At 41.1% G+C, this 288,358-nt stretch overlaps 16 protein-coding genes and 1 pseudogene across 19 annotated transcripts; 6 read left to right on the top strand and 11 right to left on the bottom strand.

The window, feature by feature from the left end:
- Nucleotides 1–17,896: 17,896 nt before the first annotated feature.
- On the bottom strand, nucleotides 17,897–23,709 carry LOC139460786 (sodium-dependent dopamine transporter-like). The gene is made up of 7 exons (XM_071242259.1): nucleotides 23,664–23,709; nucleotides 23,036–23,148; nucleotides 22,217–22,345; nucleotides 21,114–21,213; nucleotides 20,684–20,784; nucleotides 18,613–18,783; nucleotides 17,897–17,986 (listed from the first exon to the last, which is right to left on the bottom strand). The coding sequence occupies exons 1-7, from the start codon at nucleotides 23,707–23,709 to the stop codon at nucleotides 17,897–17,899; spliced, it is 750 nt and encodes a 249-aa protein (XP_071098360.1).
- Nucleotides 23,710–25,693: 1,984 nt separating this feature from the next.
- LOC139460402 (uncharacterized protein F54H12.2-like) lies at nucleotides 25,694–27,361 on the bottom strand. The gene is made up of 2 exons (XM_071241897.1): nucleotides 27,175–27,361; nucleotides 25,694–27,063 (listed from the first exon to the last, which is right to left on the bottom strand). Exons 1-2 carry the CDS (start codon nucleotides 27,359–27,361, stop codon nucleotides 25,694–25,696), a joined length of 1,557 nt encoding a protein of 518 aa, XP_071097998.1.
- Nucleotides 27,362–34,295: 6,934 nt separating this feature from the next.
- Nucleotides 34,296–35,315, bottom strand: LOC139460892 (sodium- and chloride-dependent creatine transporter 1-like). Its single transcript, XM_071242367.1, has 3 exons — nucleotides 35,274–35,315; nucleotides 34,580–34,714; nucleotides 34,296–34,403 (listed from the first exon to the last, which is right to left on the bottom strand). Exons 1-3 carry the CDS (start codon nucleotides 35,313–35,315, stop codon nucleotides 34,296–34,298), a joined length of 285 nt encoding a protein of 94 aa, XP_071098468.1.
- A 769-nt stretch (nucleotides 35,316–36,084) lies between these two features.
- LOC139460400 (sodium-dependent noradrenaline transporter-like) lies at nucleotides 36,085–39,364 on the bottom strand. Its single transcript, XM_071241896.1, has 4 exons — nucleotides 39,325–39,364; nucleotides 38,317–38,430; nucleotides 37,550–37,681; nucleotides 36,085–36,416 (listed from the first exon to the last, which is right to left on the bottom strand). The coding sequence occupies exons 1-4, from the start codon at nucleotides 39,362–39,364 to the stop codon at nucleotides 36,085–36,087; spliced, it is 618 nt and encodes a 205-aa protein (XP_071097997.1).
- A 24,730-nt stretch (nucleotides 39,365–64,094) lies between these two features.
- On the bottom strand, nucleotides 64,095–69,910 carry LOC139460785 (sodium-dependent dopamine transporter-like). Its single transcript, XM_071242258.1, has 7 exons — nucleotides 69,865–69,910; nucleotides 69,237–69,349; nucleotides 68,417–68,545; nucleotides 67,314–67,413; nucleotides 66,884–66,984; nucleotides 64,811–64,981; nucleotides 64,095–64,184 (listed from the first exon to the last, which is right to left on the bottom strand). Exons 1-7 carry the CDS (start codon nucleotides 69,908–69,910, stop codon nucleotides 64,095–64,097), a joined length of 750 nt encoding a protein of 249 aa, XP_071098359.1.
- Nucleotides 69,911–71,908: 1,998 nt separating this feature from the next.
- LOC139460399 (uncharacterized protein F54H12.2-like) lies at nucleotides 71,909–72,784 on the bottom strand. The gene has a single exon (XM_071241895.1). It carries the CDS (start codon nucleotides 72,782–72,784, stop codon nucleotides 71,909–71,911), a length of 876 nt encoding a protein of 291 aa, XP_071097996.1.
- A 3,762-nt stretch (nucleotides 72,785–76,546) lies between these two features.
- On the bottom strand, nucleotides 76,547–77,542 carry LOC139460398 (uncharacterized). Its single transcript, XM_071241894.1, has one exon. The coding sequence runs from the start codon at nucleotides 77,540–77,542 to the stop codon at nucleotides 76,547–76,549; it is 996 nt and encodes a 331-aa protein (XP_071097995.1).
- Nucleotides 77,543–80,675: 3,133 nt separating this feature from the next.
- LOC139460894 (sodium- and chloride-dependent creatine transporter 1-like) lies at nucleotides 80,676–81,695 on the bottom strand. Its single transcript, XM_071242369.1, has 3 exons — nucleotides 81,654–81,695; nucleotides 80,960–81,094; nucleotides 80,676–80,783 (listed from the first exon to the last, which is right to left on the bottom strand). The coding sequence occupies exons 1-3, from the start codon at nucleotides 81,693–81,695 to the stop codon at nucleotides 80,676–80,678; spliced, it is 285 nt and encodes a 94-aa protein (XP_071098470.1).
- A 769-nt stretch (nucleotides 81,696–82,464) lies between these two features.
- LOC139460397 (sodium-dependent noradrenaline transporter-like) lies at nucleotides 82,465–85,733 on the bottom strand. The gene is made up of 4 exons (XM_071241893.1): nucleotides 85,694–85,733; nucleotides 84,686–84,799; nucleotides 83,930–84,061; nucleotides 82,465–82,796 (listed from the first exon to the last, which is right to left on the bottom strand). The coding sequence occupies exons 1-4, from the start codon at nucleotides 85,731–85,733 to the stop codon at nucleotides 82,465–82,467; spliced, it is 618 nt and encodes a 205-aa protein (XP_071097994.1).
- A 19,744-nt stretch (nucleotides 85,734–105,477) lies between these two features.
- Nucleotides 105,478–112,842, top strand: LOC139460784 (solute carrier family 25 member 44-like). Of its 3 annotated transcripts, none has more exons than XM_071242257.1 (4): nucleotides 105,478–105,507; nucleotides 108,542–109,364; nucleotides 110,078–110,205; nucleotides 111,937–112,842. In XM_071242257.1, exons 2-4 carry the CDS (start codon nucleotides 108,692–108,694, stop codon nucleotides 112,123–112,125), a joined length of 990 nt encoding a protein of 329 aa, XP_071098358.1. In that variant the 5' UTR covers nucleotides 105,478–105,507; nucleotides 108,542–108,691; the 3' UTR covers nucleotides 112,126–112,842. The 3 variants fall into 3 exon arrangements, with proteins under 3 accessions (XP_071098358.1, XP_071098357.1, XP_071098355.1); XM_071242256.1 differs by having other exon boundaries at nucleotides 105,484–105,651; XM_071242254.1 differs by having other exon boundaries at nucleotides 105,484–105,651; nucleotides 108,539–109,364.
- A 15,087-nt stretch (nucleotides 112,843–127,929) lies between these two features.
- On the bottom strand, nucleotides 127,930–165,018 carry LOC139461219 (CDC42 small effector protein 2-like). 2 transcript variants are annotated; one of them, XM_071242825.1, is made up of 5 exons: nucleotides 164,912–165,018; nucleotides 147,935–148,121; nucleotides 139,172–139,273; nucleotides 138,306–138,417; nucleotides 127,930–136,968 (listed from the first exon to the last, which is right to left on the bottom strand). In XM_071242825.1, the coding sequence occupies exons 2-4, from the start codon at nucleotides 147,989–147,991 to the stop codon at nucleotides 138,307–138,309; spliced, it is 270 nt and encodes an 89-aa protein (XP_071098926.1). In that variant the 5' UTR covers nucleotides 147,992–148,121; nucleotides 164,912–165,018; the 3' UTR covers nucleotides 127,930–136,968; nucleotide 138,306. The 2 variants fall into 2 exon arrangements, with proteins under 2 accessions (XP_071098926.1, XP_071098927.1); XM_071242826.1 differs by having other exon boundaries at nucleotides 147,935–148,118.
- A 2,435-nt stretch (nucleotides 165,019–167,453) lies between these two features.
- LOC139461218 (thioredoxin domain-containing protein-like) lies at nucleotides 167,454–193,080 on the top strand. The gene is made up of 9 exons (XM_071242824.1): nucleotides 167,454–167,777; nucleotides 168,872–168,949; nucleotides 176,321–176,434; nucleotides 178,670–178,811; nucleotides 180,240–180,293; nucleotides 180,766–180,861; nucleotides 182,214–182,339; nucleotides 182,720–182,756; nucleotides 192,110–193,080. The coding sequence occupies exons 1-9, from the start codon at nucleotides 167,603–167,605 to the stop codon at nucleotides 192,242–192,244; spliced, it is 957 nt and encodes a 318-aa protein (XP_071098925.1). The 5' UTR covers nucleotides 167,454–167,602; the 3' UTR covers nucleotides 192,245–193,080.
- Nucleotides 193,081–203,245: 10,165 nt separating this feature from the next.
- Nucleotides 203,246–213,326, bottom strand: LOC139460783 (histone H4-like). The gene is made up of 2 exons (XM_071242253.1): nucleotides 213,268–213,326; nucleotides 203,246–203,646 (listed from the first exon to the last, which is right to left on the bottom strand). The coding sequence occupies exon 2, from the start codon at nucleotides 203,624–203,626 to the stop codon at nucleotides 203,312–203,314; it is 315 nt and encodes a 104-aa protein (XP_071098354.1). The 5' UTR covers nucleotides 203,627–203,646; nucleotides 213,268–213,326; the 3' UTR covers nucleotides 203,246–203,311.
- A 2,390-nt stretch (nucleotides 213,327–215,716) lies between these two features.
- On the top strand, nucleotides 215,717–226,493 carry LOC139460782 (CBP80/20-dependent translation initiation factor-like). The gene is made up of 6 exons (XM_071242252.1): nucleotides 215,717–215,806; nucleotides 218,698–218,721; nucleotides 220,338–220,701; nucleotides 222,402–222,601; nucleotides 224,732–224,823; nucleotides 225,853–226,493. Exons 1-6 carry the CDS (start codon nucleotides 215,723–215,725, stop codon nucleotides 225,986–225,988), a joined length of 900 nt encoding a protein of 299 aa, XP_071098353.1. The 5' UTR covers nucleotides 215,717–215,722; the 3' UTR covers nucleotides 225,989–226,493.
- A 12,301-nt stretch (nucleotides 226,494–238,794) lies between these two features.
- Nucleotides 238,795–239,697, top strand: LOC139460780 (protein trapped in endoderm-1-like). The gene has a single exon (XM_071242251.1). It carries the CDS (start codon nucleotides 238,795–238,797, stop codon nucleotides 239,695–239,697), a length of 903 nt encoding a protein of 300 aa, XP_071098352.1.
- Nucleotides 239,698–248,879: 9,182 nt separating this feature from the next.
- On the top strand, nucleotides 248,880–249,781 carry LOC139460779 (protein trapped in endoderm-1-like; annotated as a pseudogene).
- Nucleotides 249,782–262,129: 12,348 nt separating this feature from the next.
- Nucleotides 262,130–262,507, top strand: LOC139460396 (complement C1q tumor necrosis factor-related protein 5-like). The gene has a single exon (XM_071241892.1). It carries the CDS (start codon nucleotides 262,130–262,132, stop codon nucleotides 262,505–262,507), a length of 378 nt encoding a protein of 125 aa, XP_071097993.1.
- The last annotated feature ends 25,851 nt before the right edge of the window (nucleotides 262,508–288,358 follow it).

Below are 288,358 nucleotides of genomic sequence, written 5' to 3'. Positions count from 1 at the left end.
TTGAATTGTTTTTAAGGAAAGTTAGAGAAAGTTCCACTTTGAAGCTGAACAACTTCAGTAGTCTTGTTATTATAAAACAATTTTGACTATTCCAAAATCATGAAAGGTGCAATCTTGACATGCTTAAGTCTTGTTTTTTTATCATTGCGTATCGAGATACGTATCGTATCGTGAGCAGAATATCGAGATGCGTATCGTATCGTGACCTTCCTGTATCGTTGCAGCCCTAGCATACATCGTGCAGCATTTGTCAGATGAGACGTGAAACTAGTTTTCGTAACTGAATCCACTATTTTTTTTTAAATGTAATATGATTTAAGACTTTCAAAAAATTATAAATTTAATTATATTTTGCATTATACACAAATGCTGATGTGTATCTTAGACATCTTATCTTTGAAAATAAAAAGAAATTGCTTTTCATCAGCACGATTTTACAACATTCAAACTTGGTAGGGGTCACATGGTTGAAAATTCATTTCTTATCCATTCTTTGTTGAACCAATTTTTTTTTACACAAAATTAACCACAAACAGGTTACGTTTCACAGACTTTTGCAGGAATGAGTGATGGTTAAATAGGTACATTCAAACAAAACAACACAGTTTTTTTAATTTTCCCAATGCATAATACATCAAAATATTTTTCTTTTGTCTCTCGGTTTACTACTCAAAAAGTTGAGGACGACCCGCTTCTTACATATTACTATGTCATGCTGTAGTAATGGGCAATAATCGGGTAGTCCTTAACCTTTTTAGTGGCATATTAAGTGCCTTGCGACAAGACATATCTACAAAGTTATTGTTATTTGTTTTGCAGTGACAATTAGGTTATTGTTTAAGGTCTGTGGACCCGCTTGTGAGGTACAATACTCACAAATCACTCAGCGCGTAGCAGCAGGCGTTCCTCCCTGCTAGTGTTGTATCAATGCATTATTTCCCAAACGTGAATAACACTGTTTCATCACCGTTCCTCAGAAGTCTCAAATGTCACCTTGCACGTGAAGACCAAGTGCCTATTTATTCACATAAGGACTTCCACATCCCAAGTAAGACCCTTGCGCTGCCGCTATGTGTACTATCCAATGAGAACATTGCGCAACACAAGCGCAAGCTGTTACAATAACCAGCTATATTTTATTGTTTGATTCATAACACAGCAGGCAGCACCGTCTGGTACCATTTAAAGCCCTGACTCTGGGCAGAAAAGTTCAACTGCAAACTCCCTCATGTATCAAATCCTCGAAATTTGAAACTAAAATTTGATCTATGTACGATATTTCCCAATTGTCGTTGTACATTAATAAATACAAACGCCAAAAATAATGACTTATATCATAACAAATCCGAAAAATACGCGAAATGCAAACCAAAGTTTGAGCAAACCACACCTGGCAAATTTATACGAGTATGGGGCACTTTCTGGGGCACCGAAAAATCGTCGAAGTTTGAAGCCGGAAATACACATGTATATGTGATAAGACAACATTATCAAGCGCTTTCATTTCTTATTTCGAACTGTCAATCGTTTTGTAACGTTAGTCTGTATCCAAATTTAATGTTAACGGAAAAAAGGTGAGACAAATATAAACTCAACAACCAAGTTCCTGTGACACCAATATTTTAGTGTATTTTTCAAATAAGTAAAGTTTGGTTTTCAATATTGTAGTACATGTTTGGAATCAAGTCACAAAAACGCAACTGCTACAGAAAAACATGCATTCCATGCAAAAGTTGACTTTTATGCAAGCCCCGTGCATGTCACTACCCAAGAATGAGTATAAAAACATGTGCGTTAATGGGATTCCATATGCATTGTTTAGCATCGTGCTAACCACAACCACTCAGAAAAACAACAAAAGTACGCAATTATTCAACATTACGAAATTCCACGCCTGTGCGAAAATGAGCGTCTGCGAGCCATTGGTATGCTCGAAGCAGGATCGAGTCAACGTTGCAAGATAATTTAACGTCCACAGAAACACCCTTTGGAGTTTATGGCAACGTTGGCAACAGACGAATGCAGTCAGAGACAATCCTCGGAGTGGCAGGCCACGCGTAACCAATAATCGACAAGACAACTGGATTCGAACAACACACCTACGAAATCGATTCCAGCCAGCAACAGTGACTGCAAGAAGCATCCCTGGCCTTCGATGAATATCCTCACAAACCGTACGTCGCCGCCTCAGATGTGAAGGGATTGTCCTCAGAAGACCCGCCAGACGTCCCATTTTGAAAGGAAACCAAGCACGTCTACAGTGGTGCAGACAGCGTCTACGCTGGACGGCCAAGCAGTAGGGACAAGTTCTATTCACTGACAAGTCTCGTTTTCACCTTTCACGGATTCGAGTGTACCGACGTCGAGCTGAACATTACGTCAATCATTGTGTCATGGAAGAATATCGATTTGGGGGCGGCAGCATTATGGTATAGGGTTGGATTACAGAGAGACAGAGGACCCGTTAGATAGTGGTAGAGGGAAATCTCAATGGACAGCGCTACCGGGACGAGACCATCGACCCTGTTGTTCTACCGTTTTTGCGTTGTCATGGCCCAGCCATTATCTTTCAACATGACAACGCCCGGCCTCATATTGCTCGACTTGTTCAGGAATCTCTTCAACAAAACAACATGAATATCATCCCCTGGCCGGCTCGCTCCCCTGATCTCTCAGCAATCGAGCACATGTGGGATGAGCTGGATTGGCACCTTCCACGCCAAACACGTGTTCCACAGACACTCCAGGAACTTCAAAACATGCTCCAGCAGATATGGACAGTAATCCCACAGGACTTTGTGCGACGCCTGGTCCATTCCATGAGACGACGATGTGTTGCTTGCATCGCAACCAGAGGTGAACACACACGCTATTGATTTGTAAATTGACATTTTGGCATGGTCATGTTTTTTATTAAATCACGCATTTTCTGAAGTCAGTATGGCAAATCAAACCATTCGAACACTTACAGGAGTCTTTTATCTGTTGCAACCCGAAATTTGGTAAAAGACATAACTTTGTATCAAATCTTATTCAATCTCACAGGAACTTTTGTTGTTCAATATAGGTATAATGGGTCGCGAAGACGCAGCTTAAAAATCGACCATGGTTCAAAATCACGAATGCTTTCAAAATTCACTTGTGTTTCCTTGTGCCTTTTCTGACAAACAACAACCGAATTCGTGAATCCAGCATTCTTGTATCGACACCAGCGGTATGTCAAGACTGACTAAGAATGATAGAAACCAGGCTTTATGATCTTATTTGCCGATGACGGTGTACTTAACTCGTCCTCTGTTCGGGGCTTTCAGGGGCAGCTAGACGTTTCAGATACATAGCGTTTGACATGGGGATTGTGTGTAAATCTTGATAAATCAAATGTTGCACGTATTTAGAAATAGAGGGATAATAACTTATTACTTATTATTATGGACAGTGGATAATGTGAAGATTAAGACGGTAACGTAACATAAATTTCTTGACATTACGCACCACGTATTACGCACTACGCATTACGCATTACGGGCACATGGAAACATTTCTTTAAATTAAGTATAAAGTATTCTGTATGCATCACGGACTACCCATCATCGTTTTGGAATGCTCGCTTGAGCGTTCTTGACATTACACACTACGCATTATGCATTACGCATTACGGAAACTTGGAAACATTTCTTTAAAATAAGTAAACAGTATTCTGTACGCATCACAGACTACGCATCATGGGCTAAAGCCACAGGGAATCTTAGCTTTACTCGGTCATTGCTACATGTACCATAAATGTAAAGTTCGTAAAGGACTATGAGAGTTAAATAATGATGATGCTTTATGTAAAATATGTAAAGTGCCCGAAGATGAAAATCATATTTTGTATCACTGTGTCTTACATAACAGCATAAGGAATGTGTTACTACCAAAAAGATAGGACAATATGTATCACAACATTAGATCTATTTGTTCAATTTGTAATTCAGATTCTCTTATTAAACTTGCCATATATATCATATGTGTATTTACGAGTTATGTCCCTTCTATGTGCCGCCTATTGACCAATCAGATTCCAACTCTCATATCACTTGCATTTGTTTCACACAAAATGGCGTCGCCCAGTGATGAAGATATGATCGATAATCAAGGTTTTAAGACCGAACCAAAGCAGGTTTTACCTCTCAAAGTGTATCAAGTCGCTTGAGCAAACTTATGAAAACATAAAGAGATTTGGAAAATACCTGTCGATGCCTAGTTGACAGTAAACAAGCTTTGCAAATCCTGCAATCGACCGAAAATTGCAGGACAGTCGCCATGTTTCGTGCATACCAAATGTCGATTTCGTTACACGAATTTTGATTGGACCATGCATGGACTCGTCAGGCCAGCCAAAACTCAGAAATTCCCGCCAAGTTCGTTAAAGGTGGAAACTCAACTTTAGTGTCAGTTAAATTCCATTCCTCTTGTCTTCAGAAACAACAGGACAAATAAAGCTAAAACTGGCTATGCTTGTTTCGACAGAGGTTGACACCTGCATTGTTCGAATCTTATATTATTGGCCATAATTCAATCATTGTCGTTCAAAGTGTTACAAAATTTGGTACATGTGTAGTAAGTAGTGGCACCACAACAGTCACATTTGAAAATTTGGCAATTACTTGACCATTTTGGAACAATCCAGACAATAAACCAATGATCGTGGGTTCGAATCCCTATTGGTCCCGATTGGACGTTAAAACCAATGCTCTCTGTAAACGTACCGTAACGTACCGAAATGTCGCCCTACAGTACTTAAAGAAAGAAGATGTTATCAATAAAATGTGTCTACTTTGACATGAGTTGATGATCAGATAAGAATAAACTCACGCATGCTTGAAATTGTACCGAATTTCTACCGTACATATACGTACCGCACCAGTGAACCGGTAAGACAAAGTTATGCCACACATGTTTTACTGCATATTGACATATTCAAAGAATGCGTTAATTAGTACATTATGATTGTAATGGAGCGTGTATAATACTGCCTTCGGCAGTTAATTGAGCTTATTAAAATATTATTGTTTGATCATTGAACAGGTGAGTACTGTTTAACGTTGTTCATTTTTTTTGGTTAAACGCCTTGCCGCCAAATGCTTACGGGAGGTCGACAGATGGTGGTGGCAGCAAGGCAACTTTACGTCATTATGCCATTGCGATGTTGTTTGTTGTTTGTTGTTTAACGGCGCACTCAGCAATATTCCAGCTACACGTATGCTATTGCGACGAAGTCCTAAACCTGCTGACGATCTTCGAAATACACAGCAATAAGTATGCATTTTTAGTTTGTTTGTTTGTCTGTTTGTTGTTTAACGCCGCACAATGCAAACTTTGTGACGGCAGTCTGTAAATAATCGAGTTCGGACCAGACAATCCAGTGATTAACATTATGAACATCGATCCACGCAATTGGGATACGATGATATGCATCAACCAAGTCAGCGAGCCTGACCACCCGATCCCGTTAGTCGCCTCTTACGACAAGCCTAGTCGCCTTTTACGGCAAGCATGGGTTGCTGAAGACCTATATTCCATCCTGGATCTTAACGGGTCAAGCATGGGTTGCTGAAGACCTGTATTCCATCCTGGATCTTAACTGGACGAAGTTCGAGTGGTCTAACATTCCCCAACGTGTGATTATGCTGTCGTTGTGTCCATGAGCAGGAGGTGTTCTGTGGTACTTGTCCATTGTAGTCTAGTTCCTGACTCTTCATATATGACGACGGCCTCCTTGGTCTAGTGGCAGAGCATCCGCCTGGATTGCGGAAGGTCCGCGGTTAGATCCCGTCCGCGTTTTACCAAAATACGTTTAAATATGGTACTTCTTGTTACCCTGCCTGGCGCTCGGCATTAAGTAGCTAAACAAGGACTGTTCATCGTGGAGTCAATATACTGTGTCTCAATCAATCAATCAATCAATCAATCAATCAATCAATCAATCAATCAATCTTTATTTCAGCCTATAGTACATATACACATACAGTAGCAATTACATATATCGTAACTAAATATCACATCTATAATGCAGAGGATCTGATGTTCATTGCATGGTATATATACATTGCGAGATATTTTGTGACTGTTTCATTTTGAAATGAAATGACATGAGGACATACAATTTCTCTATTCTAGGATTCAGATAAAAATATGTATGTATGTATTCTTTTCTGATATTTGCATACAATGGACAGACTGGGGAAAAAATGGTATTCATCTTCTATCTCTTGGCAAGTACTATATTTACACAATCTGTTTCCCTTTGATATCGCTAAATGTCTACCCTTTTCTATTTCTATTTCTAGAACTACATCAGAAACGGGATAGTGATGTTCGAAGTTTCTTAACATTTATATCCAAAAGATATTTTTCAGTAAGAATGAATAATTTAAAACAGGTGTAATGCTTCAACTTATTGTGTAAACCTAGTGAAGAGTTCCACTTTTGAAAATACATTTCTTTTAGCCTTTGTCTTAAATTATATACGAAACGATCAGGTACTGTTACATTTTACTCTCTCCAAATGTAATCATACCCGCAAGATTGGAGTATCTATTTGATTAGGGCCAGTTATTTTTACCTCTGTTATCGTAAAGAATCATCATGTTATAGAATTTCTTTTGGGAATCTGGTACTTGACATTTTTTCCATTATTTTTTTACTTTTATGTAACTATATATATACATTGGGTATCTCCTACATTCCCCGTAAACTGTAACATTTGGAGTGTTGGAATTTACTCCTCAAAATATTTTGTGTCTCGGTTGGGTATTCATGTTAAACTGCGGCATGGTATCTTAGTGGTATGGCACTAAAATCTGCATTAGCCCGGACTGGTACAAGCAGACACACACGCATACACACTCGTGCATGCACATCGCTATATAACTGCAATAATCATTGACGCGAGTTCTCACCCCACATAACCTCACCTCACCTCGCCTCGCCTCGCCTCGCCTGACCTCACCTCACCTCACCTAGCCTCACCTAGCCTCGCCTCACCTCACCTCACCTCACCTCACCTCACCTAGCCTCGCCTCGCCTCGCCTCACCTCACCTAGCCTCGCCTCACCTCACCTCACATCACCTCGCCTAGCCTCGCCTCGCCTCACCTCGCCTCACCTCACCTAGCCTCGCCTAGCCTCACCTCACCTCACCTCACCTCGCCTCGCCTCACCTCGCCTCACCTCACCTCACATCACCTCGCCTAGCCTAGCCTCGCCTCACCTCGCCTCACCTCACCTCACCTAGCCTCGCCTCGCCTCACCTCGCTTCACCTCACCTCACCTCACCTCACCTCACCTCGCCTAGCCTCACCTCACCTAGCCTCACCTCACCTCACCTCACCTAGCATCGCCTCACCTCACCTCACCTCACCTAGCATCGCCTCACCTCACCTCGCCTAGCCTCACCTCACCTAGCCTCACCTCACCTCACCTCACCTAGCATCGCCTCACCTCACCTCACCTCACCTAGCATCGCCTCACCTCACCTCACATCACATCACATCACCTAGCCTCACCTAGCCTCGCCTCGCCTCGCCTCACCTCACCTCACCTCGCCTCGCCTCACCTCACCTCACATCACATCACCTCACCTAGCCTCATCTAGCCTCGCCTCGCCTCACCTCACCTCATATCACATCACCTAGCCTCACCTCGCCTCGCCTCGCCTCGCCTCGCCTCACCTCACCTAGCCTCGCCTCGCCTCACCTCACCTCACCTCACCTCACCTAGCCTCGCCTCACCTCACCTCACCTAGCCTCACAACGCCTCGCCTCGCCTCACCTCACCTCACCTAGCCTCGCCTCGCCTCGCCTCACCTCACCTCACCTAGCCTCGCCTCGCCTCAGCTAGCCTCACCTCGCCTCGCCTCACATCACCAAAGAAATTTGGGGCAGGGCGTAACCACAATATATACTACCCACATAAAGTAAGGGAACTAATGATTTGAGTGTAGCTATCGTTGAGTTGTATATTTGCAATGTCTAATAACGATGAAATTTCACATATCAAGCACGATCAACTCGTGATACACGTGCACACAAACGCCAAGGTGTGTGCGCCTGAAGGGAAACTCACAATTACTAATGCAGTTGAGCTGACACATGCTGTAAAATGCCCCCGTGACAGTATCTCAATGAACTGATAAAATGGCGAATTGTTGGTACGATATAGGGCAGGGCAACGGGGCTAGGGGAGGAAGTCGTCAATATCCTATCTACCCTTAAAAACCGGCTCTACGGACACCGTCTGAACGCAAGGCATTCGGGAAGGGTGTGACTTAACAGCTGTCGTAGGCGGCACTGATTGTGGTGGGCTAGGCAACACCAGGGACGGGCTGTACGTCAAGGGTGTCACACCACGTTTACAGAAGAATCAGGGTTTTGCCGTGAATTCACAGATAGCAAAAAACGTTGTTCGTATTGGGGCGGTAGTGTCACAAATGACCGCTGATTCGTATTTTTGAATGGACATTTGACTGCCAGCCACGTGTTGACGAAAGTGTGCGCCCTGTCCTTGTTCCATTCACAAGAATTATCGGCAGCAATTTTGAAATTCAAGATGACAATGCCAGACCATAATGTGCCAAGGTCGTCACCAATTATCTCCGATCAGAAGGCATACGGACATTGGACTGGCCCCTGATGTCGCCAATGGAGCATCTGTCGGGTGTTCTCGGGTGGAGTGTGTACAAGCCAGCCCCTGTCAACGTGGCCAAGGTTGGGCTTGCTCTTCAGGGGGAATGCCGGGCAATGCTAAGGGCACCATACGCTATTTAATTAACAGTATGACATTAAGGTGTCGTGCATGTATCGCCCAACATGGTGGACAAACCAGATGTTGATCTTCCACCAGGTATTGATTGATCTACACGCTCGAAATTAATTTTAATTTAAAACTTCACTTTGAAATTATGATCAAATTGATATTTTCGTCATTGCACCTTCGCTCTCATTTCATTAGTTCCCTTTTTTGTTCCTATTTTATGTTGGTTGAGATGCTGGCTGGTAAGCACGAATATTCGAGCTGTCATGAAACACTAATTTAATAAGATGAGAACTGTGGTAGAATAAATTGAATTGACAGATGCACTTGTTCCATATTCAGGAGAATCACACGCGTTGATATCAGCTGTGATAGGTGTCCCGTGAAGATTCTGAGTCAGAATTTGTCTACAGCAACCCATACTTGTCGTAAGAGGCGACTAATGGGATCAGGTGGTCAGACTCGCTGTCTTGGTTGATACATGTTATTGTAACCTAAATACGCAGATCGCTGCTCATGATGTCAATGAAGGATGTGTCCGATCCAAAGACCGTTGCCTTTCGTACATTTGCGCCAAAACACTCTGGCCACAGTAACATCTTGCCACAAACTTATACTTCTTTTCTCAATCAGATCGTAACGATGTCATTGTGAAAATGTAACCTGGCACACGTAAAAGACTGATTATACATGTATAGATCAGCACGAACAATGTAGTTTAATATATATTCCATTGTCATAATTCCATAGTTGTTTAACGCCACACTCAGCAATATTCCAGCTACATAACGGCGGTCTGTAAATAATCGAGTCTGGACCACCTGTGTCGACTATATATCAGGAATATGTGTTCAAATACCATGCATTTATTGAAGTTAGGTGGTTGTCTAGATACGTTGCATCTGTGATTGTACTCTACAACTTCACTGTATGTTTTGATGTTGGTTTGTTTGTTGTTTAACGCCACACTCAGCAATATTCCAGCTATACGACGGCGGTCGGTAAATATTTGAGTCTGTACCAGACAATCCAGTAGTTGACATCATGGGCATCGATCTATGAAATTGATATCGATGACATGCATAAACGAAGTCAGCAAGCCTGGCCACCCGATCCCGTTAGTCGCCTCTACCGGCAAGCATGTGTGGCTGAAGATGTATTCTACTTTTCATGATATACAATATGCTTCCATCGCTACATGGCTGGGATATTGCTGACGCGACGTTAAATGTTAACTTATTCATTTTGTTCAACTGTACCTGTATATAAAATAATACCTTGAGATTGAAAACCTGTTTTATTTTCATCAAACGCCATTAGCGTTACAGTTCTTAACTTATTAACACACGATTGTAGTTGGTCGTCTCAAAACTATAATATTTAGTGAGCAACAATGTAGCATCACATTCTGATTGTTTCAAAGATAAAGATAAGGCAATAAAGCACATTCCACCCAAAAGAGTTAAATAAGTAAGTGATTTGTAAAATATATTTTTGCGAGATTCATACATACGTGAGGTAAGTTGGTTGGTTTGTTGTTTAACGCCGCACTCAGCATTATTCAAGCTATATGACGACGGTCTGTAAATAATCGAGTCTGGACCAGACAATCCAGTGATTAATATCATGATCATCGATCCACGCAATTGGGATCGATGACATGCATCGACCAAGTCGGCGAACCTGACCACCCGATCCCGTTAGTCGCCTCTTACGACAAGCATAGTCACCTTTTACGGCAAGGATGGGTTGCTGAAGACCTATTCCACCCTGGAATCTTTTTGGGTCTATATACGTGAGGAAGTGCGTCATTTTCCTTTTTAGCTATTCCACTGTTAATCTTTAGTGAGATATGTTTAAGTCTAGGAGAACAAGCCTTGATGGTGACGTCCCTCAACTTCCATCAATGAAGATTCAATCAAGGACACAGAAACCAAAGACTGACAGATAGACGTACAACCATTGCTGAACTTCAGGAAGACACAGGTATAAGCCATGGATCCACAGAAACTTTTATTCATGAACATTTGGGCGACATTTTGTTCATTTGCTTGGTTTACAGATGCGTCGCTCTTTCAAAATCCAAATGTTGAAAAAAAATAAAAATAAATATTACTCATTTTTTTATTACCGTCGATCTTTACTTTAAACAATGCATAAAAAAGGTTCAAACAAAAAATGAATTTCATTTCCTCCGCGAGTGTAAAGCAAAGGAAAGTCACTCTGATATTTCTGGCTGTGATCCTTCTCTAATTTTGTCGAAACGCAAAGCGCAGTGATGAACAGTTTCACTCTTTCAACACCGCAGGCCTGTAGACTGTCTAATCATCATACACGAGGACGGTACCAATGCTGTAATTTGATTGGCTGCATTAGGTCACGTGCTTAAATTTGACCAATCACGAACCTTGTAGCAGATTTCGGCAAGAAAGCATAACTAGAAACCAATTTTTATCCAATGAAATCGGCTGTTACAGCTGAAAAGCCTCCAGTGGATGTTACTATTATCATTATGTCGGTGAAACAATATAAGCTTGTTATTCAAACGAAGCTTCGAAAACGGAGGTTTTTCCTCATGTTAGTGTGCGGACAGCCACTATTATTGGGAATTCTACCATGATATTGATGAATGCGTTCTATAGAAGTCAAGTCAAGGGCTCTCGCAAAAATTAATAGACGGCATAGCATCAAATATGGTAGTTTGATATCGGATGTTTTGGGCGTTCTAGGCTGCAAACCTGACTGCTTTCGATGATGACATTAAAAGATTTAACGAAGGCATATCTTTTGCATACAAATGAAATGTTCATGAAACTGTTAGGGAAATGTTCTATGGTGGCCAGAATCGGAACAATTTAAGCTATTTGTTCATTGAAACAAACGACAATTAAAGTAAAATATAACATTATACAAATTGTGTGAATTTTTTTATTCATGACAACATGTTGTTTACAAACCTTTTTGTGATCGATATGCTTTGCAATCTCCGTCAACCACCACAGTTAGAATTTGGCAGGAGGGGATTTGAAAGTCCATCAGAAAACACTCCCCTTCGAAAGTCCACAAAAACACCATGCAGATACTGAGATAGGCCCTACCTCGTGTCAAAATGTCCGACTCGTCTGCAGCCTAAAAAGTGGCTGTTCAGTCATACTCAGTTCCATTGGTAATCATATTGTACCAGCAGGCTCGATCATTCCCAGTAAATCTACAGTTAATGTTGAACCACATCATAGATCGGGGTTGTCATCTTGCCTCATTTAACTAGCAACGGAGAATGTAAACACAAGATTGTCAGCCATTGACAGCTGCGAGATGTGTGTAACCGTGATGTAGGTCAAGTTCTGCCACATCCAAGTTCGGGGTGGAAAGCCATTTATTTTGATGTTATTATTGTTTACTGGGGGTAATTGCAAACTAACTAATAACACTTACACATGTTGAATGTAAAACAGAATGTTAATTCAAAAAGTTTGTTGTAGAAATATATTCGTTTAGCAGTTTAAACCTTTTCCTACAACCTGTCACCCCTACAATAGAATTTATGGCATGTTCGATTTCCAAATAATTACCTCTCTCGCAAAATTGCAAGAATTGACAGTCAGTCCACAGTGTACAACAGTGTACAACAGGTTGGTAGAAATTAAAACATCTGTTTTTGGACTAAGTTTGGAGAGTTAATTGTCAACTTCTTTTGAAATGCTATGTGTTTTGAGCACATATTTTGAACTATTTTAGTAATAATTGTTTCAAATATAACAACTACCTGTGACCACTTTTTGGAATGTTCTAAGATTGCTGATTTGTGTAACTGTGTTGTTACGCGTTGCAAGAGAGCACCGTTTTCAAAGCGTTGTTGCCATCATGGTAGAATGGATATGAACCTACTGTGTTTTGAAATTTGATGTAGTCCCACTCCAAATTATAATAAAGAGGTATCTACTCTACAGTGGGACTACATCAAATTTCAAAACACAGTAGGATTATCTCCAAATTGGGTGATGACAGATACTATTTGTAATTCTTTTTGAAATAATTTTCCGAATACGAAAACAATAAAGTTGATTTTATTAAATCTTACATTTCCCGAAAATCGTTAAATTTTCGCTAACTTGGTCCTTAATCTGAACGTTATGAATGTGTTAGCTTACATCTTTTTAAAATTTAATTAAGTTGTAAATAAATTCTTTAAATAATGACATAACTTTCATATTCATAAACAGTAGGATCAATTAGACCCTTCAAATGGTGTATAGCCAAACATGTAGTAGCAAAGATGTTTAACAAGCAAATAATTTCCTTGATAAATGTTGCTCTTCATCTTTCACACAAGAGTCTCTGGGAACTTGGGTGTCACAGCAGTAAAATCTTCTGGTTAACTGGTGTTAATTAACGCCCATGCTGCCAAAGTGGCGGCGTCTTTCATGCATTTCACCCATAACATGAATATTGTTATGTTGCAATTTGTCCACAAGCTGTGTATCAGGGTTATTATAAAATGTTCTTTTGAAATTTAGTTGCTTTACTTGTACTTGCAGATCAAGATGTTACTTCTGTCAAGCGCTTCACTTTCAAGAAACAAGATGGTAGAATAGAACAAAGCAACAGGTACTTGCTTAGTTTTGCTTCATGTACTGTGCCAAAATCGATATTATTTATTTTATTTTATTTATTTTAATATTGGAGTGGGGGTGTTATACCTGTCAAAAGTTTGGACATGGTTCCAAATCTTGCCATAATGCTCCACATTGTCACCGTTGTAGTGAGGATCACCAAGGCTCCGAATGCAGTAAAGATTCTAAATGCGTAAATTGCGATCTATCATCTTCAAAGTCACAACCTGAAGTTATCCAACCAGCTGTTGATGATGATACATATGTTGAATTGTCAAAAAAACAAAAAAGGCGTCAAAATCGGCGACAACAATCTCAAATCCCCTCTACCGTAGAGGTTTGTAACTTCTTTGACCCTCTGGAGATGGAAGTGACGTCATCTTCAGAACTCAGAAATAGGAGTCCATCCTCCTCACGTACACGTGAAAGATCCGCTATAGAACCTCCATGAGCCAAATTTCTCCAAATTTAATTCAGTGGAACTGCAGAGGACTTTGGAACAATGTTAATGAAGCACAATTATTAGCACAAGATTTTCAACTGTGAGCATTTAGTTTACAAGAAACATATCTTAAACAAAATGATAAATTTGAAATTCATCAGAATATTTCTTATCATTCTTTTTCACCACCGGGTGATAAAGCCACTGGGCACCGCCCCGTTCCTCTAAACTGCAGCCATTGGGCTGTTGCTGTTCGTCTCACTTTACAAATAACCCTTCACACTTTGTTCCTTGTATATTTCTCCATCTTCAAATCTTCAGGATTTATTTGACCAACTTCCTGAGCCCTGTATCATCATGGGTGATCTTAATGGAAATAACCCTCTATGGGGAAGTTCTGTTACCAACAATAAAGGGAAACTAATTGAAGACTTCATTTCAAATAGTAATTTATGCATATTCAATTATGGCTCGAACGCTTATTTCCATCCTGCAACCGTAACATACTCTGCATTATATCTGTCAAACACAGATTCAAATATATACAATGAATTTGAATGGTCAGTTCATGATGACCTTCATGATGGCAGTGACCATTTTCCGACAGTAATTACAGCTATTAATCCAGCCAGTGATCCACCTATAACATGATGGAATATTTCCAAGGCGGTTTTCCTAAAAAACGAAGTACAATTGACCATTTGGTTCGTTTTGAATCATTTGTTAAAAATGCTTTTGTAAATAAACAACAAGCTGTATCTATCCTTTTTTTAATCTTGAAAAAGCTTATGATACCACTTTGAAGCATGGCATTTTAAAAGATTTACATGACTTTGGTTTAAGAGGCTGCTTGCCTCAATTTGTAGCGCAGTTTTTAACAGACAGACAATTTCAAGTTCGTGTTGGATCAACCCTGTCTAATCTCTAAAATCAGGATTAGGAGGTTCCACAGGGCAGTATTTTGTCTCACATTGTTTAGTATAAAAATAAATAGTTTATTTAAAGTATTAAATGACTCAATTGATGGATCATTGTTTGTGGATGACGTTTATATTTCATGTCGTTGTAAAAATATGCGTACCATTGAAAGACAATTCCAGTTGTGTCTTCATAAAATTCATAAATGGTGTCTTGAGAATGGATATAACTTTTCACAGACAAAGACAAATAGTATACATTTCTGTCGGAAATATAAACCCCATACAGACCCAGAGCTCTTTTCTGATGGCACTCCAATTAAGGTTGTAAAATAAGCCAAAATTTGATCTTCGACCACCATTTGACATTTTTTGCCACATATTAAATATTTAAAGACAAAATGCCTGAAGGCCCTATATTTGTTAAAAGTCGTCTCGAATTCTAAGTGGGGAGGGGATCAGACAACTCTCCTTCACTTATATAGATCATTAATCCGCTCTAAGTTGGACGATGGCTCCATTGTGTATGCTGGAGCTTGCAAGAGTAATTTAAAAAAGCTAGATGTAATCCATCATCAAGGACTTAGACTCTGCCTTGGTGCTTTTCCTGTTGACGGCCTCTATGTCAAGGTTGATGAACCCTCTTTGAAACAACGCGGTATTAAGTTATCTCTTCAATATATCTCTAAATTACACTCAAACCCTTCATATCCTGCCTATAACTCATCCCCGTTTTTCATCCCCTATATGAAGAACGGTTTCAGAGAAAACCAAAGCTGACTCCCTCACTTGGAATTTTATGTTATTAATGCTGATATAGATTTAGATATTATCTCTCCTTGCCGACTTTTGTCTTCTCCCTGGCAGTTGGTGAGGCCAGAAGTAGACATATCCCTCACACGTTATATAAAATTTGAAACTAATCAACTGGTGTATCAACAGGAATATTTGCAATTAAGAAATAAATACGACCCTCACCGTTCAATCATTACTGATGGATCCAAGGATGCTCTATTTTCACAGGGTGCACGGGTGGCCCAGTCGTCTAAGGCGCTGCAATTCGCTGTGCGGAGTTGCCTCCCTTGGGCACGCCAGAAACCTATGATTGTGATTGAATCCCGGTTCGCCCCGATTATTTTTCTACGTTTGTCATCACTATACCCATGCTCGTAGGTTTCACCGAAGTGGTAAACGTCTGAGACTTGCATCACTTCGGGCTTTCCTCCCACATTAAGCTGACACGCCATGGTATAACTTGAATACTGTTAAAAGCGGCGTTAAACCCAACTCACTCACTCTATTTTTACAGCAGATGCCAATGAAATCCTCACAGCCTCAGTATTAAAATTAAAAAAACTTTTTTTCATCTTTTCTGATTCTTTATCTTGTTTATAAATCACAAAAAAGTCTGTTCTAATCATCCAATTATTTTAGGTATTTTAAAACTTTAAAATGATCTTTCAACTGGCCAATACGACATTTTTTTGTTGGTTGCCCAGTCATGTTGACATAAAAGGCAACATGATGGCTGATGCTTCTGCACTCAACAAATCTGAGACACCACTTCTATTTCTTTACACTGATTATAAACCTGTGATCAGATGTTACATCCGAGATCTTATGCACAAGAAGTGGGACACCCAAGTAGGTATCAATAAATTACATCAAATTAAGCCAACTGTCGGTTACACCTACTTGGATTGTCAGTCCAAATCTGAAGAGGTCATTTTACGACGATGTCGTATTGACATTCAAGATATACACACACATATCTATTAAAAGGTGAAGATCCTCCATTTTGTATCCCTTTTGATGAGAGAATCAGTCAAGCACATACTGCTTCACTAAATTGATTTTGACATTACAAGGGATCAATATTTCAAAGTTTCATCCATAAAGGATCTTTTTATTGATCTAAGTTCTCTTTTAATCATAGGTTTTTTAAAGAAATAGAATTAATTGATAAATGTTGATGTACATAGATATTTTTTACGAAATGGTACTATAATTATTAACCTAGATTGTTTGTAGCTGTGCCCTCGAAGGGGGTTGAATTAGTATAAAATTACAGCATTATCATAATTACAATATTACGGCTTCATTGTATCAGCAATATTAAAGCTTCGTCGTGTCGTAAAAATTAGAGCGTTATCAAATTTACAATATTACATCTTCATCGTGACAAAATTAAAGTTACATCATGTGACAAAAATCACAGCTTAATCATGTGACAAAATCACAGCTTAATCATGTGACAAAAATCACAGCTTAATCATGTGACAAAATCACAGCTAAATCATGTGACAAAATTACAGCATTATCATAATTACAATATTACAGATTCATTGAATCAGCAATATTACAGCTTCGTCATGTCAGCAAAATTACAGGTTTATCATATTTACAATATTACAGCTCCTTCAAACACTACAGCATTATCATGTGATAAAATCACACATTCAACAATTGACCAAATCACACCTTCATCACGTGAAAATAATCACAGCTTCATCACGTGACAAAATCACAGCTACATTATGGGACAAAATCACAGCTTCATCACGTGACTAAATCACAGCTATATTATGGGACAAAATCACAGCTTCATCACGTGACAAAATCACAGCTTCATCACGTGACAAAATCACAGCTATATTATGGGACAAAACCACAGCTTCATCACGTGACAAAATCACAGCTATATTATGGGACAAAATCACAGCTTCATCACGTGACAAAATCACAGCTTCATCACGTGACAAAATCACAGCTTCATCACATGACAAAATCACAGCTATATCATGGGACAAAATCACAGCTTCATCACGTGACAAAATCACAGCTTCAGCAAATTTGAGCAGTTCGTACTCAGAAACTTCCCTTGTGTTAAGAAACCAATCTGCATATTCTGAACAAGGATCCCATATGTTGAGAGAAGGAAAATACTACAAATCAAAATGTATCTTCGTTCCCAAAACCACCCAAAAAGCAAATAGAAGAAAGAATAGTCCATTGTACGATTCCGACTATATCATACACAGCTTTTTGAAAGCGTTACTAAGGCCTTGAGTGTTGTAACTCTGCTCTTTGAGCGAGAGAGGCATGACACTCTTTTACTACAGTTAATATTGTCTATAACGCCTGAGTCAGGGTTTCTTGCTCTCTGTCGTCCATTGCTAGATCATCTTTGTTGTCTTGTGGAATGAATGCTTTGGCCAATCTCTGGATAAAAGTTGGTAAACAAAAAGTTCGTAATTCAATATGTGCATGCATGATTTTATTTCAAGTATAGTTCAAGTATTGAACTTTCTCACATATAAGGTATTCGTTGTTTTGGAGGGTGTAACATTGAACATTAGAAGACATTGAACATCGCAAAATCAGCATTCAGCCACAAAATACAAAATACAAAACACAAAACACAGTGAGTTTGTTGTTTAACGCCGCACTCAAAAATATTCTAGCTATATGACGGCGGTCTGTAAATAATCAAGTCTGGACCAGACAATCCAGTGATTGACAACATGAGCATCGATCCACGCAATCGGGATACGATGACATGCATCAACCAAGTCAGCGAGCCTGACCACCCGATCCCCTTAGTCGCCTCTTTCTACAAACATGGGTTGCTGAAGACCAAATCTAACCCGAGGTATTCTTTTTTTATAGTATACAGCCGGACATATAGTCGAAATAGTCGAAATATAGAACAGATCCTTTCAGCACTTTATGTCATGGAAAACATAAAAGAGTAAGTTTGTTGCCCCTCTTTCTCTTTTGGCCAACTTTGGGTTGTTGTTTTATCGCAAATGAAATGGGTTTTTTCTCTGATAACTTGAAAATGTTACCTGCTTGACTGATGTCCCATCTGACTTCCAAACAGAGTAGACCATCCAACCTGGGGTCGGTAGAACTATGGCTACAGATATAAGCCAGCCAATCACAGTTGCCCATTCAGGATAGAAGTAGTCACCATATTTTGGAGGACGGTACACGTAGAAGGCGTATACTAGTATAGTCTGGAAACGATTTTTTAATAAGTCCTTTATACTATTTTCACAAGCACAGCCCATCACATAAACTTCAATAAATGCCGAACAAGATGGGATATTTCGCGAACGAGCTAAATGATTCAGAGATTGTCGTTCGTGAAGGTTGTAGTTCCTCGCAAAAGTTATTCTCTACATTAACTTGTAGACGAGCAATATATATACATCTATTACATGATGATACAATAAATGAATGTTTGCAGCGGTTAAAAGATCTATAAGTGATGTTGCGTTGACATATTTAGCCCCTGTCTTGTAAAACACAACACAGTAAAGTACAAAATGCATGTCTTGTGTCATTACAAGGGATAGACAGGGATGATCCTCACCTCCTTTCAACAATTAGTCACGTGGATTACGAGAATGGCCAATCGTAGAATGGGCTTCTCAAATCTGGACTGAAAACCTAAGTAGGTGAAACCAATAGTTGGTTTAATTTTAGGACCGACATGGGTTCGATGTGTGAAGCCCATTTCTGGTGTCCCCGCCGTGATATTGCTGAAATATTGCTAAAAGCGGCGTGAATGACCATAGATTAAAACGGACAAATGCACCAGGTGAGGTGAGGTGAAATGGGGTTTAACGTCGCGTCCAAGATTATTGCACTTTTAAAACGACGTGCATGTACGTATGTGTGTTTGTGTGGCTGCTTGTACTTGTCCGTACTGATGCCGATTTATAGTGCTAGCCAACTGAGATACCATGCCGCAGTTTAACATGAATACCCCAATCAGACACAGTATACTGTCTCCGAGCCGACCATTCCTTGTTTTAGCCTCTTAATGCAGAGCGCCAGACAGGGTAACGACAGACCAATACACTAGGCTTATAGGTAAGCACAAACATAACTGAAAACACGTGGAATATGCATGATCTCTCAGTGGACAATACCCTACGAGGGGACAGCAATTTACACTCTCATTCAAATTGCTTTGTAATATCATGTATTTGCATGAATGTTTGCAGCGGTTAAAAGATCCGTAAGTGAGGTTGCGTTGACATATTTAGCTCCTGTCTTGTAAAACACAACACAGTCGAGTATATAATGCATGTCTTGTGTCATCACAAGGGATAGACATTGATGATCCTCACCTTTCAGCAATTAGTCATGTGGATTACGAGAATGGCCAATCGTAGAATGGGCTTCTCAAATCTGGACGTAAAACCTAAGTAGGTGAAACCAATAGTTGGTTTAATTTGAGGGTCGATTTGGGGTCGATGTGTGAAGCCCATTTCTGGTGTCCCCCGCCGTGATATTGCTGAAATATTGCTAAAAGCGGCGTAAATTCATACTCACTCACTCACTAATTTTAGGAATTGTAATATCTTTTTGGGTGTCCTTTTTGTTTGCTTTAGATCTCTGATGTAAGAACTTACAACAGGCTTGAAATCTCTATATGGAATAAGAAAGAAAAAAGCGTACATATGTTAACTCTACAATGTCAATTCAATGAAGACATATAGTCGCGATATGGCTGAGATATAGCCGTCGCGACGTTACATTTGCACTCCCATATTGTTGTCAACCTACTGTTCTGATGGCATAATGTTTTCACTTGTGACGTCAAGAACAGTAATTGTGTAACAAAATCGTAATGGGTCCAGGCGACGTCATATTTCTACTGACCAGTCAGCATTAGGAAGCACCAAGATGGGAGTGGATACTTGAACGTGGAACGCCATTGTTGTCAGGCAAGTAATCTGATGATGTAATGTGTTTTACTTTGTGACATCATAGACACTGATCGTAATGGGGGAACGTGACGTCATATAGCTTCAACTGACCATTCACAATCAGGAATCTCTAATGTGGGTTATTATAGGAAAGTCATGACAGTCGGTCAAGAAGGAAATAGTTGTAACGCCTCACCATCAGCAGGCCAGGAGTGATGTACTTTATAAGGAACGTCAACCATCTGGGAATAGTTTTACCATACATCTCCACTGTGCACATGTCAAGTCTGATCACACCTGTAACGAAGATCTAGACAATGTTATAGACAAGACAATAGGCACATGGATTAAACGAGTGCGCCGGGTGACAGGTGTTGTCATTAGATTTTTGTTTCTTTTGGCAGACGTTGTTTTAATAAACATACAGTAGTTATGCCGCTGATGTCCTCTGTAACATATTTTGGTCACGTGTTACTTTAGGTCTGCCAGCCTATCGGTATTGCACCATTGCTTCCTTTAATGACATTCTTGAAGTTTTGAAATATGTTTTGAAATATGAATTTTACGAAACTCGTTTCATCTATCATTTCTGGAAAAAGTAGTGATTGGTTTCAAGAAGGTCTTACCAACCACCCAGGCCAGTACCAGACACTCCACCACCCCAAACAACATCACGGGAGGGACAGCAGAGTACCAGTCTACGAGGGTCAAGAGGTAGATACCACCCTGCGAGGAGAACGTATACACGATACCAATGGAGAACGATGAAGATAAAGGTATGCATGTGTACATGCAAGATATATTTCAGCTGAATAAGAGATTCAGTTACAAACGTTTGATCGGGGTTACAAGTCAAAGCCTTGGTAAAGCTTTTAAAAGGTTTCATTCAGACATTTGGAGAACGTTTCGAAATCTGACGCATCTGTGACCAAAATGTCCGATGCAGTTCCCGTGTGAAGACTTGAAGTGACTTTGCATGCGTGTGCGGCGGGCGCCACCAGTTGGACAGAATACGCTCACCTGGTGTCATCACTATTTGATACGGATTAAGAATAGCTTATTATATGTCGGAATTGTACAACAGACTCGTCTTCTTAGCATTGTAGAGAGGTTTTGTCACTTTTATTTAATTAATTAAACGTAATTGGTTATTATGTAACAATGCACCAACGAAAATCAACGTTGGTAAAAGATTATACAAGTTTCCCGTACGAATTTGTTGCACAAGATACTATGTAATGTGGGTAACCCTTCAAGATTCGTGGTGATGAGAGTATACACCATTCATACACATATGTATTTAACAGGGACTGGTTTATAAGTGGGCGAGCGAGTCCAAATTTGATGCTCCGTTTTATCAGCCACAAAGCGACAACAGTAAGGTAAATAGGAATATAAACACATTGGATAGATAAATATATATCATATTTTTTAAAGAAATGTCAAATACGCTAGTCGCATGTTATGTAAACAATATTCATGGTTTATGAAAAAGACCGACTTCTTAAAGAACTTTAAAAATGCATAGATTATCCGAACCATTGTGGCAATAAATTTCATAAGTATCGAAATCATCGCTGTTAGTATGATCAAATTGACTTTACACGGTTGCTGCTGAAGATATCAAGTCATGTGGGTGATCTCCCTTAATGGGTTGTGCTAAAAATAGCTCATACACATTATGCGCATGATCATAGCCTTATTATAAGTGACTAGTGAAAAGGAATACCTGTGTAGTGTACGGGAGAGTCAGAAGGAAAGAGGGAATAAAGACGAGAAGAAGAAGCAGCCACCGGTGTCTGGTCAGCTTAGGGAACTGGTCAGAAAGTGTCTCCGACAGTATCTCCAAACTCGGCATCTGTGAAACAACAAGAACCTCGACAACTGACCGTTTCATAACTGTAAATACGCAACAAATATGTAGATATATATATTGTTCCCTGTTCCCTGTTCCCTGCCAGCAGATAAATAATTTATCATTAATCATTTACTTCCATTTTAGATTCATTTCTCCTAAGCCCAAGTCATTCAAAGAATATTTATGTTTACCACCGGTTTAAGTCGCATTTTAGATTGATGACTAACATTGCGTGCAATCGCCAACAGCTGGAGTGATGGTATAAATCATGCTAGGGCACGGTGCAGGAAGCAGAAGTCCCACCGTCCAGAGTATGGTTGCGAAGTTTGGTTACTGGCGATCTATAGCCCATTTCTGTATTGTGCTGTTAAATGATATCTTATACTTTTACATGGTCTCAAACTAGTTCCAAATAACATCTTCGATAATCTAGTTATTGTACTGTCCTTCGATGACAGGATTTAGTAAATCTAACTCTATATGTTATAACTGTATAATTTTGCCTCGTCACAAAATGGCCGAAATATTCCCGATGTGACGTTACATTTTAACTCACTCACTCAGTAAATTGAATTGTTTTGTTTGTAATCTGTTTTCTTGAAAACGATCTTATATTTATATATTTCTGTATCAAGGTATATCCGTATGGATCAGGGCCAAGACAATATATTCTATAATAGTTCTTTTTACCGTTGTATCAAGGCCCAACGTCATCATCATCACAAAGACCAGCACCGACCACAACTGGGGCAAAGGGAGATAAGTCACTGCTTCCGGTAACACTGAGAATGCCAGATTAAGACCTAAAAACGAGTTGAGAGAGAATGAGTTGGTTGTATTATCATATTACAATCCTCCTACACTGAAATTCAACACACAATGTAAACAGGTTTAAGTGCTGTCTCGTGAACATCTGGGTTAGTATTGATCTTCAACAACCGTAGTCCGTGATGCGTACAGAATACCTTTTACTTAATTTGAAAAAATGTTTCCATGTGTCCGTAATGCCTTATGCGTAGAGACGCGTGAACATTCCGGGGATAGAATAGGTCTTCAGCAACCCAGCTTGCCGTTAAAGGTGACTATGCTTGTTGTAAGAGGCGAATAACGGAATCGGGTGGTCAGACTCGCTGACATGATTCATGCATGTCATCGTAATCGAATTGCACTGATCGATGTTCATCAATATCAATCACTGGATTGTCTTGTCCAGATTTCATTATTTACCGACCGACGTCACATGGATGGAATATTACAGAGTGCGGCGATAAACAAAAAAACAAAAAAACAAAATGCTACATAATTAACAGAAACAAACCTGATGACTGGAAGTCGTCCATGTCGACCCCGGTCACGTAAGCCATGTGCCCCAACACCGTGAAGATAGACAGTCCACAGAAGATGGTGATCAGAGGGTCCACGATGCAAGCGATCAGAGCCACTCTGGTAAAAAGATGTCGGTATACTGTGACATGAATCTGCTCTTTTGTCATACTGCTTCTTTTCCCACGGTCGTAACGGCACTGTAGCTCACCTGGATATGTAGTCAACAGCTTAAAATATCAAATAAAGACATTTTAAAAATATTATATATAAATATATGAATACATAAATAAACTAACACTATAATGGAATGTGTTTCTTTGTTGTTTTACCCCGCTTTGCCAATACACACCCCTCACCCCAACTCAACCACGTGTCGACTCCGGTTAAGAATAGGACCCCAGGGAGGGAGAGAGAGAGAGAGAGAGAGAGAGAGAGAGAGAGAGAGAGAGAGAGAGAGAGAGAGAGAGAGAGAGAGAGAGAGAGAGAGAGAGAGAGAGAGAGAGAGAGAGAGAGAGAGAGAGTTGAGTTGGATGTCTTTGTCTGTGGGTGGGGGTGGGGGGTAGGTGTGGGTAGGGGTGCAGACTGGTACAGATAAACCGTCGATATACATATTTATATACATATTGCGAGAGTAGTTGTCTACATCAGTGGAGAACCGCCTCAGGATTATGGAACCGCCTCAGGATTATGGAACCAAGATGGCGGCACATCCGTTTCCGGTCACGTGACCTGCGCAGTGCATGATGGGTACCTGCACGTGCCTCCAAGAGGGCGGCACTTCCGTTTCCGGTGGCGCACGCCTCCAAGAGGGCGTTGCCTCCGTTTCCGGGAGAAGGAGGGGGAAACCCGGAGAAGCGCCCGTAAAAGGTGAACGGGATCGACATTGAAAGAAGCGCGTCAAAAATCGTTTGTTGTTGTTGTTGTTGTTCTAAACATAGACGGGGTGGCGGTGGTGAAGGGAGGGAGGGAGGGTGGTGGTGGTGGAGGGAGGGAGGGAGGAGACGGGTTCATGGTGTGGGTTGGAGGGTCGTCAAAGCAAAGGAGGATAGTTGTCTTTTGGGTGAGATGGCGATCCTGTTTTGTTTTTCTTCATCCTACAGACCACACAACACGACTATGGGTTCAACTTTTTTTAATCCCCCGCTCATATGAACCAACACAACAAAACAAAAGTCACAGGATTAGGGGCGTCCCTGTGACTTTTGTGAACATGAACGTATGTACACGTATGTGAACGTATGTGAACGTATGTACAGTTTGAAAAAAAAGAACTTTTGCCACTTTGATAGTGAACGTATGTACATTCCTAAAACGCAGTGAACGTATGTACACTCCTCAATCAGGAATGTTGACAGTCAGGTGATCGTAGGTTCAGTGAACAAGTGTCAGGTCAATAAGGGCAGAAAGGTTGATTCTTTTGATGTAGGGTACGCGTCTGGGCACTCAGTCGAAAGGCAGGCATCTCATCCACAGGAACGGAGGTAGACACTTTGGTATGAAACCATGCTAATACCGTGGCATCATTCTTGGTGGTGTCCTTCCAGTCCAACGTATCTAACACTTGATTAAAAGTCCACCCACGCACGCGATAGGTCAGCATGTAGAGACAGTACACGCCACACAACGTGCTGTATCCATGTTGTAAGGGGCGTGTATTCCATCGTTGTTGAATCTGACCCATGCGATTCAAAGTCTCTTTAAACAGGGGTAATGAATACAGTCCATGGCTATCCATCATTTCCACGGATCCAGGAGCTGGACGATAGATGCTCACCCAGTGTGTGCCAGGTTGATCGCTTAAATCCGTGTTGATCACGTAGGCTTTGGGGTAAAAGGGGTCATCCTGTTGCCATCCCAGTCTGGCAAAGTCATCTCTGGCCAGGGTGCCCCGGTAGATGGCATGAAGTGGTTCGTCATCGCCACGAGGGCTTTATAAATCCAAGGTGCTCAACCCGAGTGGTTCATCCATGGTTCCTTGTAGGAGGAGAAAAAGTGTGGCATGACCGTCTGTCGCTGCTCTTTTTATACCATCATCGCATTCCGGAAACGATCTATTTCCAGAACATTTTCGTATTCCTCATAGCAGATGAGGGTGGCTGGGTCCTCGAGAGCTTGGCCAAACTGGATTTCCAAAGCCAGCTTGCCAGTGTGTCGAGGGTAGTTGATGCTTTCATCAGCGCCAAGGTCTGGGGTGAGATCCACCACCCACAAGGTGTAACCTTGAGTAAAGGCCTTGGGAGTCAGTTCGCAGGTCTCAGGTCGCCATAGCTGCCCCGTATTTCGGAACAGATTCATGTAGACTTGTTTCAAATTGGCGCTGTTGTTGCTGAAGTCGCTTTTCATTTCCGTGCCATGGACTTCCTGGCCGTTGACTTTGAGCTTCATCATGGTGACATGATTGTGTTTGAAGTTGTACGGATTCTTCTCTTTGCTTCCTACGTAGGCACTATTGTTCACCAGTCCCAGGACCACGCGTTTTGGTAATTGGCCACCGATGAGGTGATCCTTGTGAAAGTCCCTACCGCCTCTCGGGATGTCATGGGCAGTCACATGCACACGTGAAAGGGGATACTTGGCAGTCACCTCAGCGTTCAGACTGGACACGTGTGTTTCTCGGACAGCAGGATCGATGTTGAGCTGACGGACATAGAATTCGGCTTTGGTCAGCGCTAGTTTGTAGGCACCATCAGCAGCACACATGAAGAAGAACTCATCGGGACGACGTAGCAATTCCAGTTTCATAGGGACACCATCCAGCAGATAACGGTCTTGAAGAAACAGGTCACAGTGTAGACGGCCTGTAAGTTCCACTTCTTTGGTGGGTACGATAAGATCGCGTCGCGTTCTGACACCTGTGTTTCTTGTGTTCGCATCTGCATCAGGATTGAAGACGTCCATTTTACCAGCATCGTCGGTGAACCATCCAGGACATAGAAGGTGAGATGTTTTGGCTCCTGTACCATAACTCAGAAGGGTTTCCAAGTAGGCTCTGTAAGGGTAAGTGCCCATGGAGGGTGTGATCTCCAACTGATTGTGTCCTACTTGCAGCCGCACTTCGCGAAACAGGGAATGCATCACATTGTTGACTGTCGATACGGGGTTATCCGCTAGAACGGTATCCGTGCCATCATCTTTCGTCACTCGTAGACATACTCTCAGGTAGCACTGTTTCAAATCAATGTAAGCGTTCACGGGATTGGAAATCTTAAACTGGAGTGGTCCTGCTACAGAGGGTGGTGCCAAGGGACAATAGCGAATCCACTGACCCTCTTGCACAGAGGTGGACACAGGGGGTATAGTAAAGAGATCCAACTGGGCCTTTGAACATTCGCAAGCATCTCGGCGCATCATGATGATGGATGTTTCACCCTTTTCTCTGCCTTGAAGGACGTCTGGTCAGGTTGAAAGTCTGATGAGGACTGACCTTTAAACCGTTTTTCTTTTTCTTTTTCTTTTACGCTGGTGGTGGGTGGTGGTGGTGGTGGTGGTTGGCACGACTTTACGGCTTTTAGGGGGTCTCGGCTCCTCACGTTCCTCCAAGACATCCATCAGGGCTGCTGTGCCGCGATGTTTCAAACTCTCTGACCATTTGCGTTTGCCTCCAACCACATCACTCACCAACCCAGGCAGGATCTTTTTACCCATCTTGAGCACCAATGTTCCGGCAGATTTAAGGAAAGGCAACGCCATCTTCAAGATACCTCCAAGACCACTGCCACGTTGATGATAACGTCCTTTGTATACTTTGATACCACTCCCACGCTGGCCAAACTGTCCTCGATTCATCTGGTGTGCCATTGCGTGTCCCAACATGTTGTTTTCTGCGTTAGTAGCGGCGTCTGAAGTGAAGGGTCACGATGGCTTTCCCCATTTGAAATGTCACGGGTCGCCCTGTGTCGTCCATGATATAGAGTTTAATACCGTCAAAGGAACCATGACGCAACCCAAGGTAGTGAATGTGCTGAGGGCTTTTAATCACCACACTCTCTTGCATCATCTTCTTTGACACAGGCACGTAGATCAGCAAGGGAGCCATCGTATTGCCCACAATTTGATCTTCGACCAGGTTGGGGTAAATGTACACAGTATCAAATCCTGACAGACGATGTGCTTTTGTGTCACCTGTGATTTCCACATAGCCACCGGTCATGGGAGTAGCCCCCACTTGCCAATGGGCCGAGGCAGTCAAGGGAACGGCCGTCTCTGTGTAGGTTTTATAGTCCTCCTCACCGAGGAGCGGTAGTTGAACAAATCCGAGCATTCTCGAGAGTGGACTTGGCATGATCACTTCCGTGGAATAGAGTGGTCCACCTGTATTTCCCATGAGAGGATGATTGATTGCTACTTCTTGAGGGGCTTGCAATCACACCTTTCCATCTTCAAGCATGTCAAATCGAAGACTATCTGCGGGATACTTGACATCAATGACAAACCGTCTTCCATCACTTTGGACGCTGTCTGAGGGCTGTTCTTTCAAGACATCCGTAATATGTTCCTGAATCAAACGGTTGAGGGTTTTCACCAAATCTTCAGATGAATAGACGCCTTTCTCGATAGGAATCTTCTTGCTTTCATAATGGACGACACCATACTGTGGCTGTGGTATAGCGCTCCCCGCGCTTTCATACACAAGGGTGTCTTTTTTCAGTTTGAGGTTCAGCGCAAACCAGTCAAAGGGTGGGGCGACGTTGTACCATGTCATCGGAAAGTGAACTTCGCTGACGCCCACCTCCCACTGTTGACGGTCCAGATGCAGAGGATAAGGCAACTTGATTTCATACGCATTGACGGTGTTGTTTGGATAGATGTCCATGGAGGCATCACTGGGCAGGGTCATGTAAAAGTCTTGTTTCGAAAAAAAGGTGACAGCCATGATGACGTGAGTTAGGGTAGAAAACTCTGGGTGGATGAGGTATCAAGTTGAAGTCTTCTGGTGGACGGGGTCGTCGTGGGTATGCCTGGTGAGGCGGCCAAGGTGGGTGGTGCAAGTATGTATCCCAAACAACTGGAGAGCAGGGCTGTCCACAACTGTTTCTCTCTGTGATCCAAGGCCAACTGTACCATGCTCATGATGATCACGCCATATATCACAATGATCTGAGCAAAAAACACGACTTCACTGCGGGGTAACGTCATGCCAAAACAACACCAAGGTGAGTGTCGGCGCTGTTGATGACGAGGTGCAGCAGCAAGGGGTGGTTCATCGGTACCCACGGATGCTGAGAGGCTTCTCTGCAGAGGTGATGACGGTGGTGGTGGTGGTGGCGGTTCTGTCATCGCGTGTGTCCACCCTCTGAATGAGTCTGAGAGACAGCATGCTCCCTATTTTATCTGTAAATGATCTGCAGGGATCCACGAATTAAAACTGGCAGGGTAACCAGTCCATTTCACCAAGACCTCTTCTTGACCCTGTTTCGGTCCTGGACGTCTTTTTAGCATGCGATCCACGGCATACACATTGTCTGTTTTCAAGATGGGTTGTAATTCTTCAGGGTAAAAAGTTCCTTGGAGGACTTCACCATGATCATCTTTGATCCGATACACAGGTGGTATTCTCCCTGTCACCAACCGGTCCACCGTAAACAGTTCGGTGGTCCAATTGGGGAGATAACCTTTCTCAAAGGTGCCTTTGGTTTTGTTCAGACGTACACGGGTGCCCGGCAGTAAAAGAGAGGGGGATCTTGTCTTGGGGGACGACAGTCTTTGAGCTGTTATTTTCTTTTTGCGCTGAAGCCGTTGTTGTTGTTTTTCCTCCATGTAGTCTAACACCCGAATTTCTGACAGGGGATCTCCTGGGAGGACGTCCACAGGTCGCTGGCCAATGGTTGTACGACTTGATCAACTGGGGTAAGACTTTCAAATAGTGTCTGGTCCCATGCTGTGTAAAGTATCGCCACATTTTATTTTTCAGAGTCCTTTGAAACCGTTCCACCACGGCTGCTTTCGTTTCAGGATTTTGACTGGTGTAGAAATGAATGCCATGTTTCGTCATGAGAGCCTGGAAAGGACGGTTGACAAATTCTCTGCCTTTGTCTGTTTGCAATTGAGGAGGGAGTCGATCTTTGGCTTGTTGCATCAGCAAGGTTTGAAAACCCTCTGTCAAAGCAGAACTGCTCTTGGCCTTCAGGGGTTGCACCCATGCCATCTTTGAAAACACATCGATCACGCACAGCAGATATTTGAATCCTTCGTTGTCGTCTTGAAAGGCAATCATGTCACTCAAGTCTGCTTGCCACAGTTCATCGACCCCTCCCACACGATAGTGGTCTCTGGGAAAGGAGCGTCTGGCTGGTTTGTGCAAGGTGTAGGTACTTTTGGTTTGCAACCAACGCTTGATTTGACTTTGCGATGGCTTGGTTTTCTTCTTGCTTTTACTGGTTCTTGCATCTTGAGCGTGGATGCGTGCTGCTTTCCACAAAGGTCGCCAGCCTCCAAAACTTGCAGGAAGTTCAGGATGAAAGTAGGTTTTTTCCAACCAGGCCGTCCAAAGGGAAGTAGGAAATCCTTTGTTTTGTTTCCCTGCAGCAGCAGCAGAGGGAAGAATGCTCTGTCGCGTCTTGGTCTGTCGCTTCATTTCTCTCAGACTGATGCCATCTCCTACATGAATGGCCTTTTTATAGAGAAGGGGAGAGATTTTTTTTTTTTTCTTAGGTGGTGCTAAAGGGTATCCATGAACCTCGCCTGTTGATGACTCTGTCCTGTTTGGTATCAGATGGAGGTGGAGTCATCAACCATGGGATTGACATCACATCTTTTTCTTCCTCCACTGTTGGATCCACTTGCCACGAAGGAGGTGGGGGTGGCATCTCATCTTCTTCTTCTTCTTCTTCTTCTTCTTCCGCTTGTGGATCCAGCTGCCGCCTCCTTCTTCTTCTTCTTCTCTCTTTGTGACTTTGCGGGGAGAACGTGGGGAGGGAGAACTGGGTTATGGGTGTTTCTGGTGTGGCATGAGGATGGTGTTGCTGCTGCTGCTGCTTCTGCATCCATTGCCATCGTTGAGGATTTCCAATTATTTCATGAGGGACATGACTGTTGGCCAAATGGTGACTCAAAATGGTCCAACCTGCAGGTCCCTCTTTGGTTTTCCGGTGACGCACTAAATCGTTGATCAAGTCCACCATGTGTGTGCCAGGGACAGGTTTCCCTTCCACGGTCAGGGTTCCCTCTGGAGTCCAACTCAAGTCGGGATTGTTTTGAATCCTTGTCATCAAATTCATGGCTTTACTGGACATGGCTTTAGGAACACTCATGACCACTTCGTCTATCACTTGTTGAGGAGGGGCAGGTCTACCTGTGGTGTCCATTGTTGATGGTGATGACGGTGGTAGTGGTGGTGTCACTTTGGGTTGTAGTGGTTTGATGGTGTTGTTGTTGCTGTTGTGGTTGTTGTTGTGCTGTTGGCGCTGTAACTCTAGCATGTGTTGCAACAGTTGGTTGTATTCTTGTTCCCGCATGTGAAAAGGCTGCTGTGACCTCTGCATCAACGCGTCCATCTCTTCCAAATTTTGGAGACGTTTCTTTTGCAAGAGAGGGGTATGAAGTGTCTGACGATGACGTTGTTTGGTGGCTTGTAGACTTTGCCATGTGTCTTCAGACACCAACACCATCTTGCGTGTGTACTTCATGGTGGCACACCACACACTGATCCCAACCTTCCTGGTGTCAGACCATTTATTACTTTCCTCCAAACAAAGAGGCTAGGGCAGAACCAATAAGAGGTATGAGTCCTCCTAATAATCCTCCTCCATGTTGAAGAAGTTTACGTTTCTTGCTTAGAGGTACTTGTTTTTTCATGAGCGTATTCAAGACTTTACCGTGTCGTTGCAAGTTTTGACGTTGCGTCGTGGTCATGGGAATATTGCCTGCATACAAGTTCACCACACATTCACAAAGGGCACGGATGAGATCAGTAGGAGCATGTTTGAGAATGGCTTTGCGCATCGCTGGAGCGGCAGCACACAAATGACACAGAGCGTGTTTCTGTTTCCTGAGGCACTGAGACATCTTTCTTGCATGGAGGTGTTAGCCTGAATGAGTCACCTGATCTGCAGCTTCTCTCTTTTATCAGGCAGTGGCAGGAGGGAGTTGCAACTGTTGATCTGACTTCTTGGACTTTCTTTGGGTCCGCATGTGCACCAATCGTCTGAGAGCATCAGCTTGATATGCTTTCATGACATTTTCATGAGCCTTTACTTTTGGCTTAGTAGTCATCGTTGTTTTTGTTGTAGGTCGGTGGCGTCTGGTGTTACCCTGTTTGAGGAGTGGTGCTTGAAGATAATTTTGCCATTGCAACAGAATGCGTGTCAAGACCCCTGCAAGTGTTCCACTACCACTGCGTTGCATCAGGTAGTCAAGACGTTCATCCATAGGCAGACGTGGATTGACAATTTTAGTCAGGGTATCATTATGTCTCTGCAACCACGTCTTATGTTGAGCTTTCAATGGGATGTGTCCTGCTCTCAGGTTCCGCACGACAATCGCAAACCACTGCAAAAGACGATTTCTTCCTTTGACGGCAAGGGTTGTCGCATCCCTTGTCGGAAAAATAGACTGTCTCTTGTCTTTTTTCTTCCTTTGTGGGGTGTCCTGCTGTCGCACATATTTGTGAAATACAGAGGTCACAAGTCCCTGTAGCGATGAGGGGGAGACCATACTGTCATAGACATCATTCACCATCTCTTTGTCTTTGTTCTTTCAGTTTGTAGGATGAACCTGTTTCCGTCTCTGCCCCATGATGGAAGTAGGTCAACTGAAGGAAGGTCTGAGGGTTCACCTCCTTTTATGAAAGTCTCTTCATCTCATAGGATCGGCACATACACGAGGGGTAATTCGGATCTCGAAAACAGGCGGGCGCGTACGCGATGGTCTTGCAACATGGTGGGCTTCAAGTCCAAGAACAGGTAAGTGTAAGGCTCTCGGGTAGCGTCTTCATAGGCTTCACGCAGAAAAGGAACTTTGCCTGGAAACACCTGGCGAGCCAGACTGTCGATCTGCGATGCATCTCTCGGATTTTTAAAGAGGACCATGTAGTGAGCATTCAGATTGATGGTGCGATGTTGCGGCGATTGAGCAAACAAGTTCTGAGTGAGATACAGCACAGATGTGTTTCGGTGATGATTTTTCTTGGTGAACCATCGCAGTACTTCGGTTTCTTCTTCTTTTGTATTGTCCCCCAGCAAATCATCGATGACCAGCCAATGTGGGGCCACCCCTTTTTCGGGCAAGGCACGATCCGCTTGTTTCATGCTGTGGACAAACTCAAGAGCGACCCCTAAGTGGTCTGCCATCTCTTCCAGTTCATGATGAAGCGGTTGCCATTCGCTGTACACCCACACGATGCGATGGGGTGATGTATCCAACACCTCGGGGTGATGCATCTGCTCCATACATGATTTCACAAAGGAACTTTTTCCTGATCCCGTGGGTCCCGCAATGAACATCGTAAAAGGATGCCGTAGGGTCAAAGGGCTGGTCATGACCTCTTCATCATCATGTGATGCCATCCTGTGTTCTGGCTGACTGACACCAGGCAACTGATCCTTTCAAGCATGACCTTTCTCTTTTATCTGTTATTTTTTTCTTCCTATCTCTCCCATGACCCATACAATTTCTTATGAAAAAAAGAAACACAACGGTCGGTCCGATTTAGAAAACCAGGGGCTCAGACCAACTGTCGGAAAGAACCCATCAGCACGATGCGTTTTCGACCAATCAGGAAGCAGGGTGTCAGTGCCTCTCCTATAAAAAGAGCGAAGCCACGCACACCGTCACAGTCGAGCACTGAAGGAGAGATCAACCATGTCGTCTCGATGCAACTGTCTGACGTGCCAGACCAACAGTCAACAATGCCAGCGGAGGATGAAAGTCTATTCGTGGACAATAGTGGGTTACCCACGGGGTGAATCGGAGACGATCCTATCGCAGAGCCCACACTGGTTTAAGAACAAGTCTGAGGCTATGTCAGCATTACAACAAACTATTCAACGCAGAATTGACATACCCGACTGTTGGGGTGGTCCGTATTATTATCTAGTATCGAGATCAAGGAAAGTAATGTAATCAAGGAGACAACCCTTGTCCAGCTTGTTTCCAGTTTGTTTTCCAACGGCCCTTTTCAGGGCCACCCATCTCTCCTGAAAGACAACTTTCCTCCTTTGCTTTGACGACTCTCCAAACCAAACCATGAACCCGTCTCCTCCTCCTTTCCAACAACAACAAACGATTTTTGACGCGCTTCTTTCAATGTCGATCCCGTTCACCTTTTACGGGCGCTTCTCCGGGTTTCCCCCTTCTTCTCCCGGAAACGGAGGCAACCCCCTCTTGGAGGCGTGTGCCACCGGAAACTGAAGTGCCGCCCTCTTGGATACGCACGCCACCGGAAACGGAAGCGCCGCCATCTTGGAGGCGCATGCCACCGGAAACGGAAGTGACGCTATCTTGGAGGCACGCGCAGGTACCCATCATGCACTGCGCAGGTCACGTGACCGGAAACGGATGTGCCGCCATCTTGGTTCCATAATCCTGAGGCGGTTCCATAATCCTGAGGACGTTCTCCACTGATGTCGACAACTACTTGCGAGTGCTGGTCAAATATAACAAAAATGACACAGGTCTATTTAAATACTCACCTGTAGCAGTTGCTGTTCGGCTGGTTGTGACTGGACACTGTATTCGCAATCCCCTTACTGGTCCCCATGGAATGAAGAGCGTAACCACAGGCCTCGATCCACATCTGTCGAGAAGATGAAGCACAATGCATACGTCCTGATATATCTGTAATATTGCTAAGTTTGTGGATAAACAAAACACTAACAACAACAAAGAACACTGAAAACGTCTCACATATATAAAAAAAGTTGAAACTAGTAACTTATTACGTCGTTGTTGAAAATAAAGTTCTAAACCTACTGTGGGGCTTTTCAGCTTTCCAAAGTCCGGCTTGATCATGTACAGAAGTCCGTCTAGTGCCCCTGGCAACAGGGACCCACGGATGAGTATGACGGTACACAGGATAAGGGGTAACATAAATGTCACGTACACAATCTGAAAGTGAAATATAGCTTTTTTTAATCAAATTCAATTAAGAATTTGTATATCGCATTTTCCAATTAAATACTGCTAAAATGCCCTTGGACCATGACTGATCTTGTCACAGGCTCTCTTGAAGAGACATATGTCGAGTGTCTTTTTGAAATTGCCAGATTTTCTGTGTCTCTGATATTTTGTGGCAGATTGTTGCATAGCAATGGGCCAGCATGTTGAAATGACCAATCGCCATATGTTTTGGCAAATGACTTTCATAATTTTCCTTTCTACATTTCTGCATGTAGTTCCCTTGATCACTATTAGATTCGATATGTCCCAACTTTCTAACTCATCATGCGAAAAGCCTTTTACTACATCAGGTGTCATTAGCATAATCCTGGAAACATTAGTTTTCTGACAAACCATTTCAAGGAAAGTGATCAATTAACAAATAAACTGAATTCAAATTAACGTAAATTATTTATTGAAAAAATATACTTCCTTAAAAACGCCAATGAAGGTTAAGAATAAATGGAAAATGAATACGGTGTATTTCCGATCAATTGTTTAAAAGTACCTTCCCCGTCACTCGAATTCCTCTGAGCAGCATGAAATACATGGCTACATAGGTCAAGGCCAGACATCCAAACAGTGGCCACCGTATGGAACCTGCATCGTCGAGACCATTCGAGATTTCCAGTGCATTAAATCTGTAACAGATATGTTCAATATCGACATGTCCAGTGCATTAAATCTGTAACAGATATGTTCAATATCGACATGTCCAGTGCATTAAATCTGTAACAGATATGTTCAATATCGACATGTCCAGTGCATTAAATCTGTAACAGATATGTTCAATATCGACATGTTCAGTGCATTAAATCTGTAAAAGATATGTTCAATATCAACATGTCCAGAGCCTTAAACCTGTAACGGATATGTTCAATATCAACATGTCCAGTGCATTAAACCTGTAACAGATATGTTCAATATCAACATGTTCATTGCATTAAACCTGTAACAGATATGTTCAATAATTATTAACAAAACGTATTTGATCAGGGGAAAACAGCTAACTGCAGTTGTTACAGGCCAGTAGGGATTCAGAGTTGGAATACAACATTAGCAACCTAGGCGAATAAGTGGATCATTTTTAACCAAACATAGCAAAATATAATATATAAACCAGATTTGCTATGTGACCAAAATTGATTTCTTCCTTACCCACGCAATCTATCATAGTATCTTAGAAACAGTTTTGTTTTCTTAAAGGTTAAGTCGATATTGCATAAAACCAGTTCAAAAATAACTGGTTGAGTATTTTTGCCGAAAGATATGCAAATTGTTTGTAAAATCAGAGAGTGCGTTTGGTGCAGTGCGGGATGTCACCAAGGCTTAACTATTGTGTTAACCTGCCTCCAGAATTCTTCAGTGGCACTCGCAACACTGACGCCATCAGTGGATCCATTCAGGTGACCCGACCGTGTCGTGTTAATGGCAGCTTGCAGTGGAACCGTGCCATTCACTGTGGTGTTCATCCCTTGGTGCCCATACAGCGTCGACTCCACGCAGCTGGGCGTGTTCCAGGGGTTGCCACAGGTGGACCAGGGCAGGGGGTTGAAGAAGGAGTTGAAGAAGTAGTAGAGATACCAGGAGAAGTACATGGACGTGTACATGGCGTACACCCACGACACCAACGCCGACCCAAAACCCAGACCTGATCGAATGACACAGATTATCGATGACGGATCGACTATATATTTTCATCTGGGATGTTGAGACAGAATAGGTTTGCAATACGTATTGATCGATTAAACATCGATCTACACAACTGAGATACGATGACATGCATCAACAAATTCAGCAAGCCTGACCACCCGTTCCCGTCAGTCGCCTCTTACAAGCATAGTCGCCTTTTACGACAAGCATGGGTTGCTGAAGTCCTTTTCTACCCCTGATCTTCACGGTGTTTCATAGAGTGTGATCATCATTAAGGCAGAAATTTAGATGCAAAAATTGGTATATGGTATTTACAAAATATACGTTATTAAATTAGAGTGAGAGAGTGAGTAAGGTTTTACACTGCTTTTAGCAATATTCCAGCAATATCACGGCGAAAAACACAGAAATTGGCTCCACACTTTGTACCCATTTCGGGAATCGAACCCGGGTCTTCGGCGTGGCGAGCGAACGCTTTAACCACTAGGCTACCCGACCGCCCCTATTAAATTAGAATACTTTTGTACCGACTGTATATGTTTTACTTTTATCACCTTCATTCAGCATACGATGTGACACCAATTGTGAGACTGACTGAAAAGCTTTACATTTCCGTGCAGTGAAGTGTAGTTGTTGATCCCAAGAGGCGAGACCAAATTTGTCAATTTGTTTTGGAATTAAAATTACATATGGCTTATTTTTGATACCTGGAACACACATGAAACCCTTATTGGACTACAACACCAACACAAAATGTCATGTCAATCAAATCCCATTACATTCAAATCTCAGTGTACCTAACGCTGCACAAAGATCTGTGCACACCCATTACGTTTAAAAGTAAAAAAATGTAACACGTTTAGAGGATATGTTATGCAAAACTTCGAAACAGAAAAGTAATATAATTATTACTTAAGGCCATCTACCTCAAGTCCCTTCCGACAACAACATACACAAACACAAAATGCTCATTTTTCCACCTAAAACGCTTCACGATGTTCACCTATTACTTCCTTCTCGCAGACCACAAAATTAGTAACATAAAAAAAGTGAAAACTACCGGTAAATAAAACTGAGTGCATCTTAATTTACTCGAAATATATTTATATAAAATCATCAAAATGTAAATACCTTTCATTGCTGGACAAAATTTCCACACCTCAACAGGACCCCTCTGGTAGTACTGCCCGATGACGACCTCCAGGAAGTATAGCGGGAGAGAACAGAGACCCACAAACACCAGGTAGGGAATCAGGAAGGCTCCTGAGGAAAGGACCACATTCATCTGTGTGTGAGTAGGACTTTCCCACGCTTTTAAGGATTACTGTGAGTGGGGAATTGAACCTCCAACTTGGGAGTGATGAGCGAAGGCTTTATCTTATAAGCCACCAAATGTCTCATTTGATAACAAGAATATTCAGAATACAGTTAATGACGGTTATTACGAACTAAAAGGGACCACTGGTTTTAGTTCGTTACATCCGTCAGTTCGTTTTAAACGTAGTTTACTGTATATATGCAGGTTTCAAACGGGTAGGCTACATGCAAGTTTCATTTCAAAATTTTCCATCTTGCAATTTTACCCACAAGAGATTTGAAAATTAATTTGAATAAGGATATAGTACAGATGTCGTCTTTCAAAAGCATGATTGTATATTTCTTGTTTATATTCATCTCGGAAATTATGAAAATGGATGTTACTTTCAGCTTAATGCTGAGATATTTATGACAAATATTCGTCACACAATACAGCTGTCACAAGACTCCAATAAGCATTGAACGCCTTGCTTTCTTTTCTGTGGATGCATGGTTGCAACTTCAAAATTTAAGGTGTATATCCTGTTGGTGTTGTCATTCATCCTGTGACACATGCATGCGTGTTGATCCTGTATACATACCTCCGCCATTCCTTGCACAGAGATAAGGGAACTTGAGCAGAGTTCCCTCCCCTACACTGTATCCCAACAAGGTGATGATGCCATCCACTCGATGGCCCCACGTCTCTCTTTTGTCTGCAAGCATTATATGCATCACATCTTTAGAGAGCACCTGCTTCTTTGTCTCGTGTGGTGTCAGCGAGTTTCGTTTAAATCTGTTTCTTTATGCATATGAATCGGAATGTCTGATCGGAGTGGCAAAATGGAAACATGCGAAGTTCAATTCATGCTTCAGGTATATGAATGACTGATATCTTTCAAAAATTATCAAGTAGCACGTTTCCTTCCACTGACTTAGGGGGGCACGGGTGGCCCAGTCGTTTAAGGCGGCGCGATCTGCTGTGCAGAGTTGCGTCCCTTGGGCACGCCAGAAACCTATGATTGTGGGTTCGAATCCCGGTTCGCCCCGATTATGTTTCTAGGTTTGTCAGCACCATACCCGTGCTCGTGGGTTTCATCGAAGTGGTAAACGTCTTAGACCTGCATCACTTTGGGCTTTCCTCCCACATTTAGCTGACACGCCGCGATATAACTGGAATACTGTTAAAAGCGGCGTTAAACCCAACTCACTCACTAACTCCACTGACTTAGGCAACTGAACGTGAAATTAAAGAGGCCATTGGAACCGCCTCATCAGTTCCATGATTAAAATTTAGTGATATGCATACAGATTCAGAGTGACTAATTATTCACAAGACTGTGAGGGAGCAACCATTTCAGTTTCAGGAAAGGATTTGGGTACGTGATCAGCTTTTGTTTTCTAAATGTTTAGGAGCTTGGTCATGTTTTGCAAAATAAATGTGATCATTATTTTAGAAGAATAAAAGTAATGAACTGAATTCTTTTTACTCTTTAATGTACTCTTCGGATGAGTTGTCTTTTGCTTTCAGTAGACATCCGTCGATGTCGATATAACAAGTTTGACAGAGGTCAGATACAAGGTATTGACTTCAGTTCTAGTTCACATACCTTTGACAATAGTCACCTTTTCTTGGTCTCTGTTGGACATGTTGGAATCTTGTGGGTTTTGCCTGTAGAATAATTTGTCAAGATGTATTATCTCACAATTGTATTCATGGTCATATGAAGAAGGACACTATTTTCCAGATACATCTATAGTTTCACGTCGGAGTGAGCACTGATCAAGCTATATGACTGCGGCCGGAAAATAATCGGTTCTAGACAAGACAAGTCAATGTTTGATATTTTGAGCAACGTTCCCGATAATTTAATTCCCTCTTGGGGGCACGGGTGGCCCAGTCGTCTAAGGCACCGCGATTCGCTGTGCAGTGTTGCGTCCCTTGGGCACGCCAGAAACCTATGATTGTGTGTTCGAATCCCGGTTCGCCCCGATTATGTTCCTAGGTTTTGTCAGCACCATACCCGTGGGTTGCAACGAAGTGGTAAACGTCTGAGACCTGCATCACTTCGGGCTTTCCTCCCACATTAAGCTGACACGCCGTGGTATAACTGGAATACTGTTAAAAGTGGCGTTAAACCCAACTCACTCACTCACTCACTAATCTCCTCTTACGGCACGCATTGTTTATTGTGGACGTCTTCTAACCCGGAATCCTCACGAAGCCCATATCTAAATTAATAAAGCTGCAAAACTCTTCCCATTGTCATAGGAAATCTAAACCAAAAGAAGTGGCGAGTGTACGATTCTATCTGAAGCACTTTTTTTTATTCTATATAAAACAAATTGTAATGATTCTAGGTGTTCATGATAAGGTGCGCATATCCCGCCCCACCGGTGGCACGCGACCCGTGAGGATCCGGGGTAGAAGAGGTCTTCAGCAACCCATGCTTGTCGTAAGAGGCGACTAACGGAATCGGGTGGTCAGACTCGCTGATTTGGTTGATGCATGTCATCATATCCCAATTGCGTGGATCGAAGCTCATGATGTCGTGATATGTGTTAAAATATTTCTTATAATTGTTAAATAATACAATTGGTGTAAGAAGTATATTTATTAAATATTTTATTCTAGAAGACATATATTGTTTCACAAACATTAGTAAATATCTTCTTTGATAGGCATTTAGAAGTTGGAGTACTAAGTAAGGATAAGAATTTATGGATGAACAACTTCTTTATTACAATTAAGAGCTTGGTCTGTAAGGACTGATTGGAGGTAGTTTTGATGTTTAGTGATAGCATCCAGGGTGAAGGACTTGGTCTTGCGATGGTGGCGTATCCGTTCTATGACTAGGTGTTGCGAGGCTTTCTGGAGGATGGCGCGTGCTGCTGGTGTGTCGACAGGGCTTCTTAGCTGTAGGCCTTTAGGCACGAGTTTGTTGTCTCTGCATCGCATCAAGAACGTAAGGTGGTTGGAAGAATGGATGTACTTGTTCTCAAGGTTGTTGAGTCGGTTGATGGTTGAGATTGCCACGTCTCCATTAAAACGACTAATAACTTCTTTTATCATATAATGGGTAGGTTTCTCGGCAGGATAAAGCCAAAGGATAAAAACGATATCCGTTGGGGTCATATGCGGATAGAGATGCAAATATCAAAGGTCAAGTAGGGACAACTTTCACTGTTTATAAACAAACATGGCGTCGCCCTCGTCATTCGACGATCGAGTCAGAATTAACCATTGGGAATCTGGATAAACTACAGAGATAATTGCTTTCATTATCCAAAGAAAAGTCTAACATACTGAAAATCAGTGTCTAACTGTGACGTAGCTAAGGCATTTTATAAGTTTTGGCAACTTTGGAGATATAAATTCCGACACAATTTTGCGAGGCCTAGCCAAGCGGGATCAGTAGCCATATCTGTGCTTGTAGACCTCTGCGGCTTGAACCTTTCTCCACAAATTAGAATAGTTAGATTTGGCCGAACTATGTTTGAATTGTTACCTTGTTTCGTTTTGTCGCTGTGTGTACATCTGACTACACTTCTTAACGTTATGACAGGACAGATCGACTGTCAACAACGTCTGACCGTTGCCGTGACGTCTCATAGACTAGGGTTAGAGTAGCTTTCCTTTGACAAAGGGCAGTTACTCTAGCAGACAGACCGATCGATTGCCACGAAAGGCAATTAAAAAGAAGGATTGTTGTTTTGCGTATATTTGCTTCGCCACTGTATAAGAAAGAGATTTCAGTTGGAACTATATTGGCTACTGTCACTGTCCGACTGACACATCACTTACCCTTTGACGTAATAAATATAAATGCGCGCATTCCAGGAAAACTCGCAATGTTTCGGTAATGATTTTGAGAGAGGGAAAGCGATTTTGAAGCACAGAATTAAAGAATGACATTATATGATAAAGAGGTTATCACGCTGGTGTGTTTGGGGATGGTAAATATCCTGTATTAGGAATAAACACTATGTATTTAGCTCGCCAAGGCTCCAAAAACACAATGTTTATTCCTAATGCAGGATATTTACCATCCCCAAACACACTCGCTTGATAACCTCTATTGATAGACTTTAGAAGTTAAGAGCTCTTAATTGTAATAGAGAAGTTGTTCATCCACAAATTCTTATCCTTACCTTAATTAGTAAATATGTACAAAGATGGGTCGCAAAGCATCACCCATTCTCGATTGTTTTGCACCCCAAACAAAATAGATGGTAGACCCCAAGCGTGGCTGGCTGCATTGATTTGACAGATTAGGAAGTGATGAAATCAGGCGTTTATCGACCGATCAGTTTAATTCATACTTACCAGTCAGCAACCCCATCTGAAGCCCAGCTAATGAGCCCGGCTGCGTGTCAAGGCTCTTTGTAAACACTGCCTGTTTCGCCACATATCTAGTTTTATCACGTGAAATTGTAATTTACTGTTTAGTATTATTGACAGCGAGCAATACCGTCATGTGTTCACACTGTAGATGAGGAAACAAGAAATCCGCGAGATTTAAATTAGTTTTACCTATTGGAATAGCGTATATGCTACATATAAACAATAAACGACTCGTGGTCGTTGTTTATCGTGCAATAACACGCTTCGAGTGGTTTATTGTCCCTGAAGTGTACTATAAACGACCACGAGTCGTTTTTTATATGAGATATCAGGTGAGGTCGCGTCCAAGATTATTGCACTTACATAGCGACGTGCATGCACCCTTAACCCCTTAATGCCGAGCGCCAGACAGGGTAACAACAAGTACCATTTTGTAACGTCTTTTGGTATGACGAGGCCGGGGATCGAACTCCGGGCCTCCCGCTCTCCGCGGAGACAGTCATATGATATATCAACATTATGTACATACTCTTTAAGGATGTTCATAAGATTTACAAGTTTTAAAAATATTCATGTTTAAATAAATGATGTCTCCTTCAATACAATCCGATCGCGGCAATGTCGGACAAGACCTTTTTTATGAACAGGTGGGTTACATTTAACACTATAAAGAGAAAATGTGCCAAATGGGTGCAACGCGTATATCTGCGTTGCCTAGGTACATTAAGGAGGACAACTCACTACCCCCTCAAAAATAGCATCATTCAATTTACGACGTCATCAAGTTCCGAGCGTATGATCGAATCTCCAGAAATGACGTCATGATAGAATAAGGTTCTATTGTAAAATAAACTACGCCTCGTCCTACATTGTTCTGTTGCATTTATCGCATAACTATCTTATTTACACACATGCAGCAAGCTATGCTGGTCCAAAATGGATTGGGTGGTCGGGATTTGTGACTTGGTTGATTGTATGTCATCGTATCCCAATAGCAATCTTCTGTCGTTGCGTCACACATAAAGAATATTACCACAGACAAACGTGTGCAGGAATGTTAAGTTTTCCAAATGAGCTGTTAGATAAGGCTACAATTCCATTGAGGAGTGTACTGTAATGCCAGGTGAGCGTATCCTGCCCCATCGGTAATATCCTCACAAACACATGCAAAGTCAGGTCAAGTGTTCACCTGAGTGAGTGAGTGAGTTTGATTTTACGCCGCTTTTAGCAATATTCCAGCAATATCACGGCGGGAGGGGTGGGGGGGTGACACCAGAAATGTCCTTCACACATTGTACCCATGTCGGGATTCGAACCCGGGTCTTCGGCGTGACGAGCGAACGCTTTAACCACTAGGCTACCCGACCGCCCCTGTGTTCACCTGAACAAACACGAGTCAAAACAGGGAATCGAACTGAACATCATTTTGGTGACAGATGTCGTAACCGAGACTGTTGCTGTAATGCAAGGAGTCACAACCAATGGTTTGTTTGTTTGTGTGTTTCTTGCTTAACGCCGCACTCTGCAATATTCCAGCTATATGACGGCGGTCTGTAAATAATCGAGTCTGGACCAGACAATCCAGTGATTGACATCATGAGCATCGATCCATGCAATTGGGCATCAACCAAGTCAGCGAACCTGACCACCCGACAAGCATAGTGTCCTTTTACGACAAGCATGGGTTACTGAAGACCCATTCTACCCCAGATCTTCAAGGGTCTTTTGGAGACGGTGTGGAGAGAGGTATTATCCAGGCTGGTATCACATACGACAGAATGGATCTGATGAAGATGAAGGGTTCTCAACCGGAATCAACGTATTGGGCAGACCAATACACAAGTGCTTTTTCCGAGAGAAGGATTTGAGTGAGTGTGGTTTAACGCCGCTTTTAGCAATATTCCAGCAATATCACAGCGGGGACACCAGAAATGGGCTTCACACATTGTACCCATGTCGGGAATCGAACCCGGGTCTTCGGCGTGACAAGTGAACGCTTTAACCACTAGGCTACCCGACCGTCCCAAGAAGGCTTTGAAACAGATCCAGGCTTCTTTACGGATACACATAGATAATGTTTTGTTCCCACCCCAACTGGACACCTAACCCTTAGTGAAACTTTGAATACTTAGGGTTGCAACTGCAACCCCTATTGTAAACAGGTGAACACTAAGCCTTGCATCCGCAACTGTCCACTAGTGCCACTGTAACACTAGGCGTTGATATTGCAACCGCTTGTGGTAACTAGTGAACACAAATGGATGATGCTGTGCATACATTAAGGGTGCAACGATCCACCGATATTCCGATGCATCGCGATACTTGACCCACGATACGATATACGATAAACGTAGGCCCATTTATCGATACGTCACGATACGGAACGCAAATCTCAAGTACAGCGTTTCCCCGCTATTGTGCCTTTCAATAAATCGCTAACTTGGTTATAGCGCGCGGTAACGCATGGCTCCCAGAAACGTACTTACATTTTTAATAAGCTCAGTTTTTACACCGATAGATGTTTTTCCCCATCCCAAAAGACATTATCAGCTGATCCCCGCAAGCACATAACAATGGAAATACCTGTCAGCAAATCCGAACTGAAGCACGCAATTCAATACCATTATCATACTTTCTTGTTATTAAAACGTGTTCATTGTATATCTGGACTTGGGTTTGTAATATATTTTAATAGTTTTTTTCCAAATTTCATTTAATATTGTTTTCAATAAGTTATGTGAAATCGTGTGTGAAGAGATACAGCAACCACAGTCAGATTACCGCTTTTGACGCATTGAAACGAACTTCAGTTGCTATAGAATGGATACATATATTAAAAATGCCATACTTTGACTCGTTAAATGTCATATTTGTGGCAATTTGGCTAATATATGTCAACATGAACGTTTTCGCAATCGAAATACATGTAGCACGGGAAGTGCCTAGGGTGACTGGTCAAATTGTTCCATGCGTAAAAATATCCTGCAACAGCAATCACCAGTACCAAAATGCTACACTTGTGGTTCTTAAAATTTTAAATATATATATAATAAAAGCTGCAACTAAGGTAACACGCTATTGGAATATATTATTCCTGATAAAACAATAATTTCGGATACAATTTCTTCGACCATTGCATGAAAATTCTTTGACGTTGTATCACTGGTGGAGCACATTAATTATTTTCTGGTGTTTGAACTTTGAATTGTTTTTAAGGAAAGTTAGAGAAAGTTCCACTTTGAAGCTGAACAACTTCAGTAGTCTTGTTATTATAAAACAATTTTGACTATTCCAAAATCATGAAAGGTGCAATCTTGACATGCTTAAGTCTTGTTTTTTTATCATTGCGTATCGAGATACGTATCGTATCGTGAGCAGAATATCGAGATGCGTATCGTATCGTGACCTTCCTGTATCGTTGCAGCCCTAGCATACATCGTGCAGCATTTGTCAGATGAGACGTGAAACTAGTTTTCGTAACTGAATCCACTATTTTTTTTTAAATGTAATATGATTTAAGACTTTCAAAAAATTATAAATTTAATTATATTTTGCATTATACACAAATGCTGATGTGTATCTTAGACATCTTATCTTTGAAAATAAAAAGAAATTGCTTTTCATCAGCACGATTTTACAACATTCAAACTTGGTAGGGGTCACATGGTTGAAAATTCATTTCTTATCCATTCTTTGTTGAACCAATTTTTTTTTACACAAAATTAACCACAAACAGGTTACGTTTCACAGACTTTTGCAGGAATGAGTGATGGTTAAATAGGTACATTCAAACAAAACAACACATTTTTTTTAATTTTCCCAATGCATAATACATCAAAATATTTTTCTTTTGTCTCTCGGTTTACTACTCAAAAAGTTGAGGACGACCCGCTTCTTACATATTACTATGTCATGCTGTAGTAATGGGCAATAATCGGGTAGTCCTTAACCTTTTTAGTGGCATATTAAGTGCCTTGCGACAAGACATATCTACAAAGTTATTGTTATTTGTTTTGCAGTGACAATTAGGTTATTGTTTAAGGTCTGTGGACCCGCTTGTGAGGTACAATACTCACAAATCACTCAGCGCGTAGCAGCAGGCGTTCCTCCCTGCTAGTGTTGTATCAATGCATTATTTCCCAAACGTGAATAACACTGTTTCATCACCGTTCCTCAGAAGTCTCAAATGTCACCTTGCACGTGAAGACCAAGTGCCTATTTATTCACATAAGGACTTCCACATCCCAAATAAGACCCTTGCGCTGCCGCTATGTGTACTATCCAATGAGAACATTGCGCAACACAAGCGCAAGCTGTTACAATAACCAGCTATATTTTATTGTTTGATTCATAACACAGCAGGCAGCACCGTCTGGTACCATTTAAAGCCCTGACTCTGGGCAGAAAAGGTCAACTGCAAACTCCCTCATGTATCAAATCCTCGAAATTTGAAACTAAAATTTGATCTATGTACGATATTTCCCAATTGTCGTTGTACATTAATAAATACAAACGCCAAAAATAATGACTTATATCATAACAAATCCGAAAAATACGCGAAATGCAAACCAAAGTTTGAGCAAACCACACCTGGCACATTTATACGAGTATGGGGCACTTTCTGGGGCACCGAAAAATCGTCGAAGTTTGAAGCCGGAAATACACATGTATATGTGATAAGACAACATTATCAAGCGCTTTCATTTCTTATTTCGAACTGTCAATCGTTTTGTAACGTTAGTCTGTATCCAAATTTAATGTTAACGGAAAAAAGGTGAGACAAATATAAACTCAACAACCAAGTTCCTGTGACACCAATATTTTAGTGTATTTTTCAAATAAGTAAAGTTTGGTTTTCAATATTGTAGTACATGTTTGGAATCAAGTCACAAAAACGCAACTGCTACAGAAAAACATGCATTCCATGCAAAAGTTGACTTTTATGCAAGCCCCGTGCATTTCACTACCCAAGAATGAGTATAAAAACATGTGCGTTAATGGGATTCCATATGCATTGTTTAGCATCGTGCTAACCACAACCACTCAGAAAAACAACAAAAGTACGCAATTATTCAACATTACGAAATTCCACGCCTGTGCGAAAATGAGCGTCTGCGAGCCATTGGTATGCTCGAAGCAGGATCGAGTCAACGTTGCAAGATAATTTAACGTCCACAGAAACACCCTTTGGAGTTTATGGCAACGTTGGCAACAGACGAATGCAGTCAGAGACAATCCTCGGAGTGGCAGGCCACGCGTAACCAATAATCGACAAGACAACTGGATTCGAACAACACACCTACGAAATCGATTCCAGCCAGCAACAGTGACTGCAAGAAGCATCCCTGGCCTTCGATGAATATCTTCACAAACCGTACGTCGCCGCCTCAGATGTGAAGGGATTGTCCTCAGAAGACCCGCCAGACGTCCCATTTTGAAAGGAAACCAAGCACGTCTACAGTGGTGCAGACAGCGTCTACGCTGGACGGCCAAGCAGTGGGGACAAGTTGTATTCACTGACAAGTCTCGTTTTCACCTTTCACGGATTCGAGTGTACCGACGTCGAGCTGAACATTACGTCAATCATTGTGTCATGGAAGAATATCGATTTGGGGGCGGCAGCATTATGGTATAGGGTTGGATTACAGAGAGACAGAGGACCCGTTAGATAGTGGTAGAGGGAAATCTCAATGGACAGCGCTACCGCGACGAGATCATCGACCCTGTTGTTCTACCGTTTTTGCGTTGTCATGGCCCAGGCATTACCTTTCAACATGACAACGCCCGGCCTCATATTGCTCGACTTGTTCAGGAATCTCTTCAACAAAACAACATGAATATCATCCCCTGGCCGGCTCGCTCCCCTGATCTCTCAGCAATCGAGCACATGTGGGATGAGCTGGATTGGCACCTTCCACGCCAAACACGTGTTCCACAGACACTCCAGGAACTTCAAAACATGCTCCAGCAGATATGGACAGTAATCCCACAGGACTTTGTGCGACGCCTGGTCCATTCCATGAGACGACGATGTGTTGCTTGCATCGCAACCAGAGGTGAACACACACGCTATTGATTTGTAAATTGACATTTTGGCATGGTCATGTTTTTTATTAAATCACGCATTTTCTGAAGTCAGTATGGCAAATCAAACCATTCGAACACTTACAGGAGTCTTTTATCTGTTGCAACCCGACATTTGGTAAAAGACATAACTTTGTATCAAATCTTATTCAATCTCACAGGAACTTTTGTTGTTCAATATAGGTATAATGGGTCGCGAAGACGCAGCTTAAAAATCGACCATGGTTCAAAATCACCAATGCTTTCAAAATTCACTTGTGTTTCCTTGTGCCTTTTCTGACAACAACCGAATTCGTGAATCCAGCATTCTTGTATCGACACCAGCGGTATGTCAAGACTGACTAAGAATGATAGAAACCAGGCTTTATGATCTTATTTGCCGATGACGGTGTACTTAACTCGTCCTCTGTTCGGGGCTTTCAGGGGCAGCTAGACGTTTCAGATACATAGCGTTTGACATGGGGATTGTGTGTAAATCTTGATAAATCAAATGTTGCACGTATTTAGAAATAGAGGGATAATAACTTATTACTTATTATTATGGACAGTGGATAATGTGAAGATTAAGACGGTAACGTACCATAAATTTCTTGACATTACGCACCACGTATTACGCACTACGCATTACGCATTACGGACACATGGAAACATTTCTTTAAATTAAGTATAAAGTATTCTGTATGCATCACGGACTACGCATCATCGTTTTGGAATGCTCGCTTGAGCGTTCTTGACATTACACACTACGCATTATGCATTACGCATTACGGAAACTTGGAAACATTTCTTTAAATTAAGTAAACAGTATTCTGTACGCATCACAGACTACGCATCATGGGCTAAAGCCACAGGGAATCTTAGCTTTACTCGGTCATTGCTACATGTACCATAAATGTAAAGTTCGTAAAGGACTATGAGAGTTAAATAATGATGATGCTTTATGTAAAATATGTAAAGTGCCCGAAGATGAAAATCATATTTTGTATCACTGTGTCTTACATAACAGCATAAGGAATGTGTTACTACCAAAAAGATAGGACAATATGTATCACAACATTAGATCTATTTGTTCAATTTGTAATTCAGATTCTCTTATTAAACTTGCCATATATATCATATGTGTATTTACGAGTTATGTCCCTTCTATGTGCCGCCTATTGACCAATCAGATTCCAACTCTCATATCACTTGCATTTGTTTCACACAAAATGGCGTCGCCCAGTGATGAAGATATGATCGATAATCAAGGTTTTAAGACCGAACCAAAGCAGGTTTTACCTCTCAAAGTGTATCAAGTCGCTTGAGCAAACTTATGAAAACATGAAGAGATTTGGAAAATACCTGTCGATGCCTAGTTGACAGTAAACAAGCTTTGCAAATCCTGCAATCGACCGAAAATTGCAGGACAGTCGCCATGTTGCGTGCATACCAAATGTCGATTTCGTTACACGAATTTTGATTGGACCATGCATGGACTCGTCAGGCCAGCCAAAACTCAGAAATTCCCGCCAAGTTCGTTAAAGGTGGAAACTCAACTTTAGTGTCAGTTAAATTCCATTCCTCTTGTCTTCAGAAACAACAGGACAAATAAAGCTAAAACTGGCTATGCTTGTTTCGACAGAGGTTGACACCTGCATTGTTCGAATCTTATATTATTGGCCATAATTCAATCATTGTCGTTCAAAGTGTTACAAAATTTGGTACATGTGTAGTAAGTAGTGGCACCACAACAGTCACATTTGAAAATTTGGCAATTACTTGACCATTTTGGAACAATCCAGACACTAAACCAATGATCGTGGGTTCGAATCCCTAGTGGTCCCGATTGGACGTTAAAACCAATGCTCTCTGTAAACGTACCGTAACGTACCGAAATGTCGCCTTTACAGTACTTAAAGAAAGAAGATGTTATCAATAAAATGTGTCTACTTTGACATGAGTTGATGATCAGATAAGAATAAACTCACGCATGCTTGAAATTGTACCGAATTTCTACCGTATATATACGTACCGCACCAGTGAAACGGTAAGACAAAGTTATGCCACACATGTTTTACTGCATATTGACATATTCAAAGAATGCGTTAATTAGTACATTATGATTGTAATGGAGCGTGTATAATACTGCCTTCGGCAGTTAATTGAGCTTATTAAAATATTATTGTTTGATCATTGAACAGGTGAGTACTGTTTAACGTTGTTCATTTTTGTTGGTTAAACGCCGCACACAGCATTATTCCAGCTATATGACGGCGGTCTGTAAATGATCGAGTCCAGACCACACAATACAGTAATTGACATACTAAACATCGATCCACTAAATTCGGAAACGATGACATGCATCAACCAAGTCAGCGTTTCTGATCACACGATCCTGTTAGTCTCCTCTTACAAGCATAGTCGCCTTTTACGGCAAACATGGGTTGCTGAACACCTATTCTACCGAGTATCTTAACGGGTTACGTTGCTTTTGAATATTATTCCAGTTTTATGACGGCGTGTCATCTCGAAATGGGAGGTCTCAGACGATTCTCATCAACTTCCAGTTTTAACCTGGAATGACCAAGACGTCTGTACCGACGCCTCCATGAACGTCTTGCCGCCAAATGCTTACGGGAGGTCGACAGATGGTGGTGGCAGCAAGGCAACTTTACGTCATTATGCCATTGCGATGTTGTTTGTTGTTTGTTGTTTAACGGCGCACTCAGCAATATTCCAGCTACACGTATGCTATTGCGACGAAGTCCTAAACCTGCTGACGATCTTCGAAATAGACAGCAATAAGTATGCTTTTTTAGTTTGTCTGTTTGTCTGTTTGTTGTTTAACGCCGCACAATGCCAACTTTGTGACGGCCGTCTGTAAATAATCGAGTTCGGACCAGACAATCCAGTGATTAACATTATGAACATCGATCCACGCAATTGGGATACGATGATATGCATCAACCAAGTCAGCGAGCCTGACCACCCGATCCCGTTAGTCGCCTCTTACGACAAGCCTAGTCGCCTTTTACGGCAAGCATGGGTTGCTGAAGACCTATATTCCATCCTTGATCTTAACGGGTCAAGCATGGGTTGCTGAAGACCTGTATTCCATCCTGGATCTTAACTGGACGAAGTTCGAGTGGTCTAACATTCCCCAACGTGTGATTATGCTGTCGTTGTGTCCATGAGCAGGAGGTGTTCTGTGGTACTTGTCCATTGTAGTCTAGTTCCTGACTCTTCATATATGACGACGGCCTCCTTGGTCTAGTGGCAGAGCATCCGCCTGGATTGCGGAAGGTCCGCGGTTAGATCCCGTCCGCGTTTTACCAAAATACGTTTAAATATGGTACTTTTTGTTACCCTGCCTGGCGCTCGGCATTAAGTAGATAAACAAGGACTGTTCATCGTGGAGTCAGTATACTGTGTCTCAATCAATCAATCAATCAATCAATCAATCAATCAATCTTTATTTCAGCCTATAGTACATATACACATACAGTAGCAATTACATATATCGTAACTAAATATCACATCTATAATGCAGAGGATCTGATGTTCATTGCATGGTATATATACATTGCGAGACATTTTGTGACTGTTTCATTTTGAAATGAAATGACATGAGGACATACAATTTCTCTATTCTAGGATTCAGATAAAAATATGTATGTATGTATTCTTTTCTGATATTTGCATACAATGGACAGACTAGGGAAAAAATGGTATTCATCTTCTATCTCTTGGCAAGTACTATATTTACACAATCTGTTTCCCTTTGATATCGCTAAATGTCTACCCTTTTCTATTTCTATTTCTAGAACTACATCAGAAACGGGATAGTGATGTTCGAAGTTTGTTAACATTTATATCCAAAAGATATTTTTCAGTAAGAATGAATAATTTAAAACAGGTGTAATGCTTCAACTTATTGTGTAAACCTAGTGAAGAGTTCCACTTTTGAAAATACATTTCTTTTAGCCTTTGTCTTAAATTATATACGAAACGATCAGGTACTGTTACATTTTACTCTCTCCAAATGTAATCATACCCGCAAGATTGGAGTATCTATTTGATTAGGGCCAGTTATTTTTACCTCTGTTATCGTAGAGAATCATCATGTTATAGAATTTCTTTTGGGAATCTGGTACTTGACATTTTTTCAATTATTTTTTTACTTTTATGTAACTATATATATACATTGGGTATCTCCTACATTCCCCGTAAACTGTAACATTTGGAGTGTTGGAATTTACTCCTCAAAATATTTTGTGTCTCGGTTGGGTATTCATGTTAAACTGCGGCATGGTATCTTAGTGGTATGGCACTAAAATCTGCATTAGCCCGGACTGGTACAAGCAGACACACACGCATACACACTCGTGCATGCACATCGCTATATAACTGCAATAATCATTGACGCGAGTTCTCACCCCACCTAACCTCACCTCACCTCGCCTCGCCTCGCCTCGCCTGACCTCACCTCACCTCACCTAGCCTCACCTAGCCTCGCCTCACCTCACCTCACCTCACCTCACCTCACCTAGCCTCGCCTCGCCTCACCTCACCTAGCCTCGCCTCACCTCACCTCACATCACCTCGCCTAGCCTCGCCTCGCCTCACCTGGCCTCACCTCACCTTGCCTCGCCTAGCCTCACCTCACCTCACCTCACCTCGCCTCACCTCACCTCGCCTCACCTCACCTCACATCACCTCGCTTAGCCTAGCCTCGCCTCACCTCACCTCACCTAGCCTCGCCTCGCCTCACCTCACCTCACCTCACCTAGCCTCGCCTAGCCTCACCTCACCTCACCTCACCTCGCCTAGCCTCACCTCACCTAGCCTCACCTCACCTCACCTAGCATCGCCTCACCTCACCTCACCTCACCTAGCATCGCCTCACCTCACCTCACATCACATCACCTAGCCTCACCTAGCCTCGGCTCGCTTCACCTCACCTCACCTAGCCTCGCCTCACCTCACCTCACCTCATATCACATCACCTAGCCTCACTTCGCCTCGCCTCGCCTCCCCAAGCCTCACCTCACCTCACCTAGCCTCGCCTAGCCTCATCTCGCCTTGCCTCACCTCCCTTAGCCTCACCTCACCTCACCTAGCCTCGCCTAGCCTCACCTCACCTCACCTCACCTCACCTCACCTCAGTTCACTCACCCAGCCTCGCCTCACCTCATCTCACCTCACCTAGCCTCGCCTAGCCTCACCTAGCCTCGCCTCACCTCACCTCACCTCACATCAATCACCTCACCTAGCCTCGCCTCGCCTCGCCTCGCCTCGCACCACCCCACCTAGGCTCGCCTCACCTCACCTCATCTCACATCACCTCACCTAGCCTTGCCTCGCCTCGCCTCACCTCACCTAGCCTCGCCTCACCTCACCTCACCTCACCTCAGTTCAACTAGCCTCACCTCACCTCACCTAGCCTCGCCTCATCTCACCAGAGTTCACCTCACCTAGCCTCGCCTCACCTCACCTCACCTCACCTCACCTCACCTCACCTCACCTAGCCTCGCCTCGCCTCGCCTCGCCTCGCCTCGCCTCACCTCACCTAGCCTCGCCTCACCTCACCTCACCTCGCTTCACCTCACCTAGCCTCACCTCACCTCACCTCACCTAGCATCGCCTCACCTCACCTCACCTAGCATCGCCTCACCTCACATCACATCACATCACATCACCTAGCCTCACCTAGCCTCGCCTCGCCTCACCTCACCTCATATCACATCACCTAGCCTCACCTCGCCTCGCCTCGCCTCGCCTCACCTCACCTAGCCTCGCCTCGCCTCACCTCACCGCACCTCACCTAGCCTCGCCTCACCTCACCTCACCTCACCTAGCCTCACAACGCCTCGCCTCGCCTCACCTCACCTCACCTAGCCTCGCCTCGCCTCACCTCACCTCACCTAGCCTCGACTCGCCTCACCTAGCCTCACCTCGCCTCGCCTCACATCACCAAAGAAATTTGGGGCAGGGCGTAACCACAATATATACTACCCACATAAAGTAAGGGAACTAATGATTTGAGTGTAGCTATCGTTGAGTTGTATATTTGCAATGTCTAATAACGATGAAATTTCACATATCAAGCACGATCAACTCGTGATACACGTGCACACAAACGCCAAGGTGTGTGCGCCTGAAGGGAAACTCACAATTACTAATGCAGTTGAGCTGACACATGCTGTAAAATGCCCCCGTGACAGTATCTCAATGAACTGATAAAATGGCGAATTGTTGGTACGATATAGGGCAGGGCGACGGGGCTAGGGGAGGAGGTCGTCAATATCCCATCTACCCTTAAAAACCGGCTCTACGGACACCGTCTGAACGCAAGGCATTCGGGAAGGGTGTGACTTAACAGCTGTCGTAGGCGGCACTGATTGTGGTGGGCTAGGCAACACCAGGGACGGGCTGTACGTCAAGGGTGTCACGCCACGTTTACAGAAGAATCAGGGTTTTGCCGTGAATTCACAGATGGCAAAAAACGTTGTTCGTATTGGGGCGGTAGTGTCACAAATGACCGCTGATTCGTATTTTTGAATGGACATTTGACTGCCAGCCACGTGTTGACGAAAGTGTGCGCCCTGTCCTTGTTCCATTCACAAGAATTATCGGCAGCAATTTTGAAATTCAAGATGACAATGCCAGACCATAATGTGCCAAGGTCGTCACCAATTATCTCCGATCAGAAGGCATACGGACATTGGACTGGCCCCTGATGTCGCCAATGGAGCATCTGTCGGGTGTTCTCAGGTGGAGTGTGTACAAGCCAGCCCCTGTCAACGTGGCCAAGGTTGGGCTTGCTCTTCAGGGGGAATGCCGGGCAATGCTAAGGGCACCATACGCTATTTAATTAACAGTATGACATTAAGGTGTCGTGCATGTATCGCCCAACATGGTGGACAAACCAGATGTTGATCTTCCACCAGGTATTGATTGATCTACACGCTCGAAATTAATTTTAATTTAAAACTTCACTTTGAAATTATGATCAAATTGATATTTTCGTCATTGCACCTTCGCTCTCATTTCATTAGCTCCCTTTTTTGTTCCTATTTTATGTTGGTTGAGATGCTGGCTGGTAAGCACGAATATTCGAGCTGTCATGAAACACTAATTTAATAAGATGAGAACTGTGGTAGAATAAATTGAATTGACAGATGCACTTGTTCCATATTCAGGAGAATCACACGCGTTGATATCAGCTGTGATAGGTGTCCCGTGAAGATTCTGAGTCAGACTTTGTCTACAGCAACCCATACTTGTCGTAAGAGGCGACTAATGGGATCAGGTGGTCAGACTCGCTGTCTTGGTTGATACATGTTATTGTAACCTAAATACGCAGATCGCTGCTCATGATGTCAATGAAGGATGTGTCCGATCCACAGACCGTTGCCTTTCGTACATTTGCGCCAAAACACTCTGGCCACAGTAACATCTTGCCACAAACTTATACTTCTTTTCTCAATCAGATCGTAACGATGTCATTGTGAAAATGTAACCTGGCACACGTAAAAGACTGATTATACATGTATAGATCAGCACGAACAATGTAGTTTAATATATATTCCATTGTCATAATTCCATAGTTGTTTAACGCCACACTCAGCAATATTCCAGCTACATAACGGCGGTCTGTAAATAATCGAGTCTGGACCACCTGTGTCGACTATATATCAGGAATATGTGTTCAAATACCATGCATTTATTGAAGTTAGGTGGTTGTCTAGATACGTTGCATCTGTGATTGTACTCTACAACTTCACTGTATGTTTTGATGTTGGTTTGTTTGTTGTTTAACGCCACACTCAGCAATATTCCAGCTATACGACGGCGGTCGGTAAATATTTGAGTCTGTACCAGACAATCCAGTAGTTGACATCATGGGCATCGATCTATGAAATTGATATCGATGACATGCATAAACGAAGTCACCAAGCCTGGCCACCCGATCCCGTTAGTCGCCTCTACCGGCAAGCATGTGTGGCTGAAGATGTATTCTACTTTTCATGATATACAATATGCTTCCATCGCTACATGGCTGGGATATTGCTGACGCGACGTTAAATGTTAACTTATTCGTTTTGTTCAACTGTACCTGTATATAAAATAATACCTTGAGATTGAAAACCTGTTTTATTTTCATCAAACGCCATTAGCGTTACAGTTCTTAACTTATTAACACACGATTGTAGTTGGGCGTCTCAAAACTATAATATTTAGTGAGCAACAATGTAGCATCACATTCTGATTGTTTCAAAGATAAAGATAAGGCAATAAAGCACATTCCACCCAAAAGAGTTAAATAAGTAAGTGATTTGTAAAATATATTTTTGCGAGATTCATACATACGTGAGGTTGGTTGGTTGGTTTGTTGTTTAACGCCGCACTCAGCATTATTCAAGCTATATGACGACGGTCTGTAAATAATCGAGTCTGGACCAGACAATCCAGTGATTAATATCATGATCATCGATCCACGCAATTGGGATCGATGACATGCATCGACCAAGTCGGCGAACCTGACCACCCGATCCCGTTAGTCGCCTCTTACGACAAGCATAGTCACCTTTTACGGCAAGCATGGGTTGCTGAAGACCTATTCCACCCTGGAATCTTTTTGGGTCTATATACGTGAGGAAGTGCGTCATTTTCCTTTTTAGCTATTCCACTGTTAATCTTTAGTGAGATATGTTTAAGTCTAGGAGAACAAGCCTTGATGGTGACGTCCCTCAACTTCCATCAATGAAGATTCAATCAAGGACACAGAAACCAAAGACTGACAGATAGACGTACAACCATTGCTGAACTTCAGGAAGACACAGGTATAAGCCATGGATCCACAGAAACTTTTATTCATGAACATTTAGGCGACATTTTGTTCATTTGCTTGGTTTACAGATGCGTCGCTCTTTCAAAATCCAAATGTTGAAAAAAAATAAAAATAAATATTACTCATTTTTTTATTACCGTCGATCTTTACTTTAAACAATGCATAAAAAAGGTTCAAACAAAAAATGAATTTCATTTCCTCCGCGAGTGTAAAGCAAAGGAAAGTCACTCTGATATTTCTTGCTGTGATCCTTCTCTAATTTCGTCGAAACGCATGAACGCAAAGCGCAGTGGTGACCAGTTTCACTCTTTCAACACCGCAGGCCTGTAGACTGTCTAATCATCATACACGAGGACGGTACCAATGCTGTAATTTGATTGGCTGCATTAGGTCACGTGCTTAAATTTGACCAATCACGAACCTTGTAGCAGATTTCGGCAAGAAAGCATAACTAGAAACCAATTTTTATCCAATGAAATCGGCTGTTACAGCTGAAAAGCCTCCAGGTGATGTTACTATTATCATTATGTCGGTGAAACAATATAAGCTTGTTATTCAAACGAAGCTTCGAAAACGGAGGTTTTTCCTCATGTTAGTGTGCGGACAGCCACTATTATTGGGAATTCTACCATGATATTGATGAATGCGTTCTATAGAAGTCAAGTCAAGGGCTCTCGCAAAAATTAATAGACGGCATAGCATCAAATATGGTAGTTTGATATCGGATGTTTTGGGCGTTCTAGGCTGCAAACCTGACTGCTTTCGATGATGACATTAAAAGATTTAACGAAGGCATATCTTTTGCATACAAATGAAATGTTCATGAAACTGTTAGGGAAATGTTCTATGGTGGCCAGAATCGGAACAATTTAAGCTATTTGTTCATTGAAACAAACGACAATGAAAGTAAAATATAACATTATACAAATTGTGTGAATTTTTTTATTCATGACAACATGTTGTTTACAAACCTTTTTGTGATCGATATGCTTTGCAATCTCCGTCAACCACCACAGTTAGAATTTGGCAGGAGGGGATTTGAAAGTCCATCAGAAAACACTCCCCTTCGGAAGTCCACAAAAACACCATGCAGATACTGAGATAGGCCCTACCTCGTGTCAAAATGTCCGACTCGTCTGCAGCCTAAAAAGTGGCTGTTCAGTCATACTCAGTTCCATTGGTAATCATATTGTACCAGCAGGCTCGATCATTCGCAGTAAATCTACAGTTAATGTTGAACCACATCATAGATCGGGGTTGTCATCTTGCCTCATTTAACTAGCAACGGAGAATGTAAACACAAGATTGTCAGCCATTGACAGCTGCGAGATGTGTGTAACCGTGATGTAGGTCAAGTTCTGCCACATCCAAGTTCGGGGTGGAGAGCCATTTATTTTGATGTTATTATTGTTTACTGGGGGTTATTGCAAACTAACTAATAACACTTACACATGTTGAATGTAAAACAGAATGTTAATTCAAAAAGTTTTTTGTAGAAATATATTCGTTTAGCAGTTTAAACCTTTTCCTACAACCTGTCACCCCTACAATAGAATTTATGGCATGTTCGATTTCCAAATAATTACCTCTCTCGCAAAATTGCAAGAATTGACAGTCAGTCCACAGTGTACAACAGTGTACAACAGGTTGGTAGAAATTAAAACATCTGTTTTTGGACTAAGTTTGGAGAGTTAATTGTCAACTTCTTTTGAAATGCTATGTGTTTTGAGCACATATTTTGAACTATTTTAGTAATAATTGTTTCAAATATAACAACTACCTGTGACCACTTTTTGGAATGTTCTAAGATTGCTGATTTGTGTAACTGTGTTGTTACGCGTTGCAAGAGAGCACCGTTTTCAAAGCGTTGTTGCCATCATGGTAGAATGGATATGAACCTACTGTGTTTTGAAATTTGATGTAGTCCCACTCCAAATTATAATAAAGAGGTATCTACTCTACAGTGGGACTACATCAAATTTCAAAACACAGTAGGATTATCTCCAAATTGGGTGATGACAGATACTATTTGTAATTCTTTTTGAAATAATTTTCCGAATACGAAAACAATAAAGTTGATTTTATTAAATCTTACATTTCCCGAAAATCGTTAAATTTTCACTAACTTGGTCCTTAATCTGAACGTTATGAATGTGTTAGCTTACATCTTTTTAAAATTTAATTAAGTTGTAAATAAATTCTTTAAATAATGACATAACTTTCATATTCATAAACAGTAGGATCAATTAGACCCTTCAAATGGTGTATAGCCAAACATGTAGTAGCAAAGATGTTTAACAAGCAAATAATTTCCTTGATAAATGTTGGTCTTCATCTTTCACACAAGAGTCTCTGGGAACTTGGTGTCACAGCAGTAAAATCTTCTGGTTAACTGGTGTTAATTAACGCCCATGCTGCCAAAGTGGCGGCGTCTTTCATGCATTTCACCCATAACATGAATATTGTTATGTTGCAATTTGTGCACAAGCTGTGTATCAGGGTTATTATAAAATGTTCTTTTGAAATTTAGTTGCTTTACTTGTACTTACAGATCAAGATGTTACTTCTGTCAAGCGCTTCACTTTCAAGAAACAAGATGGTAGAATAGAACAAAGCAACAGGTACTTGCTTAGTTTTGCTTCATGTACTGTGCCAAAATCGATATTATTTATTTTATTTTATTTATTTTAATATTGGAGTGGGGGTGTTATACCTGTCAAAAGTTTGGACATGGTTCCAAATCTTGCCATAATGCTCCACATTGTCACCGTTGTAGTGAGGATCACCAAGGCTCCGAATGCAGTAAAGATTCTAAATGCGTAAATTGCGATCTATCATCTTCAAAGTCACACCCTGAAGTTATCCAACCAGCTGTTGATGATGATACATATGTTGAATTGTCAAAAAAACAAAAAAGGCGTCAAAATCGGCGACAACAATCTCAAATCCCCTCTACTGTAGAGGTTTGTAACTTCTTTGACCCTCTGGAGATGGAAGTGACGTCATCTTCAGAACTCAGAAATAGGAGTCCATCCTCCTCACGTACACGTGAAAGATCCGCTATAGAACCTCCATGAGCCAAATTTCTCCAAATTTAATTCAGTGGAACTGCAGAGGACTTTGGAACAATGTTAATGAAGCACAATTATTAGCACAAGATTTTCAACTGTGAGCATTTAGTTTACAAGAAACATATCTTAAACAAAATGATAAATTTGAAATGCATCAGAATATTTCTTATCATTCTTTTTCACCACCGGGTGATAAAGCCACTGGGCACCGCCCCGTTTCTCTAAACTGCAGCCATTGGGCTGTTGCTGTTCGTCTCACTTTACAAATAACCCTTCACACTTTGTTCCTTGTATATTTCTCCATCTTCAAATCTTCAGGATTTATTTGACCAACTTCCTGAGCCCTGTATCATCATGGGTGATCTTAATGGAAATAACCCTCTATGGGGAAGTTCTGTTACCAACAATAAAGGGAAACTAATTGAAGACTTCATTTCAAATAGTAATTTAGGCATATTCAATTATGGCTCGAACGCTTATTTCCATCCTGCAACCGTAACATACTCTGCATTATATCTGTCAAACACAGATTCAAATATATACAATGAATTTGAATGGTCAGTTCATGATGACCTTCATGATGGCAGTGACCATTTTCCGACAGTAATTACAGCTATTAATCCCACCAGTGATCCACCTATAACATGATGGAATATTTCCAAGGCGGTTTTCCTAAAAAACGAAGTACAATTGACCATTTGGTTCGTTTTGAATCATTTGTTAAAAATGCTTATGTAAATAAACAACAAGCTGTATCTATCCTTTTTTTAATCTTGAAAAAGCTTATGATACCACTTTGAAGCATGGCATTTTAAAAGATTTACATGACTTTGGTTTAAGAGGCTGCTTGCCTCAATTTGTAGCGCAGTTTTTAACAGACAGACAATTTCAAGTTCGTGTTGGATCAACCCTGTCTAATCTCTAAAATCAGGATTAGGAGGTTCCACAGGGCAGTATTTTGTCTCACATTGTTTAGTATAAAAATAAATAGTTTATTTAAAGTATTAAATGACTCAATTGATGGATCATTGTTTGTGGATGACGTTTATATTTCATGTCGTTGTAAAAATATGCGTACCATTGAAAGACAATTCCAGTTGTGTCTTCATAAAATTCATAAATGGTGTCTTGAGAATGGATATAACTTTTCACAGACAAAGACAAATAGTATACATTTCTGTCGGAAATATAAACCCCATACAGACCCAGAGCTCTTTTCTGATGGCACTCCAATTAAGGTTGTAAAATAAGCCAAAATTTGATCTTCGACCACCATTTGACATTTTTTGCCACATATTAAATATTTAAAGACAAAATGCCTGAAGGCCCTATATTTGTTAAAAGTCGTCTCGAATTCTAAGTGGGGAGGGGATCAGACAACTCTCCTTCACTTATATAGATCATTAATCCGCTCTAAGTTGGACGATGGCTCCATTGTGTATGCTGGAGCTTGCAAGAGTAATTTAAAAAAGCTAGATGTAATCCACCATCAAGGACTTAGACTCTGCCTTGGTGCTTTTCCTGTTGACGGCCTCTATGTCAAGGTTGATGAACCCTCTTTGAAACAACGCGGTATTAAGTTATCTCTTCAATATATCTCTAAATTACACTCAAACCCTTCATATCCTGCCTATAACTCATCCCCGTTTTTCATCCCCTATATGAAGAACGGTTTCAGAGAAAACCAAAGCTGACTCCCTCACTTGGAATTTTATGTTATTAATGCTGATATAGATTTAGATATTATCTCTCCTTGCCGACTTTTGTCTTCTCCCTGGCAGTTGGTGAGGCCAGAAGTAGACATATCCCTCACACGTTATATAAAATTTGAAACTAATCAACTGGTGTATCAACAGGAATATTTGCAATTAAGAAATAAATACGACCCTCACCGTTCAATCATTACTGATGGATCCAAGGATGCTCTATTTTCACAGGGTGCACGGGTGGCCCAGTCGTCTAAGGCGCTGCGATTCGCTGTGCGGAGTTGCCTCCCTTGGGCACGCCAGAAACCTATGATTGTGATTGAATCCCGGTTCGCCCCGATTATGTTTCTACGTTTGTCATCACCATACCCGTGCTCGTAGGTTTCACCGAAGTGGTAAACGTCTGAGACTTGCATCACTTCGGGCTTTCCTCCCACATTAAGCTGACACGCCATGGTATAACTTGAATACTGTTAAAAGCGGCGTTAAACCCAACTCACTCACTCTATTTTTACAGCGGATGCCAATGAAATCCTCACAGCCTCAGTATTAAAATTAAAAAAACTTTTTTTCATCTTTTCTGATTCTTTATCTTGTTTATAAATCACAAAAATGTCTGTTCTAATCATCCAATTATTTTAGGTATTTTAAAACTTTAAAATGATCTTTCAACTGGCCAATACGACATTTTTTTGTTGGTTGCCCAGTCATGTTGACATAAAAGGCAACATGATGGCTGATGCTTCTGCACTCAACAAATCTGAGACACCACTTCTATTTCTATACACTGATTATAAACCTGTGATCAGATGTTACATCCGAGATCTTATGCACAAGAAGTGGGACACCCAAGTAGGTATCAATAAATTACATCAAATTAAGCCAACTGTCGGTTACACCTACTTGGATTGTCAGTCCAGATCTGAAGAGGTCATTTTACGACGATGTCGTATTGACATTCAAGATATATACACACATATCTATTAAAAGGTGAAGATCCTCCATTTTGTATCCCTTTTGATGAGAGAATCAGTCAAGCACATACTGCTTCACTAAATTGATTTTGACATTACAAGGGATCAATATTTCAAAGTTTCATCCATAAAGGATCTTTTTATTGATCTAAGTTCTCTTTTAATCATAGGTTTTTTAAAGAAATAGAATTAATTGATAAATGTTGATGTACATAGATATTTTTTTACGAAATGGTAGTATAATTATTAACCTAGATTGTTTGTAGCTGTGCCCTCGAAGGGGGTTGAATTAGTATAAAATTACAGCATTATCATAATTACAATATTACGGCTTCATTGTATCAGCAATATTAAAGCTTCGTCGTGTCGTAAAAATTAGAGCGTTATCAAATTTACAATATTACATCTTCATCGTGACAAAATTAAAGTTACATCATGTGACAAAAATCACAGCTTAATCATGTGACAAAATCACAGCTTAATCATGTGACAAAAATCACAGCTTAATCATGTGACAAAATCACAGCTAAATCATGTGACAAAATTACAGCATTATCATAATTACAATATTACAGATTCATTGAATCAGCAATATTACAGCTTCGTCATGTCAGCAAAATTACAGGTTTATCATATTTACAATATTACAGCTCCTTCAAACACTACAGCATTATCATGTGATAAAATCACACATTCAACAATTGACCAAATCACACCTTCATCACGTGAAAATAATCACAGCTTCATCACGTGACAAAATCACAGCTACATTATGGGACAAAATCACAGCTTCATCACGTGACTAAATCACAGCTATATTATGGGACAAAATCACAGCTTCATCACGTGACAAAATCACAGCTTCATCACGTGACAAAATCACAGCTATATTATGGGACAAAACCACAGCTTCATCACGTGACAAAATCACAGCTATATTATGGGACAAAATCACAGCTTCATCACGTGACAAAATCACAGCTTCATCACGTGACAAAATCACAGCTTCATCACGTGACAAAATCACAGCTATATCATGGGACAAAATCACAGCTTCATCACGTGACAAAATCACAGCTTCAGCAAATTTGAGCAGTTCGTACTCAGAAACTTCCCTTGTGTTAAGAAACCAATCTGCATATTCTGAACAAGGATCCCATATGTTGAGAGAAGGAAAATACTACAAATCAAAACGTATCTTCGTTCCCAAAACCACCCAAAAAGCAAATAGAAGAAAGAATAGTCCATTGTACGATTCCGACTATATCATACACAGCTTTTTGAAAGCGTTACTAAGGCCTTGAGTCTTGTAACTCTGCTCTTTGAGCGAGAGAGGCATGACACTCTTTTACTACAGTTAATATTGTCTATAACGCCTGAGTCAGGGTTTCTTGCTCTCTGTCGTCCATTGCTAGATCATCTTTGATGTCTTGTGGAATGAATGCTCTGGCCAATCTCTGGATAAAAGTTGGTAAACAAAAAGTTCGTAATTCAATATGTGCATGCATGATTTTATTTCAAGTATAGTTCAAGTATTGAACTTTCTCACATATAAGGTATTCGTTGTTTTGGAGGGTGTAACATTGAACATTAGAAGACATTGAACATCGCAAAATCAGCATTCAGCCACAAAATACCAAATACAAAACACAAAACACAGTGAGTTTGTTGTTTAACGCCGCACTCAAAAATATTCTAGTTATATGACGGCGGTCTGTAAATAATCAAGTCTGGACCAGACAATCCAGTGATTGACAACATGAGCATCGATCCACGCAATCGGGATACGATGACATGAATCAACCAAGTCAGCGAGCCTGACCACCCGATCCCCTTAGTCGCCTCTTTCTACAAACATGGGTTGCTGAAGACCAAATCTAACCCGAGGTATTCTTTTTTTATAGTATACAGCCGGACATATAGTCGAAATAGTCGAAATATAGAACAGATCCTTTCAGCACTTTATGTCATGGAAAACATAAAAGAGTAAGTTTGTTGCCCCTCTTTCTCTTTTGGCCAACTTTGGGTTGTTGTTTTATCGCAAATGAAATGGGTTTTTTCTCCGATAACTTGAAAATGTTACCTGCTTGACTGATGTCCCATCTGACTTCCAAACAGAGTAGACCATCCAACCTGGGGTCGGTAGAACTAAGGCTACAGATATAAGCCAGCCAATCACAGTTGCCCATTCAGGATAGAAGTAGTCACCATATTTTGGAGGACGGTACACGTAGAAGGCGTATACTAGTATAGTCTGGAAACGATTTTTTAATAAGTCCTTTATACTATTCTCACAAGCACAGCCCATCACATAAACTTCAATAAATGCCGAACAAGATGGGATATTTCGCGAACGAGCTAAATGATTCAGAGATTGTCGTTCGTGAAGGTTGTAGTTCCTCGCAAAAGTTATTCTCTACATTAACTTGTAGACGAGCAATATATATACATCTATTACATGATGATACAATAAATGAATGTTTGCAGCGGTTAAAAGATCTATAAGTGATGTTGCGTTGACATATTTAGCCCCTGTCTTGTAAAACACAACACAGTAAAGTACAAAATGCATGTCTTGTGTCATTACAAGGGATAGACATTGATGATCCTCACCTCCTTTCAACAATTAGTCACGTGGATTACGAGAATGGCCAATCGTAGAATGGGCTTCTCAAATCTGGACTGAAAACCTAAGTAGGTGAAACCAATAGTTGGTTTAATTTTAGGACCGACATGGGTTCGATGTGTGAAGCCCATTTCTGGTGTCCCCCGCCGTGATATTGCTGAAATATTGCTAAAAGCGGCGTGAATGACCATAGATTAAAACGGACAAATGCACCAGGTGAGGTGAGGTGAAATGGGGTTTAACGTCGCGTCCAAGATTATTGCACTTTTATAACGACGTGCATGTACGTATGTGTGTTTGTGTGGCTGCTTGTACTTGTCCGTACTGATGCCGATTTATAGTGCTAGCCAACTGAGATACCATGCCGCAGTTTAACATGAATACCCCAATCAGACACAGTATACTGTCTCCGAGCCGACCAGTCCTTGTTTTAGCCCCTTAATGCAGAGCGCCAGACAGGGTAACGACAGACCAATACACTAGGCTTACTAGGTAAGTACAAACATAACTGAAAACACGTGGAATATGCATGATCTCTCAGTGGACAATACCCTACGAGGGGACAGCAATTTACACTCTCATTCAAATTGCTTTGAAATATCATGTATTTGCATGAATGTTTGCAGCGGTTAAAAGATCCGTAAGTGAGGTTGCGTTGACATATTTAGCTCCTGTCTTGTAAAACACAACACAGTCGAGTATATAATGCATGTCTTGTGTCATCACAAGGGATATACAGGGATGATCCTCACCTTTCAGCAATTAGTCATGTGGATTACGAGAATGGCCAATCGTAGAATGGGCTTCTCAAATTTGGACGTAAAACCTAAGTAGGTGAAACCAATAGTTGGTTTAATTTGAGGGTCGATTTGGGGTCGATGTGTGAAGCCCATTTCTGGTGTCCCCCGCCGTGATATTGCTGAAATATTGCTAAAAGCGGCGTAAATTCATACTCACTCACTCACTAATTTTAGGAATTGTAATATCTTTTTGGGTGTCCTTTTTGTTTGCTTTAGATCTCTGATGTAAGAACTTACAACAGGCTTGAAATCTCTATATGGAATAAGAAAGAAAAAAGCGTACATATGTTAACTCTACAATGTCAATTCAATGAAGACATATAGTCGCGATATGGCTGAGATATAGCTGTCGCGACGTTACATTTGCACTCCCATATTGTTGTCAACCTACTGTTCTGATGGCATAATGTTTTCACTTGTGACGTCAAGAACAGTAATTGTGTAACAAAATCGTAATGGGTCCAGGCGACGTCATATTTCTACTGACCAGTCAGCACTAAGAAGCACCAAGATGGGAGTGGATACTTGAACGTGGAACGCCATTGTTGTCAGGCAAGTAATCTGATGATGTAATGTGTTTTACTTTGTGACATCATAGACACTGATCGTAATGGGGGAACGTGACGTCATATAGCTTCAACTGACCATTCACAATCAGGAATCTCTAATGTGGGTTATTATAGGAAAGTCATGACAGTCGGTCAAGAAGGAAATAGTTGTAACGCCTCACCATCAGCAGGCCAGGAGTGATGTACTTTATAAGGAACGTCAACCATCTGGGAATAGTTTTACCATACATCTCCACTGTGCACATGTCAAGTCTGATCACACCTGTAACGAAGATCTAGACAATGTTATAGACAAGACAATAGGCACATGGATTAAACGAGTGCGCCGGGTGACAGGTGTTGTCATTAGATTTTTGTTTCTTTTGGCAGACGTTGTTTTAATAAACATACAGTAGTTATGCCGCTGATGTCCTCTGTAACATATTTTGGTCACGTGTTACTTTAGGTCTGCCAGCCTATCGGTATTGCACCATTGCTTCCTTTAATGACATTCTTGAAGTTTTGAAATATGTTTTGAAATATGAATTTTACGAAACTCGTTTCATCTATCATTTCTGGAAAAAGTAGTGATTGGTTTCAAGAAGGTCTTACCAACCACCCAGGCCAGTACCAGACACTCCACCACCCCAAACAACATCACGGGAGGGACAGCAGAGTACCAGTCTACGAGGGTCAAGAGGTAGATACCACCCTGCGAGGAGAACGTATACACGATACCAATGGAGAACGATGAAGATAAAGGTATGCATGTGTACATGCAAGATATATTTCAGCTGAATAAGAGATTCAGTTACAAACGTTTGATCGGGGTTACAAGTCAAAGCCTTGGTAAAGCTTTTAAAAGGTTTCATTCAGACATTTGGAGAACGTTTCGAAATCTGACGCATCTGTGACCAAAATGTCCGATGCAGTTCCCGTGTGAAGACTTGAAGTGACTTTGCATGCGTGTGCGGCGGGCGCCACCAGTTGGACAGAATACGCTCACCTGGTGTCATCACTATTTGATAGGGATTAAGAATAGCTTATTATATGTCGGAATTGTACAACAGACTCGTCTTCTTAGCATTGTAGAGAGGTTTTGTCACTTTTATTTAATTAATTAAACGTAATTGGTTATTATGTAACAATGCACCAACGAAAACCAACGTTGGTAAAAGATTATACAAGTTTCCCGTACGACTTTGTTGCACAAGATACTATGTAATGTGGGTAACCCTTCAAGATTCGTGGTGATGAGAGTATACACCATTCATACACATATGTATTTAACAGGGACTGGTTTATAAGTGGGCGAGCGAGTCCAAATTTGATGCTCCGTTTTATCAGCCACAAAGCGACAACAGTAAGGTAAATAGGAATATAAACACATTGGATAGATAAATATATAACATATTTTTTAAAGAAATGTCAACTACGCTAGTCGCATGTTATGTAAACAATATTCACGGTTTATGAAAAAGACCGACTTCTTAAAGAACTTTAAAAATGCATAGATTATCCGAACCATTGTGGCAATAAATTTCATAAGTATCGAAATCATCGCTGTAAGTATGATCAAATTGGCTTTACAAGTTTGCTGCTGAAGATATCAAGTCATGTGGGTGATCTCCCTTAATGGGTTGAGCTAAAAATAGCTCATACACATTATGCGCATGATCATAGCCTTATTATAAGGGACTAGTGAAAAGGAATACCTGTGTAGTGTACGGGAGAGTCAGAAGGAAAGAGGGAATAAAGACGAGAAGAAGAAGCAGCCACCGGTGTCTGGTCAGCTTAGGGAACTGGTCAGAAAGTGTCTCCGACAGTATCTCCAAACTCGGCATCTGTGAAACAACAAGAACCTCGACAATTGACCATTTCATAACTGTAAATACGCAACAAATATATAGCTATATAGATTGTTCCCTGTTCCCTGTTCCCTGCCAGCAGATAAATAATTTATCATTAATCATTTACTTCCATTTTAGATTCATTTCTCCTAAGCCCAAGTCATTCAAAGAATATTTATGTTTACCACCGTTTTAAGTCGCATTTTAGATTGATGACTAACATTGCGTGCAATCGCCAACAGCTGGAGTGATGGTATAAATCATGCTAAGGCACGGTGCAGGAAGCAGAAGTCCCACCGTCCAGAGTATGGTTGCGCAGTTTGGTTACTGGCGATCTATAGCCCATTTCTGTATTGTGCTGTTAAATGATATCTTATACTTTTACATGGTCTCAAACTAGTTCCAAATAACATCTTCGATAATCTAGTTATTTTTACTGTCCTTCGATGACAGGATTTAGTAAATCTAACTCTATATGTTATTACTGTATAACTTTGCCTCGTCACAAAATGGCCGAAATATTCCCGATGTGACGTTACATTTTAACTCACTCACTCAGTAAATTGAATTGTTTTGTTTGTAATCTGTTTTCTTGAAAACGATCTTATATTTATATATTTCTGTATCAAGGTATATCCGTATGGATCAGGGCCAAGACAATATATTCTATAATAGTTCTTTTTACCGTTGTATCAAGGCCCAACGTCATCATCATCACAAAGACCAGCACCGACCACAACTGGGGCAAAGGGAGATAAGTCACTGCTTCCGGTAACACTGAGAATGCCAGATTAAGACCTAAAAACGAGTTGAGAGAGAATGAGTTGGTTGTATTATCATATTACAATCCTCCTACACTGAAATTCAACACACAATGTAAACAGGTTTAAGTGCTGTCTCGTGAACATCTGGGTTAGTATTGATCTTCAACAACCGTAGTCCGTGATGCGTACAGAATACCTTTTACTTAATTTGAAAAAATGTTTCCATGTGTCCGTAATGCCTTATGCGTAGAGACGCGTGAACATTCCGGGGATAGAATAGGTCTTCAGCAACCCAGCTTGCCGTTAAAGGTGACTATGCTTGTTGTAAGAGGCGAATAACGGAATCGGGTGGTCAGACTCGCTGACATGATTCATGCATGTCATCGTAATCGAATTGCACTGATCGATGTTCATCAATATCAATCACTGGATTGTCTTGTCCAGATTTCATTATTTACCGACCGACGTCACATGGATGGAATATTACAGAGTGCGGCGATAAACAAAAAAACAAAAAAACAAAATGCTACATAATTAACAGAAACAAACCTGATGACTGGAAGTCGTCCATGTCGACCCCGGTCACGTAAGCCATGTGCCCCAACACCGTGAAGATAGACAGTCCACAGAAGATGGTGATCAGTGGGTCCACGATGCAAGCGATCAGAGCCACTCTGGTAAAAAGATGTCGGTATACTGTGACATGAATCTGCTCTTTTGTCATACTGCTTCTTTTCCCACGGTAGTAACGGCACTGTAGCTCACCTGGATATGTAGTCAACAGCTTAAAATATCAAATAAAGACATTTTAAAAATATTATATATAAATATATGAATACATAAATAAACTAACACTATAATGGAATGTGTTTCTTTGTTGTTTTACCCCGCTTTGCCAATACACACCCCTCACCCCAACTCAACCACGTGTCGACTCCGGTTAAGAATAGGACCCCAGAGAGAGAGAGAGAGAGAGAGAGAGAGAGAGAGAGAGAGAGAGAGAGTTGGGTGTCTTTGTCTGTGGGTGGGGGTGGGGGGTAGGTGTGGGTAGGGGTGCAGACTGGTACAGATAAACCGTCGATATACATATTTATATACATATTGCGAGAGTAGTTGTCTACATCAGTGGAGAACCGCCTCAGGATTATGGAACCGCCTCAGGATCATGGAACCAAGATGGCGGCACATCCGTTTCCGGTCACGTGACCTGCGCAGTGCATGATGGGTACCTGCGCGTGCCTCCAAGATAGCGTCACTTCCGTTTCCGGTGGCGTGCGCCTCCAAGATGGCGGTGCTTCCGTTTCCGGTGGCGTGCGCATCCAAGAGGGCGGCACTTCCGTTTCCGGTGGCGCACGCCTCCAAGAGGGCGTTGCCTCCGTTTCCGAGAGAAGGAGGGGGAAACCCGGAGAAGCGCCCGTAAAAGGTGAACGTGATCGACATTGAAAGAAGCGCGTCAAAAATCGTTTGTAGTTGTTGTTGTTGTTGTTCTACACATAGACGGGGTGGCGGTGGTGAAGGGAGGGAGGGAGGGTGGTGGTGGTGAAGGGAGGGAGGGAGGGAGGGAGGGAGGAGACGGGTTCATGGTGTGGGTTGGAGGGTCGTCAAAGCAAAGGAGGATAGTTGTCTTTTGGGTGAGATGGCGATCCTGTTTTGTTTTTCTTCATCCTACAGACCACACAACACGACTATGGGTTCAACTTTTTTTAATCCCCCGCTCATATGAACCAACACAACAAAACAAAAGTCACAGGATTAGGGGCGTCCCTGTGACTTTTGTGAACATGAACGTATGTACACGTATGTGAACGTATGTGAACGTATGTACAGTTTGAAAAAAAAGAACTTTTGCCACTTTGATAGTGAACGTATGTACATTCCTAAAACGCAGTGAACGTATGTACACTCCTCAATCAGGAATGTTGACAGTCAGGTGATCGTAGGTTCAGTGAACAAGTGTCAGTTCAATAAGGGCAGAAAGGTTGATTCTTTTGATGTAGGGTACGCGTCTGGGCACTCAGTCGAAAGGCAGGCATCTCATCCACAGGAACGGAGGTAGACACTTTGGTATGAAACCATGCTAATACCGTGGCATCATTCTTGCTGGTGTCCTTCCAGTCCAACGTATCTAACACTTGATTAAAAGTCCACCCACGCACGGGATAGGTCAGCATGTAGAGACAGTACACCCCACACAACGTGCTGTATCCATGTTGTTAGGGGCGTGTATTCCATCGTTGTTGAATCTGACCCATGCGATTCAAAGTCTCTTTAAACAGGGGTAATGAATACAGTCCATAGCTATCCATCATTTCCACGGATCCAGGAGCTGGACGATAGATGCTCACCCAGTGTGTGCCAGGTTGATCGCTTAAATCCGTGTTGATCACGTAGGCTTTGGGGTAAAAGGGGTCATCCTGTTGCCATCCCAGTCTGGCAAAGTCATCTCTGGCCAGGGTGCCCCGGTAGATGGCATGAAGTGGTTCGTCATCAGCCACGAGGGCTTCTAAATCCAAGGTGCTCAACCCGAGTGGTTCATCCATGGTTCCTTGTAGGAGGAGAAAAAGTGTGGCATGACCGTCTGTCGCTGCTCTTTTTATACCATCATCGCATTCCGGAAACGATCTATTTCCAGAACATTTTCGTATTCCTCATAGCAGATGAGGGTGGCTGGGTCCTCGAGAGCTTGGCCAAACTGGATTTCCAAAGCCAGCTTGCCAGTGTGTCGAGGGTAGTTGATGCTTTCATCAGCGCCAAGGTCTGGGGTGAGATCCACCACCCACAAGGTGTAACCTTGAGTAAAGGCCTTGGGAGTCAGTTCGCAGGTCTCAGGTCGCCATAGCTGCCCCGTATTTCGGAACAGATTCATGTAGACTTGTTTCAAATTGGCGCTGTTGTTGCTGAAGTCGCTTTTCATTTCCGTGCCATGGACTTCCTGGCCGTTGACTTTGAGCTTCATCATGGTGACATGATTGTGTTTGAAGTTGTACGGATTCTTCTCTTTGATTCCTACGTAGGCACTATTGTTCACCAGTCCCAGGACCACGCGTTTTGGTAATTGGCCACCGATGAGGTGATCCTTGTGAAAGTCCCTACCGCCTCTCGGGATGTCATGGGCAGTCACATGCACACGTGAAAGGGGATACTTGGCAGTCACCCCAGCATTCAGACTGGACACATGTGTTTCTCGGACAGCAGGATCGATGTTGAGCTGACGGACATAGAATTCGGCTTTGGTCAGCGCTAGTTTGTAGGCACCATCAGCAGCACACATGAAGAAGAACTCATCGGGACTTCGTAGCAATTCCAGTTTCATAGGGACACCATCCAGCAGATAACGGTCTTGAAGAAACAGGTCACAGTGTAGACGGCCTGTAAGTTCCACTTCTTTGGTGGGTACGATAAGATCGCGTCGCGTTCTGACACCTGTGTTTCTTGTGTTCGCATCTGCATCAGGATTGAAGACGTCCATTTTACCAGCATCGTCGGTGAACCATCAAGGACATAGAAGGTGAGATGTTTTGGCTCCTGTACCATAACTCAGAAGGGTTTCCAAGTAGGCTCTGTAAGGGTAAGTGCCCATGGAGGGTGTGATCTCCAACTGATTGTGTCCTACTTGCAGCCGCACTTCGCGAAACAGGGAATGCATCACATTGTTGACTGTCGATACGGGGTTATCCGCTAGAACGGTATCCGTGCCATCATCTTTCGTCACTCGTAGACATACTCTCAGGTAGCACTGTTTCAAATCAATGTAAGCGTTCACAGGATTGGAAATGTTAAACTGGAGTGGTCCTGCTACAGAGGGTGGTGCAAAGGGACAATAGCGAATCCACTGACCCTCTTGCACAGAGGTGGACACAGGGGGTATAGTAAAGAGATCCAACTGGGCCTTTGAACATTCGCAAGCATCTCGGCGCATCATGATGATGGATGTTTCACCCTTTTCTCTGCCTTGAAGGACGTCTGGTCAGGTTGAAAGTCTGATGAGGACTGACCTTTAAACCGTTTTTCTTTTTCTTTTACGCTGGTGGTGGGTGGTGGTGGTGGTGGTGGTGGTTGGGACGACTTTACGGCTTTTAGGGGGTCTCGGCTCCTCACGTTCCTCCAAGACATCCATCAGGGCTGCTGTGCCGCGATGTTTCAAACTCTCTGACCATTTGCGTTTGCCTCCAACCACATCACTCACCAACCCAGGCAGGATCTTTTTACCCATCTTGAGCACCGATGTTCCGGCAGATTTAAGGAAAGGCAACGCCATCTTCAAGATACCTCCAAGACCACTGCCACGTTGATGATAACGTCCTTTGTATACTTTGATACCACTCCCACGCTGGCCAAACTGTCCTCGATTCATCTGGTGTGCCATTGCGTGTCCCAACATGTTGTTTTCTGCGTTAGTAGCGGCGTCTGAAGTGAAGTGTCACGATGGCTTTCCCCATTTGAAATGTCACGGGTCGCCCTGTGTCGTCCATGATATAGAGTTTAATACCGTCAAAGGAACCATGACGCAACCCAAGGTAGTGAATGTGCTGAGGGCTTTTAATCACCACACTCTCTTGCATCATCTTCTTTGACACAGGCACGTAGATCAGCAAGGGAGCCATCGTATTGCCCACAATTTGATCTTCGACCAGGTTGGTGTAAATGTACACAGTATCAAATCCTGACAGACGATGTGCTTTTGTGTCACCTGTGATTTCCACATAGCCACCGGGATGGGAGTAGCCCCCACTTGCCAATGGGCCGAGGCAGTCAAGGGAACGGCCGTCTCTGTGTAGGTTTTATAGTCCTCCTCACCGAGGAGCGGTAGTTGAACAAATCCGAGCATTCTCGAGAGTGGACTTGGCATGATCACTTCCGTGGAATAGAGTGGTCCACGAGTATTTCCCATGAGAGGATGATTGATTGCTACTTCTTGAGGGGCTTGCAATCACACCTTTCCATCTTCAAGCATGTCAAATCGAAGACTATCTGCGGGATACTTGACATCAATGACAAACCGTCTTCCATCACTTTGGACGCTGTCTGAGGGCTGTTCTTTCAAGACATCCGTAATATGTTCCTGAATCAAACGGTTGAGGGTTTTCACCAAATCTTCAGATGAATAGACGCCTTTCTCGATAGGAATCTTCTTGCTTTCATAATGGACGACACCATACTGTGGCTGTGGTATAGCGCTCCCCGCGCTTTCATACACAAGGGTGTCTTTTTTCAGTTTGAGGTTCAGCGCAAACCAGTCAAAGGGTGGGGCGACGTTGTACCATGTCATCGGAAAGTGAACTTCGCTGACGCCCACCTCCCACTGTTGACGGTCCAGATGCAGAGGATAAGGCAACTTTATTTCATACGCATTGACGGTGTTGTTTGGATAGATGTCCATGGAGGCATCACTGGGCAGGGTCATGTAAAAGTCTTGTTTCGAAAAAAAGGTGACAGCCATGATGACGTGAGTTAGGGTAGAAAACTCTGGGTGGATGAGGTATCAAGTTGAAGTCTTCTGGTGGACGGGGTCGTCGTGGGTATGCCTGGTGAGGCGGCCAAGGTGGGTGGTGCAAGTATGTATCCCAAACAACTGGAAAGCAGGGCTGTCCACAACTGTTTCTCTCCGTGATCCAAGGCCAACTGTACCATGCTCATGATGATCACGCCATATATCACAATGATCTGAGCAAAAAACACGACTTCACTACGGGGTAACGTCATGCCCAAACAACACCAAGGTGAGTGTCGGCGCTGTTGATGACGAGGTGCAGCAGCAAGGGGTGGTTCATCGGTACCCACGGATGCTGAGAGGCTTCTCTGCAGAGGTGATGACGGTGGTGGTGGTGGTGGCGGTTCTGTCATCGCGTGTGTCCACCCTCTGAATGAGTCTGAGAGACAGCATGCTCCTTATTTTATCTGTAAATGATCTGCAGGGATCCACGAATTAAAACTGGCAGGGTAACCAGTCCATTTCACCAAGACCTCTTCTTGACCCTGTTTTGGTCCTGGACGTCTTTTTAGCATGCGATCCACGGCATACACATCGTCTGTTTTCAAGATGGGTTGTAATTCTTCAGGGTAAAAAGTTCCTTGGAGGACTTCACCATGATCATCTTTGATCCGATACACAGGTGGTATTCTCCCTGTCACCAACCGGTCCACCGTAAACAGTTCGGTGGTCCAATTGGGGAGATAACCTTTCTCAAAGGTGCCTTTGGTTTTGTTCAGACGTACACGGGTGCCCGGCAGTAAAAGAGAGGGGGATCTTGTCTTGGGGGACGACAGTCTTTGAGCTGTTATTTTCTTTTTGCGCTGAAGCCGTTGTTGTTGTTTTTCCTCCATGTAGTCTAACACCCAAATTTCTGACAGGGGATCTCCTGGGAGGACGTCCACAGGTCGCTGGCCAATGGTCCGATGCACACGACGGTTGTACGACTTGATCAACTGGGGTAAGACTTTCAAATAGTGTCTGGTCCCATGCTGTGTAAAGTATCGCCACATTTTATTTTTCAGAGTCCTTTGAAACCGTTCCACCACGGCTGCTTTCGTTTCAGGATTTTGACTGGTGTAGAAATGAATGCCATGTTTCGTCATGAGAGCCTGGAAAGGACGGTTGACAAATTCTCTGCCTTTGTCTGTTTGCAATTGAGGAGGGAGTCGATCTTTGGCTTGTTGCATCAGCAAGGTTTGAAAACCCTCTGTCAAAGCAGAACTGCTCTTGGCCTTCAGGGGTTGCACCCATGCCATCTTTGAAAACACATCGATCACGCACAGCAGATATTTGAATCCTTCGTTGTCGTCTTGAAAGGCAATCATGTCACTCAAGTCTGCTTGCCACAGTTCATCGACCCCTCCCACACGATAGTGGTCTCTGGGAAAGGAGCGTCTGGCTGGTTTGTGCAAGGTGTAGGTACTTTTGGTTTGCAACCAACGCTTGATTTGACTTTGCGATGGCTTGGTTTTCTTCTTGCTTTTACTGGTTCTTGCATCTTGAGCGTGGATGCGTGCTGCTTTCCACAAAGGTCGCCAGCCTCCAAAACTTGCAGGATGTTCAGGATGAAAGTAGGTTTTTTCCAACCAGGCCGTCCAAAGGGAAGTAGGAAATCCTTTGTTTTGTTTCCCTGCAGCAGCAGCAGAGGGAAGAATGCTCTGTCGCGTCTTGGTCTGTCGCTTCATTTCTCTCAGACTGATGCCACTTCCTACATGAATGGCCTTTTTATAGAGAAGGGGAGAGATTTTTTTTTTTTTCTTAGGTGGTGCTAAAGGGTATCCATGAACCTCGCCTGTTGATGACTCTGTCCTGTTTGGTATCAGATGGAGGTGGAGTCATCAACCATGGGATTGACATCACATCTTTTTCTTCCTCCACTGTTGGATCCACTTGCCACGAAGGAGGTGGGGGTGGCATCTCATCTTCTTCTTCTTCTTCTTCTTCTTCTTCTTCTTCTTCTTCTTCTTCCGCTTGTGGATCCAGCTGCCGCCTCCTTCTTCTTCTTCTTCTCTCTTTGTGACTTTGCGGGGAGAACGTGGGGAGGGAGAACTGGGTTATGGGTGTTTCTGGTGTGGCATGAGGATGGTGTTGCTGCTGCTGCTGCTTCTGCATCCATTGCCATCGTTGAGGATTTCCAATTATTTCATGAGGGACATGACTGTTGGCCAAATGGTGACTCAAAATGGTCCAACCTGCAGGTCCCTCTTTGGTTTTCCGGTGACGCACTAAATCGTTGATCAAGTCCACCATGTGTGTGCCAGGGACAGGTTTCCCTTCCACGGTCAGGGTTCCCTCTGGAGCCCAACTCAAGTCGGGATTGTTTTGAATCCTTGTCATCAAATTCATGGCTTTACTGGACATGGCTTTAGGAACACTCATGACCACTTCGTCTATCACTTGTTGAGGAGGGGCAGGTCTACCTGTGGTGTCCATTGTTGATGGTGATGACGGTGGTAGTGGTGGTGTCACTTTGGGTTGTAGTGGTTTGATGGTGTTGCTGTTGTGGTTGTGGTTGTTGTTGTGCTGTTGGCGCTGCAACTCTAGCATGTGTTGCAACAGTTGGTTGTATTCTTGTTCCCGCATGTGAAAAGGCTGCTGTGACCTCTGCATCAACGCGTCCATCTCTTCCAAATTTTGGAGACGTTTCTTTTCCAAGAGAGGGGTATGAAGTGTCTGACGATGACGTTGTTTGGTGGCTTGTAGACTTTGCCATGTGTCTTCAGACACCAACACCATCTTGCGTGCGTACTTCATGGTGGCACACCACACACTGATCCCAACCTTCCTGGTGTCAGACCATTTATTACTTTCCTCCAAACAAAGAGGCTAGGGCAGAACCAATAAGAGGTATGAGTCCTCCTAATAATCCTCCTCCATGTTGAAGAAGTTTACGTTTCTTGCTTAGAGGTACTTGTTTTTTCATGAGCGTATTCAAGACTTTACCGTGTCGTTGCAAGTTTTGACGTTGCGTCGTGGTCATGGGAATATTGCCTGCATACAAGTTCACCACACATTCACAAAGGGCACGGATGAGATCAGTAGGAGCATGTTTGAGAATGGCTTTGCGCATCGCTGGAGCGGCAGCACACAAATGACACAGAGCGTGTTTCTGTTTCCTGAGGCACTGAGACATCTTTCTTGCATGGAGGTGTTAGCCTGAATGAGTCACCTATCTGCAGCTTCTCTCTTTTATCAGGCAGTGGCAGGAGGGAGTTGCAACTGTTGATCTGACTTCTTGGACTTTCTTTGGGTCCGCATGTGCACCAATCGTCTGAGAGCATCAGCTTGATATGCTTTCATGACATTTTCATGAGCCTTTACTTTTGGCTTAGTAGTCATCGTTGTTTTTGTTGTAGGTCGGTGGCGTCTGGTGTTACCCTGTTTGAGGAGTGGTGCTTGAAGATAATTTTGCCATTGCAACAGAATGCGTGTCAAGACCCCTGCAAGTGTTCCACTACCACTGCGTTGCATCAGGTAGTCAAGACGTTCATCCATAGGCAGACGTGGATTGACAATTTTAGTCAGGGTATCATTATGTCTCTGCAACCACGTCTTATGTTGAGCTTTCAATGGGATGTGTCCTGCTCTCAGGTTCCGCACGACAATCGCAAACCACTGCAAAAGACGATTTCTTCCTTTGACGGCAAGGGTTGTCGCATCCCTTGTCGGAAAAATAGACTGTCTCTTGTCTTTTTTCTTCCTTTGTGGGGTGTCCTGCTGCCGCACATATTTGTGAAATACAGAGGTCACAAGTCCCTGTAGCGATGAGGGGGAGACCATACTGTCATAGACATCATTCACCATCTCTTTGTCTTTGTTCTTTCCCTTTGTAGGATGAACCTGTTTCCGTCTCTGCCCCATGATGGAAGTAGGTCAACTGAAGGAAGGTCTGAGGGTTCACCTCCTTTTATGAAAGTCTCTTCATCTCATAGGATCAGCACATACACGAGGGGTAATTCGGATCTCGAAAACAGGCGGGCGCGTACGCGATGGTCTTGCAACGTGGTGGGCTTCAAGTCCAAGAACAGGTAAGTGTAAGGCTCTCGGGTAGCGTCTTCATAGGCTTCACGCAGAAAAGGAACTTTGCCTGGAAACACCTGGCGAGCCAGACTGTCGATCTGCGATGCATCTCTCGGATTTTTAAAGAGGACCATGTAGTGAGCATTCAGATTGATGGTGCGATGTTGCGGCGATTGAGCAAACAAGTTCTGAGTGAGATATAGCACAGATGTGTTTCGGTGATGACTTTTCTTGGTGAACCATCGCAGTACTTCGGTTTCTTCTTCTTTTGTATTGTCCCCCAGCAAATCATCGATGACCAGCCAACGTGGGGCCACCCCTTTTTCGGGCAAGGCACGATCCGCTTGTTTCATGCTGTGGACAAACTCAAGAGCGACCCCTAAGTGGTCTGCAATCTCTTCCAGTTCATGATGAAGCGGTTGCCATTCGCTGTACACCCACACGATGCGATGGGGTGATGTATCCAACACCTCGGGGTGATGCATCTGCTCCATACATGATTTCACAAAGGAACTTTTTCCTGATCCCGTGGGTCCCGCAATGAACATCGTAAAAGGATGCCGTAGGGTCAAAGGGCTGGTCATGACCTCTTCATCATCATGTGATGCCATCCTGTGTTCTGGCTGACTGACACCAGGCAACTGATCCTTTCAAGCATGACCTTTCTCTTTTATCTGTTATTTTTTTCTTCCTATCTCTCCCATGACCCATACAATTTCTTATGAAAAAAAGAAACACAACGGTCGGTCCGATTTAGAAAACCAGGGGCTCAGACCAACTGTCGGAAAGAACCCATCAGCACGATGCGTTTTCGACCAATCAGGAAGCAGGGTGTCAGTGCCTCTCCTATAAAAAGAGCGAAGCCACGCACACCGTCACAGTCGAGCACTGAAGGAGAGATCAACCATGTCGTCTCGATGCAACTGTCTGACGTGCCAGACCAACAGTCAACAATGCCAGCGGAGGATGAAAGTCTATTCGTGGACAATAGTGGGTTACCCACGGGGTGAATCGGAGACGATCCTATCGCAGAGCCCACACTGGTTTAAGAACAAGTCTGAGGCTATGTCAGCATTACAACAAACTATTCAACGCAGAATTGACATACCCGACTGTTGGGGTGGTCCGTATTATTATCTAGTATCGAGATCAAGGAAAGTAATGTAATCAAGGAGACAACCCTTGTCCAGCTTGTTTCCAGTTTGTTTTCCAACGGCCCTTTTCAGGGCCACCCATCTCTCCTGAAAGACAACTTTCCTCCTTTGCTTTGACAACTCTCCAAACCAAACCATGAACCCGTCTCCTCCTCCTTTCCTCCCTCCCTCCCTCCCTCCCTCCCTCCCTCCCTCCCTTCACCACCACCACCACCACCACCACCCTCCCTCCCTCCCTTAACCACCGCCACCCCGTCTATGTTTAAAACAACAACAACAACAACAACAACAACAACAACAACAACAAACGATTTTTGACGCGCTTCTTTCAATGTCGATCCCGTTCACCTTTTACGGGCGCTTCTCCGGGTTTCCCCCTCCTTCTCCCGGAAACGGAGGCAACCCCCTCTTGGAGGCGTGTGCCACCGGAAACTGAAGTGCCGCCCTCTTGGATACGCACGCCACCGGAAACGGAAGCGCCGCCATCTTGGAGGCGCATGCCACCGGAAACGGAAGTGACGCTATCTTGGAGGCACGCGCAGGTACCCATCATGCACTGCGCAGGTAACGTGACCGGAAACGGATGTGCCGCCATCTTGGTTCCATAATCCTGAGGCAGTTCCATAATCCTGAGGCGGTTCTCCACTGATGTCGACAACTACTTGCGAGTGCTGGTCAAATATAACAAAAATCACACAGGTCTATTTAAATACTCACCTGTAGCAGTTGCTGTTCGGCTGGTTGTGACTGGACACTGTATTCGCAATCCCCTTACTGGTCCCCATGGAATGAAGAGCGTAACCACAGGCCTCGATCCACATCTGTGGAGAAGATGAAGCACAATGCATACGTCCTGATATATCTGTAATATTGCTAAGTTTGTGGATAAACAAAACACTAACAACAACAAAGAACACTGAAAACGTCTCACATATATAAAAAAAGTTGAAACTAGTAACTTATTACATCGTTGTTGAAAATAAAGTTCTAAACCTACTGTGGGGCTTTTCAGCTTTCCAAAGTCCGGCTTGATCATGTACAGAAGTCCGTCTAGTGCCCCTGGCAACAGGGACCCACGGATGAGTATGACGGTACACAGGATAAGGGGTAACATAAATGTCACGTACACAATCTGAAAGTGAAATATAGCTTTTTTTAATCAAATTCAATTAAGAATTTGTATATCGCATTTTCCAATTAAATACTGCTAAAATGCCTTTGGACCATGACTGATCTTGTCACAGGCTCTCTTGAAGAGACATATGTCGAGTGTCTTTTTGAAATTGTCAGATTTTCTGTGTCTCTGATATTTTGTGGCAGATTGTTGCATAGCAATGGGCCAGCATGTTGAAATGACCAATCGCCATATGTTTTGGCAAATGACTTTCATAATTTTCCTTTCTACATTTCTGCATGTAGTTCCCTTGATCACTATTAGATTCGATATGTCCCAACTTTCTAACTCATCATGCGAAAAGCCTTTTACTACATCAGGTGTCATTAGCATAATCCTGGAAACATTAGTTTTCTGACAAACCATTTCAAGGAAAGTGATCAATTAACAAATAAACTGAATTCAAATTAACGTAAATTATTTATTGAAAAAATATACTTCCTTAAAAACGCCAATGAAGGTTAAGAATAAATGGAAAATGAATACGGTGTATTTCCGATCAATTGTTTAAAAGTACCTTCCCCGTCACTCGAATTCCTCTGAGCAGCATGAAATACATGGCTACATAGGTCAAGGCCAGACATCCAAACAGTGGCCACCGTATGGAACCTGCATCGTCGAGACCATTCGAGATTTCCAGTGCATTAAATCTGTAACAGATATGTTCAATATCGACATGTCCAGTGCATTAAATCTGTAACAGATATGTTCAATATCGACATGTCCAGTGCATTAAATCTGTAACAGATATGTTCAATATCGACATGTCCAGTGCATTAAATCTGTAACAGATATGTTCAATATCGACATGTTCAGTGCATTAAATCTGTAAAAGATATGTTCAATATCAACATGTCCAGAGCCTTAAACCTGTAACGGATATGTTCAATATCAACATGTCCAGTGCATTAAACCTGTAACAGATATGTTCAATATCAACATGTTCAGTGCATTAAACCTGTAACAGATATGTTCAATAATTATTAACAAAACGTATTTGATCAGGGGAAAACAGCTAACTGCAGTTGTTACAGGCCAGTAGGGATTCAGAGTTGGAATACAACATTAGCAACCTAGGCGAATAAGTGGATCATTTTTAACCAAACATAGCAAAATATAATATATAAACCAGATTTGCTATGTGACCAAAATTGATTTCTTCCTTACCCACGCAATCTATCATAGTATCTTAGAAACAGTTTTGTTTTCTTAAAGGTTAAGTCGATATTGCATAAAACCAGTTCAAAAATAACTGGTTGAGTATTTTTGCCGAAAGATATGCAAATTGTTTGTAAAATCAGAGAGTGCGTTTGGTGCAGTGCGGGATGTCACCAAGGCTTAACTATTGTGTTAACCTGCCTCCAGAATTCTTCAGTGGCACTCGCAACACTGACGCCATCAGTGGATCCATTCAGGTGACCCGACCGTGTCGTGTTAATGGCAGCTTGCAGTGGAACCGTGCCATTCACTGTGGTGTTCATCCCTTGGTGCCCATACAGCGTCGACTCCACGCAGCTGGGCGTGTTCCAGGGGTTGCCACAGGTGGACCAGGGCAGGGGGTTGAAGAAGGAGTTGAAGAAGTAGTAGAGATACCAGGAGAAGTACATGGACGTGTACATGGCGTACACCCACGACACCAACGCCGACCCAAAACCCAGACCTGATCGAATGACACAGATTATCGATGACGGATCGACTATATATTTTCATCTGGGATGTTGAGACAGAATAGGTTTGCAATACGTATTGATCGATTAAACATCGATCTACACAACTGAGATACGATGACATGCATCAACAAATTCAGCAAGCCTGACCACCCGTTCCCGTCAGTCGCCTCTTACAAGCATAGTCGCCTTTTACGACAAGAATGGGTTGCTGAAGTCCTTTGCTACCCCTGATCTTCACGGTGTTTCATAGAGTGTGATCATCATTAAGGCAGAAATTTAGATACAAAAATTGGTATATGGTATTTACAAAATATACGTTATTAAATTAGAGTGAGAGAGTGAGTAAGGTTTTACACTGCTTTTAGCAATATTCCAGCAATATCACGGCGAAAAACACAGAAATTGGCTCCACACTTTGTACCCATTTCGGGAATCGAACCCGGGTCTTCGGCGTGGCGAGCGAACGCTTTAACCACTAGGCTACCCGACCGCCCCTATTAAATTAGAATACTTTTGTACCGACTGTACATGTTTTACTTTTATCACCTTTATTCAGCATATGATGTGACACCAATTGTGAGACTGACTGAAAAGCTTTACATTTCCGTGCAGTGAAGTGTAGTTGTTGATCCCAAGAGGCGAGACCAAATTTGTCAATTTGTTTTGGAATTAAAATTACATATGGCTTATTTTTGATACCTGGAACACACATGAAACCCTTATTGGACTACAACACCAACACAAAATGTCATGTCAATCAAATCCCATTACATTCAAATCTCAGTGTACCTAACGCTGCACAAAGATCTGTGCACACCCATTACGTTTAAAAGTAAAAAAATGTAACACGTTTAGAGGATATGTTATGCAAAACTTCGAAACAGAAAAGTAATATAATTATTACTTAAGGCCATCTACCTCAAGTCCCTTCCGACAACAACATACACAAACACAAAATGCTCATTTTTCCACCTAAAACGCTTCACGATGTTCACCTATTACTTCCTTCTCGCAGACAAAAAAATTAGTAACATAAAAAAAGTGAAAACTACCGGTAAATAAAACTGAGTGCATCTTAATTTACTCGAAATATATTTATATAAAATCATCAAAATGTAAATACCTTTCATTGCTGGACAAAATTTCCACACCTCAACAGGACCCCTCTGGTAGTACTGCCCGATGACGACCTCCAGGAAGTATAGCGGGAGAGAACAGAGACCCACAAACACCAGGTAGGGAATCAGGAAGGCTCCTGAGGAAAGGACCACATTCATCTGTGTGTGAGTAGGACTTTCCCACGCTTTTAAGGATTACTGTGAGTGGGGAATTGAACCTCCAACTTGGGAGTGATGAGCGAAGGCTTTATCTTATAAGCCACCAAATGTCTCATTTGATAACAAGAATATTCAGAATACAGTTAATGACGGTTATTACGAACTAAAAGGGACCACTGGTTTTAGTTCGTTACATCCGTCAGTTCGTTTTAAACGTAGTTTACTGTATATATGCAGGTTTCATTCGGGTAAGTTTCATTTCAAAATTTTCCATCTTGCAATTTTACCCACAAGAGATTTGAAAATTAATTTGAATAAGGATATAGGACAGATGTCGTCTTTCAAAAGCATGATTGTATATTTCTTGTTTATATTCATCTCGGAAATTATGAAAATGGATGTTACTTTCAGCTTAATGCTGAGATATTTATGACAAATATTCGTCACACAATACAGCTGTCACAAGACTCCAATAAGCATTGAACGCCTTGCTTTCTTTTCTGTGGATGCATGGTTGCAACTTCAAAATTTAAGGTGTATATCCTGTTGGTGTTGTCATTCATCCTGTGACACATGCATGCGTGTTGATCCTGTATACATACCTCCGCCATTCCTTGCACAGAGATAAGGGAACTTGAGCAGAGTTCCCTCCCCTACACTGTATCCCAACAAGGTGATGATGCCATCCACTCGATGGCCCCACGTCTCTCTTTTGTCTGCAAGCATTATATGCATCACATCTTTAGAGAGCACCTGCTTCTTTGTCTCGTGTGGTGTCAGCGAGTTTCGTTTAAATCTGTTTCTTTATGCATATGAATCGGAATGTCTGATCGGAGTGGCAAAATGGAAACATGCGAAGTTCAATTCATGCTTCAGGTATATGAATGACTGATATCTTTCAAAAATTATCAAGTAGCACGTTTCCTTCCACTGACTTAGGGGGGCACGGGTGGCCCAGTCGTCTAAGGTGGCGCGATCTGCTGTGCAGAGTTGCGTCCCTTGGGCACGCCAGAAACCTATGATTGTGGGTTCGAATCCCGGTTCGCCCCGATTATGTTTCTAGGTTTGTCAGCACCATACCCGTGCTCGTGGGTTTCATCGAAGTGGTAAACGTCTTAGACCTGCATCACTTTGGGCTTTCCTCCCACATTTAGCTGACACGCCGCGATATAACTGGAATACTGTTAAAAGCGGCGTTAAACCCAACTCACTCACTAACTCCACTGACTTAGGCAACTGAACGTGAAATTAAAGAGGCCATTGGAACCGCCTCATCAGTTCCATGATTAAAATTTAGTGATATGCATACAGATTCAGAGTGACTAATTATTCACAAGACTGTGAGGGAGCAACCATTTCAGTTTCAGGAAAGGATTTGGGTACGTGATCAGCTTTTGTTTTCTAAATGTTTAGGAGCTTGGTCATGTTTTGCAAAATAAATGTGATCATTATTTTAGAAGAATAAAAGTAATGAACTGAATTCTTTTTACTCTTTAATGTACTCTTCGGATGAGTTGTCTTTTGCTTTCAGTAGACATCCGTCGATGTCGATATAACAAGTTTGACAGAGGTCAGATACAAGGTATTGACTTCAGTTCTAGTTCACATACCTTTGACAACAGTCACCTTTTCTTGGTCTCTGTTGGACATGTTGGAATCTTGTGGGTTTTGCCTGTAGAATAATTTGTCAAGATGTATTATCGAACAATTGTATTCCTGGTCATATGAAGAAGGACACTATTTTCCAGATACATCTATAGTTTCACGTCGGAGTGAGCACTGATCAAGCTATATGACTGCGGCCGGAAAATAATCGGTTCTAGACAAGACAAGTCAATGTTTGATATTTTGAGCAACGTTCCCGATAATTTAATTCCCTCTTGGGGGCACGGGTGGCCCAGTCGTCTAAGGCACCGCGATTCGCTGTGCAGTGTTGCGTCCCTTGGGCACGCCAGAAACCTATGATTGTGTGTTCGAATCCCGGTTCGCCCCGATTATGTTCCTAGGTTTTGTCAGCACCATACCCGTGGGTTGCAACGAAGTGGTAAACGTCTGAGACCTGCATCACTTCGGGCTTTCCTCCCACATTAAGCTGACACGCCGTGGTATAACTGGAATACTGTTAAAAGTGGCGTTAAACCCAACTCACTCACTCACTCACTAATCTCCTCTTACGGCACGCATTGTTTATTGTGGACGTCTTCTAACCCGGAATCCTCACGAAGCCCATATCTAAATTAATAAAGCTGCAAAACTCTTCCCATTGTCATAGGAAATCTAAACCAAAAGAAGTGGCGAGTGTACGATTCTATCTGAAGCACTTTTTTTTATTCTATATAAAACAAATTGTAATGATTCTAGGTGTTCATGATAAGGTGCGCATATCCCGCCCCACCGGTGGCACGCGATCCGTGAGGATCCGGGGTAGAAGTGGTCTTCAGCAACCCATGCTTGTCGTAAGAGGCGACTAACGGAATCGGGTGGTCAGACTCGCTGATTTGGTTGATGCATGTCATCATATCCCAATTGCGTGGATCGAAGCTCATGATGTCGTGATATGTGTTAAAATATTTCTTATAATTGTTAAATAATACATTTGGTGTAAGAAGTATATTTATTAAATATTTTATTCTAGAAGACATATATTGTTTCACAAACATTAGTAAATATCTTCTTTGATAGGCATTTAGAAGTTGGAGTACTAAGTAAGGATAAGAATTTATGGATGAACAACTTCTTTATTACAATTAAGAGCTTGGTCTGTAAGGACTGATTGGAGGTAGTTTTGATGTTTAGTGATAGCATCCAGGGTGAAGGACTTGGTCTTGCGATGGTGGCGTATCCGTTCTATGACTAGGTGTTGCGAGGCTTTCTGGAGGATGGCGCGTGCTGCTGGTGTGTCGACAGGGCTTCTTAGCTGTAGGCCTTTAGGCACGAGTTTGTTGTCTCTGCATCGCATCAAGAACGTAAGGTGGTTGGAAGAATGGATGTACTTGTTCTCAAGGTTGTTGAGTCGGTTGATGGTTGAGATTGCCACGTCTCCATTAAAACGACTAATAACTTCTTTTATCATATAATGGGTAGGTTTCTCGGCAGGATAAAGCCAACGGATAAAAACGATATCCGTTGGGGTCATATGCGGATAGAGATGCAAATATCAAAGGTCAAGTAGGGACAACTTTCACTGTTTATAAACAAACATGGCGTCGCCCTCGTCATTCGGCGATCGAGTCAGAATTAACCATTGGGAATCTGGATAAACTACAGAGATAATTGCTTTCATTATCCAAAGAACAGTCTAACATACTGAAAATCAGTGTCTAACTGTGACGTAGCTAAGGCATTTTATAAGTTTTGGCAACTTTGGAGATATAAATTCCGACACAATTTTGCGAGGCCTAGCCAAGCGGGATCAGTAGCCATATCTGTGCTTGTAGACCTCTGCGGCTTGAACCTTTCTCCACAAATTAGAATAGTTAGATTTGGCCGAACTATGTTTGAATTGTTACCTTGTTTCGTTTTGTCGCTGTGTGTACATCTGACTACACTTCTTAACGTTATGACAGGACAGATCGACTGTCAACAACGTCTGACCGTTGCCGTGACGTCTCATAGACTAGGGTTAGAGTAGCTTTCCTTTGACAAAGGGCAGTTATTCTAGCAGACAGACCGATCGATTGCCACGAAAGGCAATTAAAAAGAAGGATTGTTGTTTTGCGTATATTTTGCTTCGCCACTGTATAAGAAAGAGATTTCAGTTGGAACTATATTGGCTACTGTCACTGTCCGACTGACACATCACTTACCCTGTGACGTAATAAATATAAATGCGCGCATTCCAGGAAAACTCGCAATGTTTCGGTAATGTTTTTGAGAGAGGGAAAGCGATTTTGAAGCACAGAATTAAAGAATGACATTATATCATAAAGAGGTTATCACGCTTGTGTGTTTGGGAATGGTAAATATCCTGCATTAGGAATAAACATTGTATTTTGCGAGCTTTGGCGAGATAGACATTTAGAAGTTGGAGTACTTTAGAAGTTAAGAGCTCTTAATTGTAATAGAGAAGTTGTTCATCCACAAATTCTTATCCTTACCTTAATTAGTAAATATGTACAAAGATGGGTCGCAAATCATCACCCATTCTCGATTGTTTTGCACCCCAAACAAAATAGATGGTAGACCCCAAGCGTGGCTGGCTGCATTGATTTGACAGATTAGGAAGTGATGAAATCAGGCGTTTATCGACCGATCAGTTTAATTCATACTTACCAGTCAGCAACACCATCTGAAGCCCAGCTAATGAGCCCGGCTGCGTGTCAAGGCTCTTTATAAACACTGCGTGTTCCGCCACATATCTAGTTTTATCACGTGAAATTGTAATTTACTGTTTAGAATTATTCACAGTGAGCAATACCGTCATGTGTTCACACTATAGATGAGGAAACAAGAAATCCGCGAGATTTAAATTAGTTTTACCTATTGGAATAGCGTATATGCTACATATAAACAATAAACGACTCGTGGTAGTTGTTTATCGTGCAATAACACGCTTCGAGTGGTTTATTGTCCCTGAAGTGTGCTATAAACGACCACGAGTCGTTTTTTATATGAGATATCAGGTGAGGTCGCGTCCAAGATTATTGCACTTATATAGCGACGTGCATGCACGTGTGTGTGGCTGCTTGTACTAGTACAGACTGATGCCGATTAATAGTGCTAGCTCACTGAGATACCATGCCGTAGTTTAACATGAATACCCCACTCAGACACAGTATACTGACCCCGAGCCGACCAGTCCTTGTTTTAACCACTTAATGCCGAGCGCCAGACAGGGTAACGTCTTTTGGTATGACGAGGCCGGGGATCGAACTCCGGGCCTTCCGCTCTCCGCAGAGGCAGTCATATGAGATATCAACATTATGTACATACTCTTTAAGGATGTTCATAAGATTTACAAGTTTTAAAAATATTCATGTTTAAATAAATGATGTCTCCTTCAATACAATCCGATCGCGGCAATGTCGGACAAGACCTTTTTTATGAACAGGTGGGTTACATTTAACACTATAAAGAGAAAATGTGCCAAATGGGCGCAACGCGTATATCTGCGTTGCCTAGGTACATTAAGGAGGACAACTCACTACCCCCTCAAAAATAGCATCATTCAATTTACGACGTCATCAAGTTCCGAGCGTATGATCGAATCTCCAGAAATGACGTCATGATAGAATAAGGTTCTATTGTAAAATAAACTACACCTCGTCCTACATTGTTCTGTTGGATTTATCGCATAACTATCTTATTTACACACATGCAGCAAGCTATGCTGGTCCAAAATGGATTGGGTGGTTGGGATTTGTGACTTGGTTGATTGTATGTCATCGTATCCCAATAGCAATCTTCTGTCGTTGCGTCACACATAAAGAATATTACCACAGACAAACGTGTGCAGGAACGTTAAGTTTTCCAAATGAGCTGTTAGATAAGGCTACAATTCCATTGAGGAATGTACTGTAATGCCAGGTGAGCGTATCCTGCCCCATCGGTAATATCGTCACAAACACATGCAAAGTCAGGTCAAGTGTTGACCTGAGTGAGTGAGTGAGTGAGTGAGTTTGGTTTTACGCCGCTTTTAGCAATATTCCAGCAATATCACGGCGGGGGGCACCAGAAATGGGCTTCACACATTGCACCCATGTCGGGATTCGAACCCGGGTCTTCGGTGTGACGAGCGAACGCTTTAACCACTAGGCTACCCGACCGCCCCTGTGTTCACCTAAACAAACACGAGTCAAAACAGGGAATCGAATTGAACATCATTTTGGTGACAGAAGTCGTAACTGAGACTGTTGCTGCAGTGCAAGGAGTCACAACCAATGGTTTGTTTGTTTGTTTCTTGCTGAACGCCGCACTCAGCAATATTCCAGCTATATGACGGCTGTCTGTAAATAATCGAGTCTGGACCAGACAATCCAGTGACTGACATCATGAGAATCGATCCATGCAATTGGGCATCAACCATGTCATCGAGCCTGACCACCCGATCCTGTTAGTCGCCTCTTACGACAAGCATAGTGACCTTTTACGGCAAGCATGGGTTGCTGAAGACCCATTCTATACCAGATCTTCACGGGTCTCACAACCAAGGACAGATATGTAACATGGTAAACGATAATCTATGGACATCAAATGTGTGTTACCGGGCTATTATACAAATAGATTAACGTTGTAGAATGTGTTAAATGCATACCATCAGATAATAAGAAGATCCGGGATAGAATTGGTCTTCAGCAACCCATGCTTGTCGAACAAGGCGACTATGCTTGTCGTAAGAGGCGACTAACGGGATCGGGTGGTCAGGCTGGCTGGCTTGGTTGATGCATGTCATCGTATCCCAATTGCGTGGGTCGATGGTCATGATGTCAGTCACTTGATTGTCTGGTCCAGACTCGATTATTTACAGATCGCCACCATATACATGTAGCTGGAATATTGCCGAGCTGGGCGTTAAACAATAAATAAACAAGCAAACAAAGTATACCAACGGAAAAAGAGTAACTGTGCAGCATAATATTAGCTCATTCGTCTGATCAATGTTTTATTATAACCAACTGGGATACGATGACGACAACCATAGAAATTACCGTTAATTACCTTACAGGCAACCTTTTATGTTCCAACCTGCCTGAATGTGTTGTTCAAATACCTTTTATGTATACTAATTGCAAAATTAAAGTTGAAAATTCTCCTTTTTTAAGAACCCGAAGTACTTTCCCACCTCGTAAGCAAAAGTATATCGAATTACAAACATCACTATTTCAAGCAATTTCTCCCAGGTGTCATCACACGAGCAACATCACTCTCCCACAATGCATCCTCCTCCTGCTATGATGTCAGCTCGTACTCTACGCATGCCTATGTCAGCCTGGGCCAAGGATTTCATTATTCACGTTTAAAATGTTTATCTAACCCCTAAAAGCAAAATCGGTGGTATGGTTAACAACCCCACCAGTTTGGCACACGAGTCACTGCAACGGGATTAGAATGGAGATGAATTAGGTTGCCGTTGTATTTGCTGAGCTTTCTATTCAAATCTCCATCAGAAAACCTTAATAGTTTGCTGTCTAACTCAGATTCAAACCAAACCCTTTCTCCTTCCTATGAATCCAGCATCCTCATCGCCTCCTAGCTTTTCTTTTCTGTGTTTGTTTGTCAAGATTTCATATTCAGTAAGGGGCGGTCGGGTAGCCTAGTGGTTAAAGCGTTTGCTCGTCACGCTGAAGACCCGGGTTCGATTCCCGACACGGGTACAATGTGTGAAGCCCATTTCTGGTGTCCCTCGCCGTGATATTGCTGGAATATTGCTAAAAGCGGCGTAAAACCATACTTACTCACTCACTCACTCACTCACTCACTCACTCATATTCAGTATCTGGGAAAGGTATGCCAAACGTTTAGTAGCTGTTGGATCGATTTCTCTTTCTATCTCCTGAGAAGCAAGAATCAGTTTATCCTCTGCGGAACTAATTATTTGGTCAATTTCCTTTTCCTAGTTATTGCGACTCATACAACAATTCCTTGAAGCAATTCCCACTGTATTTACATTATTTGTGACACCCTAAAACTAATAATACTTAAAGTATATTGGGAAAGGGTATTTTCAGTAATAGAGATTTAAAAGTTCTTCGGAATCTACATGGATGTCACTTTCACTTAAAGTAGATTGGGAAAGGGTATTTTCAGTAATAGAGATTTCAATGTTCTTCGAATCCTATATTTATGTCTCTTTCACTTAAAGTAGATTGGGAAAGGGTATTTTCAGTAAAAGAGATTTAAAAGTTCTTCGAATCCTATATCTATGTCACTTTCACTTAAAGTAGATTGGGAAAGGGTATTTTCAGTAATTGAGATTTCAAAGTTCTTCGGAATCTATATTTATGTCGCTTTCACTTAAAGTAGATTGGGAAAGGGTATTTTCAGTAAAAGAGATTTCAAAGTTCTTCGGAATCTATATTTATGTCACTTTCACTTAAAGTATATTGGGAAAGGGTATTTTCAGTAATAGAGATTTAAAAGTTCTTCGGAATCTACATGGATGTCACTTTCACTTAAAGTAGATTGGGAAAAGGTATTTTCAGTAATAGAGATTTAAAAGATTTTCGAATTCTACATTTATGTCACTTTCACTTAAAGTAGATAGGGAAAGGGTATTTTCAGTAATAGAGATTTAAATGTTCTTCAGAATCTATAGTTATGTCACTTTCACTTAAAGTAGATTGGGAAAGGGTATTTTCAGTAAAAGAGATTTAAAAGTTCTTCGAATCCTATATCTATGTCACTTTCACTTAAAGTAGATTGGGAAAGGGTATTTTCAGTAATTGAGATTTCAAAGTTCTTCGGAATCTATATTTATGTCACTTTCACTTAAAGTAGATTGGGAAAGGGTATTTTCAGTAAAAGAGATTTCAAAGTTCTTCGGAATCTATATTTATGTCACTTTCACTTAAAGTATATTGGGAAAGGGTATTTTCAGGAATAGAGATTTAAAAGTTCTTCGGAATCTACATTTATGTCACTTTCACTTAAAGTAGATTGGGAAAAGGTATTTTCAGTAATAGAGATTTAAAAGATTTTCGAATTCTACATTTATGTCACTTTCACTTAAAGTAGATTGGCCGGTTCGCCCTGATTATGTTTCTAGGTTTGTCAGCACCATACCCGTGCTCGAGGGTTTCACCGACCGAGACCTGCATCACTTCGGGCTTTCCTCCCACATTAAGCTGACAAGCCGCGATATAACTGGAATACTGTTAAAAGCGGTGTTATTTTCAGTAATAGAGATATCGTCAACAGACGGCTGGAACATATGCAGTGAAACATTTCCATCTGATTAATACGCTGGCCTGTCCACAGAAGCTCTTGGTCATAACGTGCATATCGTGAAAAGTAGATGTAGGATGCCAACATTAATATTGATGTGTTCTGGTGCAAGAGTTATGAAACTAGGGCCGAGTTTCGTAAATCCGTATAACACACACTTTTTTATTACACATCATTTCATAAATCCTAAAGCACAATTATAGAATGACGTAAACAATCTTCAGATAGGACGTCGTTTCTAGTGTAACATCATCCCGACCTTACGTCACAAGTAGATTCGAATGACGTCAACAATGCCGTCCGGTTGAGGTAAACAATACACTGGTGTGTGTGAAGTGATGTTTGCCCTACGGCACATACGACTTTCATTAACTCGGCTATTTCTAACCCTCTGGGTAATAATTGGGGTATGAACCTTCATGGGGCGAGGGCCAAACTCGCAAGCTACGAGATTGATACAGTGAGGTAAAATGAGGGCCAACCATTGTATGAATCTCGTAGCTTGTGAGTTTTGCCTTCACTCTATGAAGGTTCATACTCCAATTATTACCCAGAGGGTTAGAAATAGGAAGCTGCACTTCATGCTGGTCATCGTTCTTCGCGGGAAAACATGGAATGTGTATGTTTAAGCCATGATGTATGACTGGGTAGCATCTGTACAAGAGTTGATGAGTCATACAAGGACTTTTAACTAAATGACTTCATTCCTCCCACATCAGCTGTTTTGTACCAGCATGTCAAAAGAGCTGCATTTCATGCCGGCCACTGTTGGGGACGAAGTCTGGAGGCCGAAACAGACCTTACCACACCAACTGGGAGAGGATGGGAAATACCAGCAGCACATGGCTATGGGTCTTTGTAGACGACACTTCTGAGATGTATCAGGTCTTTAAAAGGCATTTAGAAGTGATACACATATGGAAGGGACTATATGGATGTCAACTTCTATATTATGAGAAACACGTTTTGGAATATATGCTTACTCCTTTATGAGGTGAATGAATGGGGCAAGAGAGCCTGTTGACTTCCCGTGTTAGTTTCTACCCTTTGTTATTTTCCACCTTTTGTTATCTTATTAACTTTGTTGTCCTTACATGTACATATACATGCTCTCTGCCTCATGGCATTCAATCACCTGATGAAGGAGTAAGCATGTACTCCGATTGAGTGAGTCGGGTTTAACGCCGCTTTTAACAGTATTCCATTTTTATTACGGCGTGTCAGCTTAATGTGGGAGGAAAGCCCGAAGTGATGCAGGACTCAGACGTTTACCACTTCGGTGAAACCCACGAGCACGGGTATGGTGCTCACAAACCTAGAAACATAATTGGGGCGAACCGGGATTCGAATCATAGGTTTCTGGCGTGCCCAAGGGACGCGACTCTGCACAGCGAATCGCGGCGCCTTAGACGACTGGGCCACCCGTGCCCCCGCATGTACTCCGAAACGTTGTGTTCCTCATAGTTAAGAAGTTGACATCCATATATTCCCTGACTTCTGAGATGTAATTGTAAGTCTGAGAATGGGTGCAGAGCCAGGTGTGACTGTGCTGTGTACCACATGATTAGTTCACCACTTTGAAAATGTGATCACATTTGATTGTCACTAGCCAACCAAAACAATAGCCATTAAGTATTTTTAATAAAAACAAGTTTTATTCTTTAAATATTATCTACCATATGAGTATACAACATTGGTATACTTCATTGGCTTTAACGATGTATGTCTTAAGGATATGATGAAAAAGAAAGAAATGCACATTTATATATATTTGTCACACTTTAGATTACCTAAATTAACATAAGTAGTCTATTATGATAACATTATTTACTTTACAGATGTGGTGTTAGGTAAATACATGGAAACATGTTTAATTTTTATTATATATTTAGGTTGTGGGTCATGACCACATGCGATATACTAGAATTCCATTCATCCATGGATGGCCATATTGGATTTGGCGGTCATATTGGATTTGTTTTGGTGTTGCCATATCGCAAAGTATTTGCATAATTCATTACCTACAACTGTGCCAAGTTTATGTGATTGTATCACAAAGTTCACAACTGACCGTTTATCTCTCACGAAACGGCTCCACTAATAATCAAATTAACTGCAAACGTCTCTGGATCCTATCCCTAACCACCTTCGAATTTCTGACGGCTGTACCCCCTAACAAATGTAACCTCGCGTAACAGTAAACATGCGACCTTTTCACGACACATCAGATTGTGTAAAATAGCTCGCTTATACCATCCAAATTATTATATTAGTATCACCTTGCATTTCATTACGTCTGTCTGCCTGAGAATGTCAGTTGAAGTGGGTCACACGTGTTACTGTAAGCATATAATTAAGTTTCAGAACAAGAACTAGTTTTTGTTTGTTTGTTGTTTAACGCCGCACTCATCAATAATCCAGCTGTACGGCGGCAGTCTGTAAATAATCGAGTCTGGACCAGACAATCCAGTGGTTGACATCATCGATCTACGCAATTTGGATGTGAGTGAGGGGGGGAGTATGGTTTGACGCCGCTTTTAGAAATATTCCATGTCGGGAATCGAACCCGTCTTTGACGTGACGAGCGAACGCTTTGACCACTAGGCTACCCGACCGCCCCAATTTTGATACGAAGACCTATTCAACCCTGGATCTTAACAGGAACAAGTGCCAAATATGCTACCCCCACTAGATGATGGAAGGATGGATGTTGAATATTTATCAAGTTGCAAATATTTATTCGGAGTCATTCCATATCGGGGCGGTCGGGTAGCCTAGTTCACTCGTCATGCCGAAAACAGGGGTTCGATTCCCGACATGGGTACTATGTGTGAAGCCCATTTCTGGTGTCCCCCGCCGTGATATTGCTGGAATATTGCCAAAAGTGGCGTAAAACCATCTCACTCACTCACTCATTCCATGTCAACACGTGGGTGGTAGGCAGAATGAAAAGTAGTACCGACGACCAATGAAAATCCGAGTTATTTATAGAAAAAAACATAATTCCCAAGACCATCACGGAACATCCCCTGTATCCGGTTGATTGGTTGGTTTGCTGTTTTACGCCGCACTCAGCAATATTCCAGCTATAGGACGGCGGTCTGTAAATAATCGAGTCTGGACCAGACAATCCAGTGACTGACATCATGAGCATCGATCCATGCAATTGGGATCGATGACATGCTTCAACCAAGTCATGGAGCCTGACCACCCGACCCGTTAGTCGCCTCTTATGACATGCATAGTCGCCTTTTATAGCAAGCATGGGTTGCTGAAGACCTATTCTACCCTGGAATTTTCACGTGTTGGGAAGCAGGGGTGGGGTGTGTGCCTTGATCCCCCCTCTATCAGACTTCCCTTGTGGATGAGGATACCATGTACGACATGTATGTGTTGTCAGAACCTATTCTCACAACTGAAACCCCAAGAGCTTGGTCCTAAAGGGGTAGTGATATGTTGAGAAAATTAGGTTTCACAGTGTTACATTTTTACCGTGTTAAATGCAGTGGCGCTTGTCATCATAAATCAGGGACGGACAGGCACGTGGTCTGTGACGAGGTGCAACACAACCAACACAAGTGACCGTTTACATGCACCAGGCGTCATTTAGCTGGCATATAGCCGAGTTAAACGAGAAACACTAATTCTGTCTAGACGTTCACATAATGGTTTATTTTGTATTGTGTGCATAACCAGTAGTGCATAATCAGAATGCACAGGGAGGGCTCTTGTTAACCATTCTGAATTCGAAATTGACCATTAATATGGATATTAAGCTATGAAACTTTTTTTATGTAAACATCGTTGGGTTTTGTATATGTAATGTTTGTTTGTTGTTTAACGCCCAGCTCAGCAATATTCCAGCTATATGACGGCGGTCTGTAAGGAATCAAGTCTGGACCAGATAATCCAGTGATTGACATCATGACCATCGATCCACGCAATGGGGATCGATGACATACATCAACCAAGTCAGCGGGCCTGACCACCCGATCCTGTCACATAGCTGGAATATTGCAGAGTGCCACTTTAAACAACAAACCAACCAACATCTTCTTCCGTAATAAATAGAGCATCACTCATATGATATCCTCTATCTATTTCAGGATAAAACATTGTTCAATCATGACGTCGTTTCTGGAGATTCGAATATGACGTCATATATTGGATAACGCTGTGACCCCAGAGATTAGGGGCGCGTTGCAAGCCACGAATCGCTCAGAGAAAGCAAATTAATTGCTCATCCTGGGGCGCGTTGCAAGCCACGAACCGCTAAGAGAAAGCAAATTAATCGCTCATCCCGGTGTCTGCAACAGTTCGAAGCGCTCTTCCAAAATGGCGGCGCAACGAGCGCTTGGTTGCCTTGACGTAACGAAGAACGTAATAGAAGAGGCTCGATGACGAGCTGATGGAATTTATAATTACTTCGAAGATGTAGAGCAGGCTGAGGATGATGGGGTGTTGGCTACCTTTGCTCATTTCCTCGTTGATCCAGTCATGAATTTCTTGTTCCGCTGTCAAAGTAAGCCGCCATTTTGGTTTGAGAACGAAGCGATCTCAGCCAGCGATTGTTTCGCTTGCAAGCGGCTGAAAGTTAGCCCACTGTTGTAAGGCGAATCGCTGTACATCGCTTGCAAGCGATTGGCGCTTTGCAACGCACCCCTGGTGTCTGCTACAGTTCGAAGCGCTTGCCCACTCTTCCAAAATGGCGGCGCAACTATAGCGCTTGGTTGCCTTGACGTAATGAAGAACGTAATAGAAGAGGCTTGATGACGTGCTGATGGAATTTATGACTACTTTGAAGAAGTAGAGCAGGCTGAGGATGATGGGGTCTTCGCTGCCTTTGCTCATTTTCTCGTTGATCCAATCAATAATTCCTTGTTCCGCTGTCAAAGTAAGCCGCCATTTTGGTTTGAGAACGAAGCGACCTCAGTCAGCGATTGTTTCGCTTGCAAGCGGCTGAAAGTTAGCGCACTGTTGTGAGGCGAATCGCTGTACATCGCTTACAAGCGATTGGCGCTTTGCAACGCACCCCTCCATTACCAAGGCTCGTGGTTTGTCTTTGGCCCTCGGCAACATATGCTGGTTGTGATAGGCGTTCAAATGGAGTTCATTGGTTGATTGCGTGTCAAGGTGACCCGACGGCGTGGGCCGTTGCTCGTAATATCGATCACTGGATTGTTGAGTTGACTGCAGAGAGCGTGACTGCATGATTGTTCTCGAATATCCTCGCTACGGCATATCCTAATGAACGAACGAAGAAATGCACATCTAAACTATCGTAGTATCGACTCGATCCGTGCCTAGGCTGACATTGACCATCTCCAGCAATCTTTGAATTTACCTTAGTGTCTGTTTGACGCATCTTTATTCACCTTTCAATGATCGGCCAGTTGATCAATGATGACTAACACATGTAACCGCCACAGGTTCATTAACAACTTCGGAAATCTCTCCCGTCACGTTTATCGTGCCGGCCATTTTGACATCTTGTACTTGATGTAATGTATTACGACGCGCTGTCATTGTGACTGCCTTGATGAGGTTAATCTTTACAGACCTTTCTCTTCTAAAGAGGATATGATTTGAACACAGGTGCTGCGTAAGATGTTTCTGAAGAGCAAGTTGTGCATCCATACGCCAATGTCACCTCTCTTTTTGAGGAACTATTTTACTCCGCGATATAGCTGGTTGTTGTATGGCTGTCAGTGTAAACATGAAGTCACACGTACTAAATAAAATTGTGTATAGATCTTGGCCTATATCCTTTGAGGTAAGAAATTGTGATAAAGAATATAAGAATTAACTTTCACTTTGTGTGAGTTCATTGGAGTATGAACCTTCATAGAGTGAGGGCCACACAAAGTGAAGGTAAATTCTTAATAATTTACAAGACCGCCGGAGTGCGGCGTTACACAAGAAGCACACACGCGCACTGTTTTAACAGCCCAATATTCCATCGGCAGCTATTCTGCTTAGAACCAATAACATCTGACAACGGGAATGTGATTATTTAATAGTGTTAATATACCAAACATGTGCATGTCTAACCGGTTTATATCAGAATGCATGGAGAGAGCCATTCTGAATTCGAAGTTGGACGCGAATATGAATATTAAGCTAATAATTGTGCTCATTGTCAAATATATGTACAATCCTCGTAAGGTCGTCATGTGGAACGAACTAGATGCGAAAATAGCGATGGATGTTGTGTACAGTGAAATCTGGCAATATCACTGCCTCGCTGTACCCCATTGGGTAGAATGTGTCCCCGGAACCCAATTGCTGAATATCCGGGTTAGAACTGATTCTCAGCAACCCATACAAAATTACATGAATAAAACATTTTTTAAAATCATTTCCGAGGCAGTTCGTCAAATGTTTTTGGGCTAGTTTTTATAACATTTCCGTGTTACCTGGGAGGCCAGGCTTGGGGACTAAGTTTCATCGTATCCCAATTACGTGGATGGATGGTCATGGTTTGTCACTAGATTGTCTGGTCCAGACTCGATTATTTACCAACAGCGGTCATGTAGCTGGAATATTGCTCGGCGCGGCGTTAACCGCAGGACGTATCATTTAGTGGTTGCGGAGCTTGTGGTGAGAGCTGATGGATCGGGTGGTTAGTCGCGGTGATTTGGATGTGTATATGTACTCGGCACGAATACTGTCAGTATACATATAGTGTGGACCCGTGAAGATTCCGGGGTAGAATAGGTCTTCAGCAACCCATGCTTGCCGTAAAAGGTGACTATGCTTGTCGTAAAAGGCGACTAACCGGATCAGGTGGTCAGGCTCGCTGACTTGGTTGATGCATGTCATCGATCCAAACTGCGTGGATCGATGCTCATGATATTAATCACTGGATTGTCTGGTCCAGACTCGATTATTTACTGACCGCCGTCATAATGCTGGAATATTGCTGAGTGCGGCGTTAAACAACAAACCAAACCAAACCAAAACATATAGCGTGATACCTAAACATGTTTTTGCCAAACCTCACAAATCAGCAAGTTTTATAAACTTATCACCATGGCGATCGATATAAGTACTGTCAGGATTAATCAAAATGACAGCATCCAATTCCTCACATAAGGTTTTTGGTAGAGTGAGTGAGTGAGTATGGTTTTACGCCGCGTTTAGCAATATTGCAGCTATATCACGGCGGGGGACACCAGAAAAAGGCTTCACACATTGTACCCATGTGGGGAATCGAACCCGGGCCTTCGGCGTGACGAGCGAACGCTTTAACCACTGGGCTACCCCACCTCCCCTTTTGGTAGACAAACAGAGGACTGTTCCTAATTTTGACTCATCTGTTGACGATCCAATTCAATATTTTGATTTGTGCCATATATTCCCGTGTTGCTTCATATGAATCAACCTGCCTTTGCATGTGTTTGTGACGAGTGACACAAAAGAGAAGGGGGATGCAGGAAACGCTAATATTTTCACAAAAATCTTGTATCATCACTATCTGATAGTGTTTCATAAACACCGGCTTGTGGTATATTCGGAATCGTACCATTGATTCTGCTTTAAGCGGAGAATTCGTATGATTATGGAAAGGGTTTTGTCGCTATTGTAATCTGTCTATTCGCTTCTCGACAAAATGAGTGAGTGGCGGGTTCTGCCGGTAGAGCAGGGCAGGATTGCTCTTGTCATGAACATCTGTCGTCATCAATCCATTCATATAATTTTCACCGGTGAATTGCCTTTTTCGCACAATGGAATTTGTTTCTTCGGATATTTGAGATTTGAATTGGTTCATAAGGTCTCAGGTATATATGAGTGAGTGAGTGAGTGTGGTTTTACGCCGCTTTTAGCAATATTCCAGCAATATCAGGGCGGTGGACACCAGAAATGGGCTTCACACATTGTACCCATGTCGGGAATAGAACCCGGGTCTTCGGCGTGACGAGCTAACGCTTTAACCACTCGGCTACCCGACCGCCCCAGATATTGCTGGAATATTGCTTACTCACTTAGAGATTGGCGGTTGGCATGTTGTGAAAAACATTACATCCAAACAAAGCAGATCTGTTTCCAGTAACAGTGACCAAAATACAAATGGGGGTCAAAATCTGATCCACAGTGTGACTGTTAAAACACCTGTCCAACGACTGCATGTAATGTCTCAGCATGGAAAATCAGTAAACGCTGGATTAATTGACGCCACAACGCGTCGGATAACGTCGGAATCCTTTACCATTCCTAAAGGAGGGATCGCCCGATGTCCAGGCGATTGACCGGGGATATTGGTCGCCTTCTGATTTGCCTTTCAAGATGATCCCTGCAGTTTCCTTGGGCTTCATTTCAGGATCACATGATTGCCATGGCAGAAACAGAAATGTTTATGCGTCTGCCTTGCCGTATTGGGTCTAGCGTTGTCTTGTTGGAGTGAGTGAGTATGGTTTCACGCCGCTTTTAGCAATATTCCAGCAATATCACGGCGGGGGAATCAGAAATGGGCTTCACACATTGTACCATGTCGGGAATCGAACCCGGGTCTTCGGCGTGACGAGCGAACGCTTTAACCACTAGGCTACCCGACCGCGCCTGTCTTGTTGGAAGAGTATACGGGGTCTAGCGTTGTCTTGTTGGAAGAGTATACGGTCTGGGTGTTGTTGAAATGGCCTGGGATGATTACCAACCGATTTTTCAAGTCCCCACAGATTCTCCCCCCGACCGTGACACCACTTCCTCCATGCGCTTGAGCGTCGTCGACACAGGCCGGCGCTATGCGTTCACCTTCACGTTGGTGACATTCATCTGTAAAACGGGCATATCTTGCTTTCATAAGAGAGTATAACTAGTGTAATAGTATAAATAGTGGCGTACCCTCCTGGCCCATCTCAGTCTCAGGTGGCGTTGTTGCGTTAAAGTCACTCCACGGTAGGGTAGCAACGGGGTCATCGAGTGATGCTCCCTAGCAACGTGTCGTCATATAGAGATGCTCCCTAGCAAGTCGTAGTTACGGAGTGACGCTCCCTAGCAACGAGGTTGAATAGTAATCCTACATTCCAACCCGTGGTCATGCGGTGATGGACCCGTGAAGATCCGGGGTAGAACAGGTCTTCAGCAACCCATGCTTGCCGTAAAAGGCAACTGTGCTTGTCGTAAGAATGTGACTAACGCGATCAGATGGTCAGGCTCGCTGACTTGGTTGATGCATGTCATCCTATCCAAATTGCATGGGTCGATGCTCATGATATCAGTCACTGGATTATCTCGTCCGGTCTCGATTATTTACAGACCGCCGTCATATAGCTGGAATAATGCTGCGGCGTTAAACAAACAAACAAACTAATCAAGTAGTGTTGCTCCCTAGCATCTCGTGATCAAGTTATGTATCATTTATGACTTTGAAGTAGGTGATTGGTTACAGTATGTTTTCAATTACAATATGACCATATGTGTTGGTTTCTTTCTTATCTATATGTGTTTTCTTTTTAGATCCTTTTCCACAATGCATTTAACTTTTTGTTTTTCGGGTTCAACTTGCTCTCAATGGTCGACCGGACATATGTTTATATATTGTCAAATACTGAGATTATATACTCAACAACAAAAGTTACTGTGACACCAATATTTTAGTGTATTTTTCAAACAAATAAAGTTTGGTTTTCAATATTGTAGAACATGTTTGGAATCGAGTCACAAAAACGCAACTGCTACAGAAAAGCATGCATTCCATGTAAAAGTTGACTTTTATGCAAGCCCCTTGTATTTCACTACCCAAGAATGGGTACAAAACATGTGCGTTAACGGGATTCCATATGCATTGTCTAGCATCGTGCTGACATCGACCACTCAGAAAAATAACAAATTATTCAATTATTCAACATTACGAAATGCCACGCCTGTCCGAAAATGAGCGTATGCCAGCCATTGGTATGCTTGAGGCAGGATCGAGTTAACGTGATGTTGCAAGACAATTTAACGTCCACTGAAACACCATTTGCTGTTTACGGCAACGCTTGCAACAGACGAATGCAGTCAGAGACCATCCTCGGAGTGGCAGGCCACGCGTAACCAATAATCGACAAGACAACTGGATTCGAACAACACCTACGAAATCGATTCCAGCCAGCAACAGTGACTGCAAGAAGCATCCTTGGCCTTCGACGAATATCTTCACAAACCGTACGTCGGCGCCTCAGATGTGCAGGGATTGTCGCCAGAAGACCCGCCAGACGTCCCATTTTGACAGGAAACCACCGTCAAGCACGTCTACAGTGGTGCAGACAGCGTCTACGCTGGACGGCCATGCAGTGGGGACAAGTTCTATTCACTGACGAGCCTCGTTTTCACCTCAGCCACAGCGATGGACGGATTCGAGTGTACCGACGTCGAGGTGAACGTTACGTCAATCATTGTGTCAAGGAAGAAGATCGGTTTGGGGGCGGCAGCGTTATGGTATGGGGTGGGATTAGAGCAAGAGGGAAAGATCAATGGACAGCGCTACCGCGACGAGACCATCGGCCCTGTTGTTCTACCGTTTTTGCGTCGTCATGGCCCAGGCATTACCTTTCAACATGACAACTCCCGGCCTCATATTGCTCGACTTGTTCAGGATTCTCTTCAACAAAACAACGTGAATGTCATCCCCTGGCCGGCTCGCTCCCCTGATCTCTCACCAATCGAGCACATGTAGGATGAGATGGATCGGCGCCTTCGACGTCAACCACGTGTTCCACAGACACTCCGGGAACTTCGAAACATGCTTCAGCAGATATTGACAGATATCCCACAGGACTTTGTGCGACGCCTGGCCCATTCCATGAGACGACGATGTGTTGCTTGCATCGCAACCATAGGAGGACATACACGCTATTGATTTGTAAATTGACATTTTGGCATGTTCATGGTGTTTTTTTTATGAAATCACGCATTTTCTGAAGTCAGTTTGGCAATTTAACCATTTGAACACTTACAGGAGTCTTTTATCTGTTGCAAACCGAAATTGTTTCAGATTTGGTTAAAAACATAACTTTGCATTAAATCATATTCAATGGTCACAGGAACTTTTGTTGTTCAGTATATGTTAGCCCATTGGTTTAGAGGCGACTTACGGGATCGGGTGGTTTGTCTCGCTGACTTGGTTTGATGCATGTCACCGTATCCCAACTGCGTGGTTGTCGTAAGAGGCGACTAACGGGATCGGGTGGTCAGTCTGGCTGACTTTGTAGATGCATGTCATCGATCCCAATTGTGTGGATCGATGCTCATGATATTTATCACTGGATTGTCTGATCCAGACTCGATTTATTTACAGACCGCCGTTATAATGCTGGTATATTGCTGAGTGAGGTGTTAAACAACACACAACAAACAAGCAAACAACTACATTGTTAGTTTTTACCCCCTTGAATAGGTATTCTGCAAAAAGGAACCTCTTTTTATTTTTTCCGTATTTCTTTTTTAGTTTTCCGACCGCCAGCCCTCTCTAGTAAACTCTTAGAAATGAGAAACAAAAAATCAAGTAAGGACGCCCTTATACATACCTCCTACTTACCATCAACTCATCAAAGATTCCAATAAGCCGCCGTCCTTTTAAAATTGTTTATATTACTGGCCTCACCTGTTAGGACACTTTTTACCTTATTTCACCTGTTTTGTGTCAACAACTGGCTTCTCCAGTGTAACCACACCCCGGTCCACTCAACTGCATCAACACTACCCCGTACTATTCTTCTCATTGTTACTTTGTACCAGTAAAGCTAGACTAACATCTAGTCACTGAAATGAACATATGAACATGTTTTACAGAAAAAAACAGTTGTCAAATTGTAGTTTTAAACTATAATAAAAAGGAGCCCAGATACATTCTTCGTTTTCAGACTAACATCTAGTCTCTGAAATGAACATATTTTAAAGGGAAAACAGTTGTCAAATTACATGTATAGTTATAAAATATAATAAAAAGGAGCACAGAGACTTTCTTCATTTCTTCAGAGACCCTGATACTGCAGTAATCTAGACTTGCCAAACATTTCAGACTTGCATGGGCTGTATTGGATATATTTGTTTCAGGATCTGTATGACAGTCTGATACTGCAGTAATCTAGACTTGCCAAACATCATAGACTTGCATGGATATATTTGTTTCAAGATATGTATGACAGTCTATAGTGAAGATTACTTGCTCATAAAAGTGTTGGAACCTACACCGAAACGTCGCTCCTATTTTAGGAAATAATAAATAAATTTCTAACATTTTCTATGAAGCTGGGCCCCGTCTCTAATAACACAATATAGGAACTCCTAGCTTGGCGCAAGTTGACGACGCGCATAGGGAGCCGGGAACCAGCTTACATTTTCAATCTGAGAACTCAACGTATTAAATAAAAGAATACTTGGTTTTGAAACGTCTAGTGATTTAATGAGTGATCTCTTAAAGTAGAAAGGTCAAAGAAAAGGTAACATTGATGAAAACATTCAGCAAATGGAATCTATTTTTAAGCTAGTATTTACCTCGGAGCTGTTGTTCCTTTTATTTTAGCTTCCGGTTCGATTACCCGCAGGAGAAAGTCAAACGGTGATTGGCAAGAATCTGTTTTTGCAGTTTGTAGTTGTATAGCCGATGTTGTATTTTGTGGCACTTGTGTTAGGGAAGACGATATCTGAACCAGTCGTCTTTTGGATGAGGAGAATGACAAATTAATTGACATTTCCGAAGCGGGTTAGTATTCAGCTGTTATGGTATTCAGTTGATCAGGTGACCCCAGTCTCAGGCGACCAAGGTGCAGTGGTTGTTTCATCGGACATTTAGATTCACAAATGTCACATCATTGTGTGTCACGTGATTGACAAGTTCTTCACTCTTTCACTCAAGACACAAAATGAATTGCTCTGTAAGCGAAATTTTAAGCACGTACAAACAAACACCCAGTTGTTAATCCGAAAACAATAATTTGCTGTGTCACATATTCCAAATCTGACAATTCGATAGATTTAAGAGAGGATTGATTTAATAAAAAGGTGACAATGCAGTTTACCGGGCGCAGCTTACTGAAGCGCTAATCAGCTGTAGACACGTGTTCAAAGCAGCTATTTTAGTAGTGAACTTCTATCGCTAATATCAACACATTTTGCGGTATCTTACTAACAAAAATGCCAGGTGTCATTAAAGGAGTAGTAAGTAATTTATTTCAGCAAGTGTATCATCTTGTATTGATACAGAAAAAATGTATTGTGTATCGCACTGTCTCATGAAAACTCATGGTGTACCGATGTATCGTTTCATCCCCAGGTGCAACCTGTTTTTGTCAGGTGTAACTATCTTTTCCTGTCAACCTGCAACTGGTGAAATTTAAATCCTTGTTACTTAAAGGGGCACTGATCTAACGCAATTCCCCAGGACTGGTTGTTGCCTTTGTTATTGTTTTTTCCCAGTGAGTACCCGGATGTATAGCAGAAATCTAGACTAGTTCACGACCTCTGCTGCGCCATTCGTAAGCGCATTAGTCACTTGTATGGGTAGTAATAAGGGCGTGTGGTCACATTGATCAACAAAATGAAATACAGTTTTTGAGATAATAAGGAAATGTAGGTATCTTTGTGGGTAGCATCGGTAATGGTGACGAAGTTTTGATAAGACACTTGCTTGGTAATTTTGCGGTTTTCGTTTACACTTGCAACACAAAGTAAATATTTCACCTGATCATTGCTTTTATATAGTGTGTATATTTTTTTACTGTCAAAATGTGTAACATTTTCAAATCTATTAAACGCCTAAATATTCAGTTTTTTTACAAAGTGCCTGAAAAACATTTCCATCTGTATTATTATGATAACGAATTCCAAACATTTTGATGTTTAATGTCATCACCAAGAGACTGAAAATATTACGTTGAAAAGTACATTTCTATGTTGTTTGGCTTCTAATCCTACATAATAATCAGTTGTGATGTTTGTAGACCCTTTTAATCGTCTTAATCAATCTGGACAGGTTTTTTAGTCAAAATGACTGAAATATTTACACATTTTATAAATTGCCTGAGAGAATCACGTTTTACAAATTGACGGTAATATATACACGCTTACAAAGGAAAAGGCCTGTGAAAAGAACGTCTATCGCGCATTGAAGAATTTCCAATCCAAGACGTAGAGAAAAAAGGACGAATCGGTTCAATGTTACAGCAAATGAAGGAAAACAAAATGCAAATACCATAATTACAACCTACCAAATTTATGTGTATAAATTTTAGGCAGCTTCCTTGTTCCATGAATGTATCCATGAATATCCACACAAAGGAACAATATCCCACTCGTCTGCAGCTGTACAAAAAATACTTATTCGATGTCACTCGTCCCTGTAACAATCACATATTTTTTAAAATATATATCGTTTGGGGATATTTTAACCCGTGTCGGTTTCTCAACTGATCACTTGGATTGTTTCAGGTGTTTCACATAGGTGTCAAGTCTCAAGGGTAAGCTGAGAAAGCCCACGTGACAACTATTTTCATAACGTCCACAGTTCCTAAAAAATCCATTGAGTGATAGATAACAATGATCAATCAATCAACGTATTATCAGTAAACCCTTTGAACGAAGTATGTTGTTTTTACATCGGCACTTCACGCCATGATATGAGTGTATTCCCTTTGTTTTAGTAAACCTAGACATGTAAACACTCACTTTTGACATATCCACTGTGCAAAATAACAGTGATTAATCAATCAACGTATTTTCTGTTAATCCTTTGATGGCTGGGAACGATCCGTGGATTTACAAAAAAAAAGTAAATCAACTGATCATTCACCTCTTGCTGGTCTGCCACGTGCATATTACATAACACACATTTCACCTCACTTCAAACCTGGATTTAGATTGAATAATTACCCCAGACACAATAAATGCCAAATGGGAACCTTTGTCAGGTAATCTAAGTGGTGCTACCACTAATTGTACCTGTAATAAATTCATTAACTGAGCATCAAGTGAATGACGACAAATACACAAGTATAGGGGTTATACGAGAAAATGTGGATGACAACAAGGGAGTAGTAATCGTATTATCAACGCAATCCGAAATCCGAAAATGCTTTCACTGCATGGATACTTTTTTTTAGTATTAAACTATAACCATCTTGGTTATTTCCCAATGACGACATCCGATGAGCTCCGCCGTTCTTTTTGTCTGTTTGTTTAGGTTGAAGAAATTAATTAACATGCGCCCTTTGTCGAAATCTTTATAGATCCCGGTTAACCAATCAGTGTTTATGCAAAAATGCGTAAAACAAATATTGCCTCCAGCCTCCAAGTTTATTTAGCTGTCCTTGCAGACGGTAGCCCAGTCTCTGGTCACGCTCAGTTGCGTCGCGTATCATCCGGGTACTCACGGGGAAAAAACAATAACAAAGGCAACAACCAGTCCGGGGAATTCCTTTAGATCAGTGCCCCTTTAAATCAGCCCTGATTGCAATATCTGAGTCCTTTGCACATATCACACTGCACAGTGGTTCCCACAGTGAAGGTTACCATGGTTGCAAAAAAGCCTAGCCTTGCTTCTGTTTCTACAGTGTTAGTTTTGTTATGTTAATGTGAGTTTGTTTTCTCGGTAGAAGATGTCATCAGAGGTTATGGTTCCAAAAGACTCAGAAAGAATCCATGGTCACCACCATCACCATTGCTGGCTGGAAGTATCTCTGCATTAACCAAAACCTGACATATTTGATACAATATTTGGGATAAAGTTCACCAAACAAGGCAGCAAGATGAGTTTCGAGGTTGATGAACTTCAGGTCATTGAATTAAATATGATGGATAAGAGGAAGTATTATCCTTTGACGTTTGCCAGTGGAATGACAATCCGGACCCTCTTATACCCAGTGACGCTGGTTAAAACAAGACTTCAAATTCAAAAGGGTCATACAGTGTACAAGGGCACTTTTGACGCTTTTTTGAAAATAGGACGAAATGAGGGCGTGTCTGGATTGTACCGAGGCTTCTTTGTAAGCTGTTTGCAGCTGTTTCCGTCAATGGCATACATCTCAACGTACGAGGGTACCCGTCACTACCTCATGGAAAACACGTCCGTAACAAACAGCAAAACGAGGTCTTTTATAGCAGGAGGAAGTGCCTCCATTGTAGGACAGACCTTGTCTGTTCCCCTAGATATAATCACCCAGCACCTCATGTTGATGGGGCGGCGTAAAACAGGGACTTCCAACATGTCCAGTGAAAAGGTGCAAAAGAAGTTGTCAAGTTTACAAAAATTAGAAATATCAGACGAGGCGAGAAAGAGACGGTTTGGTGCAGTAACAGCAATTATACGAGAAGTGTACAGGCGAGATGGGCTGCTTGGATTCTACAAGGGTTATTTTGTGTCACTGACGGTGTTTGCGCCAAACAGCGCCCTGTGGTGGTTTTTCTATGACAGTTATTCAGGTAGGCGATTGGTAGTTGGTTTTCAGCATCTGTACTTCATGAGTTTGTATGCAATTCATTCCTGCATCATCATCCATGAATTCACACATCCGTGGTGAGGTCTCTTTTTGTAAGCAACAATCAAAGGCCTGGAGACAATGACAGTGAGTGAGTGAGTTGAGTTTAACGCTGCTTTGACCGTGAAGATCAGGGGTAGAATAGGTCTTCAGCAACCCATACTTGCCGTAAAAGGCGGCTATGCTTGTCATAATAGGCGACTAACAGGATTAGGTGGTTAGGCTCGCTGACTTGTAGATGCAATCACTTGATTGTCTGGTCCGGACTTAATTATTTGCAGACTGCGGTCATATAGTTGGAATATTATTGAGTGCGGCGTTAAACAACAAACAAAACAAACCAACGCCACACTGAACTGTACTCCAGTTACTTCACAGTGTGTATGCTTAATGTGGGAGGAAATCCTGAAGACTTCTGAAGTGATCGTGGTAATCATGGTAATGCAGGTCTCAGATGTTTACCACTTTTGTGAAATCAACAAGCACGGGAATGGTGCAGATAAAAAATAGAAACATTATCGGGGTGAACTGGGATTTGAACTCACATAGGTTACCAATAAGGAATCTTGGGGACATTTTTTTGCTTCGTTTTTTGTGTGGTTATTTTGTCTATGATATGTTGATACTGATGATGTGGTTACTGATGTTGTGCTGCAGACATGCTTGCCAGTATTGCCCCTGCCTACATCCCCAGACTAGTGCTACAGGTGGTGTCCGGGCCCCTCAGCGGCATCTCCGCCGCCGTCATCACCAACCCCCTCGACCTCATCAGAGCACGGATGCAGGTACATATACCCAAGGCGCTTTTGATATCCAATATGGTAACATGAGTTGATAAAAGTGGAAAAATTCTGAGGCTTGATATATTTTCAACAATGATCAAAGGACATGAGGGTGAGATTTCATTTATCATCCAACATCATTCTCCCAAATGAAAAAAGAAACCAACACACTTCAGTAGCAGAGACACATTAGTGATCAAATTTTGATTGTGACGTCATGGTAACCATGGTAACAATGATGTCACAATGGTCTGCTAAGCATTGTGATGCAATTTCATTGCAGTGATATCTACAGTGTAGGTAACACTTGATCTCACCCAAGCGATATCTCCTGTTGGAGCCAGTTTTGGATAATAAATGAAAATTTACTACCCAGTAAGAGATATTGTTTCGTCTGCCCAAATGTAGTTGGGATGAAATCCATGTTCTTTTTCACTGTCTTACATTTGCCAATTTTACTTAACCCATTTTACAATGTTTCAATGAAATAGTTATCAGATTTGCGGATTTATTTAATGATCTGATGATCAAAAGTGATGACACATTTTCAGCTATTCATCACTGTTTTTTTACTCTGCCCAAACCTGCAAGGATATTCTACTCATGAAGAGAGTTTATGTTTAAACCTGTATCTTTATGTGTGTACATACATGCTTCATTTATTTTTTTATTTTTTTTATAATTATTTAGTGCTTCATTTATGATACGCTTCGTCTCATCTTACAAGCTTAGTCTATGTGCTAATACAATTTATATATATTATCTGTATTTATTGTGTAGATTGTCTCTCATAGCTCCTGTACCAGGGGCATGAGTATACATGTATATCATGTATATCATATATATCATGTATATTGTATGTATGCCCAAGGAAAGACATAAGTAAGCTATCTGTCTCTCTGAGGGTAAGACCACACCTTGGTTATCCAGGGTGTAATTCAACAGTCTGTTTAATACGACACGACACATTCACTGCGGTCACCCCATTGCTCTGTTTCGGAAATAATATCCTCATCTTCATCTCTTTCATCAGCAACTTTTAGTGCCCAAAATGACTACCTGCCCCCCTGCCCGTGGCTGGTGACTTTTCTGTCGGCCCCATGAATTTTTCCTCCACCTGCCCAACTGTCTGGCAGATATTTATAAGATTCTTACATATTCAGGTTTATTATACATGTTATAACTCCTTGTAGATTTTCAATCAATTATTTCTATTATTTCAACATATTCAGTTTTATTATAACTCAATGTAGATTTTCAATCGATTGTTTCTATTATTTCAACTGAATCAAGATTTGTCTTATTTTTCGAGAATTTTCAATATTTATGATGTCCGAATGCGGGCAGGTAACTTTGAAGATGGGCAGGCAACATTAATGGGTCAACTGCCCGAATGTCTTTTTGGGATTTAAAATTATTCAAACACTGCCAACTTTGCATGGAATTAATCTCATGGTGAGCTTGAAATCAGCAACCAATCAAAATGAAGATCGTAAAGAGTGCCTGGCAAACTTGTTAAGAAGGGGCGGTCAGGTAGCCTAGCAGTTACAGCGTTTGCTCGTCATGCAGACGACCTTGGTTCGATTCCCGACATGGGTACAATGTGTGAAGCCCATTTCTAGTGTCACCTTCTGGGATATTGATGGAATATTGTTAAAAGTGACATAAAACCTGCACTCACTCACTCACTTGTAAACAAAATATTTCAATCCCTGCCTGTCTTTCACCATGCAGGTTGATGGAACCAATTTCTCCGACACTGTGAAGATATTGTGGCAAGAGGAACGTTTCTGGATTGTCACGAAGGGTTTGACGGCTCGCCTGGTGCAGTCGGTGATGTTCTCCTTCTTCATCATCCTCGGTTACGAGACCATCAAACGCTGGAGCCTCCTGGACGAATACAAGCAGCAAGTGCGCTGGTGACGACTGCTTCCTGTAGGAAATGGCCACTTTTAGAAGAATTGTACCATAGATATTTTTATCTACATGATCACTTGTTGATGTGCATGACGAATATGTCCGAGCTGTTTGAATGTGAGTTGTTATGTTGCGACTGTTTTGGTCTAGCCTCTGTTGTCATGGATTAATAACATCAGTGGGCACTTACAGCGATCTTCCCCATTTTACATATCAGTCCCTGCTGTATGCCGCGACCAAAAGTCAAAATTCTGCTGTCAATTTTGGTAAATCCTGTAAAATTGGATAATTCTGCACACAATTCTGCAAACTTATAAGTTTTTTTGTGAATTTCATAGTTTTGCACCATTTTGACTCGGGGAAGACGTTATGATTGACTAATTCACAACCAAAATGGCTTGTTGAAGTGAATCTGGAATCCACTTGTGTCAAAATACAGACATGCAATTTTGGTAAGCATTACCCGGGTAATACAAACGTCAACTAAACTTTAGAACAAAATCAATATCTGTTTACATGTTTACAACAATGCAGCTTTCGATTCGCACATTAAAATTCTGCAGTGTGTTTGATGAATTCTGCTGTGTGTTTGATCATGTTGATGAATTCTGCAGTGTTTGATGACTTCTGCAGTGTGTTTGATGAATTCTGCAGTGTTTGATGACTTCTGCAGTGTTTGATGACTTCTGCAGTGTTTGATGACTTCTGCAGTGTGTTTGATGACTTCTGCAGTGTTTGATGACTTCTGCAGTGTTTGATGACTTCTGCAGTGTTTGATGACTTCTGCAGTGTTTGATGACTTCTGCAGTGTTTGATGACTTCTGCAGTGTTTGATGACTTCTGCAGTGTGTTTGATGAATTGTGGGGCAAATAAATGCAAAATTCTGCACAAGTTCTGCACAAGTTCTGCACAAAATGTGATTTTCGGCATGTATATGTAAATTTCGTCACTGAGTGTGCATTCCTGACAAATACTCCACAAACTTGGAATCACAGAATACAGCAGGGACCGTGATAGGCTCTCACATTGACCTTCCCCATGTTACAGGTATCCCTTGGATGAGTGGAAATGTCCTCTGACTGGCAGTTACTAGATGAATCGTAGCATTGAGTGTGTGAGTGAGAATTTGGCATAATGTTAAAAATAATGATTTAAGGGTTCCCCAGATACATCATTGTGCTTAGGACATTGACAAAACGGAGCCGCTTATTCAAACCAAACGCAAGTTATATTTGTTGAAAGGTTGATGAAACTAAAACTGTTGTCATAATAGTTACCATGGTTACTTGGCAATAATATGCCCCTTCTGCGCTGCAGCTTCCAGTAAAACATCTGTAAAATATACAAGAAAAGACCAAATATCATGTAAATTTTCGGTCTTACTCTTAGTAGGGGGCGTCATACGAAATACTTACAGATTGGTCTGGAAGTTGGTCAAGGGGCCAATCTCATTAAAATCAGATCTTAGTTCTCGCTATCGCGTAACAAAGATCTGAGGACATCCCATTACGGGTCACGTCAGACCGACCTTGCGCGACCAATGGAAAGACTGACAAGAAGTCGACATTAGCCAATCAGAAGGCAGCTTTCTCGTGCTTTACGGCACTAATTTCAAACTGGAGACTACACTTCGAAACATATTTTGACAAATTCTCGATTAAAAATTTGAAACCCGAACAAAAGAACATTCTGGAATGGAAAATATATGGTCTAGAATGTAAGCATTCAGTCGTTAAACCAGTAACTATCGTTCGGAATACCCCGTGTTAAAGTTTTCGAGGTTGCATGATTAGAAATCACATTCCGACTGTCACTTTCATGACCTGGTAAGTGACGCTCTAATTGGTCGGATGAAAGGTCTATCTGACGTGACCCGAAATGGGATGTCCTCTGATCTTTGTTGAGCGGTAGCGAGAACTAAGATCTGATTTTAATGAGATTGGTCAGGGGGCGCTTATTGCAGCAGATCACTTCGTACAGCGAATACAGTATTATTTTTAACTGACATTTCTATTCTCGTGAGAAATATAATCAAAGTTCACACTGTTCATTCACGATCTTCTTCATTCAGTCATTGAACATGTTGAATTACATATCAAACAGGGACGTGAATTTTCATTTATTTCCATTATTAACTAGCGCTGGGTAAACATGGTACATGGTGTGAAGAGTATAAAGTTAATAATGATTTTATTACTGCAAAATTTGCCATGTGGTCGTAGGGACTAGGGCTGGGACGAGTCCAAATTTACTACCCGGGTAACCCTAACCCCCCCCCCCCCCCCCCCCCCTCTTATTACCTGACCTTATTCGGGTACGCACTGTTGGTCTCATGAGATGTCTCAAAATGTCCGATTAGGAACATTTTTGGCATAGCCATGGCAAAACGTATTTAGATACATGTATTGAACAATCTGGTCATGCATACACTGAAGTTGAACTAAGTTATATCTTTATTCAACCATATGAAAAATCAGAAGGAATGGGTGCATAATCAAAAAGAAATGCAAACATTAGCGACGTGTAGTGTAACCATAGAGTTCTAGATAATTTTTGTCATTAAACAATATATCACGTGACTAATCACGGATCCGGGTAGTCCTGTGGGTACCCGGGTCCTACTCAGTACCCACCCGACCCGAGTACCTGAGTTACCTGTTCCAGTCCTAGTGGGGACCACCACAAAGGAATTCCCAAGTGTCCCTCGGACTCGAACAGAAAAGCCCAAGTAAATACCTGTAAACTATTACAAATACAAATTATCTGTAATCCATGTTATAGGTCAGCTTTCAATAAAGTCCCAGGAATACATATTTTATGTTAGAACTGTCATTCAAGGTTTATTTTAGTGTACAAGTTTTGTTTAAGGTCTGTTTTGCTGCAGCTTTTGAATATTCACTGAATATTTGACTTACGTATTCTTGATTTTTCTGGTGTTGTTACCATGGTTACTGAAGTTATATATGGTTGTGACCAATGTAGTTAATTTTTTGATTGATTGTTTATTTGAATGTACGTTGATATCCTGGTCTAGTACTGACAGGAGGCAATTTGTTTAAATCATAATCATTATCATTATTTACCAGTGTTTGAAATAAAGGGTGACAGGGGTTCCTCGAGGTCCTTTACTTACTGAATATAGGACTAGGCGGTAGCAATCTCATTAGAATCAAATCTTAGTTCTCGCTGCCGCTAAACAAAGATCTGAGGACATCCCATTACGGGTCACGTCAGACCGACCTTTCGCAAACTCTGACTGGCCAATGGAATTGCAGACAAGAAGTCGACATTAGCCAATCAGAAGGCAGCTTTCTCGTGCCTTATGGCACTAATTTCAAATTGGTGACTATGCTTCAAAACATTTTTTGACAAAATCTCGCTTAAAAATTTGAAACCTGAACAATAGAATGTTCTAGAATGGCTATTATATGGTCTAGATTGTATAGATTAAGCCTGTAACTATCGTTCGGAATACCCTGTTTCAACGTTTTCGAGGCTGCATGATTAGAAATTACATTCTGACTGTCTCTTTCATGATCTGGTAAGCGACGCTCTGATTGGTCGGATGAAAGGTCGTTCTGACATGACCCCAAATGGGATGTCGTCAGATCTTTGTTTAGCGGCAGCGAGAACTGAGATCTGATTTTAATGAGATTGAGGCGGTAGGGGTGAGGCGATACATTGGTAGGGGTGAGGCGATACATTGGTAGGGGTGAGGCGATACATTGGTGCACTGGTGCATCTTGAGTCTTCATGCAACAATACGATACACGATACATTGTTTTCTGTATCGATACAAGATGATACACTTGCTAAAATAAATAATTACTACGCGTTTTTAATGACCTCCACGCCAGCTGTTTTGTCATTCAAATATTGCAAAATGTGTTGTAATTAGCTTTTCAAGTTCATTTGAAAAAATAACAGCAACAAACATGTGTTCACAGCTAGGTTTTGGAACCTGCTTCGATATATGTATAGACAATATGTTTCCTTATGATTTGATGTAAATATAAGTATTGTGACCCCTAACAGGGATAGGGGTCAGAAGGTCGTGCTGTCATGGACCCTTTGACTTTCATGCTTAATTTTGAACACTGGGTTACCATGGTTACATGATCAATTGTTTTCAATTGTAGTCAGACTTTGATTTTGGTTTGTGGTTTTATCAGTATGTGAAGTTCAGAAATTTCATAGCCAAGAAATATGCCTTAGTTTGGGTCCAGTATGTCTGACTTTGTGTGTTCAAGAGATGGATCAGTCATGGCCAAGGGAGGTAACTCAGGAACCACAGATTCTCATGTTATTTTTACCTTGCATTCACTGTATATATATTTTTAAAGGACGAGTTATGATAATATTTTGCGTGTACTAAGATTGACAAATTTGATAGTGGAGGGAACTTTTGAAAAACTGTTTCGAAGTTTATTATGTGATTAACATGATTAAATAATTAAAAGTTTTTTATAATTTAATTTTTTTACTCTTTATGGAAAAGTACGAACAGGGCTACCGAGGCGTAGCGGGTATCGGGTAATCTCATACCCTGTTAACACTTTGCACAAAAGTATTATTAATAGTATTTTTCTAACAATTTTAGTCCACTAGTCCTTATAATGATAACGCATGGCAAGACCCTTAATAATGGCTAATTTCTTCTAGTTCTTATGATAACTATTGGACAGTTTGTCAAGGACTATGGGACAAGTGCCAATTTCTAATGCTGCCTTGCCAATATGTAGCTGGAATATTCCTAAAAGCAGTGCAAAACCCACATATTCTCACAGTATTGTATCACGCACACTCCAATATCACAGCACTTCTATCATTAATGTCTAAGTATGGTTACTGTCTCCTTCTCTGACCTGCACTGCACAACTGTTGCTTGTTATATATGAATACAATATTAGCAGATTAGAAATCCTGCCACATGGATTGTTTATAAGCTTCAAATTATTCTGTTATACCCAAAGTTAATTATAATGATAATGTTGATTACCACACCCTGCAGACTAACTGTGCTACAGACTAACTGTGGATTTGCTACACAACTGCTGGCTATGCAGTTTCCATGGTCTAAGCTGCACACAGTTACCTCCCTTTACTGTGTCAGGATAAGCTGACATTTTGAATCTCATACCTCAGGATTAGGAAAATAAACTCTAAGTTTTGAAAAAAATAATGATCTTTTCCTGATAGGGGCACTTAGTTTAGAATCCTAAATAAATTCCTGCACTTTTGAGGTTCGGGTGGTCAATCGATTTATGGATTTTCTCGTGAAAGTGATATTCAAACTCATTTTGATTTTTCAGTTTGTTTAATGCAGGTGATTAAGGTATGGTATACGATGTACTTCTTGTTAAATGTACTGATGGGGATTCTGGGTTTGAATAGAACTGATTGGGCGGTCGGCTCAGTGACTTGGTTGATAGAGTGTCATCCTACCCCAAAAGTGTGGATTGTTGCTCACAATAACAATCACTGGATTGTCTTGTCTAGACTTCATTATTTGCAGGCTAACATATAGCAGAGTGCAGTGTAAAACAACATTTTTTGTTTGTTTGTTTGTTGTTTAACGCCACACTCATCAAAAGTTCAGCTCTATGACAACAGTCTGTAAATAATTGAGTCTGGATCAGACAATCCAGTGACATCGTGAGCATCGATCTGCATAATTGGGATACGATGACATATATCAACCAAGTCAGTGAGTCTGACCACCCAATCCCGTTAGTCGCCTCTTACGATAAGCTGTTTTTAGTTTTTGTTTTAGTTTTAGTTTTAGTTGCTGAAGACCTATTCTAACACAGATTTTCACGAGTGAGGTGATTAAGTGATGGTATACGATGTGCTGATTGTTAAGTGGAATTGGCTTGGTGCAAATTGGTCCAGATTATTTGTTTTATACCCTGGATAATCAAAACTACACTAGTTCAAGACAAAAAGTTGTTATGTTAGTGATTTGGTTTGTTGTTTAACGCCGCACTCAGCAATATTCCCGCTACATGACGGCGGTCTGTGAATAATCGAGTCTGGACCAGACAATCCAGTGATTAATATCATGAGCATCGATCCACGCAATTGGGATCGATGACATGCATTAACCAAGTCATCGAGTCTGACCACCCGATCCCGTTAGTCGCCTTTTACGACAAGCATAGATACCTTTTACGGCAAGCATGGGTTGCTGAAGACATATTCTACCCCGGAATCTTCACGGGTTATGTTAGTGAAGCCATTGGGATTCTTAGTAAGAATATAGGCTACCGGCAACCTATGCTTGATCGGTTGTCAGGCAGTACTAGCATCTAGACTCATATTGAAGACTTAAAGAAATTGAAGTCACTACGTCAGCTCCTCACTCACTGAATTGTAGTTTGAGACGTGGGAGGCAGCAGGAGTAGTGTGTAGAACTACATGTTGACATGGGATCATCAAACTATAACAAATATGACTTTTAACGAGTCAAAGTATGGCATTTATGATATATGTATCCATTCTCTGTCAACTAATGTTCGTTTCAAGGCGTCAATAGCGGTAATCTGATTGTGGTTGCTGTTAATAACAGTGAGTTGTGCGATCTTCCGATCTCTTCACACACGATTTCGCCGAAATTAATTAAAACAATATTAAAAGGAATTGTGAATAAAATTAATGAAATAAGTTACTTACATAAGTCCAAATATGCAAAGAACACTTTTTGTAACCAGACAGTGTAATTACATGATGATTTTGTGTACTTCAGTGTGGATTTGTTGACATGGTATTTCTGGTGTTACGAGTGCGCACACGGTTATATCTTTCCATGGGGAAAAAACATCAAAACTCTTTATTTTGTGTATAATGCGCACCCCCTTCTACACAGCTGTGTTTTTTTGGAAAAAAAAGTGCGCACTATACACAAGAATATACGGTACTTGCATGCATGGTTCAGAACACTAGTGTGACATTTTTCCATTTGTCATAATATTGAGTATTTATAACAGTCAACTGTGCCAATTGTGACTGTTTCTGTGTACATAGAATATGATGATATATATAACTGGATTTTTCTGACTGTCTGGTATGTATGGCTGTGATTGACTGTCAGAATAAATTATTTCTCCTAGGCACTCTTCCTTGTTTGTGTCAGCTGACCAGAGATACTGATCATGCTGATGGTAGGTTCAGTCCAGAGAGAGATCCAGGGATTTCAGAGAAGGGTGTGTCCCCTGGAAGAACGCCCACCCCACCACTGTGGTCTGCACCAGCCACACTGCAGTTCTGGTGGCCATTACATCTTGCTGATCTTGCTGGAATATTGCTGAAAGCGGCTGGAATATTGCTGAAAGTGGTTGGGATCTTGATGGGAACATTGCTGAAAGTGGCTGGAATATTGCTGGAAGTGGTTGGAATATTGCTGAAAGAGGTTGGAATATTGCTGAAAGGGGCTGGAATATTGCTGAAAGTGGTTGGAATATTGCTGAAAGCGGCTGGAATATTGCTGAAAGTGGTTGGGATCTTGATGGGAACATTCCTGAAAGAGGCTGGAACATTCCTGAAAGCGGCTGGAACATTCCTGCAAGCGGCTGATGTTTCTGAAAGCAGTTGTGATCCGGACGGAATATTGCTGAAAGCGGTTGTGATGTTGCTGGAATATTGTTGGAGGATTTGACGTTGCTGGAATATTGCTGAAAGCAACTGTGATATTGCTGAAAGAGGCTGATGTTTCTGAAAGCAATTATGACCTCGACGACGGAATATTACTGAAAGCGATTGTGATGTTGCTGGAATATTGTTGGAGGATTTGACGTTGCTGGAATATTGCTGAAAGTAACTGTGATATTGCTGAAAGAGGCTGATGGTTCTGAAAGTAGTTGTGATCTTGAAAGCGGTTGTGATGTTGCTGGAATATTGTTGGAGGATTTGATTTTACTGAAAACTCCTGTGATATTGCCAAAAGTAGCTGTGATATTGCTGGAATATAGCTGAAAACGGCTGTGATGTTGGAATAAAGCCAAACTAACGCCACCATTCCGCATTACCACCGCTATGTTCTGACAGTCTGTCCCTCCCTAGTCAGGGGATGTCGGCTGGCACTGTCATCTTGGCACCAGGGTCGTGTGCCTCAGGTGTAACAAGAACCGGAGATAATTGGGTTTGAATCCCAAATTTGTTTTTTTTTATGTTTCTGGGTTTGGGTTTTTCAAGTGTGGTAAATGTCTAACACCTGCATCACTTCTGGCTTTCTTACCTCCTAAAGTTGACACACTGTGATTTAACATACAAACTATTCAAAACAGTGTTAAACCAAACTCATTCATCAGTCAATAATATCTCAAGCTATACTGATATCATGGCAGCATGTGGTGCTATACAAGTAAGCAATATCACAGTATAAACCCCGCTGTTTGTCCTTTGAGGTGAGGTGAAATGGGGTTTAATGTCGCGTCCAAGATTATTGCACTTATATAGCGAAGTGCATGCATGTGTGTGGCTGCTTGTACTAGTCCAGACTGATGCCGATTTATAGCGCTAGCTCACTGAGATACCTGACTCCAAGCCCACCAGTCCTTGTTTTAGCCCCTTAATGCAAAGCGCCAGACAGTGTAACAACAAGTATCATTTTTTAACGTCTTTTGGTATGACACGGCTCGCTTCCGTGGGATAAATATTTGAAGGAAGGAGGTGTTGCACAGTACATGGGAAGCACTGCCATACAATCACCACCATATTTTAGACATTCAAGAATGTTCGTTTGTTCAGTTTCAAAATTTTAATCGAGAACTGTCAACATATTTTTCAAGGGTTTGAAATGGAAGTCGCCAGGTTGAAACGAGTACCGTAAAGCTCGAGAAAGCTACTTTCTAATTGGCTGATGTTGACTTCTTGTTAGTTATTTCAGTGCTCGGTCAAAGTTCGCGAAGGTCATTCTGACGTGACCCATAATGGGATGTCCTCAGATCTTTGTTTAGCGGTAGCGAGAACTTAGATCTGATTTTAATGAGATTGCTGGACCACGGAGCACTCATCAGCGACGACGACAGACAATTACCCAAGTCACTGAGCACAACTACCTTAGCCATGAAGTCACTTCCAACGACGAGCTAAGGATAGAATGTTGGGATCTATTTTAACCCAGAATCCCATCATTGATATCAATGGATATGGCCAGTAGATTTAAAAATGCAAACCAATATGGATATTGCTTCACGCTGCCTCTCTATAGCTTTTTTAACACTAACATCAACAGAGTCACGGGAGTGATATCCCCTGGCATTCGTTACGGTAACAGACCCGTGAAGATCTTGGTTAGAATTGGTCTTCAGCAATCCATGCTTGTCTTAAGAGTACACTATGCTTGTTGTAAGAGGTGACTAGCGGAATGTGGTGGTCAGGTTCGCTGACTTGGTTGATGTATGTCAGCGTATCCAAATTGTGCATGATGTCAATCACTGGATTGTCTGGTCCAGACTTGATTATTTACAGACCGCCGTCATATAGCTGGAATATTGTTGAGTGCGGCATTAAACAACAAGCAAACAAATCATTATGGTAACATGTACATTGGCAGCCATTTTGGTCAACCAATCCTCAATTCAGAGCCATCTTAGCAGCACCATGGAGACCAGAACTTGCATGGGATAATATCTCAACCGAATAAAAGGACAAAGACTGGACTGAAAAGATCACATTTATTGTCAAGGCAGATTCAGATCACAGGAACATGAAAACTGTGGTTTCCATGGAAACAAAGCAACAGTTGAGAAAACCCTGTACACACTATGATACAAACACATTGCCTAACATTCATCTCAAGTGCAACACAACAGACAAATACTCCATTAAAAACCATTGCAACATTTGTCACATACTGCAAGAGTTTAATTACCACTGAGTGAAAAGATCCCCTTTTCACATCAAGTCCGTTCTCACATCAGCACAGCTAAACCATCAGTAGCTTCCCAATCTGCCCACCGTGAGAATCAAACCCAGACCATCTGTGTACAAAGCAAACCCTGCATTGCTGAATGTGTTAAATAGGTAAGCACTAGTACAAAAACATATAGCAGTTACCATGGTTACAGGATCAACAAACAAATCGGTGGTCGATAGTGTGAGCATTGATTCTCTTGTCGGGGTATGGTACAGTATTTGAGACTTAGGATTGGTTCATTTTCTTGGACACTATCTTCCAACATGTCCTCATTTTGTTCCCTCACTTTGGTAATTACACAGAAAGGTCGAAATTTGACATCATGAAAATGTCCTTTGTTTCCAGCAGAATCACTAGGAACGAGTACCGTATTCGACGTAATAAGCGCCCAGGGCGCTCTCAAAATTAGATATAGGGGGCTCTTATTTGAATATCATTTTGAAAGATAAATTTCGTGGTTTATGCTGACAGCCTGAAATGTTTATATGCGACAGATATATTTTTCCAGAATTTAATTGCCCATAGTTGAGGGTGCATATTACACACGAGTGTGTATTATACACGAATAAATAGGTCATGTGTACATTGATCAATCGGAAGGGGTGCTAATTGGGATTAGTTCACTAGCCAATATATAAGCAAATATCGCCGTGGGCGCTAATTAGGACGGGCCGCTAATTATGTCGAATACGGTATTTGCTTCTGTGGGACTTGAACATAGGAACCTCGGATATCATTAATGATAACAGAAGGGTTATGACAAAGACTTCCTGACTTTCATGTTAAATTTATGCCAACACTGCACAGACACAACACAGTTGCACAGAGCGATCTCACGTTTTTTTACACTCACTGATCGTCCTAGGGCTAAGATCCTCTTGTGAAACAGGCAGATAAGGTGCATGAAATCCAATGCTTGGTTGGTTGGTTTGTTGTTTTACGCCACACTCAGCGATATTCCAGCTATATGACGGCGGTCTGTAAATAATCAAGTCTGGACCAGACAATCCAGTGATTGACATTATGAGCATCGATCCACGCAATTGGGATCGATGACATGCTTCAACCAAGTCAGCTAGCCTGACCACCCGATCCCGTTAGTCGCCTCTTACGACAAGCATAGTCGCCTTTTACAGCAAGAATGGGTTGCTGAAGACCTATTCTACCCCGGATTTAAAATGCAAGCTATCCCCATTTACACTGCCTCCGTGGACAGGCATGGAGTACTCCCCAGTACAAACTCTGTACAATCATCCCAAATATAAAATCAACTTCTGTCATAAAACAAATGATCGTGTGAGAATACCATGGCAAATATAGATCAGTTATCTTAAAGCAGGAATGAGACACTCAGTAATAATTAAATTCTTGGCAGTGATGCTTGCCATAATGTACAATTGTTGACAAAATCTTGCATAGAAAGGAATATTTCCAGAATCTATTCCACAAAGAGACATGTCTATGAAGAAACATATATGGACCACATGGTTATGCAAGGTCTCTCACCTCATGCTAACACGATGCTTAAAATTGCATAACCATGGTCATGGTCATGAACAGCGCAACTTAAGTGTTACCATGGTTACACAAAATCTTAATGTCATGACTATGATTTGTGTAATGGCTGGAATAAACTTGCGTTACCATGGTTAATGAGAACTTAAAGATACCATGGTCACAGAAGGTTTTACCTCGTGCTGCCATGTTTTCAGCAGATGTAACCTCACGTCACCATGGAATCATGTTACCATGGTTACGGACGCCACAATGCCATGGTCACTTTGTGGAGCAGGTTCCAAGAAGTCGTGATAGACCAGGGTTTAAAAAGGCAGTGATTGTATTCTGACAATGGTAAAACTGTGTGAAGCACTCGGACGCCTCTCTCCCAACATTAAAATACAGCGACTCGCTCAACAGACAAGGGTAACAGCTACACAGACAAATATCGCATCTTTAAAAAGTCATGGGCCAGGCAAACAATGGACTCTTCCATCTAATGTACAGACAGGACAAAATATGGCATCTTCAAACATTATGGGCCAAGCAAACAATGGACTCTTCCATCTAATGTACAGACAGGACCAAATATGGCATCTTCAAACATTATGGGCCAAGCAAACAATGGACTCTTCCATCTAATGTACAGACAGGACCAAATATGGCATCTTCAAACATTATGGGCCAGGCAAACAATGGACTCTCCCATCTGAAGAGGCATTAAGTAGCAGTGTGGTGGTTCTAGTTGGGATGATACGGACATGTACCGGTACACAGTGTCTCCATGATTACTTGATGGTACACAAGTGGCAAAATATCTTTATAAAAGTGACATTATAAAAGCTGTGGTGTCAACAAAGAGTTTACAAATGGATTTTTTGCTCGATTGCTTGTTTGCTGTTTAAGCCCTCACTCAGCACTATTCCAGCTATATGACGGCGGTCTGTAAATTATCGAGTCTGGACCAGACGATCCAGTGATTGATATCATGAGCATCGATCCACGCAATTGGGATACGATGACTTGCATGATGAGCCTGACCACCCGATCCCGTCAGTCGCCTCTTACAACAAACATAGACGCCTTACATGGATTTTAACATCATTATTCTTTCAACGCGAGGTTTTCGGTACAGATGCTGGTTCCGTTATCTTTCTTGTTAATGATCTATCCAGCATCTGGTCCGAAATGTTGCTTTGGAGAAAACAGAAGCTGAAATCCTCAGGTCAACTTTGTCTTTCAAAATATTGGGAAATATTTACAGAGAAATTCCTTACTCCAAACATATAATGTGGAAATCCATTTCGAATATAAGTATTTCTTGGATGATATATATGTTGATTATATGTCACTGCTTACCATATATGTCCCGAATATTATAAATGACAGGCCAGGTCCTAGTTAGTGTGTGAATGATTACCCGGTATTGCTTAATGTCGCATCAGCAATTTTACAGCTAATTGTGTCCCTTGGTCCTGTGTCCTGTGGTCCTGTGTCCCGTGGTCCTGTGACCCGTGGTCCCGTCAGTGAGTGAGTGAGTATGGTTTTACGCCGCTTTTAGCAATATTCCAGCAATATCACGGCAGGGGACACCAGAAATGGGCTTCACACATAGTACCCATGTCGGGAATCGAACCCGGGTCTTTGGCGTGACAAGCGAACGCTTTAACCACTAGGCTACCCGACCGCCCCGTTCTTCGAGACTGAGATTAAACAAATTATATCAGCCAACACGGGTCGCAGAGAGTAGCTGAATATTTGACCACACTGGGCAGCTCGACTACTTGGAGTTTCTTGGGCTTCGGTCTCCCAACACTGAAGCACATGTAATACGTGGTGTCTCCTCAGACAAGTGACATAATTCCAAATATGCCAGCAGTGAATGGGTACCCGGTAGGATGAGATGGTAATGTGACCTGACACCTCACAGGCAGCTTGGATTGATTACTGCCCAGGCAGCCGAGAACAAAAATTGAGTGCAAACTTATCCCCTGACTGGGATGATGTAGTGTTTTGATGCATCATAAAGATGCACATAATTGTGGCTGGACTATTGTGGCAAAGTCCATATTAAGGCCATATCATGTCTACAAACAGCCAAACCAGTGGTCGATAGTGTGAAGAACAATCCGACCAAATACACGACAATCCATCCAGCCGACAGATGGACATCAAAGCCATTGTGCCCATCAAATATACAATCTAGTCCTCTCTTATGACCAGCATTGGACATGTGACAACTTCCCAGTTCCAGAATCCTCATAGGAGAGAGATTAAATTGGGTTCAATGCCGTTGTTAACAATATTTCAAGTGTATCACATGTCAGCTTTATGAAGAATGTTTACCACTTTGTATGGTGCTGACAAACCTAGAAACATAATCATGGCCAATCTGGGAATCAAAGCCATGATTACAGGATTCTGGCACGCCAAAGGGACACAACTCCACAGAACAAATTGTGATGCATTAGATGACTGGACACCCAGTCAATCAAACCATGAAAACAGGATTCTGGCATACCTAAGGGACACAACTCTGCAAATCTTGATGCATGAGATGACTTGACACCCAGATGACTGGACACCCAGTCAATCAAACCATGAAAACAGGATTCTGGCATACCTAAGGGACACAACTCTGCAAATCTTGATGCATGAGATGACTTGACACCCAGATGACTGGACACCCAGTCAATCAAACCATGATTACAGGATGCTGGCATGCCTAAGGGACACAACTCTGCAAATTGTGACGCATTAGATTGAGCCCTGACCCGCATGAGACAAGTAATATAGGACCACATATCAATGCACAGCGGGCGCAATAAATAATAAACATTTGTAGAATAAATCATGGAACGTGTGGAAATGCTGTAGGAGTGTACATACTCGGTATTAAAGAATTATTGGTCATCAATGTTACACCTTCAGTTACACCAGCACAATCAAGTCAGGTTTCACACCAAAAGAAACAGAGATCATGCTATTTATCAGTGTCCAAAATAACTTCTTGCCCTCCTGCCTGTGGCTAGTAACTTTTCAGTCGGGCTGCATGAAATTTTCCTCCAATGGCCCAGCTGTCCGGCATAAAATTTTAAGAAATTTACAATTCAGCTAAATAATAACATTCTTAAGTAAGAATGCATTATTTCAACTGAATCAAAACGTGATTTGTCTCTTATATTTTGCTGTTTGTCAATATTTATAATGTCTGAATAAGGTTACACATTTAATTTAAATTAGGCCTGGCCATTTTTGGTTACATAAAAATTGTGGGAAATGTGGGTTATTTCATTTATCATTTGAGACGAACAGCAGTTTGAAAGGCAACGAAAATCTGAGGTGTTACTTTCTTGTTGGCAACACAAGGCATTATAAAAGAAAGCGTGGAATTTGGGTGCCTAAAATTATTTGTTCCAGAAACTTCTGGGGAAAATATTTTGCCTAACATAGAAAAAAGAAAATATCACTGCACATGTTGAATGTCCTTAAAAAATAATGTTTGGTCTTATCATTTTTTAGTTACGTATAAATGTATATGATCTCTGTTTCTTTTGCCAGTTATATGTAGGTGATAAATTTACACATTCACTATGATACTTAATTTGGTTTTAATGAACTGGGAGCTGTTCCACCAAGCAATCTTGGTGCAAGACGAACGTAACTCCCATTCTTTAACATGGACTTACGACAGTCGTGGCACCAAGATGATCAAAACTTCCATACCTCAACATCACCCTACGACAGTCGTAGCAGTAAGATTATCGTAACTTCCATACCTCAACATCACCCTACGACAGTCGTAGCACTAAGATGATCGTAACTTCCATACCTCAACATCACACTACGACAGTCATAGCAGTAAGATGATCGTAACTTTCAAACCTCAACATCACACTACGACAGTCGTAGCACTAAGATGATCGTAACTTTCATACCTTAACATAACCCTGCGACAGTCGTAGCAGTAAGATGATCGTAACTTCCATACCTCAACATCAACCTACGACAGTCGTGGAACTAAGATGACCGTAACTTCCACACCTCAACATCATCCTACGACAGTCGTGGCACTAAGATTACTTTGTGGAACAGGGCCCTGGTTATTGTTGACATAATCCGTAAATATGCCCATGATGTGATAGCAATCAGTTTTACACACTGCCATTTAATTATAATTTCAAACGGATAAAGTAACTGAAATGCGAGGAATAAATTGTACCAGCGAGTACTGGCATCATTAAATATATATATCTATTTCAACAAGCGTCTTAAAGACACTGGCTAATCTGAATTAAAAACAAGCTTCCTTAACCACTAGCAGCACTTGTCAGTATTTCAGCAGTAAGGCCATTTTTAGTATTGGATTAGTGTTTTTTACTACCCCCCCAAAAATCAGTTCGGTAGTTGAAAAAAAAATATTTAAAAAAGATTCTGACGTGACAAACAAGGTACGTGGATGTGTCTGGAGTGAGTGAGTAATGTTTTACGCCGCTTTTAGCAATATTTCAGCAATATCACGGCGGGGGCACACCAGAACAGGCTTCACAAGGTGCCCATGTCGGATTCGAACCCGGGTCATCAGCGTGACTCTTCATCAGATAGTCATCCTCTAGTACTGAAATGAGGGAATAGTTGACTATACAAGACGATAACCACTGAATGAGGATTTAATGAAATATTGGCAAACTGTTACCATGGTTACAGGTGAAAATTGGTGACGCAAGTTTTGTGTAAAGCATACATACATTGTTTGCATCCCAAATATAAGAGTATGTTATATCAAAATACGTTTTGCTGTGTTGCCATGGATACAAGCTAAGATACAAAATTATAAATATCATAGCCACTTCTTTACTCAGATCAGATTTACAAAACTGTCCATACTTCTCAACACTTGCTAGGGATAACCTCAAGGACTAAGGAACTGACCATTTGATAATCTAGGGTGTATGGGTGTAGGTGGAATTTTTTTTTTATATTGTTAAAAAAAACAAGGAAATAATTTATTTTTTAAATCCTAGAAGCAGTGATAAAAAACACAAACTATTCCCAGCTCCCAAAATACATCATGCGGTAGAGCCAAAAGAAAATCTTTGTTTGAAGGAATTGTTTGGGTTTTTTGGGGTGTTTTAGGTAAAAAAATGAATAAAGTTTTTTTCATCTGTATGAAGAAACAGTATCTGAAATACAATCTTTCTTTAGCTTTTATCAAACCATAATTATTATATCTAGCAAAGTGTCAGCTGTATAGGTCAACAAGAAAAGTTTTAAGCAATCAACTTTAAAAACGGTAGACCAACAAAGATAATTCTGAATTATCTGGAACTGACCTAGATCTCTGTGTTTCATTCCGAGCTGAATGTAGGCACTGGGCAGGTGTCATGTGACAAAATAATATTGGGTGAACAATATCACCATGTGGTTCTTAATGTATACTGCTCAAAAAAGCTAAAGAACACCCGATTCTTTCAGAAAGTATCAGGTGTCCTGACAGATTTACTATAGCAATAGGAAAGAATTGGGTGTTGTTTAACTTCTTTTGAGTAGTATATTTCTGGTATAGCACCATAAACTTGAAAATAATCTTCACATGATCATGTTTAAGGGAGACTAGGCTGAGGTCAGTTTACAACCTTGAATATATGACACATATAATTTTTCTGCTTACTTTTATCTTATGAATCTTATCAACCTCGCAATTAAAGGGCAAGTCAAGTCAACATCGCACCATTTCAGATTTTATACTAAAGGGCTTCAAAAAAATATACTTGACCAAAATTAAATTTGAAAACCATAAATGGTGTAAAACAGATTATAAAGAACGACAGGCGAAATCCTCCCCAAATGAAAAAATTCTGCCACTAAGGGGATTCCCCTTACTGGGTTACAAATGGGTTCCTGGTGTCTGACGCACTTTGTAATTTCATCGATCATTACGATGCTGAGGCATATACTGTGTAGACTAAGGCCGAGGGCAGCTGTTGTTTTATTACCTTAACAGTATTTTAGGAATGAAATGCTAGTTACCCATTGTTAATTGTTAATTTAATTTAATTATTCACAATGTCAAGATGAAAGGGCTTTTCACACATTGAACAAAATATGCAATGTTGATATTTTTGTGGGATTTAAGAATCATAAGACAGATCACATGCCAAAATGTCAGCCAATGAAGACAGTTGTTACCTCTGTGCCTGTACATTTAGGCCACGCCCCCAAAAGGTTTGTTTTGGAAGCCGATATCGGAGCGTGATTTCAGCACTTTCACTTCTACATTTATATACTGTCTACAAATATTATGATTTTCTCTCTTGGAAATTGACTAAATGTATGAAGGAAAATTGATATTCACAACAAAATCACATTAATTTATTTCACTTTACTTGCCCTTTAAGGAAAATCTTCAAAACATGGAGACAATGTCTCAGTTTCATGCAGTGTATTTTTTACGATATCTTGACCCGGACTTAATGTCTGTAAAATCAGATATTTTACTCTGACACCTCTCTATATGAATATCTGATGATATCGCTAACTAAGGTTATGTCAAGTGATTAATTAGCAAACTCTTACCACCCAATCAAAATGAAGGATGCACAGGTTCTTGAACCAATCAGGTATCAGCTTTCTGAAACAATTTATCTACCACCTCTATTTGGAAATTTTGATCATAGCAAAAGAAAACCATAACCAAACACAAATAAAATCTCAAGAATACGTCCATTTGGGTGGTGACACCATATCCACAACAATGTAGTAGTGTGTTTTTATTTTTTAGCATACGGAACTCCCTGATCATATTCGTTTTTGAGACACAAAAATCAGATATGCTTCAACACGGATTGGCTCATTAGAAAGTTCACGAAATCAACCTGGAGGTGTCCTCAGTCCTTCATGGAGAGATATGTCATATCGGAGTAAAAGATCTGGGTCCCGTTCCACAAAGCCATCTTAGCGCTAAGGTGATCGTAACTCCCATACTTTAACACTGGCTTACGATAGTCGTAACGCTAAGATCGCATTGTGGTGCCCTGAATGGCAATGTATCTACCAAGACTGGAAATATGCAACAGACTAGACCATAGTCTCCCTTCAGTGTAATCCTGTAATAGAAAAAGAACCTTTATACGAGTCAACTTTTGATATTTTTGTAAAAAAGTTCTAGAAAAAGCACTTTGATACTGTACAAAAACTATACACTGTAGGAAACCTAGATCAACTAGATCCTATGAACTACATTTAAATATCTTAAAATTCAATAGACATGACAGAAAAAAAAACATTATAAAGAGAGCTAGAAGGCACCAAGTCTGAATACAAAGTGATAAATAATAATGTACAAAGTAAGCCTCATCCTCCCCACCCAGGGGTGTTAATTAGAGGCAATCCAAGAAACATACCTGGGACAATGGATCAGCACAGGTCATTGAACTCCAGCATCTTGGCAATGATCAACACACATTATCAACACATTATCAACACATTTGTGTGAAAAAAATAGAAAAACATCATGGCAATGCTTACCAAACAATATTGTTGTGAAAAAAACATGAGTCATACATCATAAACAAATTCAACTATTTTTACAGTTCATTTTTAGTGGAAAATAGAATATTATCATATAATTTCAACCTTAGGTCTACCTTAGCAGACAGTTTAGAAGAGTAAAGTGTCAATATTTTCCACCCAAAATATAATAAAACAATCATTTCCATTGAATTTTAGCTTTAAACTGCCATGGCGGTAGTTTGGACAAGTAACAATTCTATGTTATAATTGGCAAATTATAATCTGGATCTCCTTAAAAATCCTGGATGTAAGATCATCAATAACAATACAATAGATGGCACAAGCTGTACACATATATATGAAGTTACTTTCACAGAGATTCTTTGTGCGTGCCACCTTGGCACAGTCTCATCATTCTGTAATGGATGGGTAAAATTAACTATGTCACAGATTCAAGCCATTCCTCTTCAACTACAACTGTTACCTTGACACTAATGCCCACTGCCCTGGAGTAGGCTGCAAATCAAACATCACTACAGTAGGCCTCTTTTCTTCATAGTTTGGTTTTGGGTAAATTTTTTAATATTTTTATCACTGAATTGATTCACATAACAGGCAGGCAGGAAAATAAAATGTCACATATTTGTCTTATTCCATCTTTGAAATGTTAGGCTTTTAGTGCCATAAGCAATGTCATGGAAACATATATGCCCCTGGAATCATCTTCAGAGCTGTTTTGGTGCCTAATGAAGATTAAATCATAGCTAATAAGTGACACATTTGACCTTAAATGACCTTTCAAATGACTGATCAATCAGGGGTATCCAATCATTATAAAGTGCTCATCAAAAATGAAAAAAGAGGTATCAAATTTAAAGATAGACTACCTCAAATTTCAAAACACCAAAGGTTTATCTGCTAATTCTGTTCAAGTTCATACAAAAGGTTTGTATAAAGGTGAAGCTTATACACTGTCAAGACCTTGGTTAACCTTGGTTAACGGAGCCTAGACCAAACAAAGCTGCTTTGTATGCCAAGTTAAACAGGTGATTTGCATAGAGTACATTTCTTGCACAGAACCTCAGTTCTATGAATGTGTAAAAATAACCATGAAAGTTAATAAATGCTGTTGAAGTTATCAAGGCCAAACCAAAAGCAGTTTTGATGGTTTTGAGAAATTGTGAGTTTAATTTTTCAAAATCATGCTAGCCTTGGGTAATACATCTTCATGAGGTAAGCCTGTCCACCAGCCTATATCTTGTTTCTCCCCTTGTCCTATTAAGGCCACTTTTCTTGGCTCGACCCTGGCGCAACCTCGCGTAGATCATGATTTGTGCCCCTTGTAATGAAAACGAGATATCCAATCGGATCACTCTTTTTATCTCGTATAGCTTCACAAAAATGGTGACTACCATAGGTGACGACCTCGTGAAATGAAAACATTTGCGATTTCATCCCTGACACAAAATCATAGGTAATCGTTGGGGGGTTTAAAAGATGACAAAGATTGGCTGGTAAATCACTTTCATACAAAGGTTTACCAGTCATGGATGTTGATTTTGTGAAACGTTTTCTGATTAGACTAGCGATATGTGCGACAGTCCAATCATATTTAGCACAGGACAGTGGGCTTGATGTGGCAAGGGGGGAAACAAGACTTTGAATATGAGGCTAGTGGACGCTCTTGCCTCGGGAAGATGTGGATAATAATTTTATCTCTGGTATGTAACAGAATTCTTTCATACATGGTATTTTGACCTGAGAAGCAAGCATATCTTTTTAATTAATCACATGAATTGTACAACCATTTATGTGAAATGAGATTTCAAACGTGTTTCAGTAGCAATATCACATAAGGAGCCCCAAGAACAGTCTTCATTCATTGGGAGTTCACGATTAGAAGTTCTTCATTTCAAAATATAAGTTAAATTACAAAACTAAACTGAATCTTATACAGCAATGTACAGCAAGGCACAATATCAATATGGCTTAAACCACCAATTTTTTCAGGTAGCAAAGAATAGCTAAAGACGGCAAATATATTTATTTTTTTCATCCCTCCTACAGCTAATATTTGTAAAAACATTGTATGATCCACTTAAATAAAGAGAGCTCATTTTAATTCATATTTATTTGTGATCCAACATATAAAAAAATAATGTCATTTTGTAGAGATATTATAACCTGGATAAAAGAAGATGGTACAGAAAATATGCAGCAGGGATTCCAGAATTGGAGAATATACATACCCTGGTAATAAAATACCTGTATGGATGACTACATGTCAAGCCCAGGAAACATCAATAACTCTGTTTAACAATCGGGTGTCATCAAGCATTCTCAAAATTGCGAGTGTATGTCATGGTGGTGAAAATAGAATACACATAGTTGACTACCTTTCAGCTAGTTTTCGAAAAACAAAACGGCATGCAATAAACCAAAAGAATATTGATGTTTTTTACGCTAAAACAGCAGAAATTATCAATGAAAGAAAAACCTACCATCCTTCAAGTGAATGTCAAATATGGCAAGATGGAGTTAAAGACATGGTGGTAACAACATGCAGGAAGGACAAACTTGTGGTAAAATGTGGTTTTGAAAAAGTTTAAAAAACAAAAGAAACAAAGTCATAATTCAAGATTCTTTTCACTCAATCAGAATGTTGTGAACCCTTTCCAAATAATATATGTCAGCTTTTAACAATTATGTCCTGGCCAAAGTATGAGCAAATGTGGTTGATGACATGACAGATTTTGAACGATTGAAATTATTTTTTTAAGATAGTTTTAAAGGGTTTTTTCTTAATTTCATAGGCATTTGAACATTGTATTTTAACAATCCTTTCCACGCAATAATGAAAAACTAAGCAGTAAAGCCTCTCAATCATAATTGGTTGTGCTGTCAGTGAAAAACAAGACTCAACGAGCCATCACATTTGTTTTAACAGTAACTATGGTAGCACGAAATGGGAAATTTGTAATTTCCATTTGGGAACTTTTTACTGAAATTTGTTGCAAACATGGGGCTGAAAAGCAGCCACTGAACAGGTCCCCAAGAATCCCTACATGGTTTGCTTTATTCAGACCTCTTTTGTTTCATATATTTCAGGACAGCATGACAAGATACAGGATGTTCGAAAACATTACAAACTGATTTCAATATTAATACAAGTTCAGGATATCAAGTTGAAAAGACGTGATAAGGCTACACTGATTCTCCTTAGTCCTTATTTTGAAGATGACATTAGGAAACAACTTTTACATATTTACATGAAATCAACACACTTTGATATTTATATTTACAAAAGTGATGGCAAGCTAATGAAATAACAAGAGAATCAATTTCTCGGGCCTTTAAATCACATATGTATATCTCAGTCTTAATAAGCTGTACAAACACTGCTGACACATTTCAATACATCTAGCCAAAGAGAATTCAAATTCAGGGAGATAACTCTAAATCAAGGAAGATAACTCTGAATCAAGGGAGATAACTCTGAATCAAGGGAGATAACTCAAAAACCAAGGGACATAACACAGCTGCCAAACAGTGCAAAAGCAATGAAGGAAATCTGTGCCACAAAAGGAAAGTGAACAAAACAACTCGAAAATAAATACGACTGACTGCATAACATACTTAAGCTGACACGGTAAAGAATAATAAGGCATACAAGAATGTTACATTTCAGCGCACATACAAATATTGCATGCGTTTCACCATCTTCTTGCTCTGAACACATTTTTCTTGAAAGAATTATTTTCAACTCACAGCGTACAAACTGTAAATTCAATTGTGCCGTATACATTGAAGAATCAAAGGACCAGGCAAATTGTCATTCTGATTATGATGGTTATCTATGAAACTCTTCAGAGGACAATATTTTGACATGAGCCTTGTAAAGATATCAAAATATGGATGACAAAAGATAACAAATACTTGTACTGTTTTACACTTTTCACAAACTTAAATATTTGAAAACTCAAACAATGATTGATTTAAAATTATTGTACCAAATGTGTGTTAAAATAAAACCCTACAGTACTTAATGATCCAATCATAATAGATTCGCAAAGTGGACATCTGCCAACAGTAAAACCTTGATAATCAGAACAGTTTCTGACATTAGGGACACTATGATATTCTGGGGGGTGGAGACTGGCATTTTATCTAAAGAATTAAATTGTCCATGAAAATGCTTGAAAGACTGTCTGCTTCAAAATATACATGATTAAAAAAACATATTTAAACTCATAGTTTCAAGTAATAAAATATCTGTTTTGTAGATGTACCTGAAAAAGATCCAGCCATACCAACTCCCAGGCCATCCTACCCCAAGAATATCAAATGGTTGGTCACTCAGCCACCAGCCCTAAGCCTGTGTCTAATAAAGCTTCTTTCAATCTCATGAGCTCAGCTCAGACGTTATAAAGAATGATGCCCTGAACTTACCACCTCCTTACTAATAAAGACCTGACAATCAGGTCTCACTAAATATCCAATTACGTCGTTATCTCTGTCTTCGACACTGATTATTTTATTTCACTTAGCAAAAGACAACACCAGGTAATTTGAGCATCTATCGTCTGCACATGGTGCAGTTCATTTGTGCGGAGAGGGGAGGCAGGTGAGCTACACAGATCACTTCACAGAACAGTCACAATAATTACCGAACATGAACCAGGTTTCATTGGTGAAAAATAGAGTGAAACCCCTTTTTCTACACAGATGAAGTGAAATCACCCGAATAACATATTTCTAGATTAATTAAACACACCTCATGTCCCTTTGTATAAATATAGACTTTGCCAATGATAAATATCCAAGCAGGCTTCTGGGTAACAGGATCTGGATTAATAGTGTCTGGATAAATGGGGGTCCAGGCTCAGAGGGTTGAACTGTTAACAATCTGTTTCACTGAACCATACAATCCTAGCAAATTATGATAATCGTCTCACTGATGTGGTTCCTAAAAAATATATAAAAAAAGAACACCTTTCCAAGCAGTGTCAGTAAAACAACATATTCCTATCACTGATGATCTTCAACAAAGATGGCCGACAGGTTCTAGAGTGTGAGTGAGTGAGTGAGTATGGTTTTACGCCGCTTTTAGCAATATTCCAGCAATATCACGGCGGGGGACACCAGAAATGGGCTTCACACATTGTACCCGTGTCAGGAATCGAACCCGGGTCTTCAGCGTGACGAGCGAACGCTTTAACCACTAGGCTACCCGACCGCCCCGACAGGTTCTAGACTTTGTATTTACACTATAGATCCAGTAAATTTGGGATTGCTCTTCAAACATGAAGTAACACATTTGTTGAGGTCCAGATCCAGTGACAGTTGTTTCCTGTCAACATATTCCTGCTTCTGGTGACGCCTTGGAACAAAATTGTGGTCCAGTACCTAACACTGTTTCCATATAATGAAGGACGTTCAAACTTGGAAGCATTTCTGTTTCCGATTTCTGTATCCAATTACAAACATTTTGGTTAATAAAACTTCCCAAATTCTTGGACCTGGTACCCTCGCTTCTAAAAGATGACAATTGTTAGGGCCAGATATCTGAATCTTACAAGCACAGCCGTTATAATTCAATAACAGGCACCAATATTCAAATTCTTGATGTGGTTCAGTTCCTGGTTCATACCAATAGATATAAGGTTCCAAAGGTGAGAAACCTGTAAACAGATGTGAAGACAAGCACTCCCATCGTCCCATGTGACATCTTTGTGAAGTGTTACCCTGTCAGACGAAGAAGACACGAGGAGCCTGTACATGTAGCACCGATACAGCTGTGATATCCTTACATTGCAGTTGACCCTAGAACTATGTACACGACCTTGAACCCTGACACAGGTCAAGGTCAAGGTCAAGGTATATCTAAAGACAGCAGATCCTCAAATCTTCCCTGTTACCTCCCCTGAAAAACGAATTTGAATGGTGATTAAAAAAACACAAGCGACAATTTTACATGTGACTGTCCGAAAATTGCTCGAAAGTTGTCCTTCCAGCACTGTGTTCAAATGAAATTTCCGTATATCCATTCAGCATAACATTTCACATTCAAATCTAACATGACCGTTATTTAAAATCGATATTTAGGAGGAACTAATTTACTGAGCCAGGACGAAACAAAATTGTCATTAGCAAACAGTCTCCTGGTGCTTACTCGACATGCATGATATGAGGTGCCTCGAAACGGATCACTGGTTTCGAGGTACTCCATCCCTTTTAACCAATCAGATCAGAGAACATGCCTACTTATATGTTACAAAGAGGAGATAAATATTTTGTTTTGTAAGATTTGCGTGATGTTATGCTGAATGAAGGTACAGAAATTTCATTTGAACACAACACCATAAGGGAACAACAATCTTGTTAGTCATGATGCAACACAGCAATATTCCAGCTATATGATGGCAGCCTGCACATAATCAAGGTCATAGGTTATGTATAAAGCAAGGCTAACTCAGTAGATTGCTTGAGTGAGTGAGTGAATATGGTTTTACTTGAAATGTTCATAGACTTGGGCCTTGGACAAATGGCAACGTATTCACGTAATGTTGGAGAGACAGACTTAATATGAGTGAATGAGAGAGTTGGGTTTTACACAACTTTGAACATTAGGCTGGACTTCCTTTCTTTTTGGGGGGTTAAAGATATTTGGCCTCAAACTTTTGGTGGGTAGGATAGTTAAAAAATCCAACTTCAAATATGTTTCTTTGATTTCCACAAAATGTTGGGAAGTAAGAGCGTTCGGAAGTTTTCACGATAAATTTTCAATCGAATAGTTGAAAATTGATATATGCACACAGCAAATATCAGAAATGTGCACCGATATATATATATATATATATATGTATCACCTCTGGATTAATAATTTATGTATATTGATAGCAGTTGTAAATGAGTTTTATTTAACATTTTCAATTTTTGAAGGTGGCGGATTAATAAAGATGAACAAGTTTGGCCTTATTGCAGTTATATTGTGGCCCGAGTGTGTGAGTGAGTGAGTGAGTGAGTGAGTGAGTGAGTGAGTGAGTGAGTGAGGTTTTACGTCTCTTTTAGCAATATTTCAGCAATATCACGGCGGGGTACACCAGAACGGGCTTCACAGGTTGCCCATGTCGGATTTGAACCCGGGTCATTGGCTTGACAAGCCAAGGCTTTAAACCACAAGGCCACCCCACCCCACTGATCCCAGGAGGGGATGGAAGTCTACTGATGAACTCAGGGCCTCGTGTAATAACAACGTACATTATGTAGGGTTCCGCGGAGGTAGGTCGACAACAGACAGCTTCAGCTGGCCGGGAGACAGAGCATCATAGTCGCCTCCCTTTGATGACATCTGGTTTTGAATGGAATCAATCTGAAAATGTGTAATTGCTACATGTAGAAAAATATGTTTTAACTTGCTCTGGGGATAAATTTAGGTTACAATGTCATATAGTGTTCAAAATGAAGGGTGCTGAAATCTTTAAGGTCTTCTATGGTATTTGAATCTAGCATTGTCAAGAGACCCCTCTAATCTTTAAGACAAGGTTATACCAAGGGCCCCTTGAGTTTCATGCTTCATTTCAAACACTGCGGGTTCAGGATCGAACAGCAGATCTTCCGTTCTCCAGACGCTCTACCACTCGCTGAAATGGGGTTTAACGTAGAGTCCAAGATTATTGCACTTATATACCGACGTGCATGTGTGTGTGTGGCTGCTGGTACTAGTCCGGTCTAATGCATCTTTTATAGTGCTAGCTCACTGAGATACCTTGCCTCAGTTTTAACATAAATACACAGACCAGCCGACCAGTCCTTCTTTTAGCTCCATAATGCCGAGCACCAGGAAGGGTAAAAACAAGTACCATCTTTATGGTATGACACAGCCTGGAATCGAACCCCGGATCTTCAACTCTCCAGGTGGACGTGCCACCACTAGACCACGGGGGCGGTTCACTAGATGACAGAGGCAGTTACAAAAGTCCAAAGTGACACAGGTATTATGGTTATGTTGCTGACAAACGTGATCCTGGCACACGTAAGAAACATAACTCTGTACAGCATATTGGGGCAATTTACACCATCGGTCATGATCCATTAATCCTTGAAGAAAAAGAGGTACTATTTACCTGAGCACTGCTGTTCACCTCGCCCGACCCTATGTGTGTCGTGTGACGGAAATCTGTCGGTAAGCCGATCATGCTGGGGTCGATCCTTCTGCGAGGCCGAGTCTGAAAATAAAATTATTTTTTTCTTATTTCTTCATGCAGGATCTTGTATGTAAACAAATTACAGTTTTAAGAAAAACCTCCAAAACAACATTTGACATGGCAAGGGGAAGTAACTCTTCAACTTTCCTCCCAAACCAAATGCACCACGTTTATCGCGCCACCAATATTTTCAAGGAATCACTTCATGAGTACTGTAACAACCAATTTCCTGCTAATCAAGAAATGCAAAAAGCAATCTTTTTAAACAAATTTAATCTAATTCATACCATGGCCTTAATGTAACTTTGAAAAGTATTTCGGTAATAATCTTGGGCGAAACTCCAAGTGACGCAGAGTGAAACACACACCATCTTCCCGAGGCAAGGGAGTTAACTGACGATGAAAGTCCAGTTTAAACCCTTGCCAAACTAGGTTGGAGTCTATACATAGTGCAAGAAAATCGCTGAATGAAATCGACATTTGGTTCATAATCAATATGATTGCAGGATTGTGTACTTTCAACTGGGCATCAACAAATGTTTTCCAAATCTTTTCATGTTTTTAATCAAGGTGTTCAACTGATTAGATTTACTTTGCGAGGTAAGACCCATTTTATTACAAAAAAGATCTTGAGTATCGACCAGATTTTCTTGACTGGACATTTTGTTTGAATCAAATGCAAGTGATATGAGTGGTGGAATCTGATTGGTCAATAGGAGGGACAGAGAACCCTTCATAGCCACTGGTGGCACTTGAACCATGAAATTGCATCCCAGTTCAGCAAGGGTGGAAACTTGACTTTACAATCAGTTATCTCCCTTGCCTCCCTTGCACACACGCTGGTATGGTGCTGACAAACCAATGATTATGATAAGAAAGACAGAGCTCCAGATAAATGTTTGAGCAATTGACTTTTTCCTTGAAGGTTTCTATTTTAATTGGGCTATTACATTTTTCATTGGGAAAGCAATATTTTTTCACTCATCTATTCATCACTCTGTTGGGTTGTTTTTTTGTTGGGTATTTTACGCAAATACGCAGCTTATCTGTAGCTCTGGGAAGAGCCTCGGACCCGGTGATCATTTCAGAAAGCAACCTGCATATTTACACATGACTTCCTTATGGTGCAAAATATAAAAATCACCGCACCCAAAGGGTAAAACATAATATCCCAAAACTAAAACACATTTCCGATTCTAACCCTCAGCTACCGACTATAGTTCAAGACTATGTTTGTTTCTGTTGGTTTGTTGTTTAACGTAGCACTCAGCAATATTCCAGCTATATGACGGCTGTCTGTAATTAATCGAGTCTTGACCAGACAATTAACATCATGAGCATCGATCCTCGCAATCTGACAGCCTGATCACGTTAGTCAAGACTAAGTTTTATCTGTCACTGTCACAAGCAGAAGTAAACATGATTTTGCGATTAATCATTCATTGTAAACTCGAAGGTCCCCAGCAGCAGTAATGATAGGTTTAGCGAGACGTCTCGACTGAATTGACCGTTGCAATGTAACGCATGTTTTGATTGGCTGGAATAATCACTTCCTGGAATGAGAGTTGTTTCCCTTTCTTATGGCCCAATCAGCTTTAAGCTTTCATTTTATGATCACACATCCCTGTTCCTCACATCTGAGAAAAGAAAGCAGAAGAAAAGGACAAGTTTATGGATTTGTTTTGCCCAAACTGCGAAAAACATATGATCAGGACTTGGCTTTGATGGTGATGTTTCTTTGTTTCTTTGTTTTGCCACGCTCCAGCTATATGATGGCGATCTCTAAATAATCGAGTCGGGACCAGACAATCCAGTGATTGACATCATGAGCATCGATCCACGCAATTGAGATACGATGACATGCATCAACCAAGTCAGCGAGTCTGTCCACCCGATCCCGTTAGTCGCCTCTTATGACAAGCTTAGTGACCTTTTACGGCAAGCGACATTAATAATAAAGAGGTCAATTGATGTTTGTTGGTTTCAAGTTAAATCATTCTGAGAGAGTGCAACTGATGCACTGTGTGTAGTTTACCATTGTTTTCTTGACTATGACTGTTGAAAGAACTGAAGAATGTGTAATTATTTAACACTGATGGAACTGTCTTTGAAAAGTGAATAAATAAAATGGGAAAAGTGAAAAGGTATCAATGTGAATACAAAAAGTGACATTGTCAAGTTGAATTCACAATGAATGATGAAAAGGTAATATTCTTTAAGTTTTATGTCTGTAGTTCAAAATGTGCGCCCCCTGGTTTCATCAAATGTTCCCAAGTCTTAGAAAGATAGAGGTCACGGGGCCCACTTTCCAGTTTCTGACATGAGGTGGGGTAAAATGGGGTTTCACGTCGCGTCAAAGATTATTGCACGTATATAGCGCCATGCATGCCCGTGTGTGTGTTTGTGTGGCTGCTTGTACTAGTCCGGACTGATGCCGATTAATAGTGCTAGCTCACTGAGATACCATGCCGCAGTTTAATATGTCCTTGTTTTAGCCCCTTAATGCCGAGCGCCAGACTGGGTAACAACAAGTACCATCTTTTAACGTCTTTTGGTATGACGCTGCTGGGGATCAAACCCCGGACCTTCCGCTCTCCGGGCGGACGCTCTACCATTAGACCCAGGGGGCTGTCCGTTTCTGACATGAACATTGCAACCTCTCAAATCCAGGCACACTGACGGACAGAGGGAATTCTTCACAGGGAATTGCAGTCCCATAATTCATGGGGTTTTTTTCCATGACAACATGACACACACCATGCCCTTCCCCTCAATCAGGAACAGTTTCAGGCATATTTCACGCAGTGGACAAAAGGGAAGGGAGATAACTCTACTGTTACCCACATGAACAGATCATACACAAGCTGTTTTCTTGAAATTTTAAACCAAATGTCTGGTTTGCATTTTTGAAACTCTGAAAAGATAATTAAGAATGTATTTGAGATGTGGACGGTCGGGTAGCCTAGTGGTTAAAGCGTTCGCTTGTCATGCAAACGACCCAGGTTCGATTCCCGACATGGGTACAATGTGTGAAGTCCATTTCTGGTGTTCCCCACTGTGAAATTGCTGGAATATTACTAAAAGCGGTGTTAAATAAAACTCACTCACTCACTTACTTATATGAGATGGAAAATGCTGAGAACATTCAAGGCCTTTAAAATAATAATCCAGAATCTAAATTCAAGAATTTCTTTAACTGAGCAAACCCTGTTTTGAGAAGTTTCATCAACACAAGACACTGACTCAGTGTAAGCGATGCCAGCCTACTCAACATGGTGTTTGATAGCACCAGCAGCAGCAGCAGGGCTATACAACATGGTGTTTGATATCACCAGCAGCAGCAGCAGCAGTTGGTTCCACCCCGATCAGTATCCCCTCTGTATCAGTGCCCCACACCCTGATGAAAACATTCAAATGACTGTACACTACACTGTATCACTGGAGCAGCCAACACTGGCTGTATTTGTGAAAATCATATCATTCCGTGAAATTAGGGTTCAAAATCATCACACCTTTCTCTTCTGAAGTCAATGGTTGAGATAAGGCAAAGATTCATCTCATCAGGTATCCGGTATTGTAAACACGGAATACTAGATGTCAGGTGAAATGGGTTTTATCAGTGCATCCAAGATTATTGCACTTATAAAGCAACGTGCATGCACATGTGAGTGTGAGTGTGTGTGTGTGTGTGTGTGTGTGTGTGTGTGTGTGTGTGTGTGGCTGCTTGTACTAGTCCAGACTGATGCCGATTTATAGTGCTAGCCCACTGAAATACCATGCTGCAGTTTCACATGAAAACCACACTCAAACACAGTATACTGACTCCGAGCCGACCAGTCCTTGTTTTTGCCCCTAAATGACGAGCTCCAGGCAGGGTAACAACAATTACCATCTTTTAATGTCAGGGATCAAACCAGCGTGTCAGCTAAATGTGGGAGGAAGTGGGGTCTCAGATGTTTACCACTTCGGTGAAACCAACGAGTGAGTGAGTGAGTGAGTGAGTGAGTGAGTGAGTGAGTGAGTGAGTGAGTGAGTGAGTGAGTGAGTGAGTGAGTGAGTGAGTGAGTGAGTGAGCGAGCGAGCGAGCGAGTGAGTTTTACATCTCTTTATGAAATATTCAAGCACAGGCACTGGGCTTCATTTGTTAAGTTCAAGGGGGCACGGGTGGCCAAGTCATTTAAGGTGCCGCGATTCGCTGTGCAGAGTTGCGTTCCCTGGACACGCCAGAATTTGGGACTGATGCCAATTTCACTGGAACTTTGTTTAAACTATGGTTGTTGGTTCGAATCCCGGTTCACCCGATTATGTTTCTAGGTTTGTCAGCACCATACCCGTGCTCGTGGGTTTCACCGAAGTGGTAAACGTCTGAGACCTGCATTACTTCGGGCTTTCCTCCCACATTAAGCTGACACGCCGTGATATAACTGGAATAATGTTAAAAGCGGCGTTAAACCCAACTCACTCACTCACTTGTTAAGTTCATGTTGGGAGCCGAACCTGGTCCTCTAGCATCATGAGCTGACGCTTTAGTTTAACCACCAGACTCCCCCCCCCCCCCATCACCACTAGTTGAAAGGTAGTAACACAATGTGAAGAGTTTTTTTTCAATCTTATTTGTACCCGTGAAGATTCTGGGGTAGAATAGGTCTTCAGCAACCCATGCTTGCCGTAAAAGGTGACTATGCTTGTCGTAAAAGGCGACTAACGGGTTCGGATGGTCAGGCTCGCTGACTTGATTGAAGCATGTCATCGATCCCAATTGCGTGGATCAATGCTCATGATATTAATCACTGGATTGTCTGGTCCAGACTCGATTATTTACAGACCGCCGTCATATACCTGGAATATTGCTTAGTGCGGCGTAAAACAACAAACCAACCTACCAATCAATCTTATTAGAATTTGTGTTTTACAAAAAGACTGTGCAGTGATAAACACGATGTGGGACAAACTGAGACTATTTTGGGTCCCTTGTCTTTTTGACGATAAGCAGTCAAATTGTTAAAAATGCACCGTAAAAAATGAATAAAGAAACTAAAAAATAAGGAGTATAATTTGAAATATTATTTGGATGATTTAGCAGCATTGTTCTATGTTAAACTTCAATAATGCAACTTAGATCAATCTTATGTATATCATGGTAAATGCCAGTGATGTTCAAGATCATAATCAGATAATGGCTAGTATTATCTGCAGTGTGGTAAACAAATCCGATCAACTTGGTAGAAATCAATCTGACAACTATGTAAATGAAGTCTACAAGAACTCCTCCCAGCTCAATACATCGATACAATGGCTTCTTTCTCAATAAAGTGCTGGCTCATATTACCAATGTGTTTGATTTGTTTGTTTGTTTGTTTGTTGTTTTAACGCCGCACTCAGCAAAATTCCAGCTATATGACGGCGGTCTGTAAAATATTCGAGTCTGGACAAGACAATCGAGTGATTGACATCATGAGCATCGATCCACGCATATTGGGATCGATGACATGCATCAACCAAGTCAGCGAGCCTCACCACCCAATCCCTTTAGTCGCCTTTTACGACAAGCATAGTAGCCTTTTTGCTGAAGACCTATTCTAACCCGGAATCGTCACTATACAATGGCTTCTTTCTCAATAAACTACTGGCTAATATTCCCAATGTGTTGTATAGGAGTCTCCCAGTGTCACTGTGTTTCTGGAGACAAACATGGCTATAAGGCATTTGGTGCTATGTGATAAACTGGGCACTTCACTCAAACAATGTATTCATAAATACTTTCTAAACTTACTTCACTGTGTGAAATTACATCTCAAACGTTAATTCTTTTAAGATGATAAACAGTTTACTAACCTCATTTTTTTGCATACCGGAAATCATAAATTATAGTCCTATTATATGATATTTGCAATACAGAAACACAACCAGCTAATAAAACCACTAATGCTACAATGGATCTCCATGTTACTATGGTTACCAAACCCCATGCCAACTGTTACTATGGTTATTCATTTGGAGAGCTATGATTCAAAGGTTTCCCGATGGATTACAAATTGATGATACAGATATGATATAACAAATCATGTTAATCTCAATTTTCAAATAAATATTATCAACATTTGCCATGACCAGGGTTGATATCTGCTCAGACTAGAATGACCTACCCCTACCACTTATCAAAATTCTAAATCCAATTGCAAAATAATTGTGATTCTAAATTAAGCAAACATGCAATTTCAAAACGTACTGGGAGATAATAACAAACACTTTAATCCATGTCTCATGCATTGAGAAATGATGCAAATTAAGTATATAAGTATATTAAGCAATATACCTGATATCCATCATATTGTATCTCAAGTACTGACATGTATCAATATGTAAGGAAACTGTTCGAAATAGAAATAATTTTAAAACCCAACAAGACAGTTGGGGAAGTGACCCATAAGTGTTGTCTGCCCATCTCCAAAGTTACCTGCCCGCATTCAGGCTTTTATAAATATTGAGGTAAGGTGAGGTGAGGTGAAATGGGGTTTAATGTCGCGTCCAAGATTATTGCACTTATATAGCGCCATGCATGTACGTGTGTGTGTTTGTGTGGCTGCTTGTACTAGTCTGGACTGATGCTGGTTAATAGTGCTAGCCCACTGAGATACCATGCCGCAGTTTAACGTGACTACCCCACTCAGACACAGCATACTGACTCCGAGCCGACCAGTCCTTGTTTTAGCCCCTTAATGCCGAGCGCCAGACAGGGTAACAACAAGTGCCATCTTTTAACGTCTTTTGGTATGACGCAGCCGAGGATCGAACCCCGGATCTTCCGCTCTCTACCACTAGACCACAGAGGCGGTCATAAATATTGAAAAATCGCCAAAACTAGAGACAAACCATGTCTTCATTCAGTAGAAATAATGCCAACAATTACGGGAACTTGAAAATCTGAAAGGAGTTACAACAAAACTGAATACAAAAATAGTCCTAAAATTATCTGCCAGATAGTCAGGCAGGTAGAGGAAAATTTCATGCAGTCTGACAGAATAGTTGACAGACACGGGCAGGCAGGCAGGCAGTTATTTCGGACACTGTATGGAAAGTGTATCCTGACTCCCCTTTTTTCATTCCTGTGTTGCTATGAGCGTTGGGACGAGTCCACATCTACTTCCCATGCACCCTCTGTAAGCCGGGTAGCCTAGTGGTTAAAGTGTTTGTTCGTCACGCTTCGTCGATTCCCGACATGGATACAATGTGTGAAGCCCATTTTCTGGAGTCCTCCGCCATGATATTGCTGGAATATTGCTAAAAGCAGTGTAAAACCATACTCACTCACTCACTCAATCACTCACCCACCCTCTGTAAGCCTCAAGAGTTGGGTACAGAATGTCCGAGTGAGAAATGTTCAAATACACATATACAACAATGTGATCATGCATCCACTGAAGTTGATTGACGTTTTATCTTCACTCAAACAGTCAGAAGGAATGTGTGCATAGTCAGAAAGAAATGCGAACATCAATTAACGACTTAGCGATTATTGGTGTAACTATGAAGTTATTGTCATAAAACAACATATCACGTGACTAACTACGGGTCCAGGTAGCCCTGTGGGTACCTGGGCGCGATTGAGGACCCACCCGAGTTACCAGAGATACCCGGCCAAGCCTGAGTTGCTGTCATGATAACATATGGAAGGGTAAGTTTTGTCTAAAAATAACAACAATAAACTAAAAATTTACAATTAGCGTGACAACCGTCATCTTCCCAAGGCAAGAGAGCTAACTGACTTTTAAAGTCAAGTTTCAACCCTTGCCGAACTAGGCTGGAATTCTTGGGCTCGATCGTAGCGCCACCAGTGGCTGTTGCGAGTTATGTCCTTTCTATGCCTCTCCTACTGACCAATCAGATTCAACCTCTCGTATCACTTGCATTTGCTTCAAACAAAACGGTGACGCCCAGTCAAGACGATCTGATCGATAATCAAGATCTATATTGTCATAAAACGAGTCTTACATCGTGAAGTGCATCAAATCACGTGAGCACCGTGATTAAAAACCTGAAAAGATTTAGAAAATATCTGTTGACAACGAGTTAGCGGTGCACATGCTTTGCAAATGCTGCTGTGGACAGAAATCTGCATGACACTTTACGAACCGGATTTCGATTTCAGTGCGTGATTTTGATTGGACTATGCATATACTCGTTAGTCCAGCCAAAATCTAACTCCACAATACCAGCCTAGTTCGGCAAGGGTGGAAACTGGACTTTTATAGTCAGTTAACTCACTTGCCTCGGGAAGATGGACAACCGCCAACGTAACATGCCATGTTGAACTCTTGAACTTTGTGATGTTTTCACTTAAAAACACACAGGAAGGAAGTGAGGTTTTCCCGCCTCGCTCTTGGGCATGAGGCATGGTAAGCAAGATATTATTACTTGCACAACTACTTGTGGATAAATCATGGCGAAGAGGACTTCAGTTGAAAATCTAAAAACTTTTAGTATGATGACAGCCATGTTACGGGAATTATGGCAATGATGAAGTAGAGGTATTCGCAACAATTATATATAACATGGTAAATGTAATTTTGAAGCATTCCGAGCCACCATCTCTTTGCCAATATCAACAACGAACGCTCACTCAGCCACTCAATGGCTAATGTTACTCTGGAAATTTACATATGTGTTACCATGGTTACATACCGTTTGCGGCTGTTCTGTGATGCAGCAACTAAAGCAGAGCAGAGCGTCGCCCATCATCGGGGGAATGTGTGACCCGCCTATTTTCAAAGATGGTGCAGGCTGGGCAGGTGGATGTGTTCCAGGAGTCAGTCACTCCGGTCACCCGCAGGGCTCCTGTTCCCTGTACGGTGCTGGTGCAGAGGGTCTGCTGAAAAATAATTAAATGAATTATTATTTGTTGTTTTTATTATGTCAAAGCCTCAGAATTCAAGTTATAGCTAGTAGCTAGTGAGTTTGTATTAATGACAATATTAGCAATATTCCAGCAATATTCCAGCAATATCTAGAAATGAAGCACACACATTGCACCTCTTTGGGGATTTGAACCCTGGCCTTTACATGCAAACACTTAAACCCACTAGGCTACCCTACCCTCCTCCAGTTGTATTTCTGCAGGGGAGGGGTGTGTGTGTGTGTGTGGGTGTGTGTGTGTGTGGGTGGGTGGGTGGGTGGGGGGTGGGGGTGGGGGGGGGGGGGGTGGGGGCTGGTAGAGAGGACACCAAAGAATTGTTTGTTTGGTGTTCCAGGTGTATGATGACAGTCTGTAAATGATAAAGTCGAGACCTGACAATCCAGTGATTGATATGAGCATCGATCCACGCAATTGGGATCGATGATATGCATCAACCAAGTCAGCGAGCATAGTCGCCTTTTAAGGCAGGCATGGGTTGCTGAAGAACTCTTCTACCCCGGATTTTGACGGGTCGATTAACGATAGTAATATCTTTAAGTTCTTTTGACTTCAAAGTGTCCTTTCACAGTTTCATGTTTTTTAACCATACAGTAAGGAGATATACATACCGTATTCGACGTAATAAACACCACGCTCTTATAAGCACTCACGGCAAAATTTGCTAATATAGTGGCTGGTGAACAATCCCAGTTAGCACCCCTTCTGATTAATCAATGTACACAAGACCTATTTATTTGTGTATAATATGCACTCGTGTGTTATATGCACACTTAATTATGGGGCAATTAAATTCTGGAAAAATATATCTGTCGTATATAAACATTTCAGGCTGTCAGGATAAACCACGAAATTTATCTTTCAACTCTGTTTTTTTTTCACCAAAATAATATTCTAATAAAGAGCCCCCTATTTCTAATTTTGAGAGCGCCCTGGGCGCTTATTACGCGGAATATGGTACTCTGTTTTCAATGTAGAGCTAGGTTACCTGTAGATTAAACTGCACTAAATTGAATTTGGAACCGAACGCACAGCGTTCATTACTATGAAGCTATGGCAACTCAATTTCAAATTTACAATAATATTACACCATATCCCATACCTTGCCGACGTATAACCTGATTTTAAGGTAGGGCTGATTATAATGCATAATTATCAGGAGGAAAATCATTACATTGTCAGCTGAGAATAATTTCCTTGAGTTGAATCTCATGGATTAAACACAGCTCACATGCTTCAAGTGTCTGACATTTTTGTTCAATGCAATGCTGATATTATTTCCTTATTGGCTTCAAAGCAGTGCTTGGTGTCCATCCATTTATTCAGGCAACTAGCACATTGTTTTACAACATTTGAGTCACCAAATATGACAAATTTGCCGCCGAAACAAAATGCTGCCCAGTCAAGACAATCTGATAGATAATCAAAATCTATATTGTAAATAAAGGGTCTTACTTTGCAAAGTGAATCAAATAACGTGAGCACTTTGATTAAAAACATGAAAAGATTTGGAAAATATTTGTTGATGCAGTGTTGACAGTACACATGCATTGCAAATCCTTCAATTGACTGCAATTTATCTGCACTGCAGTTTACGACCCGGATGTTGATTTCATTACGCATTTTGATTGGACTTTGCATAGACTCATAAGTCCAACCAAAATGTAACTCCATAATTCCAGCCTAGTTCGGCAAGGGTGGAAACTGGACTTTTATAGTCAGTTAACTCCCTTGCCTTGGGAATGTTCCAAGTGTGTAGCGAGACGTGTGTTTTTCGGCATTATTCCCAGCAGTATAGTTCCTGTAAATAAAGATCTGAAAAGAAATACAGGTCATTTTTTCTTGCTTATTTGAATGCAAGACGCCATGTAGATACTACTTTCCTGCACACCTGATTATGGATTGTTGACAGTGAAGAGGACTTCTGTTGAAAATTTTAAGATTTTATAGTGTGATGATGGTCAAATTTGATTCAAGGCTTTGATGTAATAGAGGTAGGGTATTCACAAGAACTGGTTTTTATTTGTTTCTAAATCCATGCTTGTTTGCACTCAACAGGAATTGGTAAAGGAGACTTATTTGGAATATTTTATATGCAGCTTTCTAGAGCTCTGGCAAGGTCAATACCTAAATTACTGGAGATCGGGACAAACTTGGGTGACAAACTTGGGTGACAAACTTGGGCGACAAACTTCGTAAAACATCCATGATGACTGACGGAATTTGTATTGTAATAATCAGGTAATGGGTTTCCCTCAATGGTTTCTTTGAAACAAAATCCTCATAAGGCTACAAAAAGGAAAATTTATTGTCATGAACATGATGAATGTGTCAAACAAGTATTAAACAACTGCCAGGAACATAGATGTTTAAACTCACTAAACCACAGTGCAAACAGTTGTATGCGACAGTAGTGTGCAGCAAATTAACAAAGAAGACCCATTAAGTGCTATTCCTTCCTCCTCCCCATTGAATTACGGCCATAATGCATGACATTAGAATGTCACAGACACATAGTCAACAACCTGCATACCTCATTCTCATATGGCTTGAAACGAGGGGCCGTCTCATAACAGATGTATCACATATATATAACATGCCTCAAAGTTTAAATTTTTACCATGGTGGTAAATCGCAAAATCGTGTGTGAAGCGAGCGGAAGATCGCGCAACTCACCTTTATTAACAGCAACCACGGTCAGATTACCGCTATTGATGCCTTGAAACGAACATTAATTGACAGAGAATGGATACATATATCATAAATGCCATACTTTGACTAGTTAAAAGTCACATTTGTTACAGTTTGACGATTCTATGTCAACGCGTAGTCCAGGCGATCACGTGCGCGAGAGCCTTGACGGTGGGTCAGACTGGTTCCATGTGAAAAAGAATTACCCGGCAATAGCGATCAGCTGCTTCGCTAAGGGATATTATTATTTAAAATATGTTTAGTAAAAGCCGCAACTAAATTAACAAGATATTGGGATATTTTATTCCTGATAAAAAATATTTTCAGATACAATTTTTGCCGATCCTTGCATTAAAATACCGTAAAGTTATATATCATTGGGTGTGTCTTGACCGAATCACCGGTAGATTCCAAGAATACGTGTGTACAGCTGATTGCTGTGTCCGGCTTAGTTTACGAGAAAATACACAAGGTAATCTTAATCCCTGGATGTAAAACAACGCCTGGCAGAACACAAAATCCAATTTAAACGGTAAATAAACATGTCTGGTGATTTTTTATCTCAAATTTCGAATTTGTACTGACCAAGTTTCTCATCACCCGTTCGTTTACCGGAATTCGCTGAAGGGGTAGATCTACGGTGTTATTTTTTTCTGCACTTGGCATTCGATTTTTTCCCCCCAAAATACTGAATGCCCTAGAGGGGGGTGCGCACCATACTCAAGAAAATACGGCTAATTGATATAGGAAATACATCAACTGAATTTTCAACTGAATGTCATATTAAAATCGTAGACCATTCATTGTGTGCTATGATGAATAGATAAACCACTAAACTCGTGAAGTTCACGTAATAATTTTCAAACAATCCTGATAGTGCAACACGTCAATTTTAAATCACACACATTCAAGTACACACACGTCTTCCCATGTAATTCACCCACTAGCCGCACAGGCCGCGGACGCCTAAACGAGCCTCCTGGTGGTATGAAGGCCGGGAATCAACCAAGCGCTAATGGTGAAGTGACACCAATACACAGGATATTCAAAGTCCTTTTACACGCGCTTCAGTGACTTTGCCGACGCACGCGAAAAACCGGGTCCTGCAGTAGGAATTGAAAATCCACATCCCAAAGAGGCCACCCTGACTGGTAAAATCAATTATGGGGATTCTGGTTAAAAAAATAGGTCCCCAGAAAGCTACGCTTGTCATATGAGGTTTCCTAAAAGATCGGGCGGTCGGACTTGTGGAGATTCCTGTTTAGACTCCGCGACTTCATTGGCCTTTGAAACTCATGCTGACCCGCCACTTAATAGTGCTGAGGACAAATATACATCCACTGATGCTAGTCCTGAAATGGGGTTTAACGTCACGTCCAAGATTATTGCACTTATATAGCGACGTGCGTGTGTGTGTGTGTGTGTGTGTGTGTGTGTGTGTGTGTGTGTGTGTGTGATGAGTGTGTGTTGAGAGAGAGGAGAGAGAGAGAGAGAGAGAGAGAGGAGAGAGAGAAGAGAGAGAGAGAGAGGAGAGAGAGAGAGGGAGAGAGAGAGAGAGAGAGAGAGAGAGTTGAGTGTCTTTGTGTGTGTGTGGGGGGGGTGTTGTGTGTGTGTGGGGGGGGGGTTGTGGGTGCGTGTGTGTGTGTGTGTGTTGAGTGTGTGTTGAGAGAGAAAGAAAGAGAGTTGTGTGTGTGTGTGTGTTGAGTGTGTGTTGAGAGAGAGAGAGTTTGGTGTCTTTGTCTGTGGGTGTGTGTGTGTGTGTGGGTGGTCTGTGTGTGTTGTGTGCATGTGATGTGCATGTGTGTGTTGTGTGTGGTGTGCATGTGGTGTGCTTGTGATGTGTGTGTGTTGGGGTGTGGGGGGGATAATATGTGATATGTGTGTGGTGTGTGTTGTGTGCACGTGATGTGCATGTGATGTGTGTGGTCTGTGTGTGTTGAGCTTGTGGTGTGCATGTGGTGTGCTTGTGGGGTGTGTGTGTTGGGGTGTGGGGGGGATAATATGTGATATGTGTGTGGTGTGTGTTGTGTGCACGTGATGTGCATGTGATGTGTGTGGTCTGTGTGTGTTGAGCTTGTGGTGTGCGTGTGGTGTGTGGGGTGGGGGTGTTCATGTGTGCGTGTATGCAGGAATACAAGCTGTACAAGATGGGAGTAAAAGAATTCAAACAGTGGAAGAGAAAACCAACAGAGACAGAAAATAAGAAAAATGCCCAGTAGATTTCTAGTGACTGATTTCTGACATGACTGGGACGTATTGTTGAACATTGTTGAAACTGGAAATAAATTTCCTCTCTTCCCTACCAAATATCGTACTTTCAGTGTTTGGCAGGGTTAAAAATGGCTATTTGACTCTGAAACTGGCGGGTAAAAAACAGTGAGCTGACCCAACTGGTGCTGTTTAAAAACTAGGTCACACACTGATAATAAATGTAGAATTGCTTTATGACTTGGTCCCCTTCTTGTGAATAATAGTCAATCATAAACATGACTTCTGGGGAGAAATCTAAAGATTTTCTTGTGTGAAGACTGATGGATTTGTGGCACCGATGTAATAGTGGGTTATGTAGACATGGTATACGTGAGAATTAATCTTAATAAAAGGCATAACCAACACATGTTGTGAAACATAACGATGGAGAGGACAAGACACGTTTAACATGTTCAAGTGTCACATGCCAGAAATGAACATGAAGAAAATGCAGATTTGCTCCATGAGATGGCCCCCTTGCCACTGTGGGCCCACTCAGTGACAAGTTAGCAACTAGGTAACTTCCTGTTTTCAACATGGTTGATTGTCCACTTACATCCCAGTCTCATCCCTCACTATAACACTAATGACATCCTGACAACATCCCCCTCATTATAACACTCTACATGTAAAAACTGTCACATGTTATTTTTTGCACATATTACATTATAATGTATACTGCTCTTGTGAATTTAAAATATATTTGTTTTAGATTTTTCAAGTTCAAGTGTCTGATCCACATCCACACTTGGTTCAAACAGTTTTCCAGTAACCCGTTTGTCTTGTAGGTCGACTAAAATGCGTCAAGTGGTCAGGTTCGGTGACTGGGCCGGCTACATGTCATCGTGCCTCGATGTATCAGACGTTGTCCATACCTTCTGACCATGGTTTATCTCAAGGGTCCCGCCTCAGTTAGTTACTTGTCGCTTGGAAATACCATGAATATGCTTACTGGCATTTAACAACATTGAGACAATCCCTCATTGCCGTTAACATTTTGGTTCTTGATTCATGTTAAATGTGGATTACATGTGTACCTAATGGAACTGTTTGAATCTAGTCCTGCTTGAAAGAACCACAAATGCTTACAATGTTTACATTTTTTTCAGTTCCAATTTGTAGCAAAACTGAAGCATAGAGAACTGGTTAAGAATTATAGCCGTCAAGTTACTAGTTGATGAGGACTAGCATCAGTGAATGTATATTTGTCCTCTTCACAATTAAGTGGCAGGTCAGCATGCGTTTCAAAGGCCGATGAAGTCGCAGAGTCTAATCAGGAATCTCCAAAAGTCCGACCACCCGATCTTTTAGGAAACCTCATATCACAAGCATAGGTTTCTGGGAACCTATTTTTTTAACCGGAATCCCCATAAGGCACATGGCCTGACCTCCCGATCCATTATTTTTATAAATAATCTTTTGTTGTTGCTGTTGTTGTTTAACGCCGCACTCAGCAATATTCCAGCTATATGACAGCTGTCTGTAAGTAATCGAGTCTGGACCAGACAATCCAGTGATTGAAATCATAAGATTTGATCCGTGCAATTGGGATCGATGACATGCATCAACCATGACACCTGTTATGGCAAGCCTGAGTTGCTGAAGACCTATGCTACCCCGGATCTTCATGGGTCCCAGATCCATTAAGTCGCCTCATACCACAAGCATACAAGGCAATCTATTCTTACCCAGAATATCCACTATTCACATGGTCTGACCATCCAATCCATTAAGTCACGTCATACCACAAGCATACAAGGCTATCTGTTCTAACCCAGAATATCCACTAGTCACATGGCCTGACCATCCGATCCATTAAGTCACCTTGTGCCACAAGCATACAAGACAATCTGTTCTAACCCAGAATATCCACTAGTCACATGGCCTTACCATCTGATCCATTAAGTCACCTTGTGCCACAAGCATACAAGGCAATCTGTTCTAACCCGGAATATCCACAAGTCACATGGTCTGACCATCCGATCCATTAAGTCACCTTGTGCCACAAGCATACAGAGGAATCTGTTCTAACCCAGAATATCCACTAGTCACATGGCCTGACCATCCGATCTATTAAGTCGCCTCATACCACAAGCATACAAGGCAATCTGTTCTAACCCAGAATATCCACTAATCACATGGTCTGACCATCCGATCCATTAAGTCGCCTCATACCACAAGCATACAAGGCAATCTGTTCTAACCCGGAACATCCACTAGTCACATGGCCTTACCATCCGATCCATTAAGTCACCTTGTGCCACAAGCATACAGAGGAATCTGTTCTAACCCAGAATATCCACTAGTCACATGGCCTGACCATCCGATCTATTAAGTCACCTCATACCACAAGCATACAAGGCAATCTGTTCTAACCCGGAACATCCACTAGTCACATGGCCCGACCATCCGATCCATCAAGTCACATTGTGCCACAAGCATACAAGGGCCTGCCCTAACCAGGAATCCCCACAGTAGAACATCAATATCAATTAAAACACATGGAGTTTAGATACAGCAGGCAGGGTCGTGCTGTGAGCATGTTCTGTGTTGTCAAACCGACTCTGTACAAACATGACAGGACAGGTGTGTGTCCAACACCAACAATACCTGTAGCTTTTGCTACTGTCTCCTCTCGCTCGTTAAGGTAAAACATCAAGGTAAATACACCTGTATGTGTCCTCACAAGTCAGTAGATGCGAGAGGCAGGCTGAGATTTGTGAAACAGGAGTTTCTATACAATTTATCTATACATTCTAATTTCCATGTCCGTATTGGAAAGGAGAGAAGGCATTATCAATACAGTCTTTAGTCAGGGATCAAAATTAGCACGGAAACAATTTTTATACACGTGATCATCAAATTTAATATACCCACTCATTCATTATAATGAACATTTAAGTGATAAATAATCTATTTGATATTTCATGATGGATTCCTTGGTCGGAAATAAAACAAATCAATCATTGATCATGATTATCTTTTCGGATACTGTTCAAGAAAAGTCTCTTTTTTTTAGTAAATTGTGTCATATTCTTTTTGAGATGGAAGACGAATATTTACATATCACAGCTCACTATATAGAAGTGAGTGAGTGAGTATGGTTTTACGCCGTTTTTAGCACTATTCCAGCAATATCACGGCGTGGGACACCAGAAATGGGCTTCACACATTGTACCCATGTCGGGAACCGAACCCGGGTCTTCGGCGTGACGAGCGAACGCTTTAACCACTAGGCTACCCGACCGCCCTCACTATATAGAAAGTCAAACTCGTCAGTCAGATGTGCAGATTGTAGCAGCACTTGAGCATGTTGTGGCTGCAGTTGCTCTATCCTCTATATCATCAGGTCTCACATTTCAGTAAACCTACACTAGCTCTTGGATCCATTCCATATAGATAGTTTTTATTTGTCATTTGACGACACACTCAGAAATCCTACTTGTATTTGTAGGACTCAGATCTATGGAAGGACTCTAATCCATGGCGTACTCTAAGATCCGTGGCAGATTCTCATTGTTATATGACGTCATGTTAGCAATAATGTCATATCCGCAAACGGACAATAATTCTACTGTTACATGACGTCGTGCTTGACATGACATCCCAACTCATTGCCTATGATGTCATCATGTAAGTTTTATGTCTATTACTGATAGACACAGCAATCAGTTGCAACGATGGCGCCGGTCACCAAATTAAAAGGTTTTCGTATGACAGATTCATGCCGGCAGAGGAAGCAACCAGTATCATTGTTTGGTTTGTTGTTTAACGCCGCACTCAGCAATATTCCAGACAATCCAGTGATTGACATCATGAGCATCGATCCCCGCAATTGGGATCGATGACATGCATCAACCAAGTCAGCGAGCCTGACCACCCGATCGCGTTAGTCGCCTTTTACGACAAGCATAGTCACCTTTTACGGCAAGCATGGGTTGCTGAAGGCCTATTCTACCCCGGAATCTTCACAGGTCGAAACCAGTATTGAAAGACCCTAAAGCCGAATCATCTTGGAATGATATTTCAAAAATCAAAGAGGTTACTTGTGTAAAGGCTCTGAATCTGAGTTTGGGAAGTGTGAAAATATGCAGGATTTTATCAACTCTGGCAAACAAAAGGATGGTGCGGAATGTCTTAGAACATTATTTCTAAAATGAAACTTCGGGGAACGTTTTACGAAAATTACCGATATGCAATCCATGCACAGACGATGCTGTTTCAAGGGGAAATGATAAAAATAATCCAGAGAAATCACAACCTGGATCATCAAAAGTCTGTCACTGTATATAATTTTGTTTGTTTGTATTTTATCGCTGCATTCAGCGATATTCCAGCTGTATGACGGCGGTCTGTAAATAATCCAGTCTGGCCCAGGCAATTCAGTGATTGACATCATGAGCATCGATCCATGCAATTTGGATATGACATGCATCATCAACCAAGTCAGAAGCCTGACCACCCGATCTCGTTACAACAAGTCGACTCTTACAACAAGCATACCACTATATATGAATCTATGGGGTTAAGCACTATAGAAAATTGCCAATTATTAATATCTGCTCTATTCATGGAATCTGAAATAGATCCACGAGTCTCACAAGGATCAGAGTCCTGCCATAGCTCTGAGTCCTACATATATATATATATACTACGTAACTATAGTCCTATGAATAAATCGGGTGTTCTTTAACTTCTTTTGAATGGCATATGCTATCTGTATTCAAGCAAATGTTGAGAAAACAAAGTTGAGTTCCTCAAAAGTCCAACAATTAAAGGTTGCCTATAAATGATAAATATATTATGACATGGTTACTATGGTAACTGAAAAATAAAAGAATAAGATATTTACTGTGTAATATTTCTCAGTTTATTTTAGCATGACTATGGTAATTGCCCAACCTATTCTTTTAACGTGGATGTTATCATGTCAAAATTATTTTAATAATATGAAACTGCAAAATCATGTTATGTTTGTCGTGTTCCGTTCATTTGGTACATCAGGATGCAGTATCACCAAGGAATCTCAAAACATGCGAGGGCAAAACATGTGCTTGTTAGTGTGGGTGTCTGAAACAAGGAAATGTCTCCCTCCAAGCAGGGACATAGTGGAAGATTACACAGCGATGTAGCCAGGTCACATGTGTGTACACTTGCAGATATGTAGAAGTCACAGGATTTATGACGCAGTAGCACATGACTCCCTGCTCCCTGTGACAGTGTGTCACGGGGCGTGAAGAACCTGAAGAGGGAGGGCAGGGAGGCTTAGGGAGATGGGGGGGGGGGGGGGGGGGGGCATTGGTGTAAAGATGCAGAGAGAGAGAGAGAGAGAGAGAGAGAGAGAGAGAGAGAGAGAGAGAGAGGGAGGAGGTTTAAGGATATGGGGTAGGGGTTAGAAGTTGGGAGAGGAAAGAGAGAGAGAGAAAGAGAGAGGTTTGAGGAGATGGAGAGAGAGATTGAGAGAGAGGGGGGTGCATTGGTGTAAAGATGCAGGGAGAAAGAGAGAGAGAGAGAGGGAGGAGGTTTAAGGAGATGGGGTAGGGGTTAGAAGTTGGGAGAGGAAAGAGAGAGAGAAAGAGAGAGGTTTGAGGAGATGGAGAGAGAGATTGAGAGAGAGGGGGGTGCATTGGTGTAAAGATGCAGGGAGAGAGAGAGAGAGAGAGAGAGAGAGAGAGAGAGAGAGGGAGGAGGTTTAAGGAGATGGGGTAGGGGTCAGAAGTTGGGAGAGGAAAGAGAGAGAGAGAAAGAGAGAGGTTTGAGGAGATGGACAGAGAGATTGAGGGGGGGGTGCATTGGTGTAAAGATGCAGGGAGAAAAAGAGAGTGAGAGAGAGAGGGAGGAGCTTTAATGAGATGGGGTAGGGGTTAGAAGTTGGGAGAGGAAAGAGAGAGAGAAAGAGAGAGGTTTGAGGAGATGGAGATAGAGTGCCATAGGGGGGAGAGTGTGGGGGGGGGTTAAGGAGATGGGATGAGGGAGTGAAGATAGACAGAGTTGTGCTCCTCATGGCTTGTACACCCAAGAGGCTATGTGCATCCAAGAGGCTATGTGCATACAAGCGGCTATGTACATCAAAAAGGCTCTGACCAACTCCGGAATGAATGTTAATCCATTACCTTAATCTCTTAAGCTGTGATAACAAGTCAATTGCTACATATAGGAAGTCGTTGAGTTCATCTATAATCTGCTGACTATAACAACCCGAGGGTATGATCGTCACGGATCAGCGATTCTACGAACACTGACACTTTACCATGCCACTGCCTCTGGCGCTAGATATGTGCAACTGTTATTAGCTGCTGTTATCAGTCATTATTGATCTGCCATAAATCTGTCGGGAAAATCTGTCACCTTCCATCAAACTTTAGGTCAGCATGTACAACTGAGTGAGGAGTGAGTGAGTATTGTTTTTGTTTTTTTCACAAAGATTACCTCCATTGGGACACAGTCAAACATCATCAGACAAGTCTCAGGACTTGATTAAGTCAAACACATTCAGACAAGTCTCAGGACTTGATTAAGTCAAACACATTCAGACAAGTCTCAGGACTTGATTAAGTCAAACACATTCAGACAAGTCTCAGGACTAGATTAAGTCAAACACAATCAGACAAGTCTCAGGACTTGATCAAGTCAAACACAATCAGACAAGTCTCAGGGCTAGATTAAGTCAAACACAATCAGACAAGTCTCAGGGCTAGATTAAGTCAAACACAATCAGACAAGTCTCAGGACTTGATCAAGTCAAACACAATCAGACAAGTCTCAGGACTAGATTAAGTCAAACACAATCAGACAAGTGTCAGGACTTGATCAAGTCAAACACAATCAGACAAGTCTCAGGACTTGATCAAGTCAAACACAATCAGACAAGTCTCAGGACTAGATTAAGTCAAACACAATCAGACAAGTGTCAGGACTTGATCAAGTCAAACACAATCAGACAAGTCTCAGGACTTGATCAAGTCAAACACAATCAGACAAGTCTCAGGACTTGATTAAGTCGAACATGCAGTGCTGTGGAACTTCTCCAAGATGGCCGCCGCATGACGCCCTACTCAAACTAGGACTCCGCACAGAACATACCGTATTTCCTCAAATAGGTGTCGGGCCTCTTTAAAAGGTGCCAACCTCCACTAAGTGAGAGATTGATTATGGTTTTACTCCACAATAGTAATATTCCAGCAATATCACTGCAGGAAATCAGTGACTAGATGGACAAGAAACAATCCACGCAATCAGGTTACGATGACATACACATAATCAAGGTCCGGGGCCTGACAACGAGATTTACACAAGTTTGGGTGATCGAGTGAGGGAGTGGCTGAGATTGAGTGAGTATGGTTTTACACCATTTTTTGCAATATTCCAGCAATTAGGCTTCACATATTGTACCCATGTCGGGAGTCGAACCCAGGCCTTCAGCTTGATAAGCGAAAGCTCTAACCATTAAGCTACCCCACAACCACCAAACTGATTCTGTTGTATATAGATATGCAGTGACATTAACATTATTAATAGAGTCCTGGACTTCCATGGAGCTGCTGCTCTAGTAGTCGAATTAGTCTGTCACACAGACCCTGACACAAATATATCCAATACAACCCATGCAAGAATATAATATTTGGCAAGTCTAGATTACTGCAGTTTTCAGGAAAATGAAGGAAGTCTGTGGGCTCTTTTTTATTATATATTATAACTATAATTTAACAACTGCTTTTTTTCTGTAAACTAGTTCATTTGTCGAATGTACATCACAGAGAGTTTCAAGGATTTATTACAGCCTTTCCACACAAGGTCAGTCGAAATTAAAATAAAAATAAATTGTCAAGTCAGTCATTTATTTATTTACATGAAAATCATTCTGCAGTGGAGTTAAAACCACCACTGGCTCCTTGAGTGATGTAGACATGGAATTTATGTATAACATTTTTCATTGAGATTATTCATGATATTATATTACAAATGGGAGACCCAATAAAAATAATTATTTTTATGTTAAATTTATTTCTTTTCCGGCTGCTTTTCATTTTGGGGCGACGGGCCATGAAATGAATAATATAAAATTTGTCTGAGGCTGAGGCTGCCAGCAACAGTGATGTGGAAGTCCTTCCATTTGCTTCCTGTTCATTACAAATAGAATTAACATGACAAAGATGAAGGCATTTGCACTTGTACTAATTCAAAACCACTGCACGATCACTCATAACCGATTGGGATGCGATGGCATACATCAACCAAGACAGCGAACCTGCTCACTCTATGCCATTAATTGCCTCTTAAAACAAGCATAGTTGCCTTTTACGACAAGCATGGTTGCTAAAGATGTATTCTACTCCAGCTCTTCACGGGTCTGAGCATTGATCTAACCAATTGGGATACGATGACATGCAGTAACCAAATGGTATGGAAAAAAAGATCGCATTTGTTGTAAGGGGAATAGTACAACTCAAGTCCTACTACTTTCCTGAAGAGGACCAAGGACCTACTTCATCATAATGATTCAACATTGCTCCTTCATTAAGTGAAGTGTAAGCAGTGTATGTATACATGTACATATATATATACTACAAACTATTAGGCTCATGAAACTGGCAGACTCAGCAAGTTTGACTCAACACAAATAAGCACTACTTTGTCTGTTCTATAAAGTAAGAGATTTTTTTAAAATACAAACTTTCCCTTAATGTTAAAAACATTACTTTTTGTCACTACTGTGGCCAGATCCACTGAGACAAACAGGATAAAATACTTTGTTACGATGGAAAGTATTCCTCTGTACTAGTACCGTCCACTTGATATATTGTACATGTTTAATGAAAGAAATAATATTTTGGTCTGTGATGGATTTGGTTGGCTGGTTTGTTGTTTTACGCCGCACTCAGCAATATTCCAGCTATATGATGGCGGTCTTCAAAGAATCGAGTCTGGACCAGATAATCCAGAGATTAATATCATGAGCATCAATCCACGCAATTGGGATCGATGCTTCGACCAAGTCAGCGAGTCTGACCACCCAATCCTGTTAGTCGCCTTTTACGACAAGCATAGTCACCTTGGTTGCTGAAGACCTATTTTACCCTGGATCTTCACGGGTCGTCTATGATGGATACGGTATGTAGTAATACCAATAAAACTGTACCTAGTCACCACTGAACACATAATTTAAATCAGAAATGTTCAGCACTTTTATCATTTGGATAACCCACTTGGTTGGTTGTTAAACACTGCACCAAGCAATATGCCATTCATTGCTGTATGACAGCCCTATCTAAATAATCGAGTCTGGACCAGACAACCCAGTGATTGACATCATGAGCATCAATCCACACAACTGGGATATAATGACAACCAAGACAGAAATCTGATTAGGAACCTATTACGACAAGCATGGGTTGCTAAAGATCAATACTAGCCAAGGTAATACCCCATCTAAAAATGAACTGATAAATGCATTTTTGTTTTCTGCTGTGAGATAACACAAGAGCTAAGCAAAATATTCATCATCATCATCATCATCATCATCATCATCAGGAATAAACAACTAGCTCCAATTACAATAATCCATTAATTTCAAAGCCCATTACTTACAGAACAAATACATCATCATCATCATCATCATCATCATCATCATCATCATCATCAGGAATAAACAACTAGCTCCAATTACAATAATCCATTTGTTTCAAGGCCCTTTACTTACAGAACAAATACATCATCATCATCAGGAATGAACAACTAGCTCCAATTACAATAATCCATTTGTTTCAAAACCCTTTACTTACAGAACAAATACATCATCATCATCAGGAATAAACAACTAGCTCCAATTACAATAATCCATTTGTTTCAAAACCCTTTACTTACAGAACAAATACATCATCATCATCAGGAATAAACAACTAGCTCCAATTACAATAATCCATTAGTTTCAAAGCCTTTTACTTACAGAACAAATACATTATTGTGATAACGTCACCCAGTCGAGGAAGTTGTCTGTGATGTTAGCAAACCGCAAATTGACCAACATGTGTCTATGACCTTGAAATAAGGTCAAGGTCATCATTATCAATTTGGTCTGCAAACACCCTTAAGACACCTTGGCACCAAATTTGAACTGAAGCCATGAAAAGGTTCTGATGATATCATGCTAACACTAACAGAAAATCAGTCAAATGCTTTCCCTTGACCTTGAAACCTATGTCAAGGTCATCATTATCAACTAGGGTCTGCAAATGCACTAAATTAGAACGGATTCCATGAAGATGATCTTTACTTCTCCATTCTCTAACAACAGCTATGGGACATATGGACAGTTGGAGGAAATCTTATACTAAGTTCCCTGTTTCACCCAATGCCTGGGGACAAAAAGTATGGGCTCCCTATCATAAATCTAAAAGTCAACTTTAAACGGCAACAACACTCCAACTTTGAAAGTATGGAAATATTGATGGCTTTTTTCTTTGCAGAATTAAAATGTGCTTATTACGGACTATAACCACAAATGGTTTGACTTGTGTTCTGCGCTTGATAGCATATCTGGGGATAGCGTGGACTAAATAAGTGACGACTGAGAGTTGGAGTATTGTTGCCCTTTAAAGAGGCCTTTATCAAAATACCACAGGCCTCAAGGCACACACCCCACTCCTGCTTCCCAACACAGGGACTACAAGCATGACAAGTGAATTGATTGTAATAGGCAATGTGATAGGATAATTTGCCATAATATATAAACATGTTAACATAGTTAAGGATGTTCTTCACATTTGGTTGAAAATGAATCTGAATCACAAGAGTAAATAGCAGAATGTTCAGTTTCAGCTACAGGACACAGAATCACTGTCATCCAAAATGTTCTGACCTGTGAAGAATCCGGGGTAGAATAGGTCTTCAGCAACCCATGCTTGCCATAAAAGGTGACTATGCTTGCCGTAAAAAGCGACTAACGGGATCGGTTGGTCAGGCTCGCTGACTTGGTTGATGCATGTCATCAATACCTATTGCGTGGATTGATGCTCATGATATTAATCACTGGATTATCTGGTCCAGACTCGATTATTTACAGACCGCCGTCATATAGCTGGAATATTGCTGAGTGCGGCGTTAAACAACAAACCAACCAACCAAAATGTTCTTTTTTTTCATATTTTGTGTGGTTATACTGGTAAAAGAATGTCCTGTCAAAACTCAAAAAGTTCCTACAATCATAAAAAATTTCCTCATGCCATTTGACTCTAGCAAAATCACAACTAACGATGATTCTGTATATTAGTTCATAATACCCTGATATAAGGAATAATAGTGCTTGTCGCTGGAACATGTGTACAAACGGAATCGGATGACACAATCATGACGAATCCGTCCCGACATTTTCGGTGCAGATATGTTAATGCAATCATCGACAGACATTAACAAAAAGAACCTGTGAGACCACAACACAGGACCTATCACTCTTATCACACATGAATCGAAAAAAACCGTTCTGTGTAATTGGATACCTGAATATATCTTGGAATTCCTACACACCCAAAAAAATATTTAGTATTGTCATTTTCTTCCATCCTTCTACAATGCAACACGGAACCAACAAAAGCTGAATACAGCTTATTCCAGATTGATGATTAGATTTCACACATTTATTTTAACCTCGCGAGTTGCCAAGCCCTTTCCTCGCAGTCAGTCAAGTCGCATTGAGCTTACTTCCGAAAATGGCGACCTATGATCGGTTTCCCCACATACATATGCGGTTTCTTGAAATCGAAAAGTGAAAAGTACTTTAGCAAATAGTACAAAAAACTTGCTCAACTTACCTTATCGATAATTGTCTCCTGTCGGAGTAAAATGCAGTTATATAAAGGTTATGGTTGTACACAACGCTCAGCCATACTCATGACAGATTTCCGTGACCCAACCCGGAAATGACAGCAGCGGTGAATAGCGCTGAATAGCGCTGATAACTCTCGCTATACACGAGACGCTGGGTAAATGTAAAATATGGATCGTAGTGGAAATAGAGAATCTCATTCGAGTGTCTTTTGATATCAAATATGTCAACACGAGTTGATATATTTGATATCAAAAGACACGAGGAGGAGATTTTATTTATCAACGAACATCATTCTTCCGACTTTTTCAATTTGTAGACAGTAATTAGCAGTGTCTTCAGTGTAAAAAGTATTGCTAACAGCTTCAGTAGCAGAGCCATTAGTGATGTCATTTGATTGTGACGTCATGGTAACCAGTGACGTCACACTGGTCTGTAAAGCATTGTGATGTTATTTCATTGCAGCGATATCTACAGTGTAGATATCGCTTGGTCTAATCCAAGCGATATCTCCTGTGGGAGCCAGTTTTGGATGATAACTATTTGATATATCAAAAGACATGAGATTTTATTTATCATCCAACATCATTCTTCCAACTTTTTCAGTTTGTAAACAGTAATAGGCAGTCGAAGGGCCATTAGCGATGTCATTTGATTGTGATGTCATGGTAAGCAATGTAGTAACAATGCAAAGCATAGTGATGCAATTTCATTGCAGCGATATCTACAATGTAGATCCAATGTAGATATCGCTTGATCTCACCATACCAAAATACGCTAAAAGGCGGTACTTGTTGTTACCCTGCCTGGCTCTCGGCATTAATATAAAACAAGAACTGGTCGGCTCGGAGTCAGTATGCTGTGTCTGAGTAGTGTTAAACTGCGGCGTGGTATCTCATTGGGTTGGAAATATGAAGCCAGCATTAGTTTATGAATGGTATTTAAAGCATTGAAGAATAATCGAACAAATTATGAATGCTATACAATAACCAAACAAATCACATCAAAAGTTAGATTCATATATCCTCAAAAGGTTAAACATGGGCGGTTTTTTTTATTTACCACAAATATATAAAGATTTGCACAAAAATCACAATCAAACGTTGTAAGTTAAATTCATTGTTCATGGCCAAAAGAAGTGATCAATACTTGTGAAACACTGTTCAGTTATACCAGACCGTCATGGAACCAATGCTTGTCATAAGAGGCGACTAACGGGATCGGGTGGTCAGGCTCGCTGACTTGGTTGGTGCATGACATCAGTCCCAATTGTGTGGATCGATGCTCATGATGTCAATCACTGGACTGTCCGGACTCGATTATTAAGACCACCGACATATAGCTGGAATATTGTTGAGTGCGGCGTTAAACAACAAACAAACAAAACCATAGAACAGAACTAAAAAGTGTCAGTTGGAAAATGTCAACGATCGGTACACAAAAACATAAGAATTTGTTGTTGTTGCTGCTGATTGATGTGGTCACAGGGATCATGAAGACACCGCCAGACACAATGTCAACGATCGGTACACAAAACATAAGAATTTGTTGTTGTTGCTGCTGATTGATGTGGTCACAGGGACCACGAAGACACCGCCAGACACAATAACTGATTAATTACGCTTGTCGTTCTGTTTTGTATTCAACGTTATCTCAAAATATCACGGACCCGTGAAGATCCGGGGTAGAATAGGTCTTCAGCAACCCATGCTTGCCGTAAAAGGTGACTATGCTTGTTATAAGAGGCGGCTAACTTGATCGGGTGGTCAGGCTCACTGATTTGATTGATGCTGGTCATCGTATCCCAATTCCGTGGATCGATGCTCATGATGTCAATCACTGGATTGTCTGGTCCAGACTCGATTATTTACAGCCGCCGTCATATAGCTGGCATATTGCTGAGTACGGGGTTAAACAACAAACAAACATAACATTGAGTCATCAACATCAAAAGTCCACCGTTAGAAGCGCTCGTAAAATAATTATCAGCACGTCGGTCATTAAAAACTTGATTGACGTCACGGACTAATGAGATCTCCTAGTTAAGTGGCACTAAGCACAGTATGAACGGTTTGTATTGTCTCTCTTTGGCATGTGGTTGACGGTATAGTTAGAATTTACACATGTGTTTATGTTGGGGTTTTCGCTTGTAAAAATATTTTTTTTAAAACATACAGTTTTTCTTTGAGGAGAAACAGACTCTTTATACCGAACAAGCTTTGTTAACACATATATCACTAGTTTAAGTTAGTAATATTATTCATTACAAATAAGAAAAAAGGATTAATGGAGAAAATTGTGAAAGAAAATCTAACAGATAGTGTGGACCGACAAATTTATAGCCAAAATTGTCAGCCATTGTCAGACAATAAACACCTGAATTTGAAGTTATTGTTTTTTTAAACCACACCTTGAATTTGCAAAGTATTTTTAGTTAGATCTAGTGACTATATCGTCATTTATGTGAATGAAGCTCGCGGAGAAATCCTTTTCCACTTCGGGTTCCACAATTTATACGATCCCGATCATTTACAACAACATAACACGTTGTAGCATTCGGTGGCATCGTCTGCTAAAGTCGACAGTGGGAACTGGACATCGGAGAGACGCATCTTGTATCATCTTCGCCAAGTGTTTTAATTAGTGTTAACAGTTTCATTTCATCTAAGTGTTGAAAATGGTCATAGCACGTGCGAGGAATTTTTGTCTGATTTGGACATTGCTTCTGAATTTGCAACTGATTGTGCCGGTATTCACAGAAGAACCGGTACAACCACCATCCGTAGAAGAAGCGACGAAAGACAATTTTGTAACGTTTGCCAGAAACAACCCGTACTTGCTGGTTCTATTTTGTAAGTATTTTTGTAGAAGAGTTTTTTATCAATTTCTCCTAAGTCACACGTGTACATATTGACGCACGCACTATACGAGCATGTAGCCTGCTGTGTATAATGGCTTGTATTGATCAATGATTTGACACTCGGCGAGGCTTTATACGTGGAAATGACGATCGACATGACTAACAATGCTTGTTTGTTTGTTGTTTTACGTCTCACTCAGCAATATTCCACATATGTGGCAGTCTGTTAATGATTGTCAAGGCTGGACCAGACAATCCAGTGACTGATTTGAGCTTTGATCCATGCAAGTTGGTCACAATAATGACATGCAGACAGCCAAGTCAGCATGACCATGCAATCAACTCTTATGACATGCATGGGTTGCAGAGGACCTATATTCTTAACCGGAATCCCCATGGGTGACTGTGTCATGTTATTCGCTGCTAAGTGACCACTCCCTTAAATATCCGATATGCCTGACAATGCCTTGATAACTCCCTTACTCTGTTATGTGTCTGAGAACACCCATTTAACAATAACTCCCATATGACCCATGTCTGAGAACACCCTGATAACTCCCTTATATCCCATGTGTCTGAGAACACCCAGATAACCCCCTTATATCCCATGTGTCTGAGAACACCCATTTAACAATAACTCCCATATGACCCATGTCTGAGAACACCCAGATAACTCCCGTTTATCCCATGTGTCTGAGAACACCCAGATAACTCCCATATATCCCATGTGTCTGTGAACACCCAGATAACTCCCGTATATCCCATGTGTCTGAGAACACCCACATAACTCCCGTATATCCCATGTGTCTGAGGACAACCACATAACTCCCGTATATCCCATGTGTCTGAGGACAACCACATAACTCCCGTATATCCCATGTGTCTGAGAACACCCAGATAACTCCCGTATATCCCATGTGTCTGAGAACACCCACATAACTCCCGTATATCCCATGTGTCTGAGAACACCCAGATAACTCCCGTATATCCCATGTGTCTGAGAACACCCACATAACTCCCGTATATCCCATGTGTCTGAGAACACCCACATAACTCCCGTATATCCCATGTGTATGGATGTTTCAGATGAGCCTGGGTGCGTGACTTGTGAAGAGGCCAAACTTGTGATGAGCCAGCTAGAGACACCAGAGTTATTCCCTGGAGGTAAGGCAGAAAGTGCCAGAAAAGACAATGACAGTCTCTTACACAATAAGACTTAGTGTCTTTTACTGTGATGTGATACCTCTTCACAAAAATTCATCTTCTTAAAACTTATGTAAACTATCTGGCTTATAGTCTAGATCTGCCTGTGATATCAATGTCATGATTGATATTACCTTCTTAAAACCTATATAATATATCTGGCTTATTATCTAGATCTGCCATTGATATCAATATCATGATATATATTGCCTTAAAACCTTTATAATATATCTGGCTTATAGTCTAGATCTGCCACTGATATCAAACCCATGACTGATATCACCTTCTTAAAACCTGTATAATATATCTGGCTTATAGTCTAGATCTGCCATTGATATCAAACCCATGACTGATATCACCTTCTTAAAACCTGTATAATATATCTGGCTTATAGTCTAGATCTGCCATTGATATCAATATCATGACTGATATCACCTTCTTAAAACCTATATGATATATCTGGCTTATAGTCTAGATCTGGCATAGATATCAATATCATGACTGATATCACTTTCTTAAAACCTATGTTAATATATCTGGCTTATAGTCTAGATCTGCCATTGATATCAAACCAATGACTGATATCACCTTAAAACCTATATAATATATCTGGCTTATAGTCTAGATCTGCCACTGATATCAAACCCATGACTGATATCACCTTCTTAAAACCTGTATAATATATCTGGCTTATAGTCTAGATCTGCCATTGATGTCAATATCATGACTGATATCACCTTCTTAAAACCTATATGATATATCTGGCTTATAGTCTAGATCTGCCATAGATATCAATATCATGATTGATATCACTTTCTTAAAACCTATGTTAATATATCTGGATTTTAGTCTAGATCTGCCACTGATATCAATAACGCGATATATATTGCCTTCTTAAACCTTTTTATTTGGCTTATTATCAAGACTGATATCACCTTCTTAAATCCTATATAATATATCTGGCTTATAGCATAGATCTGCCATTGATATCAATATCACGATTTATATCACCTTCTTCAAACCCATATAAATATATGGCATATAATCAGGACTGATATCACCTTCTTCAACCAATATATTTGGCTTATAATCAGGACTGATATCACCTTCTGGCTTATCTGATATCAATATATCTGGCTTATCGTCTAGATCTGCCAGTGATATCAATATCATGACTTATAACACCTTCTTAAAAACTATGTTAATATATATGGCTTATAGTCATCTTCTTAAAACCTATATCAGTATATTGTGCTTGGTAGGTCTCTACTTAGAAGTCAGATGTGAAATTTGTTTTATCTGTTCATAGTCGAGAATTTTAGGCATTGTTTAGATATTGATTTCTGTATGTCTATCCAAGTCCTGTCAACCTGCAGTTTTAATTAGATGTGGTTTAGATAAACACTGGAGTAATTGACTGCAACATCTGCTGCTACAGCTGTTAATGTGCTGTTATTCGTGTTTTGAATATAATTCCTCAGCATGATGACCGTGAATGTTTGCTGCAATTATCAAACTCATGTGTTGTCAGGTCGAAAGCTTCATTGTGATATTTACTCAGTCACTCTTCGTACAGTTGATTCATTGCCGTTATGCCAATTCCCGTGGAATTACTTATTGTTTACATTAATTAAAGGGAAACAAGGAAAACCTTTTTTTTCCCCCAGGCCCATCTTCCCGAGGCAAGCGTGTCCACTAGCCTATATCGAAGCCTAGTTTCTACCCTTGAAACATCAAGGCCACTTTTCTTGGCTCGACCATGGTGCCACCTCGCTTAGGTCACGATTTGTGCCCCTTGTAATGAAAACTTGATATCCGATCAGATCGCTGTTCTTATCACGTGTAGCTTCACAAAGATGGCGACTACAATAGCAGTGATAAATCTACAAATTTAACTACCTGAGTCCTGGGACTCACTGAACTGACTATTTATGAGTCCAGTCGTCTTTCCTTTGCAGTTTTCCGTTTGTCCAGGGAAGCTTCAAACTCACTTGTCTCAATTGTATCATTCTGACCAAACATCGATGACAAAGTTTTTTGAGAATGTGACAGCTTTGCTACCTTTATCGGCAGCGGTGGCAGACTGCTAGAGAAATTATCAACAACAAAAACCGAAGTCATATACAAGCTTTCTTACAATTGGTCACTTGCTTATTGACAACCAATCAGCTATCGCGTTTTAAAGAAAAATGTCGCATATGCGTATTAAGTTATTTTTAGACCGGGACTTTCCATGGAAAATCGATTGACCAAAATCTTGTTTAGACAAAAGAAAACTTCATTAAAAATGTTGATATTGATTTTCCACAAAAAAAGGACATTTGTGTTTCATGAAAACCTTGCGTCCTGGAGGACGAACATATAAAAAAATATGGGTCCTGACAGAATTTAATGCGTCATGCGGGGGTAGATTTATCCCTGCAATAGGCGACGACCTTGTTGATCAGATTATGAAAACATTCACAATTTCATCCCTGACACAAAATATAGGCAATCGTCGGTTGTGGGGTTTAAAGGGCATACTCGTGTCAACAAAGACAGGCAGCAGCAAATCACTTTCATACGAAGGTGTACCAGTTCTCTGATTGGGCTATCAAAGTGTGCGATAGTCCAATCATATTTTTCACAGGAAAGGGCAGCTTGATGTGGCAAGGGTGGAAAGAAAACTTTAATAAAAAGGCTGGTGGACGCTCTTGCATCGGGAAGATGTCCCAAGCCAGGAAATTGTACTATTAGTTCTTTTGTATTGATATTTTGACTGAAATGTATTACGATATATATCGATATATTGATTGATAACAAAGTTAATGTTTCTGTATGGGTGTAGTTTGAAAATTCCTATCTAGACCTTCAATTTATCAACTTAATGCTAAACATGAACTTGGCTGATCCGTTAAATATGTAAAATTGAATTTTCTGCCTTTTCCTTTTTCCATCTTAACCATGGTACGATGACATTCCTAACTTTTAGGCCAATTTAAATTTTGGTGACCACATGTTCAGAAGCATATCCTCAGACACTGGTGGCTGACGTTTATCTGGTCATGAGTTGAGTTGTTGAAATGGGGTTTAACGTTGCGTCCAAGACTATTGCACATATATAGCGACGTGCATGCACGTGTGTGTGTGTGGCTGCTTGTACTAGTCCGGACAGATGCCAATTTATAGTGCTAGCTAACTGAGATACCATGCCGCAGTTTAACATGGATACCCCACTCAGACACAGTATACTGACTCCGAGCCGACCAGTACTTGTTTTAGCCTCTTAATATCGAGCGCCAGACAGGGTAACAACAAGTACCATCTTTAAACGTCTTTTGGTATGACGCGGCCGGGGATTGAACCCTGGACCTTCCGCACTCTGGGCGGACGCTCTACCGCTAGACCAGTATCTGGTCATGACATATCCAGAGCACCCATATCAAGAGCAGCTGGTGTGTTCTATCTGTAAGCCATTGCAAGAGCTAATTACCGTATTCGACATAATAAGCGACGGGGGCACTCTCAAAATTAGAAAAAGGGGCTCTTATTAGAATATTATTTTGGTGAAAAACAACAGAGTTGAAAGATAGTCAATTTCATGGTTTATGCAGACAGCCTAAAATGTTTATATACGACAGATATATTTTTCCAGAATTTATTTTAAAGGATGCATATAACACTCATATTATACAAGAATAAATAAGTCTTGCGTACATTGATCAATTGGAAGGGGTGATAATTGGGATTGTTCACTAGCCAATATATTAGCAAATATCGCCATGGGCGCTTATTACGTTGAATACAGTATTACTAATTCATGCCCCATGGGGATGCTAGGTCCTCAGCAACCAATGTGTGTTGTAAGCAGAGATTTAATGGATTGTATGGTCAGACTCGATCACTTGATTCAGCGTTCCTGCTGGCTTTTGAAACTGCCAGTCCTTATGCACTGGCAACACTGAAAATTACCAGTCCCCCCTAATTGTTGCCAGTCCCAACATTCAACAAATAAAAAACGTATGCAAGTTATTTGGTTTCAATTCTTTCAACATCATGTTCAGTGCAAAGATGTCACCTCTGAAGTAACTTAATTAGATTTATCATCCAAAACTGGCTCCCACAGGAGATATCGCTTGGATGAGATCAAGCGATATCTACACTGTAGATATCGCTGCAATGAAATTACATCACAATGCTTTGCAGATCACTGGTTACCATGACGTCACAATCAAATGACATCACTAATGGCTCTGCTACTGAAGCTGTTTGCAGTACTTTTTACACTGAAGACACTGCTAATTACTGTCTACAAATTGAAAAAGTTGAAAGAATGATGTTGGATGATAAATAAAATCTCACCCTCGTGTCTTTTGATATCAAATATATCAACACTCATTGATAAAAGTGGCAAAAATCCTCGGCAAGCCTCGGATTTTTCCACTTTTATCAACTCCTGTTGATATATTTGATATCAAAAGACACTCGGGTGAGATTCTCTATCTATACGTCATTCACACAAACTTCAGTCACAATTTTCTCTCTCTCTTTTTAATATTTTGAGACAAAGTCGCTACAAATGGATATTTAACCTAGAAATAGACAAGGGGAAACCCTGAGAGTAACAGACAAGAAGACTTTGTTGCTTTTATGAATATCACTGATATTTTGTTCAACAACTAAGATTAATGAGGTACTTTATTTACCGGTCCACACTGGCAGTCACATGAAGTATCGGTCCAAGGTAAAAACTGGTAATTACTGGTAAATGTGAAGGCTGTTGATTGATCGTGTGTCGAATTATTGACCAATTATTTCATCAATTTCTCCAGGACTATCCCATGTATGTGAGGTCCTATGTTTATTGCACAGGTCACAAATCAGGCAAAGTTAATCAAAGTTGCAGAGAGTAGGTGGATGGGTGACTGTGTTCTAGGGCTGGGACGGGTAACTCGGGTACTCGGATCGGGTGAGTACTGAGAAGGACCTGGGGACCCACAGAACTACCCGGACTCGTGGTTAGTCACGTGATATATTGTTTAATGACAAAAAAATGATCTAGAACTATATGGTTACACTACAAGTCACTAATGTTCGCTTTTCTTTCTGGACCCATGAAGATCCTGGTAGAATAGGTCTTCAGAAACCCATGCTCGCTGTAAAAGGCGACTTTGTTTGTCGTAAAAGGCGACTAACGGGATCGGGTGGTCAGACTCGCTGACTTGGTTGATGCATGTCATTGATCCCAATTGTGTGGAAAGATGCTCATGATGTCAATCACTGGATTGTCTGGTCCAGACTCGATTATTTACAGACTGCTGTCGTATAGCTGGAATATTGCTGAGTGCGGCGTTAAACAACAAACAAACAAACAAACAAACATTTCTTTCTCACTATGCACCCAGATTTTTATTTGTTAAAACTTCAGTCAACTTCAGTGTATGCATGACCAGATCGTTTTATAAGTGTATCTAAATACATTTTGTCCAGGGCTACAGTCAAACTGTTCCCAATCAGACATTTTGTACCTGTTGAGACCTGCAGCGGGTACCCGGGTAGGGTCAGGTGATAGGCAGATGGGTAATTAATTTGGACTCGTCCCAGCCCTACCGTGTTCGGCTGTTTTACTTCTGAGAGTTTCCAGGGCTTCAATTTGGTATTTGTCATAAGTGAGGTTTGTTGAATACACTTATCGCATACCGTATTCGACGTAATAAGCGCCCCGCTCTAATAAGCGCCCACGGTGACATTTGCTGATATATTTGCTGGTGAACAATCCCAATTAGCATCCCTTCCGATTAATCAATGTACACAAGACTTATTTATTCGCGTATAATACACACTCGTGTGCTATATGCACCCTTAATTATGGGCAATAAAATTCTGGAAAATTATATCTGTCGTACATTAACATTTCAGGCTGTCAGCATAACCATGAAATTTACGTTTCAACTCTGTCTTTTTTCACCAAAATAATATTCTAATAAGAGCCCCCTATTTCTAATTTTGAGAGCGCCCTGGGCGCTTATCACGTCGAATACGGTATGTATATTTAATTGATTCTGTTATAAAGTGTTAGAACATCTGTGTACAGTTTCCGTATCAGCCTCAATTGATCATATAGTAATCATATGCAAAAGAGTGAGAGAATGTGGTCTTTCAAGCCGATTGAATACGGGAAAGTATGTAATGCGAGGCGTGCCTGTTGCAGATTTTATCAATATATGTGGTTCGTTTATCAATCGCTTTTATTTTGAAATTACTTCCCTAATCATCATGAAAACTGTAGGACTGATTATTTATGCGATAAACATTTATGCAAATATTTATACCTGACACAGCAGTTATCAGGAATCTTATCAAAGAATACATCGTGGATTATAGTTTCATCACCATCTGTTACCCTAGTTACCGTATTTGACGTAATAAGCACCCAGCTCTAATAAGTGCCCATGGCGATATTTGCTAATGTATTGGCTAATGAACAATCCCAATTAGCACCCCTTCCGATTGATCAATGTACACAAGTCTTATTTATTCGCATATAATACGCACTCGTGTGTTATATGTCACCCTTAATTACGGGCAATTAAATTCTGGAAAAATATACCTGTCGTATATAAACATTTCAGGCTGTCAGCATAAACCACGAAATTTACGATCTATCAACTCTTATTTTTTCACCAAAATAATATTCTAATAAGAGCGACCTATTTCTAATTTTGAGAGCGCCCTGGGCGCTTATTACGTCGAATACGGTAAATGTTTCTTTAATACTGTAGGAAATGTAACTTTCAAGGACAAACACAGAATGTTTGTTTGTTTATTAGTTGTTTAATGCCGCACTCAGCAATATTCCCGCTATATGACAGCGGTCTGTAAATATTCGAGTCTGGACCAGACAATCCAGTGATTGACATCATGAGAATCGATCCACGCAATTTGGATATGATGACATACATCAACCAAGTCAGCAAGCCTGATCACCCGATCCCGTTAGTCGCCTCTTAGTGACAAGTATAAGTCTCCTTTTATGGCAAGCATGGGTTGCTGAAGACCTGTACTAACCCGGATCTTCACAGGGTTGTTACTGTACCAATAACATGTGATAGCATGTGATACCATGTGCTCCTAGCTGATGTGGTGATGGTGGGCTGATCTGATGAAGAAGCCCTGGTCTACGTTGATGGTCGGCTTGCATCTTTTGATGTGGTCATACCAGGATGAGGGATGTTTGTTGATGTGTTCCAGAGCTGAATAATTTTAATTTTAATTTTAATTTTGATGTTTATTTTAAGTTTGGCTGTATGTGATCATGGATATCAAATTCCTTATTTTCCTCATGTGTTCCAGAGCTGAAGAAGATCCAGATATCGGACGTGGCCCTTGCTGCGACATACGGAGCCTTCACCAGTCCTGGCTTTGTGCTGTTCAGGCATGGCACAGGGAGTCCAGTCGTCTATGACGGTCAGTACAATGTACCATCAAACAGCAGTGGCATTGTTAATAATATCGGTTAGGTAAACCCCCAAGTCATGTGACTGACACTGACCTCGAGTATTGTATCGTCACATGATCAGTTTTAACCTGTTACATGATGTATGAAAACAAGATGGCGTTTGTTACACTACCATTTTACGGTTTGCAGCTAAGTTTCTTTAATGAAAAGAGAGGATGGTTTAAAGGATTCATATGATATACAGTGAATGTCAGTATAACAAAATGAATAATTACTCTTGACGAGGTCAATATGCGAAAACAAGGACCCTGACGGACCACCACATGGGTCGGGTCCTCGGGTCCTTGCTTTCGCATATGACCTCGTCAAGAGTTATTATTTGTATACCGTTTTACCCTTTCATGTCTCTCCCTACATTGTACAGAGTTTTACACGATGCAGAAATATGTGTCCAGTATGCAAATAAGTCCAGAATGGATGCAGAAAAAACTTGTATCCCCAACAGAGCTCTAGATAAGCTTTTGGTTATTTGGGTATTTTACCCAGGGGTTTAATTTTGATTGGATATCCACAATTTTTAGAGGGTATTCAAATATTTTTAACCCACTTGTTTCTTGACATTTGGGTATTTTTGCTTAAAACCTGTTTCATAACAATCCCCGTAAATCATTTAAGACTATGTGAATAGTTATATATCCGTCTGCGTCTGCTTACAGCTCCCTCTCCGGGAAGCCATTTTTATTTGCAAAACTTAGCATAGTGTGAAAGGAGGTATTCTTTTAATCAGCAAACACCAACTATTCAAAATAAAACATGTACATTGAGGAGCCACGATGTGCTTTAAAATTGGCAACAATCAGTATATGTTTGGCGCACAAGCTTTTTCCAAATGTAACTGTTGGTAAGTGAATTTCATGATCGGCTGATACACAATCATTTTATCTAACATTTGTAATATACGCAATTGTTTTATCTAATAGTTGTAATATTCGCATTAATTTTATTTCAATAGTGTATTTATAGTTATTCTCCATTTTTGATACTCTGGGATTTTATTTGTCTGTGTATTTCTGTTTATTTAATGCATATTTTACACAAATACGCAACTTATCTCGAGCTCTGCCGAGGGACGCACAGTAATATTCATTGTATCAAATTCTTGACAAGAAATATAAAGTTCCTGTAATTAAAATAATTATTATTTCTTACAGTACAGTACACTACACTACACTACACTATACTACACCATACTACACCATATCATTTCTTTACAGGGAACCCGTGAAGATCCGGGGTAGAAAAGGTTTTCAGCAACCCATGCTTGCCGTAAAAAGCGACATCATTTACAGACCACCGTCATATATCTGGAATATTGCTGAGTGCGGTGTTAAACAACCACCCAAACAACAAACAAAACAAAACAAAACCTTTACAGGGCCCCTCACACTTTCTGTAAGGACACTTGAAATTAATTATTGGGGGTCCTCTAGACTAACATCTAGTATCTGAAATGAACATATCGTACAGAAAAAAACAGTTTATCAGTTATCTTAATAAAGATATAATAAAAAGGAGCCCAGTGACTCTTCATTTTCAAATACTGCAGTGATCTAGACTTGCCAAACATTAAAGACTTGCATGGGCTGTATTTGATATATATTTGTATCAGGGTCTGTAAGACAGACTAGGGGTCCTCACAATCTCATTAAAATCAGACCTCAGTTCTCGCTACCGCTAAACAAAGATCTGAAGACATCCCATTAAGGGTCACGTCAGACCGACCTTTCATCAGACAAATCAGTGCATCGCTTACCAGATTATGAAAGTGACAGTCGGAATGTGATTTCTAATCATGCAACCTCGAAAACTTTAACTCCGAACGATAGTTACGAGTTTAACGACTGAATCCATACAATCTAGACCATCTATTAGCCATTCCAGAATGTTCTTTTATTCAAATTTCAATTTGTAATCAAGAATTTGTCAAAATATGTTTCGAAGCGTAGTCGCCAATTTGAAATTAGTGCGGTAAAGCACGAGAAAGTGCCTTCTGATTGGTCATTCCATTGGTCGGTCAAAGTTCGCGCTAGGTCGGTCTGACATGACCCGTAATCGGATGTCCTCAAATCTTTGTTTAGAGGTAGCGAGAACTAAGATCTGGTTTTAATGAGATTGGGGGTCCTCATGACCCCTGGTTTTGCTGGTCAAGGTGTATCCCTGAGTGTGGCTGTGTTCGTTTCCAGGTGTGACTGTGGACACAGAGAACATAGGTGGCTGGCTGGACGTAGCATCAGACGTAGCAACCAAGTCTCTGACTGACGACTCCTTTGAGCATCTCACACAGGCAGCCACTGGAGCCACAACCGGGGACTGGCTGGTTGCATAGTGAGTACTGGAGCCTTTTTAAAAATGATTTGGGATAAAAAATATTTCCTCTGGTTTATATACAAATACAAAACTGTTCACTGGTCATGTTGGCTGTCCTGAAAACATCTGTTTTGTGTAAATAAACAAAAAAAGTATGTGTTGTGAAAAATAATAAAAAATGTGTTGTGAAAAATTAAATAATATGACTTGTGAAAAAAATAAAATAATTATGTGTTGTGAAAAATTAAATAATATGTGTTGTGAAAAATATAAAAAAAATGTGTTTTGAAAAATTAGATAATATGTGTTGTGAAAAATATATAAAAAATATGTGTTTTGAAAAATTAAATGATATGTGTTGTGAAAAAAAAATATTTTGAAAAATAAAAACAAGTTGTGATAAATATGTCATGGGAAAAATAAAAAATAATGTCTTGTAAAACATAAAATATGAGTCGTAAATTCTTTTTAAAATATGTGCTGTAGAAAATATAAAAAATAACATTTTCAGCTTCTCCTTCAGCATGTTTGGAGCATTGGATGTTTTGAAATAGTCACGGTTAAAATAACAAAAATTTGATCTTAAACAAAGAACAAGATATCAAATGTTTTTCCGCCACCTAAATAGTAGTAGAAGGTACTACATGTCATGGTACTCCATCGGCATGGGGCAGTGCTCATGACATCAACCACTGGTTTGTCTGTCCCCGGTGATTTATTTGCCTCTGTCACATGGCTGGGATATTGCTGAGTGCGGTGTTAAACAACAAACAAACCTTCTACAAATACTTGACCAACTGGACACAGTCCATTTAAGTCCTCTTCTATAACACCCCCGACCTAAAAGGGCGTGGGTAAATAGTTATACCAAGTCTGTCCTCTCAAGAATATTTGTTTGTGCGACATATAACTTGAAAACTACTGCATAGATTCTTTATAAACTAGGTGAACACTTTCTTCACTAATTATATAGGTGCAGTGCGAAGTTTGATTGCAATATTTTGAATTTCAGAAAAAATTACTTAGAATTGTTTTACATACATTTATGCAACCTATTCTTGAAACTGCATTAATTCTTTTCAAATTTATTAAACAGTTTCCATACTAATAGAAGAGGTGCAGTGCATAGGTTGTTTTGATATGTGGAGTTTCTGAGAAACTATGAGTATGATTGTTTTCATGTTTTGAACTTGGAAGAATTTTTTACTTCAACATTTGTGTGACCTATCACTTGAAAACTACTTCATGGATTCTTTTCCAATTAGGGGTGTACTTTTTATAACAATTGGAGAGGTGCATGCAAAGTTTGATTTCGATAAGTGGATTTAACATATTGCTTTTTTAATGTTTTGAAGTTTGACATATGTTGGAGTCGAAGTCGGGGTATTAGTGAGCCCTGCACACTTTTCGCCTTGTTGTGACTATACTGACTGGTTCATGTTACAGTTACAAAGACTCCTGCTCAAAAATCCTGTTCGCCATGGAAAGTTTTGGAGTCAGGTAGGTGATGTCACGTTTATTATTGCACTTGTATAACAACATGTTTGTGTGTGTGTGTTTGTGTGTGTATGTGGCTGCGAACTAATGCTGATTTATAGTGCTAGCTCAATGAGATTCCATGCTACAGTTTAACATAGATACCCCACTCAGACACGTATACTGGCTCCGAGCCGACCAGTACTTGTTTTAGCCCCTTAATGCCGAGCGCCAGGCAGGGTAACAAGAAGTACCATCTTTTAACGTCTTTTGGGATGATGTGACAGCAGATCGAACCCCGAACCTCCCTCTCTCCAGGTGGACGCTCCACCACTAGACCCCGTAGGCGGTCCCAGGTACTTCCCGTTTTTCTACTTAAGGTAATGCTTTAATGCAAGTTTGGGCTAGTGGACTGAGAAGTGTTTGGCACTGACTTCAAATTAGCATTTTCAGATTGATTATGATTTTACTTGTGACACAAGTTTAACATTTTCAGGATGAAGAGGAAAATGAATATAGCCAAGGTTGCCATGGAAACCAATCCCCGCTTGGTGAAGAGGATGAAGGTTACGAAATGTCCCAGTGTCATATTGTAAGTTACTACCTGTCATCATAGACAGGGGGCGGTCGGGTAGCCTAGTGGTTAAAGCGTTCGCTCGTCACGCCGAAGACCCGGGTTCAATTCCCGACATGGGTACAATGTGGGAAGCCCATTTTTGGTGTCCCCCGCAAACCATACTCACTCACTCACTCACTCACTCACTCACTCACTCACTCACTCACTCACTCACTCACTCACTCACTCACTCACTCACTCACTCACTCACTCACTCACTCACTCACTCACTCACTCACTCACTCACTCACTCACTCATTGTAGACAGTGAAGTTCATGTCCACATTTGAGTTTGTGAAAACCAAACCTAAACATCGTCAGGTTCTTATTTGAGATCAGGTGAATCAGTGTCCTCGAGGTGATGAAGACATGGCTTGATAAAGGGTTGTTTTGAATATTTCCTCACAAGAGGCCCGTTTTATTCATCACTGTCAGATCAATATTTCTCTCTTCTAATGAAAACGTAAACGAGTTGTTATCACGTGCACACTATAACCGGTAGATAACGGCGATGACTGGTCGCCAGCCAGTAACAAAAAGATGACAAAAGCCAATCAGAAAGCAGTTTCTGGAGCTTTACAGGATCATTTTCAAACTAGCAACTTCCATTCCAGGCTACACTTTGAAAAATAATGATTCCAAATTTGAAAACTAAACAAAAGAAAATTGTGGAATGTCTAATTGATATTGTAGGCAGTACTTCCCACGGACTATGGAAAGTCTCTTCCGTTTTGAAATGTGTAGTCCATTTAAGCAAGAGATGATTTTGATGGAATCAGTCTTCAGCCCCTAACTGTCATTCGGAATACTCCGTTATGACCTTTTTGAGGTTGAATAATTTATAAACCCATTCGGACTGTTCTTTTCCTGATCTGATAAGCAACACTCTGATTGGTCTGACGAAAGGTTCTCCGATCTCAGATCTTTGTTTATCATCCAAAACTGGCTCTCACAGAAACTAACAGGAGATATGCTTGGGTGAGATCAAGCGATATTTACATTGCATGACAATGCTTTGCAGACCATTGTGACATCACTGGTTACCATGACATCACAATCAAATGACATCACTAATGGCTCTGCTACTGAAGCTGCTAGCACTGCCTACAAACTGAAAAAGTTGGAAGAATGATGTTGGATGATCACCCTCATGTCTTTTGATATCAAATATACAACACTCGTTGATAAAAGTGGAAATACTCCTAGGCTCTCGTTGATGTATTTGATATTCGTCGACTGTATTTTCATTGTCACCACCTATAGTTCTTGTTAGGAACATATTCAGGATCCGAGGTGTTGTTTATTGAGTCCTCTTGTGTTTCTTTCAGTTATAAACAAGGGAAAATGTACCGCTATGAAGTAGAAAAATATGACACCAAATCTTTGACCTCTTTTGTGGAAGGATGGTACAAAAATATGAAGGCGGAGTCAGTACCAGTGGACCCCTCAAGCTTGTGAGTATTCACATTGTATAGGCTGGTATTTGGCCCCAAGTCTGCAGTAGGCATCAGTAAAAGTTCTAAAATTGGTATTGAAACATTCCCAACCTGTGAAGATCTGGGTTAGAATAGGTCTTGGGCAACTCATGCTTGTCGTAAGAGGCGACTAACAGGATCGGGTGTTCAGGCTTGCTGACATGGTTGATGCATGTCATTGTGTCCCAATTGCGTGGATCAATGCTCATGATGTCAATCACTGGATTATCTGGTCCAGAGTCGATTATTTACAGACTGCCGTCATATAGCTGGAATATTGCTGAGTGTGGCGTTAAACAACCAACAACAACAGTAAATATCATGAATTATTTTCTAATGAAATCATTATTTTGTTTCAGTGATGAACTTACTGACAATATTGCTAAGGCCTTGAAAGTAAGTATCATTCATGATTCATGATATAGTAGTCTAAATTCCCTGTGTTAACAACAATAATATATTCTCAGAAATTACAGACTGCTTCTAGGTCTGTAAAACTCACTTCAAAGTATGTCACATGTAACATGTTATATTTGGGATTACGCTTTCCTTGTAAAGTACAAATTCCAGTACTTTTTAGGGTGGAGCCCATCCAGGACTCGAACCCACACTTTCAGAGTTAGGCAGCAAATCGCCCAGCACACAAAGTCGGTGACCTGTCTATCATGGTTAACATTTATACTAAGTTATCTTATAATAATTAGATCTACATCAAGTGCTTTTATGAGTTATCATGGTGTAATATTTGTACACCATTTCATATAATTATAGTTTAGCAGGTAATAATTATCATCAGGTAAAATGCATATATAAAATATCAGTAGTTTCAGTTATAGCTTTTTAGATGGTTGCTAGCCTAAGGTATCAAGTTCCCATCTCCCAGACAAAGGATATTTATTTAAGTATATCTGTCATCACCTACCGGGGTATATTAGAATAACATTACTTCAATTAAGACTCATTAAGGATTAGCCCCATACAAGCTCGTCTATAGTGCATTAAGGATTAGCCCCACACAAGCTCATCTATAGTGACACCCTAATCTCTTTCAAAGCATCCAGTAAATATGTCAACAAGATTAGTGCCAGTCCAACAGGATAAACAGGATTTAGTCTTCCCCTCTGTCCAGCCATCCATTTAGCATAGGACACAACCAATCGTGTATCAACCAATCACATTCCGTTCTATTGTTCAAACTTTCATTAAATACATACTGTAGCCAAGTTCTAGAGGGAAGGGGTTTGACTCTCTTACCAAGCAGACCTCTCTCCCACAGCCCAGAGTGTGTACCGACTCTCTGTGGCACCCTCAGTTATTTCTAAGTATATTGTAAATTGTTAATTGTTCTTGTAAATAAAATTGTGATTAGTCTCCTGTGACTCTGGCTCTTTGCTGACTAATTCCCCAAGAAAACCAGCACGTCATTTGGAAGGTATTGTTCACCTAGAACAGTTCCATGATAATTTGGCGGAGAATCATCGTTTTCGGAACCACGGAGTCCAGGAACTAACTACAACCAACTACAAGAACCCATTGGAGGACATGCCCAACCGTGATCATCTGATGGAATAACAAGCAAGCTGCATCTACCTCTGACCTCAACACTGGATTAAAGACAACCAACTCCTGCAAAGACACCAACAAAGGAAGAAAAAGTCTTCAAATATTGTAAGTACTACATTGTTGATTACTTGTCTTCCTTTAATTTAGTACGGTACATACTAATAGGTGTCATGGCAAATATGGAGTCTGGTATGGAAAGTAACTTCGAAAGTGAAATTCCAACAGTGTCTTTAGTTACGCCCCTTGCCAAAAGTGTAATTCAGGCAAAATTTGGCACAAAAACAACAAATTGTTTAGTAGATACAGGGGCATCCATTTCTTGTATTTCGTCTGCTTTTCTGAGCACAGCTTTTGAAAACCTTACTCTTGGAAACTCACCCTTTCCACAGGTTAAAGGTGTTGGCGGCGAATTGCATAAAGTGTTAGGTTCAGTTGTGTTAGATTTTGTCATTGAGGATCAGGAATTTTCTCAAAGATTCTATGTTCTGCCTACACTACCAGAAGCAGTGATACTAGGTGAGAACTTCCTTGATGACAATGATGCAGTCTTAGATTATAGCTGTCATTCCTTGATACTTAACAACAGCACCTCAGATAGGCAATATATCAATTTCATAGCCAATTCAGTGCAAGAGATTAGTGGATTAGCAAAAACAATAGATCAGATTTACATTCCCCCTCAGAGTGAAATTCATTTCAAGGTTAGACTATCAGAGGTCAAAGCGGATTCCCTCATCCTCATTGAACCCATTGCTTCCCTCACTGCTCATTCTGAAGTAGCAGGTGGTAGAACTCTTTCCAAAGTGAAATGCAAAACTGCTACATTTAGGCTTATGAATCCCTCCCAAGAAGAAAAAGTTCTTGACAAGGGTACAGTTGTAGGCAAATTTAGTTACATTGACCAAGACTCTGTTTTTGAAATCGGCTCTGACCAACCATTCATCAGTACCGTTAACACCGACAATGAGAACAGAGACAATGACACCAGGGATTATGTTAAAATTGCACAAAAATTAGGATTTGATTTGACCAATACACAACTGACTCCTGACCAACGACACAGACTACTTAGATTCTTGGGACAAAATAGAGACATGTTTTCAACAAGTCTTGCAGATTTAGGAAAGACTGACATGCACCAACATATCATTGACACTGGCGACCACCCACCCGTTAAGAGTAGACCATATCGCCAATCTCCTCATCTCCAAAAAGTCACTGAAGAACTTATAGATGATTTTCTGAAGTATGATTTAATCGAGGAGTCTACTTCTATGTATTCAGCTCCCATTATCCTAGTCAAGAAACGCGATGGCTCATATAGATTTGTTTGTGACTACAGAAAGTTGAATTCTGTCACTTTACCAATGTCATGGCCTCTTCCTGTTTTTGATGATGTTGTTGATAACATCGCCAATGCACAAGCTAAGATCTTCTCTACTTTAGACCTTGCTAATGGCTTCTTCCAAGTGCCATTACATGAAGATTCAAAGCATAAAACTGCTTTCGTCACCCATCAAGGCCTTTATCAGTTCAAACGTTTACCCCAAGGTTTGACAAATTCTCCACTTTGTTTTCAACAGCTCATGAGCAAGGTGCTAAGAAAATTGCTTTTTAAGGTTGCGCTGATTTACATTGATGATTTGATAATTTACAGCAAAAACTTTGAAGAGCATCTCCAACATTTGGAGCAAGTATTTTACTATCTGAAACAGGCAAAATTGACACTAAAGCCATCCAAATGCAATTTTGCAACAGACAAAGTTTCTTTTCTGGGTCATGTTTTATCATGTGGAGGTGTTCAAGTTGATGACAAAAAGATTGAAGCAATTAGAACCTTTCCAGTGCCCAAATCACAAAAGCAGATCCGCTCCTTCTTAGGTCTCACAAACTTCTACAGGAAGTATGTGAAAAATTACGCTCACATAGCGCTTCCACTGAATGCCTTGCTAAAGAAGCATTCAGAGGCAGAAGTAGGAAAGAAACCAAAGTTCCAATGGTCACTTGAGTGTGATCAGGCATTCAACACCCTCAAACATGCTATGAGTAATACACCTGTTCTGGCGTATCCAAATTTTGACAAAGAATTTCTTCTTGCAACTGATGCCAGTGATGTGAGCATAGGTTTTGTTTTGAGTCAAAAAGACGAGAAAAATAATGAACATCCAATAGCTTTTGGTGGTAGAGCTCTTCATGGCAGCGAAAAGAACTGGAGCATTACAGAAAAGGAAGGCTTAGCTCTAGTTGAAGCCATTAGATCCTTTCGTCCATACCTTGCAAATTCCAAATTCACAGTCTACACTGATCATATAGCATTGAAATGGCTGAAATCCATCAAGGATGCCACAGGTAGGTTAGGGCGATGGTCTTTGGAACTTTCTACCTACACTTTTGACATTGTTCACCGCAGCGGCAAAGCCAATGGGAATGCCGATGCTCTCTCACGTAGGGAATATGAGGAAAATATTAACTGTAATGATCAGACAGAAGAAGATGCTGAGAAAACAGTCTTCTCAGTAACTTCAACTCAGCAAAGCAAATCAACTAGCAGTACCACAATCTTGCCAAACACCCATTTATCCACACAAGTCACACAGACAACTCAAACTGAGGATATTTGCACACCTATTGTCAATCACTTAGAATCAGACACACAGACAACACATTGGTCAGTCACCTTTGAATATGAAGAGGATTATCAGTCAGTACCAGTTAATGTTGTCGCAGCATTACATGCTACAAATGCTGATGTTACCCAAGACACATTGGTTGAAGTAAGTATAAAAGAACATCCAAATTTACGTCACCTACAAAGGATTTGTCCAGATTTCATCCAAATCTTTGACTACAAAGAGGATGATGTCCTTCCACAAAATGAAAAGGATCGTCAAAAGATTCTTATCGAAGCCAATACTTTTGAAATTGATGAAGGCATCCTATACAGATTCGTTCCACAAAGACAGAAAGGCCATGCAGACAAGTTCATTAAACAGCTGGCAGTCCCAAGAACCCTCAGAAATCAAGTCCTGCAATCCTATCATGACTCAGAGTTTGGCGGTTGCCACCATGGGAAAGAAAGGATGCACAACACCATGAGACCTAAGTACTACTGGCCCAAAATGTACAGCGATATTGCTACTTATGTCCAGACATGTGAGGTATGTCAACAGACCAAGAGGCACTATCATGGCAAGAAGGCACCACTTCGTCCACTACCTGTAGAAGAGGTCTTCACCCGATGGCACGTTGACATTCTCGGTCCCCTGCCAACAACACCAGATAAGTACAAGTACATTTTGGTTATCACAGATGCATCATCCAGATGGTGTGAAGCCTTCCCACTTCGGACCCAAGAAGCCAAAGAAGTAGCAGATGTTCTCGTCAGAGAAATATTTTGTCGGTATGGCGCACCAAGGACCTTAATTTCAGACAGAGGTCAGAACTTCATGTCCAAACTCATCAAAGCAATTTGTGAACTTTTGGCAATTAAATTTACCCATACCAGCCCATACCATCCTCAAACAAACAGCTGTGTAGAAAGGCTCAATTCCTATATCAATCAGTCACTAAGAGCCTACTGTAACAAGTCTCAAAATGATTGGCCCCGTTTCATTCCTGGCATCATGATGGCCTATCGGATGGCTCCAAATTCATCAACTCAAAAATCCCCATATGTTATGCTTTTCGGCCGAGAAATGAGAGCTCCACAAGATGTAGCATTAATTCCAAAAGAAAATTTAGGCCACAATAACAAAAGTTATCTTTCCAATTTGCTTGAGGAGCTTGAAATCACTAGAACAATCGCAGCTGAAAACACTGCTCGGGCTAAGGAGGTGTATTCAGAACAATATAATAGAAAGGCTAAAGAACCAGAATTCGCCCCAGGTCAAAGAGTTTGGCTTTACTGTCAAAAAGTTGAAAAAGGCCTTTCCAACAAATTAACCAAAAAGTGGTATGGTAGCTATTATATCGTCCATACAGGTCCAAATTATACCTACAAACTACGCCGAAGTTCTGACGACAAAATACACAAACCACTGGTCCATGCCAACCGTCTGAAGCCATATTTTGATCCTGCTGATCGTCCACAGTATCCTCCAGAACCATACCTCAATAACCCCAGTGACATAGATTCAGGAGTCATGGATGACAACGAGGAACCAGTCAGTGATTCACAGCCTGACAGCAACAATTCCCCATCAACAAGTTCAACTTACCAGGCTACTGCTCAGTCACCTCCACAACAGAAAGGTAAGAAGGTCAATTCCAAAACAAAGGCAGGTACTTCCAGCAACAAGAGTCCGAAGCAAAAGACCCCAACAAAGAAGAAAAACCCTGCTTCAACTTCAAGTACAACAGAAAAACCTACCAGTCCCACGGCAACAATGAAGAAAAATCATGCCACACCAGGTCCTATTCCTCCAACCAAGGTAAATGAAAAGGTAAACAAAGGGAAAAGAGGAGTGAATAGTAAGCATCACCAGCCCAAATCCAGAAAACAACCCGACGACAGCCAGGTACAACCTCCAAGTCCAACATCAGGTAATCAAACCAAGGATATCCCTCAGGTTTTCAATCCAGAGGACATCCACTCAATTGTTAGTTCTAAGAGAGCAAATGGCAAAATCTACTACAGAGTGAAATGGAAGGATCCAGAAAGAGGAAACACATGGGAGTATGGCAGCAGCATTCCAGACTCCATTAGGAGAGAATTTCACCTCAAAAGAAGTATGTCAGGTAAACGACGAAAACGTCCACTGAAGAATCATAAGTTTTTCGACAAAAAGGAATCAGCACAAGACAATAAATCAGTCAATGTTCTGTCAGGGAATACAATGTCAGGGAATGTCCAGCAAGACAACACCAAACCATGCATAGAATTAGATGTCAAACCACATCCGTTTTTTCCCAAACACCTACGAAGAGTAGAACATATAATAGAAAGAGTTCTGGGCATTGAAATTATTCAAGGAGACTGCTATGTCAAGGTCTCATATAAAGAACATCCTGATACTGTCCACACATGCCATTTTGAAAATGTTCCTCCCCACCTCATACAGCGCTACCTTGATGATAGCTGGAACGATCTCCGTAATTGGTCCCGTCTAGAAGATAATCCTCCATATGATCCAGAGGAAGCACCAATTTATAAATCCAAAAGGGTTATTTTTCCACATAAAGACTTTGGAAACATCAACACCTTTAACTACCGTATTTTAGACAGTAGTCCCCATGGACCATACCAGGATCTACTCCCCATATATACCGATTGCTGCCAATTGAACATATTCTTGATCAAAATACAAAATCTCCTGAATAAACGGTGCAAATCACGATACAGCTTATAGCTGTATCTTGTTATGTTTTCTTGTGTCCAGTCCTTTCACTATGGGTCGCCAGTTGAGAACAAATGGCATCAGCCTGATCATCTGAGTTATTTGTATCACAGCAAATTTTGAGCATTGACCTGATCAACCAATCTCAAAAGCGAAGTGAAATGACACAAAGCAAACCATACTGCGAATTGAAACCCAAACCGCACCGAAGCGAAGCAAACCATACTGCGAATTGAAACCCAAACCGCACCGAAGCGAAGCAAACCGTACTGCGAATCGAAACCCAAACCGCACCGAAGCGAAGCAAACCGTACTGCGAATTGAAACCCAAACCGCACCGAAGCGAAGCAAACCGTACTGCGAATTGAAACCCAAACCGCACCGAAGCGAAGCAAACCGTACTGCGAATCGAAACCCAAACCGTACCGAAGCGAAGCAAACCATACTACGAATCGAACCCAAACCATACCGAAGCGAACCCAAACCGTACCGAAGCGAACCCAAACCGAAGCGAAGCAAAATAAACCAAACCATATCGCATTGAACCTAAGGAAAATCAAAGCGAAACAAACCAAACTCAAATAAAGAAAACTTAACAACCGAAATGAACCAAAACAAAGAAAAGGCAAACCAAATAGTTACGAAAACTAACAATGATATACACCTTTTGTATACCGTATTAATGTAACAAATCAATGCACTTGTTATATGCACATGCACATATATGTATATATAATGCGTCTAATGATTGTATCCAAAAATAGAAGGATATTACTATTTTTCTCATGATATACTTTTGTAATTTGCCGCCAATACATTCTTCCTGGCCATGACACCGTTTAGTAATAATTATGTACTGATCTTTTACATCATAATTATCATATTTGTTTTATTTTCTAGTTAATACAGACAAACTGAGGAAGTATTTATATATGACATGCTAACTCTCTTTTCTTTGTTTCCATGTAAAACCTCCATGGACACAGCCTACTATCTTGCAACCCCAATCCAGGATGTGGAACTCAAGGCCTCCTACATCACCCATAAAACCACCAGTACAGAGTGCCAAGACAAGCCAGCTCCACATCCAGATTCCCTGATGACAGCATTTTTATATCATGTTTCCTTATATCAAAGAGACGCTATAATAATTGTTATTTACTATACTACCAGTTTAACTTAATACATTGTCCATCTAAGCCATAATTATTTTAATTTTTACACGTTTGGGGTCCAAACTTTTTCAGACGGAGGGGAAGTTATCATGGTTAACATTTATACTAAGTTATCTTATAATAATTAGATCTACATCAAGTGCTTTTATGAGTTATCATGGTGTAATATTTGTACACCATTTCATATAATTATAGTTTAGCAGGTAATAATTATCATCAGGTAAAATGCATATATAAAATATCAGTAGTTTCAGTTATAGCTTTTTAGATGGTTGCTAGCCTAAGGTATCAAGTTCCCATCTCCCAGACAAAGGATATTTATTTAAGTATATCTGTCATCACCTACCGGGGTATATTAGAATAACATTACTTCAATTAAGACTCATTAAGGATTAGCCCCATACAAGCTCGTCTATAGTGCATTAAGGATTAGCCCCACACAAGCTCATCTATAGTGACACCCTAATCTCTTTCAAAGCATCCAGTAAATATGTCAACAAGATTAGTGCCAGTCCAACAGGATAAACAGGATTTAGTCTTCCCCTCTGTCCAGCCATCCATTTAGCATAGGACACAACCAATCGTGTATCAACCAATCACATTCCGTTCTATTGTTCAAACTTTCATTAAATACATACTGTAGCCAAGTTCTAGAGGGAAGGGGTTTGACTCTCTTACCAAGCAGACCTCTCTCCCACAGCCCAGAGTGTGTACCGACTCTCTGTGGCACCCTCAGTTATTTCTAAGTATATTGTAAATTGTTAATTGTTCTTGTAAATAAAATTGTGATTAGTCTCCTGTGACTCTGGCTCTTTGCTGACTAATTCCCCAAGAAAACCAGCACGTCATTTGGAAGGTATTGTTCACCTAGAACAGTTCCATGATATGTCACTCAGCCTAGGAGGTCTCTGACTTTGTGTGCTGGCGATTAGGTGCCTTATCCTGAGTAGGGGTTGGAATCCTTAACATTTGGGCTAAAAAAAATAGTCTTGGTTCTCAGGCATCGCCCGCATCATTATAATGTTTGCCACACATTTTGTTTTTATTTCCATTTTTTTTAAATACAAAAAATCCTTAAATATTCTAAGTCCAAGGGTAATCAAATACTGTACTGGTATTCCATTATTTTACTCATCAAGGAATGCATTTATGTCGGCCTTTCCCAGGTTGATTGTACACAACTGTTTATGTAGTTGCACCACTTTTTAACTGGTTACATTCTAGTTTGAACAACTCCCCTAAAAAAGGCAATGACCGCCTGCACTATATTTTCAAAAGCCATTGCCTGAGAACAAATTCTTTTATTTTTTAGCCTTGGTATTGGACAAAAATCTCATAAACAAGTCATATCAAAAGGTCCCAATTGGCTCAGAAAATGTAGACGCTGAAACAAGTTTCTACACTATACAGTCATGTCTCGTTAATCCGACACTCGTTAATCCGACAATCGGCTTTATTCAACACTAATGATGGGAACCGATTAAATCAGTGCTATTTAGACCTGTTAATCCGACAGTCTCGCACTCCGACTCCGACACACCTAATTTGCAACGAATTAGAAAGCAGCTTTCTTAAGCTTTGGGTACCAGTTTCAAAGTTGTGACTTCAGTATTTTGAATTGGTCATACAGTCCATAACAGTTGTTTTGTGTTAAACTTTATATTTCATTTTGCAGGATCAAATTGAAGGCCCCAATCGTTTCACTTTCCTGACAATTGCCGGAGGAGTAGTCTCCCTTGTTCTGCTGATCCTCGTCTGTGCTTGTGTCATGAGTCGTAGAGCTGCAGAGAGAAAGAAGAAGTTGTTCTAGAGGCTGCCGTGTGCTCCCTGTTCAGCAGAGTCTACTCTGTATCTTATGTATGGAAGATCACAGGGTGGATATATACTCAGCGTCATTATTGAAGGGTCACTAGGTTATAATAGTGGGTAGATATACGACATGAACAACAAGTGTCAGTAGGTCTGGGTATGTGGCCATTGTGATTGACAGTTGAAGAACATGTTGTTTATGCCTCCGTGAAGATCCGGGGGTCTTCAGCAACCTATGCTTGTCGTAAAAGGAGACTAACGGGATCGGGTTGTCTGGCTCGCTGACTTGGTTGATGCATGTCATCGTATCCCAATTGCGTGGATCGATGCTCATGATATCAATCACTGGATTGTCTGGTCCAGACTCGATTATTTACAGACCGCTGTCATATAGCTGAAATATTGCTGAGTGCAGCGTTAAACAACAAACATTACAATAAATGATATTTATGCCTAAGTCACACTAATCGGATGCTTTTATGGAACTGGAAAAATGTAAGTGCAAAATTGGAGGTGATGGCAATACCTACCCAAAACTCACACCTGTAAGTAACCAAAGGTTTAGCCCATCTGGGGGCACGGGTGGCCAAGTCGTCAAAGGCACTGTGATTCGCTGTGCAAAGTTATGATTGTGGGTTCAAATCCCGGTTCACCCCGATTATGTTTCTAGGTTTGTCAGCACCATACCCTTGCTCATGGGTTTCACCGAAGTGGTAAACGTCTGAGACATGCATCACTTCCGGCTTTCCTCCCACATTAAGCTGACACACCGTGATATAACTGGAATACTGTTAAAAGCGGCGTTAAACCCAGCTCACTCACTCACTCACCATGCACATGACAGTCAGTGGGTATAAAATAGGTCATTCAAGATGCTACTGATCTTCATTCTTGGAGGTTGAAAATGCAACACTTTATCTTCTGTTATCTTCATGAGCCCTCAATAACGACACTGAGTATAGTACACCCTGGAGTTAAGAAAGTTTTAGGGGTAGAAAGGGTGGATCATCTTCCTGAGGCAAGGGAGTTAACTGACTACAAAAGTCCAGTTTCCACCCTTGCCGAAATAGGCTGGAATTTCGGAGTTATATTTTGGCTTGACTAACGAGTCTATGCATAGTCCAATCAAAATAGGAAAAACAACATCCGGTTGGTAAACTGCAGTGCAGATTTCTGTCAGTTGCAGGATTTGCAAAGCAGGTGTACTGTCAACTTAGCGTAAGTAAATATTTTCCAAATCTTTTAATGTTTTAGTGAAGGTGTCCATGTAGTTTGATGCAATTCACGAAGTAAGACGCATTTTAATACAATATCGATATTGATTATTGATCATATTGTCTTCACTGGGCACCGCCATTTTGTTTGAAGCAAATGCAAGTGATGTAAGAGGTGGAATCTGATTGGTTAATAGGAGGGACTTAGAAGGGACATAACTATTAGCCACTGGTGGCGCTATGGACGAACCCAGAAATTCCAGCCTAGTTCGGCAAGGGTGGAAACTGGACTTTTACAGTCAGTTAACTCCCTTGCCTCGTGAACATGGGGTGGGTGGATTAAATGGCTGTTGAAGGCGCCAGCAAACTTAGCATCACTGACTCCAATCAGTCAAACACCACGAGGGTTAGAAATTTCTTGTGTTTGTTAAAATCATAACACCACTGTTGAAATAAGTGCTGGTGCCTGGAGAATACACCAACGAATCCTATTTTTGAACAAAATCTTGTGACAATGTTTTTTATATTAAACCACAATAAACATGTCAAACACATGGAAAATAATGAACATGTGAACACGCTGATTGCACAGTGTGAGTTGTAAGATAAACTTTGGGATTCAGAAATCGAAAAGCAGTATTATATAAATCTGGGTGTAAAGAAAAGTGAAATGAGCTCCACCAAATTTATTCAGAAATGGAAAAGCAGTACCACATTCGACGTAATAAGCGCCCCGCTCAAATAAGTGCAGACAACAATATTTGCTAATATTTTGGCTAGTGAACAATCCCAGTTACCACCCCTTGCGATTGAGCAATGTTCTCATGACTTATTTATTCTTGTATAATATGTACCGGTACTCGTGTTTTTATGCACCCTTAATTATGGGAAATTAAATTCTGGAAAAATATGTTTGTCGTATATAAGCATTTCAGGCTGTCAGCATAAACCACAAAATTTACGACCTTTCACCTGTTTTTTTACCAAAATAATATTCTAATCAGAGCCCCCTATTAGCCCCCTCCGTCTCATTTTGAGAGTGCCCTAGGTGCTTATTACATCGAATACGGTATCATAAATCTCAGTGTAAAGAAAAGTGGCAAATTTCATAATTTACAACTGCTCATTATCTAGCCATGGTGAAAAGAGCTCCACCAAATTTGTTCCTCTAGTTGGGATAACATAATTCCAAAGGGCATGCCTGGACATCGTGGATATATGAGTGCCCTGTGCTCTATGAGTGCAGGCTTGAATAAAAACAATTCCATTCTAGACTAGGTTGATGGCTGCCAACAAGATGGAAGAATGGCCCATTGAAATTTTTGGCCCACTTAAGTTTTTGGAAAAATATTATCAGACATATTTGTTTTTGGCTTCTGACATAGTAAAAAACACAGAAATGGGTAAAATGTGTAAAAATGTCAGATTTTTCTTCAAATGAAAATGTAAGTATGAGCAAGCCTGTGACCTGAAATGATTTACTATTACTATCATATGTCTGTAATGTTTTATTCACATCTTAAAAAATCAGCTTGGGTCAAAGGCCTGTGTAAATATCAGGAAAAAAAACTCTAAAATCACACCTTAGGCTTTAAAAAATAACATAATTGGTTCTCAGACAATGGCTTTTGAAAATATAGTGCGGGCGGGTGGTGTGGGGTTTTTTTTTTTTGGGGGGGGGGTGTGTTCAAACTAGTATGTAACCAAATAAACAGTTGTGGGAAAGAGCCTCCCTACATTAATGTAAAATACTGAAATACAGTTTGTGACCACCGTTGGAATATTTAAGGATTTTTTATATATTTTTTAAAAATGGAAATAATAATGAAATGTGTGGCAAACTTTATGATGATGCGGGCAGTGCCTGAAAACGAAGACTATTAATTCTTTTTAGTCATGAAGGGCAGGGCTTTCTAAAACGATTCAGCTTTTTTTTCCTACCTTGATTCTGAAATTTTTATCTTGACCACCCAAAATGCAATATTCCCTTACAAGAAGACCGTTCGTGTTGATTTGATGGAGCTCAGAAACGATAAGGTCTATGAAATATCAACAACATATATAACATGGCCTTTATTGTTTTCCATCCGAAACTTCCTGTTTAGGTTTGATATTGAGATACAGAAACTCTCATATGATGTTTTGAAAGCTTTCCTAACTTATTCGTGATGAGAGTTTAGAAACTTTAATAATTACAGCAGATTGTCTGATTAGAAAGTTAAACATGACATGATCTGCAATGGAGGGATTGTTGATCTTCGAGCAGATGGGTGTTGTCTGAAGGTAAAGGTTGAATGTTACTGTGGTTGGCAGACGATGTACACTGTGAACTAATCCAGGAAACTATGGCAACAACTTGGGTTTATTATCAGGATTATGTAACGCCATAATACAACATTCCATCCTTCAATGCAGAGATCATCCAATGTAATATTTATTTAAGTTTGTTTTATAAAAAATCATTATAAATGTTTTACTTGTGTCTGTGTATGTACTTATAAGGCCAGACTTTTTTATATCCTGGTTTTTCGGATTTTTTATTAAAAAATTCATGTCTGTAGGTTACGAAAAAAATATACAATACAATTTCAAATATATTTTGTGAACACTTCAAAATGTTAAAAAAAATAAGTTAAAAAAATAATTTTAAAAAAAATAGGCGGGAGTTTTTAAGATACATTTTCAACAGTTTTTTTTATAGTATATTTAATCTTTTATTTATATTGTTAGCAACAGTGAATCATTTATTTTCTTCAATGTGTGACATTTCTTGTTGGCGGAATAAAAATGTATTTATTTATTTTTTCACTTATAAATGTTCAAAGTTGGTGGATTTGGAAACCAAATTATGTAAATAGTCTGGCCTAAAAGTGTTACGAAATTGGGTGTGGGTCGAGATTACATGTTATTGTGATAGTTTGATTTGTTTCAGTTGAATGAATGTTGTTACCATATATAGGCTCTAGCTGTAGGGTTGAGTGTGTTTTGTGGTGGGCTTATCCTTCCAAATGTTTAAGGGATCTGATTACAATTTGTCCCATTGACTATTCAGTGTATTATGTCTCCATTCTATTATGATAAATACCATGGACCTGTTGGTCTCCATAGCGTCGTCTAGAAAGTGATGTCACCACCTCCATCACTCTTAACGCATCGACCCGTAAAGATTCCAGGGTAGAATAGGTCTTCAGCAACCCATGCTTACCGTAAAAGGCGACTATGCTTGTCGTAAAAGGCAACTAACGGGATCGGGTGGTCAGGCTCGCTGACTTGTCATCGATCCCAATTGCGAGGATCGATGCTCATGATATCAATCACTGGATTGTCTGGTCCAGCCTCAATTATTTACAGACTGCCGTCATATAACTGGAATATTGCTGAGTGAGGCGTTAAACAACAAACCAACCAACCAAATCTTAACACATCACTAACATCTAAAGAGTTTGAGTGAGTCAGTATGGTTAATGCCGTTTTTAGGAATATTCCAGCAACATCTAGTTGTATTTGAAGCCAAGCAAAGTCAAGTACTGGGGATACTGCACATTGTTTCAATCACCAACGAACAGTGTAACTTCATTGGACGTTTTAGCATTAAGGTATGTGGCACCATGATCTTTACATCTTCCTGAGGCAAGGGAGTTGAATATTAAAGTCCAGTTTCCACCCTTACCGAACTAGACTGGTATTATGGACTTACATTTTGGCTGGATTAACAAGTCTATGCATTCTATTATGATATCTTACGACAAGCATAGTCGCCTTTACATTAGTTTGCCTGTTTTATGCAAATACACAGCTTGTCTGGACTTCTTGATTCAATACACAGAATGATAGAGGATGGACGTTAATATGTCATTAACATTTTCCATGACAGTTTTAAGACGCTGGATGGATTGGAAATTTAGTACGAATGTTGTGCTTAAATGATTTGTGTGAGACGTGTTTGAGATATATTTGCTGACTGTAGATACAGCAGTTTGCAACCAAAATAGAGCTTACGGACAGGGGTTACCGTATTCGACATAATTAGTGGCCCGCTCTAATAAGCGCCCAAGGTGATATTTTCTAATACATGTATATTGGCTTGTGAACAATCCAAATTAGCACCTCTTCTGATTGATAGATGTACACAAGACCTATTTATTCGTGTATGATACGCACTCATGTGTTATATGCACCCTTAATAATGTGCAATTAATTCTGGAAAAATATATTTGTCGTGTATAATACACACAGACTTTTCTTTTGTATCATTTCAGGTACATAAACCTGGAAATTTACGATCTTTCAACTCTGTTTTTTTTTCCACCAAAATTATATTCTAAGAAGAGCCCCCTATTTCTAATTTGGAGAGCGCCCTGGGCGCTCATTACATTGAATACGGTATGTGCAGAATATATTGGTAATATGTTGAATGTCAACGTCTTTCATTGAAAGTGAACCATGTTTGATATCAAACCAGAAGTTGCCAGCAGTTTACATGATAAGGACATGATAGTTTGATGCAGGTTCGAAATATAAAATAATATGCTGGTTAATTAAAATACATTTGCTCATGAGGTTTATGTCGGATTTTCAATATGTCCGCCTCAGTGATATTTAAATGGTGAGAGCAACTTTTGTCAAGTAGTCATCTTTGTTGTCAATTTAAGTTGTTGACTAACTTTCTGTGTGTGTTACAGTGCCATGCCACTATTTTTATGTTAGTAACCTTCTGTAATTTCGAAAAAATGTTGGTGTTTTTGTATTGTGGTATCAAATATTTTTCATGTATGTTTCTGACAAAACTCATTCTAGTCAGTAGCATAAAGTGCCTTAAAGAAGTCTGAATAATTGAATGTTTTTATGATTTCAAAAACTAGATTGATATAAATTGTCATGTTCTTATGCCTTTCTTTTTCAATTCTACAAACAGACATATTTCACTTCCATTTTTGCCTTAATGTCTTTTTGTGGACATAAATGTCAGTATTTAAACTCCTTTTTGACATTACTCTGGAGGATTCCACTATTTTGTGATCATGAAAATTACTGAATTCATTTGTCAACAGAATGTCATTTTTTTAAACACTGGCAGTAAGAAGCCGATTTTAGTTCCAATCTTTGGTTACTTGAATATATATTTTTAAGGTATTAGATAGACCAGCCCAACTCCATTTCTGTTTAACAGCACCACACCCCTCATCAACCTTAAAGTCGACACACCGACTCTCCCTACATTCATTGAACTCTGAAGTCTCCCCAGTCAAGGAGGGAGATTTTATGATGCTTCATCTGGTTTGATAAGGATAATGTGCACATCTAGTAAGATGGGTTATCTCCCATGAAACAACTTTGAAATACCGTATTCAACGTAATGAGCGCCCAGGGCGCTCTCAAAATTAGAAATAGGGGGCTCTTATTAGAATATTATTTTGGTGAAAAAAACAGAGTTAAAGGATAAATTTCATGGTTTATGTTGACAGCCTGAAATGTTTACATATATTTTTCCAGAATTTAATTGCCCATAATGAAGGGTGCATGTAAGACACGAGTGCGTATTATACGCGAATAAATAAATCTTGTGTACACTGATCAATCGGAAGGGGTGCTAATTGGGATTGTTCACTAGCCAATATGTTAGCAAATATCGCCGGGGGCGCTTATTACGTCGAATACGGTATTACTTGTCAAACGGAAAGTCAGGGCAAAGTAAAGGGGCGAAAAGGAAGTCAACCTGATGATGTCTTTTTAAAATGCTGTATCATCATTAAAATGCTGTCTTGTCATTAAAATGCTGTCTTGTCATTAAAATGCTGTACGTTTCTTGGAATTTAATTCGTTCCATGAATGTCATTCTTAACAATTGTGGGCTTCCGCAATCCAGTTGTTTATTTCAACATTACTTCATATTTGATGGTGGGAGAATTATTTGTTAACTTATGTATGATTCTGTTTGATTGTTTTAAGTGTGCTTAGTTTCAAATGAATCATTAATAAAATAATGAAAGATATATGGTTGCTTTTTCACTTCATATTGCTCATTGTAGGGGCACTATAAATATACACATGAAAAAAAATGTAGCAAAATCCCTAACGTATATATTGAACGTCACATACCAACAAAATGACTTAATGTCCAAAAGGTTTTCAATGTAACGTTTAGTACACTTGTTAGCTCGCCAGGTCCGAAGGACCAAGGTCAGCCTATGCCATACCATGGCGTCCGTCATCCGTACGTCAACAATTTATTCAAACGACTTCTTCTTCTGAACTACTAATTAGAAATTAACAGAATTTGACTGGAAGCATCCCTAACAGCGGGACCAAATAGGGGTAATTTGGCTATATTGCTTAAACGACTTCTCTGGAACGAAGAGATAGATATCAATCATATTTGGTTGGAAGCATACTCTTGGTGGTGAGGATTAAAAATTGTATAAATGATTGGGCTGACCCCAAAGGGGCGGAAGGACGGGGTCAAATAGGGGTAGTTTGGCCATATTGCTTTAAACGACTTCTCTGGAACTAAGAGATAGATATCAACCATATGCTAGAAACATGGCATTTCATTCTGAGCTTTCTACCAATTTGACAAAAGAAACATTGTAGAATTATTGGCAATCTGTATTTGGAATATGCATAAAGGTATGTCAAAAACTGAAGTGTGCAAAGACTGCAATCACATCTGAATGATTTCATTGGAAAAAAACAATTTATTCCATTAGTTGTTGGTATCTATGTAATATAAAAACACTTCTAGGTTGTGCCTAGGACTGCATGTAAACCCTCCGGAAGAAACCTGGAAAATAATACTAATATTGCATTGGTTTTATCCATCATCTTTGCATTAATCAAGCCAGCGAACCTGACAATCCGATCCCTTAGTTGCTGAAGACCTATTCTAACCCGGACCTTCACTTTGGGCCACAAATAAGGTCAACGGTATATGAATCCAATTTTAAACTAAAACAATCTTAGAAAGTTATTTATTAAGAATTTGAGCAAAACATTATACCCGTACATAATTCCTGGAAACACCAACAACACAAATGATAATGAACTGCACAGGATGTAGTGACGTATCCGAACACAGGATGTAGTGACGTATGTCGCACTGACCATCTGAACACAGGATGTAGTGACATACTTCGCACTGACCATCCAAACACAGGATGTGGTGACGTATGTCACACTGACCATACGAACACAGGATGTAGTGACGTATGTCGCACTGACCATCCAAACACAGGATGTAGTGACATACTTCGCACTGACCATCCGAACACAGGACGTAGTGACGTATGTCGCACTGACCATCCGAACAGAGGATGTAGTGATGTACTTCGCACTGTCCTTCCGAACACAGGATGTAGTGACGTATGTTGCACTGACCATCCGAACACAGGATGTAGTGACGTACTTCACACTGACCATCCGAACACAGGATGTAGTGACGTACTTCGCACTGACCATCCGGACACAGGATGTAGTGATGTACTTCGCACTGACCATCGGAACACAGGATGTAGTGACGTACTTCGAACTGGCCATCTGAACACAGGATGTAGTGACGTATGTCGCACTGACCATCCGAACACAGGATGTAGTGACGTATGTCGCACTGACCATCCGAACACAGGATGTAGTGACGTACTTCGCACTGTCCATCTGAACACAGGATGTAGTGACGTACTTCGCACTGACTATCTGAACACAGAATGTAGTGATGTTCTTCCCACTGACCCTCTGAACACAGGATGTAGTGACGTATGTCGCACTGACCATCTGAACACAGGATGTAGTGATGTACTTCGCACTGACCATCCGAACACAGGATGTAGTGATGTATGTCGCACTGACCATCCGAACACAGGATGTAGTGACGTATGTCGCACTGACCATCTGAACACAGGATGTAGTGACGTACTGCGCACAGACCATCCGAACACAGGATGTAGTGATGTATGTCGCACTATCAATCCGAACACAGAATACAGCGACGTATTTCTCACTGTCAATCGGAACACAGAATACAACGATGTTATTCGCACTGTCAATAGGAACACTGGATATAATGACGCACTTCGCACTGTCCAACCAAACACAGAATACAGCGATGTTTTTCGCACTGTCAATCGGAACACGAGATGCAGTGACGTACTTCGCACTGTCCATCCGAACACAGAATACAGCGATGTTTTTCTCACTGTCAATCCGAACACAGGATGTAGTGACGTTCTTCGCACTGTCCATCCGAACACAGAATACAGCGACATACTTTGCACTGTCAATTGGAGCAGAATACAGCGACGTACTTCGCACTGTCCATCCGAACAGAGGATAAAGTGACGAACTTCACTGTTCATAAAAACACAGAATACAGTGACGTACTTCGCACTGTCAATCGGAACACAGGATGTAGTGACGTACTTCGCACTGTCAATCTGAACACAGAATACAGTGACGTCATTCACACTGTCAATCGGAACACAGGATGTAGTGACGTACTTCGCACTGACCATCCGAACACAGGATGTAGTGACGTATGTCGCACTGACCATCCGAACAGAGGATGTAGTGACATACTTCGCACTGACCATCCGAACACAGGATGTAATGACGTACTTGGCACTGTCCATCTGAACACAGGATGTAGTGACGTACTTTGCACTGACCATCCGAACACAGGATGTAGTGACGTATGTCGCACTGACCATCCGAACAGAGGATGTAGTGACATACTTCGCACTGACCATCCGAACACAGGATGTAGTGACATACTTCGCACTGACCATCCGAACACAGGATGTAGTAATGTACTTCGCACTGACCATTGGAACACAGGATGTAGTGACGTACTTCGAACTGGCCATCTGAACACAGGATGTAGTGACGTACTTCGCACTGACCATCCGAACACAGGATGTAGTGACGTATGTCGCACTGACCATCCGAACACAGGATGTAGTGACGTACTTCGCACTGTCCATCTGAACACAGGATGTAGTGACGTACATCGCACTGACTATCTGAACACAGAATGTAGTGATGTACTTCGCACTGACCCTCTGAACACAGGATGTAGTGACGTATGTCGCACTGACCATCTGAACACAGGATGTAGTGATGTACTTCGCACTGACCATCCGAACACAGGATGTAGTGATGTATGTCGCACTGACCATCCGAACACAGGATGTAGTGACGTATGTCGCACTGACCATCTGAACACAGGATGTAGTGACGTACTGCGCACAGACCATCCGAACACAGGATGTAGTGATGTATGTCGCACTGTCCATCCGAACACAGAATACATGGACGTACTTCGCACTATCAATCCGAACACAGAATACAGCGACGTATTTCTCACTGTCAATCGGAACACAGAATACAGCGATGTTATTCGCACTGTCAATAGGAACACTGGATATAATGACGCACTTCGCACTGTCCAACCAAACACAGAATACAGCGATGTTTTTCGCACTGTCAATCGGAACACGAGATGCAGTGACGTACTTCGCACTGTCCATCCGAACACAGAATACAGCGACGTTATTCGCACTGTCAATAGGAACACTGGATATAATGATGTACTTCTCACTGTCCATCCAAACACAGAATACAGCGACGTACTTCGCACTGTCAATCGGAGCAGAATACAGCGACGTACTTCGCACTGTCCATCCGAACAGAGGATAAAGTGACGAACTTCACTGTTCATAAAAACACAGAATACAGTGACGTACTTCGCACTGTCAATCGAAACACATGTTGTAGTGACGTAGATGGCACTCTCCATCCGAAAACAGGATACAGTGACGTACTTCGCACTTTCCATCCAGCAGGATGCAGTGATTTCACACGTTTCAACCCCCAAAGCCGTACAGAACACGGCCCTGCTTCTTCAAAGCATACACAACGTCCATCGTTGTGATAGTCCTCCTCTTGGCTAGCTCAGTGTACGTAATAGCGTCAGCGATAAGGTTATCCAAGAACATCTTCAAGACAACTCGCACCTCTTCATAGACGAGCATGGACATGCGCTTGACGCCCCCTCTTCTCGCCAGGCGCCGAATGGCGTCTTTCGTGACGCCACTGATATTGTCCCTCAGGACCATCCTGTGCTTGCGAACTTGAATCGGCTCCCCCGACCTCCCTTGACCAACTTTGCCTTTTACCATTTTCCTGAGTGGTCTCAAGCCTGGAACAGTCCAAAATTACTGAATTAGGGGTGTAACAAGTCACCGATCCCTGCAACAATGAAGTGAGTGAGTGAGTTAATATTTAACGTCACATGGGCAATATTTCAGCCATATCGTGACGAGAAGTACATTAATAATCCATAAATGTATACTATATAAAAAGCTGTCAACGAAGGACAGTACAATAACTAGAATATCACAGAATCTATTTAAAACTAGTTGAGAATATATAAAAGTCATAAGTATCAGAGAACACAATATAAAAATGGGCTAGAGATCGCCAGCAACTGAAGGTAGATCACCATTCTAGGGTCCATGGGGACTTACAGTACCTTTGCGTCCTGCATGGACCCTGGCAGGATTTATATCATCCCTTCAGTCACTGGCGACAGTGTACCAATTAAGCCAAACATTAAAATGACGAATATTCTACGTTTAAAAACCTGGCATGCAGAAAAATACTTTGAATGATATGGGACTTACATACCCTCTGCAACAATGAAGACTGAGACGTACATTTGAAAAATTCATTGTGAAATACTATTCTGTGATGGTTGTTCAACGCCGCACGCTGAAATTTGCCACATGACTCATACCATGTTTGAAATGTTGTAAATTTGTACCAAGAAAAAGAAAGAAGCAAATTTATCGATTTTCAAAGATAGGATGTTTAAGAAACCCATCAGCAGTTGTGTCTTATGCGAGTCTTTTAATTTTAGAAAATTATATAATCAAACTATTTATAAAAAATTAAAACAATGTAGAAGTATCCTCTGGGTGCTGACAAAGGACCAAAACAATTCATTTTTTGGGACATAATTATATTTTTTTTCTTATTATTTCTATTATTATAACTTATTTTCAATTGACAATCAAATATATGATGAAATCAACTGAGAGTAATAGCTGCTTTTCCTCCCTCCTCAGTTTAAGTCTCAAATCTGGGTTTTGTGAATTCATAATTTTGTTTCAGAAAAAAAACCGAATGAGTGACTCTCCTGATATTGATTTATCTTCTTAAATGTATAACATTCATTTTATTACAAAAGTATAAGTGGCAACGACTATCATGTCTTGGTTACTTCACGGACATATTTTGCCTGGTGAACATCTAGAGGACAAAGGGGCGGGAGGGTAGCCTAGTGGTTAAAGCGTTCGCTCGTCACGCCCAAGACCCGGGTTCGATTCCCGACATGGGTACAATGTGTGATGCCTATTCCCTGTGTCCCCCGCCGCGATATTGCTGGAATATTGCTAAAAGCGGCGTAAAACCATACTCACTCACTCACTCTAGAGGACAATGGTTTTCTTATAGACGTCAGGCAACAAATAAACACTGACTTTTTATTTTAACTTTTAGCGAAGGTTGCGACTGGTAGGGCAGGACATGCTTCCTTTGTTCGTGAACACCTGGTGTCATCACTCTTTCAGTGAGCCATTCATATAATTGTCGGGGCGGTCGGGTAGCCTAGTGGTTAAAGCGTTCGCTCGTCACGCCGAAGACCCGGCTTCGATTCCCGACATGGGTACAATGTGTGAAGCCCATTCCCTGTGTCCGCCGCCGTGATATTGCTGGAATATTGCTAAAAGCGGCGTAAAACCATCCTCACTCACTCCTATAATTGTCACCGCTATTTTGCCTTTTACGCCCTGTGGATCCCGTTTCGGCGGATAATCGAGACTGGTTATTCTCTGGCGATGACGTTTTATTTTTATAAGACGACTTTAAGATTTCATGCTTTACAGTTTCATGCTCTGGAAATTGAAAACAAACTGAAATTGATCAAAAATATTTTTTTTATATTTATCATTTACTATATTTTGATGATGACCAATATTTTACATGTAAGCTGCACACACAACTGACGATATGCTTCTTGCTTTTTTAATGTGGACATTTAAAGGCATTTACAACAAAACATCAAAGATAAAATCATTGGCAACAATAGCCCTTATAGCTACCCAGTGTACTGGAGATTTAGACATTTCAAACATAAGTTACTGCAAATTTATGATAAATCAAAGACTGTCAAAATTCTCTTTCCGACTGAACCAATACATCTGCTGTGTGATGAAGTCCTCAGGCCAAACGGTTTTGCCAGATTTGATCGTTTTTGTAACAGGGCACATGTTTTTCAGACTACAATGCCCAATACTCATGCTGACGTTTAGAAGTATAAGTAAGTGTTCATATGGTGTACAAATGCACATGTAAGCTTATTTTTGTTCACGCGAATAATTGAGTCTAGTTTTACGCCGGTTTTAGCAGTATTCCAGCAATATCATGGGGGGGCGGCACCAGAAATGCGCTTCTCACATTGTACCCATGTGTGGAAGCGACCACAGATCTTCCGCATTACGAGCGAATGTTTTAGGCACTAGCCTATCCCACCACCCCTCAGTTCCAGGGATGATTAGAACCTAGATGTCGTGATGGCATGCAAATAGATGTTCGCATAATTATGATCTAAGTAATTCAGCCCCAATGAAAGCGCTCGTAAAATCTCACACACACACGCCAAGAGGTCAAGGAACAGAACGTGCCTGGCGGTCGTTGAGAGAAACACGTTTGACCATGATCAATGGATAGAAACTTCCGAATGACAAATTTTCTTTCTTCTATGTGAAGAGTTACCGATCATGCGTTGTGGTTAGCCTAATCAATCACTCATGGATATATAGTCAGTGTAAATATGAATATAAAATTCAACTGTTTTTAAGTGAAACGAGGTGAAATTGGGTTTAAACATTACGTTCAAGATAATTACGCTTTTAAAGCGACGTCAAAAGGTATCAAACGAGAGTGAGTGTGGTATTGTATTTATAACCCACATTAAATATGTATATAAATGTAAAAAAAATAACATTTTTCGTTCGTTAAACAGACTAAACCGAAACTCGTTGCAAATCCAGTTCCGCATCAGTATAACATTATATAAAGTATGTCCAAACATGAGCATTGTTGACATTTCTATGCGACCCGTGATGATCCGGGGTAGAATAGGTCTTCAGCAAAACCCATGCTTGTCGTAAAAGGCGACTATGCTTGTCGTAAGAGGCGACTAGCGTGATCGGAAGGTCATGCTCGCTGACTTGGTTGATGCATTTCATCGATCTCAAATGCATAGATCGATGCTCACAATGTCAATCACTGGATGGTCTGGTCAAGACTCGATTACTTACAGACCGCCGTCATATAGCTGGAATATTGCTGAGTGCGGCGTTTAAAAACAAACAAAATGTTTTCGCAGTGTTGTGTGCACACACGATGGCAGCAACGCTCAAGATCTTTATTTAACTGCAGTTAATTCAAGCCCATGGGGCAACTGTAGGAAAACTTTAAAATCAAACAGCGCCGCGATTTGACTCATCAGTCCGTCCCTCCACCCCTGGTATCCCGGCTTTGCAATGGAAATGGTGGGTAAGTCTAGATATCGATCCAAATAGTGGAAACTGGCTTGGTATCGCTATGCCCAACTTTTTACATTTGATGTAAGTCGCGAATCTGTGCATCATTCTCATAGGGACCACGATATATCTGTCGTCGTACATGGCAATGGATATAGGTCGATTGTATAATGTCTGTATAGTTGCTCGTGTGATGATCTTGTTTGGTTTAATAAATTGTTTGTTAATGCCTCTCTTTACACGACATTCCTTCCGTTCTGTCTCATCGTAGTAAAAAGTTGTGAAAGTCACGCCTCGTGAATATTTGTGAATGGAAAAAGTAGTTCCGGTGCGACCGAGGTCACGGTCATCCAATTAAAACGAACAAAACGAGGTCAACATTGTACGACACACGTTAAACGGGTGGATTTTGTATATCACCACGTGGGTCACAACAAGCGATATCTTCTAAAAGATATCGGTACAATCAAAGTGAATCTCAATGCTTTGCAGATCATTGTGACGCTATCGGTAATTATGACGTCACAACCAAATGACATCACTAATTTCTGCTACTGAAGCTGGGGTGCGTTGCAAACAGCCAATCGCTTGCAAGCGATGTTTGCAATGACATGCATCAACCAAGTCAGCGAGCCTCACCACCCGATCCCGTTAGTCGCCTCTTACGACAAACAGGGTGGCCTTTAACAGTAAGCATTGGTTGCTGATGACCTATTCTACCCCGGATCTTCACAGGTCGAGTGTAGCGAAGTACAGTGGTCGCATTAAAACGTTACGCTAACTTCCAGTCTCTTGCCATCGCACCAGTCGCTTGCTGGGGTTGCTTCGTTCTCAAATTAAAACTGCGTTTAACTGAAATTTGAGCTAGACAGTGGAACAAGAACTTAACACCCCAGCTTTCCCAGACTGCTCCACATATTCAAAGTAGTCTTCAACAGTAATAAATTCATCGGCTCGTCACCAAGCCACTTCTATTACGTTCTTCTTTTGAGTAAGGCAACGAAGCGCTAGTCGCGACGCCCTGTTTGACGAGTGTCCAAGCGCTTCGAGCTGTTGCAGATTTTTAAAAGCGATTAATTTGCTTATTTTTAATAATTCGTGGCTTGCAACGTGACCTTGGTTAGCTGTACTATTTACACATAAAACACTGCTTATTACTGTTAACAAGACCGCCTCCGTGATCCAGTGGTAGAGCGTCTGCCCGGAGAGCGAAGGTCTCAGTGAGCTAGCACTATAAATCGGCATCACTCCGGTCTTGTACAAGCAGCCACACACACACGTGCATGCACGTCGCTATATAAGTGCAATAATCTTGGACGCGACGTTAAACCCCATTTCACCTCACCTACTGTTAACAAACTAAAAAAGTGGGAAGAATGATGTTAGATGATAAATTGAAAGTACGGTATTTATTCAACGCCAGTCGATATTAAAAAGTTAAAAGTCCGAAATCAGATTTGAATCCATTTTTTTGTCGACAAAAGGACTGGATCCAGAAGCAGAGTGACGTATTTCACAGGTTTCAACCCCTAAAGCCGTACAGAACACGGCCCTGCTTCTTCAAAGCATACACAACGTCCATCGTTGTGATAGTCCTCCTCTTGGCTAGCTCAGTGTACTTCACAGCGTCACCGATAAGGTTATCCAAGAACTTCTTCAAGACAGCTCGTACCTCCTCTTAGACTGGTTTGGACATGAGCTTGACGCCCCCTTTTCTCGCCAGACGCCGCCGGATAGAGTTACGCGTGATGGCCCCAATGTCCCTCAGGACCATCCTGTGCTCGCGATGTCGAATAGTTTCCCCCGCCCTCCCTTGACCAACTTTACCTTTTGCCATTTTCTTACGTGATCTATATTCTGGAACAGTCCAATATTAGGGAATTAGGGGTGTAACAAGTGACCGACGTTTGGGGAATTCAGTGTATCGTATCGTATCGTATTCGTATGTATGGGGTCGTGTATCGACATAAATCGATACTAGACCCAGCCCCCCCCCCCCCCCCCCCCCCCCCCCCTCCGAGAAGTCGCATGTTTGGGAATTGGGTTAGGTACATGAGTTTAAATTAACTCAAACTAGTAAAACTACATAGTAATTTGTTTGGGTTTCTGTTCATTCACTGGGATGTTGTAGGTTTTCAACACATGTGGAGTGACGATCTTGCTTTGTGTATAATAAAGTGTTAATGCATTTCATTAAAAATTAAACGACTCGTGGTCGTTGTTTATGGTGCTGCGTTGTTCTCCCTGCAGTGTTGCTTTGTACGATAAACAACGACCACGGGTCGTTTATTTTTTAAATGAGAACTGATACATTAACACACTTTATTAAACAAAGCAAGATCGTCACACGCATCAAATTAGCTTTGCATTCTATATTAGTTACGAATTGAGCTACTACAGGCATAATATAATCGAGCTGTATTCATTTGCAAGGTACGACTACCGATATATCTTCTATCGAGCGTGACGCACCCCAGCACTTTCGCAACTTTCAATTTTATTTTACGTGAAAGATTAAGTGTGATGAAATGAAGTCAGTTTAAACTATCTGGACAGATATCTTGACTTACGTTGGGTGCTCCGGTTGTGCAAATCGTGAAGTGTCCCCTTTCGAAGCGTATTTTGTGACATTGCTTCCGAAAGTGTTTGTTCATGAATGAACATACACAACTGCACGGCCAGATCACTCAATGTGAACAGATATAAGACATTCAACAGCTCCTAGGAAGTGTGCCTAACCTCTGTTTTTGTGGCCAAAACATCCCAAATATGAACAATAACGACCTCTATCGTATTTAACGCAGTGAGTAGATCACGGTTGTCTTTTATTATTCCGGTGGTGACCTTGCCCTCTGTTCGAAGCTTTCACTGACATGTAAGCAGACCTGAGTTTGTTGTTTTTCACGTCTTCGGTATAGGGTGGTGCGGTTAACATGCATGTCTTTGCCGAGCACTCTGATTTCCCTCTTCCAAAATGGTACCGACAGAATAGATCAAGGAAACCGAACCATTTGATTGCACGGCCATGACCCCGGCAGTGCAAATGACTGAGAGTTGGTTCCAGATTCATAGCGCGGCGCCAACTGATTTTTTTTTGTTTCCTTGTCCTGCGTAATAACAACAGAGCGCTTGAATTACCATAAGTTGAAGAAATTCTTTAAAAAGATGAACTTTTGTGATGTCATATTTGCACACACAAACACACAACAGCAGGAACATGTTGATAGAGCGTATGCATAGAAATGTCAAAAATGCCCATATTTGGGCATATATAAATATTCATGCGCAACCAGATTTGCAACTGGTTTCAGTTATATTTACACTTAAATACATAGCTAATGTTGGTAATAAATATTGGCATATATTTGTACAAGTATCACTTGTCCCCAACTTGATTCAAATAAAACTGTTTTCTATAAAAAAAAAAAAAAATCTAGGGGGGGAAACTGCCCTCCCTGCCCTCCGGCTGGCTACGGCACTGAATACCACACTCATTCTCGTTAGATACAATTTTTACGAAACTCGTGAGCTTTCTATAGTATCTGACCTCGCTTTCGTAAAAAATCCACTTGTTTCGTAAAAATGGTATCAAACGAAAATAAGTGTAGTATTCTCTCAGTGCGTTAAAGTTGTCATTACACCCGAAGAGCCGTTAAACGGCGAAAGATCTTGTGTAGATAAAGGAGTTTTGACAAGCACGAATATTAACCATCAACAACTGTACAAAATATTCCTACATTCCTACATACATTGAGCATACTTCAAGGGATGGATTATAGCGCATCACTAATATCCATTATTATTATAATTATAGTTGTTGCTATTGTTGTGATGATTATGATTATTATTGTTTTCGCTGTGGTTATTATTGTTTTCCTTGTGGTTATTATTGTTGTTGTTATTTAAATGATTATTGTTGTTATATGAGAGTGAATGGATAAGTATGGTTTTACGCCGCTTTTAGCAATATTCCAGCGATGGCCATAAAAGCAAAATGAACGGACCAACAGGTGGAAAATTAAGAGGTTTAAAAGTGTCAGTCACAAATGTCCCGGATCAAAATGATCACAAGGACATGCAAACCATTAGTCGGGAAACACGTACGATTCGGAAAAAAACGCACCCACTGCATTAATAAAAAGGGCCATGGAGCTGCACCAGCACTATGCATGGTATTAAAGTGCAGGATGTTTGATTGCCTGGCATCTGCGTCAATCGAACAGTGACAGTTCAATATGATTGAACATGCCAAGATTAATAGAAGTGCAAAGAAACAACGTCAAAGGCCTTTTGCAGGTAGGGGAATCCCGATCAGCTGTAGCCAGGGTTTCCAATGTTGCGCCCAGCACCATCACACGGCTATGGGATCGGTTTCAACAGCATGGGTCAACACGTGATCGGCCAAGGTCGGGACGACCAAGAGTAACCACCGCCCAAGATCGCTACATCCGACTGCGCCACCTACGCGAAAAGACGACCACAGCTACCTCAACCGCATCCCAAATACCAGGACTGCGCAGAATCTCCGACCAGACCACACGAAACCGTTTAAGAGCAGCAAGTCTACGAGCAAGACGTCCTGTTCGACGCGTCATATTGAGTCGACAACATCGTCAACAACGACTGCATAGGTGTCGTCAACACAGGGTATGGCCTCAACTGCGATGGAGAGACGAATCAAGATTTCTCCTCCATCGAGGGGAAGAGCACGGGTCTACAGCCGTCGGGGAGAATGTTACGCCGGAAACTGCGTACTGGAAGTGGACAGGTTTGGTGTGGGTAGCGTTATGATAATGGTGGCTTTCTCTCATCATGGCAGGAGGGATTTGGCCCAGCGCAATCTAACGACTCAACAATACATCAAAGAAATTCTCCAACCTCACGTCCTCCCAATTGCAGCCAACGGCAACCGTGTATTCCAGCAGGACACCGCCCGACCGCATACATCACGGATCAAGAGCAAGAGCCTGTCTATACAACAACAACGTTGATGTTCTCCCCCTCCCGATAGGGCACCTGTGGGATGAATTGGATAGACGGCGACGCCGACGTCAACCCCAACCTCAGACATTGCAGCAGCTGGCTTTTGCGTTTCAGGCCGAGTGGGCTACCATTCCCCAGGATGTGATTCGCATACTCGTCTCTTCTATGGGCAGGAGATGCCAGATCGCTATATCGATTCCAACGGGGGACATACGCGTTATTGATGGTAACTGACCTTCACCTTGGACTACAATCACCAAGTGTTCTCTCCATGACACCATTTTTGCTCAATACCTTGTCCGGTTCCTCGAATTAGATCTAATGTATTTTCCTACCTCACACAAATCTGCCTTTGCGTTTCTTTCTTTTTTTTAAGAGTATATTAGGAATCTCCATTGGACAAATCCAAAGGGTCTTTTGAAAATGTGGAGGGACAACAACCAATGCAAAAATGGCCACCCTCTGCACATCGTGGTTGGTTGGTTAGTTAGTTTGTTGTTTAACGCAGCACTCAGCACTATTCCGGCTATATGACGACGGTCTGTAAATAATCGAGTCTGGACCAGACAATCAAGTGATTAATATCATGAGCATCGATCCACGCAATTGAGATCGATGACATGCATCAACTAAGTCAGCGAGCCTGACCACCCGATCCCGTTAGTCGCCTTATACGGCAAGCATGGGTTGCTGAAGACCAATTCCATCCCAGGGCTTAACGGGGCGGTATGTAAATAGTCTAGTCTGGAACAGACTGGGAAACAAGCCAGTGATTGATATTAAGAACAACATTCCTCGACGTTGGGGTACTAGATCTATAACACGCATTCTTCCTGTCCATCTATTCCGGTTTTAGCCGGCTCGTCAACCCACACTCCGCGCATGGAACTCTGGGTAGGCGAGTGCTCGTCTATCGTTATACGCTGCTTTCAGCACGAGACGTTGGTAAAATGTCAGTCAAGGACCGACAATATTCACGTCAGTCAATGACAACTTCACACAGAATACTCATTATTAATATACCATGATCGTGACAATAAGCAAAACGCGAACGTACTAAAACATTTTTCAACCACCTCAGGCCATTGCCAACAGGGAACTTATCTTGATTCACATTATTACGTTTGAAACATTATGGACATATGAGTGAGTAAAAATTGTGAGTAACAAGTATTGTTCCTGCCTGACAAGATACAAATAGTCCATCTTTGAGCAAAGAGGTATCTTACCAGAGCAATTTGCAAAACTGAAATCCTCCTTCTCTCTTGTCCACGCTGACCTTGTGCGATTCAAAGGGAGGTCACTCTCACACCAACATTCCAGGGTCTGCTACCTACATGTGAGTGGGGTTTTCAGTCCAGAAAACCTTTTAAAAATCACGGTTGGCGCAATCGGGGCATTGGTCTCTCACTTGATTACCTGCATTCTTTAAATGGCTTGCACACCTTCGGACAAATTACCAAAGCATTGTAAGTGGGTTATTATATTCATTTGAAATTATTTCAACAACTGAGGAGCTTCAAAAATCGGAAAAAATGAGACAATGTCATAATCATCTTGACAAATATGCGTCACTTAAAGCATAGGCTTTTTATTAAAAGAAATATAATTATTGTTTCTTATGAATCACTGGCCCACAAAATTGCTCCCCCATCTTTGTCTATTTTTAAACACTGTTAAGAAAACTGCTCTTTCAGTTCAAACTGTTTCACCTCTAGACGCATGAGGCGTGGGCAAAAGAGTTTACGTGGTACATTAAGATACTATGTTTGTTTAGATTTGTAACATAGTATGAAATAAAACAAAAAGGTAAATATCTCCCTACCCAGTCAGTTTAATACATGCTTTAAGATAGTATATATATATATATATACAAAAAATGAGGTAAATGTTCACTCGGTGTACATGTAATATATAATAAAATAATAAAGTCCACGTTAGTCCATCATCTTCTTTATATCAGATATAAAGAAGATGATGGACTAACGTGGACGTGGGTATTGCCTCCGATGTACCGACTTTGTATTGGTTAGCCAACATCAAAGCGGCTGCTTATCATCTATTTATAATTTATGGATGGACATTGAAATCAGAAACGTTTTATATGATACAGGGCATGAGAATGAGTGCGTGAGTGAGTTATGTTCTACGCCGCTTTCAAAAGTATTTAAGTTTCTTTTGGGAGGAAAGCCCGACATGGTGAAGGTCCTAGATTTGTACCACTTTGATGAAACCCACAAGAACGGGTATGGTACACAGCGAATCGCGGCGCCCTAGACGACTGGGCCACCCGTGCCCCCCAGGATCATAAGTATGCGAACCTCTATTAGAATGCCATTAAGACACCATGGATCTAAGCATCTCTAGAACTGATGGGCGGTGGGGTAGCCTAGTGGTTAAAGCGTTCGCTCGTCCAGCCGAAAACCCGGGTTCTATTCTACACATGGGTAACACGGTGTCCCCCGCCGTGGTATTGCTGGAATACGATGCAGAATTGTGGGGGTTCAGTTATATACAAACATTTTTTAAAGTTTACTTGTATACCCGTAAGCGTAAATTCACCAATTTCAAATAATGGTGTGTTGTGATATGCGAATGTGGTAGATATTCTATTCAGTTACTTGGCGTCTTGAAATGTGTCAAATACTGGCTGCACCTATCTTTTCAATATGCAGGTATCACGTTTACCGCAAGGATATATTACATGTTGCGTGTCTATGATTAATAAGGTCATGTAAATTGGGTATCGAACATTTTATAAAATATTTTTAAATAAGGATTTAGTGATGTCTGGCTCAAATACTAGTATATGATATTAAACTATATTTTAACATATGTTACGTCAACGATTAAAAGACAACTGTTCACAAGCTTGGCATAGTGATTTATCCGTAAGTCCAAAAATGGATTCTTATTAACAGTTTTCAAGAACCTTTTCATGCGAGAACTATTTGACTATTTGAATAGTATTACTGTAAATTCATTTAGGGCCATATATTGATTCGCTTTCGGCTTATTTCTCACAATTTAGAAATTGAAAGTGGCAGCCTATATATCATATATATCCTACTAATTAAAAGCCTGGGCAAGTCTAGATCAAACCAAGCAGAGCCAAGTGTCCGTGACACATAGCAGAAGAGGAAATATTTTTTAGAAAAAAAAAATTATTTTTAAGAAATGTATTTGTAGACTTAATCTACCTGTTAGTCTAATGGTCATGTATTTTATGTTCCTCGCGAATTTAGGAAATGTAAAGTTTGTAACTTGAACCGTATCGAAAATGAATAAATGCAAAGAGCATCTTTTTAACATAATTGCATGTTATCAAAACTAGACCATGTTTGTACTGAATAAAGTCTTAATTTCATTTGATTTTTTGTCAAATAGATCTATGCAAATGTTGTCTTTTGGTAGATTTTCTTGTTCAAATTTTGGCATTTCTCAGTGTAAACATATCACGGCATTCAACATTTATTTATGTTTGGAAGACTGAGTGTCGAGTGGACTAGCATTCTTTCTTCTGTGCCTGTGGAATGAAAATCATTCGTGCACGCCATCAAGCTCTCCACAGTGATTAGTCGTAGTCTTCGCGGACAAGCTAAAAAGCATTGTCTGGTAGCATGCACGGGGATGGAGCTTGGAGTGTAGCAGATACGAAACTAAAACAAGTGGAGCTATTCCAAGATGGCGGGACGAGGCAGGGGAAGGGGCAGAGGGCTTCTATCTAGTAACGTGACCGCAGTCACTCCCGGAGGAGGAGATTACCAGGTTTCGTCAGCAGCTTTTATCTCTGTGTCCTCTGTACCTTCCATCTGTGATCGATGTCTCCTTCGTTGTATCGTTCGACACATGCTACCGGCATGGACGTTGTTCGGTTTTCGATCAGATCATTCCTTTGTTTATCATTCCAAAAACTGGGCCTATTACTCGCATGTACTGAACAGTGTTTCATATGTCGTTCATATGTTGTGATTGCCGAGGTCGGTTAAATGTGCTTACCGTCTTTAGATAGGTTGTGCCAAATTGGCATCAGTGTTGATGAAACCTGTAATGTTATTGTATCAGCTGGTAAGAAACGCATGCATATTTATTTCACTAAATCGGAAAGAAACGTTATAAATGAGTTTAAAAACACAATTTAAGCTAGGCTTGGTTGTCACATCCACACTGATAGTGGCAGAATTTGAACTCAGTTCTTATGAGGATTAAAAATTATCAAGACGTCACCACATTCAAGAGCAATATTGTGTGGATTGGCATAGCTTGTTTTGGCCTACATTTAGAATACAGTACCACAAACTTTTCAGACGCGTCACAATACCCTCTGATGTGATTTGTAGTATTTTGTTGCCAGTCTCACCAGCGAAACACAATCTCATTAAAATCAGATCTTAGTTCCGAGGATCAAAGATCCGTGGACATCCCATTACGGGTCACGTCGCCAGGTTGCAACGCGTGCCGTAAAGCTTGAGGAAGCTGCTTTCTAGTTGGCTGATGTCGACTTCTTGTTGGTCATTTCAGTGATCGGTCAAAGTTCACGAAAGGTCGTTCTGACATGACCCGTAATGGGATGTCCTCGGATCTTTGTTTAGCGACAGCTAGAACTAAGATCTGATTTTAATGAGATTGCAGCGAAACAATGCCCTGTGACTTCAGGTGTCATCGAGAGAGCATAAGCTCCTCACAGTGATCTATCATCTCTACATGCAATGTCATTGAATAGGCCCAGCGATGTTGAGGGTAGCCTAGTGGTAAAGCGGTCGCTCATCACACTGAAGACCCGGGTTCGATTCCCGACATGGGTACAATATGTGAAGCCCATTTCTGGTGTCCCACCGCCGTGATATTGCTGGAATATTGCTAAAAGCAGCATAAAACCAAACTCACTCACTCCCTCACTTTACAAACTATCAATCTCACCGATCCTAGCTTACTCCCTAGCTTAAGGAACATTAGGTTTAGGTCCCCGTTTAGTGGCTCTATATCTTCTTCACACAAGAACGTCTAGAGCAGGGTGAAATGGTTTAGAGTCAAATATTCCACACAAACCACTTTCACCCGCTACATTTATTCAGTACTGGGGCGGTCCTGGTGTCCCCCGCCGTGATGTTGCTGGAATATTGCTAAAAACGGCGTAAAACCATACTCACTCACTCACTATTCAGTACTGATTCAAAAGCGAACTCACCCTTGTGTCTTCACTAGCCTTGCTTATGCCTCCCTCGTTCCTTACAATTATTCATACAGTGTTCCCGACCAAACTTTACTGTCACAAAAAATCCCCCAACGAATTATTAAATACCATGTCATTTATGAGCAAAAGTGAGTTTGACGTCTGACGCCTGGAGCCATTTTCAGTTCATGCCATATCAGCTCCTTCCTCACCACTTGGTATCTTGTAGATTACGGAATGGGACGCGTGTACCAAATGGCATCGGGATCACTCGTAAGTGTCAGTGAGACACCATGCCTACCGGTAACCTTTGTAAGTGTCCATCACCTATTTGGAGCGGTCGGGTAGCCTAGTGGTTAAAGCGTTCGCTCGTCACGCCGAAGACCCCGGTTCGATTCCCGACATGGGTACAATGTGTGAAGCCCATTTCTGGTGTCCCCCGCTGTGATATTGCTGGAATATTGCTAAAAGTGGCGTAAAACCATACTCACTCACTCACTCACTCCATCACCTATTTGACCATTTTCGTTCAGTTCTGTAACGGCGTAGGCATGACCAGGTAAATTTACACTTAGTTTCACAGTGTGGATGTAGCTCAGTCGATTAGCTGTCGGCTAACAATCAGAAGGACGCGTGTTCACGTCTGACCGATTCTCACGAAAGTTGGTTGTTTGTCTTTGAGACACGTGACCTACGACAGAGATCGTCAGTACCATGATTTGCTGGTTGTGGATCCCAGATTTGCCCCAATTATAATCCCATGGCCAACTTGCACAAAGCGATCTTAGTTTTACTACTATTGTAAGCCTCTGTAAAAGTTACGGTCATCTTAGCGCTAAGATCGCTTTGTGCAAGTGGGCCCAGGTCTTTAAGAACCATATTAACATCACAAACTTACAGGGATTTCACCAAAGTTTTAACAAACAACTTGTAATATTACATTGATAGGCACATCTAAGCAGTGTTAAGGATGTTAAAGGCAGCTCACCTGCTGCAGCCAATCCAGCTAATTATAAATCAGATGCAATCACCTCAGATCTAAGTTCTAGCTGCCTCTAAACAAAGATCTGAGGACATCCCATTACCTTTCGTGAACTTTGACCGACCACTGAACGACTAACAAGAAGTCGACATCAGCCAATTAGAAAGCAGCTTTCTCGACCTTTATGATACTCATTTCAACCTGACTACATCCATTGTGACTACGCTTGAAAAATATGTTGACACAGTTCTCGATTAAAATTTTGAAAACTGAACAAACGAACATTCCGGAATTTCTAATATATGGTTGCGATTGTATGGCAGTGCTTCCCACGTACTGTGCAAGGTCTCCTCCATTCAGTCCTTAGATCTTTGTTTAGCGACAGCAAGAACTAAGATCTGATTTTAATGAGATTGAAATCAGATGCTAAGCTACCCAATTGTTTATATTCTGCGATGGTCAACTGTCTCCCTCACTATGTTAATGCATTGTTCTCTGTTGCAGGCTCTGCTTGTCAAACTTGGTCATGTGAGTGTTTCTTTTCGAATATATTTTTTAACAAATCTTTTTGTAGATTCCAAGTTGGTCGAACGTGCCAATTTACATATATTAGTGGCTGACCATTTTGTGTGTGGGTGGTCGTTCCTGGAAATATGAAAAAAAACAATATCTGTTCCCCTAAATGCTGAAGGAATATGTTTTGCTCAGGTTTAGCCAAAAAGGGGAGGTGAAATGGGGTTTAACGTGTGTCTGTGTGTGTGGCTGCTTGTACTAGTCCTGACTAATGCTGATTTATAGTGCTAGCCCACTGAGATACCATGCCACAGTTTAACATGAATATCCCAATCAGACACAGTATACTGACTCCGAGCTGACTAGTCCTTGTTTTTGTCCCTTAATGCTCCAGACAGGGTAACAACAAGTACCATCTTTTAACATCTTTTGGAATGACACACCGGGGAATTGAACCCCAGACCTTCTGCTTTCTGGGCAGATGCTCTACTCTGATACCACGGAGGTGGTCTTTTTGCCAAAAAGTAATTGTACACTTGAAAATAATGTTTCATAGATCCAATTTGTTTTTTGGCTCCACTTATCAGTGACCTACCAGAGAACTTTTTTTATTTTTTGAAGTGCTGACTGAAAAAATATTCTTTCTCAGTTTCTTTTTTATGAGTTCATGACAGATGGAAATTAGTGAGTGAGTTTGGTTTAACGCCGCTTTTAACAGTATTACAGTTATATCACGGCGTGTCAGCTTAATGTGGGAGGAAAGCCCGAAGGCATGCAGGTCTCCGACGTTTACCTCTTCTGTGAAACCCACGAGCATGGGTATGGTGCTGACAAACCTAGAAACATAATTGGGGCAAACCGGGATTTGAACCCACAATCATAAGTTTCTGGCGTGCCCAAGGGACGCAACTCTGCACAGCGAATCGTGGCGCCTTAGACGACTGGGCCACCCGTGGCCCCAGATGGAAATTAAATGCAATCCGGGGGTTTTGTATTTAAACATAGGGACCCCCAAATCTTGAACTTTTAACATTGGACTAGTGGATAAAGTCGTGGACTGTTGATATGGCTGTCTCCCCCGCACCCCCCCTCCAATGTTTCTATGTGCTACAATTCAGAGCTCCAGTTAAGCTGCGTATCTGTGTAAAATACGCATCAGAAATGCAGAAATACTCAGTAAAATAAAATCCAAGCATATCAAATGCGCAACGAACATTACAGATCGCTACAAAAAAAACTTGTGTGTATCATCAAAATATTGTGAAGTAACTCTGCGTATGCAACTAGCAAATCAGCAACTTATTTTGAAATTATAAATGGGCATTCCGTCAACCTTGCCAAACTCCACGATGACAGTTACATCATGATCATTTGCCATCACACTTTCTTGTGGAAGTATCGTGGTATTTTTGAGTCCGATAAAGCTCTCAAACCGACACGACACCAGTTTGCAGGGCCTAGATGAATATTGTTTTTAAATATTTAACTTAAATACCCACATGTGTAAAAACTAGTGGGTAACAGAAATTTGAATACCCAGATAGAATTACTGATACCCAATGATTTTAAAATGCATGGGTAAAATACCCACAACACCAAAACTTATCTGGAGCTCTGCAAATATGTTCCAGCTCCGCAGTGCCGAAGAGGAGAAGAACAAAGAGCACAATGAAAACCACAATGCCAAGTCACCGTCGCCTGCCCCATCACCATCATCGTCCGCAGCGACACTCAGCGACGTAGAGGAAGCACTGCGTAGTCTGCAGCTTGATGCAGATGAATCAGATCTCCAGAACATCAACCAACTGGCATCCGACGCTGCCAGGAGTGGGGAGGACTTGAAGAAGGTCTCCGAGATGATCTACAAGAAGTGCCTCGGAGACCGAGATTTTGCCAAGTCAGGGGCCATCATTTGTCACCATATGGCTGGGATTGAAGTAGAGGGAACCAAGTTTAGGAACTGTATATTGTCGCTGCTGCAGAAAGATTTTAAAGGTACACTTTCAGCATTAGAAACTAACTTTTTTGTCCACTCGACCTTATAATGATAACATATAGCAAAACTACGGAAGCTTTTTAGGGCCATTTTTTGTTTGTTTTTTTGTTGATACTATCTTGAAATTTCAAGATACTAAGTTGAAATTTCAAGATACAAAGTGGAAATTTCAAGAAACTAAGTTGAAATTTCAAGATACTTAGTTGAAATTTCAAGATACGGAAGTTGATACTATCTTGAAATTTCAACTTTGTATCTTGAAATTTCAACTTAGTATCTTGAAATTTCATCTTCTGTATCTTGAAATTTCAAGATAGTATCGAAAAAAACAAAAAAACCAAATGGCCCTAAAAGGCTTCCGTACAAAACCCATAGAAATGGCAAATTTCTACTGCTCCTTATGATACCTTAACTACTGGGCAGTTTGGCAAGGACTACAGGACTAGTGGCAATTTCTACTGCTTTGGTAGTGATGGGTATTGGACTGACTTTGTACTGCATTTTATTGCAATATTGAACAATGTATTACAAATACATACCACACCATAATCATGATAATGCATGTGTTCTTTCATCTGTAATTTGTTATAAACATGGGTCTTTAAAATTGTGGTTCCTTCCGCATATTTTATAAAAGTCAGTGTGTGTTATCTGTGATTCTTTGATCTTGTTTTTTGTCTTAAGTCTGACATGGACACATGCATCCTCTTCACATTTCTGACAACTTCGCTCACCATTTTTTGGGATGGCGTTGTGGTCAAAATGCACATGTAATAGATATATTATATACATATATACATACACAGGTACCAGTTGCCTAAATTTGAATTTGATTGACTCAATTCGACTTGTCACTGGCAGGGATCAATGCTCATGTTGTCATCCACTGGATTATCTGGTCCAGATTCGATATTTACAGACTGCAGTCATATACCGTATTCGACGTAATAAGCAGCCCGCTCTTATAAGCGCCCACGGCGATATTTGCTAATATATTGGCTAGTGAATAATCCCAATTAGCACCCTCCCGATGGATCAATGTACACAAGACTTATTTGTTCATATATAATACAGACTCATGTGTTATATGCACCCTTAATTATGGGCAATAAAATTCTGGAAAATTATATCTGTCGTATATAAACATTTCAGGCTGTCAGCATAAACCACAAAATTAATAATATTTCAGCTCTGTTTTATTCACCAAAATAATATTCTAATAAGAGCCCCCTATTTCTAATTTTGAGAGCACCCTGGGCGCTTATTATGTCGAATACGGTAACTGGTTTTTGCCGGATGCTGCGTTAATGTTAAAAAAATCAAAGAATTGGTTCTCAGGCAATGGTTTTTGGAAAACATAGTGAGGCTGGGTGGTGTCTGTTTCGTTTTTGGGTGTTGTTCAAACTAGTAAGTTACCAAATAAACAGTTGTGTACCATCAACCTGGGAAAAGGCCTCCCTGCCTGAATGTATTCCTTGATGAGTAAAATACTTGACCGTTGGAATATTTAAGGATTTTTTTTTTTAATGGAAATAAAAACGAAAGGTTCTGCGAACTTTATGATGATGCCTGATGCGGTGCCTGAGAACCAAGACTATTTTTATTTTTAGCCTTAAACAGCAAATTTCTTCAACGCACATTCATAGTTGCCGTGATCCCAGGAGGTATGTGAATGTACTGAATCTCTGTATCGTGACAGATAAAGAAGAGATCAGAAAGACATCGTCGGTGAGATTCCTGGGTTTCCTGGCCACATTGTGCCAGGTTTTCGGCCACATGCGGACGGCGGCGGGGGAGCTGTTCAAGCCGCTGGTCAGCCCCATCTGTGAGAGTATGGAGCTCATCTTGGAGCAGGAGACGGACACCACAGCGGACGAGTGTGAATTCCTTGCACTGCAGGTAGGCTACATGCTTATATACATCTATCTTTATCATACCTCCTTGTCAGAATGATGAGATCTGATTGGTCCACGTGATAAAATACTGTGTAACCTGCCTTGGAGGGGATTAAATTTCTCAACGGGGGAATAAATCTCTTATACTCTGCCACAAGCAAATGAGGCTGCACATGGATACCTGAGAGACAGAGTAAATCCCTTGTACCCCGCTTCAAAGCAAAGAGCTGCACGCTTTTTCCGAGTCAATGAAAGTCACGTGACTTAGCGCAAGTTTACCACAGCTCAGTTGAACTCCTGTTTTCTATCACCAACCTCCGTCTCCTGGTATAAAACCGAACGTGGGACGCATAAAACCTCTGGCTTATGGTATAAAACCTAACACGGGATGCATAAAACCTCCATCTCGTGGTATAAAACCTAACGCAGGACGCATAAAACCTCCATCTCGTGGTAAAAAGCCAAAGGTGGGATGCATTAATCCTCTGGCTCGTGGTATAAAGCCTAACGTGGGATGCATAAAACCTCCGGCTTGTGGTATAAAACCTAACACGGGACGCATAAAACCTCCATCTCGTGGTATAAAGCCAAACGTGGGATGCATTAATCCTCCGTCTCTTGGTATAAAGCCAAACGTGGGATGCATAAAATCTCCAGCTTGTGGTATAAAACCTAATGCGGGACGCATAAAACCTCCATCTCGTGGTATAAAACCTAACGCAGGACGCATAAAACCTCCATCTCGTGGTATAAAACCTAACGCCGGACGCATAAAACCTCCATCTCGTGGTATAAAGCCAAACGTGGTATGCATGAAACCTCCGGCTCGTGGTATAAAACCTAACGAGGGATGCATAAAACCTCCGGCTTGTGGTATAAAACCTAACGAGGGATGCATAAAACCTCTGGCTCATGGTATAAAACCTAACGCGGGATGCATAAAACCTCCGGCTCATGGTATAAAACCTAACGCGGGATGCATTAAACCTCCGGCTCGTGGTATAAAACCTAACGTGGGATGCATAAAACCTCCGGCTCATGGTATAAAACCTAACGTAGGACGCATAGAAACCTCCGGCTCGTGGTATAAAACCTAACACGGGACGCATTAAACCTCCGGCTCATGGTATAAAACCTAACACGGGACGCATTAAACCTCCGGCTCATGGTATAAAACCTAACGTAGGACGCATAGAAACCTCCGGCTCGTGGTATAAAACCTAACGCGGGACGCATAAAACCTCCGGCTCATGGTATAAAACCTAACGAGGGATGCATAAAACCTCCGGCTTGTGGTATAAAACCTAACGCGGGACGCATAAAACCTCCATCTCGTGGTATAAAACCTAACGTGGGACGCATAAAACCTCTGGCTCATGGTATAAAACCTAACACGGGACGCATTAAACCTCCGGCTCATGGTATAAAACCTAACGTAGGACGCATAAAACCTCCGGCTCGTGGTATAAAACCTAACGCGGGACGCATAAAACCTCTGGCTCATGGTATAAAACCTAACGAGGGATGCATAAAACCTCCGGCTTGTGGTATAAAACCTAACGCGGGATGCATAAAACCCTTTCTACCCCTCGTGATCCTGCTACAACTTATAATGTCAGGGTTTATAGATTTGCATCACAGATGATATATGGGCATTAAGACTGAGGCAGATACCCAGTGACTAAATCCTGTTAATGTACTTGTATGATAACTCTATTGAGGTGACATATACGTCAGGACCATCAGTCCGGATGAAGATGATAGCATGAAGAGTCTTTTATGTTCAGTTTTGCAGTGCTGCATTGAATGTTATGTAAAAATGCAAAATTTAATATATGTCTGATTTTAGAAAAGTGAGAACTTATAAAATAAAATTCAACAAATTAAAGAAATATTTTCCTGTTTGAATCCACGGTAATCCCTGTACCTTTCATTCATGTATTTAAGATAAATCTGAGTTTAGAAAAATGCGAAATTAAAAAAGATAATTGTGTGAATGTTTGAATGAATAATTATTTGTTATTGTTGACATGTAAGTATTTATTTAAAAAAAATGATTTTATTTTTGCCTTAATGGGGGTATAATTTTATAACCAGTGTCCACACATTGTGTAAATCTTGATTATTTCTGCAGTTGCAAGCTGTTGGCAAGGAACTGGAGGACGTCGGCAGTGAAAGACTCGGAAAACTGATGGAAAAAATCAGGACAAAGATAGTCAATAATAGGTGAGGGATCATTAGCGAGCCAGTAATCCAACAGTTGAACAATGAGAGTGAGTGAGTGAGTGTGTTGGGTTTAACACCGCTTTTAACAGTATTCCAGTTATATCACGGTGTCAGCTTTTTTGTGTGAGGAAAGTGATGCAGGTCTTAGATGTCTCAGATGTTTATGGTGCTGACAAACCTAGAACAATAATCGGGGGGAACCTGGATTCGAACCAACAATCATAAGTTTCTGTCAAGCCCAAGGGACGCAACTCTGCACAGCGAATTGCAGTGCCTTAGATGACTGGGAGGTCTAATGTTCATAACTGTTACAACCAATTTTCGTCCTGTGAAGATCCTATTAGAATTGGTCTACAGCAACCCATGCTTGTCGTAAGAGACGACTAACGGGATCGGGTGGTCAGACTCACTGATTTGGTTGATGCATGTCATCGTATCCATTTGTGAAGATCGATGCTCATGATTTCAATCACTGGATTGTTGGGTCCAGACTTGAGCCAAAGCTTCAATTTTGCTAAAAAATTGAAACCGAATAAAACTGACAGAAAATGCAAACAGTAATTGTTTTTGTCTCATTCAAGCAGGACTGGATACATACCCTGAGGTCTAATGTGGATGACTTTGAGTGAGTGAGTGAGTTGGGTTTAATGCCGCTTTTAACATTATTCCAGTTAAATCACGGCGTGTCACCTTAATGTGGTAGGAAAGCCTGAAGTGATGCAGGTCTCAGACGTTTTCCACTTCGGTGAAACCCACGAGCACGGGTATGGTGCTGACAAATCTATAAACATAATCGGGGCAAACCGAGATTCGAACCCACAATCATAGGTTTCTGGCGTGTCCAGGGGACGCAACTCTGCACAGCGAATCGCGGCGCCTTAGACGAATGGGCCAACCGTGCCCCCCTGGATGGCTTTGTGGGACAGGCCCTTGCCCAGACTCGTGTAGACTGACATGACATAACTGGAATATTGCCGACTGTGTTAAACCACTTTTGATCACTCAAGATGAATTTGCTTTTTGTTACAGCACGTCACCAAGGATACGGTGTACTCTCCTGGAAGTGCTGGAATGTTACTGTCGGAAGTTTGAAGAACCTCCGAATGACGTCACTCGTTTCTACTGCGACACAATGGCTGACATTCTATCGGGGCTGGTTGTGTGATCAAAGAGCTGCTCATATCATTGGCTGTTTTATCATTCACTGTTTTATGGGTCACTGTTTTTTATCATTCATCGACATCATTTCATTGATTTTATCAGCAAAAAAACCCAATGCAACTGTTGATCTGATCTGAATTTTTTTCAATAAAAGCTTAGCTTCTGTTTCCATGGTGACAGAGGTATAATGAGAAAAGAGCATTTTAGTGGTCCAGGACAAGGGAAGACATTGGGTGTTACTAAGATATACTGATGGAAACAAATAAACAATGAAAAAAATAGGTAAATAAGCGTTACTGTCAGTGGAGTTTGCATACAAATTCAGCAGAATCAAATGTTGAGATGTGTTTGTGTGCATTGTTTCCAACACGTATTTGGTAGACAAGGATGGGAACCCATGATAGCATATCATTTTACTGTGTCTAAAACTAAGTGTTCCCTTATTAATTTCGATCAGTATATTACATGCCGATTGAGTTGAAATATGGCATCACATCGACACAATCTCGGCCACATTTCGCGGGTTTCACCGAAGTGGTAAACGTCTGAGACCTGCATCACTTCAGGCTTTCCTCCCACATTAAGCTGACACGCTGTGATATAACTGGAATACTGTTAAAAGCGGCGTTAAACCCAACTCACTCACTTGAAGGCCACAGCCTCATATATCTGGAGAAGACAGTAATAAGTGTACGCTTGGGCCCGATCCCTTTGTCTTTTGGGGCAATAAAATGTATTTAGTATGATTTAGTCGCTGTAATGCTGAGTGTGTCAGAAAACAACAAATACCCAATCAGACATAAATCCTCACAAACATGGGCGGGTTCATGTTCACAAAGCCTGTTTTTGAGATTCTTTTGTTATTTAGCTATCACTGAAATACATTTGTCATTTTCTTAGTGTCAGTCCCTGCTGGTCATCTATTGGTGCTTCCAACCTCATCCCTTGTCTGCGTCCATTGTTGCCATGGTAACACGAATAAGATGGCCATGTTTTTTCCGTTTAGTCATGTTTTTTCCCTTTAGTAATGTTTTAGCTTGTTTAGTCACATATCTGGATTTAGTGTTTGGAATGACTCTTAGCTAACCTGGTCACTGACTTTAGACAGGAATGGTCAAGTTAGGGACCAGTCATTTATTACAGAGGGGTGGGTCGAAGTTTTTGATGCACCAATGTACTGAAAATAATTACCCTTCCCTAATTCTTATATTTATGGATGACCCTCTCTAAGTCCCTGTACAAAGGACAAAATGTAAAAGCACTTTATATTTTATTGTACATTGTCCATTTTTCTCATGACCTTCCCTATATATGTGTAGCACTATTTTTTACCCCACCGTGGAGACCTTGAAGACTGTCATACTTTTCAGTCACACACACACACACACACACACACACACACACACACACACACACACACACACACACACACACACACACACACACACACACACACACACACACACTTACTTATCCTTCTCACCCACTCACCCCTTTTATAAGTGACCGTTCCCTTATGTACTGCGATTTATAAGTAGTATAAGTTTCCATGGTGATGAATTACATTTCTTGTTTCCATGACAACGCACACCTGGTCATTTTATTTGTTGAAAATAATTCTTTTAATGACTATTCCTGCTATGTGTGGTTTTCCATGGAGATAATTTATTGATTCCTTATAACATTTGTTTGTTTCTGTTTGTAAATGTTTGTAATATATGTATATTAAGAACAGAGATGTTTTCACACATGCTTTTATGCCACGTAGTATTATAAACAAATACACTTTTTAATAATGTGTTTTCTGATCTTTCGTTCACACTGCTATGCATTGTTATGTGAAACGTTTAGCATTTGGGTGCATCATATCATAATGGTAGGCAAACGGGCAGCTTGGGTTGTATACTCCCCAGGGAGCTGAGAATGACAATCTAGTGCCATTGATCCATTGACTGAAGTAGTAATGTATCGCTTTGAGCATGCTTTAGGGTGAGGATTTGGTGCTTTAAAATATGCACATTATAACTATTTTTATTATTATATTTCTACAGGTCAGCCAACCCTACCCCCTTAGGGATGTCAGGGTTAGAAAACGTCACCTGTGCTGGTCGTAAGAGGTACGCTGTATTCGATGTAATAAGTGCCCCGCTCTAATAAGCGCCCACGGCGATATTTGTTAATATATTGGCTAGTGGACAATCCCAATTAGCACCCCTTCCGGTTGATCAATGTACACAAGATTTATTTATTCATGTATAATATTCATGTTATATGCACCCTTAATTACGGTCAATTAAATTATGGAAAAATATATCTGTCGTATATACACATTTCAGGCTTATAACATTACTATTCTAATAAGAGCCCCCTATTTCTAATTGTGAGAGTGCCCTGGGTGCTTATTATGTCGAATACGGTAATTAACTGAATGGTTTGGGTGATCAGGCTCGGTAACTTGGCTCATCTCGCCCCTTCTGTGTGGGATGTTCCTCACAATGTTTGTCTAGTCCTCACTCAATTATTTACAAACTGCTGCTAAAATACTTAAGGATCATGAATATTTTGGGGGATATTTTTATTTTTAGTTAATTGTGTGCTCAGTCTTCATACAAAAATCCCTCAAAATATATATGATACCCAACTTTTTTTGTTCAGTATAGTTGGAATAGTGCTAAACAAGGAATAAACTTTCATAAATTTTGTGGCCAAGTCGTCAAAGGCGCCGCGATTCACTGTGCAGAGTTGCGTCCCTTGGGCGTGCCAGAAACCTATGATTGTGGGTTCGAATCTCGGTTCGCCCCGATTATGTTTCTAGGTTTGTCAGCACCAAACCCATGCTCGCGGGTTTCACCGAAGTGGTAAACGTCTGAGACCTGCATCACTTCAGGCTTTCCTCCAAAATTCAGCTGACACGTCTTCCTATAACAGGAATACTGTTAAAAGCGGCATTAAACCCAACTCACTCACTCACTCACTCATAAATTTTGTGAAGAAGCAGTATGTACAAATCATTCTTTTTTGTCACACATGTTTCATTGTTTGTTTGTCACAAGATGTTGTGGATAGAGTGTCAGCCTTGAGTGTGAAGGTCGGTGGTTCGATCTTCGGCTCCGTCATACCAAAAGGCGTAAAAAAGATGGTACTTGTTGTTACCCTTCCTGGCACTCGGCTTAATATTAAGGGGCTAAAACAAGGACTGGTCGGCTCGGAGTCAGTATACTGTGTCTGAGTGGGGTATTCATGTTAAACAGCGGCATGGTGTCTTAGTGGGCTAACACTAAAAAAATCTGGGTCAGTCCGGATTTGTACAAGCACCACCAACGGTGCTGCACATCGCTATGTGAGTGCAATAATCTTGAATGCAATGTTAAAGCTCATTTCACTACTCCTTGCGGGGCGGTTGGGTAGCCTAGTGGTTAAAGCGTTCGCTTGTCACGCCGAAGACCCGGGTTCGATTCCCGACATGGGTACAATGTGTGAAGCCCATTTCTGGTGTCCCCCGCCGTGATATTGCTGGAATATTGCTAAAAGCGGCGTAAGACAATACTCACTCACTCACTCACTACTCCTTGCATCAAGTCAAGATAAATGTTCAATGAAAGGAATACATCTATCATTGTTTTTTAATGCCAGTAGAAGGTTACTGCATCATTTTTTGCTATGATACTAACTTGAAATGTCAAGGAAGAGAATATATGGATGTCAACTTCTTTATTATGAGTAACACAACGTTTATGCTTACTCCTGCATCAGGTGAATTATACTCCGAAACGTTGTGTTCCTCATAATAAAGAAGTTGACATTGATATATTCTTTCCTTATGTGTGTCACTTCTAAATACCTTTCAAAGACTTGAAATGTCAAGATACTTACTTGAAATTTCAACTTATTATCTTGAAATTTCAACATTTTATTTTGAAATTTCACCTTAGTATCTTGAAATTTCAAGAAAAAAACAAATGGCCTTAAAAGGCTTCCGTACAAAACAAAAACAACCCAATCATTTTGTCCAACTGCGCTGTGTGTTTATGAAATCAGAATATTTTATGGCACAGTGAAACCATACCACTTAAACTCCTTGGATTCAATCCAGGCCTTAACCCCATTTCACAGTTTTTGTTTTCATTTATGGTATGAAAATTTCTTTTGTTTATTCTGTATCCAACATGAAAGTTGGTGGCTCGGTTGTCTAAGGCAGAGTTGCATCCTCTTGATGTACCAGGATCCGAATCCGATCACCTGATCCTGGAATATTCAGTGTGTCTCTCATGGGTTTCAAAAAGTGTTTGTTGTCCAAACTGGCAAACCTAGAACAATCGGGGGAGGGTTTGGTAGCCTAGTGGTTAAAGCGTTCGCTCGTCACTCCGAAGACCCGGGTTCGAATCCCGACATGGGTACAATGTGTGAAGCCCATTTCTGGTGTCCCCCTGCCGTGATATTGCTGGAATATTGCTAAAAGCGGCGTAAAACCAAACTCACTCACTCACTCACTCACTAGAACAATCGGGGCAAATCTGGGTGACAAATGCTCAATGGTAGGTCTCTGGTTGGCTTCAGGGAAGCAAATCAACAAACTGGCACCTCTGATGATGAAGGTGATATTTCTGCATACTTAGGATTTGATATTCTGGAAGTGAAAACATCTCACAAGAAAGGTTACTGTCAGCTGCTGAGTTCAATCTTCAGTTTGTTTTCAGAAATTTGAGCCAGGTTTTACTGTAGTCTATAAAATGTTGGTTAAAGGGATTAACTGTCCATGTCATTCGTGTTTAATTTTGATGGCCATAAATAGCACTGGCATATATGATTGATTATGATCAATTATTTACCTTTGTGATTACATTCAATAATTGACCTTTATGATTCAATATGATCAATAATTGACCTTTGATTTATTATGATTAATAATTGACCTTTGTGATTACAATTAATAATTGACCTTTGTAATTCATTATGATCACTAATTGACCTTTGTGATTCATTATGATCAATAATTGACCTTTGATTTATTATGATCAATAATTTACCCTTGTGATTACAATCAATAATTGACCTTTATGATTCATTATGATCAATAATTGACCTTTGATTGATGATGGTGTCAGAGTTTCGAGCTCTATGTTAGAGATGAAAACAAACTGTGGATGTTTGCCATGCCATGTAATGCATTATCTATGCCAGTTGAAAAACAGCAGTATCAAGAAAAGAAGTATATTTTGTCGACGTTAGATTTGCTTTGATACATAGTATTGTAAATAAGTTTTAAATCACAATTAAATTTGTAGTAAAATATATATTGTTTTGATGTTTATTGACATGTATATCAACCCAGTTGGAATTCCTGTGTCTGCCTGCTGCTCGGTAGAGATTTTGGGTTAGAAGTGGTCCCCAGCAGTGTATGGTGGTTGAAAGAGGCAACTTTATGCCATGATGGATCAGATAGTCAGCCCCTCCACACACACACCACTACCAACAACAACATCACACCACATTACACCTCCCCTTGACACCACACCACAGAACCATGCCATACCACAACACGCACACACACACACCACCACTCCACACAACATCACACCACATTACACCTCCCCTTGACACCACACCACAGAACCATGCCATACCACACACACACACACGCACACACGCACACACACACACACACCACCACCACCACCACTCCACACAACATCACACCACACTACACCTCCCCTTCACACACACACACACACACACACACACACACACACACACACACACACACTCTAATCCATGGTATGAAATCTATACACAAATCTGTGATATGAAATATATACACTAATCCATGGTATGAAATCTATACACTAATCTGTGGTAATGAAATCTATACACTAATCCATTGTATGAAATCTATACACTAATCTGTGGTATGAAATCTATTCACGAATCTGTCGTATGAAATCTGAAGGTTGCCGAATTTCTTTGATTAAACGAAAGAACATGAAACAAAGACTTGTTTGATAGGCATTAATTAGAAGTTGACAGATGACAAGATAGACACAATTTTTATGGATAACAACTTCTTTAATACTGTATTAAAGAAGTTGTTATCCATAAAAATTGTGTCTATCATGAAACAAAGACTGGATAATTACATCTGGCTTGTATTGCTTTACAAGGATAATGTTGCATCAAGATCGCATCTGAAAAGCAAATGTTACTGATTAACTGTAAATGAAATATTCTTGTTTTTAATATGCCCTGCACGTGCAGCTGCTCGAGAACATAGGACTCGTATAAATATTGATGATAAATCTGTTTTGGTAAATTCTTAATTACGAACCTATTTGTTCAACATTTGTCTCGATATCTGGAACTGATCTAAAGGGTTCCTGAACATGAATCAATTTTAGGGAAGTAGTATTTCTCAAAGTAGCTAAAGTCTATCACTATTAATGCATTTGCTAATTACGACGTTCTATAGAGAGAATTATTGATGTCCGTCTCGGATGCGTCCATCAACTTGCAAGGCTGGCCTGAGAAAGATTTATGTGTATTCCCTTTCGGCTATAACCAGATGTGACGTGAGTTTCTAGGAACAATATTGAAGACTAGAAATATTAAGTGGTTGTGAAAAGTAGCCATAAACGAACTAACCCAGACGTATTAACCCAGACCAGTCATCTCGTGACATTGAAGAACTTAGAATTAACGAGTATTCAATACTGTATAAGAGGAAGGAACCCGGATGGAACTGAACAAAGTCTGAACAACCGACGACCGAACAACGTCTGAATACCTGGCGACCGAGCAACGTCTGAATACCTGGCGACCGAGCAACGTCTGAATACCTGGCGACCGAGCAAAGTCTGAATACCTGGCGACCGAACACTGTCTAAACGACTGAGGTACCCGAACAAGAACTGACGCCTGAAGAAGGTCAACAAAAGAAGCCTGAACAAAGTGTGAACAACTGACGCCTGGACAAAGTCTGAACAGCTGACTCCTGGACAAAGTCTGAACAACTGACGCTCGTACAAAGTCTGAACAACTGACGCCTGGACAAAGTCTGAACAACTGCACCCCCCGGGCAAAGTCTGAACAACTGCACCCCCCGGGCAAAGTGTAAACAACTGACACCTGGACAAAGTCTGAACAACTCCAGCACCTGGACAAAGTCTGAACAACTGACGCCTGGACAAAGTCTGAACAACTGCACCCCCCGGGCAAAGTGTAAACAACTGACGCCTGGACAAAGTCTGAACAACTCCAGCACCTGGACAAAGTCTGAACAACTCCAGCACCTGGACAAAGTCTGAACAACTGACGCCTGGACAAAGTCTGAACAACTGCACCCCCCGGGCAAAGTGTAAACAACTGACGCCTGGACAAAGTCTGAACAACTCCAGCACCTGGACAAAGTCTGAACAACTGCAGCACTTGGACAAAGTGTGAACAACTGGACCACCCGAACAAAACTTATACAGCTGTATTGCCCGAACAACGTCTGAACAGCACCTGAGACTTCAGAGAAATAGTTAGACCGGTGAGTAACATCTCGGTATTTCACACATCAATATCTATTTACCTTAACACAAATATTACACGTTTGCCACAACCCAAAGCGGCGTGATGGCACAGGATTGGATGACAGTAGCCAGGTCACACCAGCGATGACACCCAATCCACAATTTAGTCTTTCCCACAAGGGTGGGGCCAGTGAAGCATGATAATTATTCCACATGCTATTTAGTCAACAAAAGACGTGCGTTGCGATACCTTTTGCAGTATGCGCCAAAATAGACAGTATTGTCTGTCGACCAAGTAGCACACTCACTAAAGAAACACTGACATCACCGACCCTATCCTTTCCCTACTGGGTTCAAAGTTTACCGGAAGGTCGGTGGTTAGATCCCCTGGCCTTGTCATACCCGGCTCTCGGCATCAAGTGGATAAAACAAGGACTGGTCGGCTCGGACTGGTATACTCCGGGACGGTGATTCAATGGGCTAGCGACACGGAAGATCCGGGGTAGAACAGGTCTATTTTGCAACCCATGCTTGCCGTAAAAGGCGACTATGCTTGTCGTAAAAGGCGACTAACGGGATCGGGTGGTCAGGCTCGATGACTTGGTTGATGCATATCATCGATCCCAATTGCATGTGTCGATGTTCATAATATCAATCACTGGATTGTCTGGTCCAGACTCGATTATTTACAGACCGCCGTCGTATAGCTGGAATATTGCTGAGTGCGGCGTTAAACAACAAACCAACCAACCATGCACTTGGCTATATAAGTGCAATGTTCTTGAACCCAATTTCACCTCACGTTTAATGATTTCATCAAGGCCTGGGGCTGTCGGGTAGCCTAGTGGTTAAACATTCGCTCGTCACGCCGAAGACCCGGGTTCGATTCCCGACATGGAGTACAATGTGTGAAGCCCATTTCTGGTGTCCCCGCCGTGATATTGCTGGAATATTGCTAAAAGCGGCGTAAAACCATACTCACTCACTCACTCATCAAGGCCTGCCGTTCTCATCGCGAACAACTAACGCTTTTGTCACCAAACTCACCTATTTGCCCGGCAAGACCTAACATTCTCCTCACACAGAGTTCGATTGTTCTCATCAACAAGCGCTTTCCCCCTTTAAAGTTTCATTCATGTTAACCAGACTGAACCATCAAGACCTAACTACTGAACTGACCCTATTCCCATCTAGACCTAATACTATCAACAAACTCACGCTTTTACAGTCAAGGCCTAACGTTCTCACAACTAAAAGTACCAATTTTCCTCATCAGTGCCTAATTTCTTCATAATCAAACTAACCCTGTGATCGACAAATCTCAGTACCCTTCTTATCAAGCTAACCCTTTTAACCCCAAGCCCTAACAATATCTCACCACTAAATTAAGTTTTTTCTTCGTGAAGACCTGATGTTCTCGTAATCAAACTTATCAGTCTCGCTGACTTGGTTGATGCATGTCATCGATGCCAATTGTGTGGATCGATGCTCATTATATCAATCACTGGATTGTCTGGTCCAGACTTCAGGCATGACCTTGGCTCTCCAGAATCGTTCTGGATTACCTACCTTGGATGGTTTGACTGCTCCTCTTGAAGGTAGCTGCCCCTGGTCTTCAGGTTGAGCATACTACGCCAGTACGTATTGAAGCGGATCATCACACCACCTCCTCCTCCTCGTCTGGGAGTTTTGATTCCTCCGATCTTGTTATGGTTTGACATTGGATCGCTGATCAACTTCAGCTACAATGCTCTAAATCTGATGAGGATCTTCTGTCCGGCTTCACTGTTCCCTTCCTGTGTTCTACACATACATTTACTTCATCTTCTGTGGAGAATAGTGAATTGGCTTACTTTGATTCCATGGTTTGATGAACGCTTCCCCTGATGTCTACTATCCTCCCAGCAGTGGAGGCTATTATAATTTCCTAATTCTCCACCAAGTCTACAGAAGAGTACATGAGTCATGTTTCGGCCATTCTGATTTAAGCTAAAATCAAGGATATCTTGGACCTCCAATCCCATCATTCGGGATCCATTACGGTTTTGTGTCAGCAGGGTATTCTTCAACAATGTACTTGGGATGAACCTTCGTTTATACAATCTTCCATATTCAACTCGATCCCTTTTTGCTAACTCAATCCCTTTTTGCACAAGCCATAGTACGAACCACTCCTGCTTCGTCATGGAAACAGATCCTCGACCTTCTGACTTCAGCACAAGCCATAACTTTTAAGGGGTCAACTTCACTTTGAACATCGACAGAGTTTCTTTGCAGCCTCTACTTTGACCTTGCACAGCAATTGCACCACCTGTCCACCACCATGGAAGGGTGCTTTTGGAAGTCAGACACGATCTTCTCTTCCCACTATCTCCGTGTCATCTCCCTGACATCTCCCTGACAGACGCACAGGGCTTTCTTCAATTTGGTCCCTTGGTCCTGCCTCAGAAGCTGTTGACTGCACACAAGCACAGATAACAGATGCGAGTACCCACTCCTGCTCTCTCCTACTATGCTTGTTTATATACAGAATACATCTTGAAACTTAAGCTCATATGTCTATTCGTTTTTTCATTGTTCGGGTTTCAAGATCAAGTTCTCATTTGGAGGGTGGATTCACTCCTTGCCTTGTGTATTTAGGTTGTCCGGTACTGGCTGAAAGATACTCGTCTGGATATTGTAAATCGTTCCTCTTCTTGTCTCAGCATGCTTCAATCCCTTGGGCTTGCTTGATAGCTTTGACGAAGCGTTAAAAGCAATGGCGTGCAGTCGCACTCTATTTTCCATGGAAGATAGTGTAGCATCCTAGAATGATTGACTTGTAGAATCGATTGACCCATTCCGGTCGGACGTTGTATCAATTGTGTTTTAGATACACGGTCATTCATGCAATGATGTCATACATGAAAACATGTTCTGCATGATGTACCCTATTTCATGCTGTTATGTCACCAACGTATCATCGTGTTACCGCCATAACAAACCAACCGTCTGAACCTAGTGCCCAAGTTATTATGCCGACAGACAGACGCACAGTTATGTCAAGGAGATTTTGTCTACACCAGAATCAACGGTATCGACCACCGACACACACTCACAAACCCACAGCCATCCCCCTACCCCTCAAGCGATTCCCGGCCTTCAGTTACGATGTCCCTACCGTGCTGGCTTTATCCGTTCCTAAAGCCTTCGGTCCCCATCTACCACCAGTTACATCAGAGGTTCACAGGCTGTCTCTTCCGTCAATACGTCCAAAGCTGTCTCGGATACGCCTTCTATCTTCTATCGACCCTCGTAGCATTCCTAGTCCACCACCAATCTGCTGCCAGTCGTCTTTCGTCTCCTGCTCTTTCTTCACGGGATGTTCAAGTCTATCATTCTTTCCACTATAGTCACTATTGTCTTCGTCAAAACCTAATGTCCTCATAATCATACCAACCCTTTTACCCCTAGGTCTTACAGTCTCATCACTATATTCAGATCAACGAACTGGTAAAAGCGTAAGATCGATAGCGTGGACGCTACTTTTTGGTTGTAAAAGGGTCAGTTTGATGAGAGTATTAGGTTGTGATGAGGAAAAATGTGAATTTGGTAGCGAGAACGTTAGGCGTTGATTGTAACAGGGTGTTAGATTTTGATCGGGGAAAGGATTAGCTAAGACTTGATGGGTAAAACAGGTTAGCTGTGGTAATAACATCAGATCTAATGCCTTCTAGCGCCTCATACGAGACTTGGTAATATACTCCCAAGGAAGTTTAGAATAAAATGCGTTTGCACACTGATCCATTTACCACAGTAATAATCTAGTCACTGAGCATAAATATAAATATATTATTCCCCGACCCACGACCCATTCCTTCTGTCTCTCCGTCCCCTTCTCAAAGAAGACACATATTGTTAAAAACTATTTGAGAAATGACATTAAATGAGTTCGAAAATTGATGTTGTAAATGTATTTTTTCCCGAGTCATGGCAACGCTCCATGTATTTCAACTAAGTCATACTGCGTGAAATGGAGACACGTTTTCTAAAAAAATACTAAAATAACACGAATGAAAGTTTGCATGCTTATGTAAGAGATACTTGAGTCATGGTCCTTGCTGCCTGCTTTCAACTAAGTGCACAGTCTTCAATAGGGACACGTTTTCTCAGAAACTACTGAAGTTACATGAACGACAGTTTGCATGCTTATCTAATACCCCATTCACATGCGCCTCTATACATATGTCTGTATATGTGCATACGTGTGTAGAAATAGATACGTTTACCCAATTTAATGCGTATATACAGATTTGAGCGGACAGTGTTTTCTTTTGGTTTCAGGGAGTCAAAACTTTGTGTACGAATTAAATCAAACACCTATTGCTTCATGCGAAAATATTCGGCGAAGTAACTTTCTTCTCATTCAAAATTTATTGGAAAACAGCTGTTTTGAGTTGAAAGTCGTGAACGAATATGTGTGCCTTACACAATTTATATACTTTATTTACACAACTAAGATGCTTTTCATGTGAACGCAAGGTAAATTTACATATACGCACGTATGTATAGTTACACATGTGTAAAAATACTTACGTTAGTAAATGTTGTGCATGTGAACGGGGTATAAGTAATACTTGTCAAGACTAGCTTTGAAAATTGGTGCCACAATTGTTTTTACAGAGTTATGCCCTTTGCTCCATGCTTTTCAAAATAGTGCTAGGTGTCTGTAATGGGGACATGTTTTCTATGAAACTACTGACGTTACATGAATGAACCTTTGCATGCTTATCTTTGAGATTCTTGTCAAGACGGTGTTTCGAAAATTTGTGCCGTAAATATTTGTTTCCAAAATTATTTACCTTGCTATATGTTTTAAGATTTTGGGCATACACATTCATCACTATTTTACATAGTGCCTAGTGTCTGCAATGAGGACACATTTTCTCAGAAACTTCTGAAGTTAGCAAATCTAAGTGATAATTATAAAGATCGAGTTCAAGGATTGGTGCCATAAAATATTTAGTCCAGACAAGGGGTATTTTCTGTGCTTTAATTTCACATTTAATCATGTATCTCTCCGATGACATAAATCGGCCCCTGTGCTTATCGCTTTTAAAACTTTATAGGACTCTTAACTGTTGTGTAACTTTCACTACTACTTGAACAAAGAAAAGTCCTAAGTTTCCCATGGCGGTGAATAGTGATAACACTGCCTTCTTGTTAGTCATACTTCAAGGATGGGGTTAATGGAATATGATAGTTAATGGCCAGAACAATCTTCCTCTGATAAACTGCTCTATTTTTCCATTCTAGAATCAAAATGTCTGTCACCGAGAACTCGACGTCGACCTATGAGGAACTATCTACTGAACTTCGCATCGTTCACTCTGTCTCCTCCATTGCAATCGCCGTCGCAGGAACTGTGGGCAACATCATCAGCATCTACAGGTTGACTCGGAAGAGTCAAAAGCAGCAAACCTGTAACATATACCTTGTAAACCTCAGTGTCAACAACCTTCTAAGCTCCGGGATCATACTGCCTCTTATCGCTGTCAACTCTTTCTTCAATGGCTGGATCTATGGACTCGTGTTCTGCAAACTCTTTGGTTATGTTCTGTATACCAACATTTGCGTTGAGGGTAATGCTATCACCCTTCTCACCTTCAACCGCTTCTTGAAGATCGTTCACCCCAATACCTACAACACAGTGTATGGGAGGCCGAGGAACAATGCCATCATCATCGCCGTCAGTTGGCTTTTTTATGCCGTGCTCTTATTCTTCCCAGTGAGCGACATAATGGGAGAGTTTGGGTACGACCCCAACAAGAAGTACTGTGGAATGAGCAAGAAAGATAATTTTGCTTTGATTATTGCTGCGTGTTTTCTTTTAACGTCAGTTCCACTCATTTGCTTCAGCTACGTATCCATCTTTTGCACTTTCAAGAAATCCAAGCAGAAGATTGCAGATAAGAAGACAGATATTACTTCCACTGAACAAACGAACACAGGAATCAACTCCAAACAGGAAATGCGATTGTTGCGTATGATCATTATGATTCTGGTATGTTTCCTAGTGACGTATACGCCTTATTCAGTGATAACTGTTGTGGATCCACGCATGGAGCTTGCCGGACGATGGATCAACACCATCATTATCTACATCTGTTGGTCGCACCTTTTCATCAATCCGATCATATATATCCTGAAGAACCCCCAGAAGTAAGTGAGAGCGAAGGTCGTCTTGCGGCAGTCAGAGAAAGCCCAGCTGTAAACAACTATTGACGGATTACACACATACAAAGGTGTTGTAAGAGACTGACAATACAATTTTTTTTATTTATAATCAATATACATTATCATTTCGCTACATGAGATGTTGAGCCACTAGATGACACTTGATGTTGTTATTGCGTTTGTTTTTCATGGCATTTGAATCTATGAAGATCCGGGTTAGAATTGGTCTACCGCAACCAATGCTTGTCGTAACAGATGAGACCGTCTCGGTGGTCCGGGATTCCATCCCCGGTCACGTCATACCAAAAGACATTGAAAATTGGTACTTGTTGTTACCCTGTCTGTCGCTTGGCATTAAGGATCTAAAACAACGACTTGTCGGCACAGAGTCAGATATTGTGTCAGAGTGGGGTATTCATGTTAACCTGCTGTATGGTATCGCAGTGGCCTTGCACTATAAAATCGGCATTAGTCTGGACAAGCACAAGCAGCTACACACACACAAACTTGCATGCACGTCGTAATATAAGTGCAATAATCGTAGACGCGACATTTCACCTCAACGTAAGAGACGATTGGATAGTCAGACTCGTGGACTTTGTTGATGCATGTCATCATATCCCAGTTGCGTAGATCGATCTGGTCCATACTTGATTATCTACAGATTGTTGAGTCTGGTGTTCAACAACAACAAACATATAATGATTGTCAATAACTTAAGTAAACTATGTAATTAAGCATTTTTAGAAAAAACCGATTCGATCAAATTAACAAGTACATTTTGCTTTTTAAACTATGAAAATGACATTCATGAATATTTCTATATATGTATCTATTAAAATTTCAAAATAAAAATGGATTATTCGCATATTCATTTTCCCATGCTACATGCTATATATATATATATATGTTTATGAGACTATATGTTAGTATTACCAATTCATTTATCTCTAAAACAATTTCAAACATTACAGTGTGATAGTATCTCTTATACTTGTACATTGTACATTCCGCCTATAGAATATACAATAAACAATGTCTGCTCACACTTCTTGTCCGGTATAGACTTGTATTGTGTGTCAAGAAACTTTTGGAGATCCTTTGAACCAACACACGACTCGATTCCAAGTATGCTTTCAAATGTCTTTAATACTGGCCGTGTGTGCAATATGAGATGTTGTGTGTAATTGGCTTGGTGTGCAGTATGCTACATAGTGTATACATGGCTATGCGTGCAGTATGCTATATAGTGCATACTTGTCTACGTGTGTAGTATGCTGCATGCTATATTGTGTATAATTGGTTATACATGCAGTATGCTATATAGTGTATACTTGTCTACGTGTGTAGCATGCTGCATTGTGTATAATTGTTTATGCATGCTGCATACTATATTGTGTATAATTGGTTGTGCATGTAGTATGCTGTATTGTGTACAACTGACTATGTTGTGTATAAATGGCTATGCATGCAGAATGCTATATAGTGTATACTTGTCTATGTGTGTAGTATGCTACATTGTGTATAATTGTTTATGCATGCAGTATGCTATATTGTGTATAACTGGCTATGCATGCAGTATGCTGTATTGTGTACAACTTGTTATGTTGTGTATAAATGGCTATGCATGGATAATGCTATATTGTGTATACTTGTCTATGTGTGTAGTATGCTATATTGTGTATAATTGGTTATGCATGCAGTATGCTATATTGTGTATAATTTGTTATGCATGCAGTATGCTGTATTGTGTACAACTTGCTATGCGTGCAGCTTGCTATACTGTGTGTAATTGACTATGTGTGCAGTATAATGTATTGTGTATAACAGATTATTTAAAAGAGCAATTCAATGCTAACGTGAATACAACCATGCGCATGGTAGATGAATACCAGGAGGACGGTTCCGAAGAAGTAGCGCCAGTTAAACTCGGTGCTGCTCGCATTGAATAGTTACGAGGGTCTTCTTACATTCCATTACCTCCTGGTTTAAAACACAGAAACAAATGTATATTGAATATAAAGAAAGAAAATTAGAACTGTTTCCTAGTTTCGGTGATCACTCACATTTCTCCTGCCCTTTCTCTTCCCATAGCAAAAGGGAGACACAGCACTTGCCTTACGTCAACAGGCTCACTTTAAACGGAGTCACGCTTCCAGTGTCTATCAAATATATATCTAAACTTCTATCTCAAAACCAACTCTCTATCAACGTAGGGTCGGTCGGGTAGCCTAGTGGTTAAAGCGTTCGCTCGTCACGCCGAAGACCCGGGTTCGATTCCCGACATGGGTACAATGTGTGAAGCCCATTTCTTGTGCCCCCCGCCGTGATATTGCTGGAATATTGCTAAAAGCGGCGTAAAACCAAACTCACTCACTCACTCTATCAACGTATGTGGGAAGGACGCATCAGCAGAGTAGAATCCGATTTGCCTCCATACAGATGTTTGGACCTTTTCTTATTGATCGATGATAGATAGGCAAACTATTGTTTGATGCCAATTTTTTTCGGCATGGTCAAACCAAGAACACCCATGAAGATCCGGGTCAGAAGTGCTCTTCAGCAGCCCAGGTTTGTCGTAAGAGGCGACTAACGGGATCGGGTGGTCAGGCTCGCTGACGTGGTTGATGCATGTCATCGTATCCCAATTGCGTACATCGATGCTAAATCACTGGATTGTCTGGTCCAGATTCGATTATTTACAGACCGCCGTCATAATGCTGGAATATTGATGAGTGCGGCGTTAAGCAACAAACAAACAAACAAAGCATATACGGTTGGGGTTTGGTTTGAAACATGTGACGCCCACCAGTGGAGGACAGATTGTGCATTTCTGTTCGTGGTAAGTGTCGTACAGACGCCGGTACTCTCCCGCGGCCGGGTACTTCCATATCGACAACACACGTCCGTCTGAGGCTCCACACCTTTATTCTGAGATCTTCACAACAAGACCTTTAGCTCTCAACTCCCAGACCCAACTGTCAAGGGCCCTCTTGCACAAAGCGATCTTAGCATTACGACTATTGTAAGCCTATGTTAAAGTATGGGAGTTACGATCATCTTGGCACTAAGATCCCTTTGTGCAAGTGGGCCCAGATCTCGCTGGTTTACTTGTCTATCCCTTTAAACAGCGTTGACCTAGTGCCATACGACCAGAGCACGTAGTACCTTGACCACAATGTCGTGTTGATCTTACTCTTGAATTACAGCACGAAACACTAAATATTGAACCTGGTATTCTGTATGCTGCGCGTGATACAGGTCAAATGATAAAAGCCTTGCCCATTCATTCATGGTTAACGTCCCTTTTTGACTTATACCATATGTTCCCCGTGTTTCTTTTTCAGGTAAACACTTGTCTTGCCTCTGCATGTGTTTGTGAAGGTACCACCAGTAACAGTGAGTGAGTATGGTTTTACGCCGCTTTTAGCAATATTCCAGCAATATCACGGCGGGGGACACCAGAAATGGGCTTCACACATTGTACCCATGTCGGGAATCGAACCCAGGTCTTCGGCGTGACGAGCGAACGCTTTAACCACTAGGCTACCCGACCGCCCCACCACCAGTAACAGCGTTGACCACATTCCTAATAGGGTTATACGACCAGGTTCGTGTCATTTGATTGATCTTTTTTCAGTTGATACACGGATGTAAATTCAATATTCATTATCTGCACAGTTGAGACGGAAGTAAACAATTTCAGATGTTACCTCAGTGTGAAGGTAAAATCGTATTGACTGAGCTGTTTCCTTGTTACAAACGTATCTAGTGTTGTCTGTTGACTGCCATTTTTCTGAGACATTCATTCCAATGAAAAACTCATATTGATACGGAAGCCCCTATTCAGTAATAAGCCGACTGTTCAACGTTAAAGGGCAAGTTCACACGGAAATGAACCATTTTTTTCTTGTACTTTTTCCACATTAAAAGTGTTAACATAGAAGTGTCATAGACAAAAATATAAAAACATCATATTTAATTAACATATTTTTTGCACTAAAACGATTTATATTTTTCACATTTACCAAGTGTTCTATTTCCATAACAAAAACACCATGGCTTATGCCCCTTGCAATATGACGTCATTGGTGCCAATTGATAAACATTATGACGTCATCATGCTTTGTTAGAGCCGCTTCACGTGGTGTAGGTACAGTTTTGTGATTCTAGCATCTCAGATGCCAGCCAGAATTGTGTTATGCTGAGTCACCCTGCGCCCGAGTGTGTCGTAGACCATGATGTTTTACCGCAAACTGGTCCTTGATATCTTTTGCGTTGAGAATAGACAGGGACCCAGTTGAATTGGCACCAATTACGTCATAATCTAAGGGGGATAACTCAGGCCTATTTCGCTCGTAAAACGAAGGCCTCATAACGGCATATCACTTTCACACTATTGTGAGCTTCCTACTTTCACTGTGAAAAAAATGAGTGTATATTTTCAAACACAGATACTAACTAATTCTAAAATTGCGTTTTGTTTAGAAAAAGAAAGAAAGTGATTTTTGCGTGTACACTTCCCCTTTAAGAAATAATGTTCTTTTACTTCTGTGATCAGTTTCAGCTTCAACGGAAATTATCTGTTTGCATCAGGGCGAACCGGCAGTGTTGGCTTTGATCCATGCAATTGGGATACGATGACATGCATCAACTAAGGCAGCGAGCCTGACCACCTGATCCCGTTAGGTGCCTCTTAGGACAAGTAAAGGTTGCTGAAAACAAATTGTAACCAACATCTTCATCCGCCATGACACCTGTGGGGTGAATAGTTTCCTCGAACGAGGCGTCTGAAATTCCTTTGGCACGGGTGGTCAGGATCACTGACTTGATTGAAGTATCTCATCGTTGCTCACAATATCAATCACTGGATTATCTGGTACAGACTTCATTATTTACAGCCCGCCGTCATACAGGAGGAATATTGCAGAGTCCAGCGTTAACCCAATAAAAGCGACAAACCCCTTCCCATATTTATAGGAAATATCACACGCACACGCACACGCACACGCACACGCACACAGGCAGGCGCGCACGCACGCACGCGCACAAACGCACACACACACCCCTTGTTGCTTGTCGTAGATTGTGCAATCATATATTAAAATCAGATCTTAGTTCTCGCTATCGCTAAACAAAGATCTGAGGACATCCCATCGCATTACGGGTCACGTCAGAACGACCTTTCATCCAACATTTCATCAGTCATTTCATTGGTCAGTCAAAATTCGCGAAAGGTCGTTCTGACGTGACCCGTAATGGGATGTCCTCTTTGTTTTGCGGTAGCGAGAACTAAGATCTGATTTTAATGAGATTGTAGATTGTGTGGCGACTGAACCTCAGTCCATCTGTCAACCACTAGTGGGTTGCTGGGACTTGCATTGATGTTGTAAATATGAGCATCTGTCATTGCCAATTTTTCAGCAATCGGTTTACAGTCAATTTGACCTTCACTTAGATGGAATTTCCCTCTCGGGTCAGAGTAGGTCCCCGGCACTCTGGCTCTTGTCTTTAAAATTTGACTACATATAATTGTGCGACCAGTGACTTGGTTGATTGGTGTCGTCGTACCTCTGTGGTGGAAATGATGCTCATTATATCAACCACTGGTTTGCCGGGCCCAGACACAGTTACTGACAGGCAAACTTGATATTAATGTTACAATGGTGTCGGTGATATCACAGTTAAGTCAGCGTCTTTGTAAGAACAGAACGACGACAGCCTCTGAGCCAATATATCACTAACTGAATGTTTTATACCCTGTGGGGATTCCTGGTTAGAATAGATGCCCCGCAACCAAAGCTGGTCGTAAGAGGCGACTAACTGGACAGGGTAGTCAATCCCTGTGACATTTTTTTATTGTCTAGGTGCCGCGATGTTGTGGATCGTTGCTCACAATATCAATCACTGGATTATCAGGTCCCGACATGGTTATTGTATACAGGCTGCCTGAATTTAGCTGGAAATTTAACTGGTTGATTGGCATTCTAGAAGTTCTAGAAATAAGTAAGAACAACGTACAACTTTATGGATAACAACTTCTAGTTTATTGCATATAGCGACGTCTCGATGAAGCTTGAGTGATAACGGTGTTAGAATCTACATCGAAACTCAGCTATATGCAAAAAACCCAGAAGTTGTTATCCATAACATTGTATCTTTTTCTTATTTAGCTGGAAAGAGTGTGCAAAGAGTGTGGCACTAAACAACAAATAGACAAACTAAATGTCTTTAAGAACACAGGGTTTGGAGCCTTGGAACATTGGAACAGAACTTCCGTCTTTTGTCACCCCAGCTATACGCAGGGTACACGAGCATGATTTTGAATGCGACGTTAAACCCCATCAAATCCAACCTCACCCCACCCAAAACATAGGGGTTTAAAAGGAACGATGTACTGATCATTCACACCCACACTGTTGGACAGTGGGAAATAACACGCGAAGATAAGCGCCACAACAGAGAGAACGAGCTGTTCGTGTGATGCGTCAATGATCAACGTCCGCCCACGTCGTAAGGTTGGTTGATTGGTTGGTTGGTTGTTTAACGCCGCACCCAGCAATATTCCAGCCATATAACGGCGGTCTGTAAATAATCGAGTCTGGACCAGACAATCCAGTGATTAATATCCTGAGCATCAATCCACGCAATTGGGATCGATGACATGCATCAACCGAGTCAGCGAGCCTGACCACCCGATCCCGTTAGTCGCCTTTTACGACAAGCATACTCGCCTTTTACGGCAAGCATAGGTTGCTGAAGACCTATTCTAACCCGGATCTTCCCGGGCCCCCACGTCGTGATGGGTTTGGGATGTATTGCAGTCACCAGGCTCCTGGCCCGATACAGGCAGACTGGGCGCAAGGGCAATAGGCCTAGGAGGGGCAGATCTCCTGTCGCCACCACCCAGGAAAATGCTAAATATGTATCCTCCATCGGAAGTCGGTTTCTCGCGGTGACGTCATCAGCGGCGACTGGCATTGGTCTCTTGTCAGTCCCTGGACGGCGTCTGTGTCGGCATAACATTGGAGCTTACAGACCACTACGAGACGTAACGCTTACATTAGAACACCGGCGTCGAAGATAACGAGGGGCTCGAAAACTGTGACGCTGGTAGAACGCAATTCACAGTACAGTCAAAACTGTTTCAGTTATCTCACAGAGGGACAAGAGGAGTAAGAGGATACAACACGATGGCTTGGGTGATATGGCCTCGTGAAGTGGGTGAGGTGAATTGATTATTTACAAATAAGTGTTCTAGGAATACCCTCAGGCTTGTTTCTCTAAGCTAAGGATATTATTCTGTATTTGATGAGGATGGCCATATTAATGTTTTATTGAGGTCTGTACATTTTTCCAACCGGATGGCAATTGAGGATTTTATTGACACATAATTATAGGCTTTTATTTGCGTTACAAAAATAGATGTGTCATCAAAATGGATAAGAAAAGCAAAGGTTACTGATTATTTTTCAATGGAGAAATGATTATTCTTTATGTCTTGCAGGAGCGACTACTGAGGAACTCGTATTGATGCTACGAAATGTCTCCAGTTCATCATAGATGTAGGGTGAAGGAAGTAGTATTGCTAGAAGTAGCTGAAGCCCATCAGTAGTAATGTATCTACTAGTTAAGAAGCTCTAGAGGAATACTACTAGATATCCGCCACGAATGAGGCCTTTAAATAGCCAGATTTATGTGTATTCACTTTCAGTTATAACCAGATGTGACTTGAGGGTCTGTGTATAATATTGATAACTAGAAAGATGTAAGTGGTAGGGAAATATAACCATTAACGACCTGACGGAGACATATATACGCGTATCAGACATGCCATCTCATGACATTAAAGAACGTCAAGTTAACGATTACTCAGTAGTGTATAAAAAGAAAGAACCCACAGCTATCTGTGTCATTCTGTCTGAAACGTCTGAACAACTGCATTTCCAGAACAACACTGGGACAACTTGAGCACCCGAACAACGCTTATACAACTGTTTGCCCGAACAACACTTATACAACTGTTTGCCCGAACAACGCTTATACAACTGTTTGCCCGAACAACGTCTGAACACCAGCAGCTGAGTCTTCAGAGACAGGTTAGTAAAATGTCGGAATATCACATATTAATAATAATTATATATTTGCCTTAGCACATAAAGGCAAATAACGTTTGCCACAACCCTAAGCGACGTGATGGCACAGGGTAGGATGACAGTTGCTTGGTCACAACAGGTATGACACCCAATCCACAATTTAGCCAGTCCCACAAGGATTGAGCCAGTGAAGCATGATAATTATTCAACATGCTATATAGTCCAAACAAAAGACGTGCGTTGCGATACCTGATGCGGTATGTGCCAAAATAGACAGCATTGTCTGTCGACCAAGTCAGTGAGTGAGTATGGTTTTACGCCGCTTTTAGCAATATTCCAGCAATAACACGGCGGGGGACACCAGAAATGGGCTTCACACATTTTACCCATGTCGGGAATCGAGCCCGGGTCTTTGAGGTGACGAGCGAATGCTTTAACCAGTAGGCTACCCGACCGCCCCCTGTCGACCAAACAGCACACTCACTAAAGTAACGCTGACATCACTGACCCTATCCTTTCCCTGCTGGGTTCAAAGTTTACCGGAAGGTCGGTGGTTAGATCCCCTTGCCGCGTCATACCAAAGCATAAAGAATGGACTAGATGTTACCCCGCCAGGCTCTCGCCATGAAGTAGATAGACAGGGACCTGCACACCGATCCCCTGACCGCGGCAATAATCTCGCTCGCTGAGTATGCTTTCTGTTTTGTTTTGTCTGTTGTTTAACGCCGCACTCAGCAATATCTCAGCTATATGACGTCGGTCTGTAAATAATCCAGTATTTGACGACATGAGCATCGATCCACGCAATTGGGATAGTATAACATGCATCAACCAAGTCAGCGAGCCTAACCACCCGATCCTGTTAGTCGCCTCTTACGACAAGCATGGGTTGCTGAAGACCAGTTCTAACCGGAATCTTCACAGGTCGCTCTTGGATGTGGGCTTGGAGCATCATCAATATTAATATATACATTATTAGTCATACTTCAAGGATGGGGTTAATGGAATATGATAGTTAAATGTCACAATAATCTTTCTCTGATAAACCGCTCTATTCTTCGATTTCAGAATCAAAATGGCTGTCTCTGTAAACTCGACCTTGACCTTTGAGGCACTATCTACTGAACTCCGCATCGTTCACTCTGTCTCCTCCATTACAATCGCCGTCGCAGGGACTGTGGGCAACATCATCAGCATCTACAGGTTGACTCGGAAGAGCCAAAAGCAGCAAACCTGTAACATATACCTTGTAAACCTCAGCGTGAACAACCTCCTCAGCTCCGGCATCATACTGCCCCTTATCGCCGTCAACTCTTTCTTCAATGGTTGGATCTATGGACTCGTGTTCTGCAAACTCTTTGCTTATTTTCTGTATTCCAACATTTGCACTGAGATTAACGCATTCGTCCTTCTGACCTTCAACCGCTTCTTGAAGATCGTTCACCCCAATACCTACAACACGGTGTATGGGAGGCCGAGGAACAATGCCATCATCATCGCCCTCAGTTGGATGATGTATGCCGTGCTTTTCGTCTTCCCAGTGACCGACATAATGGGGCAGTTTGGGTACGACCCCAACAAGAAGTACTGAGGAATTAAAAAGAAAGATAATTTTGGTACGATTGTTTCTGCATGTATTCTTTTAACGTCAGTTCCAATCATATTCTTCAGTTACGTATCCATCTTTTGCACTTTCAAGAAATCCAAGCAGAAGATTGCAGAGAAGAAGGCAGCCATGACTTCCATGGAACAAACGAACATAGAAACCAAATCCAAACAGGAACTGCGATTGTTGCGAATGATCATTGTGATTCTGGTATGATTCCTAGTGACGTATACGCCTTTTTAGTGATGACTGTTGTGGATCAACGCATGGAGCTTGCCGGACGATGGATCCACACCATCGCTATCTACATCTGTTGGTCGCACCTCTTCATCAATCCGATCATATATATCCTGAAGAACCCCCAGAAGTAAGTGAGAGCGAAGGTCGTCTTGCGGCAGTTAAAGAAAGCCCGGCTGTAAACAACTATTGACGGATTACACACATGACAAGTTGCTGTAAGAGACTGACAATGCAAAAGATACGTATAATAACCATACATTATCTTTCAGCTACAAGACACGTTGAGCCACAAGTGGACACTTGATGTTGTTATTGCGCTTGCTCACTCTGTGTTTATAAAGGCTTTTCATCCCGCGAAGATTCGGGTCATTGGTCTTCCGCAACCAAGGCTTGTTGTAAGAGACGGACCGTTTCTGTTGTCTAGTGGTAGAGCGTCTGCCTCGAGAGCTGTAGGTCCGGGGTTCGATCCCCGGCCGCGTCATACCATAAGATGTTAAAAGATGGTACTTGTTGTTACCCTGCCTGGCGCTCGGCATTAAGGGGCTAAGACAAGGACTGGTCGGCTCGGAGTCAGTATACTGTGTCTGAGTGGGGTATTCATGTGAAACTGTGGCATGGTATCTCAGTGAGCTAGCACTATACAATCAGCATTAGACTGGACTAGTACAAGCGGCCACACACACACGGGCATGCACGTCGCCATATAAGTGCAAACGTCTGCTTCGCGACGTTAATCCCCATTCACCTCGCCTCACTGTAAGAGACGATCGGATAGACATCGACTAGGTTGATGCATGCCATCATATCCAAGTTGCGTAGAACCATACTCAATGGGTTGTCTGATACAGACTCGATTATTTACAGACCGCCATCATATAGCTGGAATATTGTTGAGGCAACAACAAACAAACAAACAAATTATGATTGTACGGATTATGGATCAGTTGGCCTTGAAAGTACAAACATTGATTGCAATAGCAAAAAATGAAACTAAGGATTTTTAGAAAAAAATGATTCGAAGATAATAAGATAATAATGTTGCTTTTTAAAATATGAAAATGACGTACATGATAATATATATTGTATTTAAAAATTCAAAATAATTGAAGTATTTGCATATTCATCTTTCCTATGTTATTTTATGAGAGGTTAGGCGTGGGTGTGAGTGGGGTTTAGGTGGGTTGGGTGTGTGTGTGGGGGGGGGGGGGGGGGGGGGGGGGGGCGTAGATGGCAAACGCTCACAAAAATCCAGATATCGGGATATATTGTGCTTGTAAAACACGACAGATGTTTCAGATTGCCCTGAAATATCTATATCCTTGACCAATTCAAGACGCAAACAAAGATTAATTAGTTTTTTTGAGCTGTTGTTGTGAATTGCATTGAATTAAAGGTACACATCGCGGCCTTGAGTTTTGACAGGACTCATGTTTCATGTAAGGTTAATATTTCATTTGAGCTAGATTTAACTGACCCGTGTGGATTCTTGGATCGAATAGGTCCCCAGCAACCTATAATTGTCCGGGGTTTTACACGATGCATAGCTGAGCATCCAGTGAATGCAGATGTAGAGAATGGACGCAGAGAAGGGATATACTGCTTCAGAAGGGACCCATGTTAACAGTCACTGTACCTACAGCTCGTTTGGAGCAGCTATGGGTGTGTGTGTCTTTTCATCCATCAATCATGACCACTGTCCAAAAGATCATTGATTCCGTCTTGGCTCTGAAGTAATCATCAAAACGAAAAGTCACTAGTCCATTCCATTATTTCACAGGAGACCCGTGAAGATCCGGGGAAGAATAGGTCTTCAGCAACCCATGCTTGCCGTTAAAGGCGACTAACGGCATCGGCTGGTCAGGCTCGCTGACTTGGTTGATACATGTCATCGATTCCGACTTCGTGGATCGATGCGCATGTGGTCAATCACTGGATTGTCTGGTCCCGACTCGATTATTTACAGACCGCCGTCATACAGCTGGATTTTTTCTGAGTGCTGCGTCTAAGGCGCCGCGATTCGCTGTGCAGAGTTGCGTCCCTTGGGCACGCCAGAAACCCATGATTGTTGGTTGGAATCCCGGTTCGCCCCGATTGTGTTTTTAGGTTTGTCAGAACCATACCCGTGCTCGTGGATTTCACCTAAGTGGTAAACGTCTGAGACTTGCATCACTTCGGGATTTCCTCCCACATTAAAGTGTACATTGGTACATTTGTGAAGCCCTTCTTTTCCCCCCCATCGTGACATGGCTGGAATATAGCAAACGTGGCGTAAAATCCTACTCACTCACTCAGTCACTTGTCATTGTCGGTTTAAAGTTATTTTCATTTTTCCTTTCAAAACACTTCGGGCAGATTTGTGTGCGTCCGTGCGTGCGTGCGTGCGTGCGTGCGTATGTGCGTCGGGTGTCTAACACACCCAGTACTATTCCAGCTAAATGATGGCGGCCTGTAAAAGTCTTGACCACCCAATTCAGTGATTGATATAATGAGCATTGATTGGATCCACGCAACTGAGATAAGACCAAGTCAACCAAGTCACCGAGCCTGACGACCCGATCGAGTAAGTCGCCTCTTACAGCAAGCTTAGGTGGCTGGGAATTCCAGCTTATCCGGAATCTTATCCGGTGCCCTTTAACCCTGGAACAGTACTGACTGTTTAGAATATTTTTATAGTGATGCGTCACGTGGTTCCTGGTTGTAAGACAAACGATAAGATAATAATGTCTGCTTTTTCGCATAACTTATCGTCTGGGTGGGAAATTCACACAACTATAGTACGCAAACATATATTGGCCGAAACGCCTCCTCGGTCGTGCTAGACTCGTTGGTTCGAATCCATGTTTAAGTTTCTAGGTCTGTGAGCACCACACTCCTGCTCGTGGGCCTCCTAACAGTGTTAACCATCTATAGGACCAGGGCTGCATTTCACTAGGCGGCCGTGGCGTTACTCCTACCGTATCTCATACTTTAACACAGATTTACGACAGTCGTTGCGCTACGAACGCTATGCGAAACGTTGACCCTGCAGCACGTATGGCTTTCTACTCATATCCAACTTACATAAACAGATAGTATTGAAATACTGTTCAAAGCGGGGATAAACCCATCTTTCAATGGCAAGGAAGATAACCGGATATGAAATAGCAGTTTCCAACCTTGTCGAACCAGGCTAGAATTCGTTGCTAGCTCGAAGCGCCACACGTGGCTATTGTGAGTTATGTCCCTTCCATGTCCCGCGGGGTGATGGGGTAGCCCAGTGGTTAAAGCGTTGTCTCGTCATGCCGAAGATCCGGGTTCGATTCCCGACATGGGTACAATGTGAGAAAACCATTTTCCGGTGTCCCCCGCCGTGATATTGCTGGAATATTGCTAAAAGCAGCGCAAAATCACCTCTATGTCCCTCCGGGTCTCGCCTCGCGAATTGCATGAAATCTCTAGAAAACGTTGATAAAAAACATGAACAGATTTGGAAAATACCTGTTGACGCCCAGCTGGCGGTACTCATGCTTTGCAAATCGCGATACGACGAAATCTGCACGGCAGTCGCCATGTTGTTTTCGAATCGGATGTCAATTTCGTGACGCAATTTTTGATTGGTCTATGCGTAGACTCGTTAGGCCACCCAAATATATAACAACAAAATTCAAGCCTAGTTCGGCAAGGGTGGAAACTGGAGTTTTATCGTCAGTTAACCTCCTTGCCTCGGGACGATGGATTAACTAAAACTACTCAATCACTGGCCGCCTCCGTGGTCTAGTGGTAGAGCGTACGCCCGGAGAGCGGAAGGTCCGGGGTTCGATCCCCGGCCGCATAATACCAAAAGACGTTACAAGACGGTACTTGTTGTTACCCTGTCTGGCGCTCGGCATTAAGGGGCTAAAACAAGGACTGGTCGTCTCGGATCAGTATACTGTGTCTGAGTGGGGTATTCATGTTAAACTGCGGCATTGTATCTCTGTGAGATAGCACTATAAATCGGCATCAGTCCGTACTTTTACAAGCAGCCACATCCGTACATGCACGTCCCTATATAAGTGCAATAATCTTGGACGCGACGTTAAATCCAATTGCACCTCACCTCCCACAGTCACTAACATTTGGGCTAGCTATCTTTTCAAACATGACTTTTCAAATTGTCTTTTAAAAAGGACCGTACAGATTGTTTGCGGTATTTAATTTGGCCCCTTGGGATTCCTGTAATAATGCAGACTGACCAATAAATACCGTATTATCTTGAAATCATATCTTCGTTTTCAGTCGTTCCATATTTCCTCAATTAAACGCCAGGGCGTATATTTCTTTGATAGTCTTTATCCCCGGCGTTTAATCGTAACGATGATAACAGGGAAAACAACTACTAGCGCTTAATCGAGACCCTGGCGTTTCTTCGAGGTCCGGCGTGTAATAAAGGAACAGACTTTTCCCCCGATTTTAACGCCCTGGCGTATAATTATTTCAGGCACTCTTTACCCTCGACGTTTAACTGGAAAGGGATTGAAGGGGAGAATTTCGTGCATAAAAACAACCCGACGCTTATTCGAGACCCGGCGTTTATTCGAGGCTTGGTGTTTAATCGAGGTTTGGTTTGTTTGTGTGTTTGTTGTTTAACGACGCACTCAGCAATATTCCAGCGGGGGTCTGTAAATAATCGAGTCTGGACCAGATAATCCAGTGATTGACATGAACACCGATCCACGCAATTGGGATCGATGACATGCATCAACCAAGTCAGCGAGCATGACCACCCGATCCCGTTAGTCGCCTCTTACAAGCATAGTCGCTTTTTACGGCAAGCATGGGTTGCGGAAGATCTCTTCTATCCCGGATCATTGGTCGTTTACTCGAGGCAATGCGGCATTCGAAAGACATGCAACCCAGCATTACCAGTCCTAGCAGATTATACTCAGAGAAACCATTGACAGGCCACTGATAGAAGAGATGGAAACTGTAGCTTCAGTGTTCTGAGTATTTGTCATAACAGAACGGAAAATATACCCTAGGAAATTGACGATGATAGCCTGGCTGAGATCCATATGTATAGTCAATATTCACAACCAAAGCGTCAGTGCCAAATGAGTGTGTGAGTGAGTATGGTTTTACGCCGCTTTAAGCAATATTCCAGCAATATCACGTCGGGGGACACCAGAAATGGGCTTCACACATTGTACCCATGTCGGGTATCGAACCTGGGTCTTAGGCGTGACGAGCGAACGCTTTAACGAGTAGGCTACCCGACCGCCCCTAGTATCAAATGAAGAGGCGGTAGGAAAGCTTAGTTGTTAAAGCGTTCGCTCGTCACACCGAAGACCTGGGTTCGATTTCCCACATAGGTACAATGTGCGCAGACCACTGCTATTGTCCCTTTCGAGATATTGCTGGAATATATATGTCCTTAAAGCGGCGTAAAACAATATGCATTTTACAAGTACAAAATGATAAACATGATGTAAAAGTTATATTTGGTTGAAAAACCTGCTAATGCTAAAGAAAAACGGCCCATTTACCGTTACAGTAAAGCCCCGTTATTCCTGACATAGGCGTTCGGATTGACACATTACGAATTATTAACGAATCATAACTACGTACTATTGTACCTTATAATAATAATAATAATAAAAAAAAAAAAATAATAATAGGGTTTCCGGATTGACGTTGGTTGTATACTCCCCAGGGAGTTGAGAACAAAATTCGAGTCCACTGATCGGGATAACAATGGTGCGCCTTGAAAATGTCATCCAGCTTGGAAAGGCGCAGTTCAAATTGGCAATTAGTAGGGCTGAAGCCCTATTGTAATTTTTCGATTTATTATTATTAGGGCTCCAAGACGAAAGGCTGAAGCCCAATCGTAATAGTCGGGTAGCCTAGTGGTTAAAGCGTTCGCTCGTCACGCCGAAGACCCGGGTTCGATTCCCGACATGGGTACAATGTGTGAAGCCCATTTCTGGTGTCCCCCGCCGTGATATCGCTGGAATATTGCTAAAAGCGGCGTAAAACATACTCACTCACTCACTCACTATTACTAGGGCTCCAAGCCGAAAAGCTGTCGAGCCCTATTGTAATTGTTTGATTTATAATTAGTATTATCATTTATTATTTATTTATTATTTTCACAGTTTTTTTTATTTACCTGTCTTCAAATCACATCTCCTCTGAATCCACTGCATGAATGCATTCAAACTTTCTGAGAATAGTCTTCAAACACAACAGGTGGTTAGGCTTCATTTCCCATTTGCCAAATGCTACCGTACCTTACTTTTGACGGCATTGTTAATAGCAAACCATTTGAGGATTCGAACATGGCCTAGGTCGGAAATGGGTTTAGAACACTCTGGTTCACTCTGTTACACGCTAATTTCGTAGCGGTGATGTCCTGCAAACTGTGACTATCTTTTGACGGAGTTGGAACAAGCAAACCCTTTGAGGATTCGAACATGGTCGAAGTCAAACATGGGTTAAGAACACACCGGGACACATGCAAGCGGTTCCTTACGTTTGACAGCGTTGGTACAAGCAAACCATATGCTGCTTCGAATATGGACGACGCCTGAAAAGGATTTAGAGCATCCGGGGACGTTCTGGGACACGTCAGTTTCTTAGCGGCAATGTCCCGCAAGCGTTACCTTACATTTGATGACGTTGGTACAAAAAAACCATTTGCGGATTCGAAAATGGACGAGGTCGGAAACAGGTTAAGCACTTTACCTAAGCAATGCGACAGGAGCCCGGGACGAACTCAGAACGCTAATCTGTTTGACTGTAGCTCAGTTGACAAAGAAATTTACAGCCTGTAATCGACAAGCGGTTGCGGAGTCACCAAGCCGAAAGGCTGAAGAGCCCTATTGTCATCGTTCGATTGCATATTATTTTTATTCCGCCGATTTTTGTACCAGAGCTATTAAAATAACCACTCGCTCGATTTTGTTAACATTCTATATGTGTGTGAAGACCGTTGAGTACTATATTCCGCCAAAATCCCAAGGCCGTAGGCCCAATGGCCAAGGGCAGATAACTGAAAAACAAGTAATTTTTGAAGATATATTTCGTTCTATTGCTCAGCAACCGCTTGTCCGATTACTTTAAAACTTGCATGTATCTGCTGCTTCAGTTTTTTCACATTTTTTGTTTGACTTTGTTCAGGGGTCACGGGTTTGGCAGTTATATTGGATTCAAGTCTTTCACAGTGTCTTTGGGGTACCTGTCTTCAAATGCATATTCCCCTGAATCAACTACATGTTATGCTTTCACACTTTCCGAGAATTGTCTTCACACACAGCACAACAAACTCTAATTGCCGTTTTTTTAGATATAGAAACGGGCTGCGTCCGTCCGCACTTCCGTACGTCCGTCCGTCACGTTTCGTTTCCGGAGCATCACTCAGAAACCGTTAAATATTTGTTCATGAAACTTTGCATGTCTGTCAGGTACATGCTCAACTGGTGCCGTTTTCTTTTTAGAAAATTTAGAAAAAAATATTTTTAACGTTTCCATGGCAACAAGTATGACTTAGGTTCTGTGTGGGTAGGGTTCGTTTCCGGAGCATAACTCATAAACCGTTCAATAAGTTTTTCACGAAACTTTTTTTATATTTTTCCATGGCAACAAGTTAAACTTTTAGAAGTTTATGAATTCTTCTTTTAAATGCCGAAATGTTTAACTTGAAACCCATTTAACCTGTTTAAGGAATCTTAGAAGTCAGAATAAGAGTTGTGTATGTGCCTACATTTTGTGCTTGTCATCATTTGGAGGTATCTCCTATAGTAGGGGAAACTGTGCATGCCTTCTACTACCCCCCCCCCCCCCCCCCCATGTAGATAAATGTGACTTGTAATGTTGGTTTTTTGTTGGTTTTTTTCTTCCTCCCACCCTAATAAATTAAGTAGTAAATGTAGTCACTGGTTTTGTACTTCCATCATGTTTTTGTGGAGAAGGTTTCAATTTTTTCTTGAACTTCATAAAAATTGTGTTTTGCAGCATTTTATTTTGTTTCTACAGGATATTTTGCATTTACATCAAGTAGATGCTCCCCTGCTGCCTTTTACTCCATACACAATTTTGAATATTTTCAAATGTATGTGTTTGTGTGATCAATTTTCACTGTTGTTGACATATTATACACTTCATTTGCTGAGCAGGAGACTTGGCCACGTTAGAGGCGCTGTCCTGCAAACGGTGACTATCGTTTGACGGAGTTGGTAAAAGCAAACCCTTTAAGGATTCGATATTCCAGCAATATCACGGCGGGGGACACCAGAAATGGGCTTCACACATTGTACACATTAGGCTACCTGATCGCCCCTTCAAGAACAGTCTTGGACACCCCGGCAAACGCCAATTTCGTAGCGGCGATACCCTGCAAGTGGTGCCTACAATTGACGGATTTGGTGCAAAGAAACCCTTTGAGTATTCGAATATGGACGTTTGTGCGCAGTGTTATTTAGAGCCCGCCATTGCTTGTAGCTATATTTAGGAGATAATTACACTGTGTTTTCAATGTAGAGCTAGGTTACCTGTAAATTTAACCGCACTAAATTGAATTTGGACCCGAACGCCATGACTAGATGAAACGCGAACTTTTTGCCGTTAGCAAAAATACTGAGTGAAGTGGCATGGGTTGAGTCCAGTGTTTTGAGTGGGTTATCGTTCTGAATTACGGAATCACCAAACAAAATATGGTGCTGTATATTACACCCTTATACTTCACTCGAACATATGAAAGGCATTGAAAGCATATAAGCACGGCAGCTTGGTAAGCTAACATGAGGTGTGCATCCCTAAAGAAAACAAACAAGCATTGCAAGGCGATATGACGTCACAGTCGTATATAGAAAAGCGCCTAAATTCCAAGCTCTCTGTTGTCTCCAAAACGTAAAAACATTCCGTTTGTAGATTTCTATCGTGTTTTCTGCACGAAAAGTATTGCAACACATCCTTTGAATATTGTAGTAACCGCATCTGTGCATTTTGTAACCTGTAATTGTAGATGTAATTATTTAAATATGCCTACCGACAATGACTGAAAAAAGTACTATTCTATGAATAATAGCTTCCGCGGTGATGCTGCCGTCAAACAAGCTGTTTCAATCAGAGGGGGTTAATAGCCCCTGATTGACCAATCAGAATCGAGTAAATTCCAAATTCATGGTAGAATTATTATCATTATTATCTTTATCATTAATTTTTCATTCATTGCTTCAAGAAACACTATTTTTCTCTGAAAGGGGAAAGCAGGCCAATTTATTTTCTAAAAAAGAACAATGAATCCCATTTTAAATTGGATGGATGCAATTCTTACGTTCACTGTGGTAAAAGCCAAGACCACGGGGAAGCTGCTGAGACTTCAATAATCGTAACGAATCCCTTACTCCATTCCACGAAAACAAGTTATGGAACACTTTAGCTGCACAACTCTGTACAGAGAATCGCGGCGCCTTAGACGACTGGGCCACCCGTGCCCCCGGAGCGTTACGGATACAATGACACGAATCAACCTGGACAGCGAGCCTGACCACCCGACCCCCTTAGTCGCCTCCAACGTCAACGTAATCGCTTCAGGCGACAAGCATGGGTTTTAGAAGACCTATTTTCTAAGATCTCCTCGGGTATATTTATGTTTAATACACAGAATTTTAAGTAATGATTAAAATTCGTTGCTAAGTTCATCAAGTTAATATTCACCAAGAATCAGAGAGTAAGTTAATTATCAACTCTGTGAAACTCCAATTTGACTGTTAACAGTCGGCGAATTAAATTTAATTTACTAAATTAAAGGTATAAAAAATATTACAGATAAATCTTTTTAAACCAGATGCAGGAAGTCCCAGGTGTGTCTCTCTATTAACGTAAACATAATCTTATCATTTTGGAAATTCACATCTGTAGTTGTTGACAGCACCGAGGGGATAGTTGTCTTACCTCACTAGGCCAATATAATAATAATAACAATAACAATAACAATAACAATAACAATAATAATACCAAATTATCCGACTCCCCAATGGTTTCGGTGCCTTACGTTTGGTGCCTATCAATCTGTTGTGTCATTGGGAGAGTACACGGGTTTGCAGCAATAATAATAATAATAATAATAATAATAATAATTTTAAAAAAACAGTACTGAAAACACTACTACTACTACTACCACTACCACTAACACTACTACTATTAATACGACAGCGCAAGATTACACATCAATGAACAACACAGCATCTGCACATATTTGCAACAGAGAGGACCCGTGAAGATCCGGGGTAGAATAGGTCTTCAGCAACCCATGCCTGCCATAAAAGGCGACTGTGCTTGTCGTAAGAGGCGACTGACGGGTCAGGCCCGCTGACTTGGATGATGCATGTCATCATATCCCAATTGCATAGATCAATGCTCATGATGTCAGTCACTGGAATGTCTGGTCCAGACTCGATTATTTACAGACCGCCATCACATATTTGGGTTTAACGCCGCTTTGAACAGTATTCCAGTTATATCGCGGCGTGTCAGCTTAATGTGGGACGAAAGACGGAAGTGATGCAGGTCTCAGACGTTTACCACTTTGGTGAAACCCACAAGCACGGGTATGGTGCTGACAAACCTAGAAACATAATCGGGGCGATACGGGATTCGAACCCACAATCATAGGTTTCTGGCGTTTCCAACGGACGCAACTCTGCACAGCGAATTGCAGCGACTTAGACGACTGGGCCACCCGTGCCCAGATAAGGTGAGCTTCAGATTAGTCAGTGCCCGTCACGTGACGTTGCCGCTTCGGCATAAATAGTGGTACACACGGTGGTGGTGTTCATAGGTCTTCGACAAAGCACATCTTATACTTTGAAACGATGAATTGCCTTGTGTGTCTCCTGCCTCTTCTGCTGCCGTCGTTCACTTGGGCTGCTGGCCTGAAGATTCCACGTAAGTATATCTTCTACTGATCACTGTGAAGCTGTAGGGTACCTCGCCGTTTGGCCCCCGTGAAGATTCGGGGTGGAATAGGTCTTCAGCAACCCATGCTTGCCGTAAAAGGCGACTATGCTTGTCGTAAAAGGCGACTAACGGGATCAGGTGGTCAGGCTCGCTGACTTGGTTGATGCATGTCCTCCTAGTTGCGTGGAGTGATGCTCATGATATCAATCACTTGATTGTCTGGTCCAGACTCGATTATTTACAGACCGCCGTCATATAGCCGGAATATTGCGAGTTCGGCGTTAAACAACAAACAAAGTGGTTGGCTCTTTCGAACATGTAATAAGAGGTCTCCTGGTCATTGAGTGAGTGCGCGTGAGTTGGGTTTGACGACGCTTTTCAGTTATATCAGTGAGTGAGTGAGTGAGTTGGGTTTAACGACGCTTTTAACAGTATAACAGTTATATCAAGGCGCATCAGCTTGATGTCGGAGGAAAGGCCAAAGTGAAATAGGTGTTAGACGTGTACCTCTTTGGTGAAACCCACGAGCACGAGAATGCTGCTCACAAACCTTGAAACAAAATCGGGGCGAACCGGGATTCGAACCCATGATCACAGGTTTCTGGTGCTTTTGGTGCCCGTCCTTCTCGTATGTCCTTCCGGTCATTGACACTTCATGTAAGAAGTTATTTGTGTGGAGAGAGAATGCAATGGTTCGTTTTTCTGAAGCACACTTGCAAATATTGGGTACGGAATATATTCAGTTCCTAGCGAAATTGTTATCCTTCCAGTCGAGAGTGTTACTCAAGCTGCACATATATCGTTTTCGCAGTTGAGGATTTGTTGCCTTTTCTGTGTTAGTACTGTGTCAGAGCGGAGTACCAATGTTAAACCGCGACATGGGTTCTCATTGGGCTAGCACACAGAGGGACAAGCACAAGCGCGCACGCACACAGACAAGCAAACGCACACACGCGCGTACGTCGCTACACAAGTGAAATGATCCTGAAAGCCACGTCAAACCCAACGGGCAGGGGTGGCCCAGTCGAGTGAGCCGCTGTAATTAGATGTGCAGAATTGCGTCCTATGGGTACGGCAAAACCTGTTATCGTGGGATTGAATCCCGGTTCGCCCATCATGTGCTTCTAGGTTTTTCAGTCCGAAAACCGTACAAGTGGGTTTCACCAAAGTGGTAAACGTCTTAGGCCTGCTGACACGCCATGCTATGACTTGAATACTGTTCAAAGCAGCGTTAAACCAGTATTAGAAATTGGCACTAGTCCCGTAGTCCTTACCAAACTGCCCAATAGTAAAGGTATCACAAGGACTAGTAGAAATTGGCCCATTTTAAGGGTTTTGCTACAAGTTATCATGATAAGAGCTAGTGGATAAAAACTGTTAGTTTCTAACCCTGGTTAAACCCAACTCACTCACTCACTCACTCACTCACTCACTCACTCACTCACTCACCCACCCACCCACCCACTCACTCACTCACTCACTAACTCACTCACTCTTTCCTCACAGGTGCAGTGCACGGAGCCGTGGCGTTCCACGCCCATAGTCAAGACAAGAATGTTCCGATGTATACAGCCAGGCCCATTCCGTTCGACCACGTCCTTGTCAACGCTGGATCTGGCTACAACTCTCAGACAGGGAGGTTCACGGCACCCGTGGCTGGAATCTACCTGTTCTGGACCCAGTTAGAGTCAACAAAACCCGGGGTGACCGCCAGACTACTGATCATGCAGTCTGGGAAGGTAATCGGCGCTGGGTACATGGAGACGAACACCGACATATCCGACGCGACGGGCTCCGCCTTGGTTGCAAACCATCTGTCGCAAGGCGAGGAGGTTTGGGTCGAGATTGAAAAGGAGTTCTCGATGACCGTGTTTCCATCTTCCTATTTCGGGGGTGTATTGCTGTACTCCGACAGTGGCAGCTCTCCCCTTATCGGTTGATATAAATAAAATGAAAGAAGTCTAGAGCTTTCTGGATTTTGAAACGCATAGACAGTGTCTGTTTTATTTACAATATTCATATTGTTTTCTAGAAGTGGGTGGGGTGTGGGATGTGTGGTGTGTGGTGTGGGGTGTGGGGTGTTGTTTTAGCTACACAGCAATATACCTAAAACAAGAGAGGTCACACGAAGTCAGCTGGCAATGCTGATTGAGCCGTCGATTTATCGGTGGCAGCACACATTTGACCATGGACATTATCTTACCGGCACTACAGGAATTTCCGATTTATATACCTTCATACACCCCCACCCCCCAAATAAAAAAAAAAATTAAAAATAAAAAAATCAACAGATATGTATACGAACTACAACCACTAATATGTAATGTGACATTCAATACACCTTCATCAACAATTTAAAAAGATATTAATACAAGGCACAACTTAAAATATCAAGACACAAGCAGTTACAAAATACCACTTTCAAAATGCACAGCCCGTAGTTGTTCATAAATTGTAATAATTGACACCGATACAGCTAGATGTCGAGTCAAACAATACCACAAGCCTTATACAGTTACATACAGTTACATACAGCTACATACAGTTCTGAGGGGTAATAGATTTTGTATTTCAGGCTGTACTAAATACAGCAAACTTGCAAGCGTCTTCCCATACGTCAACCCATACATAAAACATCAATTCATATCATTGAGTGTAGTTGACACGTGAAGATCCGGGGTAGAATAGGTCTTCAGCAACCCATGCTTGCCGTAACAGGCGACTAACGGGACCGGATGGTCAGGCTCGCTGACTTGGTTGATGCATGTCCTCGTTTCCCAGTTGCGTTGATCAACAGGACATCAGTCACTGGATTGTCTGGTCCAGACTCGATTATTTACAGACCGCCGTCATAAAGCTTGAACATTGCCGATGCGGCGTTAAACAAAAACAAACAAACAAATAACAAAACATGATCCTTTACCCTCACAACTGTCGGCGGTGATGTGGTCACGGTCTTAGGTTCATAAAAGGAACATCCTTGCTTTTCAGCCACATCAGTAATAGCTTCATCTAATCTTTACACTTTCTTGGAATATTCTGACGTTCTACCATATGGAATTCCAAAGTTGTCAAACACATGTTTATTCTGACACGCCCGCCAAGTTGACAGCCACACGGCAGTATAACTACGCAGTAGCACATAAACTAAAACTAACAACACTCACATTCGACCTATTTAACACCCACCTAAAGGAAGTATCTAAATAAACCAAAACTAAACTTATAAAGTAAACCAACAACCACCCATCCCCCAACAAAGGAAGGCCTAAACATCTTTCAGTGGAACGCCAACGGACTAGCCTCCCACGACTTAAAAACTAAATTTGAAATAGACAAAGGTCCACACATCGTTTGCATTCAAGAAACTAAATTCACTTCTAAATATAAATTTACCCTCCCTAACTATAACTCAGTAAGAACTGACCGAGCCAAAACTAACCCAGGTAGAGCCGGAGGCGACCTAATCATATACGTCAGGGAAGACTTAAACTACAAAGAACTTAAAATACACACATCTAACTTAGAAGCCAACGGTATTCAAATAACAAACAAAAACAAAAAGGTAAATATCATAAATATATACCCCTGGGTAGAAAAAACAAGTCAAACCTGAGGATTTAGACACCCTTCTCACAATAGGCAATAAATCTACAATCTTCCTAGGAAACTTCAAATGCCCACCACCCTGCCTGGAGTATAGCAAGCAAAATAGATAAACACGACAAATTCATCTCAGACTGGATAGAACATAACGACCTAACACTGCTAAATAATAACGAACCTACTAGATACGACAAAATACACCATAAATGCACCCCAGATCTAGCCCAAGGTATTCAATGGGAAGTTCACGGAGTAGCACTAGGTAGTGATCATTTCCCCATAAACATAACGATAGGAGACGCAAACATTCCAATTCCAACCCAAAACCAGGAACCAAAACTTCAATATAACCAGGCAAACCTAGCTGACCTAGAAAGTAACGACCCCGAAATTTTACTGCTGAAACCTAACAGACTATATAATTAACGCATACAAGAGCTCCATCCCATTCAAAACAACTAAAATGGGCAAACCTTCGGTCCAATGGTGGAACAAAGAAATAGAACAAACTAAGAGAAAACCCAAATCCGCGTTTAATAAAGCCAAACATGATTTGAAACATTTAAAAATAGCACACGAACTTAACAACCAAGTACAAGCTTAGTCAAAGCAGCTAAAACTAAAAACTGGAAAAACATCTGCGGAGAAATTAACCACCACACAGACGCCAGAACGGTCTGGCGCAAAATCCACGCCCTTAGGGGCATTAAACGCCATAAAAAAAAATTAAAAAAATAAAAATAAAAAAAACACCTAACACAAACAACTCAGCAAACCCCTCTCAAAAGGCTAATAACCTAGCAAACCACTTCTCGGCCGTCAGCAGCAACAGCAACTTCCACCAAAAATTTTAGGAACACCTAAAAACAGAAACCAAATTTACCAAACAACCAAAAAACAATAAACTAGAAATAAATCTCCCAACCATACACAATGGAGGAACTACAGGAAAAAGGGCACAGCCCCAGCCTTAGACCTAACCTCATACCAGATAATTTAACAACTCCCCGTAAAACTTCTCCAAACTGTACTTAAGCTCTATAACCTCATCTTTCTAAACGGTCAGGTCCCATCACCTTGGAAACAACCTCTTGTCATACCAATCCCCAAACCTAATAAACCAGCTGACCAGGCAAACTCATACAGACTAATTTCCCTAACCTCCAACCTATGCAAAGTAATGGAATCAATGACTAAAAAGGCTTCAACACTACTTAGAACAAAACAACATTCGACATGGTCAGGCACAACGGGCTAATACAAAAACTACAACAAAAATAGGACTTAAAGGACAAATAATAAACTGCATCCAAGATATCCTAAAAACCGTAAAATCACCGTGGGTATAGACCAAACGCTATCCCCTAGAAAATGGCACTCCCCAGGGCAGCATCACTCTTCAATATAATGATTAATGATCTCTTCGAGGGACTATCCCCTAAAGTAAACACTTCAAAATTCGCGGATGATGGATCCCTCTGGATCCGCACTAAATGGCCCAAAACTTACTACAAAAATCACTAAACAAAATTCAACAATGAGCTGACAAATGGGGCTTCTCATTAAACTCTGAAAAAACAACAGGAATAGTATTTAACACAAAAATATGCAACCCGCCTCCCCAAAACTCCAACTAAACAATAATCCCATCAATTTCCAAAAGCAAACCAAATTCTCTAGGATTAATCTTCGATGAACATCTCACATGGGATCCTCACATAAAATAACTCGTAACTAGATGAAGCAAAGATCTTGACACGCTCAGATGCCTCACGGGCTCCAACTGGGGAGCCTCTAAAAATACCCTACTATCACCATACATATCACTAAGTCGTTCCAAACTAGGCTACGCCATATACAACACCTTAAACAACTCTCTTAATAAGAAACTTAACTCAATCCAGTATCAGGCCTTAAAACTAATCACCCGAACTCAACATGGTACCTCCAGCACCTCACTCCGAGCCTTAACAGGAGAAATCCCACTAGAACTACGTAGGGAACAACTAACCCTAAACTGCTGGGCCTAATCACAAAAATCTTTAAAAAAAACAATAGCCCCAAAAACATTAGCCCAAAAAACAAGCATTAGCCCGCAAAAGAAACACTACACACCCCAATATCACAAAGAATAACAAACTACTTAAATGAACACAAACTAAATAATCTTAGACAAAACACAAAACCTTTCTATATCTTCACCCCAAAACTTCAAATACCAAAAACAGACATAACACCAGCCGACACTAAATAAACAAACCGACACCAACATCGCTAAAACCACCACATTAGCATACATACACGAAAAATGGCCAAATTGGTGCCACATATACACAGGCGGAGCCTCAGATCGGATATAAGCCTGATATTAAAAAATCGGTTATAGAATAGGGGAAGCAGTTTGAGCCTGATACTCAAGAATCGGATATAGAATAGGGGGAGAAAATTAGCCTGATATTAAAGAATCGGGTATAGAATAGGGGGAGTAGTTTGAGCCTGATACTCAAGAATCGGATATAGAATAGGGGAAGCAGTTTGAGCCTGATATCAAAGAAATGGATATAGGACACAGGGAGTATTCTGAAAATATATTATAGGTTAAGAAAAGTATAGTGATTTAAGAGAGGCACCTTGAGTTTTTCCAAATGCAGTTAAATATAACCGTAATACAATAACTGGTACAAAAACATCTGACACACAATATTGGGGATCGTTCTTAACCTGACATTTCAGAATAGAAAATAAGGAAGAGGGATTGAACACCTTTATAATACAAGATCTGTTTGATCTTTTCTGTAATCACTTTATTTCAAAACACGGGGAGCCATTTGGGCCCAGTAGGGGAGTTAGTTGAGCATAGAGGGAGTGTTTTGAGCCTGGCTAGGGGATTCATGTGAGCCTAGGCCCATATGACTGACTCTAGAATCAAATTTAGGGGGAGTCTTTGAGCCTACTACACCGGCACTCAGGGAATTTACCATTATGTAACTCCCCTTACATTTTACTCTAGAGTGACCTGATCCTAGGACTGACACACTCTAGAGTGACCCTTCCCAGGACTGACACACTCTAGAGTGACCCTTCCCAGGACTGACACACTCTAGAGTGACCCTTCCCAGGACTGACACACCCTAGAGTGACCCTTCCCAGGACTGACACACTCTAAAGTGACTCTTCCCAGGACTGACACACCCTAGAGTGACCCCTCCCAGGACTGACACACCCTAGAGTGACCATTCCCAGGACTGACACACTCTAAAGTGACCCTTCCCAGGACTGACACACCCTAGAGTGACCCTTCCCAGGACTGACACACTCTAGAGTGACCCTTCCCAGGACTGACACTCACTCTAAATGTACACATTATGAATGGCCGCTGTGGAAGTGATTCCGAGAAAGGTGATTTTACATTTGTTGGCAATGCTGGAGCAAGTGTTATCGATTACATTATTAGCACCATAGATATATTTGACTTGTGCCAAAATTTTGATATTGAGTCACGCCACGAATCACAGCGCTTCATTCAGGTGGAAAAACATCATTTGAAAACGCCTACCCTAGTCATTCAATGTTTAAGTGGGATAACAGCAAAGCATATATTTTCCAAGAACGTCTGTTATCAGACACCTTTGCATGCCTCCTAAGAGAAGCAATTGATTCTGTTTTTACAAATATTGATGAAAGTGTATCGTTATTTACAGAAGCTATTACATATGCAGGGAATTTAATGAAAAGGGAAGTAACCCCTAACAGAGAAAGTAAACATCAGTTTGACTGGGAATGTGAGTTGTTTAAACCATTTCAGAAAATTAAAGGATAAAGGCTCACTTGCTAAGTACACTGATTCGAAAAATAAGTATAAAGCTACTTGCAGAAAAAAGAAACAAAATTTCATGGATAGAAGCAGAGAAAAACTAGAAGAAAGTATCAGCTCATCAAAACAGTTTTGGACGACCTTGAAAAACATCAGCAAAAAGAAGGAAACTAAAAGTAACAAAGAAATGCATGAGTGGTTTAATTACTTCCAAAATCTTTTCAGCGGTGATGATTCCACAAATAACTTCCAGTTGAACTATTTTGATAATGATGAAACCAATTTTGCAACGGAAATATTAGATTCCCCAGTCTCAAAAGAAGAAATTAAATCTGTTATTCAAAATCTGAAAAACTTGAAAAGCCCGGGATTTAATAAACTTATAACAGAATTCTTTAAATACTCTCTTGATAATACCCTGTCGTATTTGGAAATATTATTCAATACAATAATGGATACCTCTTACTTTCCAAAAGGTTGGACACTTGGTACTATCGTTCCAATTCACAAAAAAGGCTGAGTGACTGATGTTGAAAATTATAGGGGGATTACACTTACCAGTATATTCAGTAAGATATTTCTTAGCATTATTAATAAACGCTTGGTATTGTGGTCGGAAGCACTTGATAAGATTGAGGAAGAGCAAGCAGGTTTTCGACAAGGTTACTCAACCACTGATAATATGTTTATTCTCCAGGCTCTTATAGATAGGTATATTCAACGTAAACGTGGAAAAGTGTATGCTATATTTGTAGATTTTTCGAAAGCATTAGATTCAGACTGTAGAGATAAGTTATGGTATCTATTAAATTCACATAGTGTCAGTAATAAAATTGGTAAATTGTTATGTGGTATTTATAAGGAAGTTAAATCATGTGTTAAACAAAACGGCATGCATTCAGATTCTTTTATATGTCATACTGGTGTACGCCAAGGATGTGTATTAAGCCCTTTTTTGTTCTGTTTCTTTATTAATGAGCTTGCAGCCCAAATCAAAAGAAATTATGATGATGGTATACAATTACATCCTGAACTTATAAAAATATTTATGTTACTATTTGCAGATGATATAATCATGTTCTCGAGTACTGTAAAAGGTTTACAAACTTTGATAAATCAGCTAGAATTGTACTGTGATACGTGGAAACTTAATGTTAATCTAGATAAGACAAAAATTGTTGTATTTAGCAAAGGAAATACGCTGTCAAAAAAAGAAAAGTGGTACTTCCGGGGACAATTACTCCAAACTGAAACCTCATATAAATATCTTGGGGTAATATTTTCAAGTAAATTATCATGGAACCGACATATATGTAATGCAGCAATCCAAGCTAAAAAGATGCTATTGGGCATTTTACAAACGTTTGAACATTTTAGCGAGTGTGCTTATAAATCTTTCTTCAAAATCTTTGACACCAAAAAAACTCCTATTCTTTCCTATGGTTCAGAAATATGGGGTTTTGCAGAGGCTAAAGAAATTGAATCCGTACATTTATACGCATGCAAAAGATTTCTTGGAGTTAAACATAGTACGTCTAACGTAATGGTTTATGGTGAATGTGGTCGCATGCCCTTGTATATATATATCACTACTTAAAAATCATAAGATACTGGTTAAAATTACTAAAAATGCCAGTAAGTAGATTGCCAAACAAATGTTATAATATCATGCTATTGTATGAAAAGAATGGAGATCAAAATTGGGCATACAATGTTAAATGTCTACTGTATACATGGTGGTATGGTTACATCTGGGAAAACCAATGTTTCCTAGAGAATCATGCCATGTTCATATCGAAAATAAGGCAGACGCTTTTTGACATGTACTTTCAAACATGGAGATCTACTGTTGATGTTTCTAGCAAATGCGAATATTATAGATATTTTAAAATGCAAATATGCGCAGAAAAATATTTAACTGATGTAAATATAAGAAAATGCAGAATATCATTAACACAATTTAGATGCAGCTCACACAGGTTAATGGTTGAAGTTGGCAGGCACAACAAAATACCCAAATGTTTAAGATTATGTAAACAATGTTCTTTAAATGTTGTCGAAGATGAATTTCATTTTCTACTTGTATGTTGTAAAGATGATAATTTAAGGAAAAAATATATTGAACAGAAATACTATGTACATCCAAATAAATACAAGTTTATCTCTTTAATTTCACATGTGAGCAAAACGGCTATACGAAATCTCTCTCTCTTTATATATCATGCCATGTTATTAAGAAATGAATCCTTGTAACATTCCTAACCGCTTCCACATTGTCATGTATTCTGTACTATGGGCCTGTGGCCTTACAGTTTATATGAATAAACTGATTGGCTGATTGAAATATATGTGTGTGTGTGTGTGTGTGTGTGTGTGTATATGTGTGGTGTGGATGTTTGTGTGGTGTGTATGTATGTTTGTGTGTCTCTGTGTGTGTATGAGTGCTGTGTATTTGTGTGTATGTATGTGTGTGTGTGTTTGTGTGTCTGTGTGTATGTATGTGTGTGTATGTGTGGTGTTTGTCTGTCCGTGTCTATGTATGTGTATGTGAATGTGTGGTGTGTATGTGTGTGTGGTGTGTGTTTGTGTGTATTTGTGTTTGTGTGTCTGTGTGTATGTTTATGTGGTGTGTGTCTGTGTGTCTGTATGTGTATGTGTGTGTGTGTCGCTTTCTCGCCTTATGCTATTACTTTAATTTGTCTTCTCAAAGCGCTTTATCACCATCTGGCGGCCGTCATTGAAGTCGATAAAGTTGATGTCCCCACTCGGCCAGTGTCATGACGCATGACACTCCTGTTATTTCTCATTACCATGACAACTAGAAGTGTGACACCAAAGCAAGTGTTATAATCAGGGCTACATTTCACAGTTTAAGCGTGATCAAATTAATCACCCGTATGAGTAATATAGGATAGGTTTTGAACTGAGAAAATGGATTATTTTAAAAAAAGTGTTTCATTTTCACATCCATTGACGATGATTTAGTGAAGTTGTGAAGCATATAAAACGTTCAGATATACTGAAATCTTAATTTCTTCCTCATAAAAAATGTGGCAATCGTATTTCACTTTCTGTTTGCAGTTATTAAAAGTTTGACTTTTACACAATCAGCATTCCGTCTATACAGACCATATCTGAGGCAGACAGATCACCTTGACTTTCGTCAATTATTGTCTCCTCCTGGAATAGGGGCACTGGTGTATCTTCAATTTTTGTCCCCCGCCAGTCGATGTTGGTGACCTTGCCATGCTTTTCAAGGTCGTTACGAGAATATTAAGATTTAGACTTTGTATTCCTTGATGGCGCGATATCTCAAGAACCAGTTGGTAAATTTCTTTTATTCATGACACCTAGGTATATATGGACGATGCCCAGACGCCAGTCGATTTTGGTGACGTTGACGTCATTTTCATCGATACGAGAATTTCAAGATTTCGACTTTGCAATCCTTTTTAGCGCGATATCTCAGGAACCAGTTGGTAAATTTCTTTTATACACAACACCTAGGTAATATGGACGATGTCCAGTCGATAATCTATCAGCTTCCAGAATCTACTCCAGCCCTATTTTATTTAAACATTTTTATTTCATGAATGTACATGAAGTTTTCTTTTTGGAGATTCATCTAACTCAGTCTTGATCTCTCCTGGTCAATTGCTGTAACAACATTGTCATCTGATTAAGTTTACATAAATGCCTATTCAGTACACATCTAATCAATTTTAAAACAAGTATATCCTGTTTTTTAAATTGACAAAACAAAGGTGGGAGCACCAGTTTTTCCAAACAGTAATCATGATTAAAGAAATATCACATGTGAGATGAGAATGTGACTCATTTGAATAGGTGATACACATGTATATATAAATGCAAAGGTACCGATTTTATGCACTTTTAATAATTGATGATCAAGTTTAAGATGACATTGTTGTCTACACCCATTATGGAAAGGAGTTGAAATGACTATGCTCCCCAGCATCATTCATGCTTCAGAAGCTGCCCATTGGGGCAGAGTATCTTACCAACCTCCATGAACACTTTAACGTAGTGATAAATGTCCAGTGACATTTAAATAATTCATGGAAGCATTCGGATATTGGTTTTCAGAATAATTTTTTTATTCATATTTTATGTTAGTTTTCTTTATTTGTTATTGATAATAATATAAAAACTCTGCCCAAGACAATGACAATTGCATGACTATAGTTAGAAGATAAGAATGTAAATGGACAAATTGGATGCTTTTAATGATGTGATGTCTTCTATAGTCAGAATATGTTCTTGATACTGTGATACATGTCTCCCCAAACAAAGGTACTTACATACACAAATTCATACTTCTAATTGGTTTCAAATTGGTTTATATTCACTCAAAAGTAGTTAGGTCTATTCACAAAGCATATTAAAGCTTATTCAATTACATAAGTGTAAAACATTTCCTCACACAATTCTCAACACCAACTTTCAACCTTACAAATTGATGATAACTACAATGAGTTAAAGTCAATGTGCTTTGTAAGATTTTTTTATTAGTTTAAACAATATTTATTCTTTTTTGCATGTATAAAAATACTTTTTGAATTTTTGGATTCAATAACAATTTATGATTATCTACATCGGGGTAGATTCTGGGAACTCCCAGATTAGATTCTGGGAAAGGGGGGTTGATTCTGGAAAGTCCCCCAAATATACCCCGGGGTAGATTCTCGGAGGTCCCAGAATCTACCCGGGTATGCTCTGAAGGGGTTAGATTTTGGCAGCTTACATTATGTTTTACCGAAGTGGTACACGTCTGAGACCTGCATCACTACGGGTTTTCCTCCCACATTTAGCAGAAACGCCGCAATATTACTGCAATACTGTTAAAAGTGGAGTTAAACCCAATTCACTCAGTCTCTCTTGTCGACAGTCAGTCGGTATCAGGCAACAGTTGAACAAACGCCCCATCAGACTTTGCAAGCTGAAATGCCCCAAAATGTGACAACCCATCTTTCCGATTTTTGCTCATTTATCGAGTGCACAGAAGACTCTGTTGTCAGACACATTTTCATTTCTGACATAATGAAATTACAAGTAGACCATCTTGGCGGTCCCAGGAGTGCCAAGATCTTCCACGGACCCACGCTCACCTTCAAAGTACCAGGAACCAAATCCACAAATATTAAAGATGTAAAGAGATATGTAAACGCAGCTACAATTTCCAAAGATCACAGATACTTCCTGTTTTGGATTTGGACAAGTCAAGTCACAAAATGCTACCAATGTGCCTCCTCGAAGAAGACGTCACATGTCCTAGACGAACAAAGCGCCAGTGACCCCCGAGAGTATTGGTTTCGCTTTTGCCTTAGAGCTCATATATCCTGATGACTCCTATAAAACAGAGAGTAGCAGTGCACATCCTCACAAATGTCCTGTTTCCGATTGAGTGAGTGAGTGAGTGAGTGAATACGGTTTTACGCCGCGTTTAGCAATATTCCAGCAATATCACGGCGGGGGATACTAGAAATGGCCGTCACACATTGTACCCATGTCGGGAATCGAACCCGGGTCTTCGGCGTGACGAGCGAAAGTTTTAACCACTAGGCTACCCGACCGCCCCTGTTTCCAAATGGAGACTAAGGGGACCTTATTAGAAAATTTTGTTTGTTATGAAACCATGGCAACATGGCGGCGTGAAGCAAGCGTTCACAAACGTAGACCTATGATGCCCTTCAGTTTAACAGTTTGGTTGTCTCAGGATTACAATGACGCATGGGAAGAAAGGGTTAAAACACGCGTACACAGTTGGACGGCTCAGTGGTCACGCACTCTGAAGTACCAGCACCGCCTCTCAAGCAGCAGCCTCAGTCTAAACATGGACGAATACCAGGGTTTTACAGTGCTGGACCTCTACTGTGGTACAGCTGAGTGTGAACAAAATCCTTCAGAAGAAAAACAAGTTAAAGGAAGATCCAAACGTGAGAAGATGACCACCAAAGACGGACGAAAACGATCGTCTACAAAGTTTGAAAAAGAAAAGAATCACATCACCTCTAAGGTCAGTCCAAGACCTTCCACTGCAAGACGGGTATCGACTGGAAACTGTATTGACAACAATGCACAACGCCAAAGGCAACGGCGGTATTCTCTTTCTAAAGCATCCGCTGGGATTCGGAAGTCTCTAAAGTTGTCAATAAATGACCGGAAGTTGACTGAAATCCGTCGCACTTCAATGTCCGAAACTGAAGGTCGTATTTACTGATCAATATGTAGTTTCCTTCACAGACAGGCAATAAGTGTATGTTGCTTTATTTTAAGGCATGATTTGTGCAAGTGTTCTCAGTGACCATACAACAGTGGGTACCTTGGGGTAAACACATCGTATCGTCACACCGAGGACCCACCCAGGTGTCCCCTGCCATACTGATGGAATGTTGCTGTAGTAGCGGCGTGTCACCCCATCACCCAACTCTCTCACAGAAAAACTTGAGTGAAAAGTTTGTATTATATGTATATTGTAATGACATTGTTTCAGTCCAGGTTGCAACTGGTTGCATTTTGCTGTTCAGTCGTTATTTTCAACACGTTTACATATGTAAGTAAGGATAAGAATTTATGGATGAACAACTTCTTTATTACAATTAAGAGCGACGTTTTGGTGTAGGTTCTAACACCGTTATCAAGCAAGTGATTTACAGAGTGTTGTTGTTGCATTAGGTGTTTAAGAGGTCGCCTTCTGCCTAGGCAATTTCGGCTGACCTGTCCCTCTTTGGGACTCCTGTGTGTGAGAAGGGTTCACATATCTATTGTGATTTCGGTGTTCACATAATTTCTGTTTTTGCATTGATATGATTTCTATTTTTTTATATTGATATGATTTCATTTTTATCCTTGGCTGCTCTGTTTATATACGTTCGAGCAGCTGTCCATCTCTCAGAAATAGAGTTAGTTTGGCCTTCGCTATTGCATCTCTTGGCTTTAGGAGATCTATGACAGATAGCGGATCTAACTGCAATTCTTGTTTTAACCTAGCCCGGGCTGGGGCATGGTCTTGACATTCTAGTAACAGGTGGTCAATGGTTTCAGCCTGATTGCAAGATGAACAAACCTTGTCATAGTGCTTTTTGTGACCAAGTCTGAGGCGTGAGATAGCAGTTTCAATTTTCCTTTCATTTGAGTATGAGTTTGGCTTTTGTTGGACCTTGGGTTGAATTTTGTATAGCCATCTGCCGACCTTACTTGCGTCCCATTGGGCTTGCCATCTTTTTGCTATGGAGGCTTTGATTTTGCTTTTTATCTCTAGTTTACTAAAGGGAATAGGCTCTATATCCGCTTTGTCTAGAGCTAGCTTCGCCAGTGAGTCTGCTTTTTCATTTCCATGAATATCTATGTGAGAGGGGATCCAACACAGCTCCACCTGTTGCCCTTGGTCCGATAGTTTTGTATATTCGTATAGAATATTGTTGACTGTGTTTGGCCTGGAGTTTGAGTTTCTCCCACTGATGGCCTGAAGTGCACTTAGCGAGTCTGATAGGACGACTGCCTTTGCTTCCGGGAGTTCCGGTATGAGTTTGAGTGCATGATGAATTGCCTCCAATTCAGCTGTGAATACTGACTGACCATCAGGCAAGCGAACTGAATGTGCTTGGGGTTTGGAGCTGTGGATATGGATCCCGTAACCAGCACTGTTGTTGATAGGATTCTTGGATCCATCAGTGTATATATGGGCCCAGCTGTCCCAGGTAGTTTGAATTTTAGTGATAGCTACTGATCGTAGTAGGGTTGGGTTTTTTCTTTTAGTGACTTCTGATGTTAAAGCAGTGTCAACTTTGGGAGTTTGTAAAGTCCAGGGAGGGTGTAACCATTCACAGAGTGCAGTAAGCAAGTATATATACACGTAGGAGGCAATGTTTGTACAGTAGGGTAGATATACTGGAGTAGCGAAGCCATGGGTGAAGTCAGTGCCATGATACAAAGGATGAAGCCAGTAATGTAAACAACGGTATTATGGCTGATTGGGGTCTTTGATGAGTTGATGGTACGCCAGGGGTATGTAATAGCCTTGGTCACGGTTGATTGAGGGCTGAAGTCTTTTGATGTTGATGGCTTCTTGTAGTTTCCTGATCTTGAAGTCTTTGAGGTTGGTGGCGAGGGTTGTGACTCTCTCCCACTGGATGTTGTGGCTTGGGTTGTCACGGATGTGGTCTGATAGAACTGATTTAGAGTCATCTTTGGAGACTGAGCTTTGATGTTCTTTAATTCGTGTTTTGAGGGGCCTGGATGTTTCTCCTATGTAAGCTTGTCCACAATTCCACGGTTTACATATGTTTGTGTACATATTTGTATATATTGTTGCATAAAGATTCAAGACCTTTTGCTCAGGACTACAACAACTAAATGGTTAGAGCAAATGGCAAACATTGAATTTGTACAGGTTTACATGTGTATTTGAATAAAGTAATTGTTTTCATATTCATATAGTCAAGTCTGTTTGCAATTCGCTATTCTTATTTGTTTATTTTTCTGACCCCGTGTGGCTTTAAATGATTGGGGTGCGAGGAGGTTGTCACGAACGTTGTTGTCACTGGCTATGACTTTGACTTGTAACCATATATATGGGACTGTGCAATGAAATAGAGGCTTGAGATCAATGGTGCAGGAGAGATAACATTTCTGCTTCTCAGGGATTCTAGCTTAGAATAGGTCCTGGGAGCACGTTTAAGGCGCCGCGATTCGATGTGCAGTGTTGCGTCCCTTGGGCGCGACAGAAACCTATGATTGTGGGTTCGAATCTCGGTTCCCCCCGATTATGTTTCTAGGTTTGTCAGCACCACACCCGTGCTCGTGGGTTTCACCGTATGGTAAACGTCTGAGACCTGCATCACTTCAGGCTTTCCTACCACATTAAGCTGACACGCCGTGATATAACTGAAATAACGGCGGCGTTAAACCCAACTCACTCACTCACTTGAATAGATCCTCATCACGCAATGCTTGTAGATTGTACAAGTAGGTTTTCTTTATCAGGTGTTCAGGCTCGGTGACTTTGTTGATTGCATGTCATTGTACCCCAACGGCTCATATTATCACACACTGAATTGACGATATTACTGTCAAAAAGCTGTCGTGACTACTTTAACATTTAAAAGAATATACAAAACCAATTGAGTGCTGAAGATTTTTATTCTTACCCAGGCCCAACAGATAAAGGTGCGAAGCGAAAGCATCAAATAAGTTCAATGCAGATCATATATCTTTCTCATCGATGCATGCTGATGCGGTACCAGGCATCTAGAAACAGGCAGAAAGAAGGGTGCTTCATTCTTGCAGATCACAAAACCTGGTTAAAGCGATATTTTTATATATTTGAAAATCAATGCTGACAGCTTCCATAATTACTTATTGTTTGTTTTTGTTAGTTTGTTTGTTGTTTAACGCAGCACTCAGCAATATTCCATCTGTATTGTAAATAATCGAGTCTGGACCAGACAATCCAATCTGTTCCCGTTCGTCGCCTCTTACGGCAAGCATACATGTAGTCGCCTTTTATGGCAAGCATGGCTTTCTGAAGACCTGTTCTACCTGATTACTGATAGGATTGCATTGTGCACAATATCTGGATGAGCTAATTAAGCATCAATATGTAAATAGATATATTGACTGAGTGGTTGAAGGTAATAGATACATTGACAGCACTGTTCCCATCAAGTTTTGAGATACATTGGCACCACTGTTCCCATCAAGTTTTGAGATACATTGACACCACTGTTCCCATCAAGTTTTGAGAAACATTGGCACCACTGTTCCCACCAAGTTTTGAGAAACATTGACACCAATCTTCCCATCAAGTTTTGAGATACATTGGCAACACTGTTCCCATCAAGTTTATAGATACATTGATACCCCTGTTCCCATCAAGTTTATATATACAAAGGCACTACTGTTCCCATCAAGTTTATACATTCATTGGCACTATTGTTTTTTTAGAAACATAGTCAGCGTTGTCCCCAATTAAAATATTCATTTTCAGTGAGTTTGCGATGTTTGGTATAGCAGAGGAAGCAATGTTCAATAGGGGTAATATATTAAGAGCGAATACTTAAAGATTGCTAGTATACAGCAATGTTGCTCTGTGTTGATGATACTTATAGCTACGTCGATGATACTTTCATCTATGTTGATAATACTTATAGCTACGTCGATGATACTTTCATCTATGTTGATAATACTTATAGCTACGTCGATGATACTTTCATCTATATTGATAATACTTATAACTACGTCGATGATACTTTTATCTATGTTGATAATACTTATAGCTACGTCGATGATACTTTCATCTATGTTGATAATACTTATAGCTACGTTGATGATACTTTCATCTATGTTGATAATACTTATAGCTACGTCGATGATACTTTTATCTATGTTGATAATACTTATAGCTACGTCGATGATATTTCCATCTATGTTGATAATACTTATAGCTAGTCGATGATATTTTCTTCTATGTTGATAATACTTATCGCTACGTCGATGATACTTTCATCTATGTTGATTATACTTATTGCTACGTCGATGATACTTTCATCTATGTTGATAATACTTATAGCTACGTCGATGATATTTTCTTCTATGTTGTTAATACTTATAGCTACGTCGATGATACTTTCATCTCTGTTGAATATACTTATAGCTACGTCGATGATACTTTCATCTACGAAGATGATACTTTCATCAACATAGATTATACTTTCATCTATGAAGATAAAACTTTCATCCATATAGATAATACTTTCATCTATGAAGATAATATAAACATCTACGTAGATAATACTTTCATCTATGTAGATAATTCTTTCATCTATGAAGATAATATTAACATCTACGTAGATAATACTATCATCCATGAAGATATGACTTTCATTTACGTAGATAATACTTTCATATATAAAGATAATATTTACATCTACGTAGATAATACTTTCATCTTTGTAGATAATACTATCATCTATGAAGATAATACTTTCATCTACGTAGATAACACTATCATGTATGAAGATAATACTATCATCTATGAAGATAATACTTTCATCTATGAAGATCATATTTTCATCTATGAAGATAATATATACATCTACGTAGACAAATTTCATCTAGGTAGATAATACTATCATCTATATAGATAATACTATCATCTATATAGGTAATACTTTCATCTATATAGATGATACTTTCATTTATATAGATAATACTTTCATCTATGAAAATAATACTTTCATCTATGAAGATAATATTTACATCGACGTGGATAATACTTTCATCTTTATAGATAATTCTATCATCTATGAAGATAATACTTTCATGAACAAAGATAATATTTTCATCTATAAAGATAATATTTACATCTACGTAGATAATACTTTCATCTTTGAAGATAATACTTTCATCAACAAAGACAATATTTTCATCTACGTAGATAATATATTTATCTATGACGATAATACTTTCATCTACGTATGTGATATTATAATCGATATTATAATAAAATATTGTCACTCAGACTGTGATATTATCTTTTGACGTTCCGACCCTAGTTGTATACCAGTTGGATACAAACATATATTTATTTAGATAAAGGTGATTACTTAATTGCTGATAATTTAATTAAATGTTTGGGAGCATGTTGGTAGTTTATTTTCATTTGGTCTTACCGTATTTTCACAACATACTGAGATCATTTCAAATTGTCAAAATATCAGCGGTAAAATAAAAACACAAACTGAAGATTGTAACCTTCAGTGCTTCATAGGATGCTGACGAGTATTGGTTCGATATAGTTTTTATTATAACTAATTTCTGTAATGGAGAAATCGTGAGAATCAACATATTCGATTAAACCATGTTATGCTTTATACAACAATTTCACTGAACTTTTGAATATTGGTCTATAGTTGTTTGTTTGTTTGTATTTTGGAGATTATGTTGTATTCTCCTCTCATTAATATGGTCGTAAGAGAGTGCGGCATGTAATTTCGATACACTGTAATGAAGATTTACTTTCTTAAATGTTTAGATAGTACCTCAATAAAGACATAGAAAGGTAGAAAGTCCAACAAATTGGTCAACTCTTTGTTATAACAAATGCCGTGTTGCTATGATACATCACCAAGGCAAAACGTCAGTTTGAAAAATGTTAGCACAAGCGTGTTGATGACGCATTCACACCTCTAAGTTTAACAGTTTGGTTGTCTCAGGATTACAATGACGCATGGGAAGAAAGGGTTTAAACACGCGTACACAGTGGGACGGCTCAGTGGTCACACACTCTGAAGTACCAGCACCGTCTCTTCAGCAGCAGCCTCAGTCTAAACATGGACGAATACCAGGGTTTTACAGTGATGGACCTGTACTGTGGTACAGCTGAGTGTGAACAAAATCCTTTTGAAGAAAAACAAGTTGAAGGAAGATCCAAACGTGAGAAGATGGCCACCAAAGAGAGACGAAAACGATCGTGTACAAAACTTGAAAAAGAAAAGAATCACATCACCTCTAAGATCAGTCCAAGGTCTTCCACTGCATGACGGGTATCGACTGGAAATTGCATTGACAACAATGCGCAACGCCAAAGGCAACGACGGGTTACTGTTTGTAAACCATCCGTTGGGATTTGGAAGTCTCTAAAGATGCCAATAAATGACCGGAAGTTGCCTGAAATCCGTCGCAATTCAAGGTCCGATACTAAGCTATATGTAGTTTCCATCACAGACAGGAAATAAGTGTATGTTGCTTTATTTTAAGGCATGATTTGTGCAAGTGCTCTCAGTGACCATACAACAGTGGGTACCTTGGGGTTAACACATCGTATCGTCACACCGAGGACCCACCCAGGTGTTCCCTGCCATACTGATGGAATGTTGCTGTAGCAGCGTGTCACCCTATCACCCAACTCTCTCACAGAAAAACTTGAGTGAAAAGTTTGTATCATATGTATATTGTAATGCCATTGTTGCATTCCAGGTTGCAACTGGTTGCATTTTGCTGTTTAGTCATTACTTTCAAGTTTACATATGTTTGTGTACATATTTGTATATATTGTTGCATAAAGATTCAAGACCTTTTGCTCAGGACTACAACAACTAAATGGTTAGAGCAAATGGCAAAAATTGAATTTGTACAGGTTAACATGTATATTTGAATAAAGTAATTGTTTTCATATTCATATAGTCAAGTCTGTTTGCAATTCGCTATTCTTATTTGTTTATTTTTCTGACCCCGTGTGGCTTTAAATGATTGGGGTGCGAGGAGGTTGTCACGAACGTTGTTGTCACTGGCTATGACTTTGACTTGTAACCATATATATGGGACTGTGCAATGAAATAGAGGCTTGAGATCAATGGTGCAGGGGAGATAAAAATCCTGCTTCTCAGGGATTCTAGCTTAGAATAGGTCCTGGGAGCACGTTTAAGGCGCCGCGATTCGATGTGCAGAGTTGCGTCCCTTGGACGCGACAGAAACCTATGATTGTGGGTTCGAATCTCGGTTCCCCCCGATTATGTTTCTAGGTTTGTCAGCACCATACCCGTGCTCGTGGGTTTCACCGTATGGTAAACGTCTGAGACCTGCATCACTTCGGGCTTTCCTTCCCACATTAAGCTGACACGCCGTGATATAACTGAAATAACGGCGGCGTTAAACCCCACTCACTCACTCACTTGAATAGATCCTCATCACGCAATGCTTGTAGATTGTACAAGTTGGGTTTTTTGTAAGGTGTTCAGGCTCGGTGACTTTGTTGATTGCATACCATTGTACCCCAACGGCTCATATTATCACACACTGAATTGACGATATTTCTGTCAAAAAGCTGTCGAGACTATCATGTTAAAAGAATATACAAAACCAATTGAGTGCTGGAGATTTTTATTCTTACCCAGGCCCAACAGATAAAGGTGCTAAGCGAAAGCATCAAAAAGGTTCAATGTAGATCATATATCTTTCTCATTGATGCATGCTGATGCGGTACGAGGCATCTAGAAACAGGCAGAAAGAAGGGTGCTTCATTCTTGCAGATCACAAAACCTGGTTAAAGCGATATTTTTCTATATTTGAAAATCAATGCTACATCAACCAGAAATGAACTGGTTAGGGGTAGACTGAGTGCGCAAACTGTTCGAAACCGTCTGAGCACTGCTCACCTTCAAGCACGACGGCCATACTGTGGGCCGATTCTGACTCAATTACACAGAAGTCAACGTCAATTGTGGGCACAACGACACTTACGATGGACTCAGAGGAATTGGAATCAAATCGTCTTCAGTGATGAATCCCGATTTAATCTTCGATTTGCTTATGGTAGGGCGAGAATGTGGAGGCGCCGTCTTAAACGTTATGCCCAGTGTTGTGTACAGGAAGTTGACAGATATCGAGGCGGAGGTGTCATGATGTGGGGTGCTTTCTGTGGCAATGCACGTTCAAGGCTTCTTGTCATCCGTGGCAACCTGAACGCTACTGCTTACCGCGACCAGGTACTGGCACCAGAATTTCTGCCTTTTATGGCAGCACATGGACCCGGTTTGATCTTCCAACACGACAATGCCAAAGAAGGAATTTCCTTCAGAATGCGGGAGTCAACGTCATGGAGTGGCCGTCAAGGTCTCCCAACCTCAATCCCATCGAACACGTCTGGGATGCTCTTGGCATAAGTCTGCGCACTCTCCAGAACCAACCGCAGAATTGGCAAGATCCTGGCACCATTTTGCAGCAACAATGGCGCCGTCTTCCCAATCATGTGTTCACAAGCATCACAAGGACCAAGCGGAGGCGTTGTGTGGCAGTTGTCAACGCGCATGGTGGCCATACACGCTACTAAACTTGTGTGCCATCAGATTCTCGTGCTTGGGACTTATGATTTAAACTGTTGATGTTATTACCGAATACCGTAGGTGCTTGGAACAAATTATGGTTACCATAGTTAATTAAAATCCTTTGGACATTACTTATTAAAATTACATTCTCTGATACATTTGTCCGTTGTATATCATATATTGGATTACTTTTTAAAATGTGAAGTTTTTAATTTGACTCAGTATACATTAAGAGCAAATATTTAAAGATTGCTAGTATACAGCTGGAATGTTACGGCTGAACACAACACTCATTCATCATATGGTTTAATAGTTATTTTAATCGCAGAAATTTGAGAAATGTTACTATCACTTCTGTGACTGCAGAATCACTCACAGTGACCCCGATAGCAACACCAACTGCCCAGTCAACAAATTCCAGGTGAGGTTAGAACCATTATAATTATACCTGGACCATTTTCTCGCTTCCTTTTCATGATGCCTGCGACACTCATATTCAAGCTCCAGGTGCCTCTTGGACAATGATACGTTCTTCTGAGATTCTATGTAGTCTGAGAGTGTGTGACTGTATTCCATCATACGATCTGCAATATATGCCTCATCGGATGTTTTGTTTGGGGCCAATAGCTTACCCAGCTTTCCCCCTCCATGACTGTCATTTGTCGCTCACCTTCTTCATACGATATATTTGTGAAGTCACCACCATTCAGCTTCATAAGTTTGTCCAAGGGGGAAGTAACTAGAGGGCAAACTCTTCATTGTCATCGGTCGAATTCTGTTTACAGCAATGTAATTCCGACTGGTTTCATTAATTAAAGTTCAGTTCCTTCTGCGAGTAGATGATCCATTTAACACTCTTCTCAGGCCCCTTATGCTTATCTTTCTTCGTGAATATGACGATCGCGTGACGTTTTGACTCAGGGCCAGAACACGTTAGAAATTTTTTCATAGACATTGGCTCTTCTGCAGTAAAGCAAGCTACCAATACCTGTCACAAAGAGAGATGAAACCGGGATAATCAACCAGTGAAACGTCTCAAAAATGTCTCTGAAACTCTCAAACATGATGTGTTCACATCAATTTGTTACCGTTCGACTTTGGAAGTTGGTTGTCCGCTGATGGTATTCCCGGTGGAACTTTTACCAGCTCCTGTCTTTCCAATGAAAATCAGTCGATTTTCCACAAGACTCCACTTTGAGAACCTGGAACATAAACATACGTGTCTCAAAGAGAAACATTATGTGTCAGCTAATTAAGGAGTATCATTCTTTTATCTGTTCAGCGACATGGTTCTGTGACAGAATTCTTTATACACCACAGTATGGCTTCCAATGTGCCAAGGGGTGGTGAGGTGACCTCGTGGTTGAAGCGTTCACTCGTCACACCGACACGGGTTCGACTTCCAATATGGTTACTGTGTAGTGTCCATCACTCGAAATGTCGATAAAAGCGACGTCAAACAATACTCATTCACTCACTAACTCATCCCCATGGTGTTTATTGTGTAATTCCGAAAATACATTTAGGTGCCTAGCATTGCCTTGAATTTGAGGGAGAGAGCCTTCAGGTTTGTGACAGAGATGGGACAGCAACTTTGTATAAGTGCTGTACTGTTCCCACCAAATCAGCGCCTTTTAAGAGTCAGTTCCAGAAGGATACCAACGAAAGCTCTCCTGACACATTTTTTCTTCTTCTAATTGCATGTATTATGTAAGCCATGATCTGCTGTGTTTCTGTTCAAAGTAATGAAAACAGCATTTTAGTCTATATATTCATCCCAAACAGATAAAAATGGTGGAGGTCGAGGCGATTTTAACTTTGTAGAAACAAAACCAGTACTAAAAGAGTTGTAACAAGGATCCGGATCCGTATCAAGATGAATGGATCCGTATCAAGATGAATGGTTCCGTATCAAGATGAATCTGCATTGTGAACCCACGACCATCAGGCAACTACAGCCAGTCTAAGGGGCGCATATCTACGTGGTGAAATACGAAGCCTTTCCAATGTTTCCAACATAAACAGGTGCTCAATATCTAAAACTAAAAATACTTATTTGTATTCTTTGGACGCGTTTATATAGTTTTCTGTGCACGATTGTCAGGTCTTTTGTTTCTTTGAGGCATCCGTCGATGTGCGCCAGGGTTGAAAGAAAGTCAGTTGACATTGGCAGAGTAGTCCCCCACCGTGATATTGCTGGAATATTGCTAAAAGCGGTGTAAAACCTCACTCACTCACTCACTCACTAACTAATACTTTCATCTATAAAGATAATACTTTCATCTACAAAGATAATACTTTCATCTGCGAAGATTATACTTTCATCTATAAGATAATATTTACATCTACGTAGATAATACTTTCATCTTTGAAGATAATACTTCCATCTTTGTAGATAATACTTTCATCTACGTAGATAATACTTGCATCTATGAACATAATACTTGCATCTACGTATCTGATATTATAATCGATATCATAATAAAATATTCTTACTCAGACTGTGATATTTTCTTTTGACGTTCCGACCCTAGTTGGCTACTAGTTGGATGCAAACATATATTTAAAAAAAATAAAGGTGATTACTTAATTACTGATAATTTAATTAAATGTTTGGGAGCATGTTGGTAGTTTATTTTCATTTGTCTTACCGTATTTTCACAACATACTGAGATCATTTAAAATTGTCACAATATATCAGCGCTAAAATAAAAACACAAACTGCAGATGGTAACCTTCAGTTCTTCATAGGATGCTGACGAGTATTGGTTTGATATGTTTTTATTATAACTAATTTCTGTAATGGAGAAATCGTGAGAATCAACATATTCGATTAAACCATGGTATGCTTTATACAACAATTTCCCTAAACTTTTGAATATTGGTCTATAGTTGTTGTTTTGTTTTTTTGTATTTTGGAGATTATGTTGTATTCTCCTTTCATTAATATGGTCGTATGAGCGTGGGGCATGTAATTTCGATACCCTGTAATGAAGATTCACTTTCTTAAATGTTAAGATAGTACCTCAATAAACATAGAAAGGTAGAAAGTCCAACAAATTGGTCAACTCTTTGTTATAACACATGCCGTGGTGCTATGACACATCACCTAGGCAAAACGTCAGTTTGAAAAATGTTTGCACAAGCGTGTTGATGACGCATTCACGCCTTTAAGTTTAACAGTTTGGTTGTCTCAGGATTACAATGACGCATGGGATGAAAGGGTTAAAACACGCGTACACAGTGGGACGGTTCAGTGGTCACACACTCTGAAGTACCAGCACCGTCTCTTCAGCAGCAGCAGTCTAAACATGGACGTATACCAGGGTTTTACAGTGATGGACCTGTATTGTGGTACAGCTGATTGTGAAACAAAATCCTTTAGAAGAAAAACAAGTTGAAGGAAGATCCAAACGTGAGAAGATGGCCACCAAAGACAGACGAAAACGATCGTGTACAAAACTTGAAAAAGAAAAGAATCACATCACCCCTAAGGTCAGTCCAAGGCCTTCCACTGCAAGACGGGTATCGACTGGAAACTGTATTGACAACAATGCGCAACGCCAAAGGCAACGACGGGTTACCGTTTGTAAACCAACTGTTTGGATTTGGAAGTCTTTAAAGATGTCAATAAATGACCGGAAATCCGTCGCAGTTCAAGGTCCGATACAGAGCTATATGTAGTTTCCATCACAGACAGGCAATAAGTGTATGTTGCTTTATTTTGTGGCATGATTTGTGCAAGTATTCTTAGTGACCATACAACAGTGGGTACCTTGGGGTTAACACATCCTATCGTCACACCGAGGACCCACCCAGGTGTCACCTGCCATACTGATGGAATGTTGCTGTAGCGGCGTGTCACCCTATCACCCAACTCTCTCACAGAAAAACTTGAGTGAAAAGTTTGTATTATATGTATATTGTAATGCCATTGTTGCATTTCGGGTTGCAACTGGTTGCATTTTGCTGTTTAGTCGTTATTTTCAACACGTTTACATATGTTTGTGTATATATTTGTATATATTGTTGCATAAAGATTCAAGACCTTTTGCTCAGGACTACAACAACTAAATGGTTAGAACCAATGGCAAAAATTGAATTTGTACAGGTTTACATGTATATTTGAATAAAGTAATTGTTTTCATATTCATATAGTCAAGTCTGTTTGCAATTCCCAATTCTTATTTGTTTATTTTTCTGACCCGTGTGGCTTTAAATGATTGGGGTGCGAGGAGGTTGTCACGAACGTTGTTCTCACTGGCTATGACTTTGACTTGTAACCATATATATGGGACTGTGCAATGAAATAGAGGCTTGAGATCAATGGTGCAGGGGAGATAACATCTCTGCTTCTCAGGGATTCTAGCTTAGAATAGGTCCTGGGAGCACGTTTAAGGCGCCGCGATTCGATGTGCAGAGTTGCGTCCCTTGGGCGCGACAGAAACCTATGATTGTCGGTTCGAATCTCGGTTCGCCCCGATTATGTTTCTAGGTTTGTCAGCACCATACCCGTGCTCGTGGGTTTCACCGTATGGTAAATGTCTGAGACCTGCATCACTTCGGGCCTTCCTCCCATATTAAGCTGACACGCCGTGATATAACTGAAATAACGGCGGCTTTAAACCTAACTCACTCATTCACTTTTTTTATCAGGTGTTCGGGTTCGGTGACTTTGTTAATTGCATGTCATTGTACCCCAACAGCTCATATGATCACACACTGAATTGACGATATTTCTGTCAAAAAGCTGTCGAGACTATCATGTTAAAAGAATATACAAAACCAATTGAGTGCTGGAGATTTTTATTCTTACCCAGGCCCAACAGATAAAGGTGCGAAGCGAAAGCATCAAATAAGTTCAATGTAGATCATATATCTTTCTCATCGATGCATGCTGATGCGGTACGAGGCATCTAGAAACAGGCAGAAAGAAGGGTGCTTCATTCTTGCAGATCACAAAACCTGGTTAAAGCGATATTTTTCTATATTTGAAAATCAATGCTGACAGCTTCCATAATTACTGATTGTTCGTTTTTGTTTGTTTGTTTGTTGTTTAACGCAGTACTCAGCAATATTCCAGCTGTATGACGGCGGTCTGTATATAATCGAGTCTGGACCAGACAATCCAATCTATTCCCGTTCGTCGCCTCTTACGGCAAGCATACATGTATTCGCCTTTTACGGCAAGCATGGCTTGCTGAAGAACTGTTCCCATCAAGTTTATATATACATTGTCACCTCTGTTCCCATCAAGTTTATATATACGTTGGCAACACTGTTCCCATCAAGGTTTGAGATACATTGGCACCACTGTTCCCATCATTTTTTGAGATACCTTGACAACCACTGTTCCCATCAAGTTTATATATACAATGGCACAACTGTTCCCATCAAGTTTATACATTCATTGGAAGTATTGTTTTTTTTCAGAAACATAGTCAGCATTGTCCCCAATTAAACTATTCATTGTCAGTGAGTTTGCGATGAGGGTATAGCAGAGGAAGCAATGTTCAATAGGTGTA

This window comes from Haliotis cracherodii, unplaced genomic scaffold (assembly GCF_022045235.1).
Source record: "Haliotis cracherodii isolate W230 unplaced genomic scaffold, xgHalCrac1.p SCAF_14, whole genome shotgun sequence".
Classification (NCBI taxonomy): domain Eukaryota; kingdom Metazoa; phylum Mollusca; class Gastropoda; order Lepetellida; family Haliotidae; genus Haliotis; species Haliotis cracherodii.
The sequence above is the reverse complement of the archived record's forward strand: the minus strand, read 5'-3'. Positions and strand labels throughout refer to the sequence as shown.

Bases quoted from the DNA above. Each gene is read 5' to 3' on its own strand.
- LOC139460399 (XM_071241895.1), bottom strand. From the start codon at position 72,784: ATGGACGTCTTCAATCCTGATGCAGATGCGAACACAAGAAACACAGGT.
- LOC139460786 (XM_071242259.1), bottom strand. From the start codon at position 23,709: ATGGCTTACGTGACCGGGGTCGACATGGACGACTTCCAGTCATCAG. The intron at 21,214-22,216 runs GTATTCCTTTTC...TTCTCCTCGCAG, and splicing joins CTCTCCCGTACACTACACAG to GGTGGTATCTACCTCTTGAC. The intron at 17,987-18,612 runs GTAACATTTTCA...ACTTTTATCCAG, and splicing joins ATGGGACATCAGTCAAGCAG to AGATTGGCCAAAGCATTCAT.
- LOC139460785 (XM_071242258.1), bottom strand. From the start codon at position 69,910: ATGGCTTACGTGACCGGGGTCGACATGGACGACTTCCAGTCATCAG. The intron at 69,350-69,864 runs GTTTGTTTCTGT...ACTCGTTTTTAG, and splicing joins GGACGACTTCCAGTCATCAG to GTCTTAATCTGGCATTCTCA. The intron at 68,546-69,236 runs GTAAAAAGAACT...GTTGTTTCACAG, and splicing joins CGTTGGGCCTTGATACAACG to ATGCCGAGTTTGGAGATACT.
- LOC139460784 (XM_071242257.1), top strand. From the start codon at position 108,692: ATGAGTTTCGAGGTTGATGAACTTCAGGTCATTGAATTAAATATGATG. The intron at 109,365-110,077 runs GTAGGCGATTGG...GTTGTGCTGCAG, and splicing joins TTTCTATGACAGTTATTCAG to ACATGCTTGCCAGTATTGCC. The intron at 110,206-111,936 runs GTACATATACCC...TTCACCATGCAG, and splicing joins TCATCAGAGCACGGATGCAG to GTTGATGGAACCAATTTCTC.
- LOC139460398 (XM_071241894.1), bottom strand. From the start codon at position 77,542: ATGAAGTACGCACGCAAGATGGTGTTGGTGTCTGAAGACACATGGCAA.
- LOC139460397 (XM_071241893.1), bottom strand. From the start codon at position 85,733: ATGTCCAACAGAGACCAAGAAAAGGTGACTGTTGTCAAAG. The intron at 84,800-85,693 runs GTATGTGAACTA...TAATGCTTGCAG, and splicing joins AAAGGTGACTGTTGTCAAAG to ACAAAAGAGAGACGTGGGGC. The intron at 82,797-83,929 runs GTATTTACATTT...TCATTCGATCAG, and splicing joins ATTTTGTCCAGCAATGAAAG to GTCTGGGTTTTGGGTCGGCG.
- LOC139460892 (XM_071242367.1), bottom strand. From the start codon at position 35,315: ATGTATTTCATGCTGCTCAGAGGAATTCGAGTGACGGGGAAG. The intron at 34,715-35,273 runs GTACTTTTAAAC...TTTCACTTTCAG, and splicing joins GAATTCGAGTGACGGGGAAG to ATTGTGTACGTGACATTTAT. The intron at 34,404-34,579 runs GTAGGTTTAGAA...TCTTCTCGACAG, and splicing joins GAAAGCTGAAAAGCCCCACA to ATGTGGATCGAGGCCTGTGG.
- LOC139461219 (XM_071242825.1), bottom strand. From the start codon at position 147,991: ATGATGGGCGACGCTCTGCTCTGCTTTAGTTGCTGCATCACAGAACAG. The intron at 139,274-147,934 runs GTATGTAACCAT...TTTTATTTTCAG, and splicing joins TCACAGAACAGCCGCAAACG to ACTCGGCCTCGCAGAAGGAT. The intron at 138,418-139,171 runs GTAAATAGTACC...ACACATTTTCAG, and splicing joins AGGTGAACAGCAGTGCTCAG to ATTGATTCCATTCAAAACCA.
- LOC139460782 (XM_071242252.1), top strand. From the start codon at position 215,723: ATGGCGGGACGAGGCAGGGGAAGGGGCAGAGGGCTTCTATCTAGTAAC. The intron at 215,807-218,697 runs GTTTCGTCAGCA...TCTCTGTTGCAG, and splicing joins CCGGAGGAGGAGATTACCAG to GCTCTGCTTGTCAAACTTGG. The intron at 224,824-225,852 runs GTGAGGGATCAT...TTTTTGTTACAG, and splicing joins ACAAAGATAGTCAATAATAG to CACGTCACCAAGGATACGGT.
- LOC139460894 (XM_071242369.1), bottom strand. From the start codon at position 81,695: ATGTATTTCATGCTGCTCAGAGGAATTCGAGTGACGGGGAAG. The intron at 81,095-81,653 runs GTACTTTTAAAC...TTTCACTTTCAG, and splicing joins GAATTCGAGTGACGGGGAAG to ATTGTGTACGTGACATTTAT. The intron at 80,784-80,959 runs GTAGGTTTAGAA...TCTTCTCCACAG, and splicing joins GAAAGCTGAAAAGCCCCACA to ATGTGGATCGAGGCCTGTGG.
- LOC139460783 (XM_071242253.1), bottom strand. From the start codon at position 203,626: ATGGTAAAAGGCAAAGTTGGTCAAGGGAGGTCGGGGGAGCCGATTCAA.
- LOC139460402 (XM_071241897.1), bottom strand. From the start codon at position 27,361: ATGGCGTTGCCTTTCCTTAAATCTGCCGGAACATTGGTGCTCAAGATG. The intron at 27,064-27,174 runs GTAAAGTCGTGC...CAACCTGACCAG, and splicing joins GCCGAGACCCCCTAAAAGCC to ACGTCCTTCAAGGCAGAGAA.
- LOC139460400 (XM_071241896.1), bottom strand. From the start codon at position 39,364: ATGTCCAACAGAGACCAAGAAAAGGTGACTATTGTCAAAG. The intron at 38,431-39,324 runs GTATGTGAACTA...TAATGCTTGCAG, and splicing joins AAAGGTGACTATTGTCAAAG to ACAAAAGAGAGACGTGGGGC. The intron at 36,417-37,549 runs GTATTTACATTT...TCATTCGATCAG, and splicing joins ATTTTGTCCAGCAATGAAAG to GTCTGGGTTTTGGGTCGGCG.
- LOC139460780 (XM_071242251.1), top strand. From the start codon at position 238,795: ATGTCTGTCACCGAGAACTCGACGTCGACCTATGAGGAACTATCTACT.
- LOC139461218 (XM_071242824.1), top strand. From the start codon at position 167,603: ATGGTCATAGCACGTGCGAGGAATTTTTGTCTGATTTGGACATTGCTT. The intron at 178,812-180,239 runs GTGAGTACTGGA...TTCATGTTACAG, and splicing joins GGGGACTGGCTGGTTGCATA to TTACAAAGACTCCTGCTCAA. The intron at 182,757-192,109 runs GTAAGTATCATT...TTCATTTTGCAG, and splicing joins ATATTGCTAAGGCCTTGAAA to GATCAAATTGAAGGCCCCAA.
- LOC139460396 (XM_071241892.1), top strand. From the start codon at position 262,130: ATGTATACAGCCAGGCCCATTCCGTTCGACCACGTCCTTGTCAACGCT.